This window comes from Pituophis catenifer, unplaced genomic scaffold, assembly GCF_029215685.1.
Source record: "Pituophis catenifer annectens isolate HBS135680 unplaced genomic scaffold, rPitCat1.0.hap2 SCAF_1, whole genome shotgun sequence".
NCBI classification, from domain to species: domain Eukaryota; kingdom Metazoa; phylum Chordata; class Lepidosauria; order Squamata; family Colubridae; genus Pituophis; species Pituophis catenifer.
The window spans coordinates 328,854,666-329,143,023 of NW_027256881.1; positions in this window are offsets into that span (position 1 = coordinate 328,854,666).

Sequence of the window (288,358 nt, forward strand, 5' to 3'; positions counted from 1 at the left end):
AGGCAGGGGTGAAATGTTCCCGTTTCGGAGTGGATCGCCCGATCCAGTAGCGATGGTGGCGGGTGGTTCGGAGAACCGGTAGCAAAAATCCCTGCGTGCCCCCCCCCCCATGCCCAGCTGAGACGCAAAATCATCAGAGGCTTTTTTTTTTTACTTTTAAAAGCATTTTTTCTACAACCTCTTCCAATGAAAAAATGCTTTTAAAAGTAAAAAATAAAGGCTCTGATGATTGCGCCGCTCAGCTGGGATCATCAGAGGCTTTTCAAAGCATTTTTTTCTGCAACCTCTTGGCCGAAGAGGTGGTAAAAAAAATGCTTTGAAAAGTCTCTGACAATCCCAGCTGAGTTGCCTGATTGGCAGAGGCTTTTCAAAGCATTAGAAAAAATGCTTTGAAAAGTTAAAAAAAAAAGTTGCCCATGCCCACCCAGTCACATTAACTCCCCCCACCAAGCCACTCCCACAGAACCGGTAGTAACAAATTTTACATTTGAGTTTAGGTATCATTATATAGTGCCAAACCAGAAGATGGAGTAATTCACTAACTAAGTTAAGAATGTTATGTGGGTACACCTTCCTTCTCACACATTTCTTTCTCTGCTTTTTTCCCCATTTCCTCTCCCATTCCCTTCTCCCTCTACTTGGCTCAACCTATTGTAACTCATTGGTTCCAGTTACTGTCATTGAAGTTATTTTGATGCAATAAAAACTCTTTTGCCAGAAAATTAAAACCAGACAAGCATCTATGAGAATTTGAGAGCCAAATGTCTGCACTCCCATTAAGCTCATTGGGCACCAACTGCTATTGTTGACTTCTCTCTCCCTACATTTGCCAGCTGCTACTGCCACCATGCAAATCTTTCTCCTCTGATTGTTTATCTCCCCTCTACCTTCTCTATCACACATTTTCCTACATGAAGGTTGCAAACAAGCAGTTCATGCTACATCCTCATAAGTTGGCAGACAGCACCTCTTAAAAATATGTTCAGTTGTCGAGAGAGATAACTAGAAAAATATTGAATACTGAAAAAGTTTAGTTTCCTTCTTTAAAACACAGTGAGCTTAGGGTTCTGGTCCCACAACTGGTCACAATGCAGAATTGCAGACTCAGTCACAACTCTATAATTTTGCTTCATTTTCCCCCCAGCCTTTTTTCCCCTTTCAATGAAGAGTTTGGAAGAAATACATTATATCCATATTTGGAGATGTGGTAGCTGAGTTCACACATGATACAAAGCCTCAAACAAGGCAGTACGTTGACTCTGCAGACAGCATGAACCATCTTTTGTCTACATCTTTGTGTCTTCTTATATTTGGATCATTAAACAAAGCTTTGCAGATCTTGCATTCAGAGTCCACTTTGGTGGAAACATCTGTCCAAACCTATTAGAATCTGAAACGGAAGCATACCTCTATTATCTATCCAGTCAGTAAAATGCTTTGAAAACACAAAGCTTCTTTTTATATATAGATCTCACTCTTTGATGATGTGTTTTGAACATTGTTTTGAATTTCCTCTTCCCTCCTCTCAGTTTTTAGTGGAGGATGGGGGGGATGAAGCAACAGTGATTCCTAAATGTCAGAACTAAGTAACTGCACTGTATTTTCAAAATAGCCTCACTGCCTATCCGCTTGAATATTAATGTTTATTCATGATCATTCTCCCACATAAATAAATACACATCGGAGTTGTTTTCCATTTGTACTCTGAAAAGAGCTTTCCTTTCACCATATCATCTGCCTTTCACCCTATAATTGCAAAGTCCCTTTTCATCTTGCTGGATGCCATCTTGTTGGGCACCTGTTACTCATCCCTCTCTCTCATTCTCCCCCCCTCCCTTTTTTTTTGTCCAAATGCCAGATTTTCTGTTTTCTTGGGGAAAGGTACTTAGCAAGACTTCACAGGCTTTATGTCCTGTGCTTCTGCTCTGCTTATCTGCTGCAAGTGTGTTCCTTGTGTTCAGGCCAAAACCGTCCTTTCCAAATCTAACTTCAGTGAGACAGAATGTTTGTTTTGCCACTTGATGACCTTCCTTTCTTTTCCTGTGCAACCCCAAGCCTGTCTCCTCACCCACATGGTACGAAATGCTTTTGAACCTATCTAGATAGGAAAGGCTTTTGTAGTCTGATGAATTCTTTATCATCTGCCAGATCATCCTGCTGTTTGATGCTACCAGCATACAGGGAAATCTCTTTCATCTCTCAGTGATAAGGATTTGTAAATGACCCACATGGGCTGATGGCCAGCTGTCATCAATTGCTTCCCCGTTTTCTTGAGGATGCCTCACCTTTCTAGTCAATGTTGCTCTCTGGGATCTAATGGCATAGAAGATGATTTGCTTTCCTTGAAGACTTGAAGGCTATTCTTCAGCAGTCCTTGAAAAATATAACCTACTGCCATCATTTGCTTCCCCGTTTTCTTGAGGATGCTCACCTTTTTAGTCAATGTTGCTCTCTGGGATCTAACAGCATAGAAGATAGCTTGCTTTCCTTGAAGATTTGAAGGCTATTCTTCAATAGCCCTTTCTTGAAAAATACAACCTTTCTTAGAGATTTTTGAGAATATTCATAGCTCGGGTTGTAGGTTTTGGCAAGGGTCCATTCTCCAAGCTTGTTGTCCAGGAGCTAAATTTCTGGGAGCTAAACAGCAAGTTTGGAGAAGGGACCTCTGCCATAACCTTTCTTTTACAACTACCATATTTGGGCTGCAAATATTTGGACAGCCAACAGATAGTGACAAAGAATGAGAGATCCCTGTGTTTCTTTGATATCATCTAGTGGTCATCCCAAAGATGCTTCTTGAAAAGATGTTTTGTTTCTCACCCAAAAAGCTTCTTCGGTTCTGACTGCCATAATGGAAGAAGCTTCTTGGATGAGAAGCGGAATGTCTTCAAGGAAAAACAAAGTCTAGCTGCCTTTTGAAAAAGCATCTTTGGGATGACCATGAGCTGAGAATCTCCATAGACATCTAGTGGTCATTTAAATTTTGCAGCCCAGATACGGTAGCCCTATTTCTCTCAGTGACAACTTTGGTGCAGCACACTCTAGTGATTGTCAGGCTCTAAAAACCAAGAAAGACATGCTGAGGTTCTTCTAAGCAGTGTCCCTTATTGTTTTTCATCTACAGACCAGTGGTGGGTTCCTCCCGGTTCGGTCCGGTTCGGCCGAGCCGGTAGCGGTGACAATATGACGTCACCGAACCGGTTCTCCCCCCCTCCCCCCTCCTCCCCACCCCCACCCACCTTATTCTTACCTTTTATTTGGTCCCACCCCCAATCTATTGCTGCCTCCTGAGTCCCAGCTGATGACTAGAGGGAAAAAACCTGTTTAAACTCTTGCCGCGGGGCTTCAAAGGGCCGCCCTACAGCTGATCAATGTTAAAAGCAAACAAATGAGTCAGGTCGTAAGTGCGAGACTGGTCGTAAGTACGAGGACCTTCCAGAAATGACTCTGACCAGCTAGCCACACCCACCTAGTCACATGACCTCCAAGCAACACCCACAAAATAAGCCACGCCCACAGAACCGGTAGTAAAAAAATTTAGAACCCACCCCTGCTACAGACAGAATTCTTGCCAAACTAAAGCAGACTACTTATCATTAAACATATATTCTGAGAACTCCTATTTTGACTTTCTTTGACTATTAACTCCTATTTTGAGTTATTTTGACTTTCTTTCAGACAAACTTCATTGCCTTTTGCTCCTCTGGAATGCACCCCAGGGGTGAAATGCTACCGGTTCGGGCCAGTTCGCCCTAATCAGTAGTAAAAAATGCTACTGTTTCACCAAACTGGTAGTAAAAAATTCTACCAGTTTGCTGAACCGGTAGTAAAAAAAATGTAAAAAAAAAAAAGATCCAATGATCGCGCTGCACAGCTATGATCTTGGGAACCTTTCTTTTACCTTTTTAAAGCATTTTTTTACTACAGGTTCAGGCGAATAGGTAGTAAAAAAATGCTTTAAAAAAGTAAAAAAAAAAAGGCTCAGATGATCGTGCAGCACAGCTGTGATCATCCAAGCCTTTTTTTTACTTTTTTAAACACTTTTTTTTTTACTACCTATTCACCTGAACCAGTAGTAAAAAATGCTTTAAAAAAGTTTTTTAAAAGGTTCCCAAGATCGCGTGCCACAGCTGATTCTACTTAACTTCCCAAGTCTCATTTGGTGTGAACTGCGCATGCACACGCAGCACGTGTTTGGTGCAAACTGTACATGTGGGCATGCAGCGCACACTTGGCACACAGCATGCATGCATGCCCAGGAAACTGGAAGCAAACCAGTTCAGATTTCACCACTGATGCACCCTCTTCCTCCTGGGAATCCAGACTCCATTCCACCACAATTATCTTATACTAGGGTATAGCAGGGATCTTCCCAAGGCCTTTCTCTTGCCAAGTCTCTCCAGCTCTGCTATGAAACAGTCTCATTAATGATCACATCAATAATTTTATTCCCATAATTCATTTCTTAAATCAGCATCCCTTATATCAGCATCCAGGATACAACAATGCAGGATACAATTGTGTTTCTCACAGTTTCAAAATAACAGTGGCAATGTTTTCTATTCCATATCACATGAAATTTGGTGTGGGTTGAGGGCCTATTATATTACATAAATATTTTCTTCTGTTTTGAGAAGTTTCACGGTTTAATTACAGAAGTTTGGAAGTTGTAGGCGGCCTTGGGACTCCAGGCTGCCCATTCCATATTTAAAGCCACCTACTATACATCCTTACATTTTTATCTCTGCCTTCATTGGTAAATCAAGTATAGAGGATAATACTTGAGCTGTCCAGTGGTTTCACACTTAACCAAGTATTTCTCCAACTTCCAGAGAAGTCTCATATAATTACATTTAACTAACACCCAAACTTGGAATATATATATATATATTTGTTTTCTGAGGTTTTTGCGGGTGTTTGTATGTAGGTCTTTGGTTATTTGGGTTTTCTCCCGTGTAAAATTGGAGGTTTCTTGGCAACGTTTCGACGAAGTCTCATTCGTCATCTTCAGGCTGGTGTTCTCGGCTTCGTGCTTCTAGGAGCAATGACCAGCCTGAAGATGACGAATGAGACTTCGTCGAAACGTTGCCAAGAAACCTCCAATTTTACGCGGGAGAAAACCCGAATAACCAAAGACCTACATATATATATAACAAAATTCTGTTATTTTGAAGGAAATCTGAGTTGGACCTTACACGTCTTCTTGCTCAACTCCTGCTCCAGCAGGAAACCCTATACCATTTCAGACAAATGGTTATCGAACATCTTCTTTAAAACTTCCAGTATTGGAGCATTCACAATTTCTGGAGGCAAGTTGTTCCACTGATTAATTGTTCTAACTGTCAGGAAATTTCTCCTTAGTTCTTGGTTGATTCTCTCCTTGATTAGTTTCCACCCATTGCTTCTTGTCCTACCCTCAGGTGCTTGGGAGAGTAGCTTGACGCCCTTTTCTTTGTGGCAACCCCTGAGATATTGGAACACTGCTATCATGTCAAAGTCCTCAGATATGTGCATAATAATATAGATGCTCATGATTTCAGAATCCCAAAATTGTAAACAAATACTAATTCACCTTTTTGATCAACAGTGATACAGTAGACATCCTAATAGGTAAATTGCCTAATAGGTAAATCAAAGGGACTTTAAAATCTTATCTGCAGATCTTTTCTCCCACCCCTTTTTGCACATTTTAAAAAAATTGCTTGAAAATAATCCATGGTTAACTTTTATCATCATGTGAGTACATTTATTTATAAATTTTAACATCTGTATTTGATCCCCCATTGGGATGGAAGGTAGAGCATGGCATCTCTACAGATCTGTAGATTTGTTGAATTTTAAGCACAGATGAAGATGCACATGGAACTTTTGGGGACTGTAGAATCTTTGGTGTTCTTTGAACTTAGTTATTTTCTTGAAAACATTTCATTACCCAACTAGGCAACCTCATCGGTGCTAGAAGAGAGTGGGGTTTGTTCTCTTTTAACATATTAGTGGCTTGCTTGCTCTGTCAATGTTGGAGGGGCAGTTCTTGATGGTTCCTTGATTAGGCTGTTATTTACTGGGTTAGCAGTTCCTTGATTGGGATATTGTTTACTGCTTAGTGTTAATATCTGCTTATCTGGTTGTTGATTGTTGCCTGGAGGTGTTAGCTTTTTGATAGTCTCTTTTGAATGGTATGTAGATGTTATTTGTCTCAATGTAGCTGTTGATGGCGGATATATCTAAATGTATCTTCCAGGTATTCTTTAGTATTATCAGACATAGCTTTTGGGGACATTACAGGAAACACTAGAAATCCAGAAGATCCATGACTAAAGACAAAAATGCGCTATGGCCTTTGTGGTCTGTTTTTGTTGCTATTGCTCCCCTCTGGGAGGAGGTTCCAAAGTATTTCTAGCAGGACTACCAGATTCTGTAACAGCTTTGTTCCCTTTGCCATCTGTCTGGTAAACTCACAAGATTCATTTTTCTCACCATGTACATCTGAATCAGACTGTGTTGTTTCTCTGTGTCATATACTATATGTGGGTATATGCATAATTTTGTATCTATCTATCTATCTATCTATCTATCTATCTATCTATCCATGTTTATCAGTGGTGGAATTCAAAATTTTTTACTACCGGTTCTGTGGGTGTTGCTTGGTGGGCGTGGTGTTGCTTGGTGGGCATGGCTTGGTGGGCGTGCCAGGGGAAGGATACTGCAAAATCTCCATTCCCACCCCACTCTAGGGCCAGCCAGAGGTGGTATTTGCCAGTTCTCCAAACTACTCAAAATTTCTGCTACCGGTTCTCCAGAACCTGTCAGAACCTATTGACTAGCACCCCTGATGTTTATGTAGTGCATATTGGAGGGTTGTATGCAACCAAATTTCATTTTAATGTATGCCAATTGGTGTACATTCAAAGCAATGGTGAAATCCAATTTTTTTTACTACCGGTTCTGTGGGCGGGGCGTGGTGGGCGTGGTGTGGCTTGGTGGGCGTGGCTTGGTGGGCATGGCAGGGGAAGGATACTGTAAAATCTCCATTCCCACCCCACTCCAGGGGAAGGATATTGCAAAATCCCCATTCCCACTCCACTCTGGGGCCAGCCAGAGATGGTATTTGCTGGTTCTCCAAACTACTCAAAATTTCCGCTACCGGTTCTCTGAACTACTCAAAATTTCCGCTACCGATTCTCCAGAACCTGTCAGAACCTGCTGCATTTCACCCCTGATTCAAAGTGACAATAAAGTTATTCTAAGTTATAAGCCTAAATCTATGCCATGGCACTTCCTAGGACAGTGAGTGTTTCAATGAGCTGTGCATCTTAGGTTGCTCTGAATGGTCGCTCAAAAGAGCTGCAGGTGAAGAGTTAGCTCCACTTCACTGCCTGTCACAGCCCACTTCTCAAAGCAATTGCTTCATTACCCATAGTGTTAGGAGCTGCTCCAACACATTGGCAAACATTAAAAAAAACAGTACAATTGCTATGGATTGCTAAACACTCATCCATACATGATGAAAGCCTTCTACATTTAACTGCCAATTAAGTAGCATTTTCCCACCCACTCATCTCCGAAACAAACATCCGTTTTCCTGTTTCCTGACAGAAATAATCTTTCACATACCTCTGAATGGGCTAAAGCAAGTCCATAAAAATGGGCTCCTTATGTTCCTTCTCTCTCCTTTTATATGTGCAATTTCTTTCTGCTAGTTTCCAGAACAAGTCTTTAGAAGTGGATAAGAGCTTACAAGGATTCTTCTAATGAACACATTCAACCATTAAATAAAGTAGAGAAGGAGGGAGAGGCTGGGGTTTTTTTAAGCACTTCCCTTTGTAGTTATAAACACATTTGTTTTTGTCTGTTTACAGCTGCAGATAACAATAATAAAGAAATGATAGCATGGATTACATTTACAATTTATATCTGGAATATTACTGGCAGTATTGTATCTCTCCCTCTCTCCTCCTATTCTTATTTGCATAAGAACTACCATATTTTTCAGAGTATAAGATGCACCGGAGTATAAGAAACAGCTTAGTTTTTGGGGAGGGAAATAGGGGGAAAAAAATCTGCCTACCAGGTATTCATCTGGCTAGCGTCCTTAGTCTGATCAACTTCAGCACATTAGTTTGCTGATTTTTTTATCCCTTGCTTGGGGATAAAAAACAGCTTCTAAGGCACAGCTGAGAGAAAGCAGCAATGAGAAAAGCAGGCAAAGCACAGGGAGATCGCTTCACTTGGCTAGCACCTAGTTAGGGCTGAAAAAAAGCTTCTAAAGAACAGCTGAGAGTTGGAGCAAAGTATGGAGATTGCTTCATTCGCTAGCACCTTGTTAAAGCACAGCAGAGAGTCGAGGGAGCCGGCAAAGCTGGGAAGATCACTTCACTTGCTAGCACCTTGTTAGGGCTGAAAAAAAGGTTTGGAAAAGCTACATTTGGAGTATAAGATGACCCAAATTTTCAGCTTCTTTTTGGGGGGTGGAGGTGCGTCTTATAGTCCGAAAAATATGGTACATAGAAGTTTGGTTATTCTGAATTGTGGAGATCAGCAAACAATTCTCAAGCCATCTCAATCTTGCTACGACATGTCCTAATGAATAGAAATAGGTAGGAGATATGGATGTGGATGATGTTGATATAGAGATCTAATTATACACTTGTATCTAATGGCAAGCGATGGGTCCCTTCACATCACCTTCAGCTTCAATCTCAGAAACAGTATCAAGTCAGGATCCAATCTGAGTCGGTCACCAGTTTTGTCTTCCGAGATTTTGGACTTGTGCTGGAGCCCATCCTCAAGGAACTTCTGTCTAGCAGAGAGCTGCTTTGGGCTATTCTCTGTGTGGTATTTATATAGAGAAAAGTCTTACACTTAGGCAAGAAAAGCCAAAACTACACATATAGATTGGGTGAAATCTGGCTAGCAGCAACTGTGAGAGGGATCTTGGAGTCTTAGTGGACTATCAATTAAATAAGAGTCAACAGTGTGTGGTGGCAGCCAAAAATGCCAATGCAATCCTAAATTGGATTAACGGAGGGATTCAATCAAGATCACATGAGGTACTGTACTAATACCACCCTGTAAAGTCTTAGTAAGACCACAACTACAATACTGCATCCAGTTTTGGTCACACACTCTAAAAAAAATGTTGAGACTCTAGAAAGAGTGCAGAGAAAAGCAACAAAGATGATTAGGGGACTGGAGGCGAAAACATAAAAAGAACGGTTGCAGAAACTTGGCATGACTAGTCTACTGAAGAGAAGGAAAAGGGGTGACATGATAGCAATGTTCCAATATTTTAAGGCAGGGGTGTCAAACTCAATTTCATTGAGGGCTGCATCAGGTTTATCTTTGACCTTGGGGGGCAGGGTGGGCGTGGCCAGGGTGGGCATGGCCACCTTGACGTCACTGTGTCGGGGGTGCCTGTGGGGGCCCGAGTGCTCTGCCAGCGAAAACAGGCTCCCAAGCTTTGTTTTCAGCCTCAATGGCCTTCTGCAAACCTCTGCCAGTAAAAACAGAGGCTGGGAGTGCCACCTGCGACCCTCATGAGCTCCGTTTTCAGCTGTGACAGCCTCCTGCAATCCTCTGCCAGCAAAAACAGAGCTCGGGCAGGCCACACGCAGCTCTCTCGAGCTCAGTTTTCGCTGGCAGAGGCACTACAGACTAGTCCTTCACTTTTTCCAGGGTGGCCCCACAGACCAGATCTAAGCACCCCGTGGGGTGGATCTGGCCCCCAGGCCTTGAGTTTGACACCCCTTTTTTAAGGGCTGTTACAGAGAGGAGGGGGTCAACCTATTATCACTGGAAGCTTTCAAGAAGAGATTGGCAGCCATCTGTCAGCAATGGTATAGGGTCTCCTGCTTGAGCAGGGGTTGGACTACATAATCTACCAGGTCCCTTCCAACTTATTTATTTATTTGTTTGTTTGTTTGTTTGTTTGTTTGTTTGTTTGTTTGTTTTTGTTTGTTTGTCAAACATGTACAAGATAGCAGGTACAGGTATAAATATAAATGTAAACAAAGGAAGGAAGTACAGATAAATGGGGACAGTAAGACAGGGATGGTAGGCACGCTGGTGTGCTTATGCATGCCCCCTTTATGGACCTCTTAGGAATGGGGTGAGGTCCACGGTAGACAATTTGAGGTTGAAGCTGTGAGGGTTTGAGGCTGTAACAATGGAGTCAGGTAGAGCATTCCAGACGTTGACCACTCTGTTGCTGAAGTCATATTTTCTGCAATTGAGTTTGGAGTGGTTTACCTTGAGTTTGTATCGATTGTTTGCCTGTGTATTATTGTGGTTGAAGCTGAAGAAGTTGTTGACAGGTAAGACGTTGTAACAGACAATTTTGTTTACTATGCTTAGATAGGACCGCAGGCTGCGCAATTCCAGATTGTCCAAGCCCAGAATTTCAAGACTGGTGGCATAAGGGATTATATTGTGAGTTGAGGAGTGGTGTACTCTTTATTCTATTCCATTCCATTCCGTTCCATTCCATTCCGTTCCATTCCATTCCGTTCCATTCTGTTCCATTCTGTTCCATTCTGTTCCATTCCATTCAGGGGTGGGTTCTACTTACCTTTACTACCGGTTTGCAATGAGAGAGCGCACACGCACTACTGCGCTTGCGCAGATCATCAATTATGACATCTGAGCAGGTGGATGGAGCGTCCTGCCGCTTTTATTACCGGTTGTAAAGAACTGGACAGAACCAGGAGCAACCCACCACTGGTTCCATTCCATTCCATTCTGTTTTGTTCTGTTCTGTAGTTGTTGATTGGGGTGTTGATGGCTGGCTATTAAGTGGTTTTTTCAGCCAGCCATCAATATCCCAATCAACAACTAAAAAGCCACACATAACCAGGCACCATACAATTTCTCCTAGAGAAAAATTCCCTGAGGATGGACTCCAGCACGAGTCTGAAAGCTTGGAAGACTAAACCTCTGGTCCCAGTGATGGATCCAGATTGTACCCTGCAGAAGACATATAACTTGGAACCACAAAAGAAAATAGTAACTTTGGAGGAGTCAAAACCAGAAATAAGTAGGCTATAGTCTCAACCAATATAATTAACTAAGATTAATTCTAATCAAGCTTAGCATGCACTGAAATACAGTGACTGGATTTTCTAGTGAATTGGTTAAAAGTATTCTCCAATCATTGCCATTTTATGATGGTCATGGCTTGAATATTTTGATTGCAAAATGTATTAGTTTATGCTTTTCACCATTCCACTGACTTCTCCATGGTATTGTGGTTAATTATGCAGATAAAGACTTTATAGTAGCACATAGAAAGTGTCATTATCTGTTTTATTATAACTGATTTCTTCTGGTCTGTATTATACTTGCTTTATTGGAGATGATAATGTACAACTTGAGGCTGGTGGTAGATAATAATATGCAAGATGTACAATTATGTGGATCTAAATTGCAAAAATCACAGAGCCACTTTTATGAGTCTTGGATTGAATGTACTGTGTATCAGTTAATAGCAAGGCAAATTTTAAATGTCCTTAGCATAGTGTAGCACATTCCTATTACTTCTGAACATAGTTTTGCTGTTATTATTAATTTATTCACTAAAATATTTAGACCCACTTTCTCATTAAAGAAAATGAGCATCAGAATGACTAGCAAAATCAAATAGGAAACAACAAATAGGTTATTTTTAACGGTTAACAATAATCACTATAAAAACGCAACATAGATTAGTAACTTTATTAATCAGCATCAGCTTCCCTTACTCTGGAACACATCTGGTGCTTTCCAGATGTGTTGGGATGAGACATTTCATAATTCTGGAAGCACAAGAAGTCAGTATGCTGAAAATTGCTGTAGACTGGACCACAAAATCTGAACTTTCGCACATTCTCTTTGACTGCCTCATCATAAATAATTGCAACAATAGTACGCTGTTTACCCAACATGCCCTTCTCCTTGGAAAAAAATCCTAAATGAAATTCTTCTCCACTAAACTGAGTTAAAAAAAATTGACTTAATCATGATCCATGTGAATTTAGTGTAAGAGCAAATTAATTGCAATATTATAGAGAAGCATGTACTCTGTCCAAGGATATTTATAAACTTTATATATATATTACAAAGAAGCACCCAATCACCTCTTTAAATTAAAAAGGCAGCTTCCAGATCCACCAAACCTGAAAAAAAAATTGGTATAAAATGTTTCTATGCCAAATTCAACTGTTTTGAATGTTCAATATTTTTGCATAAATATGACCTAAAAAGTGATCTGTTCTCCACAAGTTCTAAAACTAGATAAAGAGAACCTGATTAAGCAAATGAGTAAAAATATTACACTTCTTCATTTATTTATTGTAGGAAATAATACAAAGCTAAATATTTGTGTATGACAAAAATATGTGAACCTTCCTACTCATTTAAAGATAAAATTAGAATCAGTTGTTTGACTCCATAGGATGATAATCGGGCCATGTGAGCATGGGTTGACCTGCGTTACAGAAAGAGCAGAATTCTGGGTATTCATTATTAGAGGCTGATCTTTGCAACGTAAGTATATGGAAGTGTGTCATGGCTTGACAAAGGAGGATTTCCCAAGAAATATTTGTTGATGCTCACCTGGCTGGAAAAGGTTACACAACTTTTTCTAAAGAGTTTGGATCCCAGCAATCCACTGTCAGACAGATTGTGTACAAATGGAGGCAATTCAACACCATTGTTATCCTACTCAGGAAAGGTTGACCAAGATCAAACCAAGAATAAGGTATGCAATACTTTGGGAGATCTCTAAGAACCCCAGGATAACATATAAAGGATGAAAGACCCCTCTTGCATTGACAAACATCAGTGTTCATAAGACCACCACCAGAAGAATACTGAACAATAATGGTGCACATGGCAGGGTTACAAGGACAAAGCCACTGCTCTCCAAAAAGAACATTTCTGGTCATCTGCAGTTTCTGAAAGATCATGTGAGTCCAAAATTGGACTTTTCGGCTTGAGCTGAAAGTGTCGTGCTTAATGAAGGGCAAACCCTGCATGTCAGCGCGTAAGAAACATATCCTATCTGTAAAATATGGTAGTGAAAGTATTAGAATAGAATAGAATAGAATAGAATAGAATAGAATAGAATAGAATAGAATAGAATAGAATAGAATAGAATAGAATAGAATAGAATTTTTATTGGCCAAGTGTGATTGGACACACAAGGAATTTGTCTTGGTACATACGGTCTCAGTGTACATAAAAGAAAAGATACATTTGTCAAGAATCATAAGGTACAACATTTAATGATAGTCATAGGGAAACAGTCAGTATAAATCTTAAGGATACCAGCAACAAGGTTACAGTCATACAGTCATAAGTGGGAGGAGATGGGTGACAGGAACGATGAGAAGATTAATAGTAATGCAGACTTAGTAACTACTTTGACAGTATTGAGGAAATTATTTGTTTAGCAGAGTGATGGTGTTTGGGAAAAAACTGTTCTTGTGTCTAGTTGTTCTGCTTATTATGGTTTGAATCTGCTTTGCTGCCTCTGGACCAGGATGGCTTGCTATCCTTTGTGGAACTATGAATTCTGAACTGTACCAGCAAATTCTATAAGAAAATATCTGCTGTCTGCTTATGAATTAAAGCCTAAGGGAAAGTGAATTATGGAACAAGGAAATGACCTAAAAATAAGTTGTGTGACCAAAAAATGGTTACAGGGTTGTTGTGTGGAAAATAGGAGGAGGAATATGAGTGTTCATATAGAGGTATTTATAAAAATAATAAAGGTGGGATAAGTAAGTTAATGTTTTGAAATAATCTGACCTTAACCTTATAGAAATGTTGTGAGATGATCTGAGATAGCAATAGCACATAGACTTATATACCACTTCACAGTGCTTTTCAGCCCTCCCTAAGTGGTTTACAGATTCAGCATATAGCCCCCAACAATCTAGGTCCTCATTTTATCCATCTCCAAAGCACCTGAGGGTAGAACTCTAAAGCACCTGAGGGTAGAACGAGAAGCAATGGGTGGAAACTAATCAAGGAGAGAAGCAATTTAGAACTAAGGAGAAATATCCTGATAGTTAGAACAATTAATCAGTGGAACAACTTGCCTCCAGAAGTTGTGAATGCTCCAACACTGGAACTTTTTAAGAAGAGGTTGGATAACCATTTTTCTGAAGTGGTGTAGGGTTTCCTGCCTATGCAGGGGGTTGGACTAGAAGACCCCCAAGGTCCCTTCCAAATCTGTTATTATATTCTATTCTATCTCGAAAGGATGGAAGTCTGAGTCAACCTTGAGCCAGTGAGGATTGAACTCCTGGCAGTGAGCACTGAGTTAGCCTACAATACTGCATTCTAACCACTGCACCACCATAGCTGATGAGCAGTTCATGTGAGGAAGTCTACTGACATCCTTGAGTTAAAGCTGTTCTGTAAGAAGAAACGATCTAAAATTCCTCCAAGGTGACATGCAAGACTGAATAACAATTATTTGTGGTTATTACTATTCAAGGTGGATGTGTGTGGGCACACAAGTTACTGATGCTTTTGCCTCACACAAATATGTATCTCTGGATTATTTTCCTCAATAAATAAATGAATAAGTATAATGGTTTTGACTCATTTGTTTAATGAGGTTCTCTTTCTCTAATTTTAGGATTAGTGTGGGAAAAAAAACCAGATCATGTTTTAGGTCAGGGGTCCCCAACCTTTCAGACCTCAGGGACCGCTAAATTCATAATTTTAAATCCCACTAATATGATCTGCCTAATGAGTGGCTGGATGGGCGTGGCTAGGTGGTCATGTGACTGGGTGGGCATGGCCAACTCGATGTCCAACGCAATGTCACTCACATGGAGGGGCTCCTTGCTGGCCTCTACTCACCTCTCCCCTGCCAGCCACTCCTTGCCTCCCCACCCAGGCTCCTTAGGGCCCCAACTAGAAGCAGCTGTTAGAGCTAAGCAGCCACCACGAGAAAGAGTTGGCAAAACAGCTCAGTTCAAATTGGATCTGACCAAGAAGGAGGCTAAATAGAAGCACCTCACCAAGAACTACAAGCATAGGCTTTCCAAGCAGAGGGAAGACCTGTGGGAGTACAAGGCCTGGAGATTCAACAGGCTGAGATGGTCAGACAGTTCTAGGCCATGATGCTGTCCCACTGGAACAAGACCCTCCGGCTCTTCGCCATCAGTGGCGCTTCCCTCCAGCCTTCGCCCAAAACCCTGCACCAGGAGACTGAAGCAGACCCCAAGTCAGAATTTCTGCCCCCCTCCAACAGTGACCACTGTTTTAGGTCATGTTTATGCAGAAATCCTGACAATTCAAAAAGGTTCACAAACTTTTAAGCCCTATTAGGTATCTTCCTTCCCCACCTCCTTTCTCTTTATCTCTGTCTGTCATCTACATCTGAATGAAAGACAGAATGAATTGTAACTGGAGTGTTTATAATCTGTGAACATTTAATTTAAATTGTATCTCGCACATGCTTCTCCCTCTTTACAATAAATAAAATGCCTTCAATTAGATCAGTAGTTATTTCCTTCAGAGATACAAAATATAGAGGTAATTAAAAGAGAGAAAGGAGGTGTATACAACTCATTCCCTCTGTGTTGTTAAAAGGCTACAATTAAACAAAGTTGATGGAAACTGCTAGAAAGATAGATTATCTTCCTGCATCATATTTTTATTTATTTTTTTTTAAAAAAACATTCTCAGTAGAACTGGTGAGAACAAGACTGTGCATTTAATGGACTAAATTAGAGACTAATCAGCACTACAGAAGTAATTGCCTCTCATTTTCCTCTGTGAATCTGACTCTATAAACAGAGTTTCAGCACCCATTTTGGGGGAAGACTGATAGGCTTGTCAAGGTCTAAGTAAAGTTATTCCAGGGATCGTCAGACTTTATTTTTTTTTTTTTTAGAAAATGAATAAATTTGGAATTTTGAGAACATCCCATCAGCACTGGGACCATCAATAGGAAGATAAGAAAAAGGCATAATTTATTTTTTTTATATATAAAAGATTTTTCAGCAGCTCACAACACGGTGTCACAACCATATGATTGAAACCCAACCACTTTTTTCATGTATTGTATAGTTGTAGCACCATATTGATTTTTTTTTTCAATGGCTGTCTAGGAAATAACTATTTAATTAACCTGTTTTCTATCATTGCAGAGTTATGGAGTCATCGTTTTAAATAACAAGAAAGAAAATACTGGTAAAATGATAGGGAAAACTTCCCAACTAGAAGAATAGTTCAACTGTGAAATGGGCAAGATGCTCCTCACTTTAAATTGGATTTGAGCAGGGAGAACAGATAGTTACCTATCAGGGATGTTTTCTTGCCCTGAGCAAGGATTGGCCTACATCAGGAGTGTCAAACTCGATTTCATTGAGGGCCTCATCAGTGTTGTGTTTGATCTCGGGGGGGGGGGGGGATCTGGCCCATGGACCTTGAGTTTGACACCCCTGGCCTACATGAACCCTACAAATCTACATACTTATGATGACATTCATCTTATATTTGAACATTCCGAGCATGGAGAGCATTGTGATATCCTTGACTAGTCTTTTAATCTTGCCATGCTTTCCCAGAATGCCTAATTCTAAGATGTAATTAAGTTTTGATGAAAATAAACACAAAGCTTGTCACAAATGGAATCTTGTCTAGACTGTTCTGATCAAGCATGTTCAACAATTCAATACAGGGTAGCATAGTAACATTTATACTTTGGCTTTTCAAGTAAAAATGTACATGGAGAAAAACCAGAGCACACATCTTGTTTTCTTCCACATTTATGGGTTTTTTTGCTTTGAAGATAGCTGTAGGGTCTCTCCGCCCAAACCTTCATACATAGAACTCTGTCACTGAGAAAGAATGTGGGGCAAAGACCTTGCTTCACATAACTCCTAAGCAGTTTCAGATGTAAAGATGAATTTTCCAGAGAAGAACTGAAATGTCATGGAATTACTGGGTCATGCTCTTTGGATTGTGCAGATGTCAAAAATATGGCCTTTTGGGAAACTAGGACCTCCCAGGTTACCTGAAGAACCATTGCATCCCAATGGAATTTGCCTACCTCACTTTTGCTGTAAGAAGGGACATGTTACGGACCCTATCAGTCAAAGAATTCTGACTGGTGGGATCCAGAAGAGCCTTTACTGTAATGTTGTACCCTTTGAGATAAGATCCACCATCACACTCCTGACTTTTTGGAAGGGCCTTAAAACTTGTCTCTGCCAATTGGCCTGGGGACCAGATGGGAATGTACCATTCTTGAGATGGTTAGTGGGTTAAATAGAAGATCCCACCTCCACCCTGTTGTACATTATCCCATATCTTGACTAATTCTCTGTTAATTCTAAGATTATATTTTTGTTTTATTTTTATAATATTGTTTTATCATGTTGTAAGCCACCCAGAATCACATGACAGTGAGATGGGCAGCATATAATACAGAGAATTAAGTAACATATAAAAAACAATGTTCTTGGTTGACAGAAATCAGATTTTGTTGCTTCCTCTCTTCTGCAGGAAATCTAAGTGAAAATATATCCATCATACTTAAAACAGTTACAGCTTGATAAACTGTGAATTCTCACTTTTTCTTGGACTTTGCTTTCATATCCACTTGGATAGATTATGGGATAGACTGATTCCTCCATTTCAAGGCCCCCCATCCTAGGGCAGGAATCTCTGCCCCAGAGAGAGTCAACCAGAGTGTAATTAATTTGCAAAATACTTTAATTCAGATGTGACACTGTCACCCTTTTCTCCTCCAAGAACATCTTCGCTCAGGAGAACAATAATTAATATTATTCATCAGGAAATGTTTAATGTTAGGCTTTCCATTTTTGAAGACAGGTTTGAAGGATAGAACTGCAATCAAGAAATTATATTAAAAAAACAAATCCCAAAGGATCTCAATGTTTGGCAGGACAGATGCTGTCAAACTGGATTTCCAGTTTTGATGAAACATTCTTCAGTATTCACAGAGGCCTGGTGTCCTTTCTCTTTGTGGCACTCAATGACTTTTCTCTGATTCCCTGAGCTGTACTTTAATTATACGCACAACAAACAGCTAATTGGCAGTATGCTCTGGATGGACAAAAGAAAGTATTGCTTCACATAACACCTAATTAACTTGTGAAATCCATCACCCCAAGATGAGGTGATGGCCATTAGTTTAGTTGACTTAAAAAAAAAAAAAGCTTAAGGAAAAATGGGTGAAAGGGCCATTCACAGTTATATTCCATAACTACATGCAATCTTTATGTGCCCAACTGGATTCTGGATGTACATCAATTTCTGGGGACAAGTAGCCGATAATTTTGCCATTAGTCTTTGGTGATGGCATTTGCAGGAGTATCTCTCTTGTAAAGAGGAAAGCAATAGCACTTAAACTTATATACCGCTTTACAGTGCTTTCCAGCCCTCTCTAAGTGGCTTACAGAGTCAGCATCTTGCCCCCAACAATTTGGGTCCTCATTTTACCCACCTCAGAAGGATGGAAGCCTGAGTCAACCTTGAGCCTGGTGAGATTTGCAGCAGTCGGCAGTCAGCAGAAGTAGCCTGCAGTACTGCACTCTAACCACTGCGCCACCGTGGCTCATTATTTCAAGATAAAGATCTAATCTACATGGGCGTACTATTATAGTATGTTGATGGCTTCCTCACTAGCATACTTCATGATGTAATCCCCAACCCATCTATACAATCAGTTGCCCCCAATAGTTCAGACTAGTTTTATGATGCTTTGTTTGGGTGACTATGGCTTCTGCACCACACTGTGTAAGTGTCCTTTAATTATCCACATTATAATATTTACGAATGAAAAGTCTGGCTGTATGGATAGGCAGAGTGGTTGGGGATAAACCATGAACTATCCATCTTTTTACTTGTGAGAGGCAGATATATCTCATTTAATATTGAGGAGGAACTTCTGAAAAGGAGTAACTGTGTCAGTGTTGGGCAGTCATATAAATGTATCAAAGTTGACACCAGCCAATGTATAGAAAAACTCAAAAAATAGTGCAAGACAGGAACAGAACAGATTAACAGAGTTGGAATGGACCTTGTAGGTCATCTAGTCCAACCCCCTGCTCAAGCAGGAGACCCTACACTATTTCTGACAAAAGGCAGTCCAGTCTCTTCTGGAAAGCTCCCAGTGATGAATCTCCCACAACTTCTGAAGGCAACTTCTGTTCCATTGGTTGATTGTTCTCAGTGTCAGAAAATTTCTCCTTATTTCTAGGTTGAATCTCTCCTTGATCAATTTCCATCCATTATTCCTTGTCTGGCCTTCAGGTGCTTTGGAAAATAGGTTGATGTGAAAGATGTGGAGAGACCTGGCCCATAAAATCAGACCAGACTGAATGGATATCATCATTGTCGTCGTCATCATCATCATCATCATCATCATCATCATCATCATCATCATCATCCTAAATAAATAAATAGAAAAGGGGAAAAGGCAAGGGGGAAATGCTTCTTAATGCAACGGGGCAAAGACAAATTTAACATCTAAAAGAAGAATTGCTGGAAGCCAAGTGCTCTGTCCCAAGCTATCCTAGTGGAAGGCTGTTATAGGTAAAATCAAATCAAATCCATTCATTTTTTAAAAGGCTATTTTCTACTATTCACATATAAAACCAAGAAATAAGGAACAGCCAGACAATTAATTCTACAGATTCATTGATTACACTTCATATTCCACCTTTCACCAAGATCTTTCAAAGATCCTCTTTTTCTACTACACTTAAAAAGTAAGTGTTGGCCAAGTTGTAAACATAGAGGATACTGAGCTGCCTTGATTGTGATGAGCTTCCTTTCCTCTACATCAATTCCATTTGAATTAAATATTCCCAGAGGTAAAAAGTAAAAACTTGCTTGAGTTTTTGCTCACCATCTGGTGACAACATAGAAACATCCTTTTTTTTTTTTTTTTGGTGGCAACAATATATTAGTACCATTTTTGTCTTCTGTAATTATTCTTTCCTTTATTTCTCAAATTAGCATCTGACCACAGTATTAAAGCCAGTTCTCTTATGATCACAAGCATCTGCCCAGATGTCATCATGGACACTCTGCGCATGCAGAGTGCACATGTTATTTATTATTTATTTATTTATTTAATTTTATTTCTATACCACCCTTCTCCCGAAGGACTCAGGGCGGTGTACAGCCTATTAAAAGCACAAAGACAAACAACAATTAAAATAATTTAAAATTATTAAATAATTTCGGCTCAATATTAACCCCCCCTCCAAAAAAAAATTAAAACATCCAATTTAAAATCATTACATTGATAGCCCGGCCTGGCAGAACAACAGGGTCTTGAGTGCGCAGCGAAATACCCGGAGGTCGGAGATCTTACGCATTTCCGGGGGCAGTTCATTCCACAGGGCTGGGGCTCCCACAGAGAAGGCCCTCCCCCTGGGTGTCGCCAGCCAATATAACTTGGCCGATGGCATCCTGAGGAGACCCTCTCTGTGGGAGTGAACTGGCCGGTGGGAGCCTACTGGTGGCAGAAGTCGGTCTCGAAGGTACCCGGGTCCTATGCCATGGAGTGCTTTAAAGGTGGTAACCAACACCTTGAATCACACCCAGAAGACCACTGGGAGCCAGTGCAGCTCGCGCAGGAGGGGTGTCACATGGGCACAACGGGTTGCACCCATAACCACCCGCGCGGCCGCATTCTGGACCAGTTGGAGCCTCTGAGTGCTCTTCATGTTATGAACCAGTAGCGAAGGTAAGTGAATATTACTACTGGCATGGGGCTGTTCTTGAAGAATATCTGGAAGCTGAATTGATGCAGAATGTGGCAGCAAAGGTAGTAATGGGCACATTATGATATGTCCATATAATTAATACCCCTACTTTATAAGCGGAATTGGCTCCCAACTGATTTCTGGATGAAATTCAAGATACTGGCTCCATTCCATAGAAATAGAGGACCCCAGCCTAGTTGAAAATTACAGACCAATCTCTTTATGTTACATCACCTGCAAAGTCATGGAATCAATCATCAACCAATCCATTACCCTCCACCTGGAAACAAACAACCTATTCTCTAATAAACAATTTGGTTTCAGAAAAAAATTATCCTGTAATCTACAACTTCTACATTGCAAAAACATATGGACTACAAATCTTGACCAGGGCAAAGCAATAGATGCGATTTACATAGACTTGTGTAAAACCTTTGATTCAGTGGTACATGACAAACTACTTCTAAAACTGAAATCCTATGGCATCTCTGGGCCCCTCCATAATTGGATAACTGTGTTTCTATCAAACAGACAAGTGGTCAAAATAGGGAGTGCCCTATTAATAGCAGTGTCCCCCAAGGCAGCATTCTAGGACCAACACTCTTCATACTATACATAAATGACCTTTGTGATCATATTATGTAACTGTGTTATCTTCGCCAATGATGTAAAACTATTTAACACCACCAACAATGCTGCTACCCTTCAAAAAGACCTTGACTTTGTGTCGGAATGGTCAAAAAATTGGCAACTCCAAATCTCAACCAACAAATGTTCTGGCAAAAAGAATCAGAACACATGCTCTTACACATTGGCAAAAAGAATCAGAATACAAAATACAAGCTGAGTGGACACAACCTTGTAGATGACCCTCACTCTGTCAAGGACCTTGGAGTACTCATATCAAATGATTTAAGTGCCAAAGCCCATTGTAACAACATTACCAAAAATGCATTATGGGTTGTAAACCTAATCTTGCATAGCTTCTTCTCCGGTAATATTACACTACTAACCAGAGTATACAAAACATTTGCTAGACTAATTCTTGAATACAGCTAATCTGTCTGGAACCCACACTGCATATCCGACATTAATACAATTGAACGTGTCCAAAAATATTTCACAAAAAGAGTCCTCCACTCCTCTGCTCGCAACAAAATACCTTATGCCACCACACTTGAAATTTTGGGCTTGGAAAATTTAGAACTACACCACCTTTGGTATGACCTAAGCATAGCTCATAAAATCATCTGCTACAATGTCCTACCTGTCAATGACTACTTCAGCTTCAACCACAACAATACACAAGCACACAATAGATACAAACTTAAAGTGAACCGCTCCAAACTCGATTGCAGAAAATATGACTTCAGCAACAGAGTTGTTAATGCCTGGAATGCACTACCTGACTCTGTGGTTTCTTCCCTAAACCCCCAAAACTTTAACCTTAAACTGTCTACTGTTGATCTCACCCCATTCCTAAAAGGTCTGTAAGGAGCGTGCATAAGAGCATCAGCATGCCTACCATCCCTGTCTTAATGTTCCCTTTAATTGTATTCATTTTATGTATTCAATTCATGCTTATACTTATATATATTATCTAATACATACTCAACAAAATAAATAATAAATAAATAAATAAATAGTTATTTCTGACCCTCCTACATTCCCTCTGAATATGGGCATATTTCCCACTTGATATAATGTCATCTCGTGGTACCAAGGCGGTGAATCTTTTCTACTGTAGCATCTGCCTTTTGAAACAATCATCCCTCAAAAGTCAGGTAGCCTTAACCCTGTTAGATTTGAGGCAAAGTTTAAAAACTTGAGGTGTTTTTGCTAGTGTTGGTCATAGTGATAGATGGGTTTGTTTTCTGCAGAATGGACTATATAATCAGTGGGCTTGGCTGTATATTGTTTAATTTGGTTATGGATTTTCGTTTTCAGTTGAGGGTTTATGTGCTTTTTTTGCCTTGTTGTTTTGTTGTTTGTTTTCATTTGAGGAATGCTACTTGGAGTCATGATTACACAAATGTATTCATTTATTTGATTTATGGTTTTGAAAAGTGACGGTGTTGTGAGCAATGTTTAAAAGTAAATATACATAATAAAATATACAATACAAATAATAAAATATACAGTATAACTATCCAACAAAAAGACAGCAGCCAAGAATAAGTATCTCAGAACAAGATCAAATCACCCAGGCTTTAGTAATTCAGCTGCCCAGAATTACCTTGCGATGGCTGATAAGTGTAATTAATTAAATGTATTTAATTAATTATTCCCAGACATTAATTAAACTTATTTAATTAATTAAATTGTTTATTAAATAAATATTATTCATATTAATCATATTTACTAGTATTAATCATATTTATTTATTTATTTAATTATTCTCAGGCATAAGAATTGAGGGGTACCTCAATAAATATTTCACAACAAGATCGAATCATCCAGGCTTTAGTAACTCAAACTGCCCAGAGTTACCTTGTGATAAGATGGTCAGCCAATATATTTAATTACTTAATTAACTCAATTCTCATGCCTGGGAAAACAGTCAGGTCTTCAGTGTTTATATATATAAAACTATCTATATCTATATCATCTATATCTATATCATCATCTATATCTATATCTATATCATCTATATCTATCTATCTGTCAGCCTCCGCCTTTACTGCTTTGGCTGCCATGAGAAACGGGTGGGGGAGAATTAGAGAGCATGGGGGGGGGAGCGTGCCGGAGGATTTTTGAAGAAACGAAACTAATCTCCGAAGTGGCTATCGGGTCAACCATCATCGCGTTCCTGATTGATGACGATGCCAGACGTGCTTCCACCTGACCTCTGGAAGACCTTTGGATTGGGTGATTGATGATGGACAGTGGGAGGGGATGCTTTCTATATGCAATTTTCGTGCCTATTACTTTTTTTTTTTTAATTTGATTTATATGCCGCCCTTCTCCGGAGACTCAGGGCGGCTTACAATGCGTTAAGCAATAGCCTGCATACTTTTGTATATTTATACAAAGTCAGCTTATTGCCCCCACAAACTGGGTCCTCATTTAACCTACCTTAGAAAGGATGGAAGGCTGAGTCAACCTTGAGCCTGGTAAGATTCGAACCTGCAGTAATTGCAGGAGCTGTGTTAATAACAGGGTGCTTTAAACCATGTACTACCAAGGCCCTTGGTAGTAAAGCTGAAACGTTAGTTTCAGCTTTTCCTTGGTTGCGTTCACTTCATTTTCTAGTAAAAGTACATTACTCTATAAATAATGGAGTTTGGTTTATTCTTTCCTGGACTTTGAAGGAAGCACACTTGACACTATCTATCTATCATTTAACTATATCCAGAGGTGGGCTGCTGCTGGTTCAGGCCGGTTTGCTAGAACCGGTTGTTCTGATTCTGCATGGTTCAGAGAACTTGCAAGTTGGATCACTGGCTGGCCCTCCTGCTTGTTTTTTGGGGCTGTTTTGGGGCCATTTTCAGGCCATATTTCGGGCCATTTTCAGGCCATTTCTCCAGCCAAAATCGGCCCGAAAATCAGCCTGAAAACAGCCCAAAAAACGTCCTGAAAATGGCCCCAAAATGCCCCCAAACCAGGCCATTTTGGGGCTATTTTCAAACTGTTTTTCCAGCCAAAATCAGCCTGAAGACTGGCCTGAAAATGGCCTAAAAAAGGCCTGAAATCGGCCCAAAAAATGACCTGAGAACGGTCTCAAAATGGTCCAAAAAAGCTGGCTATGAGAGGAAGAGAAGCCAGGTGAGCTGGACCCAGACATTTCCCAGGTCCCCTTGTCCCAGAAGCAGCAATCTCACACTCTTCTCCTCTCTGCTACTAGCCCTGTTCTTTGCATGGGATCGCCCAGCAACTGAGACGGAGAGGGAGAAGGGGGAGGCATTTCTGTGTGCTCCTGTTTCTGTGTGGCACTCTACCCTCGATGCTAGTGGCTGATGCTGCCCACTTCTCCCTCTCCCTCTCTGCTGCTGGGTGAGCCCATGAGAATAGGGGCTAGCAGAGAGGGGAGAGTGCAAGGTTGCTGCTTCTGGGAAGCATCTGGGTCCAGCTTTCCCAGTCTAGATTGACTCAGTCTCTCTCCCTCCCTCCCTCCCTCCCCCTCTCTCTCTCCCTCCCTCCCTCCCTCCCTCCCTCTCTCTCTCTCTCTCTCTCTCTCTCTCTCTCACACACACACACACACACACACACACACACACACTTACACACACACACACCATAAACATGCACACACACACAAACAAGTTGGATCTTTCTTTCCTCCCACCCCCCCACTGGAGACCCCTGGATTCCATCCCCAACCCTGCCTGTCCTATGCAGGTACCACCCACACAAGTGATGTAGAGTTGGCCATGTCCACTCAGTCCCATGATTCCCCCAACAATGCCCACCCAGCCACGCTCACCCAGCCAGTCATTAGGGCAGAGAACCAGTTACATGATATGGAATAGAAGTAAATGTACCAAGGCAAAAACTCCCTAACCATCGTTAATCTCAAGGACCAAAACAAGGCAATTATGAATTGTGCTCCAGATTTCAAAATAACACTGTTAATCGTAACAATGCTACTTGGTGATCCCTACAAGGAACCCTGGGGTTATATACCATTAATGATACTGCTGTAGCATTTCTTAGATTCATATGCTCTGAATACCATGAAATTTACCTCTGTTTTCTGGAATAGCTGATGCTTCTGAATTTCAACCTGAAGTGACGCTTGCTTCCCCAAATCTCACTAACTGTACACTGGTGGCTACTGAAATGGATGTCGTGTAACTCAGGAAATGCCCTTGGTGCACCTATGATTTATGTCGTATGGCTATTCTTCCATGTCTAATTTTATGTATGTATGTATTTAAAGATACTAGTGAGGACGCTCACAGAGCAAAAATCATTTCAAATTTATTGGTTAAATAAATCCTGTGGATAACAAACAGGGATAAGGAAATGGCAGCAATTCCACGACGCACCGATGTTAGCTTAGAGCAACCATAACACATTACTTCCTTGTGCTATTTTATATAAAAAATATGTCCAGAATTTTCATTAAGTATCAGTTCTTTATTTGATAGTACAAGTTCCATAGTAGTTTTTCATAATCAAATAGTCCGGCTAGTCTCTGAGAATCAAACATGATTGAACAGAATGAATATAAAGATATATGTGTATGTACACACACACACACACACACACACACACACACACACACACACACACACACACAGATGAAAAAGTAACAAGAATGGGTGTAAAAAATTACAGCTGATTAGATTGTTAAGAATACCTAGGAAAGTGTTTGGGAGAATTTTAACTGAGAAGGTACAAAAGAAGATAATGAAAATAATTTGAGAGTGTACTGCAGGTTCATGCTGGGCAACAGATTACTGAAAAAATGAATATAACATAGCTTATTGTACATTAGATACAATAAAGGGAATTTATTTGAAATACAGATTGTTTGAAACATATATAAAGTTAAAGGTTGTCAAAAGTTATAACAGGAACATATAGAAGAGAAGCACATGGAAAGAAATGGAATGATTAGGTAATGGGTCAATGTGAGCAGAGATGTTAGACATCCCATTGTTGTGTTGTGTTTCTGGATAATTGTACAGTATACGGGATGCTTCCAGTGACATTAAGGATCTATTGCTTAGGCATGAACTGAATGTATATGTGCTAATCCATCCATCAGTGGGACTGACTAGGTGGTTCCGCCCCAGGTGCCTGATGGATTCTGATAGGTTCCAGATGGAGCTTGGGCCATTTCCTGAGACTCTGGCTCATGACTCAGCTGAAGACCTGGTGGCTGCCTGGGACAGTGCGGCCGCTGGGGCTTTGGACCGCGTCATGCCTTTGCGGCCTCTGACCCAGCACCGAACTCACCTGGCTCCTTGGTTCTCCGAGGAGCTGAGGGAGATGAAGCACCGGAAAAGACACCTGGAGAGCGGTTGGAGGACCAGCCGTTCCAAATCCAACCAAACACTGGTGAGGTCTCATATTAAGACTTACCTACTGGCGATAAAAGCGGCAAAATCTAGCTATTTTGCTGCCCTTATTGCATCATCAGATAATCGCCCAGACGCCCTGTTTAGGGTGACCTGCTCCCTCCTCCATCTGGGAGCGTGGGATGATCCCTTGCAGGGTCGAGCTGAGGATTTTGTGCAGTATCTGCATGACAAGATCGCTCAGATTCGGGAAGGCCTGGCCTCTGACTGGGTAAGTCCAGACGAGATGACTGAGGCTGGTCTTGAGAGTGTTATCTGGGAGGAGTTTGATCCTGTGGCTCCCAAGGACGTGGACAGGATTCTGGGACAGCTGAACGCAACCACATGTTTCTTGGACCCGGTTGGTGCTGGCCTCTCGGGAAGTTGGTGCTGGCCTCCCAGGAGGTTACAAGAGGCTGGCTCCAGAGGATTATTAATGCTTCCTTGAGCGAGGGTGTCCTACCGGCCACCTTGAAAGAAGCAATGGTGAGGCCCCTCCTCAAGAAGCCCTCTCTGGATCCGGCTGTTTTGGCTAACTATCGTCCAGTCTCCAACCTTCGTTTTATTGTGAAGGTTGTTGAGAGTGTGGTGGCGCGGCAGCTTCCACAGCTTCTACAGCTTCCACAGCTTCCACAGATGAAGCTGTCTATTTAGATCCGCTCCAGTCCAGCTTCAGGCCTGGGTACAGCACGGAAACGGCATTGGTCACGTTGGTGGATGATCTCTAGAGGGCTTGAGATAGGGGATGCTCCTCTATCCTGGTCCTGTTAGATCTCTCAGTGGCTATTGATACCATCGACCATGGTATCATGTTGCACCGGTTGGAGGGGTTCGGGGTGGGGGGGGGCACCGTTTTGCGGTGGTTCTCCTCCTACCTCTCTGACCAGTTGCAATCTCTGTTGGCAGGGGGCAGCGGTCGACCCCGAGTTGCCTTGTTTGTGGGGTGCCACAAGGGTCGGTCCTCTCGCCTCTTCTGTTCAACATTTATGTAAAGCCGCTGGGTGAGATCATCCGTGGCTTTGGGGTGGAGTTCCATGAGTACACTGATGGCACTCAGCTGTACATCCAGCTGGCCTACCCCAGGCCACCCCAACGATGCCCTTGAAATGATGTCCCGGTGCCTGGAGGCCATGCGGGCCTGGATGGGGAGAAACAGGCTCCGACTCAACCCTTCCAAGACCAAGTGGCTGTGGCTTCCGGCGTCCCAATATAGCCAGCTGGTGCCATCGCTGGTTATTGGGGGCGAATCATTGGCCCCCACGGAAAGGCTCACAACTTGGGCGTCCTCCTGGTTACACGGCTGTCTTTAGAAGAGCATATGATGGCCGTGGCCAGGGGGGCTTTTTATCAGGTCCGCCTGATACGCCAGTTGCGTCCCTTTCTAGATCAGGACTCCCTATGCACGGTCACTCAGGCACTCATCACTTCCTGCCTGGACTACTGCAATGCTCTCTACATGGGGCTCCCCTTGGGGTGCACCCGGAGGCTCCAGTTGGTCCAGAATGTGGCCACGTGGAGGATTATGGGAGTGACGGGGCGCTCCCATGTGACACCTCTCCTGTGCAAGCTGCACTGGCTTCCTGTGGTCTTCCGGGTGCGCTTCAAGGTGTTGGTGACCACCTTTAAAGTGCTCCATGGCTTAGGGCCGGGGTATCTACGAGACCACCTTCTGCCTCCAATAGCCTCCCACCGGCCAGTTCGCTCGCACAGAGAGGGCCTCCTCAGGGTGCCGTCGGCCAGACAATGTCAGCTGGTGACCCCCGGGGGAGAGCTTTCTCTGTGGCGGCACCTGCCCTCTGGAACAACCTACCCCCAGAAATACGCATGATACCAGACCTCCGGACTTTTTGTCGGGCCCTGAAAACACATCTATTTCATCTAGCCGGGCTGACTTGACCCCATCCTTGTGGTTTTAAATTTATAATTGGTTTTAACTGGGTTATTTTTAATTGATGGCCAAAATTATTTAATGTTTTTTAAATTGCTTTTAAATTTTTTATGTTGTGTTTTTACCGTGGCTGTTCACCACCCTGAGTCCTGTTGGAGAAGGGCAGTATACAAATTAAATAAATAAATAAATAAATAAATAAATAAATAAATAAATAAATAAATAAATAAATAAATAATATATGCTAATAATGCTGCATTGGTTGAAAACCCAAATGATATGCTGTGATTGTTTGACAGACTGTATGATACAACAAATAATAGATTTGGAGGTAGGTCTGTTTGATGGGAACAATGAAGCTAATGATCACAAATTATACATGAATGGCAAAAACTGGGGGAAAGATGAATCTGTGTACCCGGGTAGATGTTTTCTAAGATGGGAAAGTGAAATTCTAAGCCATGCAGATGTTGATTGAAGGTTAGTGGTTAATATCTGGTCTAGCATGAGGAAAAATGTTTATTTTTATAAACATTATTTATCCTGACCATTTGTTATATAGAAAGCAAGAATTTGATATCAGGAGGAACATAAGAGTATGTTGTCTGCAGTAGAAGTGGAGACCACAAGGAGATGTTTCAGCTGTAGAAGAAATGAGAATTGAATACAAAAGTCAATGATGAGCAGGATGTCAACTTGCAAAGCATCCCTGGCCTGCTCTCAAGTAGCCATAGGCAAGGGGAATGGGAACCCGATGAAGCAGCACGGCAGCCAAATACAGGAGCACATTCCAGACATATCTGTCTCAAGGCTGCCTCCCAAGGTTACTCACAGTGGCCGGAGGGAGTGATCTCTACAACCTGCGAAATTGCCCCGTTGGTGAATGTGATTGTTGACACACCCTGGGGGGGAGGGGGAAACAGGATTATGATTGGGACGTAAATTACGTGGGATCAGAGTTGGCTTCTCTTGGAATGTCCCGGCATGGAGCTCCTAATAAATATCTGGATAAACTTGGCTTGAGGCTCATGTTTCAATTAGGGCATTCCGTTGGAACCCTGACACATGAACCTGTACTTTGAACTGATTAGGATAAGGAGCATCAAATTACAAGTCAAATGTATGAAAGCAACAGGAATAGCTGTAGCGAAAGGGGAATATTGGCTTAAGTGAGTTGAGAAGATAAAAAAAACAAGGTAATATACAGTATGATGCAACATTTGACTATGGTTCAAATAAATGAATAAATGCAAAACACTAGACTTGTCTGAATAATTACTTGGACTAAGTTTTTACTCCAGGCAACTAAACAGACAAATCTTATTGTTTTCTTGACAACATTTTTGGGAGTGGTTCCAAGGGCTGAGAGAGAGAGAGAGAGAGAGAGTGACTGGCTTAGGGTCCTCCAGCTTGCTTAATGCCCAAGCCAACATTAGCTTCTTAAGTTTTGGTTTAGCTACAGTAAACTGTCAAGAATGATTTGCAAAGTAGGAAAAAAATAGAAAACAGTGGTGTTGGTAGAAACTGTATTTTTTTTTTCTTTACACATTGCAGTTCTTAATTTTTTTTTTTCTGCATTTTGTATAAAGTTGCTTACCTCAAAAGGGAATAGCACAACTGAAATATATTATCAGGTGAAATAAATAGATAAAAATAGTGTCTCACTACTGGCAACATAATGAACCAATTTGTACCTTGAATGCATCCAAGATGTCAAATATTTCCACTTTATTAGAAAAGAGAATTATACCTGTGAATTTCCAAATATTGTTGGATTGAATTCTCAGCATCCTTCATCATTTGTGAGGTTGTTTGGTGTTGTACTTCAGCATTCTGGAGTACCATATGTGGCTTCTCTTTGATCAAAGAGCCACGGGTTGGTGAGTCTAGCTGCAGAATCTTATACTCTGTTTGCTTCTTGGAAATCACTTCTGAGCTCTACAAATCAATATGTTTTGCATATTATTCACAGAACATAAAGTAAAGTTAGTGCAAATACAGCCGTACAATTATTGAACAGCACATAATGACGAAACTATATCAACCCTATTATAAAGTGACAAAATCTAACTGCATGTTCATTTGACAAGCTTTTCTTTCCAGTTCTGTATACAAGGACTTAAGAGCAGTAAAAAAGCGTTCAGTTGTAGATGTTTTTTCTTTCTTTCTTAATATGAGGGGGAAAAAAATCAGAGAAGGTCATTTCAAACACATATCCACATTGTTCTCATGTCTATTTGAAGAACAATTTCTATCAAACATCACATCATCATTTTTCCCAACAAGCACTTTAACTTAGCGATCCCCTCAGAGAAGGGGGGGGGGAGAACTAGATACAATTATTCAAGATATTTTTTAAAAATGTCCTGCCACATTTCAAAGACACTTTTTGTTTGAATATAATTTTTAAGAATTTTGATTACCATAGTAAAAACTAACACAAACTAGGCTCAGAAAGAGAATGGAATTGAGAAAAATACAGGAAAAAAAGAAATATATATATAAATTTGGTATAAAATGGTTTGTCGAGAATGCGACTGCTTGAGGGCTCCTGGATTGGAGCTGAAAGGCGAAAGGGATGCAGTATGCTCCCTCCCACATGTTGGGGTAGACCAGATGCCGCGATAGAAAAACACTTAATCTCTCCCCTGGCTCAAGCTGATGAAGGGAGGAGAACTTGTGGCTCAGAGGTTAATACAACTGCCTAACATGCAGGCTGCCCAAGTTCAAATCCAAGTAAGGGTATGGCTAGCTGATGAGAGCTATATAGCTTGAAATAGATCTATACTAGTCTCTCTTTATTTCTTTATCAGCGAAATATATATATATATACATAAAGAGAGAGACAGACACAGACAGACAGAGACAGAGAGAGAGAGAATAGAATTGGAAAAAAATACAGGAAAAAAAAGAACACACACACACACACACGATAAAGAAACATACAAAATATGAAGAAGAAGGTCACAAATAATGATCAAGTCGCTGCGACCATACATGCTGGTTGCCAAGGGCAATTTTAATATGTGATCGTGGGAATGGTTGTAAGTATGAGGACTGCTCTTAAATCACTTTTTTAGTGGTGTCATAATGTCAGACAGTCACTAAACAAAGGATTGTAAGTCAAGGACTACTTTTATAAAAGGAGTCGCTGCAGATTTTATTCCGCTAGTCGTTGTTGATTATAGGGAGTGGTGCTCATCTCTGTTTCAAATCCATTGAGCCAGTGCTATCTGAAGACATTTCCATGGTCATGCAGCCAGCATGACATCATGGAGCACTGTTACCTTTCCACCTAAGTGATACCTATTTATCTACTCATATTTGCATCGGGGTGGGTTCTATTTTTTTTTACTACCGGTTCTGTGGGCGTGGCTTATTTTGTGGGCGTGGTTTGATGGTCATGTGACAATTATTTAGGATTTAGCAAAGGTTCTGGTCTACCAGGCTTTTAACTGCTTGCAGAGCTGTACCGGTCTACCCATTTATTTTTGCAGGCACTGATCTACTCATGTATTTTTGCAGGCACTGGTCTACCCATTTATTTTTGCAGGCACTGATCTACCCATTTATTTTTGCAGGCACTGATCTACCCATTTATTTTTGCAGGCACTGGTCTACCCATTTATTTTTGCAGGCATTGGTCTACTCATGTATTTTTGCAGGCACAGGTCTACTCATTTGTTTTCTTTTAACGCTGATCAGCTGTAGGGAGGCCCTTTGAAGCCCTGCGGCAAGAGTTTAAGCAGTTTTTTCCCCTCTAGCCATCAGCTGGGACTCAGGAGGCAGCAATAGATTGGGGGTGGGGCCAAATAAAAGGTAAGAATAACGCGGGGGGGCGGGGGGGCAGAACCGGTTTGGTGATGTCATATTGTCACAGTTACCGGCTCGGCGGAACCGGGCCGAACCGGGAGGAACCCACCACTGATTTGCATGTGTTCGAACTGCTAAGTTTCAGGAACTGGGGCAAGGACAGGAGCTCATCCTATCATGTGGCACTCAGGTCTTGAACCTGGACTGCTGGCTTTCCAGCCGACCAGCCCAGTATCTTAATCACTGAGCCACCATGTCACCCCTACCCAAGTAACCCCCTACTTGTATACCTTCTCCAAAATCACCTCTCTGATCATCTATAACCTGTCACCATAGATTACACTGTATATGGCTTTTGAATAAGCAAATGTCTCATTCTCCCTTTTTTTTTTCAGAAGCACGACTGCAACTATTGACAGTGCAGTTGTACCTTTTTAAGTACAAAGCAAAAATAACATTGTGTGACATCATCTTGAAAAGTAACACACTGCACAATGCCTGTCCAAAGGGGAGAAAAAACAAGGACAGAAAACCCCACATGGATCTAAGCTTTTGGCCAGGTATAATGTTATTTCTACTTCCCCAACAGACATTAGGGCTTTCTACAAGAACCTGACAACTGAACAAGTTAATTATGCTAGGATATGGTAATCAGAAAGCATGGCACACTAAAAAGAAGCTCAGTCATTTTCCAAGACAGAAAAAAAAAGACACATCTCAAAGGAAACTAATTAATCTGTGCAAGGAGAAATGAACATGAATAAGAACTTAAAGAGAAGGGAGCCATTGAAATGACTTTCCAGGCTGAATTGACACATGGAAATCTCATAGCAGGATGAAAGGAAAAGCTTTCACTTTCTACAAACACTCAACTCAAGCAGATGCACATCCAGCTCCATAACCATTCCATTCCAAATTATATTTCTAGTTGTTGTGGTTTTGTATCACAATAACTTTCTGCATATATAAGACCCTTGTGAAATAAATTGGCAGTACGGACTTTTGGTTTCCACCCATTTGTTTTATTTATTTTAAATAGTTTAAAGAGGTTGTTTATGCACGTATTATTGCAATTAAAACAGAAAAAAAATCATTTACAGGTAAAACATTACTACGTACAATTTTGTATGCAATAGCTAAGTCTGACTGCAAGCGATGCAGTTACAAATTATCCAAACCAAGAATTTTGAGCCTAGTAGCATAGGGAATTCTATTATGCACAGAAGAGTGCAAAACTTTTCTTGTAAAATACTTCTGAACCTGCTCGACTGTACTAACGTCAGATATATGGTAGGGGTTCCAAACAGTTGAACAGTACTCTAAGATTGATCTAGCGTATGTTTTATAAGCTCTAGTTAGCAATACAATGTTTCCAGAAAAGAAGTTCATAGAATTAAGTTTACAACTCTTAGTGCTTTTTTAGCAACGCTGTTACAGTGAATTTTGGAGCATAGATCGTCAAAGATAAGTACACCTAGGTCCTTAACAAAGTGAGGGTCATCTGCTAGATCAACACCACCTAGCTTATACTTGACATCCTGATTACATTTACCAATATGTAAGACAGAGCATTTATTAATCGAAATTTGAAGTTGCCAAATGGATGACCATTCAGACACATAATCGAGATCACTTGGCAAAGCAACAGATTTATCTGTAGTATTAAATAATTACGTCATCAGTAAAAAGGACGCAATTGCTTTTAAGTATCAAATATCAACCAACAAATGCTCTGTCTTGCACATTGGCAAAAAAAATCAAAACATAAAATACAAATTAGATGGACATGACCTTGTAGATGACCCTCATTCTGTTAAGGACCTTGGAGTACTCATTTCTAAAGATCTAAGTGCTCGAGCCCACTGTAACAGCATTGCCAAAAAGGCATTAAGAGTTGTTAACCTAATCTTGCATAGCTTCTTCTCTGGTAATATTGCACTACTAACTAGAGCATACAAAACATTTGCTAGACCAATTCTTGAATATAGCTCATCTGTCTGGAATCTGCACTGCATATTGGACATAAATACAATCGAGAGAGTCCAGAGATATTTCACGAGAAGAGTCCTCCATTCCTCTAACCGCAATAAAATACCTTATGCCACCAGACTTCAAATTTTGGGCTTAGACAACTTAGAACTACGCCGACTTCAGTCTGACTTAAGCATAGTACAAAGAATTATCTGCCACAATGTACTTCCTGTCAATGACTACTTCAGCTTCAACCACAATAATACACAAGCAAATAATAGATACAAACTTAAAGTAAACTGTTCCAAACTCGATTGCAGAAAATAGGACTTCAGTAACAGAGTGGTCAATGCCTGGAATGCACTACCTGACTCTGTAGTTTCTTCCCCAAACCCCCAAAACTTTAACCTTAAACTGTCTACTGTTGACCTCACCCCATTCCTAAGAGGTTTGTAAGGGGCATGCATAAGTGCACCAGCGTGCCTACTGTCCCTGTCCTAATATTCCTTTTTACTTTGAAGTTTGAAGTTTGAAGTTTATTAGATTTCTCTACCGCCCTTCTCCCGAAGGACTGAGGGTGGTGTACAGCCATATTAAAACACATAGATTTATAAAATTTAAAACCAAATTAAAATCAATATATAAAATTGGCCTGCAAATTAAAACATACATACACCCATAATAAAAATCATAATTACTTACTCTTTTCATGTATTCAAATTATGTTTATACTTTTACCTGTTATCTTATATATGCTTGACAAATAAACTTATAATTATGATTAATTTGATCACATAAATCGTTGATATAGAGCAGTGATGGCTAACCTTTTCGCCATCGCATGCCAAAAGCGGGCGGAGTGGATTGCGTGTGCGTGTGCCCACACCCATAATTCAATGTGCCCTGTCCCCCCACACATGCACGCGTGACCCCCCTGCTCTCCCCCCACTTTTGGCACGTGATGGCCCGGTAGGCCCATTTTTTTTCCCTCCCAGGCTCCAGAGGCTTTCTACTCCCCGGAGGCCCACCGGAAGCCCAGAAAGAGCCCGTTTCCCAACTTCCGGTGGGCCCAGAAGGCCTGAAAATCAACTGGCCAGCACGCACATGCATGCCGGACTGAGGTAGGGCAATGCCCGTGTGCCCACAGATATGGCTCCATGTGCCACTTGTGGCACCCATGCCATAGGTTCGCCATTATGGATATAGAGCAAGAAAAGTGTGGGACCTAAAACGCTGCCTTGTGGAACACCACTGTTAACTGATGCAGGATTAGACATTCATCCTTAAAAGTATGAGGGCTATTATTAACTTATTCTTAACAACAATACACTGGTTTGCCAAATTGTCTGTAGATCAAAGATCCTAGTTCGCATACTGTAAAACAGTCTGAAAAACTATTGGACTAAAACTGGGTTTTAATCACATTTGTGACTTATTGCCCCCCAATGTGTTAAAATTCACTGCTACTATCTTCATTGTTGGAAAAGATGGTCAGAAGTAGAACAAGTAAATTAAGACTGGACTCTTATCAACACCTAAGTCTATCCAATTAAAAAGAGTTATTAATGTGTCAGAGATCGGGTGGTTGTGTTTAACAAGAAAAATGGAGTGAGCGATTGCAAGTAGATTTACTTTGGTGCAGTATTTACTAAAAGCTGGAGAAATGAATGGACAAATGTTAAATGGTGTGAATGCTGGTAAAAAAGTAGGAGGTAGTATGTGATTTCTTGTGAGAAATGAATGTTTACTGGAAGAAACGGGAAAAGGGATGTATATAAGAGAGCAGCCACTTTGCTCTATGAAATGAGAATTGCATATCAGGAGAAACATCAAACTAAGTTGAATACAACAGGAATGGAATTCTCAAGAAATGTGTATGGCAGAGCAGGAAAAGATAGAGTCTGAAATGGATAGCTATTAAATGAATGTGAATTGAATATGAAAGTGAGTTAAAGGTTTGTCACAGAGAAAAGGGAGTTGACCAATTCTCCAAAGCACCTAAAGACAAGAAGTAATGAATGGAAGTGTAGCAAAGAGAGATCCAACCTAGAATTAAGGAGAAATTTCATATCAGAGAGAATAATTAATCAATGGAATGGCTTGTCTTCAGAACTTATGGGTGCTCCATCACTGGAGGTTTTTAACAAGCTTTGGAAAGGCCATTTGTTTTTAATGGTATAGGGTCTCCTGCTTGAGCAGGGGGTTAGAATAGAATAGAATAACAGAGTTTGGAAGGGACCTTGGAGATCTTCTAGTCCAACCCCCTGCTTAGGCAGGAAACTCTACACCACTTCAAACAAATGGTTATCCAATCTCTTCTTAAAAACTTCCAGTGTTGGAGCATTTACAACTTCTGGAGGCACGTTGTTCCACTGATTAATTATTCTAACTGTCAGGAAATTTCAGGTTGGACTAGAAGACCTCAAGGTCCATTCCAATTTTATTATTCTGTACAGATAGTCCTTGACTCACAACAGTTCATTTAGTGACAGTTCAAGGTTACAATGACACAGTGGTGAAATCTAAAATTTGTTACTACTGGTTCTGTGGGTGTGGCTTGGTGATGGTGGGGTAATGTGATTGGGTGGGCGTGGCCAATTTTTTTTTTTAACTTTTAAAACCATTTTTTTCTACAACCTCTTCGGCGAAGAGGTTGTAAAAAAATGCTTTCAAAAGGCTCTGACGATCCCAGCTGAGTTGCCTGATCAGCAGAGATTTTTTTTCTTTTAAATGCCTCTGATGATCCCAGCTGAGTTGCCTGATCGTCAGAGGCATTTAAAAGAAAAAAAGCCTCTGCCGATCAGGTAACTCAGCTGGGATTGTCAGAGCCTTTTGAAAGCATTTTTTTACAACCTCTTCGCCAAAGAGGTTGTAGAAAAAATGGTTTTAAAAGCCTTTGATGATCCCAGCTGAGCCGCGCAAGGCTTTTTTTTTTTTACTTTTAAAAGCATTTTTTCGGCCGAAGAGGTTGTAGGAAAAAATGCTTTTAAAAGTAAAAAAAAAGCCTCTGATGATTGTGTGGCTCAGCTGAGCATTGGGGTGGGGCAGGGATTTTTGCTACCAGTTCTCCGAACCACCCGTCTCCATCACTACCGGATCGGGTGATCCGGTCCGAATCGGGAGCATTTCACCCCTGCAATGGCACTGGAAAAAAATGACTTATGACTGTTTTTCACACTTACGACCATTGCAGCAGCCTCATGGTCAAAATTCAGATGCTTGGCAATTGGTTGATATTTATGATGGTTACAATGTCCCAGGGTTACATGATCCCCTTTTGTGACCTTCTGACAAGCCAAGCCAATGGGGAAGCCATATTCACTCGACAACTGTGTTACTAAACTAACAACTGCAATGGTTTACTTAACAACTGTGGCAAGAAAGGTCATAAAATGAGGCAAAACTGACTTAACAAATGTCTCACTTGGCAACATAAATTTGGGGCTCAATTGTGGTCGAAGACTACCTGTAGGTTTAGGTTTAGGTTTAGGTTTATTTGATTTGTATACCGCCCTACTCCCGAAGGACTCAGGGCGGTGAACAGCCAACAATAAAATACATAAATACAAAAAATTTAAAAACCAGATAAAATCAAATTAAATCATTTTGGCCCAGACAGATTAAAACACCCCAATAATTTAAAAACAGATTAAAATTTACATATTTAAAAAGGGAAGAAATTAGGCCAAGCCTGCCTGATGGAATAAAAAGGTCTTCACAGCACGGCGGAAGAAGCGCAGATCCGGGATCCTCCGTATCTCCGGGGGGAGCTCATTCCAGATGGTGGGTGCCCCCACAGAGAAGGCTCTCCCCCTAGGGGCCACCAGTCAACACTGTTTGGCTGACGGCACCCGGAGGAGTCCCTCTCTATGAGAGCGTACTGGCCGGTGGGAGGCTATTGGTGGTAGTAGGCGGTCCCGTAAATAACCAGGTCCTAAGCCATGGAGCGCTTTAAAGGTGGTAACCAAAACCTTGAAGCGCACCCGGAAGACCACCGGGAGCCAGTGCAGCTCGCGCAGGAGAGGTGTTACATGGGAGCGCCATGTCGCTCCCATTACCACCCGCGAGGCCGCACTCTGTGCCAGTTGGAGCCTCCGGGTGCTCCTCAAGGGGAGCCCCATGTAGAGAGCATTACAATAGTCCAGGCGGGAGGTGACGAGGGCATGAGTGACCAACTACCTGTAGTCTGTTAGTACATTAAGATAGTCTGGCCATATAGAGAGGATAAATTAAGATCAAACTACAAAACATGAGTTAACAGCACATGATTAAAAGGTGAAAGATGACTGGAAAAAAAAATCATGATTAAATTGAAATGAGTTCAAAAAGAGATGAAAGGTTTAAAGAATAAAAAAAACAATATATGAAATGGTGCATGGACATGAAGGAAACAAGGAGGTTTGCAAAATTACAAATACAATGTTGATGCAAATTAAATATAACTATATTATTTTTTCTTATTTCCTGGCTTATTATTTCTTACATCTTTTCCACATTTTCCATAATGTTGCTTATCTAAAAAAAAAAAGAATTGAGTGACACATTTATGTCAATTTAGCCTATGCTGACCTATTTGTTAAAAAAAAAATCACTGTTCAGAATTGATATAATTAGGTGAAACCTCATTTATAAATCATTTGAAGCTTATTGACATAGTTCACCCAAATGTTAGGGCATGGCAATGTATTTGGTCTACTAAATGTGTTTTATAAACCCAACAAGTGGAGTTTGCAGACCATAACTTACTCTCTGGCTTGGTTCATATAATTCAGTGTATGAATATGGAAGACAGCTATCTTTGATAAACACTTTATATGCGAATGTCACCAATCATAACAGGCTTTTTTTTTCCTGAGCCCCAATCCTATCAATTTTGATCTGAATGTGCGAATATAAATGTCACTTAGGAGCAGATTCCATTAATTGCTGCCAATTTGCATAGAAACAAACTATATATCTCTTTTGATATATAGTTTCTTTTGATTATCTTTTAGCCTACCTCTTGGGCAATAACTCTGCTCCACTGAATTACAGGCTCTGGTTTCCAAATTGTGGCTTGTTTAAGTGCCATGTATCTCCACCTCAAAACTTTTTGAATATGAATCAATATGTGAGCTTGTCATCACTTTCCCCTGGTATTGTCTTCTTCTTAATCAATATTTCACTTCAAAGAAGAGTTTGATAATATTTCTATAGAAAGTGTCTATAAATACATCAGACCTGCCATCTTCTGGAGAGAACTGTGTCAAGATTTGGCTGACATTTTTACAGTATCTTTGGTGTGTGTTACATAATGGATAAAGCCAACAGTCAGTACAGGAGCCTTCAAATGTTTCTTTCATCTTGGGAGTGACTCAGTGAAGTCTGGTTTTTAACTGGTAATGATTTGCACTGTGCCATGATTATCCAACATCTGACAAATGGTTATCCAACATTTTAACAGTGTTGGATAACAGTGTTGGAGCATTCACAACTTCTGGAGGCAAGTTGTTCCACTGATTAATTGTTCTAACACTCCTTATTTCTAAGTTGTTTCTCTCCTTGATGAGTTTCCCCCCATTGCTTCTTGTGCTACTATCAGGTGCTTTGGAGAATAGCTTGACTACTTCTTCTTTGTAGCAGCCCCTGGGATTCTTTTTTAAACCATGCTCAATTGGATTGACCCAGACTCAAGAGAAACATAAAAGCACTGGACCCTGAGAATGTCTTTATATCTCTTATAAGGATTGGAGAGGTGTTTTGTTTTGTAAAAACCAACATATAAAAGTGATATGTGAGTGCTTCCTATAATCTGTCCTATTGCCATCTCTATGACAATTATGACATTATTACTAAGACAACTATTGTGCACAATACCAAGGGTGTCCAATCTCGGAACAGGACAACTTGACTCAGCCGACTCACTCCAGCTTACTCACTTTGGCCAAATCACTATGAGACAACTGCCATGCCATGGGACAACTTGCTGCAGGACAATTATAGTGGGAAGGTCTTGTTTTAGATTTGAACCTTCTCAAGTGAGAAGTCCTTGAGGCTGGGATGAGCCAGAGAAATGGAATCCCAGTGGTTCATTGGCCAAGGCATGTGCTCCATTGGCCAAGGCATGTGCTCCATTGGCCAAGGCATGTGCTCCATTGGCCAAGGCATGTGCTCCATTCCACTGGGGTGGAGATCTCTTCCAGGTTCTCCCCACTCAATACTGGTTTCTGGCCAGGTCAATCTCTACCTCTTCGGCCAGAATGTACCATTTGTGGAGGCGGTTTGGGGCTCCTCGGGCTAGGCAGGCATGGTAGAGGTCATCATTCAGCCCAAGGTTCAAATTTAAAACAAGACAAGGCCCACTATAATTTTCCCATGGTAGGTTGTCCTGTTGTGAGTTGGTTGTGGCAAGTTCTCCCACCACAAGTTGGCCACAAGTCAACCAAGGCAAGTTTGCAAGGATGAGTCAGCCAGGGTCAGTTGTCCAACCTAGACCCTCCAACCTTGTCAAGTTGGAGACCTGTGGACCAGTGGTGGGTTTCAAATTTTTTTACTACCAGTTCTGTGGGTGTGGCTTGATGGGTGTGGCATGGCTTGATGGGCGTGGCTTGGTGGGCATGGCAGGGGAAGGATACTGTAAAATCTCTATTCCCACCCCAATCAAAGGGAAGGTTATTGCAAAATTCCCATTTTCCCCCCGATCAGCTGGGACTTGGGAGGCAGATAATAGATGGGGGTGGGGCCAATCAGAATTTTTACTACCGGTTCTCCAAACTACTCAAAATTTCAGTTCTCCAGAACTGGTCAGAACCTGCTGAAACCCACCTCTGCTGTGGACTTTATCTCTCTGAATTCCCCAGCCAGCCATGCTGACTGGGGAATTCTTGGAGTTGAAGTCCACAAGTCATAAAGTTGTCAAGGTTGGACATCTCTGATATAGACTGTTACTATTCAATATACTATACTCTATTACCATTAGCTTTTACTCTTGTTATCTATTTCTCTATTACAATTATCTATGTACTGAGCTCTATTCCATTACTAGCATGCAGAAACATTTTTTTTCTTAAGCCTGTTCTGTCTTAAGTTCCCTTTTTCTGAGGTTTCTTTGTCTCTTTCTGTTAAGGGCCAGTATGTAGAGGTTTTTTTTTTTTTAATTATTAAATTTTTATGCTAGCCATCTCCCTGTCAGGCGACTAACAGAATGATTACACCTTTTTCATATTGTACTTTGTCTTGCTGAGCCTCTATACTTCTTTTCCATTCTTTTGGACCATCCCCTCCCTCTGAAGGAAAAAACTCCTGCTTTTGTCTGGCTGCTGCATTCAGTTTGTTTGTGGCTGCCTGCAGAACTCTAAAGCACACCTTTACTCCATTCTTTTGTCATCTCCTTCTACACTTGCATCAAGTTATCTGCTTTATTGCAGATCTTCCATGCTGGTGCTAGAGACTGGAGGCTAAAACATATGAAGGATGGTTGCAGGAATTGGGTATGTCTAATTTAATGAAGAGAAGGACTAGGGGAGACATGATAGCAGTGTTCCAATATCTCAGGGGCTGCCACAAAGAAGAGGGAGTCAAGCTATTCTCCAAAGCACCTGAGGGTAGGACAAGAAGCAATGGATGGAAACCAATCAAGGAGAGAAGCAATTTAGAACTAAGGAGTTAGAACAATTAATAAGTGGAACAACTTGCCTGCAGAAGTTATGAATGCTCCAACACTGGAAATTTTTAAGAAGATGTTGGATAACCATTTGTCTGAAGTGGTGTAGGGTTTCCTGCCTGAGCAGGGGGTTGGACTAGAAGACCTCCAAGGTCCCTTCTAACTCTGTTATTCTATTCTATTCTGTCCTGTCCTGTCCTATCCTATCCTATCCTATCCTATCCTATCCTATCCTATCCTATCCTATCCTATCCTATCCTATCCTATCCTAAAAGGCTCAAACAGGAGGGGAAGAAGGCAGCATAGGTACCTGCAGCTATTTCGAGCAACCTGTTATTCCACACACCACACCTGAGAACTAGAACGGGAGGGGAAGAGATGCATGGAAAAAGTAGACTGCCTTGATTTTGGAAGCATGTAGTTGACATCAGTGGTTGTATTCAGCTGGTTCTATCCGGTTCAGGCAAACCAGTAGCGGCGGCTGCGGAAAGCTCCAGACATCATCATGTCCCATTTTTGATGCTCTGCGCATGTGTGGAAGGCCCTGCACGGAAGGCCCATGCACACTCACATTTGCGAACTGGTAGCGAAGGTAAGTGCATATCATTCCTGGTTGACATGCTTCCAAAGTCAAGGCAACATCTGAACAGACAAATGAGGATATAAAACACAATACACTACTAAAGTCTTATCTCCCAATTTCTGGAAAATGTTAGAATCCTTTAGGATTTCTTTACAATTTTTTTTTTCTAGTGGGAGTTTGAACTTACTTGATGTGGTATTGCCAGGGTTTTTTATATGACACATCAATCTGCAACCCTCCTGCTGTCTCTGCTTCCTAATCAGAAAATGCCATTCTGAAGGAGTTTCTCAGAATAGCTTCCCCTGGGATTTCATTTCTTCAGCAGGAGGAGAAATATCCAATTGTTCCTCAAAGGCAGAATGCCCCATTAGCAGTGACAGCACTAGCACAACTAGTAAAAGACACCAGGGGAGAAGGCCTCTCATGTTGTCCTCCATTGGGATGGATAGGTTTAACAGTGCTTATAACCTGCTGCCCCCACCACAAAAGATTCTGGGTGACTTCAAAGGATATAAGAATTGTTATGCCTCACCTAAAGCAACCAAACCACCCACAAGAGACAACATGACAGTATTAAGCATGCATCCAAATACAGTATACACTGGGCTCCTTGCAAGGCATTGGAAGCTTGCCGAGCAGCCCTGATCAAAAGCAAAACCAGAGCTTATATACCTACTTACATGTCAAAGACAAGACAACGGGGAAAAAGGCAGGCACCGTTTAAATTACATCATCATGTGTGAATGATTTAGATTAGTGTTGTAATTCAACTCCCAATTCTGGGAGTTGAAATCCACACCTCTAAAAATTGTTGAGCTTGAGAAACAGTATTTCAGGTATTCACCATTTGGGTGACCTTTTTATTATTTATCCCTTCCTACAAGGTCAGCATGCTAACTACGCTCTCTCTGACATATGGTCAATGAATATAAACTATCTAGTTCCTGGTTGAAGCTTCCCTCTGTTGCCAGTCTGGGACAATTCAGATTGCTATGCATGTTTTCTTACAGGACACGTTAAGCTGTTCACATATATGGGGTGGGTGAGGGATTGGATAAGTTTGGTAGTGAATGCAGTGCACGTGTGCATTTCCACCATAGAATGTATAATTATAAGAACATAGAACTGCAGAAAAAACAATTGCTATTAACCTGCCTTCCATTGAGGACCTGTATACTGCACGAGTCAAAAAGAGGGCTGTGAAAGTATTTACAGACCCCTCACATCCTGGACATAAACTGTTTCAACTCCTACCCTCAAAATGATGCTATAGAGCACTGCACACTAGAACAACTAGACACAAGGACAGTTTTTCCCCGAATACCATCACTCTGCTAAACAAATAATTCCCTCAACACTGTCAAACTATTTACTAAGTCTGCACTACTATTAATCTTCTCATCATGCCCACCACCCATCTCCTTCCACTTACGACTGTATGACTGTAATTTTGTTGCTTGTATCCTTACAATTTATATTGATATTGTTTCCTGATTGCTTATTTGTACCCTATGACTATCATTAAGTGTTGTATCTTATGATTCTTGATGAATGTATCTGTTAGGAAATGAGTATTACCTACCTTGTTGGGTTGGCAATATATAAACCATCAGTATAGGTTTAAGATTGCTGTATTGCATCATACTGTGTCTTGATTGGTTAGCTCTGTAGCCAATCTCCTTAAGAGGGAGCTAGAAACATGGTTTGCTTTCTTCTTTGCTGTTCTTGCTCTCTGATATCTCTGTACTCTACTGTTTGCAAATCCAGAAGAACTGTTTATTGTGAATGACTATGATGACTGGTAAGAAGACTTTGTTATTGGATTATCCCTGGACTGTCATTTTGCTATCTCCTGCTTTATATGTATATAACCTGGACTGTTTATTGGACTGTGCCTTACTATTTCCTGAAAGTAAACACAACTCAGTGTATCTGTATGTTGACTGTGTTTATTCGTACCTACTCTCAATTGCTTTCATGTACACACCCTTGCTATTCAAGAGTTACTCTGCGAATTCCTTAACGGTGTCTTTTCTTTTATGTACACTGAGAGCATATGCACCAAGACAAATTCCTTGTGTGTCCAATCACACTTGTCCAATAAAAAATTCTAGCCTAGTCTAGTCTAGTCTAGTCTATAATAAAATTGTATTTCTAGTTTTCTAGATTACCACAAAATAGAGCTAGCACAGTACAACTTCCCCCAAACCTACACAAATCACACACCTAGATGCCATCAGTTAGATCGGGGGTGTCAAACTTGATTTCATTGAGAGCTTCATCAGGGTTGTTTTTGACCTTGAGGGACCGGGGTGAGAGTGGCCAGGGTGGGTGTAGCCAGCATGACATCACTCATGGGTGCCTGTAGCAGCCCAAATGCTCTGCCAGGGAAAACTGTTGTGAGCCTATCTCATCGGAGGAAGAAGGCTCCGAACATGAGGGAGAGGAGTCAGCCAGGTCTCCCTCTCCAGGCCCCTCCCCTCTGGCACTGCCTCAGGTGCCGGCCGAGGAAGGGGAGATTGGCCAGGAGCCAAGTGTCTCTGATGAGGGCGAGGAAGGAGAGCCGTCGTTCCTGGATGCACGCCAACGAAGGCGTGATAAACGGTTGCAGCGTGGGCATCCTAGGGATTATAGCTGAGTCACTGGACCACACCCCAGAGACTATATAAGAGAGGGTGGTGGCTGGTAAAAATCTGTGACGAACAAAAACTAACTCTGGCTAGTCACTTGAACAACGTCTGAAGCTGCCGAAGGGATATTGTTTTGCTGGACTATTTGCAATGCGTATGTAATTTTATGTTATCTGTTGCAGTAAAACTCTTGGCAGACGGTGCTTATGTTGTTGCCAAGTTTGAGATAACAACCTCTGTGCGTGCCAAGTACTTTCTTAACCCTCGGCTGGCTGTGTTTGTGTGTGTGTGTGTAGACGGGGACAGATCAAAAACAGAGCTCAGGAGGGCCACACATAACCCTCATGAACTCCAGTTTTGCTGGCAGAAGCACCGTGGACTGGTCCTTTGTTGTTTTCAGGGTGGCCCCGCGGGTCAGATGTAAGCACCCCGTGGGCCGGATCTGGGCCCCGGGCCTTGAGTTTGAAACCCCTCAGTTAGATCAAATGGGGCTGAAGGCTTGTAGAAATATTGCAAATTTAACATGGGAGAGAATGAGAAAGGGTAGATGTATTTTAAGAAGATGGCCTTCCTAAGAGTGGCGGCTACCAAAAAGGCCCATTGTCTTCCCCCGTCTCCATTGTTTTTCTCATGGGGGAATTTTTAACAGATTCTCCTAGATGACTGGACTGAAGAGTTAATTGAGGCAAAGCATTGTCTGATGTATCTCAGTGCTGGACCATAAAAGGATTTTAAAGATAATAACCAGCACTTTCAATTTGTCCTTGGAGCCTACTAATGCAGCAACTTTAAAAACATGTATACTTTCAGCTGGTGGGGTTATCCCACCAGCAATCTAACTACCACAATTTGTACTAGCTATAGATTCTATGATGTCTCCAAGGGCAGCCAGACCAACGGCACAATAGTAATAGTCTATTTGGGTGGTGATCAGGAGATGCATTACTAAAATGAATGAAAGCCTGGGAAAACAGAGCACTTGTAGACTATTATGGAGCTGAGTATGGAGTGAAACACACACACTGGTTGGCTACTTCCAAAATAATATAACATAAGAAAATCATACCTCACTTGCTAGAATTTCTCAGACTGTCACTTCCAAACTGTAAGAGCAGTTTGACAACAGAACTAGATAACCAGAGAGGAAGTAACTTCCTTTCGGTAGATGTTTTCAGAGATATGTTTAATTTGGATTCCGGCACTAAGCAGGGAGTTGGGCTCAGTAGGCAGATGGCTTCTTCCAGTTCTATGATTTCATGAATTTCTAAAATAAATTGTATTTCATTCAATAATGAAGAATGTTCAGTGAATCAATCAAATAAACATAGAAGTCGTTTTCAGCAAAGCATTAATAAAAATGGTTGCCCATCATCTTGAAATTTATATGACACATGTAAGAAGATCTATAAAATAGAGCCAGCCAAAGAGAAAGAATTTTGAGCAGTTTAGAATTTCATACTTGTTGAACCAATTCAAACCATTACACTTTTCAGCTATCTCACTTATGCTGTGCTTGTGATTAGAAGATTCTTAGCCTGATAGAAAAGGAAGATGTTGCACTGCTTAGATAATTCTTGTTTTGCCCTGATTTAATTCCAAGGGAAGATCTCTTTCAAGTCAGATATGCCCCTGGTGACTTTATAGACTTATGGAATACAAAATAACAGAGTTGGAAGGGACTTGGAGGTCTTCTAGTCCAACCCCCTGCTTAAGCATAAGACTATTCCAGCCAAGTCTCTTCTTAAAAGCCTCCTGTGATGAAGCAGCACCCACAGCTTCTGAAGATGAGCCATTCCACAAGTTAATTGCTCCCCTTTGGGATGAGGTTTTGAAGTATTTCTACCAGATTCTGCAATAGCTTTGTTCCCTATGCCACCCGTCTGATAAACTTGCAAGATTTATTTTTCTTGCCATGTCCATGTACGCATCTGAACTAGACTGTGTTGTTTTTCTGTGTCATATAATATATGTGGGTATATGTATATTTATTTATTTATTTATATTTTTGTCATGTTTATGTAATGTATATTGGATGTGGTGACCCTTTGAGAGATGTATGCAACAAAATTTCATTTTAATGTACGCCGATTAGTGTACATTTAAAGCAGGGGTGTCAAATGGATGCGTCACACAGGCCACACTCACCCCAGCTCCACAAAGGAGAAAAATGTCACGAAACGTCATGTGACTGCAACAGTCACAGCAAGTTTGACACCCGTGATTTAAAGTGACAATAAAGTTAGTCTAAGTCTAATTGTTCTCACTGTTAGGAAATTTCTCTTTAGTTCTAGGTTGCATCTCTCCTTGATTAGCTTCCATCCATTTTTTTATTGTCTTGCCTTTTGGTGGTTGGAAAATAGGTTGACCCACTCTTCTTTGTAGCAGCCCCTCAAATATTGACACACTGCTATCTTGACACCCCTAGTCCTTCTTTTGTCCATGAGGGTTTTTTTGGCAACATATAGAAATGGTTTGCCACTAGTTTTGTTCATGCAGAGGGCAGAGGAAATGGCCTTCAAGGACAGGAGGAAGAAGGGATGGTCAGATAAGAGTGCTTTGAGCCTGGACCAAGAAAATAATGTGAGAAAACATCTCAGACAAGGTCATATTTAGTTCATGTGAAGTTTAAGAAAGGAGAAAGCACATGTAGACTTGCAAGATTTTATTACTATAGTTGTTACAATAAAATTACTGATTTATATGCAGATGTGGAATTCAGCCGGTTCGGACCAGTTTGGCAAACCAGTAGCTCCAATGACCATCTGACCCTGCCCACCTGCCCCGCCCTATCCTGTCCTTTATTTCCTGCTTTCTAGCTCATCTCAATCACGCGGCACAGCTGATTCCCCCCCTCTTGCTGTTCTACTTACCTTTGCTAACTTGGAAGGTAAGCAACTGAGCTTCTAAATGCTCCATTTCAGCGCGAAGCGCACACTCACTAAACTGGTTGTTAAACCAGCAGCATTCCACCACTGTTTGTATGTCATTGGTTTCTTAGGCTGGTCTACCTTGTTGGGTTGACATTTCAGTTTTTTTTTTCCCCTGTTTCACAATTTATCTTATTGCCTGGCATTTTCTGTTGGTCTTCCATCCTGAATAGTTACAAACACAGCCCTGTTTAGCTTTTCATGTCCAATAAGATCACCCTTATGCTGTCACTTGATTCCTCCTAGCTCATGGCTGGGCAGCATATTCAAACTATTTTTAATGTTACTATTTGGTATTCCTTTACTTCCTTTCTTTCCACCAACATAATAAATAAACTGCCAGCTCAGACCAACAAATCACAAAACTCACAATGACAGGCAGCAAAGGAAAAGGGGGAAATGTATTCTCTTTCATTAACTTTTTAAAGCTTACTGATTTTGTAGAATTGTTGCAGCAAATTGTAAATGATGTATGAAGTTAAAAATTCATGCCCCCCTACTGCATAAAAAGAATAAAAACACAGCTTTGTAATCAGGATGGCCTTGTTTGTGGGGAATGTCTTATCATCAGAAGCACTCTAGATCTAAGTAGAATATTTGGCTTGAACCGAAGGAGACTCTGCTGCTTTTTTTGAACAGCGGTGGAGCATTTCTCATTAAAAGAAGCATAACTGAAATACCTGCACATCTTCACATGTATTTTGGTCAGTAAAGGAAGCACCACCAGCTTCCAAATGGCTCTGAACAACAACTCCCAACTGCTGCAGTCTATTGGTGTGAAGAACGCATTGATACCAAGAGCCAGTTTGATGTAATGGTTAAAAACTAGAAGATCATAGATCCCAGTTCTGCCCTAGGCAGAAAGCTGGCTAAGTGACCTTGGGCCAGTGACACCCTTTCAGCCTTAGGAAGATGGCAATGACAAACCATTTCCAAAATTTGCCAAGAACACTGCAGGGACTAGTCCAGGCAGCACCATACTTGAAAGTATCTTTACGCAGACACACATTTCTATTGCCCTCCTCTTGGCCAGATTCTATCATATCTCAAGACCTAAAATGGACACCTAACATCAAAAATGTCATCAAAAAAGCACAACAAAGAATGTTCTTTCTGCACCAACTCAGGAAGCTCAAACTGCCCGAGGAGTTGCTGATACAGTTTTACAGAGGAATTATTGAGCCTGTCATCTGCACCTCTTTAACTGGTTCTGCAACCCTACAAGACAGACACAGACTTCAAAGGATAATTAGAACTGCAGAAAAAACAATTACTACCAACCAATCTGCCTTCCATTGAGGACCTGTATACTGCAAGAGTCAAAAAGAGGGCTTTGAAAATATTAACGGACCCTTCGCATCCTGGACATAAATTGTTTCAACTCCTACCCTCAAAACGATGCTCTTCTCTTCTCTTCTCTTCTCTTCTCTTCTCTTCTCTTCTCTTCTCTTCTCTTCTCTTCTCTTCTCTTCTCTTCTCTTCTCTTCTCTTCTCTTCTCTCCTCTCCTCTCCTCTCCTCTCCTCTCCTCTCCTCTCCTCTCCTATTCTATTCTATTCAGGATTCCAAGGAGGAATAGTATAGTTGAAAAGTCTTATTTCTAATATTAGTAAGTCAAAGCCAGACATGCTAAATTTTGATCAGGCTCCAGAAGAAGAAGATGAATGAATAGATCCAGTCAGCACATGGACAGAAAAACATCAGGCAAGCTCTATCAGGCAATCAAAATTCAAGGCAGAAGAGTAGCTAGTAACACACATTCACAAAGGATAGTTGTTGTTTCCAACCATATTTTATACAAGAGACTGTACCTACCCTACCTCAAGAACAGTATCCCCCAAAGATTCACACATCTCCCACTCTACAAAGGTTTCATAAGTCTTTGAAAATATGGCTTTGCTCCCAGAGTTGGAGTTACATTGTTTTTTCTGTACACGTTCTTTTCTTTTTTTAACTGTCTTTTTCATCATATAAGCTACCCGGAGTCATATGGAAGACAGGTGGTCTTCCAAATCTAATTAATTAACACTGTGTATGTGCCTTCAGATCAACTTGACTTTTGGCAGCTGCCTGGACAAGTCCCTGCAGATTAACTAAACTACTCTTATTCAGCTGGTGCCTATCAAGTCTGATTTAGATGAATGGTATGCTAAATAACTGTTTCTCAAACTTAACAGCTTTTGGATGCGTGGACTTCATCTCCCAGAATTCTCAGGAATTCTGGGAGTTGAAATACGTACATCCTTAGGTTGTCCGGTTTGAGAAACACTGATATAAATTTTTTGAGCTACTCCCGAGTTCATTTGACTCCCAAGGGCTTGCTTATGTAATGGTGTACTTTGTGCTTATTTGCATTTGATCCAGGAATGCCAACATTCACACTAGCTGGGGGGGTGGGGAGGCTGTCTGTCGTGGGGAGTCTATAATAGGAACTTGGTTTCTGAGAACTGATTCTGACCTATGTTGAGGCCTGATATATATCTAATAAGATAACCTTTATTGTCATTTTTTACTGTGAGCGCACTGGCACATATTAAAAATGAAATTCTGTTACCTGCTGTTGATAACACTCTTTTTCTCAAAGCTGTAATGTAAGTGCTAAAACTAACCCATGCTTAAGTCTGAGGTAAATAGAATCTCTCTCTCTCTCTCTCCCCCTCCCACCTCCCTCTCTCTTTTTCTCCCTACCTATCTGTGCATCTATTTCCTCTCTCTTTCACACACACACACACACACACACACACACACACACACACACACACACACCTTGTCGGCAAGGCCCAATAGAGACTTCATTTCCTTAGAGTCCTGCAAAAAATCAGGAGGAACAACAGCTGATGACCTCTTTCTATCGGTCCACAATAGAAAGCATCCTCACATACTGCATTACAGTATGGTACACTGGTTTAACTGCTGCAGACAGGAAGGCACTACAGAGAGTGATCAATTCGGCACAAGTTGCCCTCTAACACCACTGGATGACATCTCCAGGCCTTGCTGCTTTAGCAGACTAAGAAAGATACTCAGAGATGATTCACACCCTGGTCAGTGTCTCTTTGCACTTCTACCACCGGGAAGAAGACATCGAAGCATAGCTAGCCGAATGAATAGGTTTAAAAATAGTTTCTATCCTTGGGCTGTCAGACTCTTAAACACAACCACAATCACTCTACGCACACACAGAAACGTATGACTAGTTTTTTCTTTTTCTTTCTTTTTCTCCACCCCTCTAATTACTTGCATAGGGATTATTCTTTATACTATTTATGTTGTTTGTATTTTTTTGTCATAGATTGCACCAGTGAGGCTAAAACCAATTTCATTGTATACATGATGTACAACGACAATAAAGGCTATACCATCTAATATCTATCTATCATCTATCTGTCTGTCTGTCTGTCTGTCTGTCTGTCTGTCTGTCTGTCTGTCTGTCTGTTTGTCTGTCCGTCTATCTATCTATCTATCTATCTATCTATCTATCTATCTATCTATCTATCTATCTATCTATCTATCTACAATAAGGTATCAACAGTACTTTTGTGGAGGTTCTCCCATTACTTGTCCTACATATCACAATTCGTGACATGGATTCCTGAGTGACACAAAGAATAACCTGATAAAACAAATACTAATACAACCACCCCCACCAAAATATATATTTAATTCATCACTCAATGCATTAAATGATTAACAAGTTTTAAAAATGCCTGAGAACAAGATCTCAGTAGAAGATATTTAACATTTATTTAAAGAGGTTGATGTTGAATTAAGTGTTTCTTAATTTACAGTTCTTTGGGGATGGGAGGAAATTCTAAAAGGTTTCAGATGGAGGATTTATTATGGACTCATTCAGGCAGTGAAGTAGTTTTGAGCTTATTTGCAGAGCTGGATTTTCCAGTCCTAAAATCAGTGAAACATGGTCATGTCTTCCTCTTATCACACACATACAGTACTTTCACAGCTAAATAAAGAAATCATAGGCAATTATAACTTTCAGATGGTGAAGCTTAGGTGGGACCATGGAGAGAGAGAGAGAGAAAGAAAGAAAGAAAGAAAGAAAGAAAGAAAGAAAGAAAGAAAGAAAGAAAGAAAGAAAGAAAGAATTCAATTTTGTTCACTCTGATCCTGAATAAATGGGAAATTTAGCACTTTAATGCTAAGATGACTACCTTGTTCAATTAAAAGATGGCTTATTAGCCAAAAACATCAGGGGCAGGTGACTCCTCTACTCCACAGTAGAGTTTCTAAAGTCAGATTACTTATTTCCAATCCAGAATGTCCAATTAAGATTGCTCCCCTTTTCTGGTGCTGAATGGAAAAGAGGAAATATGTTGATGGTAGCAGAAGAAAGCAGAAGCAAGTAGGAGAGAAGGTGTAAGGGGATTGTCACATTATCAGAGGTGATGAAGAAACAGAATTAATGGCTGGCGACACCCAGGGGGAGGGCCTTCTCTGTGGGAGCCCCAGCCCTGTGGAATGAACTGCCCCCGGAAATTCGTAAGATTTCTGACCTCCGGGTATTTCGCTGCGCACTCAAGACCCTATTGTTCCGCCAGGCTGGGTTAGCAACATAATTTTTAATTGGATGTTTTAAATTTTTGGGGTTTTTAAATTAAGCCAAATTTATTTAATACTTTTAAATTATTTTAAATTGATGTTTATTCTGTTTTTAAATAGGCTGTACACCGCCCTGAGTCCTTCGGGAGAAGGGCGGTATAGAAATAAAATTATTATTATTATTATTAATAAAGGAGAATAGCTGTAGCCCAGGGTTGAAATGGAGGGTCCTTGGTGCTCTCTAAGCTTGATTGTTTTCTTGCAGATGTTTCATTACCAAATGAATTGGTGTTACTAGTTTGGGTTGTCAGAATATTCATGACTGGGAAAGACATGGTAACAAGGTCAGCCAATGAATAGGCATAGCAACTAAGTCAGCCAATTGGGAGCTGAGACAGACTGGAGCCAAGGTGTGTCTCAGTCTGCAGCTTCTGAGTCTGTGCAGAGAAACAAAACTGAAACCAGAGTGTGAACTTGTCTGCTGGTCTGTGCTGAAATGAAACTGGAAACTGCTCTCTCTACTTGTTACCACGTTGAAAGAACTCAACTATTAGTATTGTAAATACTTTATGTGTTATTATGTATATAAAGAAGTTTCTTATTTAAATGAATCCTGTGAATCAGTTTATCTGTTTGTACTTCTGGATTTGATTTTTGCAAGAAACTGTGACATGGATAATGAAATATCTGCAAGGAAACAAGCTCAGAGAGCACCAAGGACTCCCTCAGAAACAGAATTGGTGGTTTTGTAGGGCAGAAAGGAAGAAGCAGGAATGTTTGCAGAGTATGATGCCCAGAATCCCTTGAGAGTGAAATTAGTGACATATCAATTAATAAATAAATGGTAAAAAAAAGTTGAGATGTCAGCATGGCAACGAAAGAGTAGGACATGAAGAAAAAAATAAATTGCATTCTTCTGCCAGTCACTTTTTTTTTAAACCATAACTTGTGGATACCCCTAGGAGGAAGAGATGGTATCAGTAGTGCAAAAAGGGGAAAACAGATAGGGCAACTTTGAACTTGGAGCATCCTTGATCCCACACAACCTTTTTTTAGGAAGCTATTCAAGACCATCTTCCCTAAACTGAAAATACATACCTCCAGTTGAACTTTTAGAACGTAATAAGCTTTTAAAGTTAATATAAATCAACCCACTTAACAAGCTAATGATGCTTTGGGGAGCTTCCTAACCATCTGCGATTCTTTCTTGTTGCCACCTGTAAGCATGCTTTATTGATTTCCTTAACTATTTCAAGTTGATATGCTGTTGTTGATGAGAGAACAAATCTGCCCATCGGGGAAGCAGAGAGAGAAAGGATGACCACTTTTAAAGAGTGACAGGAAAGTTACAGCAAGACAAGTAGCTCATTAGGGGAGAAATTCACATGGAGAGAACCGTCTTTCCAGCTTTAAAGACTTATGATTAAAGTCTGACTTGTTCTACAAGCACAAACTTGGTTTAGAGCTGAGCATGGCCATGGGAGCATAAAATCTGCAGAAGATGTAAGCAAGTACCTTGCAGATATTCCCAAAGGATTCAGGTGCACCCATATCACAGTATTAAAAATAAATAAATAAAAAGTGCAAAAGAGAGCTCTTGTTGCATTTGCTTAGTAACAGTAACAGTAACAGTAACAGAGTTGGAAGGGACCTTGAGGGTCATCTAGTCCAACCCCCTGCTCATGCAGGAGATCTATACTAGGGATTCGAACCACCAAACTGCTGACCTTTCTGATCGACAAGCTCAGTGTCTTAGCCACTGAGCCACCTAGCAAGAAGGAAAAAATCTGCCTCAGGAACTGGTAGCAACTAGCTGACTTTGGATGTTCTGGTAAGCCAAGCAGAGGCAGCCCTGATTAGTTCTTGAGTGTGTGGGTGGATGCTACTTGGGCATCCCAAACATTTGCCTAGAAATTAAATATATATCCTGAAAAAAAAGTATTTGAGAAACCACATTGCACCATGAGAGGAGGCAGCCTGCCTGAAATACGACCTTGTAGTTGACCCTCACTCTGTCAAGGACCTAGGAGTACACATCTCAAACGATCTAAGCCCTAGAGCTCACTGTAACAACATTGCCAAAAAGGCATTAAAAGTTGTTAACCTAATTTTGCGAAACTTCTTCTCTGGTAACATCAAATTGTTAACTAGGACATACAAAACCTTTGCCACACCAATTCTCAAATACAGCTGATGTCAGCGTCTCAGCGCTGACATAGAAAAGGGAGGATGAAGCCTGAACTTTTGCCTGCTAAATCCCTTTGAAGATTTGGTCTCCTTGGAGATGAGGGGGTGGGAAGCATTCCTGTGAACTGACGGGAAAAGGAATCAGGAGAGTGACTTGGAAGATAGCCAATGAGAAGCAGAGAATTGGGGATCGGAAAGGGAGGGATTGGGGGGCAAAGGTCAGTATTGACCGCGAAAGAACCAGGATCCGGTTGCTGTACTCGAATAAAGAGAAAATTTCCTTAAAGATTGGCAGTTTGGAAGTTCATTTATTTTGAGATAGCATCGAAGCCTGACAGCCTTGTTTGCCTGGAATCTACAGTGTATATCAGACATTAATACAATTGAGCGAGTCCAGAGGTATTTCACAAGAAGAGTACTCCACTCCTCTGCTCACATTAGAATACCATATTCATTTTTTAAAATTTATTTTATTTTGTCAAGTACATATTAGATAATATATATAAGTATAAGCATGAATTGAATACATAAAATGAATACAATTAAAGAGAACATTAGGACAGGGACGGTAGGCATACTGGTGTTCTTATGCACGCCCCTTATAGACCTCTTAGGAATGGGGTGAGGTCAATAGTAGACAGTTTTAGATTAAAGTTTTGGGGGTTTTGGGATGAGACCACAGAGTCTGGTAGTGCATTCCAGGCATTAACAACTCTGTTACTGAAGTCATATTTTCTGCAATCGAGTTTGGAGCAGTTCACTTTAAGTTTGTATCTATTGTGTGCTTGTGTATTGTTGTGGTTGAAGCTGAAGTAGTCATTGACAGGTAGGACATTGTGGCAGATGATTTTATGAGCTATGCTTAGGTCATACTGAAGGTGGCGTAGTTCTAAATTTTCTAAACCCAGAATCTCAAGTATTTTGTTACGAGCAGGCTCAAAATTTTGGGCTTGGACAACCTAGAATTACACCGACTATGGTCTGGCCTAAGCCTAGTACATAAAATTGTCTGCTACAGTGTCCTATCTGCCAATGACTACTTCAGCTTCAATTGCAATAATACACGGGCAAACAATAGTTGCAAACTCAAGGTAAACCTCTCCAAACTCAATCGCAGAAAATACGACTTCAGCAACAGTGGTCAATGCTTGGAATGCACTACCTGACTCTGTTGTTACATCCTCAAAACCCCAAAACTTTAACCTTAGACTGTCTACTGTGGACCTCCCACCATTCCTAAGAGGTTTGTAAGAGGACGTGCATAAGCGCACTAGCGTGCCTACCATCCCTGTCCTACTGTCCTCATTTATTCAGATTCATTTCCTGTGTTCATCTTCATGTTTATACTTATACCTGTTTTCTTGTACATGTTTGACAAACTAAATAAAATAAAATAAAAATAAAATAAATATGGCCAGCACTTGAGTTCCCATTGCTCTGTCCCTTTAAGGTGTCTCCCTAGCCAGCACAGCAAACTCTGGTTACAAAATCTGAGCAGAGAGGCAGCTGGATGTGGTGATGTTGATGTGAGAAGGAGGGTGATTTGTGGCTGTTTATAGAAATAAAGCCTGAAGCAGCCTAAGGCAAATAAGGAGATACTGTTCTCCGGCAGTAGTACTCACAAAGAATGGCAGTGAAAGAGCAGAAGTAGAAGCTGTAGCAGAACTGGGGAAGAATGGAATAGTGAGCAGTAAGTACTTTGAGTGCTTGTGTGGGTATGTTGGCTCACTGGGGTTTGGAGCCCACTGATCTGTATATAGTTTAAAACAAAACTCGCCACGAGTTGCATAGTCATTACATGCCGTATCATGACTTTTGCCCCCTTCACTAAAACGGGAGTGGGAATAGCCAGCACGTGATGCATCCAGCCCATGAGCCATGAATTTGACAGCCCTGGTGTAAAAGAACCCATGGATCATGTGAAGTGTTAATACCACTTTATAATGCCTTGCTAAGGCCACACCTAGAATATTGCATTCAGTTTTGATCGCCAGGATGTAAAAAAAGATGTTGAGACTCTAGAAAGAGTGCAGAGAACAGCAACATAGATGATTAGGGGACTGGAGGCTAAAACATATGAAGAATGGTTGCAGGAACTGGGTATGTCTAGTTTAATGAAGAGAAGGACTAGGGGAGACATGATAGCAGTGTTCCAATATCTCAGGAGCTGCCACAAAGAAGAGAGAGTCAAGCTATTCTCCAAAGCACCTGAGGGCAGGACAAGAAGCAATGGATGGAAACTAATCAAGGAGAGAAACAACTTAGAACCAAGGAGAAATTTTCTGACAGTTAGAACAATTCATCAGTGGAACAACTTGCCTCCAGAAGTTGTAAAAGTTTTAAAGAAGAGATTGTATAACCGTTTGTCTGAAGTGGTGTAGGGTTTCCTGCCTAGGCAGAGGGTTGGAGTAGAAGACCTCCAAGGTCCCTTCCAACTCTGTTATTCTATTCTATACCACTAACAAGAAAGCAACATGCATGCAATCACCAAAAGTCAAGGCTTGAGATCATTCTAATGTTTTCAAGACAAAACGCAAACCAATAAAATCAGTAGCCCCTTTTATTAAGCTTGAGCCATGTATACTTCATTTTTTTTTCAAGAAATGAGAAAAAATGTCTCCCTAAATCAGACTACAATTCAGAGAAAGCTGCAGGCTATTGGATAATATAGGGGCACTGTTGATGGTGGGGGGGGGAGGAGATTTCTGAAAGGGATTTTCCCCCTAAAGTCACTTATGCAGCCTCAATTCTTTTCCAATGTAACATTTAATATAATAAAAAGATAGTGATGACTCTGATTCAATTAATTGATATTTTAACAAAAAATAATTTATGTTCAAATAAAGCAAAATGTAGTTTGGTGTGTGTGGGTTTTCTTTTCCTTTTTTTTAGATCTGCTTTCACCTTTTGAAGTTGAGCCTGCTGCCTATACATTATTCAAAGACTTAATGTGATCAATGGGCTCTCAAAATCATGCATACGTCTGCTAAACAACAGGTTTTGTACAGTGGTGAACATTCTTGATAAACAGAGTGGGCGGCATAGAAATATGATTAATAATAATAATGCCAGGGAACATATCCCCCCTCCCCTGAACATAGCTAAACTACAGCTCCTTAGTCTGACTCTAGGGGGCAGCGCTCATCTCCGTTTCTTAGCCAGCATTGTCTGAAGAAATTTCCATGGTCATGTGGCCAGCATGACTATACGCCGAGATGCAGGAAATGCTGTTACCTTCCCACCAAGTGGAACCTACTTATCTACTCACATTTGCATACTTTCCAACTGCTAGGTTGGCAGGAGCTGGGGCAAGTAGAAGCTCAACCTGTCATGCAGTGCTCAGGTCTCGAACCTGGGCTGTCAGATTTCCAGCTGACAAGCTAAGCATCTTTAACCCCGACCCATCATGACCCCCTACAGCTCCTAATATCCCTCATCAATGGCCATGCTAGCCAGGTTGGCTGGGAGTTGTGCTTCACTTTACATGCTTGCCAATCTACAGGTAACACTTCCACTGGGTTTCCCAGCAAAAAGTAGCTGTACACATTCACCCATGTTCTGATATTCAGTGGAATATCAAAGGAGCCCAGCCTTCTGAAGGATGCAGCTATGTTAACGCTTTAAGGAAAGAGACTTTGCTCACACATCATGCTTTGCAAAACTTCCATTCTGAATGTTTGCACAGCCCTAGTCTCTCTAATGATCAGCGGTGGGTTTCACACAGGGGTGAAATCCAGCAGGTTCTGACAGGTTCTGGAAAACCGATAGCAGAAATTTTGAGCAGTTCAGAGAATTGGCAAATACCACCTCTGGCTGGCCCCAGGAGTGAGGAGGGAATGGGGATTTTGCAGTATCCTTCCCCTGGAGTGGGGTGGGAATGGAGATTTTGCAGTATCCTTCCCTTGCCATGCCCACCAAACCACACCCACTAAGCCACACCATGCCCACCAAGCCACGCCTACCAAGCCACGCCCACCAAGCCACACCACATCCACAAAGCCATGCCCACAGAACCAGTAGTAAAAAAATTTGGATTTCACCACTGGTTTCACATTATGTTACTACTGGTTCGCTGCACACACACACACTCACTTCGTGCATGGACGCCCCCAGTTTGCATGCATGCCTGGTTTCCACACATGCGCCCAGCTTCAAAAATGTGCCTAAATAGGATGGCATAGAACCGGGGCGGGTGGGTGTGTCCACCCACGATTTCCACTACCAGTTTGGGTGAATCGGTCTGAACCAGCTGAATACCACCTCTGGTAATGATGTTTCTCAACCCTGGCAATGCTAGCTGGGGAATTGTGGGAGCCGAAGTCCACACATCTTCAAAGTTCCCAAGATTGAAAAACATGGCGCTCTAAAATTCTTTCTCAGATGTCACAGAAACTTGACTCATTGCAACAACTGCCAATCTGGATTGTTCATGAATCGCAAAGGATATGGAGTCCTGAAGATCATGCTTCCTTCTCTGGGTGGATTTGTTTTTCTTAAAATATAAAAGCTGCTGCTAAGGATGTCATGAGCAGATTAGACAAAAGCAAGGAGTCTGTGAGAACGAAGCTTACTCTTCCATCTCGTGCTCTTTTCTGCTTTTGTACTGACTGCCACATCTAATCTTTTTACTGATTCGTATATCTCCAATTTATAAACCTGTAGTCACTAACTGAAAGTCTTAAAATGATTCTCTCTATCACAAATAGTAAACCTGAACTGTGTGGCACTGCACAAAGCTTGGAATTAAATAGTCCTTCATAAAAATATATACACTGCATGGTATAAACAAAACAATGTTAATGCAACTTGGTTTTTTCCCCTTGGTACACCCATTTTTTATATGCAGAATTGACAGATTGTCATTTGCACCTCCAATCCCGTGAGTACTCTACAATTTTTAACAACAAAATTTGTTTTTCTCTTCTTCAAATCATATATAGGTGAAACAACTTCAACCAATGGAGAAATTTCAAGCATCGATAAGCTCTGAATAATTAAATATGGGAAATCAGACTGATCAGTTAACATCTTGGATAGCTTGCTCAAGAATTTTTTGTGTGATTTTTTAAATATGTGTTTATCATAATGCTGAGCCAGGGAAAATCAGATATGGATAGATACTAATATAGATTTTCCTCTGGCTATTCCCAGGCCATACGGAGTTTTGACTAATCTCCCAAATTTTATCAGGACTAAATCTTGTTACCACTTGGATGAAAGACCCCTGAGGAAAACCAAGACTGTGAGTTAGACTGGAAAGTTGTAAAATGGCTGAGAATAAACCATTTCTGCCAGATGAGCAGATCATTAGGAATCAACATTGACTTGGAGATTTTACATTTTTGACACGATTTTTATATAAGACTTCTGGTCTGATGGTGATGAGGGCAGGTCTCGGCTTGTCGTTCGTTCAGAACTGCGATAGGAAATAATCACCAGTAACGCACAGAGAATCAGGGTTTACTTTGGCAATGATAAGTTTGCAGTCAAAAGTAAAGTACAAGTCGGTGTTTTGGTTCAAAGTCAGCGCTGAGTGTAATCACACCACAGCGCTATTTAACAAAAACTCAGCCCCTTAAACATACATCCGGTGATTATCAATCAAGCACCCCCCACTCCCTTAACAGAAACAGCTGCGGGCTCCAGAGCAGCGAGGACAGCAGAATCGGAGAGGCCCGGCAACGTCATCAATCATCGCCCTGAATGCTGCTATCCAGGAACTGTTTGTGTGTTCGCTGCGGCTGCTTATCTCCACTCCTTCGTCTCCCACACCCCCCATCGATGGCGAGCTCCAGTAGGACTCGACAGCAGGTTTCCTCGTTCCACTTGGCCCTACTTGGAATATTATGGCTAGTTTTGTTCTCTAAGTTCTAAAAAAAAAAAAAATGTTCTGTCCTACACATTGGCAATAAAAATCAGAACACCAAATATAAATTGGGCAGAAACAACATTGTAGATGACCCTCACTCTGTCAGTGACCTAGGAGTACTCATCTCAAACGATCTAAGCCCCAGAGCTCACTGTAACAGCATTGCCAAAAAGGCATTAAGAATTGTTAACCTAATTTTGCAAAGCTTCTTCTCCGGTAACATTGTACTGTTAACTAGGGCATACAAAACCTTTGCCAGACCAATTCTAGAATACAGCTCATCTGCCTGGAATCCACACTATATATCGGACATTAATATGATTGAGTGGGTTCAGAGGTATTTCACAAGAAGAGTACTCCACTCCTCTACTTACAATAGAATCCCTTATGCCACCAGGCTTGAAATTTTGGACTTTGACAATCTGGAACTGCGCCGTCTGCGGTCCAATCTAAGCATAGTACACAAAATTGTCTGCTACAATGTCTTATCTGTCAATGACTTCTTCAGCTTCAACCTCAATAATACACGGGCAAACTCAAGGTAAACCACTCCAAACATGATTGTAGAAAATACTACTTCAGCAACAGAGTTGTCAATGCCTGGAATGCACTACCCAACTCTGTTATTAAATCCTCAAACCTCCACAGCTTCAACCTTAAACTGTCTACCATGGACCTCATCCCATTCCTAAGAGGTCCATAAAGGGGGGGTGGGTGCATAAGCGTACCAGCGTGCCTACCATCTCTGTCCTACTGTTCCCATTTATTTGTACTCATTTCCTTCGTTCATGTCCATGTTCATATTTATACCTGCTATCCTGTACATTTTTGACAAATAAAAATAAACAAATAAATAAATAAATAAATACATACATACAAACATACATACATACATACATACATACATAGGAAATGACCTATTTGATCTCTTACTGAGAATATCAGGATCAATGTGTTGAAACCTCAGAGAAGCATAGTACATAAAATTATCTGCCACAATGTCCTACATGTCAATGACTACTTCAGCTTCAACCACAACAATACACAAGCAAATAATAGATACAAACTCAAGGTAAACTGCTCCAAACTTGATTGCAGAAAATATGACTTCAGTAACAGAGTTGTTAATGCCTGGAATGCACTACCAGACTCTGTGGTTTCTTCCCCAAACCCCCAAAACGTTAACCTTAGACTGTCTACTGTTGACCTCACCCCATTCCTAAGAGGTCTGTAAGGGGTGTGCATAAGTGCACCAGCACGCCTACCATCCCTGTCCTAATGTTCCTTCTTATTGTTACTCTTTTCATGTATTCAAATTATGTTTATACTTTTACCTGTTATCTTATATATACTTGACTAAATAAATAAATAAATAAATAAATAGTCTTTCCGTTCACCACCAGTTAGTTAGAACTGAAGAAGCTTCTTGGATGACAAGTGAAACATCTTAAAGAAAAATCAGAAAGTCCAGTTGCCTTTAAAATAAAAGCACTTTCAGGTCTCAGAGAAGTCAATTCAGGTTAAATATTAGTAACTTCCTGATGGGAAGATCTGTCAATCAATAGGGTAGGCTGCAGAGGTGGGTTTCAGCAGGTTTTGACCAGTTTTGGAGAACCGGTAGTGGAAATTTTGAGTAGTTCGGAGAACCGGTAGTACAAATTCTGACTGGTCCCGTCCCCATCTATTCTCTGCCTCCCAAGTCCCAGCTGATCGGGAGGAAATGGGGATTTTGCAGTATCCTTCCCCTGCCACGCCCACCAAGCCACACCCACCAAACCATGCCACACCCACCAAGCCACACCACAGAACTGGTTGTAAAAATTTTTGAAACCTACCACTGTTAGGCTACCTCATAAAGAGGCATGTTCCCCATCATTAGAAGTCTTCAAGCAGAGATTAGCTCTCCAGCTCTTTGAAATGCTTTATATATCCTGTACTAAGCAAGGGTTTGGATTAAATGACCTCTCAGGTACCTCGACTCTCCGATTTTATGATCAGTTATTTTTTTTTTCCCCATGGACAAGCATTCACGCATTACCAGCCCCATTTGCATTTTGTAGTGATACAATCCAGATGTGGGTTTGACATCTGAGAGAGGAAAACAATCAGATGTCAGATAATTATATAAGAGGAAGAAGGCAGAGAACTTCATTCTTTCCTTGTGGGAAAACTTAAAAATTGCCTCAGTCTGAGAATACAGCTTCTATTAGCACCTTTTTTCAAAAGGAAAGACTCTCTTGTGGATCAGCCAATCATCAACCTATGCATATTCATAGAAATTTATCTGAAGATTCCTCTTATTGCAATCAGGAATACGGTAACAACTGATTCCCCACCTCTGAAAATCATGCTCAGTTCTAAATACAATCATGCATCTCTTTTCTTCTCAAGGTGACCTGAGATGCTGCTATTTCTAAAAAGGGCAAGGAATGAATAGAGCTGTTCTCTCTATGGGTGTATGCAACAATCCAAATTATGTTTTAATTGGCAGCACTCGAGGTTATGTATCTAGCAGCACAAATACATTTTCATCATTGTTATTTGAAGCAGATTTTCTTAAGATAGACAGATAAGGGGCTAAATATGACATTTTAAAGGGAGGACTAAAATATAAAAACGATTAGGTATCAAGCACCGGGGAAAAAAATATCCATGAAAATCTTGCCAACCATCTGTACAGCTTAATTTCAGCCTTGGGGGATAGATATATGTTGGGGACAGTAAACCCAATCCCAACAGAAGGCATAAGAATACAAGCTTATTCTAGCAAAAGCTAGTATGTTGACAAGTTTCTAAATCACAAATGAAGGCAAATATACATGTCCCAGGATAATGTTGCAGGATCCAATTTGAGCCACTCACCGGGAACAAATATTTATTCTTCCAAGCTTTGGGGCTTGTGCTGCAGCCCATCAACAGGTTATTCTCTCTCTGCTGAATATGTGCACTAATCTATTCTACACATTGTATTTATATGGTTCCTGGTTGTGTGTAGCTTTTAGTTGTTAATTAGGGTATTGATGACTGGCTATTAAGTCATTAATTGTTTTTTTCCTTTTGCTGCCACACCCTCGGCTCCTGAGTGGCTAGTGGTAAATCAGCACTCCTATTGACTGTGGGCCTATGATAAGGGACCCATTTCCCAATGATTTCTCTGGCTATTTTTTCCCATGCTCAGCCAACAACTGTAGTAGCTTCAACATTGAACGCATGTCCTTGTTCATTGCAATCAGTGGTGAAATTCAAATTTTTTTACTACTGGTTCTGTGGGCATGGCTTGGTGGGCATGGGGTGGCTTGGTGGGCATGGCTTGATGGGCATGACAGGGGAAGGATGCTGCAAAATCTCCATTCCCACGCCACTCCTGGGGAAGGGTACTGCAAAATCTCCATTCCTTTCCCACTCCTGGGGAAAGGATATTGCAGTATTACATTCTTATATTATGAGATGATGACCCCAGAGACACAAACTAAAAGAAGAAGCAGAGAGCAAAGGGATTCCTGCCTTCTTCTCACTCCAGGTGACAACCAATTTGATCTCTCATTGTTTGGAAGCACCTTTGCATGGTACCTTCTGCCAGCATCATGCTTAAGGAAAACATCCCACCCACATCTTCACAGATCTTCATAAGACTGAATGGGACTCTTCTTACCCAAGCCACAGATAGAGATGACAGGCCACCGGTGATGGTACTGTTGCTTTCAAGAACATTCTAATAGGGGCCATTGATAAAAGGGAGAACTGTCAGGCCCAAACCCAAGAATGGCACATTGTGATAGTGGGCCTTCATCAGATCTCAAAAAAGACCCTACAGGACCCTACTCCTCTGTAACAAACAATGATGAGAACGAATAAACGAAGCAACATTGTCATTCCATACGTTGCAGGCGTATCAGAAAAGTTCAGGAGGATCTTCAGCCAACATAAAACATACATGCACACTTCAAACACAAGAATACACTAAAGCAGAAGCTTGTCCATCCCAAGGATAAAACACCCAGAGAGAAACTGAGCAATCTGGTATATCCAATACAATGCAGTGAGCCATGTGCAGATATGTACATTAAGGAAACGAAACAACCATTTCATAAACACATGGCACAACATAGGAGAGCAAACACATCAGGACTAGACTCAGCAGTCCATCTGCATTTAAAAGACACAGACCACTCTTTTGAAGTCCACATTTTGGACAGAGAGGACCGCTGGATTGAAAGAGGGGTCAAAGAAGGCATCTATGTCAAAACAGCAACATTCAACAGAGGGGGAGGGATACAACATCATCTATCTCCAGTCTACAACACAGTTCAACAGTTCCAAGAAGGCTCCACACTATTTTGCATAAATAGGTGACCCTGATGATACAGATAAACCAGGTGACCTTAATGACTTGCTAAAAGAATGCAAATGTCCAGCTGTCTGCAAGGAGTATAAATCCTTCCATTTCCCACCATCCAGTCAAAGTTGAAGAAGCTTCTTGGATGAGAAGCGAAATGACTTCAGAAAAAGAACAGAACAGAACAGAACAGAACAGAACAGAACAGAACAGAACAGAACAGAATAACAGAGTTGGAAAGGACCTTGGAGTTCTTCTAGTCCAACCCCCTGCTTAGGCAGGAAAGGCAGTGTTGGAGCATTCACAACTTCTGGAGTCAAATTGTTCCATTGATTAATTGTTCTAACTGTCAGGAAATTTCTCCTTAGTTCTAAGTTGCTTCTCTCCTTGATTAATTTCTATCCATTGCTTCTTGTCCTGCCCTCATGTGCTTTGGAGAATAGCTTGACTCCCTCTTCTTTGTGGCAGCTCCTGAGATATTGGAACACTGCTATCATGTCTCCCCTAGTCATTCTTTTCATTAAAGTAGACATACTCAGTTCCTGCAACCATTCTTCATATGTTTTAGCCTCCAGTCCCCTAATCATCTTTGTTGCTCTTCTCTGCACTCTTTCTAGAAAAAGAAAAAGAAAAAAAACAGAAAGTCCAGTTGCCTCTTGAAAAGAAAAAAGGAAAAAAAACCACTTTGGGGCACATTGTGATTCTTCCAGGTGAAGTCCTTTGTTGTTTTCATGCGCATAGAAAAAATATTGCCAGACCAAAGATTCTATTATCAGTATCTTCAATGTGCTCTGTGTACTATTAAGTAGGAGCTGTCTTCACCCTCTTTCCCTCAGATATACCATCTTGACTGGGTTGCCTTTTACTCTTCTGGAATGCACCCCCTCCCTCCTGGGAATCAATCTCCTTCTTACGTTCCATCACAAGAACTATTGCTATCTCTCACCTTCAAACAACAATTCCCTTTTCATAGCAACCGGTAATAACAAATTATGACTCATATAACTATGAATGGGATTTAGCAGCATCTAGTCACATAAAAGTCCACACTTAAGAGATAAAAGGCAACCTGGGGAAATATGAAATGCACATCCAACAAATTAATGGGACTGTCAGGAGAAAATGGCTGGAGAAAAGCGATGAAAGAATAATCCTAAACAAAATCCTAACAATAAAATGTGGTGTCTCTCCCACAGGCATTTGATGTCTGCCATCAGGATAATGGTTCACTGAGCCCTGAGCTAGAAAACCTGTAAACAGCACTGGGGCTCTGCTTGGGAAAAAGGGGGAGAGGTCTTCATTCATAAGTATGTGTGTTACTTTTGATTACATCCAGAAATATACATATAATATGAATATACATATATGCACGCATCTTCTCCTACTTATGATTGTATGACTGTAACCTTGTTGCTGGTATCCTTATGTTTTATATTGAGTGTTTCCTAATATGATTTCATTGCTGATTTGTACCCTATGACTATCATTAAGTGTTGTACCTTATGATTCTTGATGAATGTATCTTTTTTTTTATGTACACTGAGAGCATATGGACCAAGACAAATTCCTTGTGTGTCCAATCACACTTGGCCAATAAATAATTCTATTCTATTCTATTCTATTCTTTTCTATTCTATTCTATTCTATTCTATTCTATTCTATTCTATTCTATCCTATCCTATCCTATCCTATCCTATCCTATCCTATCCTATCCTATTCTATTCTATTCTATTCTATTCTATTCTATTCAGAAATGTGTAAACCGACCAACAGCAAGAAATGTGACATTCCTATCCTTGAAGGAGCAACCCAAGGTGAATTTAAAAAGGAGTGACTAATTAGTATTTTGGAAAAGGAAATTGGCTCGAGAATCTTCAAAAGTTCAAAAATGAAGACAGACCAAAATATCTACCTAAGCAACATGCTGTCCAAGAATGGCTGAAGAAGAGCAGGATTATTATTATTATTTTTTATATTTCTTCCTATTCAGATTGGTTTCAGGTAAGACTATCTGCAGAGAAAGTTTTTTTACAAAAAGATAGCCGTCATTGTATTTATTTATCTATTTATTTATTTATTTATTTATCTATTTATTTATTTATTTATTTATTTATTTATTTATTTATTTATTTATTTATTCAAGCATGTATTTTATGACAGATACAAGTGTAAACATAATCGTAAATACATGAAAAGGATACAAATAAAAGAAAACATTAGGACAGGGACAGTAGGCACGCTGGTGCACTTATGCACGCCCCTTACAAACCTCTTAGGAATGGGGTGAGGTCTACAGTACATAGTCTAAGGTTAAAGTTTTGGGGATTTGGGGAAGAAACCACAGAGTCAGATAGTACATTCCAGGCGTTGACCACTGTGTTCTTGAAGTCGTATTTTCTGCAGTTTAGTTTATCATGAGTTTGTATCTATTGTGTGTTCTTGTATTGTTTTGGTTCAAGCTGAAGTATTCATTGGCTGGTAGGACATTGTAGCAGATGATTTTGTGTACTATGCTTAGGTCAGACCAAAGATGGAAAAGATCTAAATTGTCTAAGCCCAAAATTTCAAGTCTGGTGGCATAAGGTATTTTGTTGCGAGCAAGAGTGGAGGACTCTTCTTGTGAAATATCTCTGGACTCGTTCAATTGTATAGAATAGAATAGAATTTTTTATTGGCCAAGTGTGATTGGACACACAAGGAATTTGTCTTGGTGCATACTCTCTCAGTGTATATAAAAGAAAAGATACATTTGTCAAGAATCATAAGGTACAACATTTAATGATACTCATAGGGTACAAATAAGTAATCCGAAAACAATATCAATATAAATTGTGAGGATACAAAGATACAAGTATTAATGTCTAAAATACAATGTGGGTTCCAGACATTTTTTAATATTGTGGGACATTGTGCACATATTTTAAAAAGTTGGGGTTGGGTCATGTGGTCTGACAACTACCCTGACTTTTTTGAGTTCTTTCTCCCCTCCTGGACAGCTATGACAATTCACCATGGCCAACTTGCCATGGCCAACTTGCTGCAGGACAATTTCCCATGGCCACCTCGTCACAGGACAGCATGGCCACCCGGAGCTCCAGGGGCAGTTGATTCCAAAGGGTAGGTGTGCCCACAGAGAAAGCTCTCCCCCTGCGGGTCGCCAGCTGACACTGTCTGGCTGACGGCACCCTGAGGAGGCCCCCTGTGTGGGAATGCACCAGGCGATGGGCAGCTGTTACTGGCTGCAGATGGCCCCCCAAATATCCCGGGCCTAAGCCATATAGGGCCTTATAGGTAATCACCAGCACCTTGAATCTCACTCGGAGGGCAACCGGCAACCAATGCAAGTCGCATAGGAAGGTGTAATATGGGAGTGTCGAGGTACTCCCATCACAACCCACGTGGCCGCATTCTGCACCAGCTGAAGCCTCCGAGTGGCCTTCAAGGGCAGCCCCATGAAATCTCTGCAAAATATTAGGGATTGGACTAGAAGACCTCCAAGGTGCTTTCAAACCCTGTTATAATCATAATCATAAGTTTATTTGTCAAGCATATATAAGATAACAGGTAAAAGTATAAACATAATTAGAATACATGAAAAGAGTAAGTAAAAAAGGAATATTAGGACAGGGATTTATTTATTAGTCCAATTTATTAGTCCAATTTATATGCCGCACTTCTCCGTAGACTCAGGGCATCTTACAATGCATTATAGCAATAGCCTGCATACTTTTATGTATATACCTGCTTATTAGGGCTTTGCCTACCCCGCCCCCCCAAGCAATGTTGTTCTATACAAAGCTGGCTTATTGCCCCCACAATCCGGGTCCTCAATTTACCTATCTCGAAAGGATGGAAGGCTGAATCAACCTTAAGCCTGGTGAGATTTGAATTCACACTAATTGCAGGCAGCTGGCAGCTAAGTGCTAGCACTTAACAGCACTTAGTCCACTGCACCACCGAGGCTCTTGGGATGGTAGGCATGCTAGTGCACTTATGCACGCCCCTTACAGACCTCTTAGGAATGGGGTGAGGTCAACAGTAGACAGTTTAAGGTTAAAGTTTTGGGGATTTAGGGAAGAAACCACAGAGTCAGGTAGTGCATTCCAGGATTGACCACTCTGTTACTGAAGTCATATTTTCTGCAATCGAGTTTGGAGTGGTTTACCTTGAGTTTGTATCTATTATTTGCTCGTGTATTGTTGTGGTTGAAGCTGAAGTAGTCGTTGACAGGAAGGACATTGTGGCAGATAATTTTATGTACTATTCTTAGGTCAGACTGAAGTCGGCATAGTTCTAAGTTGTCTAAGCCCAAAATTTGGAGTCTGGTAGACTCTTTATTATTATTCTATGTTATTCTATGTGCTATGTTCTATATTTGTCCATTTGAAAGCAATGTTGTTGTTTGCAGGAAATTTGATAAATGAGTTTGAAGAAATGGAAGGCAACCGCTTCCAACAGGTTTCAATTTGCTTTGACATTCCATCTCCATTAAAGAAGACTTCTGATAAGTAAAATGGAACAGCCTCCATTAGCATAGGCTTCTGCAGGGAGTTCACATTAGTATATGGGAGGGAGGGAGGGAAGGAAAGGGAAAAAACCCCACAACAACAGCCACAGAATTGGACACTTCTTTGAATGGATGTCCAAATCAGGGGTAGCTTCTACTTACCTTTACTACTGGTTTGCAGCGGGGCTGCACATGTATGCGCTTTTCTGCGCAAGCGCAGAAGCATTTTGATGACGTCGGGATCAGTGGCCGGAGCCTCCTGCTGGTTTTACTGCCGGTTCTATAGAACCAGTGCGAACCGGGGGCAACCCACCACTGGTCCCAATGTTCCAGAATAACTGAGAGTCTAATGCATGCTGAGTTGTGAAGGGACTTTTGAGGGGGGTTTTTTTAGTTTAAATTTGCAAAATGATGTTTAAATATGAGAAAATACAAAACCTGAGGTCATCTTGGTTATCCCATGACCTATACAAGGTCAATCAATCAATATGGAAGAAGGTCTTCTCAGGGGTAGGTCCACTGTCTAAAACACCTTCATGGGGGCATTGATTACAAAAACCTGAACAGGAAGACCTTTACACTTCCAAATCTGAATACCTGTGTTTTTAAGCACAACAGCCAACACTTTAAATCATTTCCCTGCTTTAATAGGTACTTGTGTTGTAGCTATTACAATAACGCTATTGCACAGCTTTGAGATTTTATTTCCAATAGAGGACACAGCATAACAGCTGACTAAATCAATCAATAAATGTATAGTTATACAAGCTACATTAGTATCTTGCTTTGCTAAAAAAAAATAAACAACAAGCTCACGGCAAAAATTAGACAATAAGAAATACTGTATTTAAAATGCAATAAAAATAACCATTAGCTTCACTGATATAAAGTAGTCAGAAGTAAGAAGTCAATCTCACATGATGGATTTTTGTAATAAAATAAAAATAATAGCAACATACATTGATCTTACATTGAATCATCATCATATCACCATGAAGTCCATCTCCCTGTTTTGCAGGAATTCATAATAAATCTTCCTCGACAAATGGCTGCTTAGCTTCCTACTGACCACATCTAACAAAAGGAGATCATCATTTATTTAAATCTTTGGGCTTAATGCCAAACCAGCTTTACTGTTAGGAATTTTTTTTCCTGACACACAATTCAAATCCATTTTCCTGCAACTTAAGTCCATTATTCTGTGATCTCCATTGTGTAATTTTTTATTATTATTTTCTTTTGGATGATACCTTTTCAGATATTTGTGGAATGCTATCATATCCACTGTCCAGTTTGTCTTCTCTTCTAAACTTTCTCAATTCCCACAGCCTTCAAAGGGGCTTCAGATCTTCCTTGGGGAAAAAAGAAACAAGCCATTAATGGAGGACTTGCAGAAGAAATTGCAAAGGCTGGGAGAGAGAGATGTGTGAGACAGAATTCTCTGTATAAATGGGGCATAGTATCATTCCCTGACTATGACTGCAGGGTCCCACATCAAACGATATATCACGTTGTGACTGGCTATAAACTGAGGTCATATACTGGTCCAGTATCTGACTTTTGTAATATAAACGATGATGTGCTTCAATGGTTAAATGGCCTAGACCAGTGATGGCTAACTTTTTGCCATCACGTGCCAGGAGCAGGGAGGGGGGTCACATGTGTCCAGGCCCACACCCATAATTATATGCACTTCATCCCTGTGCATACATGTGCAACCCCCCTGCTCCCCGTGCTCCTGGTACACGATGGCCCGGTAGGCCCGTTGTTCTCTCTCACCAGGCTCCAGAGCCTTTCTAGGAGTCTGGGGAGGGTGAAAACGGCCTTCCCCACCCCATGGAGGCCCTCTGGAGGCCAGAAATGGCCCATTTGCCAACTTTCGGTGGGCCCAGAGGCCCAAAAATAAGCTGGCTGGCACATGAATACACACCAGAGCTGACCTTGCGTGCCCACCAATATGGCTACATGTGCCACCTGTGGGACCAGAAGTTGGCAAATGGGCTGTTTTCGGCTTCTGGAGGGCCTCCGGGGAGGAAGACTGTTTTCGTCCTCCCCAGACTCCTAGAAAAGCTCTGGAACCTGGGGACAGCAAAAAACGGGCCTTTTCCACCCCCTGCGAGGCCCTCCGGAGGCAGGAAATAGCCTGTTTCCCTACTTCTGGTGGGCTCAGAGGTCTGAAAATCAGCTGGCCAGTGCACGCATGCACACCGGAGCTCAGCTCATGTGCCCACCAATATGACTACGCGTGCCACCTGTGGCATGCATGCCATAGGTTTGCCATCATAGGCCTAGACATTGGTATTTGAGCATAGATCTTTTTAACATATTTTATTGTGTTTTACTAATCGAGGTGAAATGTTAATATATACAGTACTGCTAGTTCATGTATGATATGCAATAGGTTTAATAAATAAACCTCACCTTAACTTTGTTCAATATAAGATGGGACAGAGGTAAACTTGGTCAGGCTTTCAGGATTCTGTTATTCTACTTCACTACAATGAGATCCTGGGATTGCAGATAGGATTCATGACAGCTCTTCAAGGCAGACCAGGTCAAGAAACAGGCACAGATAAAATTACAGGAATATTGCAAATCCCAATGTGGCTTGGGAATGAAGATTAAAGAGATTGGCTAAAGGCCTGGTCTCAAAGAGAGCTATGAAGTCAACTCAGCAATTTGGCAAAGTCCAGAGTAATGAGATTGTAAACATTCCTAGATATTTTTCTTAGAAATACTGCAATCTATCTTGAAACTGAGCAAATCTTTTGACTCCAGGGTGCATTTCTTGAAGATCTTGGCAATATCAGCTTCAGTCTAAAAGCTTTTCTCTCTTTCTCATAAGTTCTGATTCCATTTTAATTTAGTAAAACATAGGCATTAAATAATTCACCAGCCTGGCTTGAAACAACTCTCCTGGTAGTTTGATAGCACACAAAGGAAGGTTGCTAAAGATGCTGCTTTTGAGTAATGCAGTTTTGCCAAATAAAATAGCCATAATTCCCTTTGAGGCCAAAAACAAGCAGGTTAGCAGAACAAACTCAAGATTTCTTTCAGGACTGTTTTAAGGATAGTGTCTGGATATTAGCAAAGCATCTCACCTGAAGCATTATATTTTATTAGGAAAGAACATATGGTAGTCATATTTCAAATGGATGCAGGGGAGATGCCAAATGGTGAACTTTGCTTTTCTCCTTTTTGCAAGGCATCTGTTTTTCTTGGTTAGCTTGTTTAGAGTACAACTGAACTAGATACATTTAGACAGATGTGATTAGTTGATGTCAGAAATGGCCAGGGTCAGATATGCTTAACAGTTGGATGGGAAACTATTAGGGGATCCCAGACCTGTAGGCTAGTCTGAAAAGTTAGGGAAAAAATATTCTGGAATGAGAAGGTCCTTGGTGCTCTCTGAGTTTGGTTTTTTCCTTGCAGACATTTCATTATCAAACTAAGTAACATCATTAGTGCTAGTAAGGAATGGGTTTTCCTCTCAGTTTATATTCTAATGGCTTGCCCTGAGAATGTTGGTGGGAGTGGTCTTGGAAGTTCTTTGGTTGGGCTGTTTACTGTTAGCTTATTTGGAAGTTCTTGATTGGAATATTGTTTACTTCTTGATTGTTGGTCTGATATTAATCTTGGAATTAAACTATACTCATCTAGATATTGATTGCTTGTGGAGAGATGTTTTTCTCTGGCATGTTGATTGTCTCTTTTACACAGTATATAGATATTGTTTATGTCTACATGTTTATTGATGGCTAATTTATGCCAGGCTTCTAGAAATTCTCTAGTGTTTTTGGACTTGGCTTTTCTAGGACAGTCACAGTTTTGCAGTTGAAATTATGGAAGAAAGAAATGTTCTGGAAGAAAGACAATAGCAAATGCTATGGCTGCCATAAAAGTTACACTAACGTTTTCCACTTAGTTGCCAGAAGTTGAGCTACTGAGACTTCATTCAAGAGCCACAGTGGTGCAGCGGTTAGAATGCAGTACTGCAGGCTACTTCTGCTGACTGCCGGCTGCCTGCAATTTGGCAGATCGACTTTCACCGGCTCAAGGTTGACTAAGCCTTTCATCCTTCCGAGGTCAGTAATATAAGGACCCAGATTGTTGGGGGCAATATGCTGACTCTGTAAACCACTTAGAGAGGGCGGTATATAAGTCTAAGTGATATTGATATTGATATTTTCACTTAATCTACAATGAGTTAACAGAAATAATACAATGATATTTTAAAAATAAAAGTTAATCTAACACTATAAACTAATGTATTTATCTTTTTTTTTTACATGAAGTAAAGAGGTTAGTTCCCTACATTCAATGCGGAATGCATTTTTGAAGGAGGCTCAACACAAATCATTATCTTTAAATAACCCAGAACCAGTCTATGCAGATTAATGTAATAACCCAAAGCTCTCAATCTCATTTAATCAGAAGAAGGCTAGTAAGACCTGGTAATAACAACTTTTATTAAAAATCATATGCTATTGTGAGATGCAGCTCACTTCATCAGACGCATGGAGTGACTAGACGGATACAGGATTTAAATTTCAATGAAGTATAGGTGAAGAGGGGTTAGTTATGCAGATGGAGGTTACCTGTGAGACTGATTACAAGTACCTCATCAATTAACAAGTCTTATGTGTTTAAAACTCATTGTATCGGTTGAGACCTTCTGAGATTGCTGAATTCATAAAGATCAAAAGGTTTCAGGCAATCTGTTTTGTGCTGTGGTTAGGGGCAACAAAATTGTTGGCCCTGCCCCTAAGTACAGCACAAAAAGAGATTGCGAACTCATAAAGATCAAAAGGTTTCAGGCAATCTCAGAAGGATATGATACTCTATTACAATGTAGAAACACTGAAAATCCAGCTAAGTAGGTTGATGGATCCTGCCATTGCCCTCCATTAGATGTATGAGGGAGCAGGACCGGTCTAACAGGCCACCTGAAGCAATTCCTGAAGTAGATCCAAGTAGCAAGAATAAACTGCAGTAATAGAAAGGGGAACAGAAAAGTGGAGATAACCAGGACTCAGACCTGCTCCTGGCTGCACCACATTGCAGAGGTAGAAGCGTAGCTGTCTCTCATGCCTGGGCAAGAAATGATTCTCTCTCTCTCTCTCTCTGCCTGCAATGAGCCTGGTTAATGCCACAGTCTCTGAAAATCTCAGCAACTACAATAATAGATGGATAAATGGAGGGAGGTAAAAGGGGGATATTGGCTTCCCTACAGCCCAGAACTTGAGAAAGTGCCTCCACTCAATTAAGGACATAGCAGGAAAAGGACTGTCAGAAATAGGATAGCAGATTGCTGACCTTGGTCAGAGATGTGATTTTTTTTTTTTTACCAGGAGCTGTAGTTGTCTCACTTGTTTTATCCTCTGATATAATCATGGAGCATGACTGCCTTCTTTTGAGTAGACCTTTGTTATTGAGAGATTCATGCCTGCACGACTTTCCCTCTCCTCTAAGTATGGTTTTAGCGACAGAAAATTACTTGGAGAACCACAGGTGGCTCATGGGCCATGACTTTGAGTTGCATCTTCAGTTGCTGAGAGCTATATTTAATGGAGTTTTGTTTGGGTGGGGGAGACACTAAAGACTAAGGACTATGGTGGATGGATAAATTATGGGAAATAGAATGATTGCATGTGGAGTGGTTCCCGTTTTTTTTTTCTTGATTTGCAAGAGAGAGTTATTCCTCCCCCTTTAATTAAAAATACCCACTATGTTAACATTGTATTAGGGCTTATTATGGTATTTAACTATTTTTTCTTATCTCAGAATTGTATAAATGAAAAAAATGCACGGTCCAAACCCCAAGAATAATAGGTGGAGCTGCTTCTGAGTAGTTTCTCTATTGTTGTTCATTTACAGACAGAAATCTTGTCAGATTAAAACAATTATTTGTAGAATGATAGATATGCTCTCTGAACTGCTAGGGATGATCCGGCTTCTCAGGCCTGGAAGCCATCTTTTGCATTGGGCCTTCAGGCCTGCCACATTTACTACTGAGGGAAATTGGGATGGGGGATTTTATGGAGCATGGGTGATATGTAGTCATAATAACATTCCTTTTTCAGAGAGTCAAGGACATCTTGCCCTGCACCTGAACGGATGAAACTGGGAGGCATCTCCAGTTGGGATGGTGCATTGATTGGGCCATGTGATGGACATATGGGTGCTGGGGCAGGAACTTGAACTTTCCTTTGGGTGGGGAAAACCTGGAAGCTTTCAGATTCGGGTTTTCCCAGATGTGTCAATATGACATCTCTAATAAAATGGAACTTTGAGGAAACTCAAGCCACAGAGTCTTCTTTCGTTGGGGGTGTTACTTGGAACCCTGACACGGCTTTTCCTTCTTCTTGCCTTTCAGACATTCCAAGCTCTACTCTCTCTTTGCCATCTGGGAAGGAATCTCTCTTTCCCAAAGCTCGGGACTACATTTCAACACAAGAAATTTCCTGGGTTCATGAACTAGTTTCAACTCCCTGCACAAAACCCAGTATAATGAATAAGCAGGGTCAGTTTTGCAGACAAATACAGTAACCATCCCCAGTTTATTCAGTTCCTGGCCGGTTTTCTTTTGTTTCTAAGCCATTTTTGGATGTTGTACCTTTGGGATTTGCTAGAAATATAGCTGGGATCAAAAACATATCAGTTTTTGCCATAAAACAATAAATTGTTCCATCCATATATCTTGCTGGACCACAGTTGGTCGGTAATTGAAGTCTAAATTATGGTTTCAAAGAGTATGATTAGCTGGTTTTGAACAAATCATGGTTTATTTATTGATAGCCTTTAGGCATTATAGTAAGACTGCTTGCAAAAAAAGCAGCCCTATTGCATTATGTATTAGCACAATATGGAAAATCATGCAAAGTGCTTGGAATACAACAGGTTCCTATGTAAATGCAACTTTCAGATGCAGCTTGTTTTTTTTAATGAAAACTGCTCCAGCCCAATGTACAAATATTATCAGTGCTTATGTAAAAATGTTGCCTAAATACACAAACATATACCATAGTCTTGAGAGAGAAAGATACAGAAAGAGAAATAGAAGCTAATGTAGTCATCTGTAAGATATTTTGAGACCGCCTACAGCAACTGCAGGGTTATTAGACCAAAAGCAAGTCTATTTTTCATTTAAGTTGCATCCTTAAAAATGTGAACAGATATCAGAGACTATTATCTTCTGAACTGGAGTTGCTAATGATCTGTGCAAATACTTCTCTCTCTTTTTTTTTTCTTCTGCAAATGCCAAACATTAAACAAGCTACAGATATTGAATGTTAATATTCTGTGACTTAGATGGGATTTTGATAATCTAGTCAACTTCTCATCCCTCCCTTGGTTATCACTTTGTGAGTCAGTGGCTTAGAAAGATTACATCTCCCTCTGAACTCCAAACTTTGCTTTGAGCAAAGGTCCATGGGAAGGACTTCAAAGGTTAAAGAGGGAGGAGAGAGGATTTGGGCAAGAAAGATTCATGGTTTCCTGCAGGCAGCTATGGGATTTCAGCTACTGTTGATGATCAGTTTATTTATTCCCAATAGATGCTCTTTATTTATTTAGTCAATAATATCAATAATATTATCTCTATATTCTATATCTACGTATGATCACCCTCCAATGAAATCATATCATAGAAGAAAAGCCACCTTTGAACTACATGGCACAAATCATTAGTGTTGTGGTTCACCATCAGCCTACGGAACTGGCAGCAGAGTCGAACAATGAGGAAGCTGGGGAGGAACATGGGAGTCTTGGAGTCTGGGGAAGACCCAGATGAGGGCTCTGCATCAGAGGCAGAGATGGGGCCAGGGCCATCTGGGAGTGATGGGTGGACTCCGGAGCCCCCAGAGTCGGATAGCAGAGAGGCAGAGGAACAGGAGGAGCCTGTTCCTAGTGCATGATTGCACAGAGCTGCCAGAAGGCAAGAGCAGCTAAAGCAAAAGGGACGACTCGAGAGTAAGGCCAAGAGATGATTGGCCCCCTCCCATAATGCTTAAAAGAGAAACAGAGGCACTTGGGCCTTTTGCAGGAAAGTAACGTTGCTAACTTTGTTTCCAGTCGGCATCTCTTGTTGTTTCTGAACTTCGTGGGGCTTTGCCAAGTAAGGCTTTTGGCAGGGTGTCAAAGAAGATAAAGGTTGGTGATTATCCCGAAGGACTTTTTCTGAAGGACTTGTTTTACAACTAATTGGGACTCAGCTGGGAATGAATGTAATTCTCAGCTGTTATAATAAAATAGGTTTGTTTGGGACTAATTGTGTATTGTAATGACTTAGTAAACCTAGGTCACAACAATTAGATGGCATCACTGAGTAGTTGTCCACCACCTGATGAGGGGAAGCAGCTCTATAAATTTCTAAGAATAAAGAGTTTCTCAAGTGGGGGACCACCTCCAAAAATGTATTGTAGTTGTCCCTAATCTCCTATGATCATTGAGGGTAGTTCAAAGCAGAGCCTCCACTGATGTTTTCATTGGACAGAAGGATTCAATTTTAATAGGATGTCGTTTGACTCTGAGGATAATAATCAATATTTCCAGTCTAGAAGCCTTTAGTAACTAGCCCAAGATTTTCAGCAGTGGTCCTCTTCTACAGCGAGACTGGCCAACAACTTTGCATGGCTTTTTGGATCAGCAGGAACTCCACAACATCTCCAAGGCCTGTCCTCTTTAGAGTGCATTATTGTCATCCAACTATGTGGCAATCAGGGTATGAGCATTCTGGCTTTGCTACAGGAGAGTTAAATCAAAGGAGCCGTGCAAGTAAATATAGGTAGTTGCTGATGCATATCTTCCAAACTGCTGTTAAAAAAAAAAAAAAATTAGAAATTGCCTGCAGAGTAAACCAGAACATATTCCATATTCTGATGAAGAAATTATTAAGAAAATGTTGGATTGTGCTGAAATGAGTAGATTGACATTTGAAATAAGAGAACAGGAAGATAAACAATATTATTTGATATGGGAGCTATTTTATCAATGGATAGATAATAAAGCATGGAGATGAAATATTATATATGAAATGAAATTTGAATAAAATGTTTAAACACTTGTTTTTTGTTAGAGGGAAGAACATTTGTCATATAATGAGATTTTGAAAATTTTGAGAGCACGAAATGATTTTAACCGATCGAAATACTGTCTGTAATTGTTTGGAAGGATGATGTTTTTATGTTGTTTTTGTTTAAAAAATAAAAAAACATTTTGCAAAAAAAAAAAAAGAAGTGAGAGGGGTAGTTAAATCAAGAAAAAAACACAATGCAAGTGTTATCCCTTTGGGATATAGGTATGACCTCGACGGACGTACAAAAAACAATTTTTGGCAAATAAAAAATACATGATTTTTGTACATGCAACATAGTCATACCTATATTGCAAGGGAGGAGGCTGCATTGCGACATTTCATGCACCATCTTGCCGTATTTGACCAACCCTTGACCCTGTAGTGTGAATGCCCCTGCCAGAGTCATTCACTGGATCTGGAATTTTTGCGAAATTAACAAAAGCAGGGTCCAGCTCTTGCATAGGATTCTCTCCCTTTCCCTTGTGTATTTCATGTGATGTCAAGATGCATAGAACGTGCAAAAGGATTGGGCTTGTGTTGCATCAGTGTGACACCACTTTCACTGTTTGTCCCAATTGACCACCCATTATACCAGCAATCTGGTGTCGCAGGGATTAGAATGCAGTATTGCAGGCTGACTCTGCTCACTGCCAGGAGTTCGATCCTGACCGGCTCAAGGTTGACTCAGCCTTCCATCCTTCCAAGGTCAATAAACTGAGAACCCAGATAGTTGGGGGCAATATGCTGACTTTGTAAACTGCTTAGAGAGGGCTGTAAAGCCCACTGTGAAGCAGTAGATAAGTCTAAGTGCTATTGCTATCTGAAGCCTTTCTTTACTATTAATATTAAATTTCGAGACGGGCATTTTGATGAAACTCCTCCAAAGAATCTGGAAGCTGGGGAAGCAGAAAGATGGTGTGTTGCTTAACAAAAAGAAAATATTATAGGAAATATTACATGCAATTAAAACAGAAACAATGATATCAGCATTTCTCAAGAATTTAACTTCACTATCAGGAGAAATGCTAAGTACCAGCAAGAAGAACACTTAAAAATATCAAAAGCAATTTGGAGAATAGAATAGAAACACAGAAAGTCTCTTTCCGCATCAATAAAACATTCAGGAAATTAGAAGGAAGGTTTCAGGTCAGTGTGAATGGATTTTGTCTTTTCTAGGAGCTGGAAATTTATGAAGCTCATAATATGGTGCTTCTTTGACGTCTGGCATGGAGAGGTTTGCTGCAACCATATTAGAAGAAAACAGCTTGCGTGGAAATGCCAGAACACCCGATATTTTTTTTTAAAGTCATTTTTTCCCCTACTAGTTTTCATTCTATCTGATGAAAGAGAATTTGCTTTCAGAGTTGACTTCCAAAGGAAAAATTTTTCACAGTATGATGCTTCTGCACTTCTTTAGTGATGAAGTGGCTAAAGACTGTGTGCAAGCATTTTATATTTCATTGTATAATCATTGCTCCTTTGATCTGCAGATGTGCTCTGCCATATGCTCATTCAGAAAAGACTTTGGGAACAAATTCCACCTCTTGGGTTAAATGTGAGTTTTGCACTTAAAAAATAGTTGCAGGAGTTTTTTGGAGAAACGTTGGAGAAATCACCCATGCAATGTCTTTGCCCATAATTTCGATGGAAAATTCTGAAAGTTGGGGCTGAAAGTTGGGGCTCTGAAATATTCAAAGCTATTTGATGACATGGATGATATCTACTTGATCAAATAAGGCAAGGCTGTCTTAAGACAGGACCAACTTCCAGCAAAGTGGTGTTCTGCTAATTCTTTCCTTGGTGGCCTAGGAATTATATAAAGATGAACAAGAATTTGAGCTGTTCTTACCCTAACCCAGGTGTCAGCAACCTGTGGCTCTGGAGCCACATGTAGTTCTTTGGGCCCTCTGCTGTGGCTCCCTGTCAGGTAATCCCACCACTGGCTGGCCCCGCCCCTCACCCTCCTCTCCCAGTCACTCCTCACTTGGCCTGAGAAGGTAAGGGCGATGGTGGGTGATGGAGAAGTGGCTGGGGCAGAGACAGAGAGATACAGAGAGAGGGGGAAAGAGAGAGACATAGAGAGATACAGAGAGAGGAGGAAAGAGAGAGACATAGATATATATAGAGAGAGAGGTGGGGAGAGTGGGAGAGAGAGGGGAGGGAGGGAGAGAGAGATGTCAAAAGGTTTTGTGGTTCCCGGTGTTTTTTAACAACCGGTTCTCTGCCCTAATGACTGGCTGGGTAGGTGTGGTTAGAGTGTCATGTGATTGGTGGAAGTGAGTGATGTTGAGTTGGCCATGCCCACCCAGGTTTTGTGGCTCCTTGTGTTTTCTTTTCTGTGGGAAACAGGTCCAAATGTCTCTTTGAGTGTTAAAGATTGTAGACCCCTGCCCTAACCTTCAAATAACATTTTCTCACTACATCCCTTTCACCTGCTATGTAACTTAGATGAAACCTTCAACTGGCTTAATAAGCTTGCTTATATAGTCATAACAAAACGTAGGATAAAGAGCAAACTTAACTAATTGCACTGGTTAATAATAAGGTTTTTTTTTTTACAAGGTAAAAGAACACCCAACAATTCTAACCTGAAGTGGTCATCCTTCTGAATATTGGTGGCAGGAGAGAAACGCAATAGTCCACTACACACTCTCAGCACCTGAAAACAGGACAAGAAGCAATGGATTGAAACTAATCAAGGAGAGGAACAACCTAGACCTAAGGAGAAATTTCCTGTTGGTTAGAACAATTAATTAATGGAACAACTTGCCTCCAGAAGTTGTGGATGCTCCAACACTGGAAGTTTTTAAAAAGAGATAGGACAACCATTTGTCTGAAATGATATAGGGTTTCCTGTCTGACCAGGGGATTGGACTATAAGACCTCCAGGGTTCCAACTCAGTTGTTGTTGTTGTTGTTATTTGTTTTCAGATACTTAGCTGAGTCAGAAATGGTAACATCCTGAAATCCTACTGCTCAAACAGAATGAAAAATGAATGTATTTCGGTGGAGATCTTTCTCTCTCTCTCTCTCCCCCTCTCCCTCTCCCCCTCTCCCTCCCTCCCTCCCTTCTTCCCTCTCTCACACACATACCCACCAACACACCCACTCACACTGAATTTGGATTCAAACAACGAAATGTAAGGTCCCAAAATGTACTTGAGTCACCAGAATGCCAAAGAGAGAGACTCAAGACGAGGCTTGCAAAAAGAAGCAGATTTTATTTATGGCCAAAAACAAAATACTAGGTGGGACTATATCCAGAACATACAGATACAATGCATGTAAGGAAATACCCACCACCTTGGGGAAGGTGTGGCGTCCTTTTATACCTTCAGAGGCATTAGCTTAATACCCAATTCTGGCCAATGCCTTCCCTGTAGCCCTGCATTGGCTGTGCAGCAAGGAGCAGGGGCAGGAGGGCTAAGCACCTAGCAATAGAGGGGCTGGGTGTGTAGCAACCCCGCTTCTTGAGATATCCACCAGGCACAGAGTGGTACAGAAAAACAGGATAACAAAGAGGTGAGATCGCTGGTAAAAGCAAATGGCAGAGGCAATTCTAATTCTTAGCAAAGCAATTCTTACAGAAGCAAAACAGCAAGTCAAACCAATTCTACTGACTCTATTATTATGTCCCACTAATTCTATCTATTCTATTATTATTATGTCCCTTCAAAAGCTTTAAATTATGACTTAGAAATATGTTTGGATTTGTATATTAAAATAAAGTAACCAAAATACATAAAGAATTAGTGTATTTTTATTTGTTTATTTATTAATAATTTAGCGTGCTGGCTGGAGAATTCTGAGAATTGAAATCCACATCTCTTAAAGTTGCTGAGGTTGAGACACACTGTTTTAGACAGCCCCATACGGGTGGCTGATCTAAAACATTGCAACGTCATGCTGTAATTTACACTTCTTTTTATTGTTGTTGTTGTTGTTGTTGTTTTGCCTTTGCAGTGTGGTAGGCCAAGGATATCTAAGCTATGGCTCTGCCTTTGCTCAGGGCTGCCCAACAAGCTTCCATTCCAAGGTTCAGGGTTTTATTATTTTCATGCTAATTAAATTATATTGTATCTCCAAAGTGATTTGATGGCTTTAGGTGAGCCAGGTTTTAGCTACCACAATGTGGTAAGCAAAGGAAGAGGAATACATTTGTTAACATTTAAACGGGAAGAAACACATTGGGTTTTTTTTTTTCTCCTGCAAATATTATCATAGTGATCCATCTGGAAACAGTTAAAGAAATTATGCATGTAAACCAGTGACAGCATTTCGTTTATGAAATAGTGCTGTGTTTTCCAGGCTGAGAAAAATATATCTACCATACTTTTCGCTCCAAAAGCCGCACTTCACCATATGACACATCTAGGTTTCGAGGAAGAAAAGACAAAAAAGATATATGAATATGGAGCGCCAAATATGGAGCAGCAGTGTAGCGAGGGCAGGAGGCGGAGCCTGAAAGGACCACAAATAGGTGTCCTCTCATGTGCCAGCTTTACTCCTTCATTGTGGAAAAGAGACAGAAGAGGCGGCATTCAGCACTGTAAAAGGACCCTGCTGCCACAGCTTATCTGCTATTCACTGTATTCACTCCATAAGATGCACAGACATTTCCACCCACTTTGGGGGTGGGGGTGGGAGTGTGTCTTATGGATCAAAAAATATGGTAATTGTAATAATTGGCACAGAAAAGACTGGACACACAGACACTTGCTGTGAATCTTTGCCTGTACCCTATAAACCAGAGTTGTCAAACTCCCAGCCCACGAGGTTGGATGCGTCACATGCTGGCCACACCCACTCCTGGTTTAGCGAAGTGGAAAAAAGTCCCAATACAACATGTCACGCTGCTGTGATGATGTGAGTTTGACACCCCTGCTATAAACGAACATAGCCTATCATACATGTATAAAAAGCAACATAATCCAAATCAGAAACATTGCCCATAGTTTGAACACAAACTTCTTAAACCAATTCACATCCACTGAACATCCAGTGATACCAAAAGCCATGCTGACTCCAATTGTTGCTTAGAGAGGGTTTATTTTTCTTTCCCACCTACACTGTAGCTTGTGCAGGTTAATGTAGTGTGCAGCAGTATGATAACGCACGGTGATATGACCTTTTCAATAAATGTACAACTTACAGAGCTTGGTTCTTTCCAAGTGTCCTGTGTTTACACAGCAAAGCCCACTAACCTTTGGGAAATAGATCAAATAGCCAGCCAGACAAAGCCCAGCATATTAAAAAAGGTCACTCGATAGAGTAGTCAAAATGCTGCACTCTCCAAATGAATTTAACTGCCTGGGCTTCACCTGTAGGGCAGCGATGAACTGCACAAGAAGCAACTTAGCAAGAAAGCATCGTCAGCAAAAGGCTGAAAGAGCCATGCAGAGTTTCTTACTGTACAGAACTTGGAGTGATTTATTGCAACAGCAAAATTAATTTAAACCAAGAATAGACAATATTTCTGATAGTTTAGGACCAGTGGTGGGATTCAAGTAATTGAACAACCGGTTCTCTGCCCTAATGATTTCTTCCAACAACCAGTTTGCCAAACTGCTCAGAAAGTTAACAACTGGTTCTCCCGAAGTGGTGCGAACCGGCTGAATCCCACCACTGTTTAGGACTGTATTTAAACACTGCCAAGTGGGAGGTTAGTGTTGCAATAGATGAGATAATTATGCAAATAATACATAAAATTATATGAAATCATGTCACATATGTCACACAACCAGCCAGGCCTGTTTCCTTGACCTGTGCCCCTGACACTTTATTATGTCTAATAGAAAGGATATAGGTAGTCCTCATCTTATGATCGTAATGGAGACTGCCCATTACAGTTGTACGTGGTTGTAAAATGGATTGGTCATGTGACTGACCTGATTTTACCATTATTATTTTTTTGCAGTGGTCATTAAGCAAATCCATGGTTGTTAAATAAACCTCTCAGTTGTTAAGTGAACTAATGGTGCACTATGGACGTGAAACCAGCAAAAAAGCAGAAGTGCTGGTTTTCACTAAAATCATCGTAAAACATGCCCATGTGGTTGTGGGTTGCTAAATGCCCATATATGTGACTGTGTTGCCAAGCACCTGAAATTCAGCCATGGGACTATGGGGAAGCAGGTGACCATTGGAACGTCAAATCTGGGTCATAAATACCCCTAATGTGGTTTCATTATAAGTCAAGGAAAAGTGTAATAAATATTGAGCCCAACCTCATTAAATAACTGAGTTATAGGGGTATTATTGACAACATCTGTTTGCTGGCAAAAATTCTTGAGATGTTATGGTTGATCACATCTGCATCCTCTTGGATCAAATAAATTTTCTATACCTGTTTCAACTGGAATCTAAGCCCAGTTTTGACACAGAAACTGCCTTGCCCATCTGTGGGACGATCATTACTGGAAGACAGGCAGGAGGATTCTGACTTTTGCCTTTCTAAATTCTCAAATCTGTGACTTCTATCTTATTTTACATCCATCTCTATTGTTAGTGTCCTACAAGTGTCCTCTATGTTAGAAAGAACTTTTACCACAGTGGTGGGTTGCTACCACAGTGGTGGGTGAGGATTGGGCGTACCGGTAGCGGCGGTGCCGGGAAGCTCCACCCATCCACCCGGACATCTCTGCACATGCGCAGAAGCATTGCAAGCATGCACAAGCGTGTGCATGCCCATGAGCAAACCAGTAGCGGCCGAAATTAAAACCCACTACTGCTTTACCAGCTTAGTTGTTTCCAATGGTAGGACTAGGTAGGACCTACTAGGATAGGATCACTAGAATAGTCCATGCTCTGGTAACTTCTGATGGACAATTCATTGTCTTATATGAGTGGTTGCCCTTGAAAGAACTCCAGAACTTCATTTGCATTAGCACATCTTCTCTTTCTGATGTCCTTCAAGTGAATTGAATTGCACCTGCTATCTTTTTTGTTCTGCATGGTCTGGCAAGTTCATCACCTCTGGAGGGCAATCAATTAGAGAAGACTAATTTAGTGCTTATTTTGGAAATTCACAGGTGAGATTCTTCAGAATCAGTAGGTGAATATACAAGGACACAGAAGAAAAGCCCTTTCTGATATTTATTTATTCCTTAGATTTATGAAGCCCTAGGTATCATACACAGTACTTCCTTTTTCAATCTTATCCTCACAACTGTTCTATGAGATTGGTTGAGATAAAAGTTCATGCTTAACTTATTCAGAATAACAGAGTTGGAAGGGACCTTGGAGGTCTTCTAGGCTAACCTCCTGCTCAGGCAGGAAACCCTATACCATTTAACAGATTAACAGAGTTGGAAGGGACCTTATAGGTCATCTAGTCCACCCCCACCCCCACTCAAGCAGGAGACCCTACATCATTTCTGACAAATGGCAGTCTAATCTTTTCTTGAAAGTCTCAAGTGATGAAGCTTCCACAGCTTCCGAATGCAAGCTGTTCCATTGGTTAATTGTTCTCACTATCAGAGAAATGGTTGTCTAATCTCTTCTTAAAAACTTCCAGTGTTGGAGCATTTACAACTTCTGGAGGCAAATTGTTCCACTGATTAATTGTTCTAACTGTCAGGAAATTTCTCCTTAGTTCTAGGTTAGTTCTCTCCTTGATTAGTTTCCATCCATTGCTTTTTGTCCTGTTTTCAGATACTCTGGAGAATAAATTGACTCCCTCTTCTTTGTGGTCAAATGGAAATTCAATTCTTCCTGGTTTAAATCATAACACCACAAACACTCTTATCGCAGAATTATAGGAAGGAAGAAACAGCACTCCAAGTGCTTCAGCATGAACAGTTTGTTCTGTTTTTTTGATCAACAAGATTCACATTTGACAATAAAATCAAGAAGGACAAACTCGGAAGCTGACATGGTAGCAAATTATCTTTCAGTAGCATATACAGAAGTCAGAGAACTGGGTGATTACCTCATGCAGTTTTTTTCAAACTTAGTAACTTTGAGAGGTGTGGACTTCAGCTTCCAGAATTCCCCAGCCTGCATGCTGGCTGCAGAATTCTGGGAGTTAAAGCCCAAACTTCTTAAAGTTTGGAAGTTGAGAAACACTGATCTAATGTACTTCAGCTACCATTGACTGTTTCTTTAATATACTCTGTACATGGGGGATGGGAGTGGGAGGCCAGTTTGAAATGCATTAAAGTGAATTAGGGCAGGAGAAACTGTAATTTTGATGTTCCATTCTGAGAAAAGTCAGAAAAAAGCTGTTTAGTAGACATGCTTAATCATATGCCATAAATTCTCATTTCAGTGACAACTGTAGCATAACATTGGGTGAAAAGATGCTTGAAGAAAGAGATGATTTTTTACTTCTTTAGGAAAAAGTGATATTTTATGGGCAAATGTGCTATACCTAACTGAGTAGCTCACTTAGGGATTGTCAGCTTTAAAACCCAGGAAGCTGTGACATTATCTGACTAGTCAAATGGACAATATGTTAGAATTCCAATTTTCTTAGAACACAAAGTAATAAAGGTAACAATTAAAACAGGCAACGCAACCCAGAATTGGCACTTGCCTTTAATCCAGGGGTGAAATCTATTTACCTTCCCTACCAGTTCAGATGTGTGCGTGCCACACACGTGCCATCATCACATGCAATTTTGGACCCTCTGCGCATGCACAGAGGGTCAAAAACAGGTTACTTCCAGGTTAAAACCAGGAAGTTAGGATGTCTGGGTGGGTGGGCGGAGCCTCACACTGCCCCCGCTACCGGTTCTCCAAACCACGCACCACCACCACTACCTGTTCGCTTGAACCGGTGCGAACCAGTAGCATTTCACCACTACTTTAATCCCTGTCATGAGAAACAAGAAGTGAAACTTTGGTTGTACAGATATTTTACAGGTAGGTTTTGGAGTGAAAATCTTCTTAAAGACCTCCTGTTCCCATTCTCCATCTTAAACTGGAACAAAAATCTAACATATTTATGCTAGCAAAATTTGGTCCTCTGGCTACTGAAAATTGTGTAGTCTCATAGGCAGGGTTGGGCTGCTGGGGGTCGCAGGGAGAACCTCTAGCTAAGATTCTGTTCAGTTCGGAGAATCCCCAAATCACACTCCTGGCTGGCCTCGCCCCACCCACTCCGCCCCACCCCTCCCAGGAGTCCCCACATGGCCCGTTTTGGATGCAGGTAAGTGCAGAGTGTGCATGGAGGCTTGGGGAGGGCAAAAAATGAGGCTACCAAAAGTTCGGGAATCCTCTGGAGCCTGGGAGGCCATTTTCGCCCTCCCGGAGGCTCAAAGAACACCCCCCCCCCCGGCCATGGTGCAGGAAGCCAACTAGCCACGCCCACCATGGTCACATTCACCCCTGCTCATAGGGTCTTGGAAGTTATAGTAAAATGTTGAAGGCCACATATGGTTGCCTACTTTTATACTATCTTGCATTTTTTAGAAAAATGACACACTACAAATATACTATCTCTGTTGTCTAAATGAAATCAACACCCCCCCCCAAAAAAAAAAATCAGAAAAGAAAGCTCTGTGTTGCTGCTACACTGGTTAATTCCAAACCTGCAAACCAAGATGTGAAAAAGGTTTCACATTTTTGTAATAAGTTTCCAACATTTGAGCATTTGATTATGCGGTAGAACTGTTGATGGCACTTGCAGAGGGCAATTGACAGGGCAATCAGACTCCCAGAGGGAAAGGAATACCTACTTGCTAACTCTTGAAGTTTAAGAAGGACAAATACGCTTTTAATCCCTGATGATAAATCCACATTTTGTAATCTGTAACAAAAAGCACAAAAAAATCATTTTTATGTTTCTATTCTTATCAGTTTTATCTAACTCCATTTAAAATTATGCAGATTGTTCCATTCCCCCAATGAAGAACTGATTGAGATGCAGTTCTGATTTCTTCAGAAATGCCAATCCAATAACTCTTTTGCCTTTTCAACTGTAGCAGGTGCAAAATTTCATAGGACAGCTTTGCAGGTCTCATACACTGTGGGCATTTTGGGTGGATAACAGTGGCACATTTTTCAGCAATATTATAAAGCTTTGGTTAGATCGCGCAAACAGCTTTGGGGTAAATCCGCACAACCGACAAAAATCCATGTTTAGGAAAATGCAATTGGCAAATTAATATTAAAAAAGACAGTAGTTATGAGAAGGCAGCTGCTTTTAAAGATGAAAGAAAAATACCTTTACAGGCATTTGTCTTCTGAATAAACTGTCAAAATTTTGCTAACTAAAGAATGCAAAGCTCTTCCTTGGTTCTCAATCTAAATTCAAATTCCTTGGATAAAATATCAGTTCTGGATAATAGCAATAGACTACTGGGGTGTAGGGTGAATTATAATATTGCCTCAATTTTGCTGTATAGTGCAAATTTGATGTTCTAATGTCTATATTCTTTATAAAAGTCAGTCTTGTCCTCTATTCATGCTACTTTGATTGTAGTCTTGAATTGATATTCTGCTTTCTAGGTAGTCCGGGTAGACCATTAAAATGACTTCAGCTAAACAGATGGAGACAGGCTTTTGATAGTATAATAGATAAGTAAGATATAATCTAGCTTTCCTGTGTTGAATATTTACTGTGGGGAATTTCCTGTTATGTGTTCAGTCCAGAGGTGGGATACACTTATATTCACTAAGATAAAAGTAAAGGTTCCTCTCGCACATATGTGCTAGTTGTTCCTGACTCTAGGGGGCAGTGCTCATCTCCATTTCAAAGCCAAAGAGCCAGCACTGTCCGAAGACGTCTCTGTGGTCATGTGGCCAGCATGACTAAATGCCAAAGGCACATGAAACGCTGTTACCTTCCCACCAAAGGTGGTCCCTATTTTTCTACTTGCATTTTTAATGTGCTTTCAAACTGCTATGTTGGCAGAAGCTGGGAAAAGTAATGGGAGCTCACTCCATTACGCAGCACTAGGGATTCGAACTGCTGAACTTTCAATCGACAAGCTCAGCGTCTTAGCCACTACTGTTTTGAAAATGGGAGTGTGCATGCATGCACGCGTGCGTGCTTCGCTCACACATGCCACTCTGTGAATGCGCACAGCCTTCTGCACATATCCAGTAGTCGCGTATTACATCCGGGTGGGTGGTCAGAGCCTCCCACAGTTGCTGCTACCAGTTCGCGCAATCCGGAGAGAACCGGCTGAATCCCATCACTGGTTCAGTCCCTCCATCTAGGTCAGAGCAAGCACAAACATGTTGCTCAGTGTAGCTACTAAAAATATAGTTTGATGTTTGTGTATTAGACATCAGGAAATGTTAAGAATGGTACGCTGGCAAAGAGCCAGTTTGGTGTAATAGTTAAGGCAGCAGTCTAGAAAACAGGAGACTGAGTTCTAGTCCTTCCTTAGGCACAAAGCCAGCTGAATGACCTTAGGCCAGTCACTTTCTCTCAGCCCTAGGAAGGAGGCAATGGCCTCCTTCCTAGGGCTGAAAAATCTTGCCAAAATTGCAGGGATTTGTCCAGGAGTGGACAAGGAGTGAATTTGTGTGACTTGGAAGAAAAGTTTATAATTCCATCTCTTTGACTATGAGTTCCCCACAGGGCTCTGTCTTGAGTCTGTTACTGTTCACCTTGATATGACTTCACCTTGATATGACTGCTGTGCCAGGTCTGCTACGAATCATATTGTGAAGTATGCGGATATCACAGCAGTGGTGAGGCTTATCCGGGATGACAATGAAGATTTTTATAGTGAGGAGATGAAGGCTTTGGTAGACTGGTGCATTAAAAATAACTTGATGTTGAATGTTAACAAAACAAAGGAGCTCATTGTTGGTTTTAGAAAGAGCCGGCCTAGTCATACCCCACTTTGTATTCAAGGCTGCAGCTGTGGAGGTGGCCAATAGTATTAAATATCTGGGGGTGCAGATAACTAATGATCTGACTTGGTCTCTTCACATGTTATTTTTAGTGAAACATGCAAACCAGAGTTTGTATTTCTTGCTTCAGATGAGAAGACCCCACCTTTCTCCTTCTGTCCTGGCTACTTTTTACAGGGCCACAACTGAGAGCATTTTAACAAACTGCATCACTGTTTTGTTTGGTGCAGGGGTGAAATCTACTTACCTTCCCAACCGGTTTGGAAGTGCAAGCGCCATGCACGCACGTGTATCACATGTACGCTTGGACCCTCTGCGCGTGCACAAAGAGTAAAAAACAGGTTACTTCCTGGTTAAAACCAGGAAGTAACAATGACCAGGTGAGTGGGCGGAGCCTCGCGCTGCCATCGCTACTGGTTCTCCGAACCACTGGCCACCATTGCTACCGGTTCGGCCGAACCAGTCCTAACCAGGAGCATTTCATCCCTGGTTGGGTGTCAGCACTGCCTCAAATAGAAGGTCCATACAGAGAGTGATAAGGACAGCCGAGAAGATTATAGGAAGCTCACTTCCCATTATTCAAGATACTGCTTATAAGCGCTATGTGCTTAGAGCTCAAAGCATTGTTAGAGACCTCACCCACCCACTTCAGGATCAGTTTCTGTTGCTCCCCACTGGGAGGAGGTTTCAAAGTATCTATAGTAGGACTACTAGATCCTGTAACAGCTTTGTTCCTTATGCCTTATGTCTTGTAAACTCGCAGGATTCTGTTTTGTTTTGTTTTTTGCCATGTATATGTATACATTTGAACTAGACTGATGTTTCTCTCTGTCATATATGTGTGTCTATGTGGGTATATGTATAATGGTTATCTTTTGAGAGGTGAATGCAACAAAATGTCATTTTAATGTATGCAGATTAGTGTACATTTAAAGTGACAATAAAGATTCTATTCTATTCTATTCTATTCTATTCTATTCTATTCTATTCTATTCTATTCTATTCCATCCCATCCCATCCCATCCCATCCCATCCCATCCCATCCCTTCCCTTCCCTTCCCTTCCCTTCCCTTCCCTTCCCTTCCCTTCCCTTCCCTTCCCTTCCCTTCCCTTCCCTTCCATTTTGGTCAACAATTATTTGAAGGCACACATACACAGCTCTTGGTAGCCTGCTTGACTTGCAACCATAGGGGCACTGCAACTGCACTACCCACTTATTCTATCTTATGCTATTCCTCATCTATGTACTTTTGGCCTCCTACGATGCTATCTTCAATTGAGCCATGGTGGCACAGTGGTTAGAATGCAGTATTGCAGGGTAATTCTGCTGACTGCCAGCAGTTCGATTCTGACTGACTCAAGGTTGGCTCAGCCTTCCATCCTTCTGAGGTCGGTTAAAGAGGTCAGTTTACAGCCTACTTAAAGAGGGCTGTAAAGCACTGTGAAGTGGTATATAAGTCTAAGTGCTATTGCTATCCCAGATGACCTTCATTGTCTTCTTGCTCTGGTTGCTGATGAGGCTGCTGGGCCAGGCTGTGGCCAGCTTCACACTGAAAAAAAAAGTGGTGGTGGGGAGACTGCTTTGCAAAAAAATACTTTGGGCAAAGATTCTTGCAAAGGTTGCTTTGCAAAGAAACACTGGGGGCTGGGAAAGACTAAACCTGCATGGTTTGGATTGGGATGGGTCTTCGGCTAGTAACTGGTAAAATTTGCTTAACAATGCCAGTGAGGATTACCAGAATTGTGGTCACTAAGTGAGTCAGCCACACACAATCTCTCACTTTATGACCACATCACTTAGCAACTGACATTCCAGTCCCAATTATGGTCATAAGTCAAGGACTACTTGTACTATAGTCAGTGAATGGTCTTTCTCTATTGTGTTCCCTTAAATAGATGGAAAACCAAAGCTTTGCATGGACATCATTTGAAAAACATTGAAGGAAAATGTGATAAAAAATTATTATTATTATTATTATTGTTGTTGTTGTTGTTGTTGTTGTTGTTGTTAATTTAATTTATATACCCCCCTTCTCCCAGAAGGACTCAGGGCGGTGTACAGCCAAAATAAAACACAGATATAAAATTTAAAAAACAATTTAAGAAATATTAAATAGTTTGGCCCATATCTAATTAAAATAAAACTACCCATTTTGGACATTTAAAAATTAAGAGTTAAGGATTAAAAAATTTAAAAATTAGGCCAGCCTGGCTTGTTGGAATAAATGTGTCTTGAGGGCCCGGCAGAAGGTGCATAAGTTGGGAATCCTCCGCATCTCGGGGGGCAGTTCGTTCCAGAGGGCAGGAGCCCCTACAGAGAAGGCTGAGGGTCGCCAGCTGACATTGCTTGGTCGACGGCACCCGGAGGAGCCCCTCTCTGTGGGAGTGAATTGGCCGGTGGGAGGCTATTGGTAGCAGAAGGCGGTCTCGTAGATATCCAGGTCCTAAGCCATGGAGTGCTCTGAAGGTGGTAACCAATACCTTGAATCGCACCCGGAGGACCACCGGAAGCCAGTGTAGCTCGCGCAGGAGAGGTATTACATGGGAGCGCCATGATGCTCCCATAATCACCCACGCGGCCGCATTCTGGACCAGTTGGAGCCTCTGGGTGCTCTTCAAGGGGACATGGGGATGGCTTGACATGGGGATGGCTTAAGAGAGGAACCATCAAGAAAGAAACAGAAGGTTTAATACTTGCTGCTCGAGAACAAGCACTACAATCTAATACCATGAAAATGAAAATAAAAAAAAAAACCCACTGACAATCCAACTGCTGACTTTGCAATGACAAAGTTGAAACTGTTTCACACTTAATATGTGAGTGCAGCAAAATTGCGCATACTGACATGACATGATCGAGTTGCTAAATTAATCCACTGATCATCATGTAAAAAATAAGCCCTACCTGTGTCCGAAAAGTGGGAACATTAAGTGGAAAAAGTGAGATGGTGAAGATCTTGTGGGACTTTTGAATACAGACAGATCGTCATTTGGAATACAACATGCCAAATATCATGGTAGTCAAGGGCCGAAGCATACAGTTTATTGATATCACTGTAGCAGGAGATGCCAGAGTCGAAGAAAAAGAACTGGAAAAAAATCACAAAATATCACGACTTGGCCATCGAAAATACACGTCTATGAATGAAACATGTAACAGTGATACCCATTGTCATTGGGGCACTTGGTACCATGTCCAAGAATTTTACAAAACACATTAAGAAATTGCAGCTTCCTGCAATAACACCAAACTGTGCTACTTGGAACATCATATATTTTAAGAAGGTACTTGGTTGATACCTAGGACGCTGGCAGCAACCCATATCAACCATTAGCACCAGTAAATGGTATCTGTGACACATTTTTGAATGTTCAGTTGACTGAGTTTCATTTTTAATGAATAAAAGAGAATAATAATAATAATAATAATAATAATAATAATAATAATAATAATAATAATAATACATATAGTCCTTGTTTAGTGACCACTATTGGATCCAGCAACCTGGTCATTAAACAATGAAATATCTAAGTGAAACCATGAGGATGCTTATAATCTTATAATATGCTTATGCGCTTACGATTTTACTTCTGCTTTGTTATATTCTAATTATACCACACGTTCACTGAATATGGCAAAAAGAAACAAAAAACTAATAAGTGACAGAAAAACAAAACAAAACAAAAAGAACTCAACTCCTGTTGTGACTTTCTTTCTAACAAGTGAACAAATATACTACTAGGCAACTGTGAAAAACCTGATGAAGAGACCGGATGGGAGACAGCTTGATATACTTAAAAATAATGAAACACCTAATTCTTTGAATGAGAATGATCTGACAAAATGTGATGTTAATCTTATCTTCAAAAATGGAGCAAAGCTTTCAATCTGGAAAACTGTAGTATACTCCGTTTGACATCATTCTGGGGAGATTTTAGAATAAACCTTAAAGAGAACTATTGGTAGGAAATTTCTAAACAATGTGGTAAGCACCAGAAGTCAGTTTTTAAAGAAAAAAAGTCTTTCCAGTCTAAATTTATCTTATTTTTTTTTTATTGGATAACTAGCTCAGTAGATTGTGAAAATGATGTAGAAGTAATATATCTTCATTTCAGCAAAGCATTTGACAAAGTACACTGTGACATTCCGACATTCTAATTAGCAAATTGGTTAAGTGTAGGCTGGATGGCATGATAATTAAGTAGATACATAGCTGGGTTGAAAACTACTCAAAGAGGGCTCAACAGTGGTAGTTCATCAAACTGGAAGCGATATCAAGTAGTATGTCATGGTTCAGTCTTGGGTCTTCTACTGTTCAATGCTTTTCTCAATGGCCTGGATGGAAGAGGTGAAGGGAATGTTTATCGGATCTGCAAAAATGGATGAAATAGCTGACATCTTAGAAGGTAGAAAGGTAGAATATTCAGCTTAATATTGATAGCTCAATTTTGTAAAGTTAGGATTGAAACAAATGCATTTATACCAGGGGTGAAATCTAAAATTTGTGACTACTGGTTCTGTGGGTGTGGCTTGGTGGGGGGGGGGTAATGTGACTGGGTGGGCATGGCCAATTTTTTTTTTTACTTTTAAAACCATTTTTTACATGTAAAACCATGTAAAAAAATGCTTTCAAAAGGTTCTGACGATCCCAGCTGAGTTGCCTGATCGGCGGGCAACTCAGCTGGGATCGTCAGAGCTTGGATCATCAGAGCCATTTAAAAGAAAAAAAAGGTTCTGATGATCATGCAGCTCAGCTGGGCATGGGAGGCGGGGGCAGGGATTTTTGCTACCGGTTCTCCGAACTGCCCACTGTCATCGCTACCTACTCGCCCCAGCCGGTCTGAACCGGGAGCATTTCACCCCTGATTTGTACTCACTAAAGAGACAGGCAGGATATTTACAGGTGCGGGATGGGGGATACCTGATTTGGTAACAATACTTAGAAAACAGAACTTGGAACCACAGTTGACCACACACTGGATATAAATTGGCAGTATGATGCCACTTCAAAAAGAGCAAATGCAATTTTGGTCTGAATGAATGCCAGTATAATTTCCCAACCACAGAAAACAAAATAATGATAATGCTTTGCGATGGTCAAACATTAGTGTTAAGTACTGTGTCCACTGTTAAGCACCACATTTTAAGGACTCAGAGAAACTGACAGGTTCAAAAAAACAGTTCCTTAGCTTGCCAGGGTGTGATGGAGCAAGTGAGTATAAATGGAAGAAACTGTAATTAGCAAAACTCTTGTAGGTTACAGAGGTTCTCTGTGCGCAGTGCGTTTCCTTGAGTATTTCGTTACCACGTAAGATCCCAGAGTTCAAATCTGTAACAGAATTAGCCATAATAGCAGTTTTTAAATACCAGGAAGGCTTTCACACAGAAGAAAGTCAAGACTTTCATTCCAGAGTGCAAGATGTGAAATAATCAGTTCAAATTATAGGATGGAAGATTCCAATGCAATGTCAGAGAAAAAATCTTCTTTAAAAAGTCAAAGCAGTTTGAGAACAGAACCAGAAATGTAGTGATCGTCCCCTTAGTGGATAGAGAAATGACAACTTTGGATTCCCACAGTGTAGTGGAGGTTCAGCTCAGCGGACAACGTGATCATGTTAAGCTCAGTGACTCTATGAGAAGGTTGAACAACTTCCTCTTCTCCTTTAAATTATGAGTAGAACCCTGCTCCACCTGTGTGTCTGGGTTCTGATGGGAGGATATGGCAGTAGATCTTAGACCAGAGATCTTCAAACTTGGCAGCTTTAAGACTTGTGGATTTCAACTCCTAGAATTCTCCAGCCAGCTATGTTGGAGTTGAAGTCCACAAGTCTTAAAGCTGCCAAGTTTGGAGATCCCTGTCTTAGACCTCCAGATACTTAGCCCTGCTTTCAACAATTAACATGACTCAGATTCTTTTTTAACCTGATTAGATTTTTATCCTGCCCTTTATTACCTTATAAGTAAGTCAAGAAGATGAATGTACCTAATACATCTTCCTCCTCTTATTTTTCCATAACAACAATTCTGTGAGGCAGGTTGGGTTGAGAGAGGGTAATTGGCTCGGAGTCAATCAGTTGACTTTCATGTCTAAGGTGGAACTAGAACTCACAGCCTCCTGGTTACTAGGCAGTAACCTCTGAGCTTGCATTTCTCTTTTATCTACCAACATTTGAAACATTAGGCTATTTCTTGAATCTTGTCTCTTTTTTTATCTGCTGTATGCTTTTCATTGGATAGCAACCTTAAACAAGGTCTTCATGCAGTGGTGGGATTCAAATAATTTAACAACCGGTTCTCTTCCCTAATGACTGGCTGGGTGGGTGTGGCCATGGTGGGTGTGGCCAGGGGGTATTACATGCCTCCTGCACCCCCCTGAGAGCAAAAACGGGCCACAGGGCGGCTGTGCCACACACACCCCACACCCCATTTTGGGTCTAGTAGGCTTCCCTGCAGTCTCCTGGGAGCAAAAACGGGCCCCAGGGTGGGGGGGGTCGCCGCTTTCCCGCATGCCCCATTTTGGGCCAGGAGGCCTCCCTGCACTTACCTGGGAGCCAAAATGGGGGGTGTGGGGACTCTTGGAAGGGGTAGGGTGGGGAGGGTCAGACCCAGCCAGCAATTTAACTACCGGTTTGCCCGAACCGGCTGAATCCCACCATTGTCTCCATGGGTATGAAGCCCAGACACCTCCTTTATGCAAATAGGATATGATCACCCTATCCAACACTAGTTTCTGTGGATATGACAACCAGAGAATGCATGGGCAACATAAAAAATGCCCAGAGAATAAACCACTCTCCCTATTGAATTTTCACCAGCTATCATTTTCTAGCCTTGAAAATACACTCGGCTTCTGTTGTGACAGAAGCAAGACGGAGAGGATGTGCTATTCAGTGTAACCAGAACATTTGTGTCATTGATCTTTTCATGCCGGTGGTTTTGAAGTACCACACTTAGCACACTGTTCGATGTGGCAGTGCCCCTTTTAATGGCCATCTGAGAGTTTCATCCATCACCACAGACAGCTATTTTGTCGGCACCAACCAGTTTTATTTATCAGGCCACATGGTTTGCTGAGATATCAGAGGTGGAGAATGGGGGAGAAAGTACATTACTAGATGTCAGAAAACCAGAAGTACATAACTGATGGGCATTATTTAAGCCCCGTCAATTTATAATATTAGCTTTCTCCTTTCTACCAATTAATCTCTCCCTTTCTAGAAGCCACTGAGCTGTTTTTGCTCCCTAGAAACAAAGCCAACTCCACACAAGCAAAGTGACTGTCACTTGCAATGAGCGTAGTTTTGTTTGTAGAGAGATAAACTGCCAGGAGGGCATGACTTGGAGTCCGTCTTGGCTACTGCTAAGTGCCTTGCTTTGAGGTTTCTTTCAATGGGAAGTGGCATGGAAATGTTTCAAATTAATAAGAGAAAAAAGGACATGTTTTGCAATACAGAGCCATGGGCAAAAAAAAAAAATGTCTTGCCTATCAGTGGGATATGAAACCACATGCCTAAGAAGAAAGAAAAAGAAATATGAGAGGCAGAGGGGAAATAAAGAAGGAGAGAACAAAACCAGAAATAATCCTTTGATCCCAATAGTCAAGAGAGAAGCCTTTTCTATGAAAAGGAGGTCATCATCAGGACCAATCAGGGAATAGATGCTGGGTAAAAAAGGTAAAGGTTTCCCCTGTCCAGTCATGTCCAACTTTAGGGGCAGTGCTCATCTTGGCTGAGGGAGCCAGCATTTTCTGAAGACAATATCTGTGGTTGAGTGGCCATCAAGGCTATATGCCAAAGGTGCATGGAACACTATTACCTTCCCACCAAAGTGGTACCTATTAATCTACTCACATTTGCAAGCTTTTGAACTGCTAGGTGGGCAGGAACTGGGGCAAGTAATGGGAATTCACTCTGTTGTGTTGAGGTAGGGTCTCAAACCTGGGCTTTCACCTCTCCAGCTGACAAGCTCAGTGTCTTTAACCACTGAGCCATCATGCTCCAGATACTGATACCATTCCATTATTTGCATGATGCTCAGCTATGATTGAACTAGGATTCCCAGCAGACCAATGGCAAAGGTTGCTGGGAACTGTGGTTCAGCCATATCGGAAGGGCCATATGTGCCTAAGCTTCACTGTATTGCATCAAAACACTGTATTTCTGGTCTGTTTATGCCAATGCTTCTTCCAACTTGTTTGACAGCCTCTCCTACAAATGCCCAAGCTTGGGAAAGAAGAATCAACTCAAGGTCAGCCATGATAAGAACACTTTGCCACTTTCCATGCTGCAACTAACTTCTTTTCGAAATCCATAGATGCTTAAGATGCTTTGCGAGAACAGTTTTCAGAGGATTAAAAAAAAAAAAGAAGTATAGAAAACTTTGGCCGGTGTTCACAAGGTCAGTCCAGGAGTGAATAATCCCTCAGTGGATTTATTTTTCCTTAGAGTAGACAAAAAAATAGCTGAGCTTTATTATTGTTAAGTCTTCATCTTGCCATGCTTTTCTCTAGAAACATCCCTCCCCATTAGATTTGCTCTCTAAGAAGTCCACAGTGGAATTTTTTTTTAATTTCTGTACTCTTTTTCATTGTGTGATACCATTTAGTATAAAAAAACATATTTTTTTCTCATTAATTACTTCAGTAGGCCTCCTATCTTCCAAATATTTATCTGCCTTCCCAGGCATCAGATCAAAGTTTCTCAGCATTGGCAACTTTAAAATGTGTGGATTTCAACTCCCAGAATTTCTCCAGGCAGCATGCTGACTAAGGAATTCTGGGAGTTGAAGCCTGCAACTCTTAAAGATGGTTGAGGATGAGAAATACTGTTTTAGATAATTCCATTTGGGTAATTTGGCTGGGGAATTCTGGGAGTTGAAGTCCACATTGGATTCATGGCTGGAAATGTATATAGTTTCTACCTTATACCAGGAAGGGCAGAGAATGTTCTCAGTTGCAAGCAAAACTGCACAGGCTAAAGAAACACTGACGGATTTAGCTGAAGTAAGGTCATTATATGTAATCTCATTTCCTAGCATTATACTCAAATAGTTGATAACGATAAGCAAATATTGATTGTCATTTCTCTCCAACAGAACAGCATGAGGGTCCTTGCCAAATGGCCCATGAAACATTATACAGGGTAATGACAGAAAATGCTCCTGGTATTGTGACCATGTACTGTATACAAATTGGGGGTTTATTTTGAAAGAGATGTTTCTTTCTTGAAAGGAAAGCTCAAACCCTTTAACAGCAGCCTCCAATACTCATCAAGATAGCAGTCAGTTGCAGAGAGGAGAAAAATAATCTAGGTGCATGCTGGGTTTTATCCCCTCAACTTTCATCAGTATTCCAAAGTTTCATGAGAAATCAATATGAATGTGTCATCCAACTCTAAAGAATACTGGCAAACCATTGTTTTGGAGTTAATGAGCAAGACAGAAAGGCAACAATACTTTATTTATTTATTTATTTATTTATTTATTTATTTATTTGTTTGTTTGTTTGTTTGTTTGTTTGTTTCCATTTCTATACTGCCCTTCTCCAAATAGGACTCAGGGCGGTGAACAGCCAAAGTAAAAAACAGAGCATACAAAATTTAAAAAACAGTATTAAAATAATTAAATATTTTGGCTGTAAATTAAAACAACCCAATTTAAAATCAATTTAAAATTTAACTCAAGCCAGCCCAGCTAGTTGAAATAAATAGGTTTTCAGGGCCCGACGAAAAATCCGGAGGTCTGTTATTGTACGTAACTCTGGGGGGAGGTTGTTCCAGAGGGTGGGCGCCGTCACAGAGAAGGCTCTCCCCCTGGGGGTCACCAGCCGACACTGTCTGGCGGACGGCACCCTGAGGAGGCCCTCTCTGTGCGAGCGTACTGGCCGGTGGGAGGCTATTGGTGGCAGAAGGAGGTCTCGTAAGTACCCCGGCCCTAAGCCATGGAGCGCTTTAAAGGTGGTCACCAACACCTTGAAGCGCACCCGGAAGACCACCGGGAGCCAGTGCAGCTCGCGCAGAAGAGGTGTCACATGGGAGCGCCTCGTCGCCCCCATAATTCCCTGCGCGGCTGCATTCTGGACCAGCTGAAGCCTCCAGGTGCACCCCAGGGGGAGCCCCATGTAGAGAGCGTTGCAGTAGTCCAGGCGGGAAGTGACTAGTGCCTGAGTGACTGTGCGTAGAGAGTCCCGATCTAGAAAGGGGCGCAACTGGCATATCAGGCAAACCTGATAAAAAGCCCCCCTGGCCACGGCCATCAAATGATTTTCTAAAGACAGCCGTGCATCCAGGAGGACGCCCAAGTTACGAGCTCTCTCCGTGGGGGCGAGTGATTCACCCCCAATAGCCAGCGATGGCGTCAGCTGGCTATATCGGGACGCTGGAAGCCACAGCCACTCGGTCTTGGAGGGGTTGAGTCGGAGCCTGTTTCTCCCCATCCAGGCCCGCACGGCCTCCAGGCACTGGGACATCACTTCAAGGGCATTGTTGGGGTGGCCTGGGGTGGAGATGTACAGCTGGGTGTCATCAGCGTACTGATGGAACTCCACCCCGAAGCCACAGATGATCTCACCCAGCGGCTTTACATAAATGTTGAACAGAAGGGGCGAGAGGACCAACCCTTGTGGCACCCCACAAGCAAGGTGCCTCGGGGTCGACCGCTGCCCCCCTGTCAACACAGATTGTGACCGGTCAGAGAGGTAGGAGGAGAACCACCGTAGAACGGTGCCCCCCACCCCCAACCCCGCCAACCGGTGCAACATGATACCATGGTCGATGGTATCAAAAGCCGCTGAGAGGTCTAACAGGACCAGGATAGAGGAGCAACCCCTATCCCGAGCCCTCCAGAGATCATCCACCAATGCGACCAATGCCGTTTCCGTGCTGTGCCCAGGCCGGAAGCCGCACTGGAGCGGGTCTAGATAGACAGCTTCATCCAGGTACCGGGGAAGCTGTTGCACTACCACACTCTCAACAACCTTTGCAACGAAGCGAAGATTGGAGAGTGGACGATAGTTAGCCAAAACAGCCGGATCCAGAGAGGGCTTCTTGAGGAGGGGCCTCACAACTGCTTCTTTCAAAGCAGCCGGCAGGACCCCCTCACTCAAAGAAGCATTAACAATCTTCTGGAGCCAGCCTCGTGTCACCTCCCGGGAAGCCAGTACCAACCAGGAGGGACACGGGTCCAATAAACATGTGGTCGCGTTCAGCCATCCCAGGACCCTGTCCATGTCCTCGGGAGCCACAGGATCGAACTCCCCTCAGATAACACTCTCAAGACCTGCCTCAGTCATCCCGTCCGGACATACCCAGTCAGAGGCCAGCCCTTCCCGAATCTGAGTGATTTTGTCATACAGATACTGCACAAAGTCTTCAGCTCGGCCCTGCAAGGGGTCATCCCGCACCTCCAGATGGAGGAGGGAGCGGATCACCCTAAACAGGGCGGCCGGGTGATTATCTGATGATGTGATAAGAGCGGCAAAATAGCTAGATTTCGCCGCTTTTATCACCACTAGGTAGGTCTTAATATGAGACCTCACCAGTGTTCGGTCGGATTCAGAGCAGCTGGTCCTCCAACTACTCTCCAGGTGTCTTTTCTGGCGCTTCATCTCCCTAAGCTCCTCGGAGAACCAAGGAGCTAGGTGAGTTCGGTGCCGGGTCAGAGGCCGCAAAGGCACGACACGGTCCAAGGCCCCGGCAGCCGCACTATCCCAGGCGGCCACTAGGTCCTCAGCCGAGTCATGAGCCAGACTTTCAGGAAATGGCCCAAGCTCCATCTGGAACCTATCAGGGTCCATCAGGTGCCTGGGGTGGAACCACCTGGTCAGTCCCGCCTCCCTGCAGCGGGGTGCAGCAGTTAGAATGTCCAGTCGAAGGAGAGAGTGGTCAGACCATGACAAGGATTCGATGACTATCTGCGGGGGAGGGGGGAGTCTCGCAGAATATGAAGTTCTGTTGGCGAATACATCTAATCAATCAGTTAATTAATTAATCAGGGGGAAGTCCACAGCCTGGGGGTAATCAAGATAGTCCAAAGTCTGGGGAGGGATATTCAATCAATTCCAAGTCAATAAATTCAATAAATTCCACTGCTCTCTCACAGCAGTGGATGGAGTCTTAAGCCGCTTCGAGGCCAGGTGTTGACACCAGCTGCCCTCTCACGAAAGCTGGGAAGGGCCAGAAACCGCAGTCATCGTCTGGCTCCATGCAAGGCTTGAAATCTGGAATATCTCACTCTACAATTGGGGGGCATTAATAACAGCCACCAATCTACAGATCCGCGGGCCAAGAGAAGCCTCCGATGGTTCTGGCAGCTGCACCTTAGGTGAATCAGGAGGTGAATCAGGAGGCTATAGATGTCCATGGGAGGCAAATATCATCATATTGTTCAGAGGAACCTCCAGATGATAAGTGGCCTCACAGAGGCTAACAGACCACATGGGGCATAAGAGCTTGGCCCCAGGTCTTTTCCAACCATCAGAACCAGCAATGTTTCTAGCTCACCCCCATCCACATAAGGGAGGGGGGGGAACCTCTGGAAGAACCAGGAAGAGGCCCCCTCCAAGTAAGCCTCCCATCTAAGTTGTAATAATAGTTCCAAGGAACTGACATTAATAGTACATCGTGGTCAGAGGCTCCTTGCTCTCCCTAAGCAGGTTCCTCCTCCTTTTTGCCCCCTCTGGTGTCGTCCCTCACAGCCGCTCGTCCCAGTATTGTAGCAAGTGCCAGCCCCGACAATCCCAGTTCTCCAAAGAACATCTCCATCCATCGCTGGGAAGCCCCTGCCATCCCCTCGGAGCTCCGGGGAGAGACTGTATCGCCGATGCCGCTACCGCCCACTCCACCAGTCCGGCAGCCGTGGGGAGACGCCAAAGCCGCTCTCCCTGCTCGTAAAGCCGCAGCGCAGCTGCCTCCATCTCCTCCCGGCCATCGTGTCCTGGAGCTCTCAAAAAGATAACATCCGATTGGTGGGAAGCTCCCCTCACCAGACATGGGGCAAAATTAGCTGGTCCAGCCCCCGAAAACCCCCAAAAGCCGGGGAATCTCCCCCAGGTATCGCCGCCACTCAGCTGGGAGCGGCCATCTTGGACATGCGCAATGGGGCCAGTAGATTACTAACTTTAGATTAATTTTAAAACAATTCAGACTATATATCAGTCCACAGGAGGAATTTATACAATTAACACACCTATAAAGTCTTGCCTCTCCAATATTCTCATGAAAGCAGGACTCTTGAAACTGCAGTGATTCCAAAAGGAGCTTTTATTGGTAGGTTTGTGATAACAAGAGATCTAGGCAAGAACTGAAGCGTCTCATTTAAAACCAGCTATTTAAAACAATGCTAAATAAACCCCTCCCACACTACATCATTGCAGGGAAACAAAAACAGAGACTTCATATAGAAATTAACACAGTAATGAAGGAAACAGAAACTGGAAACAGAAACTTCATATACAGACCACTCCATTCCTCCCACCTTTCCTCCCACCAAAATGCCAGCGTCCCTGTAGATATACCTGGGACCTGACAACACCTCTTAAACATAATTTGGGCCTGATATGGGGATTGCTCAGAAAGTTCCCAAGCTAGTATCATTCCTTGAAAAAGCTTGGCACTCAGACAAATCAGTCATCAACAGGTACATAGAGATAAATAACAGTTACACACCATTCAAACACAATAATAAAAAAGCTACAAAGTAAACAGAAAGACTAGAACACCTCCTTACCAGCCAATCAATATCCAGATAAATTGAGATTAACACTAGGATTAAAACCAGCCAATCAACTAACAAACAAACAAACAAACAAACAAACAAACAAACAAACAAACTATAAACAGCCTTAATCAAGGAATTACCAGGAGAAAACATCCTCAATCCACATTGACAGCAAGCCACTTTATATTAATAGTGTATACTCTCTTCTACCACTGAAAATGTTACCTAATTGGTTAAGGAAATGTCTGCAGGCAAAAGCCAAGCTCAGAGGGCATCAAGGACTCCACTTGAAAAAGTTTTTGGTACTCCTAAATGGGTAGTTGATTTTTATTTCCAATTAAAAGTTGTATTAAAATAGACAATCTGGATAACCTGCAGGTAATTTGGAATAGGTTAAAATAGCCTATTTTAATTAAGGATGTAGGAGCCCAATGGCTCACATGGTAAGGACACTCACTTGACAAGTAAAGGACAAGCAAGTTCACATTCAAGACCCAAGTGCTGCCATGGAGCAGGGTGAGCTTCTGTCCTTTGCTCAAATTCCTGCCATGGACATGAAAGGAGCCACCAACTAGATGTCCCTTGACAATGGTGATGTCACCAGCTAAATCTTTCAACCTGGAAGCATCTCAGTGCCTCTGACATGAGTTCGGTGTGATTAAAGGATTAGAGTCTTAAATAATGTTAAATTAGGATTGGATGACTTTAGGACAAGGGTTATCTATAACTGTCTGTCTATCAGCAACAAATATGCTTAATATTCCTTCCTCCTATTTTCCACAAATATGATTAGTGGAAACATATTTGTGGAATTTAGTGTTTAGTGAGAACTACAACTTTTACTTTGAATAATCAGTGCGACCAGACAGTTTAGAACAACAAATTTATACAGTCTACAACCTGTCTACAACAATCTCATGACTCTAACATGTAGGGTTAATTTCTGAGTTTCTTTCTTCTTCCCCATTACTCTCTTTTTTGTAACAACTTGCCTGATGGAAAGATTTTGGGAAACTTTGAAACTTGCCCACTTCTTTGATTCATCCATCACAAACACTGAGCAATCCTATAACAAGTTTGAGGAATATAAGGTTTACCATATTTTGAAACACCCAATAGTTCTCTTAGAAGGTTATTTTTTTTTTGTTTCAAGTTTTTTATGTTATTTTAGATATACATATCAATGCGTGAACAGTGTGGCACCTGGGTGTCATACATTTTAATACAAATTAAACTAGTAATATTAATCGTAATTGTTACATTCAACCAGCTTATATATTTTGAATAATAATACACATTTATATTAAGTTATAATTTTTCATTATTAAATTATTCCATGTTTCAATATATTGTTCTAATGCCACTCACCATATTATTTAAACATACATAATAATACCACCATTCAATTTCTAAACTTCCTTCTTGTTATTGCTTTTATTTTATTATATAAAAATGTGTATACTTATATTCCCCCTTTCTCTTATTTCTCTCTCTATTCTGACTTTTGATCATGTCACCTTTTTATTAAAAGACATTTTCTTTCTATCCAACATCTCTTGCCCACTTTGGTGCTTTAAATACTATTAATTTTTAGTTTACCTCCCATATTTCACTCTTTGCATATATTTGTATTAAGATACAAATATTCATTATTTCATTATTCAATGTTTCATAATTCTAATACCAATACATAATTCTAATACCAATCACAATATTATTTAAACATACAAGATTATTCTAATCATATTCTTTACAATCATCAAATCTATATAATTCTAATAGTAATACACATGTTTATATTAAGGTATGTTCTTTCATTATTTAATTGCTCAATGTTTCTATATATTATTCCAATGCCAATCACAATGTTATTTAAACATACTTAATAATACCATCATTCAATCTCTTGTTTTGCCATTTTATTATTGCTTTTATTTCATTATATAAATAATAGCCCTGAAGACGTTTTTATTCCACCAAGCCGGCCTAGCCTAAATGGTTTTTAATTGGGATTTTAAATTTTATGGATTTGGGGGTTTTAAATTGGGAAGCTAATGATTTAATTCTTTTTTTAATTATCTTAACTTTTGTATTTGTATATTTTTTAATTTTGGCTGTTCACCGCCCTGAGTCCCCTCTGGGAGAAGGGCAGTATACAAATTAAATTAATAAATAATAAATAAATAAAATATAAAGGTATGTACGTATATACAAATGTTTCCCCATTCTCTTATTTCTACCTAACCTATAACCATGCTCCCATTCTAAAAAAGAAGGGAAAGAAAGAGAGAGAGGAAAAAAAACCAAATCAAAACAACAAAAAATCATTTTCTTTCTATCCATCGTCTCTTGCCCGCTTCAGTACTTTGATTTCTATTCTTTTTTTGACTTGCCTCCCATATACCTCTCTTGGATCTTTATCTCTGTCTGCATCTACATCTTGGCTATTCAATCTAGGTCTTTCTCCCATCTCTACCCCCTTCCACTGCCTAGCTTTCAAAATATCTACTCAGACCACTATCTCTCTTTCAAAAGTATCTTCCTGTATCTCCAATTCTCTTTTTAACTCTCTTAAAATATTTCCCCCCTGGTTTAATTCATCAACCATTGTTATTTTTATTATTATATCCTCCTTGTCTTCTTTTGTTTGCTGGTTCCTCGGTTCTATCTTTTCCTCCATTCCTTCTGTTGGCTCCTCACTTTTCTGAGTGTCTTGATCTTTACTCATTATCCCTCATATAGTATTTTCCATATTTTCCATAATCTCCTTAAATCCTTTCTCCATAATGTCCTTTGTGCTTTGGAAAATCAACACCATCTCCTTCAAAGTTCCACTCATTTCTTCCTTATGGAGCATCTTATTTTGTTTTAAGAAATCCCACTTTTCTCCAGTAGTCCAAGAACCATTTATTCAGACCTAAAGTTGCCCTTCAGGAAGTACACTGCTCACAGTTCTTTGTATCCCATAGGTAATCAATCAGTTCCATTTAAATAGTCCCAGGAGTTATCCAAAGCCTCTTTACATCCTCTTTAGAGGTTCAATCTTCTAGCATAACATTCAGGGGTTGTTTTAATTGAATAGCTTCCTTGTTCTCATATTTAAGTCTCCAATAGTCACGGGGTAGTTAGATATTACCCAGTAAATATTTTCATAGTCCTTCATATAAGTATTCCCATACTTGTATATTTTCCTTCCATCAGCAGGTGGCACTCTCAACTTAAATTTCAGTATTGCCACTAGTCAGTCTAATTTTAATTGTTTTAATCATAATTTTAATTGTAATTCAATTATGAATAAGGATAAGTTTTTAAAGTAAATAATTCCAGAATTTTAAGATGCCTTCCTGTTACCACATCTTCCCAGTTTAAGAGTCCAATTTTCTGCATTTTTAGAAATTTATTGTTTTTCTCTCTTTAAGTCTTTTCCTTCTGGTCTGGTATTTTTCTCAGAATGCTTAATCACTGCTTTAACAGGTTATTCTGAGCAAATAGTTCTAAATTGCTCCTTGGGGTTAGGTTTTAAGTAAAAAAGAATCCTCTCCCCCAGTTCCAGCCACTGTTCACCTACTTCACTCCAGCACCAGTCTTAGTTGTTCCTCAGTTGTCCCAACTTTGTGGCAGCCATCTTTTGGCTGCCTCTTCTCACTGTGGCTGAGAGGGAAAGAGAACCCCAGGTCAGATAAGACAGTTGCAACTCTCTGCAACTTCACAGCACAGTCCTCTTTGCTTCACCACCCCTACAGGAATGCTTTGGCTCCTTTTGGAGCCCACCAACAGGGAGAACTCAGAACGGGAGCACGGAGACCCGCTCTTCGTGTCTGATCTCGCCACAATGTCAACCAGAAGCGACTCTTGTAGGTTGTTGAATGTGGGCCATCATGCTAAGCCATTATTTCTTTAAGTATGTCATGTCACCTGAAAAGAGTAATGATCCAGCTTTTAATGTCATTCTGATTGGTCTTAAATGTAACTACGATTGTTTTGTATTCCACAAGCATTTCCTTTTCCAACGGCTTGTTGAGCACAATCTACATGTTGATACTCTATAAATTTTCAGTGTATATCTACAAAATAATTATTTCTTTGTGGTCCTATATTTCTTTTCTCCAACCTGGTGCCCTCCCTGAATTCTTTGTCAAACTAACCAAGACTTTTGGAGAGCCCGATTTGGGACTCTCAGTTAGCTATATAAGCAGCCCAAGTGTACATACTGTCAAGGAGCATTTTAGGAACATTCACTCTTATACTCCCAGGTCAACAATTCATACTTTTACATTCCCAATTTAAATTCCTAAGGCAATATCCCAACAAAAACATTCTAAAACAGTTAAGTCACTTCTAACTAAAAATATGGTGAAACATTGAAACAACAGTGGCAGTCTAAATAATAAAGTTCCAGAGAAAATAACAAGGTAGCATTTAGCTTTTGCAAGAATTCTCCCGAGGCCAAACTAAACTATTATGATTAGGAAAGAAGAGAAAAACTTGGCCTGCATCTCAAATTTAATATAGGGATCAGGCAGGCTTTTGACAAGAAAGTGTTCCACAGAATATATAAACCTGCTGAGTACTGAACTCTAAATTATCTAATAAGGTTGGGATGCTAGAGATAAAGAAACATGGCATCACTTCTGAAAAGGTCCTGAGCAAGCTAAAAATTCCTCTTAGGTATATACCAGTGGTGGAATTAATTTTTTTTTACTACCAGTTCTGTGGGCATAGCTTGGTGGGCATGGTGTGGCTTGGTGGGCGTGGCTTGGTGGGCATGGCAGGGGAAGGATACTGCAAAATCTCCATTCCCACCCCACTCCAGGGGAAGGATACTGCAAAATCCCCATTCCCTTCCCACTCCTGGGGGAAGGATATTGCAAAATCTCCATTCCCACCCACTCTAGGGCCAGCCAGAGATGGTATTTGCTGGTTCTCCAAACTGCTCAAAATTTCTGCTACTGGTTCTTCAGAACCTGCTGAATAGCACCCGGTATATACACTTGTTTGTTAGCAGTAAAAGGAAATTAGGCTGCCAAAGAACCATCAAAGTGGACACTAGCCAGAACATAGAACAACTCAAAGAAGCAATACAAGATCAGAAGACATTGAGAGACCTGGCCCATAGAATCATAAGAGTATGACATGTATAAATGGACACCATCATCACCATCACCATCGTCCATTTATTTAAATCAGGAGTTTCCAACTTTGGCAGCTTTAAGACTTTGGACTTGAGCTCTCAGAATTCCCCAGCTAATATGGATTGGATACCCCTGGTTTAAATAAATAAGCTAACATCACAATCCTATGAAGAATGGCATAGAGCAGTAGTCCTTCAGGCTGATCTAATTTATGTCTATTTTGTGTTCCAGGACTAAATCTAAAGTCTGTTCCAAGGTTAACTGACAAGGTGCAGTTTCTCTTGAGCCATGGTGATGCAGTGATTAGAATGCAGTATTACAGACTAACTCTGCATTCCACCACCAGGAGTTCAATCCTGAGGGGCTCAAAGTTGACTGAGCTTTCCATCCTTCCGAGGTCTCTAAAATGAGGTCCCAGATTGTTAGGGGCAATATGTTGACTCTATAAACTGCTTAGAAATGCTGTAAAGCACTGTGAAGCAGTATATAAGCCTAAGTGCTATTGCTATTCTTCAAAAATCATAGGCTGATATATCCAAATTGAACCAGTGCCTGGCTTAATAAGCAATACCCTTTGACTGATCATGCAAGTTCTTTGTCAATTGATCAATAGATAATTGATTACATTTGCATGAAACCAATACAGTTTGATATTTTGTGACATTTCTTCCTTATTACAAATGGAAGCATGCACTTTGTAGCAAGCCTCTTCTTGGGAAAAGCAATACAGTCTTGGCTGAGAGAATGGGGATGTCTCTTTCGAAAACGAGACCTCTTTCCACAGACAGTTCTTTGCAGATTGCATTTTATTCTTCAAAAATCAGATTTAGAGGGGCAGCTTTATATGTAGTCCCATTTTTCATAAGCCATTCATCTAATTCAGGGATCAGTATGCCTTTCAGGTACTGGATACTCTTGCTGCTTTATACAATGTTGCCAGGCAACCTCAACAAAATCTCATGTGATCTCATGTGAAAAGAGATTTTGTGAGCTTCTTGCAAGGGTTTTCTTTTTCAAAATGGAGATCAGCTGGTGCTCGACGCATGTATAATGACTCTTTCTCAATCAGACTGATTAAATACTGAACATTCCTTTTTATCATTTATAGAAATAAGGAAAAAGTAGTTCCCTGCTCTATTTGAACTGCTGCTGCAATAGCAAAAGCTTTTACCTTCCCTCCTCACCCTACTTTCTCTTCATGAACCTCTAAGTCACTTGCTAAATTGGACAATAAGAAAGGATGAGCGCCAAAAAATTGAGGCCTTTGAACTATGGTGCCGGAGAAGAATCCTGTGAGTCCCTTGGACTGCAAGGCAAACAAACAAGTCAGTCCTAGAGGAGAGCAACCCTGACTACTCTTTAGAAGGCCAGATATTTTGGCCACCTAATGAGAAGGAAGGACTCACTGGAGAAGAATATGATGCTGGGAAAGATTGAGGGCAAAAGAAGAAGGGGATGACAGAGAACGAGGTGGCTGGATGGAGTCGCTGAAGTAGTTGGTGTGAGCTTAAATGGACTCCAGAGGATAGTAGAGGACAGGAAGGCCTGGAGGAACATTGTCCATAGGGTCACGATGGGTCAGACAACTAACAACAACAACAAATTCACTTGCTAAGATAAGACACCTGAGACCAAGCTAAGTCCAAAATGCTAGAGAATTCCTAGAAGACTGGCAAATCAGACAAATCAGTCATCAACAGACACACAGAGATAAATAATATTCCTACCATTCAAAAGAGACAATCAAATAGCTAGAAAGGAAAAAAAAAAAAAGACCAAAATACCTCATCAGCAATCAACACTCAAATTAGCAGAGATTAACACCAACTTTAAGAGTAGACCAACAAACAAGCTGTAAACAGCAACCCAATCAAGGAAGTAACAACTCAGACAAACAAACAGTGAACAACAGCCTAAACAAGGGACTGATTAGAACACCTAGAACCACCAACGCTGACAGTGCAAGCCATTAGAAGAGGGGTCTCCAACAGTGGTGAAATCTAAAATTTGTTACTACCGGTTCTGTGGGCGTGGCTTGGTGGGGGGGAGGTAATGTGACTGGTTGGGCGTGGCCAATTTTTTTTTACTTTTAAAATCATTTTTTACATGTAAAACCATGTAAAAAAAATGCTTTCAAAAGGCTCTGACGATCCCAGCTGAGTTGCCTGATCGTCAGAGGGTTTTTAAAAAACCCTCTGCCGATCAAGCAACTCAGCTGGGATTGTCAGAGCTTGGATCGTCAGAGCCATTTAAAAGAAAAAAAGTTTTTTTTTTTCTTTTAAATGGCTCTGACGATCCAAGCTGAGTTGCCTGATCGACAGGCAACTCAGCTGGGATCGTCAGAGCTTGGCTCGTCAGAGCTTGGCTCGTCAGAGGCATTTAAAAGAAAAAAAGCCTCTGATGATCGCCCGGCTCAGCTGGGCATGGAGGGAGGGGGCAGGAATTTTTGCTACCGGTTCTCTGAACTGCTCGGTGCCATCGCTACCTACTCGCCCTAGCCGATCCGAACCGGGAGCATTTCACCCCTGGTCTCCAAGCTGGGCAACTTTAAGACTTGTGGACTTCAATTCCCAGCCAGCAAAATTCTGGGAGTTGAAGTCCACAAGAGACCCCTGCACTAGAATATATCAGAGAACAAACCTCTCTCCCCTCTACACTAATGATGTTACCAAGACAGGTAGTGAAACATCTGCAAGAAAACAACTAAGCTCAAAGACTGCCAAGGAACCCACAGTTCAACCCTGAACTGCTAATATTCCCTTCCGTTGGTATCACCTGCTCTCACTCTGATGGGGTGCCTTTGCTAAGAATTGCAATATACGGTACATGAGAAAGATATTCTTTCCTTGGACATCTCACCCCTCCTTCCTTAAGAAGCTTCATTTGAGAGGGAAAGGAAATAGAGAAGTGAAACATTAATATCTCTCAATTACTTCTCCCAACACCGGGCAACCGGTTCTGTGATTAATTCACTTGCAACTGTTTATGGAACACAACAGATTGTAATACAAAAACCTCTGTCTCAGATTGCGCTTGAAAGAGCCCTAATCCCCTTTTCTAATTCAATTACTTTGTAGCACTTGAGTCGAATGGGTGTTCCGGCTCTAGACCGAGCAGTGAAAATACCTGTGCCGGGAGCAAGATGTTCATGAAATTCTATTTCTATATCATGTTTGCACGAACATTCCTGTGCCAGGCCCATTAAATTGCCTCACTCCATCAAATTACCTGCTAATCAGAAACACTTCATGCTACAATAAGCCAGCAGAACAGAGCTGATGTTAATGGAGTCTTTTTGAGCAATGCAAACATGATTCAGAAAGGGTGGGGGGAGGGACGAAAGGGGTGGAATGAGAAGCCAACCAGATGCAGCTCCTCTTTATTGGGAGGTAGGGATTTCCTCCAGAACAACACTGAAGGTTTTCATAAAAATGCTTACCTTTTCCCACAGCTTGTTAGTTCATCAGGATGAAAAAACGAGTGTTCAGGCTTTTTTTTCCAGTTCTTGAACTGCTGTTGGCTTAAATCAAAAACAGGTGTTTTTTTAAATGTGGTTGAATAAAATGGTTATCTCATTACAGGGAATACTCGAATTATAACAGCTTGTTTGGTAACCATTCGAAGTTACAACACTGAAAGAAGTGTCTTACGACTGTTTTTCACACTTACAACCATTGTAGCATCCTCATATTTCAAGCCTGAATTTGATTGGGGTGTGGGGTTGTTTGTTTCCTTGGACATCCTAGTGCCATGATGGCCGAACCTATGGCACGGGTGCCACAGGTGGCACGTGGAGCCATATCGGTGGGCACGCAAGTGTTGCCCTAGCTCAGCTCCAGCTGATTTTCGGGCCTTCCGGCCCCGCCAGAAGTCAGGAAATGGGCCATTTCCGGTCTCCGGAGGGCCTCCGGGGGTGGGGGTGGGGAAGGCCATATTCGCCCTCCCCAGGCTCCAAGAAAGCCTCTAGAGCCTGGGAAGGGCAAAAAATGAGCCTACCGGGCCCACTGTAACATCACATGCCAAAAGCGGGGGGAGTGCAGGGGGGAGGTTGCATATGTATGCGTGGGGTGCATTGAATTATGGATGTGGGCACATGCGCCCATAACCCCCCCCCCACGTTTTCCCCGCTTTTGGCACGCGAAAAGGTTATCCATCACTGTTCTAGTGCAAATTCAGCTTGACACAGCTTGGAATTGGAGGGGGATGGAGCCTTCAGTCAAAACATCATTCCTAACTGATGAGTCGGCCACATTTCACCGTCTGGTTGACCGGAGGAGAAGGTGGAGAGATGTTGCTGAGCAACCAGCTCCCATCCTGGTTGGACAATGTGACCAAAGTTTTGGAAACTTGAGAAACTGAAAACTTATATTGAAGTGAAAAGCCCAGGAATGTTAGCACTGTCTTTTCACCAGTAATGCCAATATGATGTATCTAAATAAATTTGTACTTTGAGAAACAGGAATTCCTCTGAGTTCAATTTACGGTGGATGCATTACTTGGAACCTGACAATAGTCACATGATTAAAATTCAGATGCTTGGCAACTAACTCATATTTATGACGATTGAAGTATCCCGGGGTCATGTGATCACCTTTTGCTACCTTCTGACAAATGTATGAAGAAGCCAGATTCACTTAACAACCATGTTACTAACTTAACAACTGCAGTGATTCCATTTAAAACTATGGCAAAAAAGGTTGTGAAATTGGGTAAAATTCACTTAACAACTATCTGTTTCAACTTCTAACCTCAAAACGACACTATAGGGCACTGCACATCAGAACAACTAGACACAAGGACAGTTTTTTCCCCCATGCCATCATTCTGCTAAACAACTAATTCCCACAAGACTGTCTAACTATCTAGAAAGGCAGTGTTACCATCATTATTCTTATCTTCCCTATTCCCTATCTCTTTATCTTCTTATGACTATAACTTTGTTGCTCGTATCTTACAATTTATATTGTTTACTTAGTATCTTAGTATGATTTCTGTTGATTGCTTATTTAGCATCCAGGACTATCACTAAGTGTTGTACCTAATGTTTTCTGATGAATGTATTTTTATGATGTCTATGATAATGATCCATCACTATTGTTGTATGTACACTGAGAGCTTATGCACTGGAGACAAATCCTTGTGTGTCTAATTACACTTGGCCAATAAAGAATTTTAATTCTAATTCTTGCTTAGCAAAAGAAATTTTGAGCTCAATTGTTGTCGTAAATTGAGGACTACCTGTATTAGGCCTGCTGAATGATGCTGTTGTGAACTGAACTACCTTGACAGAAAATATTTGGGTCAATACTCCATCTTTGGATTTATCCAGCTAAGCATTTGCCCTAAACACCAAAACCTCTCCAAAAGTATTAGTGCACCTTGGTTTCCTTTTTTTCCCCAAGCACCAGGGGTGGGTTCTACTTACCTTTACTACCAGTTTGCAACAGTAGTAAAGGGCAACATGATTCTATCTAAGGAAAGACTTATTTTAAATCAAATACTAATCAGGAATGTCTTCATTTAATTCCTCAGTGGTAACAATATTTAAGAAGGAAGGACTCACTGGAGAAGAGCCTAATGTTCTTGAGGCTCTGATTGAGGGCAAAAGAAGAAGGGGACAACAGAGAATGAGGTGGCTGGATGGAGTCACTGAAGCAGTCAGGGTGAATTTAAATGAACTCCAGGGGATGGTAGAGTACAGGAAGGCCTGGAGGAATGTTGTCCATGGGGTTGTGATGGGTCAGACACGACTTCACAACTAACAACAAAAACAATATTTACCAACAGAATCTAGTGGATTTCTTTATGTGAATGAAGGAAGTCTCACTATCACCCCCATCCTCATCCCTTAACAAGTCTTATCTCCCTTGTTCACTTCAGTACCTGCCTTGCTGTCTTCCTCTTCCATAGCTGTATATTATAGCAACCAGATGTAAAAATCTATTAAGCCTGTTCATCCTCTACTCATGTCATCAGTGTTGTTTCTATGTGTTTATGGGATTAGTATCACCTTTGCCCTGTCCTCACTCTTCAACTACTGTAGACAGGAACTGATTACCTAAGCTAGTGGACATTGTCGTTTCCCAGGGTATAAAATTATACATTGTTTAAATACTTTACAGTGGATATAAAGATATTCAAGGACTGATAACAACTTTCAATAGACAGATATGGAATTGTAAAGTGAGGTAGGTATCATGTAAGCATAGCTCATTACAAGGATCTAAAGTAAAGATGACTTGAAGACATCTAACAAAGAGGACCCCTTTGGGTAACGGGTTCACCAACTGTGCTTCCCATTAACAAGTTTTTTTTAAAAAAAAAATAAAGGCCAAAAAGAATCTCATGTCCTCTAATCTAAGACCATTAGATAAGGAGAAGAAAGCATACTCAGTTCCTTTAATTTTTCTCATTGTCCTTCATTGAAATTTTTCTGATGTATCTTAAAATGGAAAATAGGAAATATTACAGAGTACATGAAGCAGAGATGAATGCAAAACAGAATGGAGTTATTCCTTCTCAGCACATCATGAAAAGGTTAGCTTTGGAAACTTCCAAAAAGCATTTTGGGAAATGAATTACATCAGCGGTGGGTTTCCAATATTCTTACTACTGGTTTGCCCCATGTGCACGTCAGTGGTGGGTTTCAAATTTTTTTACTACCGGTTCTGTGGGCATGGCTTGGTAGGTGTGGCATGGCTTGGTGGGTGTGGCAGGGGAAGGATACTGCAAAATCTCGATTCCCACCCCACTCCAGGGGAAGGATACTGCAAAATCTCCATTTCCTCCTGACCAGCTGGGACTTGGAAAGCAGAGAATAGATGGGGGCGGGGCCAGTCAGAATTTTTATTACCGGTTCTCCTAACTACTCAAAATTTCTGCTACCGGTTCTCCAGAACTGGTCAGAACCTGCTGAAACCCACCTCTGGTGCATGTGCTCACTTTGCACGTGCACACCATCTATGCACGCGCCCAGCCTTCCGTGCATGCACTTTGCTCATGCCTGCACCTTCTGCACATGTGCACGGCCTAGAAAATATAGCTAAATAGGATGGCATTACGTCCAGGCAGGTGAATGGGCCCACCTGCAGTCGCCGCTACCGGTTCACCTAAACCGGTACAAACCGGCTGAATACCACCTCTGACTTACATGTTGTGTTGACTCCCCTAGATGCTTCCCCAGATACCTCTCTAGATGTCAACTCAGAGGAGGATGAACCAGTTTCAGGCACATCAGGAGGGGATTTGGTCAGTGGCTCCAAGCAGCCATCTGAAAGGGATTTGCTGAAGCACAACTGCAGCAGGACAGCCCTGAGTCGTTAGGTAGGGAAAGCATGCAGCTGCAGCTACTCAGTGATGAGGAAGAGGAACTGCCTTCTCCACTGATCCAAGAACTTGTAGGGCAGAAAAAAGGCGGGAACAGAGAAGGTCGGCCAGATTACTCGTGGGGAGAAAGCCTTACCCTTCTTGATGGGCTGCACTAGAAGCTGGCTATTTAGCACAGCAGACAGACATAGGTAATGCTGGGAATAACATGTTTGTTTCCTACCTATGTGTTTTCTAGTCATTGTGATTCTTGCCTTGCTTTGGAATGACCCCGTGCCTTGACTTGGATTATGCCTTGTGAACTTGGGTCTTTTCTTGCCTTGTGAACCCTCTTGTATTGTGGATTTTATTTTGCCTGGTAGTTTTATTTTGATTGGAAAGCTTTCAAGTGCCTTGTGGACTCGTTGGCCATTTCTCTATGGACTAGCATTGGTCTACTTGTGGCTGGACTTAATTGGGACAGTTCTGGGGTTTTGGTGAAGGGAGTTGCTGGGGATTATTAATAAGCCCATTAAATCACAGTTATGTGTGTGGTTGTGTGGGACAACACACATATGTGCTACAGGCCACATGTTGCCACTCCTGAGCAAGAGTCAGACATTGTAATGGTATCTGGGAATGACCTTGGGTGACAAGAGGGAGAGTGGCAGACTGGACAACCAGCCTACAGAAGGATCGGAAGCAGAAAACATTTTAGAAGGGACCTCTTGTCTTGCAAGATTCTGTTAATGTAGCCTTACAATAAAGATATAGGTAGCATTCCAAGTTGTGTTCCTTGTCTAGACTACCTTGCAGGCCTAACACTTATAGTGAATATCTATTTTTCATGACTATATGTAATATATTTGCAAGTAGGAAGTGGGTGTGATGCTATTAGCTTTGGTGTGTAAACTGAGCAGGACAATGCAAACACTGAACTACACTCAAGGAACTACACTGAAGTATTATTTCATAAGATGTAGGTTGTAGTATGCAGATTCTCCATAATATGAAAATAGAGAAGGATGAGGTGGAAAAAAAGCTATGAGCTCGGTGTAAATCAGCTAAACTCTAACTAAACAATTGCTTTGCTTTTGAAAAGTCAATCCAATTCAATTTGGCAATTATAATTGGTTCAGAAAAACTAATCCTATTCAATTCTGGCATCCTAATCAAATTGGGCCGATTCAGATTTCCAAATCAATTCAGGAAACATTGTTTCTGCATGAGCAGAAGTGCTCAAATCGATTTTGAGGCATCCAGTTCAATTCAGTGATTCAAAGTGGCTTCCCCATTCAATCTGAAAGGTCAATTAAATTGAGAGATTTGACTAAATTGCTTTTCAAAGCAAAGATCCCAAGCAATACTGTAGCCACACACTTCTAAACACTACTCAAGCATCTCTTGGGATGAGTGTAGACAAAGACATATCGTGCTGAGCACACAAGGACCTGCCATGGACCCCTAATTCACCCAAGGGGATGACCATAGCAATCTGTTATGTTCTCCTAATCTAAACCCTGAAAAAGTGGTCCTCTCATTTTTCAAGCAAAATACACTCAAAGGATATTTTTTCCATAGCTTCTACAGTTTCAAATCCCAGAAACTAAAGCTTTAAAATGGCCAAGTTCTCTTTAAGCCCAGAATCTGTGTCAATTAAAATACAGAAAGAGAACACCTGGGCCAGGAGCCAGTTTTTTCCCCCCTTGCAGTTGGCTTTTCATGTTTTCCAGAAAGCTGCCTTTAATACCAGGCTGAAAAATTCAAAATCTTTTTCCTTCCCATTCACAGATGTGATAAAAGGGAAGTTGCTTTTAGAAATGGACTCAAATGAATAGGCATGCCTACCCTTAGGAGTGTTTGAGTGTTCCTAATGTGTTAATATCTTGCATCAGGAAAGAAGAGAGATTCTGGAGGAAGATAGTTGACAGAGAGGAGTTAGCTAATTGGCTACTAGAGATAGTTGATAAAGGGAAGTGATAAGCATAAATTACCTCGGGGTTAGGAGAAATTTTCACAGTTTCCTGTGAAAGAAAGAAGAGCTGGAATAGTTTAGAACATGGGTACTATTTAGGAGATGATATTAATTTATGCTTTTGTTGAAGTATGTATGGTTGTTTTCTTTTTATATTTGTTTTATTTGTTCTGACATTGGAATTCAATTTGTTGCATGTTGGAACAGTACTTCAGTGTTTGTCAACCTCATCAACTGTAAGATATCTGGACTTTCAAGCCCCAGAATTCCCCAGCCAGCATGGAAGGCTGGGAGTTGAAGTCCACACATGTTGAAGATATTGAGGTTAAGAAACATTGGTCTACCCATTGGCGTAGGAGGCTAATATCTCCTACTAAGGCAGCATTTAACATCCAGCTGCCTGCAATTACTGCAAGTTCAATCCTCACCAGGCTCAAGGTCAACTCAGCCTTCCATCCTTTCTAAGGTGGGTAAAATGAGGACCTGGTTTGTGGGGGCAATAAGCTGACTTTGTATAAAATATACAAAAGTATGAAAGTTGTTGCTTAACACATTGTAAACCGTCCTGAGTCTCCGGACAAGGGCGGCATATAAAAATAAATGAATGAATGAATGAATGAATGAATGAATGAATGAATGAATGAATATATGTTACACTCCAGTTCAGTTCTAGCCACAAGATTGCCCAAATGGGGTCAAAAATAGCAGAATGGTGGGTGCAGGGTTAAGAATGAAACCTTACCTCTTTTTATGTGTAATACCACTTCATCCTGGAAAATGTCTTTCTATATGGTTGATTATAATCAATGCCAACTTGATAGCATGTAATCAATTAAACAACATCATGGCATGTGCTAAAGGATCAGGGCTTTGACTCTGATGCCAGATCTGCCACGTTTCAGATTTTGATTTCTCCCTCCCTGAATGATGCCAAACTAAGATGCTAAATCACAATGAGAAATTTAATGGTATATAAACTGTCTCCTCAGATGCAAATAGATGTTGTGACCCAGGCCCAAGTAAGTAGTATTTGATACAAACAGTTCCAAAACAAACAGACTTTATTAGAACAGCTGAGAATTAACTCATTCTCAACGTAGTCCAAACTAAATCAAAACAAATTCTTCATAACACAAATTCTTCAGTCTAATTACCAACCTTGGTATAATTAGGCAAACTGCCAAAGGCTTCTCTTGGCAAAAGTTCAGAAGCAAAAGATGCCACCAAGAGATAAGTGCAGCAAGACAAGAACAAGTCTATCAACGTTGTTTCCCGACAAAGAGCCCAAGAGCCGTTTCTGGTCTTTTAAGCCTTACGGGAGGAGCCAATCTTGTCTTGGCCCTACTCCTGAGTTTTCCTCTTTGCTTTAGCTGCTCTTGCCTTCTGGCAGCTCTTCTCATATGTGCACTAGGAACAGGCTCCTCCTGTTCCTCTGCCTCTATGCTGTCAGCCTCTGGAGGCTCCGGAGTCCGCACATCACTCCCTGATGGCCCTGGCCCCATCTCTGCCTCCGATGCAGAGCCCTCATCTGGGCCTTCCCCCAGCCTCCAGGACTTGCCCATGTTCTTCCTCAGCCTCATCACTGTTCGACTCCACTGCCAGCTCTGCAGGCTGCTGGTGGACCACAACAATAGGGTAGACTCATATGCAGTATCTTTGCTTTGTTTAAATTTAGACTTTCCAATATGAAGCACCGTATTTTTCAGAGTATAAAATGCATCTTAGTTTTTGGGGAGGAAAATAAGAAAAAAGCTGATTGGCAGGTGGATCGGCCTCCCAAAATACCTGCAATCAGCTGTTCCCAGAGGTGAATTTTAGCAACAGTTTCCTTGATTGTGAGCTCTGTGCCTTTTTTTGCTTTTTTTTTCTGCCTCTGAAAGCCTCCGAAACAGAGCTTCAGAAAAAAAGCCTCTGAAACTCTGTATGAGGGCTTCTTTTCTGAAGCTTCATTTCTAATGCTTTTTTCAGCCTCTGAAACCTCCGTTTGAGAAGCTGGGTGGGGCTATATTCGGAGTATAAGACGGACCCAAATTTTTACCCTCTTTTTTGGGGGAAAAGGTGCGTCCTATACTCCGAAAAATACGGTATTTATTTTTTGCTTTCATGTTGTAGGAAGAAATATCCAGATCCAGTTCCAAGCTGGAAGAAAGGCACTGGAAACAAAATGGAGGCTGGAGGCTGATTGGAAAGAGGGTCCATTTATTGATGAACAGAAGTACGTGTTTGTGGTTCTGGTGCAGCTGATCACGTGGAGTTGAGAGTGAGGGGTTTTTATACCTTCTCTTGGTCTTTGCACTTGAACTTCCTGTTCCTGTGCAAGAACATGTATTCTATTGGCTGTTGTCAGACTCCTATATACAAATCCTCGGAGTTTGTCTGAGCTAAGCTTGGTTGAAGTTTGGCTAATGCAATGAAGGGGCTTGTTGGGCCATTCCTATTGTGGCTGAGGGCTAGCCCTATCTTTGTTCAGACCTTGCTGCAGGGAGTAATGGATTACCCAATCTGCATTTCTAAAAGCTAGCCTCAGCTTAGTATCTGCTTGGGGGCAAGGAGCTGGGGCTCTGAGTTTCTGTCTCTCTTAAGATTTTTCTTTCTCTTTTAGGGGAAATATTTTATCCTGCCTTTTTTTTATATATTTCTCAAACGAAGTACTTACAATAACTTTTAGTTTGCAAATTGAAAGCTGCCACAGTTTGGCTAGATTCCTCAAGCATGTTTAACCTGTATTCTGATGTAATCCATTTACTGAGTTCTCTGAAAACATTGCACCAAGAAACTAAGCCAATCATCTGGGTTTTTACAATATGTTATAACTTAACATTACATATAATATTTAGAGATCCCCTTCACCAAGTTAACATTGAATGTAGTATATCTTAGTGTTAGGTTCAGCTTGTAGCTTACTCCTAACTTGTTGGTCAGGCAATATATCTGTTTCTTTAAGAAACAACTGAGCCACGTAATCAGGGTTTGCTGAACCCTGTAATTAGGCTACAGTATTTAGCATGTATTTATTCAGCCACTAGGTATTTTTCTACCTGGTCAAGTATAATAAGAGTATTGTACAAAGTCCCCCCTCCCTCTTGTTATATTTGCATATTCTGTTCGTTTCTTTCAAACAAGGATGGTCAGTTATATGCAGATAAGAACAAGATATGAAAAAGATGCTAAGTTACATGGTCTTTATTTGGAAAAGACTGAGTTGGACAGGATACTATTATTTAAAATAGTTTTTTTGCTGTATATTGAATTGGAGGAGGAACAAGTAAAAGAAACAATGATACCGTGGGGAAGAAATTTTGGATATTCAATTGATCTTGAAAAATGGCAACAATTATGGGAAAGGAACTATAAATTAACAATGTCCACTACATATAAGGAAAATCAATATAAAATGTTTTATAGATGGCATATGCCACCAGAGAAGTTAGCAAAGATGTTTAAAGATAAATCAGCCAACTATTGAAAATGCCATCAACTACCAGGATCCTATTATCATATATGGTGGACATGCCCTGAAGCAAAAAAAACTATTGGAATAAAATTAAAACTTGGTTAGAAGAAATGATACAGCTATGTATTAAACTTAAACCAGAGTTGTTCCTATTGGGTATCCTGCCTGAAAAAATTAGTAAGGAAAATATCTATTTGATTATACATGTAATAACAGCTGCAAGAATTGTTTATGCTCAAAATTGGAAAGCAGAGAAAATACCTTTGGAAGAAGAAGTAATAAAAAAAATTAGATTGTGCAGAAATGAATAGATTAGCTTCGATGATTAAAGATAGGGAAGAGTCAGAATATTTTAAGATATGGAATTATTTTTATTGTTGGCTGGAAAAAAGATTCAAATGATTTACTTCATAATTGTGTATAAAAACTTGATCATAAGAATATGGTTATAGGAATGAATTGTTATAGTGGTTTGGATGAAGATCAAGATAGAAGAAACTTTTGGAAGAAGAAGAATAAAAAGAATTGAAGAAGATAACATTGAGATGTCACAGGGGAGGGATGACTGATGTACTAAATGTTTGTCTGTCTTAAAAAATAAAAAAAAAATCATCCAAACAACAACAACAACAACAACAACAACAACAACAACAACAACAACAAGGATGGTCAGTTAATGGGCCCTTATCTACATGCATAACTTCACTCGATCTCCATTTTGTACTCTTAACATCCAAGATTATGTTGCTTAAATTTGGCAGAGGGGGACAAGGGAAAGTAAATGATGAAACATGCTGCAACATTATGATGTAGATAGGTCAGATTAAGAAACAGACTCTATGCAAACCTCACTTATTTTTATTAGAACAGAGGTAACGGAGTCCTGCAAGTTTGAACGTGCTACTCTTCTTCCCTCTTTTATCTTTATGAAAATTGGGGTAGGGTGGGCTGCCTAAGATGTTTTTGCAATGACTTCTTGGCCTGGTTCAGTTTCATTTATGCGACTGTTGCTTTGGTAAATGATCTTTTGATCTTCTTTCCTTCAAGGCCATCTTCTTCATGCACTACTTCTGCCCTTTGCATACATGCATGCAACATCACAGTGCAGGTGTGAGAGTGTGGGACTTACCTTGTGACACCACAATGCAGCTTTTGTCATGTTGGTTTCATTGTGCTTCAGTACAGATGCCTGCAGTGGTGCATCTCAGTGCAAAAGTGTTTCTTGACTTTATTTAAATACTACTGGAGGATGTAGAGTAGTCTCTCACTCAGGAAACTAGCTTTTAGGACCCATAAAAAATGTCAAATATATTTAACTGTTGCCTTCTGTGAAACAGATGGATGATCTAAATTTGATAAATAAAATAAAATCTGAAATATCGGGAAACATGCTTTGGCACCTGATCTAGCTTGACTTCAACTTCTCCTTCTCAAAGTTCAGGACCAATGCCATAAAGCACAAGGGAAAATGAAGACACATTTAGCTCTACTCTTGCCAGTTCTTCCATCTCTCCACTGAGACTTGCATTTACGAGTAGCAGGATTTCATGCTTGCTAGTTCCATTTAAAACTCCTGGAAAAGCTGTAACAATCCCATCTCTTCCACTGGTCCAAGACCACAATGACAGAACTAATTTGGTTTGCTGTCAATGGAATAAATCTTGACACTCCATTGTAACAGGTGTTTCCTATTCACTACTCCCCACAAACAGTTCTAACAAGCTGTCTTGGAAAAGAAAAGATTAAAAAATGCCACAAAAGGGAAAAAAAAAATACTTATTACTGAAGACTGAAGGAGTCTGTGTGGCTGGCATCTCCAAGGAGTTACAATTTAACTTGCCGAATTGTTGCCTCACTGTTTCATTATTATATGACAGCTTTGCTATGCCAACAATTCTAGAGCTACTTTAAGATTCAGATATTTCACTTTATTGCCATCTTTATTGAGTGTAATAAGGTAGGGCATTGGAAACTTAAAAAAAGGATCTTGAAGGCATTCCACAATTCCTACCTTGCCCATTTCTTAATCTGGTTTAACTTGAAGCATTGACAGCAATCTTAAAAGCCTGCCCAACTTTCTCTGCCCCTTTTTATACCAAACAACATCAAGGAAGGGGTCATTCTGAGTTTCCTTCTCATGTTTCTCTTTTTCGGAACTGTGAAGTCTTGTCTACAAGTTTCCCCTTGATGACTCACTTGTTTCTTCCCTATCTCCAAGATCACTTCTATTTTTTTATTATTATTATTATTATTATTATTATTATTATTATTATTATTATTATTATTATTTATCGGTTAATCTTTAGTGAGATTCACAGCCTTTGAGGCTGGTTAATAGCTCAGCAGCTCGAGTCCTAACCAAGGACCTAGGAACTGTTAAGGTATCGTCGGAGGATGTAAGCTGTTCCGAGTAAGGTGGTTTTTTGAAGAGTCAAAATGTTCAAGTCCGGCAAATTTAGAATTTCTAAATAGCGGGGTAGCCCTTTGGGTATTGCTCCGAGGGCTCCAATTACAATCGGGACAACACACGATTTCTTTTTCCACAGTCGCTCAACTTCAATTTGTAAGTCCCGGTACTTTGTGATTTTTTCTTGCTGCTTATCTTCAATTCGTGCATCACCAGGTATTGCAATGTCAATGAACCATACTTTTTTCTTTTCAACTATTGTTATGTCAGGTGTGTTGTGGACCAAGTGCCTGTCAGTCACTTCTATTATTATTATTATTATTATTATTATTATTATTATTATTATTATTATTATTATTATTTACAATATCTGATAGACATTAGGTCTACGTGAACTGGGGCTGTTTTGTCTGGTTAGAAAAGTAACTTGATGGCTCTCAAATGGCATAAATAAATTTTATCTATGATTTTGCTGCTACCTAGCAGTCAACTAGATTGTTGCCACCCAGATCTGATATCTCTAATGTGACAACTTGACACAACTGTCAAGCTCCTAATAGCAGCTTGTGCTTAAGGAAACTAAATCCATACGCACTGGGCTGGGCACCACAATTTGTATATGTTACTTAGAAGGCAATCTTCTTAGCTTTAGTATTATCGTCAGTCACATAGTTTTGGGACTTCAGAACATGTTGTCAATGGAAGTGAAATCCTAGCTTTATGCCCTCATTTGGTTATTTTACAAGCATATTTTATTCCATACTGGGTGAGAGATGCCCCACAAACATATACACATACTAATTTGCTTCTGTGGGAAGTTTATTGTTTAAAAGTTATACTTGGAGGCAGGGGAGGAAAAGTGAAGAAAAAACCCCTTCAGTCTTTAAACTAGAATGCAGTAACTTATAAGTCTTAAGTGCTTGATTAAACTAGGAGTAGATGGTCTCACACTGTTAGTGTAGTATTGGTCAGCTCCAGAGGTGGTATTCAGCAGGTTCTGACCAGTTCTGGAGAACCGGTAGTGGAAATTTTGAGTAGTTTGGAAAACCATTAAATACCACCTCTGACTGGCCCTGCCCCGATCTATTCTCTGCCTCCCGAGTCCCAGCTGATTGGGAGGAAATGGGGATTTTGCAGTAACCTTACCCTGGAGTGGGGTGGGAAGGGAGATTTTACAGTATCCTTCCCCTGCCAACCCCACCAAACCACGCCCACCAAGCCATGCCACACTCACCAAGCCATGCCCACAGAACCGGTAGTAAAAAAAATTGAATCCCAGCTCATTTATAAAGGAGAAGATCCACAACCTGAATCTCAGTAGTCGAGGGGTTGCTAGTTAGTCAATGACTGTATACAATCCTAGAATGGGCTTCAGTCACAGCCTGGACTTTGAAAACTGGTGCAAACTAAACTATTTACAATTTTTGTTTTGCCTTCCTAATGAAATAATGGCATCATTCTACCCATGGGCCTGCCTGCCTGCCTGTATTGACTTATCTCTGAAGAGGTCTGCTCAACTTAAAATAAAGTTATCATATAAGTAGATGACCCAGTGAGACTCCTGAATCTAACTCCTGCTCAGTGCAAGAATCCAAATGAAAACATTTCCAACAAGGGTTGTCTAGATCATGCTTGAAGATTTCTAGCCAAGAGGAGCCTACCACCCTTTGCAAACTCCTCTTATGGAATAGCCCCATTTATTGTTGCAATGAATGAAAGCAATCCATTTCTTATATATATGGCTGTTGTAGCAATCACTCTTTGATTAATAGGTGGCCCAAGAGAATTTATTACTTGATCAGAAGGATCTTCTGCCCAAGACAGGAGGACAATTTCCTTCTTAATGGCAATATGGCTGATACTTATCAGCCAGCCACTCAGATAGATGTCCTATACAATCACTAGAGAGTCCTCGGGGAAGATGTTATATGGCCATAATGTTTATCAGGGTATTGGAAAGAGGGAAGTTTTCTTAGGCTGGGTCCTATTTCTGTCAGAAAAGAATATGAAGAATGTGAAGGATCTTTAGAGTTTGCGGTTCTAAAGAGGAGATGAAAAATTTGAAGCTGGTATTGGATTGTGTAGGGAAATAAGGTAGCTAGGTTTAATTTTTTTAAAATATGGTGTCTTTTTCCTTTAATATATTTGTGGTCACTGCTATGGCTATTTTCTAATCTCTTCTTTCTTTTGCTTCTGCTTTTTACCTCAATCTGAGCAGGGGAATTAGCTCAACAAAAGGCAACCTCTGAGATCATGTTGCCATCTCGTTCTGTTATCCTTGTTTATATCTAGCAAGTTCTTCATGATTGCTTAGAGCTAATCAATATTCTTAGCTGAGTCATGCGATTCCTTGAGAAGGCAGCAGCAACCCAGGCCCTCAATCGATGCGCCTGGCAAAAGAGAAATCCTGCAGCTTTTTCAGAAGTCCATGAAATGCCTTCACGGCATGGCTGATTAGAAAGCAAGCTAAGTACAATTGGTGGGGAGGAAAAAAATCACAGCAGTCTGTGGAAACTTGGTTGGGTTACACCACTTTATTACCTGCTTTATTCCTGTCAGAGCTTCTCAAAGTAGTCTCCTGTGACTTTCCAGGACTGAGTGAATTATAAAACACTGGTTTAGAAGTATCCCAGGCATATTCATCTTGGAGAAAGTGGGCCACAGTTAGTGTGCCAAGCTGACAACCAAGTAACTATTTCATTCTCAAAACCCAACTCCTTTATTTAGAGTAGAGCTATCATGAAGTCTTTTCCCCCAAGAGCTGCATTCTTGAAGAAGGTGAGCCAAGTGCTCCTCTTGGGTGAAATTGCTTTTTTCTGCCTTCCAGTCATCTCATGGAACAGAGGGTTACGAATTAGCTGTGGAGGAAAAACACCAAATGTAATGATTGCAATGGATGCTGTAATGATTGCTATGGATGAACTGTATTTCCAATATAATAACCAGGGAAACAATGTCTATCTTTTCCTTAGAATTTTGGTTACGCTGTAGCCTTGGGAACCATAGTGACAAAGTGGTTATAATGGAGTATTGCAGGCTAATTCTGCCAACTGTCAGCAGTTCGATCTTGACCAGTTCATGTTTGACTCAGCCTTCTGTCCTTCCAAGATACGAACCTCCAAGGTAAGAAGTACGCCGACTTCAGTCTGACCTAAGCATAGTACATAAAATTATATGCCACAATGTACTTCCTGTCAATGACTACTTCAGCTTCCACCACAACAATACACGAGCAAATAATAGATACAAACTCAAGGTAAACCGCTCCAAACTTGATTGCAGAAAATATGACTTCAGTAACAGAGTGGTCAATGCCTGGAATGCACTACCTGACTCTGTAGTTTCTTCCCCAAACCCCCCCATACTTTAACCTTAAACTGTCTACTGTTGACCTCACCCCATTCCTAAGAGGTCTGTAAGGGGCATGCATAAGTGCACCAGCATGCCTACTGTCCCTGTCCTAATATTACTTTTTACTTACTCTTTTCATGTATTCAAATTATGTTTATACTTTTACCTGTTATCTTATATATGCTTGACAAAATAAACTTATGACTTATGACTTAAGGTCAGTAAAATGAGGACTCAGATTGTTGAGAGCAAAATGCTGACTCTGTAAACTGCTTAGAGAGGGCTATAAAAGCACTACGAAGCTGTATCTAAGTCTAAATGTTAGTGTTTCTTGAAATAAAGTTGTGGTACTTGAGGTGAGATCTGCCACCACCCTCTTGACCTTCTGAAACGGAGAGAAAATCTGGCTCTGCCAATCGGCTTGGGGTCCCAATGGGTTAGTTGACTAACAAGAAGATCCCACCTCCTCCCTGTTTATGTATTGGCTCCTTTTTTTTCTTTTTTCCACAACTTAAAATTCTTAATATTTTAAAATGTTTTTAATGTTTTAACATTTTAGTTGCTTTATAGTGCTGTTTTATGATGTTGTAAGCTGTCCAAAGTTGCTCCACAATGAGATGGGTGGCATATAAATTTAATAATAGTAAAAAAAATTCTATCAGGAGATAACATTTAAAACAGTGGTTCTCAATTCAGACCCAGTCTATGTCCTGATTGCTTTGGATTGCTATGATGGCATCATCAATTTCACTGTAGGACTCAGAGTGCAAAAGAGCTTTGCATGGAAAACAAAGGACACCTGTTTGATTCTTGACAGAGGTAACTCAATGCATACTCCAGTGGTATAAATTGGATTGCTCATCTGTTCCATCCCATACTTCCAGCAACCTACAGTACCTATAATAAGCACAATTTTATAGTCAGGTTCCAAATTTCTTAGAAATAATTAAGGAAGTTTACTTCTGAGTACTCTAAGGAGAAAATTACTGATTACTGATAGAATTGGCTCCAGTAGATCCCAGACTACTTTGGATCCCATCTGACAAAGAATTTCAGCTGGTGGGATCTAAAAGATGAGCCTTTTCTGGAATGTTCTCCCACCAGATATGAGGTCAGCCCTCACACTATTGGTCTTCCAGAAGAGCCTGGCCTGGTATCCCGATGGGAGCCCTATATGCTGGGATTCTCTTATGAGGTAGAGAGAAGATCCCCACCCCCATATCACCTGTCTTCTTGGTCTGTAGTGTTTATTTAATCTTTCTTAAATTTAATTGTTTTGTATTAATAAATAATTCTATCTTCTATCTATCTATCTATCTATCTATCTATCTATCTATCTATCTATCTATCTATTATCCCAAAAGCTTTTTTTGTTTTTCCTTGAAGATGCTTTGCTTCTCAGTCCAAGAAAATTCTTCATTTCTGACTGAATGGTGGAGAATTGGATGATTTATATTCTTTGCAGTCATCTGGTTGTGCATATGGTTGGGGAACCTTCTTGGAACTGCTGAAAGGACTGTGTTGTAAACAGGAGATAGGTAGTGTCATAGGTAGTGTCATAGTGTCCCTCCCCCTCTATTGAGAGAGGGCTGTTCAATTTTAACGTAGATGGCCTCTAGGATGGGAAGCAAAAACATCTTCAAGGAAAAACAAAGGAAGTCCAGTTGTTTTTTAAAAAAGCACCTTTGGGACAACGATGATCTGGATGTCTCAGAATCTCCATAGACATGTTTTGTACTATCTTTTTCTCTTTTTATCATTTGGTAAGCCACTGAGATGGGTGGCCTATCTATTTAATAAATAAATTAAATAAATCAGGTAACCAATGATGCAAATTCATTAAAGGTATGTCACACTTAACATTTTACTATATAAAAATAATTTTTTTCCCAGAATAGAATAGAATAGAATAGAATAGAATAGAATAGAATAGAATAGAATAGAATAGAATAGAATAGAATAGAATAGAATAACAGAGTTGGAGGAGACCTTGGAGATCTTCTAGTCCAACCCCCTGCTTAGGCAGGAGAGCCTACACCACTTCAGCCAAATGGTTGTCCAACATTTTCTTTAAAACTTCCAGTGTTGGAGCATTTACAACGTCTGGAGGCAAGTTGTTTCACTGATTGTTTTAATTGTCAGGAAATTTCTCCTTAGTTCTAAGTTGCTTCTCTCCTTGATTAGTTGATTAGTACATCAGAGATGTTACTGCACTTTCATGTCGGAAGCACCCAAGTGCTTCCGTGGTGAAAGATCAGCTGGTGACATCACCGTTGCCTGGGGGATACCAAGCCAGAGGCTCCTTTCATATCCATTTCATTAGAGATGTTTATCATGGATTACAGATGAGCCATAGAATGCAAGAGGGCATGGGTTCTGTCACTTTTGGTACAGCTTTTTACAGCTGTACAATTTCTACAGAGCATCAGCTTTCACATAACATCTCCCATAATAAGTTGAGAGCAATGGTATAATAAGAGAGAAAGAAATTATTAAAACAAGTTACACAGATTTTCAAAAAGATCAAGAAAAGCACTAGAACAAAATGCCTTTCTTAAAAGAAAAGAGATTTTAAATAACCATGCATTCCTAGTAGTCATGTCTTATGTGACTCCCCCCCCCAGTTTAAAATGTAAAAATTAGCCTGGTCTATTCCTTGTTAGCTTTTTGGAAGGTATTAAAAAATGAACTGTTTTGGAAGGCTAAGGAAAGTAATAGACTCCTTATAAAATGGAATTGTTGTTGCTGTTGTTATTTACTGTGGATGTTGTTTGTGTTTCTATGTTGTTGTGAACTGTCAAAAATTTGGTTAATTGCAGAGGCTTTAAAACAAATTAAATAATATTAATCCATCAATTTAAATAATCCCCAAATATCTAAAATTTGGATATCTGTAGTCCTACATGGATTTCTAGCATTCTATTGATATTAACTGGACTCCAATTACATGGGTAATATTTGTATTTTTTGTCTATGGAGATTCTCAGTCGTCCAAGTCATGGTTGTCCCAAAGGGGCTTTTCCAAGAGGCAACTGGACTTTCTGAAAGTTCAATTGCCTCTTAGAAAAGCACCTTTGGGACAGTTGTATTTTTTATGCCTAAAACATGTATAATTCCCTTTTCAGATACAGGATTAAGCAGGAAGTAAAAGCAAGAACATGACTTGTCCTAAGATATAAGGAAGGTAGGTAGGTAGGTTGGTAGGTAGATACATAAGTAGATGATAGATAGATAGATAGATAGATAGATAGATAGATAGATAGATAGAAGGATGGATGGATGGATGGATGGATGGATGGATAGACGGATAGATGGAGAAATAGATATAGATAGGTAATGTTCTATACTTTACAATATACTGTAAAAGGTTGATATTCATCATACAAATATTTTAAAATGTTCATATTATGTCTCTTTTTATGCATGGGTGTACAGGTAGACCTCGATTTATGACCATAACTGAGCGCAAAATTGCTCATTGCTAAATGAGACAGTTGTTAAGTGAATGTTGCCCCATTCTATGAGCTTTCTTTCCACAGTTTTTTTTTTATTATTATTATTATTTTTTAATTTGATTTATATGCCGCCCTTCTCCGGAGACTCAGGGCGGCTTATAATGCATTAAGCAATAGTCTTCATACTTTTGTATATACTTTTGTTTGAGGACCCCCACAAACTGGGTCCTCAATTTACCTACCTTACAAAGGATGGAAGGCTGAGTCAACCTTGAGCCTGGTGAGATTCGAACTTACAGTAATTGCAGACAGCTGGTGTTAATCACAATGCTATCAGTCTGCTGAGCCACCAGGCCCTTAAATTCTTAAGCAAATCACTGCAATGGTTAAATTAGTAACACAGTTGTTAAGTGAATCTGGCTACCCCATTGACTGCTTGTCAGAAGATCACAAAAGGTGATCACGTGGCCCCAGGAGACGACAACCGACACAAACCCATGCCAGTTGCCAAGCACCCAAATTTGATCATGTGATCATGAGGATGCTGCAATAGTTGTAAGTGTGAAAAAAGTATGAAAAGTGGTAATAAGTTCCTTTTTTTCAGTGCCATTGTAACTTCAAATGGTCACTAAATGAACTGTTGTGAGTTGAGGACTACCTGTATTTTTTGTTTGTGTGTCTCATCACTTTTTTAATGTATTGAAACTAGAAGCTACAAAGTTGGAAGAGACCTGATTGTCTATGGAGATTCTCAGTCATCCAGGTCATGGTTGTCCCAAAGGTGCTTTTTCAGGAGGCAACTGGACTTTCTGGTTCTTCTTTGAAGACAAATGTAAATGACCAGCTGTCTGCAAGGAGTACAAATCCTTCCATTCGTCACCATCCAGTCAGAGCTGAAGAAGCTTCTTGGATGAGAAGCAAAACATCTTCAAAGAAAAACCAGAAAGTCCAGTTGCCTGGTGAAAAGGCACCTTTCGGACAAGAGACCTGAACCTCTCTGAAATGGGCTGTTAAGAAATATGAAGAACAGCTTTGATAGATCAGACCAAGAATGCTTCCAAACAACATCACTTTCCAAAAGGGGCCATCTGGAATCATTGATGAGCTTTGTGAGGTCATGATCACAGCATTACGGGGCAATAGCATCCCCTCCATTTGTCTCTGCATCTATGTATTTGTATAACCATGTGTACAAATAACACAACAAAAATTTAGTGGTAGCTATCAGCGATGTTAGCTACATCATGGAGCTTCCATTCTGAGTGGTGATATAACTCTGAAGGCCTAAAATTTCTCTCTCTCTCTTTTCTGTCTCCCCCCTCCCATCCCTCTCCCTCACTCCCTCTCTTTCTTCCTTTCTCTTTATTTCCCAACTTCCCATTCACCATAGAGCAGGGGTATCAAACTCGATTTCATTGAGGGCCGCATCAGGGTTGTGTTTAACCTCCGGGGGCCAGAGTGGGTGTGGCCAAGGTGGGCATGGCCAGCTTGGCGTCACTCATGTCTGGAGCACCTCTGATGGCCCGAGCACTCTGCTAACAAAAATGGGCTCCTCAGCTCTGTTTTCAGCAGTGATAGCCTCCTGCAACCATCTGCCAGTGAAGATGTAGCTTGGGTGGGCCATGCACAACTGGGCCAGTTTCCTGCAACCCTCTGCTAGCAAAAATGGGCCGCATGCAGCTCTCCCGAGTTCCGTTTTCGCTGGCAGAGGCACCGCAGGCTGGTCCTTCACTGTTTCCAGGGTGGCCCCATGGTCCAGATCTAAGCACTCCATGGGCCAGATTTGCCCCATGGGCCTTGAGTTTGACACCCCTGTCATAGAGGGTTCACTAGCTTGATCCAGCAGGACTTGTCTTTTTTCCCCCTGAATGTAGCTGGTACACAGACACTTTTTAAATAAGCTTTTTGAGCGATTGAAAACTCTGAAAGATGCTTGTCCAGCATTAGTAGTATCAACAGGAGAGGAACTCTGATCTAAAATTAAATATAATGTGCAAAGACTCAATTGCTACATATGGGATCCTTTTTCAAAAAGAAAAAAAAACATGTAATATTTAGGGGCATTAGGAAGAAAGAAATAATCTCTTTCAAACCTCTTGGTTTAGAAATAAATTTGCATAACACTTCCTTATACATATGAATTTTAATATTTAGCAGCTGTCTGGTCTCACACTCTGAATGAAACTATTTTAAAGAGAGAGAGAGAAAAGAAAAAGGACATAAATATGTATTTAACCATTCAGCTAGATAGAGAATGTGGCAAGGGAAGAATTTGGGTCTGTGTGCTTCTTAAATTTCAAATGTGGATTAAACATTGCCTAAGGAAAGATTTAGCATATTGTTATGCCTATGCATTGGAGATAAGACATTCACCATTATAGAATATGCCACACAAAGAAGAAAATGAAAATAAGAGTAAAGGCATATATAAACCAGATTAGCTGAGATGATTTGCAAACATTTTAAGCGAGGAGAAGCAATGTTTTCGCCTATATGATTTGATCCTTGGAGAGGCATATCGGCCTCTAGGAATACATGTGGAATGCAAAACCAAGTGTGGTCCCAGAAAATAGTACTTGTTCTTGGAACTAGCTATGATGCAAACATTTTTGGGTGTGTAGAAAGTTAGCACCCACCTCTCTCCTAGAAGAATGAAATATTTTAGGAAATATTAAAAAGGCAGAATATTTCCCCTAAAAGATAAATAAAAATCTTAAGACAGAAACTCAGCCCCAGCTCCCTGCCTCCAGCAGATATTTTGGTTATCTACAAGACAAAAGACTGGGCCAGCTTATCTACAAAACAATAGATCTTCACCTTCAGGACATAATAGGATTAGCCCTCTACCCATCTAGCAATAGAACTCACCAAATGGCACCTGGGAAGATTGCATCACCCAGCAAGGTTCAACCAAGCCTGGGACTGGAGACAACCTACAAAGTTACCCCTGCATAGCCCCATGGGAGTCTGACAACCAATCAGAATACATTTCTTACACAGAAACAGGAAGCTCCAAGGGAGGGCCCAAGAGAGGATATAAATCTCTCTCTCTCTCTCTCTCTCTCTCTCTCTCTCTCTCTCTCTCTCTCTCTCTCTCTCTCTCCCATGTGTTCTTTTTTGCCCAGGACCTCAAACCATGTGGTCTTGTCCACCATTAAACCATCTTTCCAAGCAGTCTCCATGTTTCCAGTGTCTTTCTTTCCACTTGGAACTGAACTCAGATGGACATTTTTTAAACAAGATTTTCTACTGTTAAAGAAAAGGCAGGACAGATAGCTAGATAGCTATGTCAGTTATGGAAGCTATGAGGTTCCAAAGCCTCTAACCTCAACATGGATGTTGAAGTTTTCTAAGGTCAGTTGATGCTAGGTCCCTCAGATGTTCTTGGCCACCATGACATAACCCAATTTGATGGTTCTCAACATCATCTCTGAGATGAGGTAGTTCAGTCCAAACGGGACATTATCCAACCAGGAAAGAAATATCTGATCAACATCTTTAAACTGTCCCTATAGACCAGAGATGGCTAACCTTTTTGCCATCATGTGCCAAGAGCAGGGGGGTAGTGCGCGCACGTGCTCACACCCATAATTCTATGCGCCCTGCCCCTGTGCATGCGTGCGTGACCCACCCTGCTCCCTCTGCTCCTGGTATGCGATGGCCCAGTAGGCCCATTTTTCTCTCCCACCAGGCTCCTTTTTAGGAGTCTGGGGAAGGCGAAAACGCCCCCCTCCCGGAGGCCCTCCAAAGGCCAGAAATGGCTCGTTTGCCAACTTCTGGTGAGCTCGCGTGCCCACCAATATGGCTACATGTACCACCTGTGGCACGCATGCCATAGGTTCACCATCATGGCTATAGACCAATACCTTAAAAACTCAGACTGGATGCAAATTGCTTCTGGTGAAAGCACTAGAAAATTTCCCCACCCTAATCTTCCAGTTTGCAATCTGCTAAAGAAGGTAAAACTGGTATGATTTTAACATGTCTCAAACTAGCAACTACAATCAACTTCCTAGCCCATGATTCAGTCATGGATGAATGAGTTCTTATTATGAACTGGCCTAGCATTTAATAGCAACACCATCAAACTGAACAGGCAGAGCTAATAATAAAATAAAAATGCTTCAGGGGGTTTGGCCAGATGTTTGTGGAGGTTTATGCAATAAATTTCTGGACAAGATAACTATCAAATGTCTCCCTGTACCATCTGTTTAACTATTCTTTGCTTGTTTACTTTTGTTCCTCTAATTTTCTGGAAGGTAAGGGGAATGTTTGATGATTGCCAGAACAGCAAAGAAAAAAGACAAAAGAAGTGATAACATGAAATAATTACATTTCTGAATGTTTGCAGTAGGAGCAATTTTCAACATACTAGATGCTTCCTTAAATCCATTAAACAACTCTAGGCCAAATCAATCAATCTATCTATCTATCTATCTATCTATCTATCTATCTATCTATCTATCTATCTATCTATCTATCTATCTCTGTGTGTTTATATTTGTATGCTTGTGTGTGTATATATGCACATACATACATAGATATCCACTCATGCAGATACATACATGGACACACATGCAAGAAAAACAAGAGGAACAAAGGAATAATTGCTTTCATTGGTCTGCTTGGTGGATATTTCTCAACCTTCTTTTCATCCTTCAAACCGCATGAGAGCATTTAATCTCCAATGCCCAAGGCAAATAACAAAATATCTTTGAATTCGGCACACGTCAGTCTCCGATTCAGAATAATTAAAATAATTATATTTCCTGCTGTGAGTTCCAGTCTAATTGATTGAGTCTAACAATGAGACCATTAACAATTTCAAAAGAAGTATTGCACACACTCAAAACCTAATTATTATATCTCTTTCTCCCTCACTTCAGAAGAAGTCTTGGCTTGCTTGAAATCCAAATAATCAAAAAAATGCATGTTGCTTTATTTATTTATTTATATTTTTGGGGGGGAAGGTAGACTCTGTTTCTTTTATTAGGAGGGATTGGGGAAATTCTGTTAGACTCTAATTCTGCCTTTAATAATTACATCCAATACAAGGGATACGTTTTCTCCTCCTTCCTAAAAATAAAATGACCCATGATATATACTAGAATGTCTTAATGTAATTCTCTTTTTCTAAGGAGAACTGGGATGGGATGCTATGTACACCACCTTGAGATATAATACATGAATATAATATTTTATTACTATTTCTTCTGGCATTAATTCAGTTGATCGTTAATATGAGAATAAGTGGCTCTAATTACCATCTGGTTCTTCTTCTTCCTAGTGTAGTCCCACAGGTGCAGGGTCCACTTTTCGGATCATTGAACACCACTTTGCATGGTCAGCTGCGTCTCTAGGGTGCAGGCCGGTGGCTTGCATTATCTTTGTTGATGATGTCTTGCCATATCTGTTTTGGACACCCATGAGGTTGCCAGCCATTGACTTCTAGTTGGTAGGCAGTCTTGGCCATGGTGGAAGGTCCTGTTCTCTGGAAATGTCCAAACCAGTGGAGCCGGCCTTCTCTCATCTTCTCTATAATTGGTGCCACACCAAAATGTTGTTGAATGGTGTCATTTGTGATGTGGTCAAGAAGGGAGATGCCTGATATCCAATGGAGCATTTGCATTTCCATGGCATGGAGATAGCTTTCGGTCCCTGTTGTTGCTGCTCTATCTGGTTGAACTTTTGAAATATATTCTGCTGCCTCTCCATTTAGTGCTGGTAGAAAATCTGTTGAGAAGACTTCAAATATAGCTTTCAGTATGTCTTAAATTGCACCCAGAAGTCTAGTATAGCTGACCATTCTACCTGTGCTACTGAATTCTAGACTAGTCACAGCTGTTAGATGCTCTTCAAGGCAGTAGACTGAACTGCAGAAATCCAACTGAGAGATGGCTTAGATATGAATGACTGTAAGCAGAGCCTCCCAAATCTGAAATAGATACAATTGGTATGTAAGATGAAGGTATGGAAAGGCCTTTCTGGCCACAGATACTACTTGCTCCTCTTTTCCTAAAAAGAAAAGATTGGAATTGGACAAAAATTGTCCACCTCTGCTAATCCAGTAATAATTTCTTGGGGAGGAGCCAGATCATCGCCTTAGAGGTGGCAGTTCTATCTCCTTTCTCAATGATGCATTCACCACCATGTGGACCTAACTATATGATACTTTTGAGAGGCCTTGATCAGTCATGAGGGCCATGGATATAAATCACAGTCTCAGCTGGTCTAGACCAGGCCATGCGAAACACAAAAAGCCAAATAAGCAGAGCTTTATTGCTGCCACAAGCCCAGACCTCAGCACACGCCAAGTAAATAAGTGTAGTACAAAGTCAGTGCTGGGAGCTTCCACCTCTCAGCGCCTTTTAAGACCCATAGCTAACCACCATCTGGCGCTCCCACAACCCTCGTCCCCCCCAGCTGTTCAGTGGTGTTCGGCGTTCAGCTTCATTTTCAAACGGTCCGCCTGGCGCAGGTTCGCTGACATGCGTTGGGCTGCCATGATGTCATCCACTCTTGCCCCTGAATCACTGGGAGCTGAAAGCTTCAGTGTGATTGCCCGCCTGCTATCAGCCACCCAGTCTGTTATCCCACTACCATCGGGCCCATGCAGAGTCACCTACTGCTCTGCCAATCCCCCCCAGGAATGTTGAGCCCCGGACTGGGGTTTGACAGGCAGCTCCCCTCTACCAGGGGTCCACCTAGAAAACACAAACTATAACATACACTGTTAAAGTAACACCAGCTGCCTGCAATTACTGCAAGTTCAAATCTCACCAGGCTCAAGGTTGACTCAGCCTTCCATCCTTTCGAGGTAGGTAAAATGAGGACCTGGTTTGTGAGGGCAATAAGCTGACTTTGTATAAAAAAGAACACCGTTTTGGGGTGGGGGGGGGCGAAAGCCCTACTAAGCAGGTATATACAAAAGTATAACGCATTGTAAGCTGCCCTGAGTCTCCGGAAAAGGGTGGCATATAAATCGAACCAATAAATACATACATACATACATACATACATACATACATACATACATACATACATAAATAAATAAGAAGGGTTAGTCTCATCAACATGAACACTGCCCCCCCCCCCCCCGGTTTGTGTGGTTACTTGCAATGGAACCACCATACTAGCCTCGCAGTCTTGACATTATGCGCTGCTACCCAGGATGCCTCAGTGAAAGGCTACCCCTTCCATCGCACCAAGTATTGGATCATGGCTTCATTTAAAGTCCCAGGAACTATGTCAACTCCCTCAGAGGTAACAAGCTCATACTCAGCACAAATAACTGGGCAAGACAGTTCCTCAGTCAACTCCCTACAGACCGCACAGCTGGCATCCAGCTCAGAGTGAATTGGAGCAACTTTATCTGACAGATGCCTCAAATATTCCTCACAGGGACTTGAAAAGTGCTCTTCTGGACCCTCCTTACCCAAGAGCAACCAAGTCACCTTAAATAAGACCACTGGCTGGAAATTGTGGCTGCAATAAGAAGGATGGATTAATTATGTTTTGTTGCTCTTACTGCCACACAAGTCTTAACAAAGGTTCTTATTTGTGCTCATTCAGATGCACTCTTTGGCTTCTGACAGTATAAATCAAGGCATCTGTCCTGCTGTTTCATCTCCCAGAATAGAAATCCAGATGGCTGTCCAGGATCCAAGGGTAGCCAGAATCCTCAGAAGCATAATCATGAATACTTGGTCATTCCAAACACTGAGTAAGACTTCAGTTGATAGTAATGTCACCCAATTTCAGATCACACTGCTACTTCCCCAAATCTGCATGTGACTTTCTCTGTGGATTCAGTCCTTAATGACCTGGATCACATCCATAACTGCTCTGGAGCAGTGGTGAAATGTAAAATTTGTTACTACCGGTTCTGTGGGTATGGCTTGGTGACGGTAATGTGACTGGGTGGGCGTGGCCAACTTTTTTTTTACTTTTACTTTTAAAAGCATTTTTTCTACAACCTCTTCGGCCAAAGAGGTTGTAGAAAAAATGCTTTTAAAAAGCTCTGACTATCCCAGCTGAGCCACGCAATCATCAGAGCCTTTTTTTTTTTTTTTTACTTTTAAAAGCATTCTTTTGGCTGAAGAAAAAATGCTTTTAAAAGTAAAAAAAAAAAAAAGCCTCAGCTGGGCATGGGAGGGGCAGGGATTTTTGCTACCGGTTCTCCGAACCACCTGCTGCCATCGCTACCAGATCAGGCGATCCGATCCAAACCGGTAGCATTTCACCCCTGCTCTGGAGGCCATGAACTCTGAGCTGCTTTTGACTCTGTGCCTAGAAAGCACAGATTGAACTCCTCCAAAATTATAAGGTGAATTTCACCACTAACCCAACCACAGCATCCAGCAGCTCAGATGTATGTAGGAAAGCACTCATAGTATGGAGACTGGTATGATAACACCAATCCTATCTGAACCCTAGAGCCTTGCTTGAATGAAAGAAGCTCAAATCTAGTAATTTGTGGAGTAGTGTCCCACCAGAATCTCTTGGATAGCCAAAGCTATTTTTCCCACTTTTGCCCTGTAGAGACCTAAGGAAATGGCATTGAAGCAAATATTCAGAAACCATAATGAAAACAAAGAGGGCAGAAGCATTTCTTAAATTCTGAGAAGGGAGCATTAAGGATGAGTCCTCCTCTCTGACTCACTGGAGTTTAATTGGAAGCAGAGGAGAAGCATAACCAGGGTTACAGCATTTTGTTATTATAAACTCAATAAATTAAAGTGTTGGCCATCCTGTGGAATATTTTTTCCTGAAGTAGTCTACCCTGAGGTTATAGCTGATGCCACACTTGAAACCTACATAAGCACATTTATGAGTGTGTCCCCCTCCTGTGTCTAAATGGACATTGGTAATAAATGCTAGCTTGAGGCTTTGTGAGTTACTGATGTGCCATCCAGAAGGATAACAATCTTTGAAACATCTTTTCCCTACTGACAGATCAACAACACTTTCCACTACAACATCCACCATCCCACGGCTCCTGTGAAGTCCTGTTTTCTAACAATCTTCTAGCCTTGACACCGTGGCTCAGTGGCTAAGACACTGAGCTTGTCATTCGAAAGGTTGGCAGTTCAACAGTTCGAATCCCTAGTGCTGCATAACAGGATGAACTCCCGTTACTAGTCCCAGCTTCTGTCAACCTAGCAGTTCAAAAGCACGTAAAAAATGCAAGTAGAAAAATAGGGACCACCTTTGGTGGGAAGGTAACAGTGTTCCGTGTGCCTTTGGCGTTTAGTCATGCCGGCCACATGATCACGGAGACGTCTTCAGGCAGCGCTGGCTCTTTGGCTTTGAAACGGAGAGGAGCACCACCCCTTAGAGTCGGGAACGACTAGCACATATGTGTGAGGGGAACCTTTACCAACACTGCCCAAAAGATGCTTCAAAAAAAAAAAAAAGCCAGTATTTTGCACCGCTTTGCTTCTGTGTACCACGAAATATATCCCTGTTCCATAGCCTTCTGTGGTGGCACAGTGGTTCGAGTGCACTATTGAAGGCTAACTCTATCCACAGTCAGAAGTTCAATACTGACTGGCTCAAGGTTGACTCACCCTTCTATCCTTCCAAGGTCAATAAAATGAGGAGCCAGATTATTGGGGGTGATATACTGACACTACAAGCCACCCAGAGTGTGCTGTAAAGCACTATGGAGCGATATAGAAGTTTAAGTACTATTGCTTTGCTATTTTTTTCTCCTCTGAAAAATACTGTTGAAAATGTTTCTACTTGTTCAAACACAAATCTCCATCCATGGATATATGCCAACTGGACAGCAGGAAGGTGGAACACTTTGTTTAATTTAAGGACAATTTATACTTAGAGCTAGCAGTAATTGATAGGGGGGGGGAGAGACATCTTGGAATCATGGTGAATAGTTCAATGAAGGTGTCAACAGTGTGCATCAGATGTAAAAAAAAAAAAAAGGTCAACAACAGGTTAAGCAGATTAAGAAATGGTAATGAAAAATGGAGATGCCAATATCATACTGCTGATGTAAATCAATGGTGTGACCACCTCTGGAATACTGTATGCAGTCCTGATCACCGCATCTAGAAAAATATAATGCAGGTAAAGAAGGTTCAAAGGAGGTTAACTAAGATAAATGAGAGGCTGAAGCAGCTTTCCTATGTGGAAAGGTTGTGACATTTGGGACTTTTTAGTCTAGGATAGCAATAGCAATAGCACTTAGACTTATACAGTGCTTTACAGCACTCTCTAAGTGGTTTACAGAGTCAGCTTATTGTCCCCACAAATCTGGGCCCTCATTTTAATAAACTTGGAAGTATGGAAGGCTGAGCCAGCCTTGAATCTGTCAGGATCGAACTCTTAGCAGTGGGCAGAGTTAGCCTGCAATACTGCCTTCTAACCACTGCGCCACCACGGCCTCCACAGAAAGGAGGTAAATAAGAGGAACATGAATGAAATGTGCAAGTTAAGGTAGGGTGTGGATAAAAGTGGACAACAATAATGTTTTCAGAATAATGATATATATATGTATGCATGTATGTATGTATGTATGTATGTATGTATGTATGTATGTATTTCTCTTTAGCCAGGTTCTTCCTACGTAAACCAAGATTTTTATGGAGCCCTACTTCAGTGAAATCCCAATCCACTAGTTTCTAGGATTTTTTTCTTCAGGCAGCAGCAAGCACCCTGCTGCCCATTGGGAGACTAATGGGCAGCAGGGTGCTTGCTGCTGCCTGAAGAAAAAAAGCCTAGAAACTAGTGGATTGGGATTTCACTGAACTAGGGCTGTATAAAAATCTTGGTTTATGTAGGAAGAACCTGGCTAAAGAGAAATACACATAAAGGCCTACGAAAAGAAAAGAAAACAAATATATATATATAGGTCTTTGGTTATTCAGGTTTTCTCCCACGTAAAATTGGAAGTGTCTTGGGGACGTTTCGACAAAGTCTCATTCGTCATCTTCAGGCTGGTGTTCTCAGCTTCGTGCTTCTAGGAGCAATGTGTGATCACAGCTGTTTCTTCTTTTTAACTGCCACTGGGGGTGTGAACTGATTGGGTGGGAGCTTGGCTGTGTTCTGATTGGGTGGAGGTGTGTTCTGATTGGTTGGGGGCTTGGCTGTGCCAACCAATCAGAACACACCTCCACCCAATCAGAACACAGCCAAGCTCCCACCCAATCAGTTCACACCCCCACAGCAGTTAAAAGGAAGAAACAGCTGCGATCACACATTGCTCCTAGAAGCACGAAGCCGAGAACACCAGCCTGAAGATGACGAATGAGACTTCGTCGAAACGTCGCCAAGACACTTCCAATTTTACGTGGGAGAAAACCCGAATAACCAAAGACCTACATACAAACACCTGGTCTACCCCAATATGTGGGAGGGGGCATTCTGATCCCTTTCGCCTTTCAGCTCCAATCCAGGAGCTCTCAAGCAGTCTCATTCACGACAAACCATTTTATACCAAATTTATATTTTGCTGACAAAGAAATAAAGGGAGACTAGTAAAGATCTATTTCACGCTTTTTATAAAAATTTATCAAAATATAAATTTTATATATATATATATATATATATATACACTCAATGGGTAATCCAACTTTTGATTTCACTACCACAAGATGTGGTGTTGGCTATCAGCTTAGTTGGATTCTATAAAGACTGGGATCCCAATTAATGTAAGTAATGGCATGAATCAGCCTTATTGGCAATGTTACTGCCTCTGAAGGCCATTGTTGGAAAACTACAGGGCATCCTTGTATGGTTGGTCAGCCACTGTAAAAAGAGACTAGGACATTGCCTAATTTATAACAACGCTGAAAGGTGTAAACAAAATTTGGCAATCTAATTGATAAATCCCCCTTTTTTTTCCTACCACGCATGTTACAACATTTTTCTTGGCATTTAGAAGTTTGTTAATTAGTTTCTCTCCTTTAGCTAATAAGTCTGCTGTTATCTTCTCCACTAATGCCACGTGTACTATTTGTGCTTATAAAAACCACTGGAATAGTCAGAAGGAATCTCTCTTATAAATGAGATTTATTTATTTATGCATGCACACATGCACAGACACACTTGAAAGACATCTCAACTATGCAAATATGGGCAAATTGGTCCTGTTAATTATATATACAGTACACATACACATACACATACACATATGTATACGTATACGTATACATATATGTATACGTATACATATACATCACAGGTGGAATTCACTTACCTTCCCTACCAGTTCACAAATGTGAGCATGCGTGAGTGCTCGCTTCGCTCGCCCGTGCCACCTTCTGTGCATGCTCAGTCATCCGCACATGCCCTTTGCTCTCACGCAGGTCTTCCGCACATGTACACAGGCTCCAAAACGTGGCTAAATAGGACATCATTATGTCGGGGTGGGTCAGCGGAGCCTACCGCAGCCTGAACCACACAGAACCAGCTGAATCCCACCACTGATACACACACACACACACACAGAGAGAGAGAGAGAGAGAGAGAGTGAGTGAGAGAGAGAGAGAGAGAGAGAGAGAGAGAGAGAGAGAGAGAGAGAGAGAGAGAGAGATTATAAATCGTGAGCCACCTTGAATTCAGCAGCAGAAAAGCTGGCTTTTATAATGCAATGTATAGAATGCAAAACCGATAAGCAAAGGAAAATAAAGTATACTCCAATGCCATAGTTCAGGGAAGAAGAAAAAAGCCAACTGCAGCTGGTCCTAAGTAGTGTGATAGAACAGATAAAATAGAAGATTCTATTTGTAAAAGTGAGAGATAATGTACACTGACAGACCATTGCTGTGACAATGAACGAAGAAGATTAGCTATCTGCAAGAAGAAAGCTGGATTATTAAATCAAAACATATCTGTTTTTCTTCCCTGGGATGGAATCTACATGGGCATTGCACTCCATCAAAATGCTGATTGTCTCACAGAGAGACGAAAGAAGGCATACTCCAACCATCCTCCCAATATTTGTTTTTTTAAAAGGAATAATAATAAGGAGCTACCAAGAACATTGTGTTTCAATGCACAAGTCCTCCTGACATAAGCAGAGAAAATCAAGCTGGGGAATTTTCTATTGGTGATGTGAAATTGACTAAGGGACAATGAAATTGATGAAAGGATCATGAAATAGACTAGATAGAATTCTCTGACAAAATTGGGTTATGGAGAACAGGTAAAGCACCAGTAAAATGATTGGAAGGGAGGCTATGCCCAATCTCATTTTCCCTCAGGGACTGGTGAATAGGAAATTTTCCTTTTAATATTCTGGAGATGTGCACTATTGAAGAAATGTCGGTTCAAGCCAGCTTGCGTTCCCATTCCCTGACAGATCTTTGATTAAAACAAACAAACAAACTAGGAACTAATTGAAACTTGTAATTGCAGGCTATTAAAAACCAGTGACTAGCATAAGAATAAATTCTTATTTCTCCTGAGATTTCAAAATACGTCATGAATAAACTGCATTGGAAAATGAATTTCACTGCATAATTAGAAAAACTGAATAGAAGATTGTTTTTGGTTTGCTACATGTGTTTGATGGTCAGAACAAGCAGAGAAAACCACACAAAATCATTTTTTTGTTCTTATTTATTTATTTATATCCCACCTTTATTATTTTTTACAAATAACTCAAGGCAGTGAACATATACAGCACACTTTCCATCTCTTATTTTCTCCACAACAACAACCCTGTGAGGTGGGTTGCAGGGGTGGGTTCTAAATTTTTTTACTACCAGTTCTGTGGGCGTGGCTTATTTTGTGGGCGTGGTTTGGTGGTCATGTGACAATTCTTTAGGATTTAGCAGAGGTACTGGTCTACCAGGCTTTTAACTGCTTGCAGAGCTGTACCAGTCTACCCATTCGTTCTTGGAGCATTCCAGTCTACCCATTTGTTTTTGGAGCGCATCGGTCTACCCATTTGTTTTTGGAGCGCACCGGTCTACCCATTTGTTTTTGGAGCGCACTGGTCTACCACCACACTGCCTTTTAACACTGATCAGCTGTAGAGCGGCCCTTTAAAGCCTGCGGCAAGAGTTTAAACAATTTTTTTTCCTTCTAGCCGATCAGCTGGGACTCAGGAAGCAGCGAATAGATTGGGGGCAGGGCCAAATAAAAGGTAAGAATAACACGGGGGCCGGTGGGAGGGCCCAGCTCCCAAACAAAGAGAACCGGTTCGGTGACGTCATATCATCACCGCTACTGGCTCGGCCAAACTGGGAGGAACCCACCACTGGTGGGTTGGGCTGACAGAGAGTGACTGGCAGTGGCCCAAGGTCACCCACATGACTTTCATGAATAAGGCAGAACTAGAATTCACAGTCTTCTAGTTTCTAGCCTGGTGCCTTAACCATTAGGCCAAACTGACTCTCTTTTAGCAACCAAATTTTATCTGCTAAAAGAGGTATATTGCTCTACTATATTGCTATAATTATTACTATAATACTGCTTAACTACAGTACTGTGTATTGCTAAACAATGGAAATCTGTACATTTTTAATGGAGAAGTAGCATGATAAAATTTACTTGGTAGCATTGCTTGAAAATGCTTTAATCTCTAGGCAAAAACTTCAAATTTCTTAACAATAGCAAAGTATTAATTAATAAGGAACAGAGAGATGCTATTGTTTATACAAGAGATAAACATCTTTCTAACATTCTGTGTTAGAATTCATGGGAACGTTAAAATGAACCAGCACTGTTCCAATATTGAAGGGGCTGCTGCAAAGAAGAGGGAGTCAGCCTATTTTCCAAAGCATCTGAAGGTAGGACAAGAAGCAATGGATGAAAACTAAGAGAGAACCAACTTAGAACTAAGAAGAAAGTTCCTGACAGTTAGAAAAATTAATCAATAGAATGGACTTGCCTCCAGAAGTTGTGGTGCTCCAACACTGGAGGTTTTAAAGAAGAGATTCGGGTAACATTTGTCTGAAATGGTATAGTGTTTCCTGCTTGAGTGGGGGTTGGACTAGAAGACCTCCAAGTGCCTTCCAACTCTATTATTCTGTTATTCTGCATCATATAAATGTTAAATGTAATGTAATACTTTGTTTGCAAAACAAAGCAAATGTATGTATGAAGTGTGTTCAGATATGCTACCCATCATTTAAACGTTAACCCTTTTACAAATTAATTTAGTACTTTTAAAATTATTTTTGCTCCTTTAATTTCAGCAAACATAATTCCGACAGTTCCACTTCAATATTATCAAACTAATGATATACATATGTTACCACCTTTCATCACAGTATAAAGTATTCTGGCTCAAAAGAGGGAGGGAAGCTTAAATCAAAATATATTTGTTAGTTTTTGCAACGTTGGCAGTAGAATTTTGGTATATTTTAATCTTCCAGTCATTTCTTTCCTCTTTCTTATCTTTATACCTCATTATCTTTGTCAGATAATGGCTAGCCAAATGGAGGGAACAAGCATTCTTTTCATATTTCAGGGGAAAGAAATTAAATGAGAAAGTAGCAAGAGATTTATCTGAGTCAATGATTAGGGCAACATTCCTATCAGGCCAGAAATCAGATTTACAGGAAGAACATATGTCCAATTAAGAAATGAATTGGAATGCGAAATCACCATGAAATACTTAAGAGCATGTACTATTAATGATATACATCAAAGTTGCCCAGGGAAGTTTTCAGACAGATTCTGAAGAATTATTTTTGGACATCTTGCAATAACTGAAATTGCTGAGTGTAGAAAAATTGGCCAGCAGCCAGGATGAAACACTTTTGCTGAAGCAGTGTTCACAAGAAAGTAGGTCTCCTCTGAAAAAAAAAACCTGGCTTCCTCTGACACTCTCCAGTTGAGATATACACGCCTATGTGAAAGAATAACCTTTGCATTTGGCTTTATAGAGGAGCCATTTCCCCCACCTATTCTAAGGATCAAATCAATCACAGTCTGGCTTTAGGGTGAATAAATTTTGACAATGTTTTCAAACACCATTATTTACTTTGGGGGGTGACTCTTTTGGGGGAGGGTATTCAATATTTTTTATTGATATGGCAAAAATATATCTGGGCAGCCTACAGCAATTAAAATTAAAACCATATTTTAAAAAACCTGTTAGCAATAGAATAGAATAGAATAGAATAGAATAGAATAGAATAGAATAGAATAGAATAGAATAGAATAGAATAGAATAGAATTCTTTATTGGCCAAGTGTGATTGGACACACAAAGAATTTGTCTTTGATGCATATGCTTTCAGTGTACATAAAAGGAAAGATACATTCATCAAGAATCATAACTTCCGGTTTCCTTGTCTTCGGCGTCGGCGGTGCTCTTTGAAGCTCCGCCAGCCCCGCCGCCTGTAGAGCCGCTTCGAGACGAAGAAGCGGCTCGAAAACTTCTAGATCCTAAAGGATTGAAGAAGAGAGATCGCAGGGCACAGGTTGAGCCCCTGTAACCCCCCAGGGAAGTTTCTGGGGAGAGAACAGGCGTGGCTTCCTTCCAGCCTGCTGAAACTCCGGGCGACGTGGGACGATTCTGCCTTTGCAGAACAAGCCGGCTGCAGGAAACTTAAAGCGAAAGAACCGGCTCTAATAAACAGCGAAACTACCTGAATCCTGAAATTTGGAAACGCAAGTATCAGCACTTTATTGACTTTCAATTTGAGAAATGTGAGTGAGTGAAAGTGCTTTGGAAAAAAAAATATGGCGCCTAGCCTCAGAGTTAACGAGCCAGTGAATGTGGATTGGTGAAGTTATCTTGTTTTGTTACAAAGTTTCCAAGTTGCTACAAAGTTGCCTTGCTTGTTATAAGAGAAACAACAATTTCTCCCCTTTTAATACTGGACTTTGCTTTATTTTAGTCTTTATTTGATCAAATCTGGGGGACTTTTTTAGAAGTCTTTGTGCAGGAGGGAAAGGAAAAGGAACTTCCCTCTTTAGAAAAACTAGATCACGAGCCAGGATGGCTTCAAAGAAGCAGGAAGGGAAGGCATCAGGGGGGGGATCCCCCACACACAAACATGAAACGCAACCTCCCCCTGCTCAACAGTTACAAACTCAGAAAAAAGAATTTGATGTGGGAGATTTAAAAGAATTTATTTCTAAAACTTTGGATGATAAATTTCAAAAATCCCAACAGGAGATAGATGATAAACTTCAAAAATCACATCAAGAATTTATGCAGGAAATTAATGAAGTTAAAGATATGGTGAATCAGAATCAAAAAAAGGTGACCAAAAAAATATCAGAAGTGGCGTCTGGCCTGGTAGAATTTATTGGGAAAGTTGATTTTAAAGTTGAAGAATTTAAATCAGAAGTTAATGTTAAGATGAAAGACAATGATTATAAAATTGATGAAGTTGACAATAAAATGCAGAGAATTGAAGATGAGATTGTTATGATACAATTTTGGGCGATGGAATTTGCCATACGGCTTCGGGGAATTCGAGAGGAGGAGAGACAGGATTTGAGACAAGTTTGCTCTGAAGCCTTGGCTAAGATTTTACAAGCTAATCCTGATTTGGTATTCCATAAAATAGATAAAATTTACAGAGTGAACTCTTGGGTGGCCAGACAAAGACAACTGCCTAGAGATGTGGTGATATATTTTACTGATAGAGAAATTAGAAATCATATCCTGCAAAAATCTTTTCACACTTCTGTACAAGTGGGGGGTTCACGACTTGAAATTTTTAAAGAATTACCTCCTAAAATGCTGAAAGCTAGAAAAGAATTTGGTTTTCTTGTTAAGGAATTGAAAAATTTACAGATACCCTTCCGGTGGGACGCACCAGCTGGGATAATTTTTAGATACAGGGGAGAAGGATATCGGTTGAATACCGTGGAGAAGGCACAACATTTTTATAGTACTATACTTAAGGAAAGAACTCCATCTCCACGTACATCTACAGTTTTGGAGATTAAGGAGAGTGAAGAGAGGCAATTGAAAGAACAGTCTAAGCAGGAATTAGAAACAGTGCAAGGTGCAGAAGGAGGTTTTCTGAGTGAGCCCTTGCTGGATTCTTCTCCAATTTTGGATTTGATTCAGTTGGCTGAAGTTAAAGATCAACGTATAACTAGAGCTCAATCCAAGCTATTTAAACAAAAGCAACAACAACAACAGGAAAGACAAGACAAGAAGGCAGTTAAGAGTACCGTACAAGAGAGTGGCGCTATGGGAGGAGCGAGATCGAAGCTTTCGGAGGAACTTCAAATATATTGCTCCGCGCTCCAGAAAGAGGCTGATGACCTTTAAGTGTCTATCTTGGAATGTCAATGGGTTGAATTCAGCACAGAAAAGGAAGAAATTATTTACATATTTGAAACAATTTAATAATGATATAATATGTTTACAAGAAACGCATATAACCACTCAAGATCAAAAATATTTGATAAACTCAAAACTAGGAGCACATTTTATATCTTCAACTTCGCAGAAAAAGAATGGTGTGGTTATTTATGTAAATAAAAAATTAACAGCGAAAGTTATAGAAGCAGATCAAGATGGTAGATTTGTAGCAATTGAATTGCTTACAGCAAATGGCCAAATTCTTTTGATTGGAATTTATGCTCCCAACCAACAACAGGACTATTTTTATAAGATGTTACATACTAAAATATTGCAATGGGACTATAGATCTATTTTAATTATGGGAGACTGGAATGGAGTAATTGATTCTAAACTAGATAAAAAGAGCTTGGCAAAGTCTAGAATTAGACTACCACAGACTTTTTTTGATATGAAAGAAGATATGGAATTAAAAGATGTTTGGAGAATACATAATTCAAATGTATTGGATTACACTTTTTTTTCTGATAGATATAGATCCTTTTCTAGGATTGATTTTATCCTGTTGTCAAATGATCTACTTGTTAAGACAAAAAGAACAAAGATTTTTCCAAGAACTTTGACTGACCATAGCCCTGTATGGATAGAAATTGAGATGGATAAGGTTGAGAGACGTTCTTGGAGATTAAATGAGAACTTGTTTAGATATGAAAAAAATACAATAGAACTTAAAAAGCATTTGAAAGAATTTTTTGAAATAAATTTGAATAAAGGTACTCCAATTGAAATTGTTTGGGACGCAAGTAAAGCTTATATGAGAGGGGTACTTATCTATATGAACTCTAAACATAGACAGTTTCGACAAAAGAAAAGAATTGAGTTGGAAATGGAAATAAAGAATAAAGAACAGCTATTTATTAAAAATCCAACAGATGAAAGAATTCGAAGTGCTATAAAACTTTTGAAAGACCAATTTCAAATGCTTATGGCGGAACAAGTTGCAACAAGTCTACAATACGCGAAGCATAATACATTTTGCAACGCTAACAAACCGGGCAGATGGTTGGCTTACACATTGAGGAAAAAACAAAGTATACGGACTATCGATAGTATTGTTATTGGCGGGAAAGAAATCTTTCAACAAAAATTAATTAAAGAAGCTTTTGTGGACTATTATACTAAATTATATGCTAAAGAAGAGGTGCAGAATGGACTTATAGAAAAATATTTAAATGATAAGAGAGTTACAAAAATTACTGATCAACAAAAGGAAAGAATGAATTATCCCATAACAGAGGAGGAGATAACAGCAGCAATTAAACAGTTAAAAACAGCCAAAGCTCCTGGCACGGATGGTTTGACTGCAGTGTATTATAAAACTTTACAAGCTGAAATGGTGGGACAACTTAGAGATTTATTTTGTAACATTCAACAAGGGGGTAAAATACCCCCATCTTGGACAACTGCTTATATATCTTTGATACCAAAAGAACAAGTTGGTCCTAAAAAACCAGAGAATTATAGACCAATATCTCTTTTGAATACAGACTATAAAATTTATGCGAAGGTATTAGCCAACAGGTTGATGCCAGTAATCCAAAAGGTGATTCATGAGGACCAAGCGGGATTTATTGAAGGCAGATATATGAAGGACAATGTAAGGCAAGTAATAGATTTATTGGAATATCTTGATAAGAATAAACAGATTCCTGCAGTGCTGGCTTTTTTGGACGCAGAGAAGGCCTTTGATAGAGTGGATTGGAATTTTCTACTAAAGACTTTAAAAAAGATGGACTTTGGGGACCAATTTATACAGGCGATCTCAGCAATTTATCAAGAGCAAAAGGCACAAATTATTATTAATGGAAGTTTGACGACAGAGTTTAAAATTGAAAAAGGAACAAGACAGGGATGTCCGTTGTCCCCACTTTTATTTATTTTAACATTGGAAGTCTTGCTAAACACAATACGGGACTCTAAAATTTTGAAAGGCATAATGATAAGGCAAGAGGATTACAGAATAAAGGCATTTGCAGATGATCTGGTTGTTACCCTATCACAACCAATGGAATCAATAATCTTGATGAATGACATTATACAAGACTATGGTAGAGTCTCAGGCTTTAGACTGAATTCAAAAAAGACTAAAATGATAGTTAAAAATATGACACAAGATCGTAAACATGAGCTTGAAAGGAGGGCAGGTTTTGAAATTGTACCTAAGGTAAAATATCTTGGAGTTCAGGTTGCAGAATCAAATTTGAAATTGTTTCAAAATAATTATGAGGTGTTGTGGCGAGAGGTCCAGAAAGATATGGAGATTTGGAAAAAGCTGCAACTGTCTTTACTTGGAAGAATAGCAGCAGTTAAGATGAACATTTTGCCAAGATTTTTGTTTTTGTTTCAAATGATCCCGGTGCTTAAAAGTGATAAACAATTGAAAGTTTGGCAGTCTGGTGTGAATAAATTTGTCTGGAACGAGAAGAAGCCGAGAGTGAAACTGAAAATTATGCAAGATGTTCCAGAAAGAGGAGGTCTTAAACTCCCAAACCTACAGTTATATTATGATGCGGCAGCTTTAACTCTAACAAGTGATTGGTTTGGAAGTAAAAAGACTGGAATACTGAATGCAGAAAGTTTTGATCTTGAATTTGGATGGCATGCTTATTTATTTTATGACGACAAAGTAGATAAAGTATTTAAAAGTCATATACTTAGAGACTCCTTGATGAGAGTTTGGAAGAAGCACCGACTCAAATGGGATTACAAAATACCACTATGGCTGGATCTTGGTCATACTTTGTGGAATACAAATATAATGTCACTCGGGGGGTTTTTATACAAAGAGGTTCTTTTTACAGATGCGGGCAGATGGCAGCTGAAGACATTACAGACACTGTTGGATGAAGGGCTTAATCTAACTTGGCTACAATATAATCAATTACAATTGAGATGGAAAGAGGACCAAAAAACTGGTATTATGTTGCATGAGGAAGAATTGGTTAGACATATAAGAGAGAAAGGTCCAATGCATATTAAAAGGCTTTATAATGTTTTGCTAGAAAGGGATTCAGAAACTGAATTAGTTAAAGATTGTATGATTAAGTGGGCACAAAATTTTGAAGAACCAGTGATGTTGGAAACATGGGAAAATATTTGGGTTCAGAATGTTAAATTTACACAGTCCCAGAACTTGAGGGAAAATTTCTATAAAATGTTTTATAGATGGCATTTAGATCCCAAAAAGTTGTCATGTATGTACCCTAATGTTCAGCCAAAATGTTGGAGATGCGAATGTTTGGATGCTACGTATTATCATGTTTGGTGGACCTGTAGGAAAGTTAAGGCTTTTTGGATAAAAATTTGGTGGGTTATGCAGAATGTTTTGAAGAAAAAAATTCAATTTTCTCCACAACTGTTTTTATTGGGTATAGTTAAGGGTTTTACACGGGGTGAAACAAAACTAATATTGTATATGATAACAGCAGCAAGATTGTTGATAGGTAAATATTGGAAGAATGAAGCCTTGCCTACTATCGAGGAATGGACTTTGAAGATGGCTAGTTTTGCAGAGATGGCGAAGATTTCAGCGTATTTAAAAGACTGTTCACAAGAGACTTATGAATGGGAATGGAAAAGGTGGATAGAATATGTTCAGAACAAATATCAAACTAGAAAGTATCAAATAGCTTTTATTTGAAAATAATGTATTAGAAATATTTTAATGTAAAGAGATAAAGAGGAAAAATTATATAGGGGGAGGGACGGGTTCAGGCTTATATATTAGTGTTATTAGTTATGAGTATGTAATAGGGAAGTCTGGGGGGGAGGGTTAGGGAGGGTTAGGGAGGATGGGAAGTTTGGGGAGGGAGGTGGGGGGTGAAAAAGGGGGTGAAAATGTAATTGTAAAACTTTTGCAATAAAAAAAAAAAAGAATCATAAGGTACAACACTTAATGATAGTCATAGGGTACAAATAAGCAATCAAATCACACTAGGAAACAATCAATATAAATTGTAAGGATACCAGCAACAAAGTTACAGTCATGCAGTCATAAGTGGGAGGAGATGGGTGATAGGAACGATGAGAAGACTAATAGTAATAGTAATGCAGACTTGGTAAATAGTTTGACAGTGTTGAGGGAATTATTTGTTCAGCAGAGTGATGGCATTCAGGAAAAAACTGTTCTTGTGTCTAGTTGTTCTGGTGTGCAGTACTCTATAGTGTCGTTTTGAGGGTAGGAGTTGAAACAATTTATGTCCAGGATGCGAGCAGTCTGTAAATATTTTCACAGCCCTCTTTTTGACTCATGCAGTATACAGATCTTCAATGGAGGACCTCAATAGCGCTAACAATAGTACTTGGACTTATGTACCAGTTCATAGTGCTTTACAGCTCTCTCTGAGCAATCTAAAAAGTCAGCATATTGCCCCCAACAATTTGAGTACTTATTTTACCAACCTCAGAAGGATGGAAGGCTGAGCAGGTGAGGATCGAACTCCTGGCAGTGAGCAGAGTCAGTCTGCAATACTGCATTCTAACCACTGCGCCAGCACAGCTCTTAAAAATACACAAGACTTATAATCAAGGTATATGGCATCTGAAAAGAAATGGCATTTGAGAATCAAAAACCTGAAAATAATGACAAATCAACTAGCCAGAGTCCTGTTGTCAAAAGAAACAATCACAGTGTCATTCCTCCATGAACGGGACACTCAGAGAAATCTCAAATGGCAGATCAGGTCAGGCATGGTGACTTCTATCGTAGCTGAGTTTGGCTGAAACTCAAAACTAAGCAAGATTGAACCTGATTAGTATTTGGTTGGGAAATTCCCAAAGAGTTCAGGGGTTTTGTATTGTTGTCAAGAAACCTTCACAGGCTTGATTTTGTCTGTTTTATTTACTTAATTCAAATTAAGCACTGCCTGACTTCAACTGACTTTGGACAATTCACAATACAATACCATAACAACCAACATCAACCAAGATGAAGATTTTTGTGCTTGAACAGGGGGGGTAGGACTAGAAGACCTCCCAGGTTTCTTCCAGCTCTATCCTGATTGATTGATTGATTGATTAATTGATTGATTGAAGATGGGATCTGGGCACAAAAACAAAACAAAAATAAAAGTCTTCTGAAGAAAGGGCCCCATTTATGTCCACCCAAGGCCTGGTGAAACAACCAGATTGTCAGGGTTCCAAGTAACACCACCAACAAAATAAGAATCCGAGGCTTGAAGTTCCTCAAGGTTCCATTTTATTAGAGATGTCATATTGGCACATCTGGGAAAACCTGAATCTGAAACTTTCCAGGTTTTCCCCACCCAAAGGAAAGTCCACGTCCCTGCCCAGCACCCACAAGTCTATCACATGGTCCAATCAAAGCACCGTCCCAACTGGAGATGCCTCCCAGTTCCAGCCTTCCAGGTGCAGGGAAAGATGTCCTTGACTCTCTGAGAAAGAAATGTTATTATGACTATATATCACCCTGGCTCCACACAATTCCCCCCTCCCAGTTTCCCACAGTAGTAAATGTGGCAGGCCTGAAGATCCAACAAAAAAGATGGCTTCCAGGCCTGACACAGATTTTCAGATCTTTGCAGAAGTTCAACAGGGTGGGAGCCACATGAATTTTAGGGGAAAAACATGAGGAGTCTTTATCTTTCTTCATAATTATTATCCCTTTTATAAGTGCTCACTAGCATTGTAAAGTGAGGTATAAATCAAATATATAAATAAAAAATCCTGAAGACAGAGGAAGAAGGCAACCAAACTCTACTACCATCACTAAAACCTATTATGATTGGTCTTCTCCTTCTTCCTTACTACCAATGGGCCTTTGAGAAGAATTATAGAACACACACACACACACACACACAAACACACACAGAAAGTATTATTTATTTTATTTTTAATTGCAAGAGTTTTTATTGGTAGAAAGCTGCTTTGACTGGCGTCTCATTATCCTGAAAATCAAGCGCTAAACAACTCGATTCAAAATACATATTTTTAATCTTTTGTTTTCCTGCTTTTGGGTGCATATATTTATGCATTTACCTCATTTTTACTTTTGTATGCTTTTGCCATAAGCCGTCTTGACTAGAGGCATACAAATGTAGTAAATGAATGGGTTTTAAATATGCTGATTTAAACAGACAACAAAAAGTAAAGTACAAACACAGTGAAAAGAGCAAATATACATGAACATTTCTTTTTTCCTCCCTTTTTTGCCTTTGTTTTGCCACCAACCAAGTATCAATTCAGATTGAATTTAACACTTTAGTTTTGAATGTCAGGTAAAGTTAGCATTAGTTTGAATGTTCTTTTCTACAATAAAAGTAATGAAACAAATATAAACCCTTAAGGTAGGTAATTAGAAAGTCAGGGGTAATGACTTCAGCTAACACTGGTATTGTCAACACTTTGCTAAAAATACATTATAAGTTGCTGCTCATTCCCTTTTTCCCTCTTTCTCTCTCTGTCTTTCTGTTCCACTCTATGTATTTACATAATCTCCATGTATTGTACAATGTTAGAAGCCATTTTTTGTTGTGGTGGTGGTTAAAAGCGCTAGATAGAAACCAGGACATGGTGAGACTCAATCCTACCAAGAATCAAGACTGATTGGAAGTAGATTTCTCTGTCTAATCTACCTCGGTATATGATGGATTAAAAAACTGGTCCATAGGTCAATGGGCCATTAGGCGATCTGAAGGAGGCCAAAACATTAGAATGAGCAAACATTAAAAAGTTTATTTATGCATTTGCTTGTTTCAATTTCAAATTTCAGTTTCAAATCTTTATTGTCAGTGCACAACATATGTACAATGAGATTGGTGGAACTCCCTCAGTGCACCCCCACCCCATCCCCCAACATAATACAACTCACAGTGAAGACAGAAAATCCCTAATCCAATAAAATATATTAACAAAACACCCAGTCCTATTGCACCAGTGTGAACATGTTACACATTGCGCCGGCCCTGCAGTCCATCATACTATGTAGTTATGATGTTATTTCGCATTCAGGAATCTGACAGCCCATGAATAAAAACTGTTCTACAGCCTGTTTGTGTGGCTGGCTATACTTCTATGTCTCCTTCCCGATGGTAGGAGGGTAAAGAAGTGGTGACCAAAGTGAGAGTCATCCCTGAGAATTTTCCTCACTCTTCTAAGGCAGTGAGCCCTTGTTTATTTATTATACAGTACAAATGTATATGGCACTGAACTCATACACAGGTGATTCCAGTGGGTTACAACCTTAAAAATCCATAACATAACCCCCCCAAGCCCCCTCTCCCCCACTCCAATGGCAGAGGCAGCACAATCAAATCTGCCGTTTGTTCAGCTTCATCTCTGATTTGTGGTTCCCAGACCTGCTGGCAGAACTATGTCTGCAAGGCCTTACCCAAAAGCAACAAGGTGAAGACCAAGGAATGCGTTGGGAGGAATGATGTTCCATAGAGAAGGGGCCACCACTGACAAGGCCCTTTTTTGTGGGCCTGTGGTTCCCACAGATGTATTTTGTATTTAAGGATATTCAAAAGTCATGGTCAAACAAATGAGGAGATGCCGAGAAGAAAATGGCAATCAATTCAAACATTTAAAGTAACTGATGTATAAAAAAATGATCTATGCAGCCATTTGATATTTGGTACCCTGTATGCTAGGGCTTTTCAAACTTGGCAACTTTAAGATGTGTGAACTTCAACTCCCAGAGCAGCTAGGGAATTCTGAAGTCCATACATCTTAAAGTTGCCAAGTTTGAAAAGCACTGCTGCATATGGTACAGCAGTGAGTATAGGCACAGACATCCCTATTGTCAGGGTTCCAAGTAACACCCCCAACTAAAAAACCATTCCAAGGCTTGAGGTTCCTCAAAGTTCCTTTTTATTGAAGATGTCATATTCGCACATCTGGGAAACCCAAATCTGAAAGTTTCCAGGTTTTCCCCACCTAAGTGAAAGTTCAAGTCCCTACCCAGCACCCACATGTCCATCACATGGTCCAATCATCCACCGTCCAAACTGGAGACACCTCCCAGTCATCCGACTCCAGGTGCCAGGGCAATGCGTCCTTGACTCTCTGAGAAAGGAATGTTGTTTTGACTACATATCACCCATACTCTATGCAATCCCCCTCCCATTTTCCCACAGAAGAATATGTGGCATGCCTGAAGGCGCAAATGTAAAAGATGGCTTCCAAGTCTGACAGGCCGCCCCCACCCATCAGAAAAGTGTGTCCTGTAATGAGAGTAACACAGGGGTTTTAAATCACTACTTAACCAGATCTGACACCTATAGCTGTAACTATATTCTTCATGAATATTTATTTATTTATTTATTTATTTATTTATTTATTTATTTATTTATTTATTTATTCAACTTGTATCCCGCCTTTCTCTGAAGACTCAAGCCAGCTTACAATGCATTTAAAAACCATATATAAAAACATTAAAAATTAAAACATTAAAAATAATTAAAACCCATTCACACCATTCATGGCCGGATCTTGCCAGATCCCAACAGCGAGATCAATGGCCCCAGGTCTGCCGGAAAAGCCAGGTCTTCACCGCTTTTCGGAAGGTCAATAGGGTGGGGATGGTCCGGATCTCAGGAGGTAACTGGTTCCAGAGAGCTGGGGCAGCCACAGAGAAGGCCCTCCCCTGCAGGCCCACCAGCCGGCATTGTTTAGCTGACGGGACCCGGAGGAGACCAACTCTGTAGGATCTTACCGGTCACTGTGAGCTATGCGGTAGAAGGTGGTCTCGAAGATAACCTGGCCCTGAGCCATGTAGGGCTTTAAAGGTAATAACCAACACCTTTGCTACGAAAGCGTTGTGATCTAATATGAAGATCTTAAAATAGCTGGTTGTTTTTATAAAAAAAAAACGGCATCGGGAAGCAGGAACAGCTCAGCTACTTGTCCTTTTTTCCTTTGATGATGATAATGATAATGATGTCAGTTCAGATGTTCAGATGTTTAGTCTGCATGAAGAGCCCTGAACTGGCATCAGGTCCTTGTGAAAGAGGAAAATGAATCCCTCCATCCCCAGTGAACTCAAATGCTCCACTGAGGAAATCAGGATGTCTTTCTTCATGTCCAGAAAATAGATGAGTACTTAACAAAGACCTTGAGTTAATTGGTTTGGGAGGAGACTCCAGCTTCAGGTACATGCCTTGCTTCTTCAATCCAATTTGTTCCTATGTTTTCAAGCACTTCAGGCTTATTAAAAAGTGTTGTTTCCTCAGTAGCCTTGTACCTCCATTTGCCTCAGGCAATTGCAAAATATTGTTCCAGGGGACCAAAGTAAATATAAAGAAGAAGAAAAAAATAGCCAGCAAGCATACATTCCCAAAGAGAAAGTGAAAGAAAGGTTCAGTAGATAATAGTGCAAAGGAACACAAAGCTCTTCCTTTTTAAATAGAGTATCTATGTGTATGTGTCAAAAATAAAAAAAAAATCAAATCAAGATGGCAGGCAATAGAAGCCCTGCCCCCCTTTTCAACAGCCTCTTAAAAACAGGTGAGGTTCCATTACATGGTGGTGGTTGCAAATGTGATTTTTTTTGACTCCCCAAATAGAGACAGCCTTGCATGTAGACCAGTGATGGCTAACTTTTTAGACACCAAGTGCCCAAACTGCAAGATGCACACACACCTGCAAATGCGGACTGCGAACTGCATGGGCATGCGCATGTGCATGTGCGGACATGCATGCAGACATGTGCATGTGCAGACATGCATGTGTTATGGAATGAAAGACTGAAAAACATTCCTTGGTCAGCCAGATACAGTTTATTGCGCAGGTTCAGAGCCAGATTTGTACCTGAAATTCTGAACCCCGGAAAGCTCTGATACAACTGCTTATATATGTTTCCAAGACAAAGGGTTTGGTGAGCAGATGCATTTTTCCATATATGGTTAACATACACTTGTTATATGATAATTGACACTTCCTAATTACTAAACCATTATTTTCTAGTTTATAAGATTATCTTTAGCTAGACCACCTTCCTTAGTTCTGTAATTACTAATACGGGAGATTTATAGCTGTCCTTAGGTAATAAGTAACTCTTTGTAACATACATGTCCTTGTGTCTTTGACAGTGAGGCCCCTCAAATATTTTCCATATGGCTGTCCTTCCGTGACAGCTAGGCCTTATCAGAAGATATATTACCAATAATGGGATTTAGCTGATTTTTAATATAATCTCCAAACAAGCACATTTCTCCCTTATAATGATGTGAATAGAGAGGGTCCTTTAGTGTTCATGTAACTGACCCTGTATGATTCCTACTTTATTCACATTACATGCAATCATGCGCATGCATGGACATGCACATGCACAGACATGCACGCATGCGCAGTAGAGACCTGAAGACCAGCTGGCTGACGGGAGGCAGGGCATCCCAACACCGGCAGCGTGGCAAGCAGTAAGATCTTTGTCAGATGTAAATGCCTTATTCTCTAATGTGTAAATAATGTATATATGGAACATCAGGGGTTAACTTATTTTTTGGACTTTAATGTATTCATAATTTACCACTCCCATTCCTGGCTCCACCCCTTGTATATATAAGGAGCCATCCTCCCCATTTTCCTTGCTTCTATCTTGAATATTCAGCGAATATAGAATGCCTATTATGATTAAAAAGAGATATATTTAAATCTCTAACTTCTATTATCTTTATTGAGTCTGATCCTGAAAATATTGCAACAAGCTGGTAGCAGAGGATGGTTAATTGACTCAATAAGTAATTAAAAATGTCCAAGAAAGATAGGCCCAACACCAGGGCCTACAGCAAAGAAATAGAAACTGATCAAGAGATGATCAACGAATCCACTAATGCGATTTCGAGAGAATCCGAAGAATACACCACTGAAGAAGAAGAACTGATGAGTGAAAACAACGACCAGGAAGAAATTGAGATAGAAAATAACGAACTCAGGTCAGAGATATTAAAGATACTAAAAAGCCAAAAGAATGATGAAAGCCTCATCGCGGACCTCCAGGAGATGCTGAGGAACAGCGGAACAGCGAGAGAAAAAAACGTCATTAAAGAAAAACCCAAAGATCAAAAAACTGTGAGTGAAATGACTACTGAGAAAATAGTTGTAAAAAAGAAAAGATGTGACCTCGCGCGAAATTTTGAACGGCAGCCATCTTGGTTTCAACGAACTTCAAAAGAGAGTGAAGCAGAGCCAATCAAAACGCTCAGTTCAAAATTTCTGGCGCGAAAAACGCTATCAGACGAAGAAAGTGAAAAAGAAGTCTCAAACTCTTCAGATGAACCAAAATCAGAAAGTGAAGACGATTTAACAAAGTCTCAAGTAAAGTCAGCAATGAAAACGCTTTTTGCTGCTTTTGGGCCAAGATTGAAAATCTCCAAGACATCAACGAAGAAGCAAGAAATCAAACCGACAACTCAAGACCTGCACGCTCCCATCCTGACTTCGAAAACGACGACACCCGAGCCCAGAGAGCCATGCCGATTCCGTCCTACACCGCAGACAGAATCGAGTGCCAGCGCACACAAGAGAAAGAGAAGAACCGTCGCCATCACCAAAGCCCCAAAAACCGAGCCAGAGACCGACTCATCTGAAGAGGAGCGGATCGAGAGAGCTGAAATGGAGAGAACCTTCCACAACGGCGCCAAAGAAGAAATGAGCAACGCGCATGTGCAAAACTACGTAGACGGCCCCGAAAGACTTGAACTGGCCAGAGAACCGCGCAGACTCGTTACAAGCATCCCAATGCCGTTCTGTAATTTCCTGCACTTGAGAGACCACGGACTGCCTCAGGTTGTAAGTAATGGACAAAATAATGTGGGGAACTTACCCAGTGACTTCCCAAAACTTAGAGTTGATGGCATTAATTTACAAGAGTGGTACCAACAGCTTCAGGTTATTTTCATGAAAGAAAATTTACTATTCTTTATAACTAGTCCTCCAAGAAGACCTTGGACTTTAAAAATAGATTGTTTACATCATAGAGCATTTTTCATAATAATTTCTAGCGTGTCTCCTGCAATGTATCATAGCATCAAACCAAACCTAACTGTATCAGAAATAATTCAATGCATGTTTAATCTATTTCACAGCGATAGCGTAGCCACAACCACAAGAATGTCTAAGGATTTCTTTTCTTCTAGAGTGAAACCAGGGGTTTCTATAAGTGAGCATTTGATAAATCTAAACAAAATAAGAGCTGAGCTGCAATTGAGGGGGGAAGTGATTTCAGATCAAACAATGAAAAGTGTTATTATCAATTCACTTGATCCATCATGGGATAGCTTTATGTCACACTTAGATACCATTAATTTGGGATATTTATCAATAGAAAGTCTATCTAACAAATTGATAGCAGAAGACAATTCAAGAAAAAATCGTTCCAGTAACCAAACAGAACACAAATCTTTTAGGAAAGTAGTCTTTCAAGATAAATATAATGAGGCCTTTAGATGCCACAATTGTGGATCCAGGGAACACAGTAGAAGAGACTGTCCCAAAGTCCCAAGGGAGAGACATAGGCCAGAATATAGGAGCAAATACAATTACAGACAATCTTCCACAGATAGACACAAATATAGAAGTCCACCAAATTACAGAGAAAGTAGAGGGGGTAGAGAAAATTCAAAAGAGAGAAAATCTGGGTCACTAAATGGGCTAAATAAACAAGACAGCACCAGAACACAACAAGATGAGAACAATAATTGGCTTATTGATTCTGGTGCAACAAATCACACCACTAACAACAAAAGTATATTAACTTCATTTACAGAAGATAAGTTTGTGATAAAGGTAGCTAATCAAGAAAAGGTTCAAGTATTAGGCAGAGGAAATGTGACCTTGCCTGGTTTAGGGAAAATAGAGGGGGTATTATTAATCCCAGAAATACCTCACAACATACTGAGTGCTATAAAACTAAGCAGAGAATCTGACATCAATATAGTTTTCTCAAAGGGGAAAGCAACTATAGAAAAGAACAAAACAAATGTAGGTACTGTGATGATAAAAGGGGGTCTACCCTATCTGATAACCAAAGAAAGATGGTTACATAACATTGATTCAAATATGGAAGATTGTATTGAAGCAGATGATGAAAATGTCAGTAACAGTGACAATGATGAATGTAAAATAACTCATGATAACAAAAATACACACAATGAGAAGAAACCAAAAATAGGTAAACCAATTCATGATGAGTGTGCTCACATCTTACATAGGAAGTTAGGACATGCAAGCTTTCCCGTAGTACAAAAAATGACTGAACACGCAGAAGGTGTCAAAATAAAAAATTGTGAAAATTATTTGGAATGCTCAGTATGTAAATCCACCAAACTAAAAACCAGTCCCAGACCAAAAAAATCTAACAGATCAACTAACAATATTTTTGATTTGGTACATATGGACTTAGTTGGTCCATTAACTCCATCAATTACCTATAGAAAACGTTACTTCCTAACAATAGTGGATGATTACAGTCGCTATGGTTTTGTTTACACATTAAAGCACAAGGATGAAACCTTTCAGAAATTTAAGGAATTCTACAAACGCATAGAAACACAGCATAATATCAGAATAAAACAAATTATGACAGATAGGGGATGTGAATTCATGTCTAAAGAATTCTCCCAATGGTTAAAGGATAGAGGGATGCTACATTTCACGTCCAATCCATTTTCTGCATTTCAAAATGGGATTGCAGAGAGAAAGAATTCCACACTACAAACCATGATTAGATGCACATTAGAGGATGCTGGTTTAGGCAAACAATTTTGGTCAGAAGCCTTACATTATTCAAATTACACTCAAAATAGAACATGGTCCAGTATTGTGAATAAGACACCATATGAGGTGATGTACAATAGAAAACCCAAATTAGCACACATGCACATATTTGGAGTTACTGCAGACGTACACATACCTAAACAATTGAGAAGAAAGGGAGAAAACGTATCCAGGAGATTAAGATTCATGGGATACGAAACTGGAACCAAAGGGTACAGATTCATTGATAATAATAACAAATTTATAGTATCCAGAACAGCTGTATTCCATGAGCAGGCCAATTGGTCTAAATTGCACCTTAATGAAATATTTCCTAATAAAAGCAAAGATAATATATCTTGCGAGGAAGGAACAACAGAAAATCAAAATATTAACAAAAGTAAGAACAAAACCAAAACTTGGACAAATAGTCAGCATAAAATAAAGACAGACACATTAACAAAAAAGGAAGCCAGATATTTGCATGACAACCATAGCAAACCTGAAAGAAATATTAGAAACAATAGAAACCAAATACCAAATAAATACAAAGATTACATAATGCATATGGATGGAGAACAAATAACACCTAATACATATGAGGAAGTATTGAAACTTCCCCGTGAAGAAAGAGAAAAATGGGAACTAGCTATGGAAAAAGAGATGGAAAGTTTACAAGAATTAAATGTATTCACACCTGCGATCGCACCTAAGGATAAAACAATTATAGGTACCAGGTGGATTTATAAAATTAAGAATTTGGAAGGAGGTAATACCTTATACAAGGCCAGACTAGTTGCACAAGGTTATGCACAAAAATATCCAGAAGACTATACTGACACTTATTCACCAACAGTGAGAACAGAGAGTGTCAAAACAGCTCTTGTAGTAGCATCTGCACTCAATCTGGACGTGTTTCAATATGACATACAGACTGCATACTTACACGCAAAATTAGATAAGGAAATATATGTAAGAGCACCACACAGTCAATACACTAATAAGAACGAAATTTGGTTATTAAATAAGAGTCTGTACGGATTGAAGCAATCTGGCAAAAGATGGTACGATTGTTTGGTAAAAGTACTTAAGACCATGGATTTCAACGCCACCACTGCTGATAACTGTTTCTTTGTAAAAAAGAGTAATGATCATATTGAATTTGTATTAATTTATGTGGATGATATTTTATATATTGGAAAGCATAAAGAGAGCAGGGAAATCTTTGTAAATAAGTTAAACGAACATTTCTCATTGAAATCACTAGGTAGAGTGAATAAATACCTTGGTGTACAAATTAACAAAACTAAAAGGGGATTCAAACTTACTCAGAAAGATAAAATTATTGAACTCCTAAACAAATGTAACTTAAATAATGCCAAAACATGTGACACACCTATGCAAACTGATTTTCTTAGAAACACTGATGAATCTTCCCCTGAGTTTAAAGACAACACATTTTACAGATCAGTTATAGGTTCACTCCTTTATATATCTAATTGGACTAGGCCAGATATTGCATTACCTCTCAATTTATTGTCAAGATATGTTAGCAAACCAACCTTGTATCATTGGGAAGCTGTCAAAAGAATTTTAAGATATCTGAAAAGTACATTAGATTTTTGTTTAATATTGGAACCAAATAATGACAAAGAACCAAAAATTACTTGTTATGCTGATGCAGATTGGGCTGGTGATACATCATGCAGAAAGAGTACCTCTGGTTATATTTTTCTATTGAACGATTGTCCAGTTTACTGGTATACTGGTAAACAAGAACTGGTAGCCACTTCTACCACAGAAGCGGAATATGTTTGCTTGTCTAAAGCTGCAAATAACCTTGTATGGTTCAATGATTTGATCACAGATGTTTGGAAGAAACCTACTTTACCATTTATTATGCATGAAGACAATAAAGCGGCCATTGAAATATCTAGATCCGATGCAATTGGACAAAGGTCCAGGCATATTGATATAAAATTTAAGCACGTGAGACAACTATCTCAAGACGGATTCATCAAAGCAATACATTGTGATACTTCTGAACAATTAGCTGATATATTAACAAAACCCTTACCTTCTAAACAACACAAATATTTAACTTCTAAATTATATGTATTATATTGTCCTGAATCTGAATGTAACTGGTGTTGTATAACGAACCGGCATTTAGAGGGGGATTTGTCAGATGTAAATGCCTTATTCTCTAATGTGTAAATAATGTATATATGGAACATCAGGGGTTAACTTATTCTTTGGACTTTAATGTATTCATAATTTACCACTCCCATTCCTGGCTCCACCCCTTGTATATATAAGGAGCCATCCTCCCCATTTTCCTTGCTTCTATCTTGAATATTCAGCGAATATAGAATGCCTATTATGATTAAAAAGAGATATATTTAAATCTCTAACTTCTATTATCTTTATTGAGTCTGATCCTGAAAATATTGCAACAATCTTTTTCTTTCGTGAGCTTCTCTTTCGTCGTTTGCAGGGAAACAGAAGCTCATGAAAGAAACACCATGGAAATCTGATCTGAGGCAACAGTGTACGTGCCAGCAGAGAGGACTCTGCATGCCACTTCTGGCACACTTGCCATAGGTTTGCCATCACGGAACAGAAACTACCCAAATGACCCTAATCACAAGTTTACATACCCCAGTTCTTAATATGGTGTATTTCCCCCTTTAACATCAATGACAGCTTGAAGCCTTTTGTGGGATGTATGGATGTCTCTCTTTATCTTCTCAGATGGTAAAGCTGCCCATTCTTCCTGGCAAAAAGCCTCCAGGTCCTGTAAATTCTTGGGCTGTCTTGCATGAACTTCACATTTGAGATCTCCCCAGAGTGGCTCAATGATATTGAGGTCAGGCGACTGAGATGGCCACTCCAGAACCTTCACTTTATTCTGCTGTAGCCAATGACAGGTCGACTTGGCCTTGTATTTAGGATCATTGTCATGTCCTATTGTCCAAGTATGTCCCATGCACAGCTTCCGGGCTGATGAATGCAAATTGTCCTCCAGTATCTTTTGATAATATACTGCATTCATTGTGCCATCAATTCTGACCAGATTTCCTGTGCCTTTGTAGTTCACACAACCCCAAAACATCAGTGATTTCACAGTAGGAATGGTGTACTTTTCATCATAGGCCTTGTTGACTCCTCTCCAAATGTAGTGTTTATGGTTGTGACCAAAAAGCTCAAGTTTGGTCTCATCACTCCAAATGACTTTGTGCCAGAAGGTTGGAGGCTTGTCTCTGTGCTGTTTGCCATATTGTAAGGGGGATACTTTCTGGCATTTACATAGTAATGGCTTTCTTCTGGTGACTCGACCATGCAGCCCATCTTTCTTCCAGTGCCTCCTTATTGTGCATCTTGCAACAGCCACACCACATGTTTTCAGAGAGTCCTGTATTTCACCTGAAGTTATTTGTGGGTTTTTCTTTGCATCCCGAACAACTTTCCTGGCAGTTGTGGCTGAAAGTTTAGTTGGTCTATCTGACCGTGGTTTGGTTTCAACAGAACCCCTCATTTTCCACTTCTTGATTAGAGTTTGAACACTGCTGATTGGCATTCTCAATTCCTTGAGAATATCTTTTTATACCCCTTTCCTGTTTTATACAGTTCAACTACCTTTTCCCACAGATCCTTTGACAATTCTTTTGCTTTCCCCATGACTCAAAATCCAGAAACATCAGTGCAGCACTGGATGAAGGATGCAAGAGTCAGTCAGGAGGCCAGAAACTCATTGACCTTTTATATACACACACTAATTACATGCAAACAGATCACAGGTGAGGATGGTTACCTTTACTAGCCATTCACACCCCTTTGTGTCAACCTGTGTGCATGTTATCAGGCCACAATCACCAGGGTATGTAAACTTTTGATCAGGGTCATTTGAGTAGTTTCTGTTGTCATTATGATTGAAAAAGAATAAACACAGTTGATTGATAATAAATGGCTTCAGCCAGACACTAACCATGAATGAAAGAATGGTTTTTGTGTTATCATTCATATTCTCTGAAAAATGGCCAGGAAATCATAAATTCTGCAGGGTAGTGTAAACTAATGAGCACAACTGTGTGTGTGTGTGTGTGTGTGTGTGTGTGTGTGTGTGTGTGTGTGTGTGTGTGTGTGTCTGTGTCTGTGTCTGTGTGTGAGTGTGTACATTTTCGTAGATTTTCACAGGTACAGGTATGCAAGTCTTGGTGTATTCGGGTCTTCTCCTGTGTAAGATTGAGAGCACTTTGGTAACGTTTCGGCAGAATCTCATCTGCCATCATCAGGCTTATGCATGGGGTCTTCTGCCACAACTGCCGTTACTATTTCAAATCTGGTGCTGATAGTCTGCTTTGCTGGGATGGCTCCACCTCTTCGTTCTGATTGGTTGGGAGTCCCAGTCTGTGTCTATTGGCTTGGCTTCGGGTGTATGGTTGGTTTTTCTCCACCAGGTGGCAGGGCTTCATCTTTGTGGCTGGTTGGAATGCGATTTGGCTGGAGGTCTGGGGGGTGTGTGTGTGTCTGGCTTCTGGGGTGTAGATTGTTCTGTCTGTGGGTGCTGGGACTCGTTTGTATATATATAGTGTTTATCTCTATCTACTGTATCTCTATCTCTCCCTCACCCTCTCCCTCTCCCTTTATCACTATCTCTATTTCGATAGATAGATAGATAGATAGATAGATAGATAGATAGATAGATAGATAGATAGATAAAATAGATTAGAGAGAGAGATAGAGATAGAGAGAGATAGAGATATATAGATCTAAATCAAAAACACACACAAACACACACACATATATGTATATATGTACACACACATATGCATATATATACATATATACATACACACACACACACAAACACACACACATATACATACACACACATGTGTGTGTGTGCGTGTCCAGACTCATGCTTCCAAATATAAGAAAATATGACGGAAGAGAGACAGAAGAGAGACTGAACATAAATCATCATGAAATAGCAGGTAAATTTGTTGTCAGCTTATCTCATAAACAGCAACTCTGTCCAGGTGGTGAGAAACCTCGCATTTCAAATCATTTTTTTTTAAAAACCAAACCCCTCTCTTTATTAACTACCTATCAATCAAGTCTGGAAATCTGCCCTATGATTCCCTAGTTTTTGCATTACACTAACACAGTATGGAAAGATAGGATGTGTAGAATTCCCAAGCCTGCAAACCATTTCCCCTAGCCTAGCCAAATGGAAGGAAAGGCATTCCCCATGCTAGGAGAAACCATTTCTAAGTAGGTGGCCAATCTCACAAGTCCACATCCTGCTGTTCAGGAAGACGTAACTGGCTGATTTAGATAGCACCCTGAGTGAGAAAAGGATGAGAGCTCTGAATCTGCAGCATGTCATTCTGAACAAAAAAAAAAAATGACCCCAACCCAATCATCCTCTCTCCACCAGACAAAATTATTGTTCTTTTAATATTTTTTTTCCCAAAGCTGTTGCAAGGCTTCAGTTTAACAAGGGTGGTCAATCAAAAGGAATCTGTTTGGATTGGAAGAGAGGACTGGTGTAATGAAATGCTGCAACACAGATGTTTACATTTCCAACAAGAGATCCACTCAGGCATCACCTTTAGCCTTCAGGACCCCAGCTGCACAGCTCTGACTTAAAGGCAATGCAGGCACAATAGAGCTCAGCAGAATGTTAATAGATTTCCTCTCCTAAACTGGTGCAGAGACATTTAAGAATCCTCTAATGCCTGCATTACTGTCAACCCTGTTGTCTTTCAGACAATCAGAGCACCAAAGGATATATATATATATTTGGCTTGGCTCCTCATGCACTTCTTTTTAAGTCCTCCTTGACATTATGTTCCCGTGGAATACAACGTCCTTTCCTCCCAGCCCACAAACCGTGGCACAAAATATATGTGCTGTGTCACTGTCACTGTTTTTTTTTTCTTTTGACAGCTGAATGGTTTTCGGTGAGTCTTTGTGCAATGATGGGAATTCTCCGTTCCTGGACAAATGCTTGCATAAATGACCAGGTCCTAGTTATGGGAATTGAAGGCCTTTTTAAGAATTTAACATTCTTAGTAGAATGTTGCCTAGGATAGTCCTAATGACAACTGCTATTGGGGGTAGGGGGTGGGAAAGGATCACCAGGAGACTCAACTGTGACAATCCTGTCCTATTGGCTTTGTTAGAAGGTTGAAGTGACAGGTGTATTAGAACATTTCAGGCTGCATAAACAGAGGGATAGAATCAAGATCACGTGAAGTGTTAATACCACTTTATAATGCCTTGGTAAGACCACACTTGGAATACTGCATTCAGTTTTGGTCGCCACGATGTAAAAAAGATGTGGAGACTCTAGAAAGAGTGCAGAGAAGAGCAACAAAGATGATTAGGGGACTGGAGGCTAAAACATATGAAGAATGGTTGCAGGAACTGGGTATGTCTAGTTTAATGAAAAGAAGGACTAGGGGTGACATTTATTTATTTATTTATTTATTTATTTATTTATTTATTTATTTATTTATTTATTTATTTATTTATTTATTTATTTATTTATTTATTATATTTCTATACCGCCTTTCTCCCATAGGACTCAAGGCAGTGTACAGTCAAGAAAAATATAGATACACAAACATCATAAAATTGCTAATTAAAATTATTACTTAGTTTGGTCAATTAAATAAAACCCAGAATTAGATGACATTTTAAAAAATCATTCACATTTTCATATGTTTAGCCCCGCCTGTTGGAACATCAGGGTTTTGAGGGCACGGCGGAAAGCATGGAGATCAGGGATATTTAGTATCTCAGGGGGCAGTTCATTCCAAAGGGTTGCAGCCCTCACAGAGAAGGCCTTCCCCCTGGGAGTCGCCAGTCGGCATAATTTGACTGACGGTACCCTGAGTAGTCCCTCCCTGTGAGAACGAACTGGTCGGTGGGAGGCTATTGGTGGCAAAAGACGGTCTCGTAGGTACCCAGGTCCTAAGCCATGGAGAGCTTTAAAGTTGATAACTAACACCTTGAATCGCACCCGGAAGACCACTGGGAGCCAGTGCAGCTCGCGTAGGAGAGGTGTTACATGGGCGTAACGATCTGCGCCCATAATCACCCGCGCGGCTACATTCTGGACCAGTTGGAGCCTCCAGGTGCTTTTCAAGGGGAGCCCCATGTAGAGAGCATTACAGTAGTCCATATGGGAGGTAACTAGGGCATGAGTGACCGTGCACAAGGCGTCCCGATCCAGAAAGGGACGCAACTGGCGGATCAGGTGAACCTGATAAAAGGCACCCCTGGCCACGGCCGTCAAATGATCTTCTAAAGATAGCCATGAATCCAGGAGGACACCCAAGTTGCGGGCCCTCTCTGTGGGGAGCAAGATCTCATCCCCTATTGTCAGTGATGGTACTAGCTGACTATACCGGGACACCGGAAGCCACAGCCACTCGGTCTTGGAGGGGTTGAGTCTGGGCTTGTTTCTCCCCATCCAGATCCGCATGGCCTCCAGGCAATGGGACATCACAGCAAGGGCATCATTGGGATGGTCTGGGGTGGAGATGTATAGCTGTGTGTCATCAGCATACTGATGAACACTCACCCCAAAACCACGGATGATCTTGCCTAGCGGTTTTACATAAATGTTGAACAGAAGGGGTGAGAGGACTGACCCTTGCGGCACCCCACAAATAAGGTGCCTCAAGGTCGACCTCTGCCCCCCTGCCAACACAAACTGCGAACGGTCAGAGAGGAAGGAGGAGAACCACCGAAGCACGGTGCCCCCTATTCCTAACCCCTCTAGCCGGTGTAGTAAGATACCATGGTCGATGGTATCAAAAGCTGCTGAGAGATCTAATAGGACCAGGATAGAGGAGCAACCTCTGTCCCGAGCCCTCCAGAGATCATCCACCAACGCGACCAATGCCGTTTCCGTGCTGTATCGTGATCTGAAGCCCGACTGGAATGGATCCAGATAGACAACTTCATCCAGGTATCGGGGTAGTTGTCGCGCCACCACACTCTCAACAACCTTCGCAACAAAGCGAAGATTGGAGACTGGACGATAATTTGATAATATAGCCGGGTCCAGGGAAGGCTTCTTGAGGAGGGGCTTCACAACCGCCTCTTTCAAGGCAGCGGGAAAGACACCCTCACTCAGAGAAGCATTTATAATCCCCTGGAGCCAGCCTCGTGTAACCTCCCGGGAGGCCAGTACCAACTAGGAGGGACACGGGTCCAATAAACATGTGGCAGCGTTAAGCTTGCCCAGAATCCTGTCCACGTCCTCAGGAGTCACAGAGTCAAACTCTTCCCAGATAACGCTCTTAAGACCTGCCCCCGTCTCCTCCCCTGGATCTACTCAATCGGAGTCCAATCGAAGCCTTCCCGAATCTGAGCGACTTTATCATGCAGGAATTGTACAAAATCCTCAGCTTGACCCTTTAAGGGTTCTTCCCGTACCACCACCTGAAGTAGGGAGCGGGTCACCCTAAACAGTGCGGCTGGGTGGTTCTCTGCAGATGCAATAAGAGCAGAGAAGTAGCTAGACTTCGCCGCTCTTATCGCCACTAGGTAGGTCTTAATATAAGATCTCACCTGTGTTCGGTCAGATTCAGATCGGCTTGACCTCCAATCGCTCTCCAGGCGTCTTTTCCGACGCTTCATCTCTCTCAGCTCCTCAGAAAACCAAGTAGCTAGACGAGATCAGCATCGGGTCAAAGGCCGCAAAGGCACAACGCGGTCCAAGGCCCCAGGTAGTCGCCCTGTCCCAGGCGACCACCAGGTCCTCAGTCGAGTCGTGAACCAGACATGATAGCAGTGTTCCAATATCTCAGGGGCTGCCACAAACAAGAGGGAGCAAAGCTATTCTCCAAAGCACCTGAGGGTAGGACAAGAAGCAATGGGTGGAAACTAATCAAGGAGAGAAGCAATTTAGAACTAAGGAGAAATTTCCTGACAGTTAGAACAATTAATCAGTGGAACGACTTGACTCCAGAAGTTGCAAATGCTCCAACACTGGGAGTTTTTAAGAAGAGATTGGATAACCATTTGTCTGAAGTGGTGTAGGGTTTCCTGCCTAAGCAGGGGGTTGGACTAGAAGACGTCCAAGGATCCTTCCAACTCTGTTATTCTATTCTAAGGTTGTTAATAAATAATAAATGTACTCCATGTATTAAAAGGAAGACTCAGCAGACCCAACAAAGTGTGAAACACACTTGTCAGGGTTTTGCCAAGGATTCCAAGGGGGCTTCAAGGAATGAGCTGATGTAAATAAAGCATTTGGTGTGAAAGCAGTGAAGGAGTTTCATCCTTGGAAGGCTTAACACAGCTGCTTGGATATAGTTTCTGGGCTGCCTGCTGCAGAAAGGGCAGCTGACAGGCCTGAAAAGTGGCTGTATTTTCACACGCAGGAAAGAGACAACCCTGAAAATCTTTTGAACCAGTTATGGCAAAACTGCCAAAGGATGCAGCTGCTGTAATACTTCTAAGAGGAACATCTCGGCTTCGCTGATTGGCTTTTCAAAGCACAAATGCTTTGCACAACTTAAGAGGCACAGAATGGAAGTGTGGGAAGGGTCCTTAGAAACCATATAACTACAAAAGAAATTGCATGAAAATTTATCTAGTCACTGTTGGAAATGTGAAAAACCTGAAGGGACATTTTATCATTTGAGCTATGGTGGCACAGTGGTTAGAATGCAGTACTGCAGGCTACTTGTGCTGACTGCCAGCTGCACAGAAGTTTGGCAGTTTGAATCTCACCAGGCTCAAGATTGACTCAGCCTTCTGTTCTTCCGAGCAGAGGTGGGTTTCAGCAGGTTCTGACCAGTTCTGGAGAACCGGTAGCAGAAATTTTGAGTAGTTCGGAGAACCGGTAGTAAAAATTCTGACTGGCACTGCCCCCATCTATTCTCTGCCTCCCGAGTCCCAGCTGATCAGGAGGAAATGGGGATTTTGCAGTAACCTTGCATTGGTTGCATTGCATTGGTTGCCGGTTGCCCTCCGGGTAAGATTCAAGGTGCTGGTGTTAACCTATAAAGCCCTTCATGGCTTAGGCCCAGGCTATTTGTCAGACCACCTGCAACCAGCGTCAACTACTCATCGCCCGGTGCGCTCTCACAGAGAGGGCCTACTCAGGGTGCCATTGGCTAGACAATGTCAGCTGGCAACCCCCAGGGATAGAGCCTTCTCTGTGAGCGCTCCCACCCTTTGGAATCAACTTCCCTTGGGGCTCCGGTTGGCCCCTGACCTTCACACCTTCCGCCGTGAATTGAAAACCTGGCTATTTATGTCCCCCTGCCTGGACTGATGGAGTAGTATATTTTAATTTTTTTAAAAAAATAATATTTTTTGTATATATTTGTTGTTTTTAACAGTTGCCTGGTCGATTGTCGTTGTGAGCCGCCCTGAGTCCTTGGCGGCATACAAATTTTATAAATAAATAAATAAATAGACCTTCCCCTGGATTGGGGAGGGAATGGAGATTTTACAGCATCCTTCCCCTGCCATGCCCACCAAGCCACGCCCACAGAACTGATAGTAAAAATTTTTTGAAACCCACCACTGTCCTTCCCCTGCCATGTCCATCAAGCCATCCCCACCAAGCCACACCCACAGAACCAATAGTAAAAAAAAATTGAAACCCACTACTGCTTCCGAGGTTGGTAAAATGAGGACCCAGATTGTTGGGCCAAGATGCTGACTCTGTAAACTGCTTAGAGAGGGTTGTAAAGCACTGTGAAGCAGTATCTAAGTATCTATTGCTATTGCTATTATGCATGGTGAACTTGTGAAAAAGTAAAAAGATTCTGGGCACAAATATATTTGGAGATGCAGAGAGTTTAAAAGTTAACATTGGGATGAAACCAGAATCTTTCTTATTAAATCTTATGGATGGTCAACTAGAAAAGGCTCGTGCACAACTGATTTTATATATGGTAACTTTTATATATGGTAACAACTGATTTTATATATGGTGTTATATGCACACCAATAGAAAAGAAAAACTACCCAGACACCCAAAATGAGGGAATGAATCATGAAGATAACTTAATTTGTAGAAATTACTAAACTGACTTGCTTGATTAAGGAGGGAACTACAACTATTTTTGTAAAAGACTGGAAATCTTTTATGGGCTTTTTGCTGAAAATGCTCTGATCAAAACCAGAACCAGAGAATACCCTCAGCCTCCTACATCATGAAAACAAGACAAAGCAAAAGGAAAACACAGCATGGCAGTGTTTTAGATAACTTATCTGTGGGTCTTTGTTATTTATCCCTTCCTACTTAGGTCATCATGCTAGTCATATTATCTCTGAGATATGGTCAGTGAATGAAAAAAAAAATTGGTTTACTGAGCCACAGATTTCTCACGGATTCAGTCCCTATTGCCAGTCAGAGTCAGTCCAGTTTGCTGTGAATGTTTTCGTATATGGGCACTTTAAGCAGTTCATATGTAGGAAAACTGGAGGTTCAGCTATCAATGGTAGCCCAGATGTGTGTGTGGTGGGGTACCTTTTACCACCAGATTAGGGAGATGGTGATAGATGGATAGAGACAAAAGAGAGAGAGAGAGAGAGAGAGAGAGAGAGAGAGAGAGAGAGAGAGAGAGAGAGAGAGAGAGAGAGAGAGGGAGAGGGAGAGGGAGAGAGAAAGAAAGAAAGAAAGAAAGAAAGAAAGAAAGAAAGAAAGAAAGAAAGAAAGAAAGAAAGAAAGAAAGAAAGAAAGAAAGAAATCACAATTACCCCTAGAAAGCTGTGAGACCTAACCTCTACAGTCATGGCTCCAATGTTTTTTCAGCTTGCTGACAAATACAATTTTCCTGATTCAGAACAAAGCAAACCGTAATAGCTTCTAAGAGTCTAGAAGTCACAGCACACCTGAGTGGCTTTATGCTGCCTAACCAGCTTTGATTTGCATTGTAAGGAGAGGAAGCCAAGGGTTGCCGAAAACTGCACTCAGAGGGAAATAGGCAATTGTTTTGGAGTCCCATTATTTCTGTGATTCATTTGGATGGATCTTGCCCATTCTGTGCCTGTTTTCAAGCTCTCATTTTGGAAATCCTTTCTTGTCAGCAGTGGCTGATGGTCTTGCAGAACCTTGATCCTGGCTGAGAGAGGTTTCATTTTTTTCTCATCTTAAGTGTTGTGGAGAGGGCTACAAACTGGTCCATTCTCTGCAGATGTTTTATACAATGACAGGCAAATGAAATACAATGAAATGCAGTTGTGGGTGCAACTAAGCAACTGACAGTCATATGTATCATCATTATCATATTTATTTGTTTGTTTGTTTGTTTGTTTGTTTGTTTATTTATTATATTTCTATGCTGCCCAACTCTCCGAGGACTCTGGGCGGCTTACAACAAAGACAGTATAAACAATATACAATAAAAGACATTAAAAAAACCCATACACACCGCTCATGGTCAGATGCGAGATCTGTGGCAAGATCAACGGCCCCAAGCCTGCCGGAAAAGCCAGGTTTCACCATTTTCCGGAAGGCCAGTAGGGTGGGAGCGGTCCGGGCCTCAGGAGGTAGCTGATTCCAGAAAGCCGAGGTAGCCACAGAGAAGGCCCTCCCCCACGGACCAGCCAGCCAACATTGTTTAGCTGACGGGACCCGGAGGAGGCCAATTCTATGGGATCTTACCTGTCATTGGGAGCTATGCGGTAGAAGACAGTCTCAAAGATAGTCTGGCCCTAAACCATATAGGGCTTTAAAGGTAATAACCAACACCTAATATGCTACCAACACGCTAATCATCATCATCATCTAAATATTTGAAAGCTGAAACAAGAAAAGAGACCAGGAAAAAAAGATAGAAAGAAAAGAGATATATAAGGAATATTAAACTGAGTTAAAATTAAAATATTAGATTAATACTGCATATAAAAGTAGGCTGACATCGATTTAGCACTTCAAAATCACTATTCAGAACCAAATTAATTTTCTTAATGAACAAAGATAGCCAATATAAAAAGAATCTTCAACTGGAATGAATATTTAAAAGGACTTTCTATCTAATCTAAAACTGTCTATTGATATTGCAGGAAAGCAGACAAGACCCAATGTTTTAAAGCCATACAAACATGGTAAATAAGTAATAAATGTAAATCCATATGCAGAATTATAATCCATGAATGGTATCCAGATTAAATTCCCTGTTAGATTTGGTTTTTTTCAAGTACAACATTATTTTTGATGTTGATACATATTCCCACAACTTATTCTGCCATTCTTCCAGAGAAGGAATTATATGCGATTTTCAGTAAAAGGCATAAAGTATCCCAGCAGCTGTTATCTTATACAAAGCCAATTCCATATACTTTGCAAGCTTATAACATTTTGTGATATTTAGCAATAAAACAGCTGGCAGGAAAGAAGATTTAACCCTAGGAATCTGTTTCATTCTGTAATAAATTCTCTTCCAGATTTGAGAAATCATCTCAAAAGACAATGCAAAGGCCCAATTCATGCCATCTGGACAGAGGTTTTTGTCTTTTGTTTTTGCAAAGACTGACTGAATAGCTGCTAAAAATGGCTTTTGTTTTGCAAATCAGGCAGGGGATCATCAGGGTTTGAGTAAAGTTTGAATTTCCCCTACATTACCCATGTTCAATTAGCAAAATATTCTTTAGAAGAGATCATCCATCATCATCTTTTGAAGTTAGTTGGATGTTTTTGTGTGCAAACATCAAGTGTTTACTCTATAAGCTAAGTATTGAGCCAGACTGAGTGACAGTTTTGCTGCCCAGCCTAACCCAATTTATAAAAGCGGAGACCAGGCACATCCCCCATAAAGAATGGACATAGGATTCTGATATTGTGCCTCTAGGTGCTATTGTGTGATCCTTACTGATATTGTGCTGACACTTTCCCCAATATATCTTGGTTGTTCAAACTTCCCTTGCAGAAAATGATAGATTCATCATTTTATTGCTATTCCCCATGCTGCAGCACAGTCCAATTTAGTGGATCACGACACTTCAAGGTAAAAGAAATCTGGGACAGGTTCATTTCATAACACTGGCTGGAGCACTGAATGTTTAAGCCTCAGCACAGGGAGGGGCATGAAAAAGCTCAAAAGGGACAATGGAAATTCACACCAAGAAAGGTCTGAATGTTATACGGAGAGCGGGAAGTCTGAACAATCTGGAATACTAATTAATTTTAATCAGTTACTGCTGAACATATTCCAACATTTAAACTCCAAGGCAAATGTGGTTCATGGATTTTGTCTGTGAAATGCGATCTTGTTCCTTTATTTGAAGGGAAGGATCGAGAGCAGCAAAGGTGTTTTATGTGATTCGGTCTCACTTCAATCAGGAAAGATCTGGAAATGATTCAAATTTTTCTTCACTCAGACAGCAAGCGAGCTAATCTGAACGTGGCACCTGTTATACATCAACCCAAACACTTTCATGTAAGGATCACAAAAGGGATATTTATCACACCTATTATTCAATGCACAGTTTGGCCTTTCTCAATGTATCTGAGACCTGGTGTAATTTCCCTGAAATGTTGAGTGTGGAGATATTGATTGATGGCAAGGAAATAAAACCATGATGATGCTCTGTTGGGGACTGAAAGCAGAAACACTGGCAGAAGCGAGGAGGAGGAGGAGGAGGAGGAGGAGGAGGAGGAGGAGGAGGAGGAGGAGTCAGGATCACCTACTCTTGTATGGTTGACCAATTGAAAAAATGAAAAATATCAATTCTTTGATTTTCAGGGGGATACCTTTTTCCGATTCTACCATGGTGGTTCTTAATCTGATTTTCCATGGTGGCCTTTAGATAGAGAACAATCTGCCACTGGATTCCAACATTCTTAAAATTTGGGGAGGGTGAGATTTTTTTAAAAAATGTATTTATTCAGACTTTTTAAGAATTAGCTGAGTTTAATGGATTGTTCATTTGGATTTTGTCAGCTCAACTGCATACAGTCATCTATTGTAGAAGTATTGGTATTCGTCTATAAAGCACTCATAAGACCACACTTAGAAAATTGCATCCAGTTTTGGTCACTATATTATAAAAAAGATGGAAAGAGTGCAGAAAAGAACAATAATGATGATGTGGGGGCTGGAAGCTAAAGCATACAAATAACAGTTTGAGGGGTTGGGTATGTGTAATCCAGGGGTGGGTTCTACTTACCTTTACTACTGGTTTGCAACGGGATTGCGCATGTGCAGATTGCTTCTGTGCATGCGCAGATCGCTGATGACGACATCCGGGGTGGTGGGTAAGGACTCCCGCTGGTTTTACTACTGGTTCTTGCAAACCGGTCCGAACCGGGGGCAACCCACCACTGGTGTAATCTAGAGAAAAGAAGAACTAGGGGTGACATGATAGCAGTGTTCTAATATTTGAGAAAGAAGAGAGGGTCAACCTATTTTTCAAAGCACCAGAAGGCAAGACAAGAAGCAATGGAGAGAAGCTACTTAGAACTAAAAAGAAACACTTCCTAATAGTGATAACAATGAACTAGGCACTAGTGGAACGGCTTGTCTTCAGAAGCTGTGGGTGCTCCATTACTGGAGAAAAGACTGGACAGCCACTTGTCTGGAATATATAGGGTCTCCTGCTTGAGCAGGAGGTTATACTAGAAGACCTCCATGGTCGCTTCCAACTCTGTTGTTCTATTAAAACAGCGTATGATTTCCTAAAATAAAGACAAGAAAAAAGAAAGCTAGGCAGGAAGAGTAACCACAGAAGTGTTGGTTATTTTAGACTTGTCTGAAATTTAATGAAATGGGCCAGTGGTCTTCTATGATGCTTCTTTTCTTCCTGAACTCTAAGGACATATTAATATAGCAATTGCTATACTGCAAGCACCGTATACTGTACTGAATAAAGTCTGCCAAGGAGAAAGTAGCAGAGGTAGCCAAATGACTTACTTTTTCCATGCATCTTTTCGTGAGAACTGTTGAGGGTAAAACTGCCCTCTGCAAAGTGGTGCAACGGACTAGACAGCGAATAGATGTGTTGCTTAGCAAAACACACAGATACTCACAGACTCTGAACGTTTAAAGAAAAATAAACAGTCTTTACCTGTAGTAAAAAAAACAAACTTGGCTTCTCAAAACAAAGATAACACTTCTTCAAATAATCACAGTTCAACACAAAAACATAGTTTGCTTACAATTCCAGTTCTCTTCAGTAACACAGACACAGTTCCTTTCAGCAGTTCAACCTTCTAATAGCAGGAGCATAAGTGAATGAACTTCCTGTCTTCTTTTATGTCTGCTTAGCACACCCAATTAGTCATCTTGTAGCAGTTAAAGTTACAGAACATAGTTTTCTATATATTACCTACCCAACCGTAGGATAAGCATCCAACAAGAACTGGTCATTTATTCCTATTCTTGACTTTTTAAAATGATGCTTATATTGTTTCAGATTTGTTCTGGTGCTTCCTCCTGCCCTTCTCCTTTCTGGGTCTCAGTTGCCTGGAAGCCCCATAATCTGTGGAGACCCACAGATGACCAAGATAATGTTGCCTCTTCTAGAGATGATGTTTTGACATGGGTGTCAATAGCAGCCAGTGGGATTCGTGCATAACTAAGCAGCATCTGTCCAAGTTGGGCTGAATGTGAAAAGCTCAGATTTTCATAGCGAGAATGTTCTGTTACCCAGAAGACAGGACCAGAATTGGTCAAAATTACAAAGAAACCCAAAGAGAAACTTCCTGGGTGTATCAGTTGTCAACTAACCAGTTGCCATACTAATAGAAATCCTAAAGAAAGGAATGGCATACCATTTCTATAATGTTGCAAAGAAAGCTCTATGGATATTTATTATTTATTTATTTATTATTTAAATTTGTATGCCGCCCTATCTCCAAAAGGACTCAGGGCGGCTCACAACAATAAAACAAGAAAAAACAATATTAAAAATACCCAATAGGATTATAAAAGACCATTAAAATCCCCTTTAAAATCCCTTCAGTCCAAACCAGCCAGGCGAAATAACCATGTTTTAAGGTCACGGCGGAAAGAGCGAAGGTTAGGGGCCATCCAGAGCTCCAGGGGCATCTGATTCCACAAGGTAGGTGTGCCCACAGAGAAGGCCCGCTCTCTAGGGGTCACCAGCTGACATTGTCTGGCCAACGGCACCCTGAGGAGGCCCTCCCTGTGGGAACGCATCGGGCGATGGGGAGCTGTCGCTGGCCGCAGATGGTCTGCCAGATACCCCGGGCCTAAGCCATGTAGGGCTTTATAGGTAATTACCAGCACCTTGAATCTCACCTGGAGGGCAACCGGTAGCCAATGCAGGTCCCGCAGGAGAGGTGTAACATGAGAGTGTCGGGACACTCCCATTACTACCCACGCGGCCGGATTCTGCACCAGCTGAAGCCTCCGAGGGGTCTTCACTCGGAGTGGATATGCTCTTGAAATCACCAAGAGTCAGGACTGATTTCATTAAGCATTTACTTTGGGGACAATTTGGTTTCCTCTGGATCTTTTAGAGGAGAATGTCCATATGCACATCAATGAGAAACTATAAGAGGTCCATCTCTAATCCAAAAAGTACATAGGGACTACTCCATTGGTATCTTCTTCTGGGATAGCTATGTATGAAGAAAGCAAAATAATATCTATCAGGAATGAATTCAATATGTGATGCAAGGCACATATATGAAATGGATTATTTTTCAACCCACGTTTTTCCTTCACTGAAAATGCTACTTTCAGGGCAAATACAGAAATCAGAGAATGTTTGACATGAAGCTAATCATTAGGGAGCTGCAATATCATTGTAGATGTTGAACCCAAGCTGATTATATTAATCTTGTTAGATATTGACAGTCTAATTTTTCCCTCTGGTCCGTTATTTGAGCGGGAAGAATACTTAAATGTGATTGGTTGGTTTTCCTGACAGCCCACTATAAAAGGGCTGGCTGTCAGAGAGGCTGGCTGCTGGATTGTAAATAGTTGCTGAATGAAGAGCTGTTGTCTGAAGCCTGTCTCCAGTCTCTTCAATCTACCTACTTAACAAATCTGTTTAGACGTTGGAGCTCCACACTAATATCAGAATCATGATTAGGGGTTTGTTCCAGATCAGCACCAGAGTTTCAATGAAAGAGCAGCTGCCCCAGCCACTTGGTCTTTTGGGCTAAGGAAAGCTGTGAACTCAGACTTCAGTTTTCTATGGGTCTTCAACTAATACATAATTTAAAATTGCTGCAGTTCCATTAGAGTTACTCAGTCCAAGCACTGGGAGAGTTGAGTACAGCAGAATCATTGGCTGCCTAGCAAGATTTCCCTGCACAATTAAATAGCCTGAAAATATTCTGTAAAGCTACATTCATTCAAAGCCCTTTGGAGACTTTCTGTCCAAATGCTTTGTTGTTGTTGTTGTTGTTTTATGAGACTTCTCCATTCAAAGTATCTGAAAGTTTTCAAGAGTTTACAGTAATTTGTTATTTTATAGAATTATTCCTCACCATGGAGCTGAGAGTGGATAACAATCTATCTTCGATTATCCTTGCTACCTCGTTGCAGCAACTCTATAAAGCAACTTGCTCGTGTTCTCATTTTTAGAGATACGGAATTTGTCCTCTGAGATAGCATCTACTCGGGCTATCCTTGGGGGCTGCCAAAGGGTCAAGCTGCTATTTCCTTAAAGCAATGGAATGAAATGAAATGTGTGCTTATAAGGAAAAAAAAGTAAGAAAAGAAAACACTCTCTGAAAAATCTTTTCATTTAGAATGCACTTTTCTACTTCCATCACAACCCAAGTTATAATAATACCCTTCCCCAGCTTGAGACTAAAATTCAGTTGGGAAGGGTTTCTCCATGTGACTGTGAATGCCATTTGCAGGGCTCTGCAAACCGTCGCTGCTGCGTTGAAGCCACGGAAGATGGAATTAATTTGGGGCTAATTGGAAGGCCTTGCGTAGGAGTGGGTAATGGCCTTCCCGTGTGGCAAATTTCAGAGCAGAAAATTATATTTTACGTAATCACGAGTGTCACAGCAACAAGATCTGTCGCTGAGCAAACTGTGAGCTTCTTGATTGGGAATGTACTTTAATTAACACCTGCAAACTATAAGGAGGACCCTGGCTAATAAACGTGGATGTTTCAACTCAGGGATTTGTGATTCTGTTTTGATATTGTGGGATGCAGCTATGTTTTCTGGTTGTTCGCCTCTGCAAATTAATGCATATTAATGCCATGTGAACTGCATTCACTTTTTGCTCCTGAGCAGTGGTGTCCAGGGGAGAGAGGGATGAAAGCAAATCCTGCCAATTTGTATGTGCAGCATGACATCGCACACATTTGCATGGATCTTGTGGCACAACAACATTGCTTTTTTTTTTTTTAATGCTGATGAAAGTAGCCAGAGGTGCAGTTGTCCCCGTTCAGATAAGCTCTTAATTCACACCTTCTATTTTCTCCTGGGCTATGTCATTTACCTTGGATCTAAAAGTTTCCCTGTCTAGTCAGTTACCTTTGATTAACATTTTGTATAGCCATTTTAGGAAAACTGTGTTACTATCTGTTACACAGTCTGTCTTTTCAGAAACACCCTTAAATGCAATATTAAAAGGCCCCCATTTTCCTTGTATTTTATAGATTGGTTTCTAAGCAAAGAATTGTTAACAATCCTGGGTTGCATATCATAATCATATCAAAAGCATATCAAAATCTACGGGACTGCCTGCTACCACCAATAGCCTCCCACCGGCCAGTACTTCCCATAGAGAGGGGCTCCTCCAGGTGCCGTCGGCCAAACAATGTCGACTGGCGGCCCCTAGGGGGAGAGCCTTCTCTGTGGGGGCACCTACGATCTGGAACGAGCTCCCCCCGGAGATACGGAGGATCCCGGATCTGCGCACCTTCCGTCGCGCGCTTAAGACTTTTTATTTCATCAAACTGGCCTGGCCTAAATCTTCTCCCCTTTTTAAATGTAAATTTTAATTTGTTTTTAAATTATGGGTTATTTTAAATTCAGCCAAATTATTTAATTCGTTTTTAATTTATTTTAAATTTTTGTATTTATGTGTTTTATCTTGTGACTGTTCACCGCCCTGAGTCCTTTGGGAGAAGGGCGGTATAGAAATTTAATAAAATAAATAAAAATAAATAAATAAAATAAATGCATTTTAATATATTCTGTTATAAATATATTCTGTAATATGAATGACTTTGAAAGGTTTAATATGTCGTTGCTCAAGATTCTGGTTATTAACAGTATCACGTACAATATCTTTATCAGTAAAAAGTCTCCTTTGAGCTGCCCGCTTCTGATTATTTGATTTACAAGAAGCATGAATTAAGAAGCATTTATTTTCATCACTATCTTTTTTCTCTTTTTAGTCCAGCAGTTATCCTTTAAAACGTTGACAACTTGCGATTAATGGCACAATCCATGCTAAAAAAAAAAATGGTGTCTTATAATAGGGTTTCTGGATAAAATAGGGTTTATTTTATCACCATTGCCAATCATTTATTGATTTTTGTTGTTTTATTATTAGAATGGGTTGAACTACTATAGTCTACAATATTCCTAACAATAATAATAATATAGCATGTCAATACATTAAAACAGCCTTGATTCTTGGGGAGAACATGATCCACACGAAGGTCAATACCTAAAAAATTGGCCACTGTTTAAAGGAGATAAAGGTAAAGGTTCCTCTCATACATATGTGCTAGTCATTCCCGACTCTAGGGGGCAGTGCTCATCTCCATTTCAAAGCCAAAGAGCCAGCACTGTCCGAAGACATCTCCATGGTCATGTGGCTGGCATGAGTAAATGCTGAAGGTGCATGGAATGCTGTTACCTTCCCACCAAAGATTATTCCTATTTTTCTACTTGCATTTTTTATGTGCTTTTGAACTGCTAGATTGGCAGAAGCTGGGACAAGTAACGGGAACTCACCCCGTTATGCAGCACTAGGGATTCAAACTGCTGAACTGCCAACCTTTTGATCAATAAGTTCAGTGTCTTAGCCACTGAGCCACCATGTCTCTTTTAAAGGGGATAAAAATGCCAAATCCAGTCTAAATATCTGGCTGATTGTGCAACCAACCATAATAAAAATGTGCATTACATCCTTGTAATGATATTGATAGAATATACCTGTCCCACAAAAGTGGGGGCAGAGGTTTCCTTCAAGTCACACAAATCATTGAAGAAAGAAGAAAAACATGCACTGGCTGACTACCTAAAAGGCAGCCAAGAACAAGCTTTGATGTTAAAAATTAGAACTTATTGAATGTGCAGGAAACCAACATGAATATAGAAATAGTATAATAAAAAACAATAGACATGGTCAATCTCTACAAAGGATTAAGGGGAAAGTGGATAACATAAAACCTTACAATGGCTTACAACTGGAATGTTAAAAAAGAATCTGAAGTCTTGATTTTGGCTGCTGAAGAGTAAGCTATTCAAACTAATGCAATCAAGGTCAGAATTGAAAAATCATCAAATGATTCATAGTGCAGATTGTTCAAAAAGGCAGAAGGAACAGTAGATCATATACTCAACAAATGCATGAAGTTCATGCAAACTTATAAAAATTATCATATGCCAGTAATGAAAAATTGGTGGGAAAACAGAGTTGAAAAAGTAAAAAAATGAACAAGTGGAATTTCCAAATGCAAACTGTCTTGGCTCATAATACACCTGATTTAACTGTGGTTGAAAAGAAGAATCTGTGGATAATTGAAGGGTATAGTAGAATAGAAGACAAAGGATCAATATCTGAAAATTGAAATTGAAAGATTATGAGATAAACCATCTGTGGTGATTCCAGTGATTATAAGCTCACTGGATGCCATATCAAAAAAATTTGGATGGCACTTGAAAAATCTGTGCCATCATCAAATCAAATACAAATTGATGCTTTTGAACTTTCTGGTGTTGGAGAAGACTTCTGAGAATACCATGGATAGCCAAGAAAAGACAGACATGGATCATCAAATAAATCAACCCACAATTCTTACTTGAGGCACAAATGACCAGATCTAAATTATCCTACTTTGAACACATTATGTGAAGACCTAGCTGTCTGGAGAGGGCTATAATGCTGGGAAAGATGGAAGGAAAAAGAAGAAGAGGATGACCAGCAGAGATTATTGCAATGCTGGAAGACCTAAATGACCAGGTTAGGGACAGATTATCATGGAGAGAATCTATGTATGTGGTCACTAAGAATCTACAATTACTTGCTGGCACATAATTATTAATCATCTTTAATAATTATTGAAGTCATACAGCAATATGGTTGAGCAACATAATATACCACCTACTTCCACAAGTCTAATTGGCTGCCTTTATGATCTAATATATCTATATATTACTGTAAAAAATAAACTTTATAATTTATACAAACTATAAAATGCTTTATATCTTCCTTGAAATCTGTATCTTGAACTAAATATGTTTAAAACTGTAGATGCAATTTCAGTAGATGTGACTCAACATCTAAAACTCCCATTAAGTCTTTGGGGCAAAATTAATGTTACCAAAATGAGCATTGCATTAAGATTAATGTATATCCTAAGAAAAACAATTATGTTTTGATCCCAAATCACCAGAGAAATTTTGTTGTAGAACAATCTAATTTGAAAATAGCGAGAAAGATGTTTTATTGGAATGCTTGGGATAAACAAGAGATCTAAAGTTTAAGTCAGCTGATTTCTAATGGTTGTTTTAAAGACTGAGAGATTGTATGTTGAATATTACTTAGCTATAATGCTTCCATGGTTATATCACTTTCTGATTACTTTTTGGCTTGTTGGTGTTAGCCCACCTCACAGGGGGAAAAGGCCTGTTAGATCATCCTGCCCCAGGAGGCTGAAGAACTTGATGAAATCCCAGAGAAAGCTTATGAGTTTTTCTGAAGGTCATGTGGGCAGTTCACCTGAGGAATGGGCATGTGGCAGAGGCCTTAGACCATACTGCCCTTATGGAGTTTTCTGAGGAGCTCTGGGAAATGAAGTGTAAGAAGAGAACTTTGAGCATCAGTTGAGGAAAAGAACCAATTTGACCAAATTTGAGTAAGAACCCATAGTAGGGATTGCATTGGTGCAATATTTCTCTACTCTTACAGTATTGGATCTGCCAATAGCTGTCTGCTGGTCTTGTTTAAGGGGAATATCCTTATTTGGGGAGAGACAAGCTAGAACCACCTGAAGGGTTGCTGCAAGGAATATTCTTGCTTTCTGACAAATAAAGTCACCAAGATCCACTCAGTTGATTCCAATTGGACATGTCTACTTGAGGTTCTCAAGGATTGGGGGGGTCTTATGGGGTTGTCTGAAGCACATTTCAGTTATCTGGAACCCAGGTCATTAGCTTGGCTGTTTGTGACATCCCTCCTAGATAGTCAAATTTGCCTGGGAGGTGACCTGAAGTTCAAGGCAAGCTTTTGAGTCAAGTTAAATCTCAATATTCAGAGGTTGAGATGATACAGAGGAGTACAGGTATGACCTTAGGAAAAAATATATGGTGACAGTGAAACATGAACAAGAAGCATGAGAAAGAAACATGCTTTTTCTATTTTCACTGTCTTTGGCACAAGAGGGAGGGAAGGGGAAACATTGTCAGACTTTCAAGATGCTGTTATTAAGCCTTTTAAGTTCCAGTGAATGAAGGCAAACATACCTATCCCAGGATAGTGTTGCAGGATTCAATCTGAATCGGTCACTGGGATCAAAGGTTTACTTTTCCAAGCATGAACCTGAAACTGTATCTATTTCCTGACCTTCCCCATCTTGAAGGACTGACATTCACATTCAGCAATTGTGTCTCATTTTTCTTCACCCTGTATTTTGGAGCTCAGTATATTTCCCATTCATTAATAAGAATGTTATAAATCCCTGCTTTATAGGCTAATGGTTGAGTTTGTTGTGGCCCACCATCTGCCAGCGGAGTTGGTGGCAGACTCAGATGATGAGGAGGTTGGGAAGGAACTTGGGCCAGTCCTGGAGTCTGAGGAAGGCTCTGATGGATGTTCTGCATTGGAAGCAGAGATAGAGCCAGGGTCATCCGACATTTCCCAGCTGCCTTTGGAGTCAGATATAAGTGGGGAAGAAGAACAGCTGGGGCCTGTGCCAGATGCGTATATGCACAGAGCTGTCAGGAGAGAAGAGCAATTGAGGAACAGGAGCCGACTCAGGAAGAAAGGCACACATGGATGATGAATGGCCCCTCCCTGGCTGGGGAATAAATAGAGGCAAAAGGAGAGTAGTGGTTGCAGGAGACAACAGTTGGTATTTATTTTGGAAGATTTGCTTATGTTTGTGCCTCAGAGATTGCTTACCAGGAATTAATTTACAGCTTTGTGACTGGAAGCTTTCGGCCTGGCAATTATCCAAGGAACTGATAAGGTCTGTACTGCAGTTAACCCTTAGAAGGATTATTGCCTGGACTTTTCTATGTGTGAAAGCCATGAATTCACAGTAGCTAAATAAAGAGGGTTTTTTTGGGAGAAGAAGTCTGTTTCTTGGTTCTGCTAAGGCTGGGTCAGAACAGAGCTCTTCCACAACTAGCAGATGCTTTACCTTATGCTGAAATGAATAGCCTGTAGCATCTCCCTAGATTTCAGGTTTGGTAGATAATAATAATAATAAAAAAAATAGGAGTTAGCTAACCTGTCTTGGCTGGTCTCCCAAAGCTACACCAACTGGAAACCAACTGGACTAAAAAATAGTCAGAAGTCATATCACCTGGCTATAAAGACAAGAGCCCAGCTGCATATCTTCTGCTATGCATATCACTTTGCCTCTGAAGATGCAGCCACCGTTGCCAATAAAATATCATGATCATTAAAGTTCAACACTGCCCAACAGTTATTAGCCATGAAAGTCCACACCAATATATGGAAACTTTCTCCTACCTTCATACCCCAGAATAAATATTCCAAGGAATAAAAATACTACAGTAAAAGAGTTTCATCAAACTGAGCTCCCTTCTTAGAAAATAATTAATTATCTTAGATAATAAATAATTGCGGGAACTGGGCATGGCTAGTCTAGTGAAGAGAAGGACCAGGGGAGACATGATAGCAGTGTTCCAATATTTGAGGGGCTGCCACAGAGAGGAGGAGGTCAAGCTATTTTCCAAAGCACCTGAAGGCCAGACAAGGAATAATGGATGGAAACTGAACAAGGAGAGATTCAACCTGGAAATAAGGAGGAATTTCCTGACAGTGAGAACAATCAGCCAATGGAACAGCATGCCTTCAGACGTTGTGGGAGCTTCATCACTGGAAGCTTTCAAGAAGAGACTGGACTGCCATCTGTCAAAAATGGTGTGGGGTCTGCTTGGGTGGGGGGTTGGACCAGATGACTACAAGGTCCCTTCCAACTCTGTTAATCTGTATCTGTAAAAATATCCCCCTCCCCTAAAGTTTGCTGTTTTGACGAATCTAATACTATCCCTAAGATTCAGTATATAGTTTTAAGTTGGCTATGAAACAATAGTAGAGCAAGACACCAAACGTCTGAGCTTGGGGAAAACTTTAATTAGTCAGAATCTTCTCTTGAAGCTATTCAGTTAATTCCCAAAGGTTCCAGTACCTGAAACTGGGTTTGACAGGAGAGGAGTTGGATCAATAGATTTTTTATTTGATCCAGCAGGAATTGTCTGATATTAGAACATGTACCCAATCGCTGCTTAATATCCAGCTGCACTATTAGTATCTTCCCTGGAGAGATATGAGGACTAGCACTGTGACTTTCCCTAGGCGAAAAGCTTCTGGCACCTTTTGCACTGAATAAACATGTTTCCATAATTATTTTTTTGTTCGACTAAGCAGATTCTGCACATTTCATAAGACAAAGCCAAGAACCTTTCACGCTTCACCAGCCCCACATTCGCTGAATCAGCACAGAAATTACTTTCAGCTTTGCTGAACAAGGGGAACAGCATTACCCACCAATGGATTTATTTGTCATTTTGGGATATTTTTTTTCCCTGACCCACCAAGTTTGGATGGATGAACTGATATTTAGCTCTTGCTGGGTTTTTTTTTTTTCCTACTAAAGTGACATTTTCATGCTTTGGTCATTTCCTTCATTCTATACCATCAATAGAAGCACCCTAGTATTCAGAAATGTGTCTCTGAGGAACACAACGGTGAAGATAAAGGAAATTAGCAAAGTTCTTTATGTAGAACAGGGGTCCTCAAACTTGGCAGCTTTAAGACTTGTGGACTTCAACTCCCAGAATTCTCCAGCCAGTGTAGCTTAAAGCTGCCAAGTTTGGGGACCCGTCCAGATACTTAGCCCTGTTTTCAGCAATTAATCTTCTTTAAAAAGTCAAAGCAGTTTGAGAACAGAACCAGAAATGTAGTGATCTTCCCTTTAGTGGATAGGGAAATGACAACTTTGGATTCCCGCAATGCAGTGGAGGTTCAGCTCAGCAGACAATGTGATCATGTTAAGCTCAGTGATTCTATGAGGAGGTTGAACAACTTCCTCTTCTCCTTTAAATTATGAGTAGAACCCTGCTCCACCTGTGTGTCTGTGGGTTCTGATGGGAGGATAGAGCAATAAATCTTAGACCAGAGGTTTTCAAATTTGGCAACTTTAAGACTTGTGGACTTCAACTCCCAGAATTCTCCAGACAGCTATGGGAGCTGGGAGTTGAAATCCTCAAGTCTTAAAGCTGCCAAGTTTGAAGACTTCTGACATTGAATATAGAACATAGAAGCTGGCAGCTGCGGTGTGATTTGTCCCACAGCAATGAAAGGGAGTATTGGTGCTTCTTATGAAACAACCTTCTGCCAAGTCACGTTGGTGCTTCCAGCATTGTTCATGCCAGGAGTAGTCAAAAAAAAAATTGTTAATGAAGTTTCTGGTAAATTAATCCTCTTGTGATTTCCAAAAATTGATAGGGGTTCCCCCCCTTTTTTTTCCCCTCTTTTTCAGAGTTCTGGGCCAACTTGACACAAACTGCTGTTATGAATGGCTGATTTAGGACTTTCTGTTTCTTCTGCATCCACAGGCTTTACACTGCATTGTCATTCAGGTTGGGCTTTTTGACTTTCCCTCCCTCTCTCTTTGCTTAGGGTTTGCATTTAATGAAACAAACCTGTTTTGTTTTGTTTAACTTTCGAAGTGGAATTATCCGTTGAGTCATTTGGTTTGGTTTGATCCTCTATAAACCTGTGATTTTAGAGTGGGACCAACTTCAACAAAGCTAGTCAAAGTCAAGAGCTCTCTGGGAATCCCCCTCTGTTTCTTATGAATATTAGAACAAGGTGAACAAGCTAGAAAGACTTAAGAGGGACCTCTCTAATAAGCAGAGAGATGGATTTTTGAGCTAATTTTGTACCTTCGTGAAGATTTATCTTTCTCTCTTGGCTTTGGATAACCAGAGTGATTTTCCCCCCATTTATTTATTTTCTTTTGTTTGTTTTCCTGTTTGTATAAAGTTTCTGAATCCCCTGATTTAATGGTCATCTTGTTTCTTTCAGGTCAGTTGTTCATTTTAAAGTTCCTTTTGATGCTTGAGCATGCATTTCATTGGCTACTTTTTCAGTTTTGTATTATCTTGAGCCGTGGTGGTGCAGTGGATAGAGTGCAGTACTGCAGGCTACTTCTGCTGATTACCGGCTGCCAGCAGTTTGGCAGATCAAATCTCACCAGGTTTAAGATTGACTCAGCCTTCCATCCTTCCGAGGTGGGTAAAATGAGGACCCAGATTGTTGGGGTCAATATGCTGACTCTGTAAACCGCTCAGAGAGGGCTGTAAAGCACTGTGAAGCGGTATATAAGTCTAAATGCTATTGCTATCTGGAAGACTGATAAACATCCCGTTTGTGCATTCAGTCTGCTTATTTACTTTAAAAAATGGATGACCATTACTAATCTATTTTTTTCTGCTTAAAACTTTTCTTCAGGCGGATATGAATCCATAAATGAGAACCATGAAATATTTAATTTATTTCTTCATTTGTTAATTAAATTTGTATGTTGAAAATCATTTAGGCTCTTGGCAGTTTGCAACAAGAATAACTTAACAATAACAATTAAAACATCAATGAAAAAATAATTAGCTAAAGTAAAACATTTTTAGAATGTCATGAACCATCTAATAGCATTATCTCAACCTCCAAGACAAAAGATGCTTGCTTATCAAACTGCAGTTGATGTAACAACTTTAGCACTACCTCACCTACAATTTATAATCTTGCCGAGAAGATTATTGTGGGAAGCCTTGATAAATGCTTTGCTAAATTAAGACATTATGTTCAAGATTAGTGATTCTGTCAAAAATATGCAAGTCTGACTTGGTGATGACTTATTTTTGACAAACCCATTCTGATTCCTAGCAAGTATGCATTATTTCCGAGATGTGCAAATAAGAGCCGTGGTGGCGCAGTGGTTAGAATGCAGTACTGCAGGCTATTTCTGCTAATTGCTGGCTGCCTACAGTTTGGCAGTTTGATTCTCACTGGCTTAAGGTTGACTCGGGCTTCCATCCTTCCGAGGTTGGTAAAATGAGGACCCAGATTGTTGGGGGCAATATGCTGACTCTCTAAACCACTTAGAGAGGGCTGTAAAGCACTGTGAAGTGGTATATAAGTCCAAGTGCTATGGCTGTGATAAGTTTATTCCCACACCCCACCCCACCCCCAGCACTTATGTGTTGATTGGTGTTCTGTAGTTTTCTGGACCTTCCTTCCTTCTTTCCCTCCCTTTCTTCTCCTCTCTTTATCTCTCCCTCCCTCCATCCCTCTCTCCAGTAGTGGGATTCAAATAATTTAACAACCGGTTCTCTGCCCTATTGACCAGCTGGGTAGGCGTGGCTCGGTGGTCATGTGACTATGTGGGCGTGGCCAACTCAACATCACTCACGTTGATTGGTGCTTCGCCTTAGCTGTTACAATGTAATAAGGGTTAACCAGAGAGGCAGTTTCTGTAAGCAGGGCAATAAAGATCAAGCTAGAAACACCACCAGAATGTTTCCTTCCTGCCTTCCTTACAGGATTAGCCCTGTAAAGTGGAAAAATCCAAAATAAGATTTCTTCCAACAACTGGTTCTCCGAACTGCTTAGAAAGTTAACAACTGGTTCTCTTGAATAGGTGCAAACTGGCTGAATCCCACTACTGCCTCTCTCCCTCCCTCCATCCCTTTTTGAAGATTTTTGAAAGTATGCACAGATGCCAGAGAAGCATTTTCTTTGTGCTCAGGGTTGGTGTTGCATCAGTACAGGAAGCCATGTGCTGATGTTACAGGAGAGGAATCATGCATGGCCACTTTATATATTTTGCTCTGAACACCTGTGACAATAATTTCCTTGAGTCTAGTCTAATAAATAAATAAATAGTCAAGAGTTTAGGAATAATTGGCTTATTATCCTTAATTCTGTTTACTCCTTTTCCATCTCATTATTAAATTCTGCAACAAAGAGAACTCTGACTGCACAATAATTATCTGCAGGTGTGAATTAGCCAATTATATTTCCTGGCTCTTTAGCAATATGCCCATAACGGTTCACCAAAGAAACCATTAAGGGAACGAAGCAGCACAACGTTCTGTGAAGTTCTGTGGGAACGAATCAAGCCATCGCTTGAATAAATTTGAATAAATGAGGTAGCATCACAGACTTTTGCAGAATCTGAGGTTCTTCTAAACACATTTCTGTTTCTGTGGAAACGAAGGAAAGGGAAAGGCACTGGCTTTCCAAGAATGTAGGCAAAGAATAATCTTTTCCTGTGGTTTTAAGTGACTTTTTTTTCTATGATAGAAATGTAAGAGTTCATCTATAGATACAGACTCAGAAATAGTGTCAGGGAACAGGCCATAATTTAGAACAAGAGTATCTGATTTGCATACATAAGAATACATATTCAATGCATGAATTTATCAGGTAGGAAAGACACCCTTTTCCCATGCTCCTAGAATAAAAACTGTGCCCAGGTAATCAATGTGAGACTAAACTCACTGGGACAGATGAGTGTACAAATTCAGAATAAGAGAAGCTGTGCTGGAATGTTGAGAATTCAGATCCAATTTATACCATTACTTTGGTCTGCTCTGTTAAATCTATCTAATTTTTTTCAGTTTTGATATCTGAATCAGATCACCAGTTCAGGTCATTCTGATTCAAGAAATCCAGATTGATTCAAGAGAAAACCAAAACTATGTTGTACATTGTGCACAAACAATTCAGAAGCATGCCACGTGTAATCTAATTAGAGACGCATTCTAGAAAGTTGACTTAATTCTGAAAGTTAATTTTCTCTGGACTGTGTTGGTTTGGGGATAGGGGAGCAGAGGTAGATAACTGAGGTATTCATGGCAACACAGTACTCTTCAGTTTGCTTGGCTCTGCTCTGGGGGATGGAGGAAGATAGTTGGGTGGCTTCATGGCTAGAAATGGTAGGGAAGAGGGTGGGGCAGAAGGCCCTGAATTCCAGTTGCTGTGACATGAGTTCCAGGTTAGCATGCAATGAAACCATCTTCATACATGATTTCATTGTAGATCAGGCAGTTGATGTGCTCTGTATAACTGTTCTGACCTAGGCTTCCTGAGTCAGTAAAACACACAAGTAGTCCCAAAAACCTCTTTTATTGCAACAGCTCTGAATTCTCTTCATTCACAGATGAGTCCCAAATAGTTGTAAAGAGTCCTTCGGGATAAGGCTGATAATCACCCACCTTTATCTCCTTTGACACACTGCCAAAGACCTAATTGGCAAAGCCACACAGAGTCCAGAATCAAACAGAGCTTCAGACTTTAAACTGAACAGAATTAACAACGTTACTTCCTGCAAAGGCCCACATGCCTTTGCTCCTCTTTTAAGTCTTATGGGAGGGGCCAATCATCTCCAAGCCTTACTCCCAAGTCGTCCCTTTTGTTTTAACTGTTCTTGCCTTCTGGCAGCTCTGTGCATGCGCCCACTAGGAACAGGCTCCTCCTGTTCCTTTGCCTGTCTGCTGTCCAACTCTGGAGGCAGCACATACCTCCCAGATGGCCCTTTCTCTGCCTCCGACGCAGACCCCTCATCCGAGCCTTCCCCAGACTCCAGGACTGGCCCATGTTCCTCCCCAACCTCCTCATTGTCCAACTCTGCTGCCAGCTCTGCCGGCCGCCAGCGGACCACAACAATAACTAAGAGCTGGGTGGGACTGTAGAAAGAATTTCACTTCTTCGGACTGTGTCCAACTGAGTTTCATGTTTGGCACTAGATGAATGCCCAAGAAACAGAAGTAGGATAATTGCATCTGGGAGGCCCTAATGACTTTCAGAGACTTGGCTATGCAAACAACTGAATGTGGCAACCTGTGGTTGAAGTAGATCTATAGGGAACAATTGCAATGGACTTCTTACTGCATGACATGGCTTTAGAAATGCTAGATTATGTTGCTAAGCAGACAGTAGAGTCCCCAAGGTTGATGGACATTAATCTGCCCCAGGTGTCATAGAATTCAAGACAATTCAGGAGTTCATAGACTTTGTGGCAATCATGGACCAGAGTATTGAAGGTGTGACACACCTTGAAAGTTGAAGATAGGTTTTTTTTGTGGGGGGGAGGGGAGAATCTTGGTGTTCACAGAGAGATATTTTCTTCTTGCAAATACTTTCATTGTGAGGTCTTTGGTGCTCTCTGAGCTTAGTTGTTTTCTTGCAGCTGTTTCATTACCCTCCTACCCAGTGGTTGGTTGCTCCCGGTTCGCACTGGTTTGCAAGAACTGGTAGTAAAAATTTGTAGTAGTTCGGAGAACCGGTAATAACATTGCCTGGCCACACCTCTGAACCGGTCTGCTTACCCCGCCCACCTCATCAGAGGCTTTTTTTTTTTTACTTTTAAAAGCATTTTTTCTACAACCTCTTCGGTTGTAGCATTAAAAGCATTAGAAAAAATGCTTTTAAAAATAAAAAAAAAAGCCTCTGATGATCGCGCAGTTCAGCTGGGATTGTCAGAGGCTTTTAAAAGCATTTTTTCTACAACCTCTTCAGCCGAAGAGGTTGTAGGGGAAAAATGCCTTTAAAAGCCTCTGGCGATCCCAGCTGAGTTGCCTGATTGCCAGAGGCTTCTAAAAGCATTTTTTTCTGCAACCTCTTAAGGTTGTAGAAAAAATGCTTTTAAAAGTAAAAGAAGAAGAAGAGACAGTTAAAGAAACGATGATTAAGTGGGCTCAAAACATCAAACACACAATACCTTTGGAAAAATGGGAAAAGTTCTGGCAGGTAAATCTAAATTTAACGAAAGCAACGGCATACAAGGAAAACCAACTGAAAATGTTTTATAGGTGGCATATGTCTCCAACCAGATTGGCAAAAATACAACCTAAAAAGTGCCCGATTTGTTGGAAGTGCAAAAAGACACAAGGGACTTTCTATCATTTATGATGGACTTGCCCGGCAGCAAAGAAATTTTGGTCTAATATCAAAAAAATGGTTGGAACAAATAACAGAAACACAGATTGAAAAAGAACCAGAAACATTTTTATTAGGAATCTTTAACAAATCATACCCTAAAGATATCAAATATCTCACAATTCACATATTAACTGCTGCAAGAATAACCTACGCAAAAAATTGGAAGCAAGAAAAAACACCAAATGAAACAGAAGTAATAGAAAATTTTTTAGAATGCGCTGAAATGGATAGGTTAACCAAAGAATTACAAGAAAGAGAAGAATCAGATTATTACAAAATATGGAATAATTGGTATAATTGGTTAAAAATAAGAAATATACAAAAAAATATAGGGGGAAATATTACCAATTTAAATATTTAAAAAAAAATGTTATTAGGTTAAGGAGAGGTGAAGGAATATATTATAAGTAGAATTGTAGAATGTCACTTTGAAAAAATGCTTAAGAAGGAATTATAATCTTTCTGTGTATATGTTGTATAAATGTTTGTTGTGTATATGTTATGTTTGTCTTTTTTAATATTTATACTCAATAAAAATTATTTTAAAAAAAAGTAAAAGAAAAAAAAAGTTGGCCACACCCACCCAATCACATTAACCCTTATTAAGCCACACCCCCCAAAATAAGCCATGCCCACAGAGCCGGTAGTAAAAAAAAATTAGAACCTACCCCTGCTGCTACCACTGATGATGTTATGGTAATGAAATGCTGGATAATGTCTGCAAGAAAGCAACCAAGCTCAGAGAGCACCAAGGACTCCACATTCAACCCTGAGCTACAAATATTCTCTACTATAAATATTTCATTACCAATCTAGTTAACTTCGTCAGTGCTTTCAGGGAAGGGAACAGAATCTGTTGATTTTTTTTTTAGTATTTTTTTTTTTTTGTACGTGGTAGCATATTCTACCTGTCTGAATCAGGACTGTTGTCATTTTTATGCCTGTGTCGATTGACTTACCTGGTTCAATCACATTGTTTCATCCCAGATGAGCCCTTCATTTTATACCTGACTAGGTGGCTCAGTGGCTAAGGCACTGAGCTTGTCGATCAGAAAGGTTGGCAGTTCGGCGGTTCAAATCCCTAGTATAGGTCTCCTGCATGAGCAGGGGGTTGGGCTAGATCAGTGTTTCCCAAACTTGGCTATTTTAAGATGCATGGACTTCAATTCCCAGAATTCCCCAACCAGTATGCCTGGTTGAGGAATTCTGGGAGTTGAAGTCCATACATCTTCAAAGGGTCAAGTTTGGGAAACACTGGGCTAGATGACCTCCAAGGTCCCTTCCAACTCTGTTACTGTAACTATCTGGCAGAACTACTCATGAGAATGTTATAGTGTAAATCACCACCTGCAGTTTCATAACCCAGAGCAGCAAACAACCTTAATCTTCAACAATACTTGGAGATATAAAGCAATTTCTTATAGTAAGTTCCTCCATTAGGTTTGTGCATTTGCTTCAGACAGAATGGCTAAAAAAAATTGAACCTAATGGGCTGAAATTGGTTCAGTTCTCATATTTTTCCCTCTTTCAAATGAATGTAGGGAAGAGAAAGTCATTATGTATTTAGTACTCAGTGGACATGAGCTACTGAAGAATAAGTATCATTGAATGTTCACTTCCAGGAGCATTCCTTTGTGCATGTCAACAAAACTTGATTGGGAATCCTGACTTTACAGCTGAAAGTTGTGTTACAGTTTTCATTTGTGTCTCTCCTACTGGCAGGTTTCTCAGAGGCTGCTGGCTGCTGCCAAGAAATTTTGAAGGAAAGAAACCAAGACAAAGTAGAGAAGTGCCCCTATTACTAAACCTGGAATGCTCCTGATGCCTAGAAAGTAAAGTGTAAACAACCACATTCCTGTTAGATTATCTAATATCAGTATTTTAAGAACTATAATGAAATGTGACATGTGCTCGGACGGCAGCAGAGGCAACTGATGGTGAACTAATACATGGCAGCTTTGAAGGAAGAAAGTAATATAGATCTATGTATAATTCAATACGGTACTCCAGTTTCTGCAGCCTGTCATAGTTTGCACATCCATTGTTATCTTAAAATAGTTTTATGCCAGTATGCTATGCAAAATGTTTCTCATGCAGAATTTTCTATTGTCTATCTGTCCAGCCATCACCTATCTATCTATCTATCTATCTATCTATCTATCTATCTATCTATCTATCTATCTATGATCTTCATCTGGAAAGCTATCAATTTGAATATTTTTAAGTCTGAAATAGAGTGTCAGTGTCTCAGCGTCTCAGACGCAAACTAGGGAGGATACACCCCATTTTTCACAGTAGCCTCCTGAAGCCTGTGGTAGGGTCAACTTTAAGGCTGGTGCCACGTGATCCCCCAGGGCCCTTGATTGTTGGAGGCCAAACCCACTATGAAGTACATCGAATTCTTGATTCGAGGTGGCACAGAGGGCACCTCCAATACTTAATTAAGTGGAAGGGTTACTCCTTGTCAGAAGCTTCCTGGGTGAAGAGCACGAACATTCAAGCTGACTGCCTTATAGCTAAATTCCATGCAGATCACCTGGACAAGCCGGGAGGGGGTGGGACACACCCTCGGACGGGGTAAGGTACTAAACTTGTTTGTCTCGCGCAGGCCTCACTGGGAGAGTGAAGGGAGAGGGGCCAGATGTCAGCGTCTCAGCGCTGACATAGAAAAGGGAGGATGAAGCCTGAACTTTTGCCTGCTAAATCCCTTTGAAGATTCGGTCTCCTTGGAGATGAGGAGGGGGGAAACATTCCTGTGAACTGACGGGAAAAGGAATCAGGAGAGTGACTTGGAAGATAGCCAATGAGAAGCAGAGAATTGGGGATCGGAAAGGGAGGGATTGGGGGGCAAAGGTCAGTATTGACTGCGAAGAGCCAGGATCCTGTTGCTGTACTCGAATAAAGAGAAAATTTCCTTAAAGATTGGCAGTTTGGAAGTTCATTTATTTTGAGATAGCATCGAAGCCTGACATAGAGATGGACACAAAACAAAATAATGCATTGTTATTATTATAATTGGCTCAAACTTTCATGGCTAAGCCTTAGTCTGCTTTTCCACTTTTATATCTGCAAGCTCTGTACTACTCAGAAAACCTGGACTGAATTAAATTCTGCCCAGTTACAAATACATCCAAAAAGCCTTCAAAGGATTTTTAACCATTAAGGGAACAAAACCATGACTTAAATGCATCAAAACAAGAGAGCCAACAAAGCACTTAACATTGACTCATACAAATCAACATATCTTTACCTGGGCTCCTGGAAAATAGAAAGTTGGCATTTCAGATTAGACTAGTCCAGTCTGAGCAGCCTAAAAATCTAGATGACCCCCCCACCCCCACCCCAAAAAAGTTAGCTCTTTGCTGCCATCCTTTGCTTGTCAGAAATAGTTCAACTCATAAGTTTCTGCAGTTTTCTTGGCAAGATGCAAAATTGGTTTGCTATTGCCTTCTTCCAAGGACTCAGAGAAAGTGACTGGCCAGGATCACCCAGCTTGATTTATACCTATGGCAGGATCTGCGCCAACTCAGAAAGCTCAAACTGCCCAAGGAGCTGCTGATCCAGTTCTACAGAGGAATTATTGAGTCTGTCATCTGCAACTCTATAACTGTCTGGTTTGGTTCTGCAACCCAACAAGACAGACACAGACTTCAGAGGATAATTAGAACTGCAGAAAAAACAATTGCTACCAACCTGCCTTCCATTGAGGACCTGTATACTGCATGGGCTGTAGTATACAGGGCTGTAAAAAGAGGGCTGTAAAAATATTTACAGACCCCTCACATCCTGGACATAAACTGTTTCAACTCCTACCCTCAAAACGACGTTATAGAGCACTGCACACCAGAACAACTAGACACAAGAACATTTTTTTCCCCGAATGCCATCACTCTGCTAAACAAATAATTCCCTCAACACTGTCAAACTATTTACTAAGTCTGCACTACTATTAATCTTCTCATCGTTCCCATCACCCATCTCCTTCCACTTATGACTGTATGACTGTAATTTTGTTGCTTGTATCCTTACGATTTATATTGCTATTGTTACCTGATTGCTTATTTGTACCCTATGACTATCATTAAGTGTTGTACCTTAGGATTCCTGATGAACGTATCTTTTCTTTTATGTACACTGAGAGCGTATGTACCAAGACAAATTCCTTGTGCATCCAATCACACTTGGCCAATAAAGAATTCTATTCTGTTCTGTGCTGCTCTATTCTATTCTATTCTATTCTATTCTATTCTATTCTATTCTATTCTATTCTATTCTATTCTATTCTATTCTATTCTATTCTATTCTATTCTATTCTAATTCACAGTCTCCTGGTTCCTATCTTGCTGTTGTAACCACGACACCAAATTGGTTTTCCTCATACCGTGTAGCCTTCTTCTTGGGATCAACATGGTCAGACTTCTCTATGATCATATTATTTTCTCAATTTTCTTGTCTGCTCCAGTGCTGTGGAATTCTTGGCTTGCCTGTAATAATAATTCTGTATGTTTTGCCATCTTGAGCAATTTATTCTGCCATCTTGAGCAAAGGAACACATTTGAAGTCAGGCAGTGAATTGATGCCTAAGCATCAACTTCACTTAATTGTTTGATCTTGGACAAGGAAGGGGGTAAAGCCAGGGTAAAAATTAAATTTAACTCTCCTGAAAGCAAGCTTAATGAAAGTGAAGTGAGCTTTAAATATGAGGGGATCACTTTTCCCCAGGTAATTAATCATTTTTCTTCTCGGTTGTTGGCAAAATTACAAGTAAGCAGCAGGGGGACTTTAGAGAGGCTCTGAAGACCAAATCAAAGCTGGGAATGGTTGCCTCTGGCCCTGGGGCTTCAAATTCTGTACCTTTGAATTTCGCTGTCAGGCCAGATTATTTGGTATGTTCTTTATCCAAATATAGGGCTAATGTTCAGCACAGTCCAATGACTCAGCCATGCTTTCATTCCTATCAGAGTACTATCTCATGCCTTAAAATGAATCGATGATGATAAGAAAAATGTGGGGGCAGCTGGACCACAGTGTGTTATCATCTCAAAGACTAACTCTTTGAAACTTCCTTATGTGACAAACTGTCCCTCGCATATATTTTTCAGATAGAAACCATCACCTTTGGAGCAGTGGTGGGATTCAAATAATTTAACAACCAGTTCTCTGCCTTAATAACCAGCTGGGTAGGCATGGGTGTGTGGGCATGGCCAACTCAACGTCACTCACGTCGATGGGCACTTCGCCTTAGCTGTTACAATGTAATAAGGGTTAACCAGAGAGGCAGTTTCTGTAAGCAGGGCAATAAAGATTGGGCTAGAAACACCACCAGAATGTTTCCTTTCTGCCTTCCTTACAGGATTAGCCCCGTAAAGTGGGAAAAACCAAAAGGAGATTTTTTTTTTCCAACAACTGGTTCTCCGAACTGCTTAGAAAGTTAACAACCGGGGTACTTCCGGTTTGCTCTTCGTAGCCACCAGACGGTCTCTTGGGACCGCCAGCCCCTTCGCCTGTAAAGAGCCGCCTGTACAGCGCAAAGGCGGCTCGAAAAACCCCATTTCCAGGAGGAAATGTGGGATAGAGCAGGTGAGTGCAGGTAGAGCTCTCCGTAGCCCCCAGGGGTTTTTTTTTTACTCTTGGGGGCGGGCGGAGGAAGCTCCCTATAGCACTCGCCGCCCGCTCCGGGCGTTGGGAGACTTCTGCCTTTTTGCAGAACAAGGCTACGAAGACAAGCCTTTTAAGATATTTAACAGATTAACTAAAGATGATGAGATTTGGATTTGGATCTGTGACCCTAAATTGCAAGTATTAATACTTATTTTACAAAGGATATTCAACAAAGTAAAAAAGACCTTTTAAAATGGCGATTGCCGAAACTGGAGCAGGGAAGCTGAAAAGAGAAAGTCCTTCCGTTTCTTATTAAGTTACAAAATAGCAGAATAAATGCTCCTGGTTACATTTGAAGGGATTTGAGCTGGATCTGTGACCTCGAATTGCAAGTATTTCACTTATTTTATAACAATTATTGAAGAAGGAAAAGGAAAAGGAAAAAAGAATCTTTAAAAAGGGCGACTGCCGAGGCTTGAGAAGGGGCTGAAAGGGAGAGTCCTTCCGTTTCTTATTGAGATACAAAGTAGCTGAATAAATATTTTTGGCTACACTTTAAAATAAAGCTCTACTTTTGTGTTTTTTCTTTTCCTGGAGATTTGATATTCATCTTGGTTGGAAAGAGGTTTTTTTTTTTCTCTGCTGCCTCTCTTTTCTTTTTAAGAAAAATAGTTTGTCTGTGTTGAAACATGGCATTAAAGTTGGACAAACAAGCAATGGGGGGGGATTCCCCCATTAACAAACTACGTGACCAAGTTTTAAAGCTCCAGTCTCAGAAAACCGATTTTAATATAATTGAATTTCTTTTGGAGGAGATTGTAAGAAGGGATGAGATTGTGAATCAGAACTTTGAAAAATTTAAGCAGGAAATTAAAGAATTAGTGCAATTAAAGTTTGATATTTTGAATCGAAAGATTATTAAAATGGCTAATGATCTTGTAGGATTTATGACTAAGTTGGATGAAAATACTAACTTATTAGAGTCTAAAGTGGAAGAAATTGAGGACAATTTGGATAATAAAATACAAAAAATTGAAAATGATTTGACAAATACTCAAGACAATAGCTCAGAAGAAAAATCTAAAATGGAGGTTGAACAAAAGTCTTGTAATGTAGAAAATTTACAACAACGGATTGAAAGAGAGGTCTTAATGATGCATTATAATTTTACAGAATATGCGATCAGACTCAGAGGTTTACAGGAAAATAACAGAGATGATTTAAGGAAAATATCTTCTGAAATTCTGGCTGGGATTTTAAAGGTTCAACCTGGGGAAGTGTTTTGTAGGATTGATAGAGTGTACAGAATAAACTCCTGGATTGCAAAGCAAAGGCAATTGCCTAGAGATGTGGTGATTTATTTTACAGACAAGGAAATTAGGAATAAAATTGTGCAAAATTCCTTCAATTCTACTTTGCAATTGTATGGAAGGAAGATATGGATCTACAAAGAGCTTCCCCCCAAGATGTTAATGGAAAGGAAGAAATTTGGTTTTCTGGTGACTGAGTTAAAATACAGAAATATTCCATTTAGGTGGAATGCCCCAGTTGGCATAATATTGAGATATCAAGGAGAAAGATACCAATTAGATACTGTTGAAAAAGCGGAAGAATTTTATCAAAAAATTTTGAAAATGAACTTAACATCTATAGGCACAATACAGGATAAGCAGAAGGAGTTGGAAATAAAGGGAAAACATCGAATTACAGAGGTTGTGGTAGACAAACTGTCTTTGGATTCTCTTGATACTCCAGCTGGATTATCTACAAATATGAGAGAAGCGGCATCTGATTTCAACGTGATGATCCAACAAGATCAGTTTATAAAGCAGAATGAAAACCGATCAGTTGATATACAACTTGTAGAAAGGAAAACAGGATGGAAATCAAACCCACAAAAAGAAAAGAAAAAAAGAAATAGGTCTCATAAAAACAGAAATTTCTAAACTAAGCAACGGTGAAGCCAGTGATTTTAAAAAAAATGAATGAATATGTGAAAAGATAGTGGAGGCGAAGTATTGGTTAATATCATCCTGAGGACAGTGACAGACCTCTGCAATGCCGTAATTTTGGGATGTGAAAAGAGCCTTAATCTGTTGGATTTGAATTATCTATTTTGGATTTCTTTTCTTGTACTGATAAATATATTATAATTATTCTGAGCTACAAGGCAAGAGAGTTACGTTGGGGCATGCAGAAGATCTGGTTGTTACCCATTACGATGATGGGAATTAATAATCCTGATGAAAGCCACAATTACAACTATATGGAATACAATTATAATGTCACTCGGGTGGTTGTTTTTATTTTTATATATATATGAGGATATTCATTACTGATGGGGGCAGATGAAGACTGAAGACTTTGAACAAACTGTTGCACCAGGATGCTATGTTACCCAATTATGGATGGGGGACTCAACAATCTAGTGGAAAGACATCAAAGAAGATATTATATGGATTATAAATTTAAAGTTATTGTCTTTTTTTTTTAATAACGGAATATATGTATATATATATATATATTAGTAGAGTGGGCAGATATTAAGAATTGAATTGTTGTGTATGGTAATTTTGTAGGAAAGTGGGTGGAAATATGTTAGTCTACTGATGGATTAGCTTAAGAAAAGGGATGTTTAAGTGATATATTTAGGGTAGTGGAGGAAATGGACAGAGTTGAATAAATGTTAAATTAGGACTTATGTGGAAGGCTGCTTTGAAATGTTATATTAATATACACAAAGAATAAATGTTAAAGTAGGATTTATTATACAGTCTTAAAGTGGAAGGTTGTTTTGAAATGTTGTAACAATACATAGATATAAGTTTTGGGGAGGACAAAAAGGGTAGATTATTGCTAAATTGGGGGTTATAATAATATTATGCTAAACTAGAAGTTATCATACAATGTTATAGCAGACTGCTTTTTTTTTTTTTTGAAATGTATGGTAAAAGGGGAAAGTAACAATATTAATAATATTTTTAGTAAGTAAGGGTCAGTATATAGAGGAGAGAGTAAGGCGATGGTAAAATATTATGTAATCTGTTATGAATTAGGTTTTTGGTGTGAAGAAGTCACGGGGGGATGGGTGGCGAGGGGGGGTTAGGGAGGAGGGGGGGAAGGAAAAAAGGGGAAAAATTTGTATTTGAAAACTTTTTCAATAAGAAAGTTAACAACCGGTTCTCCGAATAAGTGCGAACTGGCTGAATCCCACCATTTCTTTGGGGGTAGTTTTATCAATTTTGTGATGAGCAGGAAGTTAGATTAGAATTCAGGGATGGGGGAACTATGGCCCCTTTATGACCTGTGGACTTGAACTCCCAGCCAGCTGGTTCAAGAATTCTGGGAGTTGAAGTCCACAGATCATAAAGGGGTCGAAGTTCCCCACCGCTAGATTAGATTAACTATACAGTCCCTTCTGACTCATGCACGCTATGATGGTATGTTTAAGTGGGCTTCATAAATAAATCTTTGTATTCTTTGGTCTTAAGGGGCATTGTGTCAATAAAGTAAATGTGTGCCTGAATATGAAAACCTTCTTTTGTTGGTCAAGAAATGATCTTAATCACTCAATCTCTCCTTTCTCTGAAAAAAAAAGATAGGGTTTTTTTTTTTGTTTTTTTTTTGAGTCCTGCTGAGAGCTTCTATTCCTGCAGTAATGGGATTAACTTCTGGGCTTGTTTGCAGTTGTTTATTGAGAAATAGATTCACCCCTGAAATCCTAATGGAGCTCAGCAGCTCAGGAGAACTTGAGGAGGACAGCCAATCAGTTGCCATGGTGCTTACCGAAGCTTTGAAGAAGAACCTGCCAAACCTGTTGGCTTTAGCAAAGTCTTTCTAGGAGATTTTCTTTTGCTTTCTTTTGTTAGCACTCAAGAAAAAAAAAACCCACTTTATTTTAGTATAAACACCACAGGAGTTAAAGGATGGGGAATGTATGTACAAATTGATGGCTAACTGGATTCAATCCATCCATGAAAAGGAGTGCAGAAAATCAATGTTTTGCCTCGTTTCTCACGTCAATGCTCTGTTGGGAAGGCTCGAATCTAACTGGGGACAGGAAGGGTGAGTGCTCTAATTTGCCTAGTTGGCTTCTTTTCAGATTATAAAGCTATACTTTGCTTGACTAAGACTATAGTAGGCGGGATTTGGGTTGCATGTGAATCTCAGGCCGCTGTTAAACAGCTGAGTCTATCAGTTCTTGAGTCTGCAGAAAAATATTCTGGCAAAAATTGTACTGCTGCATTATCGATCCTATTCTAGCATAGTAATGAGGATGGAAAATGATGATATCCTTTACTTTAGTGTTAGTCTTACAATAATACTTGCTTTTCAGCAGCTCACATCTATACAGATCATTCCACCCTATTCTGAAGGTTATTCCACCCTTGAAAGTAATTATATACTGTATACAAAAGCAAAGTCAGGTCTAGGACTCTTTCTCTCTTGGTCTGAACAAGAGGATGGACTTGTTCTGGTAATTGCTTATTTTTGCCATGTCCTCATGATGTTGTCTTCATCTCTCCTTAATTCACATCTGAAGTAGTTTGAGATCATCCTTATTTATTACAGATCTGAAGGAGCTTTTCAGGTAAGAAGTAGCATGTCTTCAAGGAAAAACAAAGGAAGTCCGGTTGCTTTTGAAAAAGCACCTTTGGGACAACTATGACCTGGATGATTAAGTACATCCATAGACACTTATTTATTACACTTTTAAAATTACATTTAGCTTTTTTCCCCCCCAATGCAACTCCTGCTGTGGCTAAAATCTGCCCCATTTAGGACTAATGTGGTTATGGGTTGGGATTTTCCCAGCTCCCATTGTCCATATATTCATTTATTTCTATTCATTTATTTGTACCTTCCTTCATTATTTTTATGAATAACTCAACATACCCACCCCACTTTCCTTATCCTATTATCTCTACAACAACAACAACAACAACAACAACAACAACAACAACAACAACCCTGTGAGGTGAGCTGGACTGAGAGAGAATGACTGGTCCAAAGTCACCCAGCTGACTTTTATGAATAGAATAGAATAGAATAGAATAGAATAGAATAGAATAGAATAGAATAGAATAGAATAGAATAGAATAGAATAGAATAGAATAGAATAATAGAGTTGGAAGGGACTTTGAGGTCTTCTAGTCCAATCCTGTTAGGCAGGAAACCCTATACCATTTCAGACAAATCGTTATCCAGTATCTTTTTTAAAACATTTACAACTTCTGTTGGCAAGTTGTTCCACTGATTAATTGTTCTAACTGTCAGGAAATTTCTTCTTAGTTCTAGGTTGTTTCTCTCCTTGATTAGTTTCCATCCATTGCTTCTTGTCCTACCCTCAGGTGCTTTGGAGAATAGCTTGACTCCCTCTTCTTTGTGGCAGCCCCTGAGATATTCGAACACTGCTATCATGTCTCCCCTAGTCCTTCTTTTCATCAAACTAGACATACCCAATTCAAGCAACCATTCTTTGTACGTTTTAGCCTCCAGTCCCCTAATCATCTTTGTTGCTCTTCTTTGCGCTCTTTCTAGAGTCTCAACATCTTTTTTACATCGTGGTGACCAAAACTGGATGCAGTATTCCAAGTGTGGCTTTACCACACTTGGAATTATAAAGTGGTATTAACACTTCACATGATCTTGACCCTATCCCTCTGTTAACGCAGCCCAGAAATGTGTTGGCTTTTTTGGCTGTTGCTGCACACTGCTGGCTCATCTCAGGCTCCTGCTTTCGAGCCTGGTGACTTAACCAGCATTCTCCCTCTTCCTTCCCCCCAATTTAGTCATTAGTGACTGTCTTCAATGAGCCTTTTGGATTGGGTTGCAGTAAAAAGTTGACTACTATCGAGGCATCTACCCATAAAATGCATGTTCAACACTTGTGCTTATTAGTTTTAGCATATTCTGTTCAACATGGAATTTTCACATTACAGATTTTCTCTTGCTTTGTGACAATGGATTTCATATGTTTGGATGAACACTCTGATCCATCAGTATTTCTTGAACCAGTAGGAGTTGTAGTTCCATGGTTGTTTCTGCAATGCACCATGTTTATTTATGCTGTCCCTGGTTGGTGGGCGGGTGTGGTAATGACAGTGTTACTTAACCCAGCCTATTCCAGTTCTAGGAGTTCAGTTCTGATTTCAGAGTATTCAGTACAGAAGTGACCTCAATAAAGATGATGATAAATCCCTGGAATGCCTTGCAAAGCATTTGGGATCTGAGGCATATCATCATTTCTCCTTGAATGACTGGGGCAATTTCATGAATTACTGGTTGAATCACAGTTTCTCATCAGCTCCAATTTAAATGCATCATTAAAACCATGAATTTACAGCAATTTCCTGCATCAAACAAGCAATTGGTAAATACCGAGAATCTTAACACTGCTATACAGCTCCAGCATGCTCTTGATCACTGTGGTTGACCTTCATGCCTAAATGATCAATTTTAGTGCTAAAACGCATTGACAAATTGGAAGTTCTGATGGTTAGAATATATATTTTTTGCAGTCCAAAAATGCTGGACATCACTTCCTGGTTCATGCTTACTGTATAGTCTGCCAAGACACCCAGATGCTTCCTACTATTACCAAGCCAGATATTGGCTATCTTGTACCTATATATCATTTTTCCACTTTCTAAGGGCAGAATCCTACGTTTCTTACTGTTAAACAACATTTTGTTTGATAGAGCCCAATGTTCCAGTCTACCCAGATCCCTGTGAACTTTGAGCCTATCACCTGAGATGTAAACAGTCCTCTCCCAGCTTTGTGTCATCTTCAAATCCATTTCTATCCCCCCAACTAAATAATTTATAAAAATCTGGAATAGCTCTAGTTCAAGGCCAGAGCCTGAGTGGTGTGTGTGTGTGTGTGTGTGTGTGTGTGTGTGTATCTCAGTGGTGGTTCCACTTACCTTTGCTACCAGTTCGCAACCAGAAGCGTGCGCACTCACTTCGCTCGTGCGTGGCACTTCTACACATGTGCAGAGCATCCGTGATGATGTCCAGGCAGGTGGACAGAGCCTCCCACCACAGCTACTACTGGTTCACCCGATCCGGAGTGAACCGGTAGAAACCGACCACTGGTGTATCTGTTGTGTGCCTTTGAGTCAGTGCTGACTCCTGGCAATTGCCTGGTCAACTCGCTGCAGTTTTCTTCCAAGATTTTGGAACTGGTTTTCCACTGTTTCTTCCTCGGGCTGCAAGAAAGAATAACTACCCTGTTTTCCCAAAAATAAGACATCCCCTCCCCTGATAATAAGCCCAATCAGGCTTTTGAGCGCATGGCAATAAGGCCAAGCGCTTATTTCAGGGTTCAAAAAAATATAAGACAAGGTCTTATTTTCGGGGAAACACAGCAGCTTGGGTCCCCCAGCAGGCTTTGTGCCTAAGGCAGGACTAGAACTCATATTCTCTCTAACCTGGTGTTTTAACCATTACACCAAACTGGCTCAGGACCCTGAGGGACCCCTCTGCATACCTTCCACCATGAAGCTATAAATTCTTTAATGACCACTGTTGGGTACAGTTGTTCAATCAATGGTGCATCTACCTAATAATGGGACCATCCATTCCACACTGTTACATTTTATCCAGAAGGAAACTATGGGCAACTTTATCCAATGATTTACTGAAGTCAAGGGTTTTGTTTCACCGACATCCTTCTGCCGTGTCCAGAAACTGTTTATCTTCCCTGATAAGTGTCAGTGTCCTAAAAGTGCCAGCTCACATGTATAGGGCACCACAGACCAATTTAACTGATGGCACCACCAATGTGAAGATTTGCATTTTTCAGAAATTTTCAGAAAGAAGGGCAACATTGACATCCTCTAAGCTTTTGCACCCTCCTCGGCTTTACCTTAAAATTGTCCCTATTAGGCAGGAACACAAACATGGCACACACTTTGTTCCCTTACCCATGATTATATCTTTACTGAAAATTGTGCAGCTTCATGCAGCTCCTTCCTTTAAACACTCTTTCTCTCTGAAAAATAAAGGGAAGAAGCTAACTGAGTTGTTAGGCTTTGCATACCATTAGATCAGATTCCTGCTCTCAGGAATACCTTCACATATACTTCCAGAATACGACAACATACAACAAGCAGAACTGCAGATGATTCAGAGTGATATGATAATCCTGCAGTGCCTGAAGGGCTGTCACAGAGAAGAGGGGCTCAGCCTATTTTCCAAAGGACCTGAGGGCAGGATAAGAAGATCATTAAGGAGAGATCAAACCTAGAATTAAAGAGAAATTTCCTGACCATGAGAACGACTGATCAGTGGAACAGCTTGCCTCCAGAAGTTGTGGATCACTGGGAGCTTTCAAGAAGAGCCATTTGTCCAGAATGGCTTAGGGTCTCCAGGTTGAGCAGGTGGCTGGACTAGAAGACCTCCAAAGTCCCTTTCAACCCTATTATTCTATGTTCTATCATTTATAAGCCCTTCTCATCCTTAATACTGCTGTTTTGTCATTGGGAAGACTAAACATCAGGTGACACTAGGAAAAGTAAGTGGATGAGAACTGTTGGGGGCAATAGAAAGGATGCTGTGGAAGATGGGAATTGCCATAGGTAGGTGCTATGGAGTGCAGGTATGTGTGTGTGTGTGTGTGTGTGTGTGTGTGTGTGTGTGTGTGTGTGTGTGTGTGTAGGGGTGGTGGGGTGCAATGGAGTTGAGTCTCACTGCCATTGTCACATAAAAACAAAGTTCCGTGATTTTCCTTTAGTTACTTGTCCATTAGCCCTAGAAGAAAAATGTCTGGTTTCAATTGTACTTTAATTTTTAACATCTTCTGAATTAATGTATGAATTTGTACTTTTTTGCTTTTTTTAACATGTTCACAAAAAATGATAAAATGCCTTTTCATGTTCTTCATATTTCCAGCAAAGATTCAAAGCATCTTTATATATTCTGGACAATTTCTCCCCTGACAAATACCAACAATACATCATTTCATAAAAATTCTCTTTAAAGCTAGAACATAATGTAAATTTCAATTCTTTCAGCCACATATTTTCACATTGTTCCATTCGTATAATGTAACCTAAAGTTTTTAGCTTATTTTATCATACATTCTTTCATTTGTTCTTTTGATTCATATTTCAACAAAAGTTTAAACATTTTAGTTCATCAATGGGACATAATTTTATTTCAGACTCAGTCTTACAATATGAAACCTTTTATCCATTTTAAATCTTTCTAATAATTGTACATTAAAAAAAAAGATATTGACAAGTCTTCTGTTATCAAATCTTCTCTTCATTTAGTTTTGCAAGTCCCTTGAGAAAAGTTTAGTACATCTCAGCAAGTTAACCATTTGTGTTTACTTACCATTTCTTGTCAATAAATTCCTTCTTGTTCTAAAAGCCATAAAGGTGTTTTCAGGAGTTTTGTATTTATTCCATATGCTATGAATGTCGCACCTGCCATAATGATTTTTAAAATCTACATTAACCTTAGAGTTGTCATGCCATGAATATCCATTCCATCCAACTGTAAAATCATGTCCTTCTAACTCCAATAGTCTTTTATTTCTTAACAGCACCCACCCTTTAATTCGAACTAAAAATACTCAGCAAAGTATAATTTCAAACCTCACAGACCCAATCCTCTTCTTTCCTTTGCATTCTGTAGTAATTTAACAGAATAAAAGAATAATAGAGTTGGAATGGACTTGGAGGTTTTTTACACCAACTCCCTGCTCAAGACGGTTGGAGGAAACCCTATACCCGTGATGGCGAACCTATGGCATGTGTGACACAGGTGGCATGCATAGCCATACCAGGGGCATGCCAGCTCATCTACGGCGTGCATATGGACACCGGCCAGCAGATTTTTGGGCATTCTGGGCCCACCAGAAATAGGGAAACAGGCTGTTTCCTGCCTCTGGAGGGCCTGGGGGTGCGGTGGGGAAGGCCCATTTTTTTTCTCACCTGGCTGCAGATCCTCTCTATGCATCTGGAGAGGGTAAAAACAGTCTTCCCCACCCGCTCAGAGGCCCACCGGAGGCCCAAAATGGCCTGTTTCCTAACTTCCGGTTGGACAGGAAGTGACATTTTTTGCTGTCCCCAATCTCCAGAGATGCCTAGAGAGACTGATTAATGGTTGGTTCCACTGATTAATTGTTCTAACTATCAAGAAATTTCTCCTTAGTTCTAGGTTGGTTCTTTCCTTGATTAGTTTCCATCCATTGCTTCTTATTGTGCCTTCAGATTCTTTGGAGAATAGATTTTCCCCTCTTCTTTGCAGGAGCCCCTTAGATATTGGAACAGTGCTATCATGTCACCCCAGTTCTTCTTTTTATTAAACTAGACCCAATTCCTGCAACCGTTCTTCGTGTGTTTTAGCCTCCAGTTCCCTAATCATCTTTGTTGCTCTTCTCTGCACTCTTTCTAGAGACTCAACATCATTTTCATATTGTGGTTTTACCAAGGCATTATAAAGTAGTATTAATACTTTGCATGATCTTGATTCTGTCCCTTTATTAATGCAAGCTAAGATAGCATTGGTTTTTTTTGCATATATTTAACTTATATTTAGCTCAATGTTTTTTTGTTTTTTTTTACTTTGCCATACAAATGTAGATATATCTTTCTGGCATTGTTTAAGTGGTACATCACATACATTGTCAAAACAGGTATTGTCTGTAACAAAAATAACACTCTGGATAAAACATTCATATTAATTACAGCAATTCTACCCAACAGCGACAATTGTATTTTATCTCATTTTGTCATATCTCTTCTAATCTCATTCCGTGTCTTAATATAGCTATTTTGGAACAGCATACAATTCATAGTTGTCATGTTATACCCAAGTATTTCAACTTCAATTTTAAAACTCATTTTATTCATCAATTCAATGTTGTATCTTCAGGTTTTTTTCCTTAATGTTTTAGTCTTCTGTTTGTTCTTGAAACATGCTAATGCCCCAAATTCTTTTAATTTAGTCATTAAAAGGCCAATTCCTTTTAAATTCTTTTTCTGCCAAAACCAGAACCAAATCATATGCAAAAGCTCTTCTGTGTCTTTTTAAATCTTTATGCCCAGGATCCTCTCATCTTATCTTACATCTTTACTCAATATTTAAAGAACTAAAATAAACAGAAGTGGGGGATCTCACTTATTCCTTTTTGTATCTCACATGATCTGGTTAATTCTCAATTAATAATTATTTGTGCTATTTGTGAGGTATAAATTGATTTCATCCAATTTATAAAAAAGATCTCCAACCTTTGTAACTTTCAAAATCATAAACCTGAAAGTCCAGTTTGGGCCATCAAAAGCCTTCACTGGATCTAAAGAGATCAATGCAGCTAGGTTTTTATTATATTGCTCCAAATATTCCAATATATTCAACACAATTCTAATGTTGTCCTGTAGATGTCTTTTAGATAGAAGCCCACAATGATCCTCATGAATAAATTATTATTATAATTGACATGTATAATTAAAAATAATTCTAACCAATTTATAACTTGTAAGTCACCAAGAGTCACCTTGTAGCGGAGATGGGTGGCATCAAAATTAAATAAATAAATAAATAAATAAATAAATAAATAAATAAATAAATAAATAAATAAATAAATAAATAAATAAATAAATAAATAAATCTTCTACAAAGATATTGGTCTACAATTTTTTGCTAAAGTTCTATCTTCTCCCTCTTTAGGTATTAATACTGTGAATCTTTCCATGTCTCTAATGTCTTTCCTACTTGTAAAACTGAGTACATTGCATTTTCTAGAGATTGTAAGAAATTGTTCTCAAAACATTTGTAATACAAACTTGATAATCCATCTGGTCCAGAAGAAAGATCTGTCCCCAGTTTTTCATTTGATCACATTTGGCCCCAAAACACCTGAATGATAAGGTGAATTCTGCACAGAATATCCTTATGAGCCAACCCACACTAAAGGTGCACTTAACCAAAATTAGAAAAGATGCTTAATTGTACAATTACCGTGGACAATAATAATGAATGAAAATCACAAAATACAAAGATATGAAAATAGGAGTAGAGCAACTGTGGCAAAAGAATGCAAAGTACCAATAGTGATAAGCACAATGGGGCAATCCCAAAATAACTGGAGCAGGGGTGAAATCCAGCAGGTTCTGACAGGTTCTGGAGAACTGGTAGCGGAAATTATGAGTAGTTCGGAGAACTGGTAGCAGAAATTTTGAGTAGTTAGGAGAACTGGCAAATACCACCTCGGGCTGGTCTAAGAGTGGGGTGGGAATGGAGATTTTGCAATATCCTTCCCCAGGAGTGAGGTGGGAATGGGGATTTTGCAGTATCCTTCTCCTGAAGAGGGGTGGGAATGGAGATTTTACAGTATCCTTCCCTTGCCAAGCCCACCAAGCCATGCCCACTAAGCCACACCACGCTCACCAAGCCACACCACGCCCACCAAGCCACGCCCACAGAACTGGTAGTAAAAAAAATTGGATTTCACCATTGGCTTAAAAGATGATGAATCAAACCTTGAAGGTTTGATATATTGGCAGCCAATATAGCTTTTGCGTAACAGTGTTGACCCATGGATCAAATGACTCCTGAAGAAAATAATAATAATAAAGATATGGAGCAGCAACTATTGGTCATTTGTTTTCCTTATGCTAGATCTGACCAATGAAGCTAAAGAGAAGAAGAATGTTTGCTAGACAGTTTTTTTTAAAGCTTAGCATTAGAAGATAACATTCTCCCTTTTTTGTGTGTGTATGCCTCAGCTGTTCAACAATGCAATCCTTCTTCTGACTCTTCATTGATTTACTAATAGACACAATAAAAGGACTGCTGAAAAGCTTTGCAAATTTACTTACCCATGATGGGGGGAAAAGAAGAGGCAGGCAGCGTGCACATTGAAACAGAAATTGCTGTGAGGTACAATTTGATCACGATGCTACAATTCATGTTATAGATTTAATTTTAGTATGTTTTCACTGTAGAATAACTTGACTTGAAATCTAAATGCAAATTAAATTTAAATAAACTTTACAGTTATTATTTTATTTTGTTTCGCTTTTTATGAAAAAGATTTTGATAGCGCATGTTTACATAAATATTTAATATCAAGGAATACTTATTTAAATAGCTCATTCTTTTTAAGAAAATGCTCCCTCCCCATCTTTTCAGTCCCAATTTTTACTGTAGTTAATCAGGTGCCTCTAAGTCAGTTTTGACTTCAGGCGAGTATATGAAAACTTGTTCACCATTTTGATCAGTCTTTAGTTTGTTGTTGTTTTTTTGTTTAACAAATTTATATGGCTGGCCACAATATAATTAAAACAACATAAGCTATTTGAAAAAAAAAATGCATTGAGTTTAAGCTAAAACTTGCATCTATCAATCAACCACACCATGCCAGGTTTGTCAACTTGGTCCCAGGGCCTTGTTATAACTTCTAGCTCGTCTAAGAACATCCCAAGGTTTTCACTGCTACCATCTATCCACCTGATCCTGATTCCCACAAACTGAATTCTACCCCGGGGACTGAAAGAGAACATCAATTTTCCTGGCAATGACATAGAAATGGATTTCCATCCCCTTCAGGGGTAGGTTCTACTTATCTTTACTACCGGTTTGCATTGCGCCCGTGTGTGCACTCTTCTGCGCATGCGCAGATCACCTATGATGATGTCCGAGTCAGTGGGCGGAGCCTCCCACCGCTTTTACTACCGGTTCTTGTGAACCGGTCCAAACCGGGGGCAACCCATCACTGATTCCCTTCTTCCATGATATTTTTTGGAATTCCTAGTATAACCTATTTTCTATCTTAGTATCAACCAGGTCCAACCATGGGTAGGTTCTAAATTTTTTTACTACTGGTTCTGTGGGCGTGGCTTATTCTGTGGGTGTGGCTTGATGGTCATGTGACAGTGGGCATGGCTTGATGGTCATGTGACTGGGTAGGTGTGGCCAACTCAATGTCATTCACATCAAGGGGTGCTTCACCTGGCTCCTCCCCTCCCAGCCATTCCTTGTCACATCCAGTCTCAACGTATCTATAGTTCTGTAAAAATGTTGTTCAACTTTTTTCAACTTTATTATCTACATACTATAGATGCACTTTCATGGACCACTGAAAGGAGGAAATGGCTCACATGCTTTGCCCAAGAGTGTGATAGGCAACAGGCTTTTAAGGGGCTGCCAGAAAGAAGGGGGGACAATGTATTTTCCAAAGCACCAGAAGGCAAAACAAGAAGCAATGGATGGAAATTGAACAAAGAGAGAAGCAACCTAAAACTAAGGAGAAACTTCCTGACAGTGTGAACCAATATAGATGCAGAAATATTTCAGTCCTAATTTCACGTATAAAATAGCCATTTGTGTAATACAACCTGCATATTGTTCAAAACAGTCATTAGTATTATGGCTGATGTTTGGCAGCAAGCCAAAAGTCAAAGATTACAAGAGTGTTTCTTTCTCTGTATGTATACAAAACATCACATACCAGGAATAGCATATTAAGATGGACTTATCCAACCCTACTTAGTGTTTTGAGATCTGCCAAAGACTTCAAATCTAGAATCTCCTCTCCTCCTCCCCTTCCTTCCTTCCTTCCTTCCTTCCTTCCTTCCTTCCTTCCTTCCTTCCTTCCTTCCTTCCTTTCTTTCCTCACCACGCATGACACTGGAGAAACCATGGGTTTTACTCTTCTGTTATTTCATTTGATCTTTTTGATCTTTGTAGTAATAAATTCATTCCAGGGACCAAATTTAAAAGGTTAGATTATGCTATTTTTTGGTCTTGTAAGCAACAGTGGATATATAGTGAGATGAACATGATGCTAGTATCTGAGATATACCATTTGAGGCCACAGGCTGCTTGTTGCCTCATTCCCATATTCCTGAACACCTTCCAAACATCATTTAAAAAAAAAACATGATAGAATGTGGAAACTGTTAAATATTCAGAGAGTGAGTACAACCCTTGTATTTATCTTCATTTAATTTCATAAATGCAGTTGTACATTAAGTCCAATTAGTTTTTGTCTCCCCCCCCACACACACACACTTCCACTCCTGCTTTTAAGAGGGTTCTTCTGACAAGCTATTCAAAGGTCAAGTATTCCTTTTCCTGTTGGAGGTGTGACCTCAGCTGCCTTGTCTTTCAACACCTCACAACCTACCCACCCCAAGGGGCAGCAGGGGGCAGATAGATTTCCTCTGCATTCTCTGTTTTTCTTTCTCTTATTTGTTTATGAGTGTGCTAATCTCCAAGTGCTTTCTTCCTATGTTTGTCTTTCCATGCACGTCTGCTCTCTTGACTTTCATTTAAAAGGATGTACTTAGATAGGAGTTAAGCTTTGCCTATCTTCTATTTATTTCTTATTATAAACCCACTACTGTCTGCTTAAATTGCAACAAACTGCTTCACTAGTCCTTGCTGAAGTTACATTTCCACTCTCCAGGTACATATAAAGCACTTTCTCTAACAATTCTCGCCAAATTTGTGCACCCCTGAAATAATTTCTTGCAACAGATGACAACTTATTGCCTGAATGACCCCTACAATTCTTTTCTTAGGCCAGATATACCTCTGGAGCTGCTTCTGTGCTCCATAACTGTTAATCCATGACATATAATGGACATGGTTCCTGCTTCTATATCAGGGGTGAAATGCTTCCGGTTTGGACCGGATCACCCGATCCGGTAGCGATGGCGGCAGGTGGTTCGGAGAACTGGTAGCAAAAATCCCTGTGCCCCCCCATGCCCACCTGAGCCGTGCAATCATCAGAGGCTTTTATTTTTTTACTTTTAAAAGCATTTTTTTCTACAACCTCTTCAGCCGAGAAAATGCTTTTAAAAGAAAAAAAAAAAGCTTCTGATGATCACGCAGCTCAGCTCATCAGAGGTTTTTAAAAGCATTTTTTTCTGTTGTAGAAAAAATGCTTTTAAAAGTAAAAAAAAAAAAAAAAAGTTGGCTACGCCCACCCAGTCACATTACTCCCCCACCAAGCCATGCCCACAGAACCGGTAGTAACAAATTTTATATTTCACCACTGTTTTATATCAAGTATATATGTTGTATTAACACAAGGAAATTTACATGAATGGATGGAGATGATAGATCCCTAATAGCTGGTATCTGAACCTGTGATTAATAAATTAATATACACCATCAAAATTAATAGTTAAAAGTAGTTTGCTCTACCATGAATTTATCTAGTCCCCTTAAAAACCTAACTTTCTGGAGAAGGCTCCAATGCTAGGAAAATTGAAGAGGATGATCGGCAACACAGTGGATGAATTTAGTTACTGTTAGGTCTCCAGAACCAAAAAGGACCCAAAAAGTTACTCCCATGCAGTATTCTTTTTTTTTAATTGAAAAAGTTTTTCAAATACAGATTTTTCCCCTTTTTTTTCTCCTCCTCCCTAACCCCCCCCTCACCACCCCTCCCCCTGTGACTTCTTCAAAGTAAAATCCAAATTCATAACAGATTATATAATACTTTACCATCCCCTTACTCCATCCCCCAAATACTGACCCTTTCTTTCTAATAATATTATTATATCCCCCTTTTACTATACATTTCAAAATAACATTCTACTATAACATTGTATAATAACTTCTAATTTAGCATAGTAATATTATTATAACACCCAATTTAACAATAATCTGCCCTTTTTCTCCTCCCCCATACATATATCTCTTAAATCAAATCTTTTATGTATATTAATATAACATTTCAAAACAACCTTCCACTTTAAAACTATATAATAAATCCTAATTTAATATTTAATCTTTTGTGTATATTAATATAACATTTCAAAGCAGCCTTCCACTATAAAACTATATAATAGATCCTAATTTAACATTTATTCAACTCATAGTCTATCCATTTCCTCCACTCCCATAAATAAACAAACAATAAACTAGCCTGTCTCCACCCACTTTCCTACAAAATAACAATTCTTAATATCTTTATTCTTCTGCCCATCCTGCTAAAAAAAAATATTCCCTTATATAGATAAAATCAATGACTTTAAACTTGTAATCCATATAATGTCTTCTATAATGTCTTTCAACTGGATTATTAACTCCATCACCCATATTAGGGTAACATCACATCCTAATTCCAACAGAATGTTCAGAATCCTCAGTTATCATCTGCCCCCATCAGTAATAAATATCTTCATGTATGTATATATAAAAAAGAAAACAACCACCCGAGTGACATTATAATTGTATTCCATATAGTATCTGTAGTAGTGGCTTTCTTCAAGATTATTAATTCCAACCATCATAATGGGGTAACAACCAGATCTTCTGCGTGCCCCAACGTAGCTCTCTTGCCATATAACTCAACATAAACGTAATACATTTATCAAAGAATCCAAAATAGATACTGCACTCCCATGCAGTATTCTTTATTGTTCCTCACCTTTAGGCAGAAATCTTGCCAAACTAAAGCAACAGCATACGTCATTAAAGATATACTCTGAGAACTTCTAGGAAGGAACTGACTTTATCTTCTTCCTCCCAACCAAACTATTTAAACTTTGCTGTCTCTTGATCCTCTGGAATACAGCCCCTCCCTGCTGGGGATCCAGACTACACACCACCACAGTTACAGTGGCCATGGTCTATTGTTGGAAGACCTGAAGGACCAGGTTAGGGCTAGATCATCATGGAGAAAATCTAACTATGTAGCTCCTAAGAGTTAACACTGACTTGATGGCACACAATCCATATTTTAAATCTATCTGAACTGGTAGCCATCTTATTTGATGATATTTTTCACTGTTTTGTAGGCAAAAAGTATAAGTGAAATCTTGATTAAATGAACCTGTGGGAAGGGACCTGCTTCTCTTGAATGTTAATTAAATTGGAAAAAAAACCCATAGCTCTTTGAATCATTTGCATAATGAGGGCATTACACAAATGACACAAATGGACAAAATGATAATGTATGTCACTTGTGAAATGATGCCATTACTCAAATGACCTAAATCACAATGAATTATGCAACATTAACATAAAGCTGCCTTATCCAGACTAATTTTTGAATATACTGGATTTGTCCATTATTTTAGGTGTATTTCTGGACTGACATCTTAAAATATGCTAAATTGGAGATGCACTAAATGGAAGTTTCTGTTGACTTCCTTTTATCAGTCCTGGACCTCCTAGCGTTTAGTTTTGTTAGATAAGCCCAGTTTCTAACTCTACTACATCATTCCTCATTTGCCCATTAAAAAGGTCCAAATGTTTTCTTCATAAAATATATATTTTTAATCTCCTAAAAAATAGACTTTTTCTATGTTGATCGCACTGTTTTCCTTTTTCAGCTTTACAAGATCTTTTCTCAGACATAGTAACCAGAATTGTGTGGAGTATTCCAAGTGTAGTTTCACCAGAAATCTATATAAGAGCATTATTCTATTGGTTGTTTTATTTTCAATTTCCTTCCTAGTGTTTCAAGCATGGAATTTGTCTTTTTTACAGCAGCCCCACATTGCACTGAATTAAGAAGAGCTTTGATGTTCTGTGCAAATTTACTTCCTTCCTCCATTCCTTTTAACAGAGCATAGCTGATATCTATCGCTGGCATAAAGGCATAAAAGCAAAAACAATTGACTTTAGCTTACGTTTTAATTTTGAGAGAAAAGAAAAAAGAAATGTTGGGGAGGTAGGGGATGGAAATAATTGGTATTAAAAGCCTGAGCTAATCCCTTGCATGTCCATTTCCAATTCTGAAAAGAGCGACATACAATTGCTTGAGTTAGAAACAACATGTTAATAATTACTATGGTGCATATGGACAAAATAGTTTAATAAATCTAAAATCTCCTTGAAGTTGAGCTTGACTTTCATGACTTAATGAACATAGCAGTAGCAACAGCACTTATAGTGCCCCATAGTGCTTTACAGCACTGTCTGAGCAGTTTACAGTGTCCAGTTCCCCCTCCGGAACAATCTGGGTCCTCATTTTAGCAACCTCAGAAGGATGGAAGGCTGAGTCAACCTGGAACCGGTCAGGTTTGAACTTCTGGCTGTGGACAGAGTTAATCTGCAATGCTTCATTCTAACCACTGTGCCACCATGATTCATGGTAATGAACATAGCCATGCAGTATTCTTGACAGAAGTATAGAAATAATTTAAAATTGCCTTCCAGGAAACTTTTCTCCCCCTTATTTTCAGCTTCTCATTCTAGCCAACAGCATTGGAATTTCCTAATCTTCAGCCATCGAAATAGGTTAAAATCTGCTTAGCTTCTGAAGTTGAACTGAGGTGCCATCTGCTAAATCTGCCAACTTCGTTTAGCAAAGGTGAAAGAAATCTGGGCAAGCAACTCTCTTCCATCTTTAACACATCACTTAAGAAAAAATGGAATGATTAGCTTGATTTGGTGCTGATTTCATCCTGCTTGAAAACAGTTTTACAAATATTTCCTCCAAGGAAATAATTACTCTTTTGAGGATGTTGTTATTTGCCTAGGCCTTTGCTGAACCCCAATTAACTTTAACATTGCTCCTGTGAACTTCTGAACCTGTTTTATATCTGATTCTGTAGCTTTGCCCCAAGCCATTTAAAAAGCAGATGCAACCTTCATTCTATTTGCCCCCAAATATCCTAAGGGAAAAATAAAAGGGGATGGATATTACAGAGAGATGAAAATGAAATTATACCTGTATCATTGAATACTAATTTATCCTATGTGAGAGTCACATATCATTATTCTCAAACAAGGGATGGTGGTGGCCACCCCTGCCCTTTTCAGAAATGTCCACTGTCAGATGAAAACTTGGACGAGATGAACACATTTCAGAAGGTAGGCCATAGAGAAGTAATTTTATTCGAGTCTCGCTGATTCTTAAAGATGGAACATTGTGTTGTGTTCATCTTATCTATCTATTTATCTATCTATCTATGAATGGGAGTTTATAGGAAGCAGAAAATGGAACATGGGAAGTTCTAAACAACCACCAGATGGAAAAGAAGTTCATAAATAGCTTATCACAATTCAAAATGCTTAAAGTGCCACCACCTTAAAGAATGCACACACATTTCCAATATTCTCTATGTTACCTCTCATATTTGCATTAAAATTGCTTATTAAAGCTCATTTAATTTCTTGCTTTCTTAATTATGCCTATTACAGAATAGGACTTGATTCCATTAATTAATTAATTCTACCTTCTGCCTGTCCTTCCATCCATCCATCCATCCATCCATCCATCCATCTTTCATACAATTTTTCATTGATCTACAGAATCTTAGACTCATAAAGTTGGAACAGGCCATTTAAGCCATCACGATCATCACACAGTTCATATAAAACACCAATGATGAGCTGCCTCGGTTCATTTCAATGGGACAATTTGTGATATGGAGGTAAAAGAATTCATCTTGCTGAAGCAAATGGAGCAGTCCCAGCAGCTTTCTCATCAATTTCGCTACTACTGGTGGAATTGCTGGAAGGGACTGTTGGAGAAATAAAGCAACATGGCAGTTGACTCCACTCTTTAAATGCTGGGTGTGTTGAATGGGGAGATGTTAGTTACAATGAGTTTTGAAATGATGTTTACATCACATCTTCAAAGGTTTCTGCAGTCCTAATAGTTCTGGAAGGAAAAGAGAAGGAAGGGAGGGAGAAGCAGACTAGATATGACTAATAAATATGGAACATAGAATGCATGTAACAAGACATGGAATTGCTGTTGTCCCATCTAGTTGGCCTTCTGTTATTCTGTTCAGCAATTATCATCTATGAACTTCTGAAAAGATCTAAATTGGAAGGTCAGCTTTAATTTGAAGATCATTAAGAGGATGAGGCAGCTGGGATTTAACCTGTAAACAAAGACATAGCAGCTTGACAAACAAAACACGAAGAGCTCACTTTAAGCAAATTACTCTGATTTTGCAGAGTGCTGGACTGCTTCCTTCTGGGCATGATTGAAAAAGATTATTTATGCTTCTCTCCTTCTCTTGGCTCCCTCCCACTGGCTTTTTCTTGTTTCTAGTTAAAAGGATCAGGTAACAAATGGAGAGATTTGTTCTTAAGTATCTCTTGGGATAGTGGGAGCCCACTACCATGTCTATGGTATGTACCTTTTCATGAGATCCTTAAGGCTCAGGGAGACTATCACTCAGGTGCAGTTCATATTTTCTGTGGACATTTGTGTTCCTAGAGGGCACCAATGAAAAAGTAGACTTTGTTCTTCCCACAGGAGGGCAAAAAAAGATACATAGGAGACTTCCCCATAGGCTTGAGCAAGGCAGCTTCACCAAGGGTTCATTTCTAATGGATCATCCTTATCTACCCTTATCCATAGTACGTAGATGTCCCAATAAGAATTTTTGTAGGTCATGTTTTCATGACATTATCTCTCTTTCATCCTCAGTCCACTGCAAAGGCAACTTAATATGCAGAGCACATCATGAGAAAGGTGGGGTTAGATGAATCACAAGTTGGAACTAAGATTGCTGGGAGACAAATCACCAAAGAACTTTCTAATGCAGGTGAAGGAGGAGGGTGCAAAAGTTGGCTTGAAACTCAACATTAAGAAAACTAAGATCATGGCTTCTGGCCTTCTCAATTCCTGGCAAATAGATGGGGAAGAAATGGAAGTAGTGACAGATTTTATTTTCCTGGGCTCCAAGATCACTGCACATGGGGACTATAGCCAAGAAATTAAAAGATGCTTGCTCCTGGGGAGGAAAGCTATGGCAAATCTAGATAGCTTACTAAAAAGCAGAGATATCACCCTGCCAACAAAAGTGTGTATAGTCAAGGCTATGGTTTTCCCAGTTGCAATGTATGGTTGTGAAAGTTGGACCATGAGGAAGGCTGAGCATCAAAGAATTGAGGCCTTTGAACTATGATGCTGGAGAAGACTCCTGCGAGTCCCTTGGACTGCAAGGCAATCAAACCGGTCAGTCCTAGAGGAGATCAACCTTGATTGCTCTTTAGAAGGCCAGGTCCTGAAGATGAAACTCAAATACTAATCTAATGAGAAGGAAGGACTCACTGGAGAAGAGCCTAATGCTGGGAACGATTGAGGGCAAAAGGTGAAGGGGACGACAGAGAATGAGGTGGCTGGATGGAGTCACTGAAGCAGTCAGCATGAGCTTAAATGGCCTCTGGGGGATGGTAGAGGACAGGAAGGCTTGGAGGAAAGTTGTCCATGGGGTCACTATGGGTCGGACATGACTTCGCAGCTAACAACAACAACAATTCTCAAGTAGCATTTTTCTTTTTCTCCCAACACATGCCTCATCACATACACTACCTATGGGTGCTTTACTGAATGATAGTTGGGATTGTGTAGCCAGGGAATTGGGCTTGCCTACCTCCTATTGGCTGCCTAAGGCCTTTGTGGCACTGGTTCTTTCTGATCTCTGGGCAGTTTTTTCTAGGCCAGCCTATTATTATCAGTGCAAGAGAGGAGTTCATTTATATTGGGCTCTCTACCCATGCCTGGCAGTTCTCTGATTCCAGTGAGCTAATTTGTGGACTGTGCACTTGAAAACCCAGCAGCTGAACAGCCATCTCGGCCCACTTCTTCTGAAAACTCTCCCCAAACAGGCAGCTGCTCCAGAGGCTGCCAAAACCAGAAAGGAAAATTGAGAGGTTGAAGAATAAATAGCTAGCCCTGGAGCCTAAAGGTTCCTCCCAAGCTACTCTTGCCACTTCCCAGCTGTGACAGCCTTAGGATCTGCTGAGAATGCTTAGAAATGAGGAGAGACAGTGCAAGAATTTGGAAGAAAAAAGCAGGAGGATTGGGAGGCAAGTTTATTAATAGGCTATCTCATTAACATCAGCCCAGTCTGGATGGCCTCTGCAAAAAAAAATCCCAAACAAAACAAACAGAGATCCAGAATGTTCAAAGAGACTCCGTTTTGATAAAAACAGGTTGAAGGTTAAACACTAAAATTTACACACTGTAAATAATATAAACACACTAAAAACAGGTTCCTATCACTCAACACTGTACTGTACTTAACTTCTAATTCTTGCATCAAAACTCCTTATTGAAGCCAGTGTGCGTCTGTCACCCCAAAGGCTCTAAGTCAGGACTGTCAAACTTGCAGCCCGTGGGCCGGATGCATCATGTGCTGGCCATGCCCATGACCAGTTTAGCGAAGGGGGGAAAAGTCTTGACATGTCACGTGATGCTGCTGTGATGATGTGAGTTTGACACCCTTGCTCTAAACGTTTGTTGAAGGGGTTTGTTTTGCATTAAGAGACCTGATGCTGAGGAGTTGGAGAACTTCACCTGCATTACCAGATAGCATTCCCCCTGCTGTGATGCGTGTCAAACACTACAGCTGATTTATCTGATATATCTGGTTTTTGGAGGGGATGCACCTCAGTAAAACAGGAGAGCATCTAGAAGTTGATGGAAAGACCATGGTAATAATGAAGCTTATGAAGCAAGCTGTCAGCATTTCAGAAAAGCCCCAACTCCAAGTAAAGACGTGGAAGCAAGCATTTTCCAAAGTTCTCTCTTTACTAGAATAGGCAAACTGGCACATCTGGGAAAACCCGAATCTGAAAAGCCTGAGTTTTCCTTCAGTAAGTCAAAGCTCCCAAAACCATCCCCTTTCCCCCCAGTCAGTCACATGCTCCAATCAATGTCCGCTCCATCTCAATCCAGCCCCCTGACCACTCCTTCTCCAGATGCTGGATCGCCCTGACCTTGACCGACAGGAAGAATGCTATTATGTCTACTAACAACCCCTCTCCTTAATCCCCCCTCCTACTTTCCCACACATGAGAAGGTGGCAGCATTGAAGCTTCTAGCCTAATATGGCTTCCAAAGCTGACACAAGCACTAAGTAACACTCTTGGTGGCATCAGTGCCCATGCTTTCCTCCTGAGAAGACTGTAGATCCCTTACATTTCATAGGACTGTGATGGCACACCTATGGAACGCGTGCCGGAAGTGGAATGCAGAGCCATCTCTCCAGGCACATGAGCCATCGCTCGTTGCTCTTCTGGTGCACTGGCCAACTGGTCTTCACGTGCACAGGAGTGCCAGAAACTGGAAGAGCAGCCGTCCGGTGCGCATGTACATGCCAGGAAGATGATCTTCCCGTTTCCGGCACACACATATGCACCAGCCAGCTGGTCTTCACGCACACATGTACACCAGAAACTGGAAGACCAAGTGTCTGGTGTGCATGCGCATACCAGAAACTGGAAGATCATCTTCCCGGCATGCACATGCGCACCGGGTGGCTGCTCTTACAGCTTTCGGCACGCGCACATGCACACATGACCCGTTTCGGCACTCAATGCCAAAAAGGTTTGCCAGGACTTCCTATTGACAATAGCCAGAGGAACAATAGTCCTAGTCTTTGTAACATCCATGCCAGGACCAAATGAAAAGAAAAACAAGAGATCATATCAGTTCCATGGGGCTGTATGAGAAAAGCAGCACCCCTTTTATAAACATGTCTCAACAACGGCCACTGACTAATCCCATTTGCTGTCTCCCAGACCATTGCAGGGCTTATCTCCAGCACAGCTCTGTGGTTCCATCTTTCTCTCTCTCTCTTTGTGAGTCTTTTATGTCCAGGCTGTGATAAATGCTTTATTAAAGTGATTCTGCATGGAAACCCAACAAGTGACAAATGTGCCAACACACTGGGTTCTCTGGCGTGCTCTGTCATCAGGCCATGGTGGACCTCCTTGGAACAGCCAGAAGACAGCTTGATTGCATTTGCTTAAATAACATTTATGTTTGTGTAATGAGGCAGGATAATCAAAATAAATGTCCTTCCCTGGTCACTTCAGTGATTCTGGCACCAAAAAGCTTCAAATGCTTTAGCTACCTATGACTGAAAGGGGAGAAAAAGAGGGGGTACATTTTGAAGCAGGAGAAAAAAGAAGACACTAGCATTTTTTATAGCTACAGTTCATTTTAATTTGTTGTCTTCTTTTCATCAACATGGCCAAAACCAACTCACTGTCTTTGGCTTAATGCCGTAGACTGTGCTGGATATGTGAGCTGGTGTTATAGCAGTGGTGAATGTTACTGACACTGCTATAGAAACCCATCAGAATTACCCATGAAATTGAAGTATACAGTCCAAAACGTTGGCGAATACACTATAGTCCTCTTACTCAAGATGCTTTGGTACCTTCTGCTTGCTTAGAACTAGGATTTTGGTCCTCATAATTATGATTACTATGTTGGCTTAAGTGGCATTTTTGACACGGATTGCTACAGAATGTTAAGGCTGAAATAGAAGAGAATATCTGAAGCTCATGGTTGAACTGTGCAGTTCTTTGTCATCTCTGGTTTGCTTGTCAATGTTTCATTACTTAATAAGGTAACATCACTGGCATTAGTGGCTGGAACTGGCATTAATATATTAATCCATACTTTCCTATTCCTGATGCAATCACAACACCTACTGCTATGAAAAGGATTCATTCCTCTGTTGTATCAAAGAAGCCAAAGCATAGAATGCAGAATAATACTTGGAAGGGATCTTGGAGTTCTTGTACTCTGCTCAAGCAGGAGACCCTACACCATTCTGGACAAATGGCTGCCCAATCTTTTCTTAAAACCCTCCAATGATGGAGCGCCCACAACTTCTGGAATCAAGCAGTTCCACTGATTAATTGTTCTCACTGATAGGAAATTTGTCCTTCATTCTAGGTTGGCGCTCTGTTTGTTAACCTTGCATCCATTGCTTCTTGTCTTGTCCTCAAGTGCTTTGGAGAATAGGTTGACTCCCTTCTTCTCTGTGACAACCCCTCAAACATTGGAAGATTGCTATCTTCATCTTTGATTTATCTGATCTGATACCTCTTAGGGATCTCATTGTCTTAGCAAGATGCTGTCTTCAAGCTATTCCTATTACTATAAAAAACTCATTTGAGAAAGTGATCCTGTTTTGTCTCAAATGAGCCTACTTTGTTAATACTTTGCTACAGAATAACAAAGTTGGAAGGGATCTTGATGGTCTTCAGTCCTGCTCAAGCAGGAGACCCTATACTATTTCAGACAAATGGTTGTCCAATCTCAAAAACCTTCAGTGTTGAAGCACCCACAACTTCTGGAGGCAAGTCTATTCCATTGATTAATTGTTCTAACTGTCAGGAAATTTCTCCTTAGTTCTAGATTGGTTCTCTCCTTGATTAGTTTCCATCCATTGCTTCTTGTCCTGCCACTCTTTGCTTCATAATAATAATTGGTTGGCATCTGCCATAACTATAACTATTTTAGTATGAGTGCCTCTGCCATAATGATAAAAATTAAACGTGTACAAATGTGGTGTTTCTTTGAAAAGTGCTTACACTGGACAAATTCACATAATGAAGTTTCATTGGGACAATGTAAATATCAAGAAATGAAAGCTGAATCATTAGTTTTTAAAAACACTCTCAGGAACTTTATATTCAAAACCACACAAATTATAGGAAGATGCCTATGCAGACTTCCTAGGTTAAGAAACGCTGCAAATTTAAATGGTTATAAAATTTTTGAGATAATTAAAAAAAAAACAATAAAAATAATGTCAGACAGGAAGGCTGCCTTATTAAATAAAGTGGATCAGATTTCTCCTTATTCTCAGAACCTTTGCTGAAATTGCTATTTTTGTTTTTCAAAATCTGCAAACATATCTCATTTGCCTATTAATTAAAATGCAATGCCTATTCTCTTCAATTATGCTTCTCTTCAAAAAAGCAAGTCCCGTCATTTTGTATTTTCACTTCTTGCATTGCCAGTCCATCCTCTGAATAGAAAATATAAGCTCGATTGTTTGTAAGATGAGATTTTGAAAAGAAGGCTGTACACACCCTGCTACCAGAAGTTGTTACAGCTGAAAATAGAAAACTCAACAAACTAAACAGCTTGTACTTGACTTTCTTCTGATCTTGCAGTTGTAGACTTGAGTGTGTTCTATGGTAGCTGTCTGAGCATCACATGTGTAATAGCAGGCAACTGAGACAATCTGGAAAGGGTTTGCAAGCCGAAGACGCAAAACTACAAGGCAAACCAGATTATCAGACATTACAGCTTTAAATTCCAAATGGGAAGATGGGAAGGGCTCAATAATTCAGTTAACCTGAAACTTTGATTTATTTTATATGTACTTTAGGAGACTTGATCATCTATTGACAAATATAAGGAGTGCTTAGCCAAAATATTTGGTCTAGTGGTTAAGGTAGCATTGGTGGCATCAGCCATTCGGTGTATCTGACCCTTGGCCAATCTATGGATGAGCACTCTCCATACCCCTCTGTCTCACACTGCCTCCTTCAGATCTTCCAAGGTCATCTCAGTGTCATCTTTTGTAGTGTCCAGCCAGGGGTTACTAGGGAGGACCCTTCTGCTTTTTCTGCTGATCATGCCCACCATGATTGACTTTTTAAAGTGAGTCAACTCTGATGATATGACCAAAGTATGACAGCCTCTGTTTGGTGATCTTGGCTTCAAGTGATATTTTTGGTGTCGTGGTAATGAACAGTATAAGCCTATTATACTGGCCAACATGGCTCTGGCCTGGAAAAAGACCTAGTGAACTACTCCAGTTTAGTGGTTAAGGCACCAGGCTAGAAACTTGGAGACCATGAATTCCATTCCTGCCTTAGGCATGAAAGCAGGCTGGGTGACTTAGAGCCAATCACTTACTCTCAGGCCAAACTTTCTCACAGGTTATTGTTGTGGGGAAAATAGGAAGATAGGAAATCATGGAGATATAGCAATAGTAATATTTCTTCATTCTTCTATCTCCATGATTTCCTATCTTGGCAATGCTGGCAGAGTGTTATGGGAGTTGTTATTAAAAATATCTGGAGTACTTCAGGTTGCCTACCTGAATCTTTAAGCTTTCTCCTGAATATTTGATATAGATATTTCAATCTGGGGTGGGAATGGAGATTTTATGGTATCCTTCCCCTGCCACGCCCACCAAGCCACGCCCACCAAGCCACACCCACAGAACCAATAGTAAAATATTTTGAAACCCACCACTGCAGTATACATACAGGTAGCCCTTGATTTATGACCACAATTGAGCCCCAAATTTATGTTGCTAGGTAAGATATTTGTTAAGTAAGTTTTACCCCACATTATGACATTTTTTGCCACAGCTGTTAAGTGAATCACTGCAATTGTTAACTTAGTCACACGGTTGTCAAGGGAATCTGGCTTCCCCTTTGACTTTGCATGTCAGAAGGTTGCAAAGTTGATCGCCTGATCCTGAGATACCGCAGCCCTCAAAAATGTGAACCAGTTGCCAACCATCCGAATTTTGATCATGTGACATGGGGAAGCTACAACCGTTGTAAGTGTCAAAACAGTCATAAGTCATTTTACTTAGTGCTGCTGTAACTTTGAATGGTTACTAAAAATGGTTGTAAGTTGAGGACTACCTGTACTTATACACACCAGAACATATTGTCAACACCTGGAATGCACTACCTGACTCTGTGGTTTCTTCCCAAATCCCCAAAACTTAGACTGTCTACTGTAGACCGCACCCCATTCCTAAGAGGTCTGTAAGGGGCCTGCATAAGTGCATCAACATGCCTACCATCCCTGTCCTAATGTTTTATTTTATTCGTATCCTTTTCATGTATTTATAATTATGTTTATACTTGTATCTGTCATAAAATACTGTTTATGTTTGACAATAATAATAATAATAATAATAATAATAATAATAATAATAATAAAGCTTTATTTTGGCTTCATTTATTAATAATAATTTATTTATTAATAATAATAAAGCTTTATTTTGGCAGCTCAAGAACAAGCCCTAGCCACAAACTGCATGAAGGCAAAAATTCAACATGTTACCACCAACAGCAAATGCCGCCTCTGCAATGAGAAAGATGAGACAGTCGACCACCTGATCAGTGGATGCAGCAAAATTTCACAAACTGACTACCTACAATGCCATGACCGTGTTGCTAAGATCATTCACTGGAAATTGTGCCAGAAGTTTGGATTTGAGTACAGCAAAAACCACTGGGAACATCAGGTTGAGAAAGTTTTAGAGAATGAGAAACTCAAGATCTTTTGGGACTTTAGGATTCAGACTGACAGGCACTTGGTCCACAACACACCTGACATAACAATAGTTGAAAAGAAAAAAGTATGGTTCATTGACATTGCAATACCTGGTGATGCACGGATTGAAGATAAGCAGCAAGAAAAAATCACAAAGTACCGGGACTTGCAAATTGAAGTTGAGCGACTGTGGAAAAAGAAATTGTGTGTTGTCCCAATTGTAATTGGAGCCCTTGGAGCAATACCCAAAGGGCTACCCCGCTATTTAGAAATTCTAAATTTGCCAGATTTGAACATTTTGACTCTACAAAAAACCACCTTACTCGGAACAGCTTACATCCTCCGACGATACCTTAACAGTTCCTAGGTCCTTGGTTAGGACTCGAGCTGCTGAGCTATTAACCAGCCTCAAAGGTTGTGAATCTCACTAAAGATTAAATAATAATAATAATAATAATAATAATAATAATAATAATAATAATAATAATAATAATAGTACACATGTTAAAGCATACACGTTCAAGGCAGGAGAACAATTTTCAGTTCATTTCCTGAAATAGAAGGGTAAGAGGACTCAATAGCAGGAAACTTTCCAATGGAAAGACATAGTACTCTGCCGTCCAGACTGTATTATCTTGCAAACTGAACCAAAGTAACAAAGGGAATTTCTTAAACCAGTTTTTGAAGTCAAGCCAGGAAAAACACAAAATAGGAGCATCTTAAAGTGTGCATATTCCTTAGTTTGGTTCAGCAGCAAAATGTAGGAGCTCATTTATCAGCGAAGCCTGAATCCTACAAATTCATAATATAATACATTTACCAATGTACACAGATACTCATCACATTATTCTCCTGCAAAAAACAACGGGGAAAAAAACCCAGTAATAAATGGTAGCCAAATGTAACTGGAAGCAAGAGATAAGAGAAAACAAAACTGAACAAAATCAAATTAACATCAACTCTGTCTTTTACACCATCCCATAATGTTCTGCTTTAAAAATAACATCCTTGTTTTCTCCATATACCTATACACTGACTTTAACACTACCTTTTGTTCTTTAAACCTCTCACTTCTGTCCTGCTCAGAAGCTCATCCACTCCATCCAATCACAACTTTGTCCATCGATTCTCTTGCTCTTTATCAATTTATTCTTCTTTCATGCATTTGTTTTGTGATTCAGTCCAAACTCAGTGTAACTACGCTTAAATTAGGCATCAACCATATTTGGTTTACAGGCTACCTAAAATCCCCTAACAGGGACACTCAGAATAGTGAGGGCAGAAGTACTTGATCTATATGGGATCTTGGTAGAATATTGAGGGGGTGATCAAGGGACAAAAAGGGTGTTTTAAATTTTGCAGAAGTATAAGGTACCTATTATACCATGTCAGGAGCATAGAACCAGAATAACACTGTGAACTGATCAGAGTAGTATGTTTATTGCTATTTGCCTATGTACAAGAATCTCACCAGTCTAAGTGCACTCACTACAGAACAACTAGATAAGTTCGCCAAGGTTTAGGGCGTGTCTGCTTTCTGCTGCTTCATCCCCTTCAGTGATTCCAGGCTAGCCAGTCTCTCAACTTCTCTCCCCATTTCATCCACAGATTCTACCACATACATACCACATTAAAATCCCCCAAAGGATAATTGTTTCTATTCAGATATGGTTTAGATAGTTTGTTTATTATGGCCAAATCCCACCCCTCCCCACCCCTCCCAGGAGTCACCACGCAGCTTGTTTTGGATGCGAGGTAAGTGCAGGGCCCACACGGAAGATCGGAGAGGGGAAAAAAATGGGCCTCCCAGAAGCTCCGGAGGGTCTCCGGAGCCTGAGGGAGGCAGTTTTCGCCCTTCCAGAGGCTCGAGGAAAGCCTCCGGAGCCTTGGGAAGGCAAAAACACCCTCCCCCCATAGTGCAGGAGGCCAACTAGTCCATACCCACCATGACTACACCCACACAGCAACCGGGCAGAGAACTGCAAAAAAATGCTAAAATTTTTGAAGCCCACCCCTGCGTGTGTGTGTGTGTGTGTGTGTGTGTGTTTTGCTGATAAAGAATGCCGCCTCCCACATGTTGGGGTAGACCAGGTGTCTCGGTAAAACATTTAAAATATATATATTTGAGGGCACCTCTAAGAATGAACTGGTGAATCGCTTTAGAAACCAGAAGGTTCAATAAGAAAAAGTTAGCTAAGAGTTCAAATGGCAAGCTTGTTTTTTATAGCAGAAATACATCTGGGCTTAGTTTTATTCACCTGTCAGTCTCTGGTCCTTATCTATGGGAGAACAGACTCCCAGAAAAAGGGAGAATCAGGGGATTTCATAAAAACAAAAATGTCTGAAGGGAAAGAGCAGGTAGAATTCCTTTCATTCTTTTGTGAGCTGCCGCAACTGCTAAGGAGAATTAATGGAGAGCAATTTATTAGCACAATTCTCATTAGTTTAATTAGATTACATTCTTTCCCTCTTAGCTGCTTTCTAATTTGGCTGTATGAGAATGAAAGTTGAATATTAATTTTTGTGTGTTCATTCAGACTTAATGAACTGAAGGGAAGGATTCACCGCGTTTAGTGTCTGCTTTGAATGCAGTTTAGCCCTTTTTGTTCTATAAGGGAGTCTGTTTTGATGAAAGCCAACAAATGACAGAGTTTTTTTTATGTACACAAGGAAGGCAATTCAGACATAGGGAGAAGCTGCAGGCAAGAATGAATCAATCTGGGTGGGACCTGGATCTCATCTCTCCCAGCCTACTGCCTTTGGATACAATATCCTAGATTGAGCCAGGAGATCCATAGTCTATCTGTTGTCTTTGGGGGCATGGCTCCTGCAATAGCCAATGCTGACATTTGGCAAATGTCTAGCACAATGTTGTTGTTTTTTAATGTTTAAAATAAACACTAAAATTGGATGGTAACTTATCTTTTTCCTAGTCTTGCCCTTACTTCAACAGCTAAAAACACAAAAGTCTCCAAATGCTGTTTTTGTCTTTCTGGGAATGTTAACATACTTTGGCAACTCCTTGTGGCTTTCAGAAATTTTAAAGAATCTTTTTTTAAGGAAAGGGTAACTCTTGATTCCAATAAGATTGCTTATCTTTTTCTCTCTCTCATATCTGACGGTAGATAGTTTCATCCACAATTATTGTGTTTGTATGCCCAAGAATCTAGTCAACTGTAACTGATGTTAAAGAGCTAAGCAGGTTTGGTCCTGGTTAGTACTTGGAAGCCATAGGATATCACAAGTGGAGAGATTTAAAAACAAGACAATGGCAAACTTGACAAGAAAATAACAAAATAATGATCTAATCATCACCAGAGGTTGAGTTGAATTCCAGGAACTCTTTACCTTATAAGAGTGATATGTCAGGTTTGATTGTGTTAGACCCAAAGAATCAAGAGCATTAAAGTCAGAATTACTTCTGAATGGTTTATTTATTGTTGCTCACCTTGAGACAGAATCTTGCCAAACTAAAAGAGTTATCTGCAATGACTATAGATATTCTATGTGAACTGCTAGGGAAGTTCCTTGCTTCCTTCCTGCCCGCTAGATATTCCAAACTCCATTGTCTCTTTGCCCTCTAGGAAGGAGCCCCTTCCTCCTGCAACTCTAGAATGCATTCTACCACATAATTTTTATATTCCACAGCAGATAAAGTTCTACTTTATTTACAAAGTTCTACTTTATTTACAGACCCAAATCCCTTTTATATAGTACATATATACATTGTAACCTGGTTATTTCTCCAAGCATTGGATCAGGTGGATAGATGGGGTTTCATGCTATTGATGGTGAGCAGGTTCATGATTTATCTTTGGGATCTAGCAAGGGGTTTATTGTTGATGGATTTCTGTGTTTTAATCTTGTAAACCAAGATTGGTTGTGTGAAATAGGAAGCAATAAAAATCAAATTAATAAATACGTATCTTTGACATACAGGAAGGAATCATGATGATGGTAATAACATCAACAGTTGTAGTGGCTTTGTAGAAGTCAACCATCTAACCATTCTAATCAGTGGTGATGTTTAAAGGTTGAATCATGGCAACTGGTCCAAACTTTTAAATCTGAGATGTTTTGTTGCTCATCGAAGCAACTTCATCAGTCAGAGCAAAATTAGTTAGTCAGAGAATTGTTGGAATGTACCAACTCTTGCCACACCAACTTCATGGGTTTCTCCCCAGATGGCTTGCAGTATGTCAGTGAAGACTCATCCAGGCCAGAGGTGTTTAAAGGTTGAATCGTGGCAACTGGACCAAACTTTGTTAACCTGAGACGTTATCCCAGTGGTGATCCAACCTGACAGCTATCTCTAAGGAAGGAGATCCCTGGAACCTTCATCTGGCAACTGAATATATTGTCACAGGGCACCAAAGTAAATTTATAATCTTTCCAAGATTGGATATAAATAGTTTTTTAACAAGAGCCTTGGTAGTACAGTGGTCTAAGGCACCCTGTTATTAAGCTGGTTATTAAGACCAGCTGCCTGCAATTACTGCAGGTTCGAATCTCACCAGGCTCAAGGTTGACTCAGCCTTCCATCCTTTCTAAGGTAGGTAAATTGAGGACCCAGATTGTGGGGGCAATAAGCTGACTTTGTATAAATATACAAAAGAATGAAGGCTATTGCTTAGCGCATTGTAAACCGCCCTGAGTCTCCGGAGAAGGGCGGCATATAAATCAAATTAAAAAAAAAAAAAAAAAGAACAGTGAGACATTGCATTTCTCCTCACAGTTTTATCTTAGTCAGCACAAAATCCCCATAATATTGAGCCATGGTGGCGCAGTGGTTAGGATGCAGTACTGCAGGCTACTTCTGCTGACCTGCAGCTGCCTGCAACTTGGTAGTTCGAATCTCACCAGCTCACGGTTGACTCAGTCTTCTATCCTTTTGAGGTTGGTAAAATGAGGACCCAGATGGTTGGGGGCAATATGCTGACTCTGTAAACCACTTAGAGAGGGCTATAAAGCACTGTGAAGAGGTATAGAAATCTAAGTGCTGTTGCTATAAGATGTGATATTTCTAAAGATACCTCCATTTTGTGTCACAAAAGGATCAGTCAGGTCATGTATAAAGCTCTCAGGAAAGACAAGAATCTAATACTTCTGTTCCATCGTTGCTTCCTAGTAATTAGCATGGAAGAAATGCTACCTATGATTCCTTTCACAAGTTTGAAAAATAAAATTAAGGATGCAGTCTGTATTCATTTACCTGGAACTAAAACTACTGAATTTAATGGGATTTATTTCCAAGTAGATTAACCTAGGTTAGAATTTTTTTCCTCCTTCTTGTCTTCTCTCCCTTTCATGTAGCAGCACAAGAGTCTATTCAAATTTCTCCTCTCAGTTTTAATTTAAGATTCTTTAACCTTTCTCATAGCTTTATCTTAATCAGCACGAAATCCCCATAATCCAATTTATCATACCTAAAGCTAAAATTGCTACTCACCAAACAGTAAGTAATACCCACAAGGAGTCTATTGTTTCCTATATCCAAGGATAGATTCCCTGGTTGAATCACAGTTGAATCTAATATTCTCTGAAGATTCATTTTTTCAAATACAGGAATAATCTAGGAGCTATCCACTAGCGATGTCTTAGCTCTCTGCCTTATTTCCAAACTAGGATCATGTTTCACAAATAACAATACATAATACTAGATAGTCCTTCAGGTTTGCCTATTTTTAATGATACAAAGAACAAATTTAGCCTTTTTAAGGATATGCTTGCCTTACCATTTCCAGTTCACATGTTTTCAGCCCTTTCTCAAGGGTTCTCAAAAATCACTGAAGAGATAATGGTGGTTAATGAATTTCTAACCAAGTTTTTTTAATTGTCATAAATTCCAATGATTACTATCTCAACATTGCCCCTTATGAAACAGACCATCAGAAGGATAATTTTGCCAGCTTCTATCTTCTGTAAAGACTCCTGCAAGTCCCTTGGATCTCAAGGCGATCAAACCAGTCAGTCCTAGAAGAGATTAACCCTGACTGCTCTTTAGAAGGCCAGATCCTGAAGATGAAACTCAAATACTTTGGCCACCTTATGAGAAGGAAGGACTCACTGCAGAAGAGCCTAATGCTGGGAACAATTGAGGGCAAAAGTGTTGTGGTTCACCAGCAGCCTGCGGAGCTGGCAGTGGAGACAGACAGCGATGAGGCTGAGGAAGAACATGAGCCAGTCCTGGAGGCTGGGGAAGGCCTCGATGAGGGCTCTGCGTCGGAGGCAGAGATGGGGCCAGGGCCATCGGGGAATGATGTGCAGACTTTGGAGTCTCCAGAGGCTGACAGTAGAGAGGCAGAGGAACCTGTTCCTAGTGCACGTATGAGAAGAGCTGCCAGAAGGCAAGAGCAGCTAAAGCAAAGAGGACGACTCAAGAGTAGGGCCAAGAGATAATTGGCCCCTCCCATAAGGCTTAAAAGATCAGCAACAGCTCTTGGGCTCTCTGTCAGAAAACAATGTTGATAGTATTGCTGCGTCTTCTACTTTTGAACTTTTGCCAAGAGAAGCCTTTGGCAGTTTGCCTAATTATACCAAGGTTGGTGATTACACTGAAGAATTTGTCTTATGAATAATTTGTTTTAGTTTAGTTTGGACTATGCTGAGAATGAGTTAATTCTCAGCTGTTCTAATAAAGTCTGTTTGTTTTGGAACTGTTTGCGTCGATTACTACCTACTTGGGCCTGGGTCACAACAAAAAGAAGAAGGGGATGACAGAGAATGAAGTGGCTGGATGGAGTTGCTGAAGCAGTCAGCATGAGCTTAAATGGTCTCCAGGGGATGGTAGAGGACAGGAAGTCCTGGAGGAAAGTTGTCCATGGGGTCATGATGGGTTGGACATGACTTCGCAACTAACAACAACAATCTGCTATAATTTCTACACATGTACCATGATGCAGCTACAACCTAACCTCTGTGAAACTTTTCTTTTACTGTTTTTCTTTGTGGAAATCATTTGGGTGATAGTAAATAGTAACTATTTTATTAATGACAATAGCAAAGAGAAAAGGATGTCCAAGAGAGATTTTGTGCTCATCTAATATCAATATCAAGTGCAATACACCTGTGGTATAATGGTGGAAAGTTTTTCTAAAGCATGATATATAAACACACACTCACACACACAAAAGATAGAATTTCACAACTCCTTGGGTTTGGAAACCAGAAGCAAATACCACTTCCTGGAGGCATTTCTGACTGCAAATTACAGCTGCTGTCACTTAGCTGACAAGCTTAAAAAAATATATATTCTGTGAGACAAGAACAGGACAATTCTCCATCATTTTAGTCTGAACTGCATCATATGAACTGCATGATCTCAATGCCTTCCGCCGTGCCCTTAAAACCCATTTTTTCCAGCAAGCCGGGCTGTCTTAAGAAGAAATTTTTTAAATGTTTTAATTGGTTTGTGATTTTTAATTTTTGGGCCAAATTTATATATATTTTTAATTGTTTTTTAATATTTGTATTTCATGTTCTTAATTCTGGCTGTACACCGCCCTGAGTCCTTAGGGAGAAGGGCAGTATATAAATTGGAAATAAAATAAAAATAAAAAAATAAATATTCCCTGCACAGAACACTTCACTTGTTTCCCCCTAAACAGGACAGCTTGAAATTGCTCAATGTTCAGCCATGACAGTCTTCAAAAAAAGTAAATTGTTTTTACAGAAGAGTTTCTTAAATTTATTCCTTTTGTGCTACCTTGCAATATCTAACTAGCCAACTACTGTATTTTTCGGAGTATAAGACGCACCGGAGTATAAGACACACCTTAGTTTTTGGGGAGGAAAATAAGAAAAAAGCTGATTGGCAGGTGGATTGGCCTCCCAGAATACCCCCAATCAGCTGTTCCCAGAGGTGAATTTTATATCTTTTGCTACATGCTTCTCAGAGTCACTACTTGTAAGGCGGGCAACCATATAAAATTTGATAAAATAAAATATAAAATAAAATAAAGCCAGTTTGGTGTAGTGGTTAAAGTAAAGATGCTGATTTAGAAACCAGAAGAGTTCTAGTCTCACCTTAGGCATTAAAGCAGGTTGGATGACTCTGGGACACTCCCTCTCTCTCAACTCAACCCAACACACAACATTGGTGTTGTGGAGAAAATAGGAAGAAGAAGGAGTATCATGCCTTGAGTTATTTATAAAATAAAAAGGTGGGATTAAAAACAAAAACAAATCTAATAAATATATCCATCTCTCTCTCTCTCTCTCTCTCTCTCTCTCTCTCTCTCTCTCTCTCTCTCTCTCTCTCTCTCTCTCTCTCTCTCTCATCTATGGCAAAATCCAATTTTTTTTACTACCGGTTCTGTGGGCGTGGCTTGGTGGGCATGGCAAGTGAAGGATACTGCAAAATCCCCATTCCCACCCCACTCTGGTGCCAGCCAGAGGTGGTATTTTCCGGTTCTCCAAACTACTCAAAATTTCTACTACTGGTTCTCTAGAATCTGTCAGAACCTGCTAGATTACATCCCTGATATATATATATATCCCTGATAAGTCTCCTTAGTCTCCCAATGGGCAGCAGGGTGCTTGCTGGCTGCCAGAAAAAAGCCTAGAAACTAGTGGATTGTGATTTCACTGAACTAGGGCTACATAAAAATCATGGTTTACATAGGAAGAACCTGGCTAAAGAAAATATATATATATATATATATATATATATATATATATATATATATATATATATATATATATATATATAAAGAGCTGAGATGGTGCAGTGGTTAGAGTGCAGTACTGCAGGCTACTTCAGCTGACTGCTAGCTGCAGTTCAGCAGTTCAAATCTCACCGGCTCAAGGTTGACACAGCCTTCCATCCTTCTGAGGTGGGCAAAATGAGGACCCAGATGGTTGGGGGCATCTGTAAACCACTTAGAGACGGCTTTAAAAGCACTATGAAGTGGTATATAAGTCTAAGTGCTACTGCTATCTGCTGCATAAAACAAGAGTGATTGTCAGCAGACAGTAAAAGTGCAAACCTAAAATTCCCACATAATGATCTCATGTTAAAGGGGTAGAAAAAAGCTTGGGGAACAGAATATACCTTGTTCTGACTAGATCTATTTTTTTTTAATTAAATAATGGAAAAGAGGCAAAATAAGAAGGAGCTCTTTTCTTTATTCTGCAGGAATTTTCATTTTGTTCACTGAAATTAAACTTATCTGGCAAATAGCAAACAACTGGCATAGGAAGCTTAGTGAGTTAAACAATAAAAAAGTAGCCAGTACACACTCAGGGATGATTTCCCCTCTATTGAAGTGGCCATTTTTTAAAAAATCTCTCTCATCATAGAATCTGGTAAACAAAGGGCTGGAAGAGACCTTGGAGGTCTTTCAGTTCAACCCCCTACCCAATGCAAGAGTCCTCATTCCATCTTGGATAAAAGATTGACCAATGTTTTCTTGAAAACCTCCAATGATGGAGCACCCACAATTTCTGGAGGCAAGCCGTTCCATTGATTAATTGTTGTCATTGTCAGGAAATTTTTCCTTACTTTTAGGTTGGATCTCTCTTTGACAAGCTTTCACCCACCACTTCTTCTCCTGCCCTCAGGTGTTTTGGAGACTATGGCAACCCCCTTTTCTTTGTGATAGCCCCTCAACTGTCCTTTCCACTAGCTTCAACTTCTGTTGCATTTATTTCTCTTCTCCTTCCCCAACCTAGAGAAAAAAAGGGAAAAAAAATGGGTGGCCCAGTTACAGTCCTCATCACAATAGGCAGATTTGGTGAGAAGGTCTTGTCCACTTCTGACCCCATGCAGGGGTGAAATCCAGCAGGTTCTGAAGAACTGGTAGTGGAAATTTTGAGTAGTTTGGAGAACCGGCAAATGCCATCTCTGGCTGGCCCCAGAGTGGAGTGAGAATGGAGATTTTGCAATATCCTTCCCCCAAGAGTGGGAAGGGAATGGGGATTTTGCAGTATCCTTCCCCTGCCACGCCCACCAAGCCACACCATGCCCACCAAGCCACACCCACAGAACCGGCAGCAAAAAAAAAATTGAATTTCACCACTGACCCTATGTCTATGCACTCTTTGCTATCTAACTGTGAGAGTGTATTGAAAACTGAAACAGCCTTGCAGGCATTGTGTATAGAGAGGTCTTCATGGGATGTCAGTTCAGTCTCAGAAAAAAAACAGGGTAGTTAACCCTGCAGTCAGCAGTTTTCATTTCACAGCTGACTGAGGGGTTAGTTTACTTACATGCACCATTGGTTTTGTTTAAGGCTAAATTTACCCACTGGGGGTTCATTGACTGGGACAATTAAAGCCTCTTGAGAGTTCCCAGAACACAATAAGCACCTCACTGATCTGTGACATAGGAAAAGGGCCAATTTTTTCCCCTTCCCCTAACATCTTAAAGCTTCCAATACCAAGGACAAGACGCAGGGATTTAGAATAGAATAGAATAACAGAGTTGGAAGGGACCTTGGAGGTCTTCTAGTCCAATCCCCTGCCCAGGCAGGAAACCCTACACCACTTCAGACAAATGGTTATCCAACATCTTCTTAAAAACTTCCAGTGTTGGAGCATTCACAACTTCTGCAGGCAAGTTGCTCCACTTATTAATTGTTCTAACTGTCAGAAAATTTCCCCTTAGCTCTAAGCTGCTTCTCTCCTTGATTAGTTTCCACCCATTGCTTCTTGTTCTACCATCAGGTGCTTTGGAGGATAGTTTGACTCCCTCTTCTTTGTGGCAACCCCTGAGATATTGGAATACTGCTATCATGTCTCCCCTAGTCCTTCTTTTCATTAAACTAGACATACCCAGTTCCTGCAACCTTTCTTCATATGTCTAACTTGTAAGTAAATGTGCTTGCTTGTTAGTTTGTGAAACTAAGCAAAGCAGTTAGAAAATTAGGAAGGGAAGGGAACAACCAGGAAATCATTAGGGAATAAATGATAATAATCACAAAAATAGAATTGTAGAATTAGAAATGCCTAGGGTCAACTTCTATTTAGGACACACACTTTCTTGAGGGAACCATAATATTGGGAAAGGTGAAAGGAAAGAGAAGAGGATAGCCAGCAAGAAGGAGGATGACCTCAATTTCAGAGGCAATAAATTGCAGAGAGATTGTTCTGGAGACAGTCCATCTATGTTTCTACAAAGAGTTGATGGTACATAATCTATCAATTAAACAAGGATCACCCTGTTCAATAGAATCACAGAATTATAAAGTTAGAAGGGAGAACAAGGATTATCTAGACCAACCCTCTGTAAAGTGCAGGAAAGCCAATTAAATCATTCATGAGAAGTGGCTATCGAGCCTTGTCTCCAAAACCTCCAGAGATGGGGGGGGGAATCACAGCCTGTGGATTGATTGCTCAATCAATCAGTTGTAAATTATAGTTAGATTGTTCCACTCTGCGTGGAGTGTGTGGAGGGGAGGAAGATAGAATGTAAAAAAATAAAATAAAAATAACTTAAACAGCCTTTCTTTGAATTAACCAGCCACTTGTAAGAGGTGGAATAGTGCCATTGAAAAATGACAGGGTTGAACCATCCAAGAAGACATTAAATATAATACTTATGTTTCAGATAGTAAAAAGAAATCCATTGTCAAGGAAAAGGGGGTCATCTAATCTGGATTCCCCAAATACCTTTGTTGAAATCCCCAAAAAACAATTGCATCATCCAGGTTTTTCAGTGGTGGTTTGGTCCACAAAATGGATACATGACATTCCTTGTCTTTTTAACTAGTAAAGAAGGTACTGTCAGGGTTGCGACAGATGCCCTAATTAACTCATGAGCCTCGAGCCAAGTTTCAAAAGAAATCCAGTTATTTATTAGGAGCAACATGTCAGCAACTTCCCAAGTGTAGTCAACTCTGCCGCACATAATTTATGGCTCAACTCTGACCCTGGTTTCCCCCCACCTCCTCTCAGGCTGTGTCATAAATCACATTCTCCAACTAGGCACTTTCGCGGGCTGTAGAAAACATGCCTCACCAGCCGGCTCTGGTAATCTGAGATCCAATCTTAGAGAAAGGTATGCATGGAATGTGTTTTTGCACGTGGCTCTCAAACTGCTCCATCAGTTCTCCCCCTTTCTGTCCTTGGCAACTCGAGAGCAGACTAGAAATGCTTTGCAAGTTGACAGGCATCAGATTAACCCTACCATCCTTCATGCATTTATCTCCCTTCCCCATGAACCTCTTGAATCAATGGGAGGGAAATAAACTAATTAGACATTCTGCAGGTTATTTCTCAATATGGGTTGACCACATTTCAAAAGCAAAAAATCACTGGATACTTAACACCCCACTTGGGATGATGATTATGCTAAGAGACGGAAATATGCCTTGCTTAGACAGAGGATATACTTCAGTCTTAGAGGCTGATAAGAAAAAAGGAGAAGTCTTTGGAGTATCATTTTCAAAGGAGATGGCATTAGATTAATCTCAACTAAATGGCCCCGCTTGAAGCAAGTCAGCTTCACGTGATTGTGATCATTTGTTCCCATCAAGAAACAACAGAGCAGAAGAGTCACAATTGTATTGAAAAACATGACTGCTCTTATGGTCCAGTTTTGCATTTGGATGAATACTTTTCCTCAGGGTGTAATTACAAAATCATATAACAAAATGGCTTCTTAAATCACTGCAGAACCACTCATCATTTTGCAAGAAGGGGAAAGAGTCTTACGACACTTTAAATACTAATAAATTTATTATGGCTAAGCTTTCATAAATTACGATCCCTTTCCACCAGATCCGATGAAGTTGACTATCGTGCTGGAAAGCTTATGCCATATTTTTTTTTATTAGTCTACATGGTGCCGCATTGTTGTTCTTATTGTAACAGAATACAAGAGCTACAGGTATTTTGAATCATTCAACAAGGTAATTTGACCAACCACGTGGGAAGGAATCCAGGTAGTCCTCGACTTATGTCCACAATTGAGCCCCAAATTTCTGTTGCTAAATGAGACATTTGTTAAGTGAGTTTTGCTCCATTTTACAGCCTTTCTTACCACATTTGTTAAGTGAATCACTGCAGTTGTTAAGTTAGTAACATGGCTGCTGAGTGAATCTGCCTTCCCCATTGACTTTGCTTGTCAGAAGGTTACAAAAAGTGATCACATGACCATGGGACACTGCAACCATCATAAATATGAGTCAATTGCCAAGTGTCTGAATTTTGAGCATGAGGATGCTGCAATGTTGCAGGTGTGAAAAAATGGTCATAAATCACTTTTTCAGTGCCATTGTAACTTTGACTGATCACTAAATGAACTGTTGTAAATTGAGGACTACCTGTAATTATAAAATACAATTTTTTCTGCTCCAATATCCATCTGAACATTTGGCCATAGCTCCAGTTACCTGCAGACTGGTTGAAGATGGCTGTGTTGTGGCCCGCCAGCTGCCAGCAGAGCTGGCAACAGATTCGGACAGTGAGGAGGTTGGGGAGGAACATGGGCCAGTCCTAGAGTCTGGGGAAGGCTCTGCGTCAGAGGCAGAGATGGGGCCAGGGCCGTCTGACAGTTATCAGTTGCATTTGAAGTCAGACATCAGTGAGGCAGACGAACAGCTGGAGCCTGTTCCCAGTGTGCACAAGCGCAGCGTTACCAGATGAAGGGAACCACTGAGGAACAAGGGTCAACTTGGGAGTAAGGCCACAGGTGGACGATGAATGACCCCTCCCAGAGGGAATAAAAGAGGAGCAAAAGGGGAGTGGAGTTTGGAGGAGACAATTAGTTCACTTAATTGGTTTGTGACTCTCAGAGAATCCTTGCCAAGTTTTGAAGATATCGGCTTGGCAGCTCTCCAAGCCAGATAAGGTATGTGACTGTAAATGCTCTCTTGAAAGACTTTGTTGGATGTGAATGTGATAAATTCACAGTAACTTAATAAAAAGTGGTTTTTGTCGGCACAAGGAGTTTGAGTCATGGTTTGGGAACACCTAGGTCAGAACAGGCTGACATTGCATGCAATAGCCTTTACCTATAGCCTTATTACAACTTCTAGAATTTCCTACCTGGCTGACCTCTTGGCCATGATCTCTTGGAATTATAATAATAGTAATATTAACATATCTGGGGGGAACCAATTTGGGGAAGCTGGGCATGCAGAAGTTGCCAAAAGCTACAAGAAATAAAATAAACATACATATGTGTTCATTATACATTGATTTGATTTGATTTTTATTTATTTATTTATTTATTTTATTGAATTTCTATACCGCCCTACTCCCGAAGGACTCAGGGCAGTGCACAGCCATGAAGTAAAACACATAAATATACAAAATTTAAAATCGAATAAAACAGATTAAATAAATTTGGCTGAATTAATACCCATTTAAAAATACCCATATTTTAAAATCCATTAAAATTTAGAATTTACATTTAAAAGGGAGAAGATTTAGGCGAGGCCAGCTTGATGAAATAAAAGCGTCTTCAACTCGCGGTGGAAGGTGCGCAGATCCGGAATCCTCCGTATCTCTGGGGGGGAGCTCATTCCAGATCGTCGGTGCCCCCACAGAGAAGGCTCTCCCCCTAGGGGCCGACAGCCGACATTGTTTGGCCGATGGCACCTGGAGGAGCCCCTCTCTGTGGGAGCGTACTGGTCGGTGGGAGGCTGATGATGGTAGTAGGCGGTCCCGTAAGTAACCAGGTCCCAAGCCATGGAGCGCTTTAAAGGTGGTAACCAGAACCTTGAAGCGCACCCGGAAGACCACCAGTCTACGCAGCTCGCGCAGGAGAGGTGTTACATGGGAGCTCCATGTTGCTCCCATAACCACCCGCGCGGCCGCACTCTGCGCCAGTTGGAGCCTCCGGGTGCACCTCAAGGGGAGCCCCATGTAGAGAGCATTACAATAGTCCAGACGAGAGGTGACGAGGGCATGAGTGACTGTGAGTAACGTAATTTTGGTTTCTTAATCACTCTGGGTGGTTTCGAATTACAGACAATTTTGAGATAGTCTTATATTTGATTCAGTGCAAGAAAAAATGTTGAAGCTAGGCATTCTTTCTTCTTCTCCCACACCCAGAAACCATAGAAACCAGTTATTTACTCATGTTTACATAGGATATTATTGATAGCGACACCTGTTTTCTTCGCATTCTGTATAATAAAGTATTTGATGAAACAGTGAAACCTGATAGCTAATTGGAAAAACAAAAACATTCTTCAACACTGTATTTATCTGATCACAAATGAGATTAGAATTTAAAATAGTTTCCTTGAGGCAGCTTATGTTTGGGCGCTGGGAGGGAGGCTTGAGTTGGTATTCCCTAGTTTACAGTCATTTAGCTTAGCAAAATTATCTCTCAAACATTACAAAAAACAAAAAACAAAAACAAAACCCATACCGGTAAGCTCTTACTGGGAGAAACGAATCTTTAAATAGATACTGCTATCTGTAGACGTTCTGAATTATGATAGAAGAAAAGACATTTGCTTTCCTGACAAAGTCTATTCTTCTGTTATCTTAATGTGTTTCAAAGTATGTACGCGTAATCTTAGACTATTCCATTAACTGATCCAAATATTCTTTCCCAAAATATCATTAGTGTACCAGAGAAAACCAGTGAACAACTATAGTAGGGTCACAGTTTGACATAATAATGGCCTTCTATGCAAAACGGCCAAAATTCAGCATTTGGTATTTATATTTAAATAGGTTGTGAATGATGCTGGCTAAAGAATTCTGGAATCTGAAGTCCACAAGTCATAAAGGGGCCACAGTTCTCCATCTCTGGTCTAGAGCATTGCTGGTGAAAGATGTAGAGCAAAGCTGACCAAACACAGGTAAGAACCTTTCGTAGGGCTTACCTTATGGCAGTGAGGACAATGATACAATCATACTTCTCCATTCTTCTTGCCATTCTTCTTGCATCTGCAGGCAGCTGGTGGCCCAGCTGGTGGACCTTCCTGGAAGAAGATGCTAAACCATATAAAGAATATTCTCAACATCTTTTAGACAAAATTGCTCAACTATACTAGGAGTTAGATACTAGGTAGGCAGATTGATCTGAAGTGACTGAGAGCTCAGTTTTATGAGAGGTGTTTGAGCTACTCAATACTATGAAGTAGACAGAGGCATTACAGCTATGATTTTGGCCTCCTATGTTCAGGACACATGCCACTTCTGGCTAGTTAAGGTCATCTTGGAAGTGGCAAGTGGGTTGGGTTGGGTTGGATTGGGTTCATGTGATGGCTAATGCCTCTTTGAGGAAGGGATGCTCCCATCCACTTTGAAGTATGTGATGGTGCACCCCATTCTCAAGACTCCAAGATTCCATTCTCCTAGTCTCCAACTTTCCCTCCCTTCCTTTTCACCTGCAGTGAGCTCTGCATATAGCAGATAATATCAAAAATTTCTAGTCAAGGTTTAGTTCAGGGTATATAATCCAGAAACACCATTGGTTGCACTTGTGGATGACATTTGGAAGACTTGGGATAGAGATGGTTCCACTGTCCTGGTCCTTGTGGCTCCATTACTAGTTTTCAATATCTTCAGAAAGTATCATGGTCTCCTTCTGGACAGGTTTCAGGGGATGAGAGTGGGAGGCACTGTTTTACAGTGGTCTCCTTCCGCTGTGGCCAATACCCATGATGGGTGAGAAGCAATAGATTCAGCAATAGCCCTTACAATGTGAGATGCCTCAGGGATCTTGCCACTCCTTTTTAACATCTATATTAAACTCTGAGATCATTCAATGGCACATAGTGTGGTATCCATCAGTATGCAAATAATACCCAGATGGTACCCAGTTATATCAATAAAGGAGAATATTTGTAGCTCACGGTTGACATGGAGACCTTTCGTTACCCTAATTAGGTAACATCATCAGTGCTAGTAAGGAGTGCTGTTTGCTGTCAGTTTATATTCTGGTGGCTTGCCTATCACTGTGTCTTAGAGATTCTTTGGTTGGGCTGTTTACTGATGGGCTCTTTGGCAGTTTCTTGATTGGGGTATTGTTTACTTGATTGTTAGTCTAAAGTTAACTTTGGAGTTAATCTATGCTGATCTCATTGTTGATTACTGACAGAGGTGCTGGAGTCTTTTTGTTCTCTTTTGGACTGCTTGATTGTCTCTTTCTCATAAGTCTATACTCTATAGATGTTGTCAACTTGTCTAACATGTCCATTGATAGTTGATTTGTCAGAGTGTCAGGTTTTTAGAAATTCACTAGCATTTTTTGACTTGGTCTAGGATGGTCACATTTTCCCAATTGAAACTATGGTTAAATCTGTCTATATGTTGTGAAATTGAAGAATTCCCGTCATGTTTCTGTCACCAACTGACTGTCATTTGGTGTTCATGGATGCCAGTCTTCTGGCTGTTTGTCCTATATAGTGGTTGTTGCAGTTCTTACATTGCATGTTGTAGATGACTCCTGTTTTGTCTTCTGGGGTTGCTGGGTCTTTTGGTTTGCTTAGGCCTAGTTAGGGTAATGAAATGTCTGCAAGAAAACAAGCAAGCTCAGAGAGCACCAAGGACCACCCAGTTACATATCTTTACCCCTGACTGGGCAGATGATGCTGTTTTAATAGTGATCCATATGTCTGGAGTAAGTAAGGGTCTGGAAGGGGAGGAAGTGGATTCAGCTCAATCCTACTAAGACACTGTGACTTTGGGTTTTTGGTACCCCTTGGTCTGATAATATGTTATCTTTAGCTTTCAATAGGAAAGATAACATGCCTTCCCCAGACAGATCTGGTATCCTCTTAGGTTTGTAGCACTTGCTTGAGGAGCAGGTAGCAATCATGGCTATGGAGGCCCTCTGCCCAGATACATCTTGTACACCAATTGCAAACACTGAGTCCTTGCTCACAATCACTCAGCCCTTGGTTGCCATCCTGGTTGGACTATTGCAACAGCTATACATTAAGAACCACCCAGAAACTGCAGCTAGTCCAGAATGCAGTACCTTATGAGCCACAATGGTGCAGTGGTTAGAGTGCAGGACTGCAGGCTACTTCTGCTGACTGCCGGCTGACTGCAATTTGGCAGTTCAAATCTCACCAGGCTCAAGTTTAACTCAGCCTTCCATCCTTCTGAGGTCAGTAAAATGAGGACCCAAATTGTTGGGGGCAATATGCTGACTCTGTAAACTGCTTAAAGAGGGCTGTAAAGCACTGTGAAGTGGTATGTAAGTCTAAGTGCTATTGTTATTACTACTAGGCACCTCTCAATTCATCCATGCTATACCATTGCTGTGGGAGCTGCACTGTTTCCCAGTTTCCTTTCTGTGAGCAATTCAAGGTGCTGGTTGCTTATAGAAGAGACTGGCCAAGCTAGGGGGAGAAGTCAAACAAGGATTTAGTCTAGAATCTCAGAGTGGGCATAAGAGGGTGAAGTCCAATTCACCTTGAATGCCTTTGAACCTTATCTAGTTTCATCCAGGTACAAATTGTAAGTCTGAGAAGATTCCTGTGTTTAGGCTTGAGTCCTAAACCAACTTACTGAACTCTCCAAGTGTGGGTCTGGTTGTTTATACCTGACGTTATTACCTTTAAAGCCCTATATGGCCCAGGACCAGGTTATCTGCAGCACCATTTCTCCCTGAGGAGATTAGTCCATCCTAATAGCCACTATATTGGATAAAGTGAGCACACGCCAAAACCCTTCCCTCAAACAGGCGGATCTATGAAGTGTGTCTTTTCCATAGCAGCCCCAACCTTATGGATCATCTCTCCATTGAAATCCAGCAGACGCCCACCATTAGCTTTCCAGAAAGCTGTTGACCTAGCTTTTCGTTCAGCACTGTGATAGCAATTTTGGAGCCCAGGGGGGATGTATAGGTGGATACAGGTTATTGATTGGATGTCGGTCTTTTCTTGTTGTTTGTTGGATTATTGTATTGTGTTTTTATTATTGCTGTTAGCTACCCAGAGTTGTCTCTCACAACATTGGCAATTATATAAATCTTTCAAATAAATCAATAAATTAGAATAGGCAATGTTGTGCTAAATAAACCAGTACTCTAACATTACAATATGACTATACAGTATGTCTCAGTATAAAAAACATGTTCTGAAAAAAAGTATCCTTGACTTCAAATTATTTTATTAGGGATTGCCTATCCTTGGGATGCAGACACATCTGTGCAAAGATTGAGATTTAAAGGGCAAAATGCCATGTGGAGTGTGCACAGATTGACAGATAGAATCAGTCAGGAAATCCTTAAAATAGCTGCATCTTTTCCTGTCCTTGCACAGCTGCCCTCTGACACAGGATCTTGAAAAGAAGACATCTTTTATTTAAGGTGAGTTTTGGACACAGGAAACATGCTTGTGCACAAACTGTCCAAAACATATTTTGCTCTTTAAATCCAAAGTTCTGCAGAATCCTAATGGATATTTATAATCCATATATTACTAAAAGGAAAAAATAAATCCTCCTCCCTCTCCCTCCCTCCCTCCCTCCCCCCTCTCTCTCAAAAGTAATTTTTAAGAAAGTTTTTAAAAATATGTGTGTGGGTGGGTTTTTTTCCCTTTCAACAGATAACTGAAGCGTCTTCCTGCGGAATACTTAAGTATAGTGATCTTGCATCCATTATCAGCCATATCCCTTCTTCCTCTACAGTATTGATCTGTCTGAATTGTCTAATAAAAACCTGAGGTGGCTTTTGCATAAACATATTTCATTTGGGACAATGAACCCTCCTATTTTGTCCAAATGTCAACTCTTTATTAGTCACCATTTTCTCCAACAAGAAGCTATGTGTTCCAACTAGGCAATTGTGAAGAGCAGAATGAAGACTTAGAACAAAAGATTAATAGGAAGCGGATCAGAAAAATAGCTATTTATTTTAATGGAGTTTAAATCTTCAAGGTTAGATTAATTGTGTTTCAAAATATTGAAGAAAATATTGAAGGACATGGTGATCTGGCTACAGTTTTGTAGCTTTGGGAAATCTTGGAGAATATGAGAAGGGACAAAAACAGATGGATATCAAACTTTATCCTCAGATTTTTAAAAGATGAGGAGGAAAAAAAAACTGGATACCTACGTATCAGTCATTCTAACAAGATTAGAATTAACAAACTGTTAAGTAGTCAGTCTTCAAATGCTTTGAAAAAAATTATGCTTGTTTCCAGAAATCAGTTGCATGTCAGCATTCTGAGTAACACACCCTTTGAAAGCAAATCTCAGAGGCAGGTAGATTCCTCAAAGAACATGTTTATTGGATATATCATATTGGCACAGCCGGTGAAAACCAACTCTAAAGGTTACCACAGTTTTCACCTAATTAAAAGAGTAAACCCCCCTCTCCCAGGTGTCACCAGTCACATTGTCCAATTAATATAGCTGGCAAGCTCCTATCCTCCTTTACCAGCCACCTGTTATGATGACCTTGGTTCCCACAGGAAATTTTTTTTATTTTGACTGTTATTTGGGCTAGCTACTTCCCCGCTCCCTTCCATTTCTCAGGCATTGTGGCAACTATGAGGCAGCACAAGATGGCTTCAGCCAGGTTCGCTTCAGAGTTGACATTGCAGTTCCTATAAATCATTTCATTGGTAGATTACTGGAGCGCAGTAGATATAATATATCTTGATTTCAGCAAAACTTTTGTCAAAGGCAGGCTGAGGATTTTGCACAGTATCTGCACGATAAAATCGCTCAGATTCGGGAAGGCTTGGACTCTGACTGGGTAGATCCTGGCGGGGTGACTGAGGCTGGTCTTGAGAATGTTACCTGGGATGAGTTTGACCCTGTGACTCCTGAGGACATGGACAGGATCCTGGGGAGGTTAAACGCAACAACATGTTTATTGGACCCGTGCCCCTCCTGGCTGGTACTGGCCACCCAGGAGGTAACACGAGGCTGGCTCCAGAGGATTATAAATGCTTCTCTGAGAGAGGGTTTCTTGCCTCCCACCTTGAAAGAGGCGGTGGTGAGGCCCCTCCTCAAGAAGCCTTCTCTGGACCCGGCCGTTTTGGCAAACTACCGTCCGGTCTCCAACCTTCGCTTTGTTGCAAAGGTTGTGGAGAGTGTGGTTGCGCGACAACTCCCACAGTACCTGGATGAAACCGTCTATCTAGATCTGTGCCAGTCCGGCTTCAGGCCTGGGTACAGCATGGAGACGGCATTGGTCGCATTGGTGGATGATCTCTGGAGGGCTCAGGACAGGGGTTGTTCCTCTGTTCTGGTCCTGTTAGACCTCTCAGCGGCTTTTGATACCATCGACCATGGTATCATGCTGCGCCGGCTGGAGGGATTGGGGGTGGGAGGCACCGTGTTGCAGTGGTTCTCCTCCTATCTCTCTGACTGGTCGCAGTCTGTGTTGGCAGGGGGGCAGAGGTCGACCTTGAGGCGCCTTGCTTGCGGGGTGCCGCAAGGGTCGGTCCTCTCGCCACTCCTGTTCAACATTTATGTGAAGCCGCTGGGTGAGATCATCTATGGTTTTGGGGTGCGATGCCATCTGTACACTGATGACACTCAACTGTACATCTCCACCCTCAGACCACCCCAATGATGCCCTCAAAGTGATGTCCCAGTGTCTGGAGGCTGTGCGGGTCTGGATGGGGAGGAACAGGCTTCAGCTCAACCCTTCCAAGACCGAGTGGCTGTGGATGCCGGCATCCCGGTATAGCCAGCTGGTGCCATCACTGGCTATTGGGGGCGAGTCATTGACCCCCACAGAGGGGGCTCGCAACTTGGGCGTCCTCCTGGACACACGGCTGTCTTTAGAAGAGCATATGATGGCCGTGGCCAGGGGGGCTTTGTATCAGGTTCGCCTGATACGCCAGTTGCGCCCCTTTCTGGATCGGGACTCTTTGTGCACAGTCACTCATGCCTTGGTCACGTCACGCCTGGACTACTGCAACACTCTCTACATGGGGCTCCCCCTGAGGAGCACCCAGAGGCTCCAGCTGGTGCAGAATGCGGCTGCACGGGTGATTATGGGAGCGACATGGCGCTCCCACATAACACCTCTCCTGCACGAGCTGCATTGGCTCCCGGTGGTCTTCCGGGTGTGTTTTAAGGTGTTGGTTCTCATCTTTAAAGTGCTCCATGGCTTAGGGCCAGTGTACTTGCGAGACCGCCTGCTGCTACCGATAACCTCCCACCGGCCAATACGCTCTCACAGAGAGGGCCTTCTCAGGGTGCCGTTGGTCAGGCAATGTTGGCTGGCGGCCCCCAGGGGAGAGCCTTCTCTGTGGGGGCACCCGCCCTGTGGAATGAGCTGCCTCCTGGAATACGATTGATCCCGGACCTCTGGACCTTCCGTAAAGCCCTGAAGACGTTTTTATTCCATCAAGCCGGCCTAGCCTAAATGGTTTTTAATTGGGATTTTAAATTTTATGGATTTGGGGGTTTTAAATTGGGAAGCCAGTGATTTAATTCTTTTTAATTATCTTAACTTTTGTATTTGTATGTTTTTTTTAATTTTGGCTGTTCACCACCCTGAGTCCCTTCTGGGAGAAGGGCGGTATACAAATTAAATAAATAAATAAATAAATAAATAAATAAATAAATAAATAAATAAATAAATAAATAAAGTATCCTCTGATATGTTGATTAGACAAGAGTGGCTGAAATAAAATTTAAGAAGACACATAGCTGGTCTGAAAAAAAATCATACTCAGGAAATGTTTATTATTGATTGTTCATCACTTTGGTATTTGGTATCAAGTATAATGTGACAATGTATAGTCCTGAATTCTGTACTCTTCAAATATTTCCTATACTCATGACTTGTATGAAGTGAGATTGGGAATGTTTGACAATTTTACAAATTTTACAGAACTAGCTATGATTTCTAAAAGCCTTAGAAAACAGAAAAGAGTACAGTACAATCTTAATAGACTAGATAAAAGGACTGAAAAAAGTACAACTTTAACAGAAACAAATCAAGATTCTTCATTTAGTAAATAAAAATCAAATCCATACATATACAGTAGGATACTTGCCTTAATAACAGTACCAAGATCTTGAATTAGAACTTGATTGCCATCTACATAAATATAAGCCAGAAATGTGTTGTGATTATAAGAAAAACAAAACTAATTTTAGGCTGCATCAATAAAAGTATGATTTCCAAATCATGGAAAGTAATATTTCCACTTTATTCAGCACTGGTCAGATTCCAATGTTATAACCAGATCTAGGGCATCTCATTTTAAAATTTTTGGGAAACTAGAACAGATTCGAAGAAGATCTGTGAAAATGATTACAATTGGTGGGTATATTTTGAATGATGTTATCATTTGGGAGCATTCTTGCAAATGGAGCCTATGAAAATTATCCATTGGAACATAGGCTGTCATGTGTGTGTGTGTGATAGAATTAGAGGTGGGTTTCAGCAGGTTCTGACCAGTTCTGGAGAACCGGTAGCAGAAATTTTGAGTAGTTCGGAGAACTGGTAGTAAAAATTCTGACTGGCCCCGCCCCCATCTATTCTCTGCCTCCCAAGTCCCAGCTGATCGGGAAGAAATAGGGATTTTGCAGTAACCTTCCCCTGGAGTGGGGTGGGAATGGAGATTTTATGGTATCCTTCCCCTGCCACGTCCACCAAGCCACGCCACACCCACCAAGTCACACCCACAGAACCGGTAGTAAAAAATTTTGAAACCCCCACTGGATAGAATGCCTACTTCATTTAGACAAGAACGATGAGATTGTCAAGATATAAAAAGATATTTGTGTTCAGGAAAAGTAGAAAGTATGAGAAAGGCACTCAAAATTATTTTGTCTTGATTGTCTTAGGTTTCACTAAAAGTAGGTAGAGACTTTGACAGTTTGCAGAGGTCTGTTAAGACTTTGTATCATACATTTCAAGATTCCTAGTGACTCATGTTTCGTGACTTTGCCTATCATAAAACACTGATAGTGGGCAAGAAAGCACTGATTTATGAGAATATTACCTGCCCTTTATTTTAGGTTCCTCCCTGAATATTACTCCTTACACTTCTTCCAGCCTCTTTATACATTTCTTTTTTCTTTAGGGATAGGTACATACAGTTCCAGACAAAGTGGTAGACTGCAGCTACCTCCATTTCTTATCCTAAAAATGTTTATGGGACCTATCTGGGACTCAGAGGCATTCTTAGAAATAAAGATTACACTGATTATACTGCAAGCTGGCATATGTAGGCTGGGATATATTGTGGTAGAGGAGGAGGAGGAAGAGGAGGAGGACGAGGAGGAGGAAGAGGAGGAGGAGAGAGGAAGAGAGGGAGACCTGGAAGATACCAGGAGAAGCATCTACCAGCAGATTCTGGCGTTAGCTATTCTTTCCTTCTCTACTCCAACATGGGCTTTTTTTTTCGGGGAGCCTACATTAGCAGCTCAAGACTGGAAAAGGGTATCTTTGAGTTAAGCTAAATATTTATTTTTATCCTGGTTGCGACATTTATCCTTAGATCTCACAGAACCACAGTCCTCATTAAAGAAGTAGACTCAGATCTGTGCCACAGTAGCTTTGATTAGATCAAAGTGCAAAAATGAACCCAGGCACAGTTGGGCAATCTCCCAAAGATTCATTTTTGACTTGGAGTTTTAATCAATATACATATACTCTTATGCACATTGGTAACTAGGAAGAGAGGGAAAAAATCAGCCTACAAAGTAACAAGGCAATCTGAAAAGAAGCAGAGTTTGCTAAACTTTATGATACAGTTTGCAATTGAAAAACTAAATAAAAAAATGCATCCATTGGTGGAAATTGTATTGTCGGATAAAATCAGCAACCAAACATGTCATCTAGTTCACTAAGCAGTTGAAGAGGAGACTTGGGATACAAGTTATGTCTCCTTGTTCCCCTTTTCTATCAATATATTAAGCTTTAGAGGAAAAATGATTGAGTTACATGTGTAGAATACATATCTTCCTCCACAAAAACCTCCAAATCATCACCTTATGTTGCATATATGTTGATGTCATTACCATATATGACAAGTTGGGGATTCAATCACAGAGTTTCAAGGTCATCCTTTATGTTTTTCTCCCAGTTCTAACTGTTGAATAGTTAGATAATTTTTATTTGTCATGGGGTTGTACATACAGACAATCAGAGGGCATGCTACTCATTTAATTTTCTTTGTATTGCAATTGTCTTTCTTCAGGTAGCATAGGGTTATCTTGTTGTTTCTTTCTTCTTTCTTCTTCTTCTTTTATTGTTTTATGTGACCCTTGTTCAATGGTCACATTTTCACAGTCCAATGGTACAAAGAGGAAAAGATGGGTAAGGAAGTAATGGATTTGCCCTGAACTTTTAAAATTTGCTAAACATACCTTACTGTATCTACCGGTCCTAGGAATTATTCAAGAAGCATTGTAATTTTGGAAAGAATATCATCTTAAAGAGCGAGATATAAATAGAGGGAAAAGAAAACCATAGAGAACTGTAGTCTTCCTCTATCTATGCGGCTAAAGAAGAGCAATAAAACTTTACTTTTATCCTGGAGCTTTGCCTGTTTGCTTCAGATATGGGATGCGGTAATTTTCTGTTCGGCATAAAGGTTAAGGATTATTTATGAGCTTCCCTGGGGCTCTGCAGTCAGCAATCGGATTGGCTCTAATCATCTCTCTCTTCATTTCCTGATGCAATTAGGGTTGTTATTTGCTTTATTATGTTTACTTGAAGATGGCACAACAAAACATTAATAGTGATTTGCTATGGATGTTCTAGAAAGGGAGAAACAAACAGGCAGATGATGTGATGGGAACTTCGGAGAATCTCATCTCTTCTGCGCGGTGTTAGCTAATGCAGGAGTCTGATGTCAACTTCTGGTGCCACTCATGGCCTTCAGCCACTTCTCGCAGACCCAAAATAGTCTAAACCTAGCCAAGCTTGTAGCCATCACTATATCCTGTGACAGTAAATTCTACAGTTTGATGAGAAAACAGAAAGATGGCAGTTACCTTATCAGATCAGAATAGAATAACAGAATTATAACAGAGTTGGAAGGGACCTTGGAGGTCATCTAGTCCAACTCCCTGCACAAGCAGGAGACCCTATACCATTTCAGACAAATGGTTGTCCAATCTCCTCTTAAAAACTGCCAGTGATTGAGCACCCATAACTTCAGGAGGCAAGCCGTTCCTGTTGTGGCCCGTTAGTGACCTGTGCAGCTAGTAGCTGATTCCGACAGCGAGGAGGCTGGTGTGGTGCTGCGCCAGCAGCCTGTGCAGCTGGCACTCGAGTTGGACAATGAGGAGGCTGGAGAAGATGTGGTGCCAGAGGCGGGGATTCAGCCAGGGCCTTCAGAACCTCCAGAACCTCCTTTAAGTGAAGAGAAAGAAGAGGAGGAGCCTCTTCTCAATGCATGGGCACGCAGAGCTGCCAAAAGGCAGGAGTAGCTCCTCAGGAGGAGGTCTCCTTGAGAGTAAGTCTTGGGGCTAATTGGCCACTCCCTTAGCCTATTTAAGGAAGGATGACCACTGAGGCAATTTTCAGGGAACAACTTTGTTCACTTTCCTTCACGTCTTGATTTTAGTTCTCTGCAAATTGCTTCTGGGCTTTCTGCCAACCATAGTAAGATTACGATTATTTATTCTTTGGATTCTTATAGGCTGTTAAGAAAGTTAATTATTGGGGGCAAAACCTTTGAATGTTAAGTCAGATATATGGTTCTTGTTGATTCACATTATCACTGCAGCAAGATTAGCGTATGCGCAGGAGTGGAAAAATCAATACTTACCGATAGATTTGAAAATAATATATAAAATTAATGAGTGTGCGGAATCAGATAGACTAACTAGATTGATCAATGGTAAAAAAGATTCAGAATTTTATAACAGTTGGAAAGTATGGTACGATTGGGTCCAGAAAAGGTGGGATAGAATAGACATATGATGATGTATATATATGATGGCAAATATGTATGTATAAAGGAATGATTTTATACTTATGGACAATGTAATCATATTATACCATGGTGGCAGGATTGTATATTTTATTTGTGTATTAGTGTATAGAATATATTAATAAAAATTATATATATAAAAAGAAAGTTAATTAACAGCCTTTGTTTGAAAAAGTCTGATTTAATTTAGTAAACTAAGATTTGTACAGACTTTGTGTGTGCTGCGTTCTTTGGAGTCCGCAGCTGGGGCAGAACAGTTCCACTGGTTAATTGTTTCTCACTGTTAGGAAATTTCTCCTTAGTTCTAGGTTGTTTCTCTCCATCTTCTCTCCATCTGCTCTTCATTTCAGTGTGACTGGCAGCATTTCAGATCATGGAGATTGACAGAGAGCATTTTACATATAAAATCACAGATCTACCAGGGATTTTGTTGTCGATGGATCTTTTTTTCAGAGAGAAGAGTGATTTGGAAAACAAAAACTAGAAATGCTTCTGAAATGTTAAATGCTATTGAATTGAAAGCTGCCCAAAAATCTATATTCATTTTATCTGCAACTTTCCATAAGTTATAATACATGAAGATGAATTACTGAAGAAACCTCTTTTTTTTAAAAAAAAATAACAAATTACTCTTGTTTTTGCATTATTTATCTTTGCAACATATCACCCTTTTTGTTCAAAACTCCCCCAAACAGGGGACTTCTCAGGGAAGCAATGGTGAACTAAAGATACTTCTGCAACAGTGGAGCCAATGGCTATATCAAAGAGGGATGCTGATACGTGGGTTGGCTTTTCAGAACTCCTCTCTGAATCAAGGAAAGGAGTAGGAATACCCACAACTTTGCTCAATGGGAAAGTTCCTGTGGGAAGGTTTTCCTGATTGGATAAGAGGGGACTTTGAAGATTACTGGAGAAAACCAATGAGAACTGAGGACTCTGATTAAAGGAGAAGGGAACTATTAATATAATGGAGAAACATTATTTGACTATTGAAGAAATTTAGGCTGTTTGGGAACAATGTACAATACTCAGAAATTATTTTCAAGGCTCTTTGCCACTATAAACTGATGCTACATAAGAGAAACAGCATAAGAGCAGTCCTTGTGGTGCAGTGGTTAGAATGCGGTATTGCAGGCAAACTCTACACACAGCCAGGAGTTCAATCCTGACCAGCTCAGCCTTCCATCCTTCTGAGGTCAGTCAAATGAGGACCTAGATTGTTGGGGGCAATGTGCAAATATTGCTTATACTGTAAAATGCCCAGAGAGTGCTGTAAAGGACTGTAGGGTGATATATAAATCTAAGTACTATTGCTAGTGCTATTTACTGGCTAAAATAGAGACAGAGGTTGACATGAATGTGGATTTGAAAATGCCAATGTTGTGAAAGATAACTCTGGGTAGCCAGCAACAATAATAAAAACACAATACAATAATCCAACAAATGCCACAATATAAAAGTGATATGGACACTGTTCTTGTAGAACAAACTATTTTAGCTGTTCTTGCTGTGGCTTGGCCAATTCTGTGGAAGTAAAACTTCTGGCTAGTTGAAGACCAGTGTCATGGCCCCAACAGAGTCCAGTTCGGAGGTGGAGGAGGAGGAAGTGGAGGAGGAAGAGAAGGATCTGGGACCGTCCAACAGGAAGGCATGCCAGGGGCTGAGGACAATGTTGGACCAGGCCCTTCAGGCACTGAGGGAGGTGGTCGACTGGTAGAAAATAATACATACATAATTGAGAGGTCCTTGGTGCTCTCTGAGCTTGCTTGTTTTCTTGTAGGTATTTCATTACTCAAACTAGGCAACATCATCAGTGCTAATGATGATGTTACCTAGTTAGGGTAATAAAACATTAGGATAATGTCAATCCTGAGCTACAAATATTCTCCTTTATTAATACACAGAATTTCACAGCTCAGAGTTATTTGCAAAGTTTTTTTTTCCCTGAACTATCCACTACCAATTGTACTATACAGTTTGGTTGTGCTCCAAAAACTTCAATTTCTTTTCATGTTTATTTAGATATGTAGGCCTAATCCTAATAATGAAGAAATAAATTTCACTGCTCCAACTCTAGCAATTCTAAATATCCAAATCAACACTGAAAAGTAGGAGCATTTTTGGAAAACTCCTTCAGGCTTGCAGTATGGATGAATGACTCGGCAACATAGTCAATCTTTTCTCTTGGCATAATTCTTAGTTAAGCTTCTAGTTGTAATGATTTTTATTGAAGTATTTGCATAACAAATTAAGTAAACCCAGAAAATGCATCAACATAAAAAAGACCTAGAAGAATAAAGAAATAGAATCAGGAAAAAAAAAAAACAGAGTGAATAATAGGAATATTTTTTTTCACTCTTTATCCAAATAATTGATTAATATACCATCGGGATGTTGTTCTTATTTCATCTGCATGATAATCTTGTGAAGTATATTTGAAGTTATATGGATGTAGATTTTAATCACACCCATCTTGGTCTAGTGTTCTATAACCCACTTACCATAGCTGACTATTTTGGTTTAAAATTCCATCTCACTTATTTTGATACATAAGAAGAATATCCTGGAACAATTTTCTGACATTTCCTATAGTGCTATTTATACAATAAATTTTGAATTTCCTTTTAAAATAGCATTAGAAATAGACTGCCTGGCTTGCTTTCAAATTGATTTCCAAATTCTTAAAAGTTACCTTGATGGTTCTTCAAGAATTAATTTTTGCCTGTCATGTGATTGGTTTAATAATAATAATAATAATAATAATAATAATAATAATAATAATAATAATAATAATAATAATAATAATAATAATAATAATAATATAACTTTATTGTCAATCTACGTGTATACACAGTATACCCATACAACGAAATTCACTTAACACCCAAAGACCAGGTCTCGGCTTGTCGTTCGTTCAGAACTGCGATAGGAAATAATCACCAGTAACACACAGAGAATCAGGGTTTACTTTGGCAATGATAAGCTTGCAGTCAAAAGTAAAGTACAAGTCGGTGTTTTGGTTCAAAGTCAGCACTGGGTGTAATCACACCACAGCGCTATTTAACAAAAACTCAGCCCCTTAAACATACATCCGGTGATTATCAATCAAGCACCCCCCACTCCCTTAACAGTAACAGCTGCGAGCAGCGAGGACAGCAGAATCGGAGAGGCCCAGCAACGTCATCAATCATTGCCCTGAATGCTGCTATCCAGGAACTGTTTGTGTGTTCTCTGCGGCTGCTTATCTCCACTCCTTCGTCTCCCACACCCCCCATCAATGGCGAGCTCCGGCAGGACTCGACAGGCGGCCCCCCCTACCAGGAGCTCACCTATAAATAGAAAGCATACAGATGTTAGTCACTGTTACGATCCTGCATTAGGTTTGTCTGGGTATTTCCGATGGAACCGTTGTATCAATCGGGCAGCGTGAACATCGGGTGCTGCCACCCACGAGGCCTGTGTTACAGGGTATCCTTTCCACCGCACAAGATATTGTAACATCCCCCTACGAACCCTGGAGTCCAATATTCGGTCTATCTCATATTGGTTGGTATGCACGGGACCCGGTGGAGTAGTTGAGGTACCTGGCCTTTCTATCGTCACCGGTTTCACCAAACTGCTATGGAATACGGGATGTATCCTACTGAACAGAGGGGGAAGTTTAAGAGCTACGGTTACAGGATTGATGACTTGTGTTATGGGAAATGGTCCTATATATTTAGGTCCTAATTTTTTACTGGGCAGTCGAGTTTAAGGTATTTCGTAGATAAGTATACTTTGTCTCCTATCCGGAATGGTTTTGGATCAGCTCTTTTCTTGTCTGCATATTTTTTGTACTCGTCTGCTGCCTTTTGTAATGCTGTTTTTACACTTGGCCATACATTACTAATTTTATCGGCCCAACTGCGTGGCGTGTCACCGTCTGTCATAGGGGGATCTAACTCTGGAATGGCTGAAAACTCTCGGCCATATATTACTTGGAAAGGGGAGAACCCAGTACTGCGGTGGGGTATGTTGTTATATGCCACTTCGGTGAAAGGCAGGAGTCCTGACCAATTCGTCTGCTGGTATGAAACGTAGCATCTGATATATCTTTCGACCATGGCATTGGCCCGTTCAGCCGCCCCGTTAGTGCTCGGGTGGAATGCTGAACTTAACCCTTGAGAGGACCCAATTAAACGGACAAATCGTCTCCAAAACTTAGAGGTGAATTGAACACCGCGGTCGGATATAATCCTCTTAGGTGCTCCATGGAGACGATAGATATGTTGCAAAAAGAGTTCGGTTAATTGTCGCGCGGATGGTATGCTTTTACATGGCACAAAGTGGGCCTGTTTCGAAAACAGATCTACCACCATCCAAATTACAGTGTGGCCATGGCTAGGGGGGAGATCGACTATGAAATCCATAGCTATCTCTTCCCAAGGCCTGCTAGGATTCGCGACTGTCTGTAATAGTCCTAACGGTCGTCCAGACCAGGGTTTGGCGGTTGCACAGGTTGTGCAACCTTTTACGTATGTTTCTATGTCCTTACGCATTCGTGGCCACCAGAATTGCCTCCTCACAAGGTGTAGAGTTTTTAAATACCCAAAATGGCCTGCTGATTTGGCATCATGGCACCTGCATAACACTACGTTCCGTAAACGTTCTGGAACATATATTCTATTCTCCCTCCACGCTATTCCATCATTATAGCTAACCATAGAGGGGTTTTGGATTACCCATTGATCCTGTTGTAAAGCTGTTTTAAACTCGGTACGTAAGTGACCATCTACTTCTGTAAGTCTTAATAGGGTTTGGGAAGGTGCAATTAGAGGTTCTATCACTTCCTCTCGCTTGCTATTATACTGTGGCATCCGGGACAGCGCATCAGCCAGGAAGTTTTTCCCAGCAGGAACATACCGCAACCGGAAAGAGAAACGCTGAAAATATTGTGCCCACCTTATCTGTTTGGGAGATAGTCGCCTGGGCGTTTGTAAGGCTTCTAAGTTTTTATGGTCCGTCCATACCTCAAAAGGATGAGACGCCCCCTCCAAGAGATGTCGCCATGTCATCAACGCCCAACGGACCGCGAATGCCTCTTTTTCCCAGATCGCCCATGCCCGCTCTGTCGTGGTTAACTTTTTAGACGTATAGGCACAAGGTTGTAACCCTCCCTGCTGTGTTCTTTGTAGGAGTACTGCTCCTACAGCCACGTCGCTAGCATCTGCTTGGACTACGAATGCCTGCGTTGGGTCTGGATGCTTGAGTACTGGTTCTTGAGCAAAGAGTGTTTTTAACTGCTCGAAAGCCATTTGACACGCTGACGACCACGTCAACGCTTGTCCCGGCTTTGGTTTAGCTGTGGCCGGTTTGGTCCATAACAGATCCGTTAGTGGTAGGGCTATTTCAGCAAATCTGGGAATGAACTGCCGATAGAAGTTTGCAAAACCTAGAAAGCTCTGTAATTGCTTTCTGGTTCTAGGGGCCTGCCATTCAAGCACTGCCTGGACTTTTCTGGGATCCATCTCTACCCCGCTCTCTGATATTCTATAGCCTAGATAATCTATCCTCTTTTTGTGAAACTCACATTTGGATAGTTTCACGTACAGCTTAGCAGCTAATAATTTGTCTAAGACCTGTCGGACCAGAGATATATGTTCCTCTTCAGTTTGCGTGTAAATTAAGATGTCATCCAAATATACAAGGACACCCCTGTACAGATGTTCATGCAGCACTTCATTGATGAACTGCATGAACACCGCAGGGGCGCCCTGTAGTCCGAACGGCATGACCTGGAACTGATAGCTTCCCAAGGGACAATTGAATGTTGTTTTCCACTCATCCCCTGGTTTGATTCGTATCCTATAATACGCTTCGCGTAGGTCGAGTTTCGTAAAGATACGACCGGTGGCTAGGGCAGCTAACAGGTCCTTCATTAAGGGAAGTGGATAGAGGGGCTCCACACACACTGCATTGAGACCTCTGAAGTCAACGCATAAGCGTAAACCCCCGTCTTTCTTCCCACGAAACAGGACAGGGGCAGCCATCTTTGATCGACTAGGTGTGATAAAACCCCGGGCCAAGTTCTTGTCTATATATTTTCGTAATTCTTTTAGTTCGGGTTGTGTCATTGAATACATCCGGGGCTTGGGTAGCTTCGCCCCGGGTATTAACTCAATACTGCAATCCGTAGGCCGGTGAGGGGGCAGGGTCTCACATTCCTCCTCACTAAAGACTCTGGCGAGATCCCTATACACATCAGGATACGTCGTGTCTACTGGTGGGCTCTCTGCTTCTATTCCCCCTGCTGGCTCCTTTTCCTCCTTGGTAGGGGGAGGTCCCAACGGTAATCGAAGTTTGCGAAAACCCCCTTCCCACCATATCGTAGGAGCCCACTTGTCCAACCATGCTAATCCTAAAATCACTGGTTCTAACATTTTCTCCACTATAATAAACCGAATAGTTTCGGTGTGCTCCCCAATATCGAGGTGCACCTTTTCTGTTATATGAGTCACTGGTGCCCCTCCCAGCAATGAACCATCCATTTGTTCAAAGGTAATAGGGGTTCTCAACCGCACAACCCGCAGCCCAAGTTCGTCAACTATCGCCCTACGAATTAAACAACGAGTACACCCTGAATCAATCAATGCCTCATATCGGCATCCAGTGGTGGCCCGTGGGTTTCGGAGTACGACTGGTACCACAAAAGGTCAGATGGGGTCGCTCACCATCGGGTCATGTGGGTCCTCATCGTCGTCATCACTATCCCCAGCCACAATCGGGAACTTTTCCGCCACCACTTTCTTAGTATCTGTAGCCAGGGGATCCCTCTCCATACAGGATGTTCGAGTCATTTGGGACCGTTCGGATGTTGGTCGGCCTCTGCCTCTCAACACAGCTCTAGGAGGGGGGTTTTGGTCCAAGTTGCGGGGCATGGGATGAGGACAGTCGGCTGCTCAATGACCAAGGCGATTACATCTGAAGCAACGAAGCGCAGGCCACTGGATCCTTTCCCCCAAGCCGGAGCCAGCATTCGGTTTAGTCTCCTTGGGTGTTTGTGTGCGTTCTGCTGGTCGTTTTCCTTGACTTGCAACCCCTTCACCCCGTATACGGAATTCTCGGAGACCGACGTCCAATTCGATGGCTGCCTTGTACCACACACTCAACTTGGGGGGGCAAGCCCCGGTACACGCAGGCTTGCCGTAAATCACGGTCTAGTCCTTTATGGAATTGGTGCACCAGAAGACGTTCTGGCCACCCCACCAACCGAGCCGCAATCTTTCGGAACTCCTGTACATATTCCTTTGCTGGTACGCCCCGTTGCTTAAGCGCAAACAAATCCCCCTCTGCAACCTGGGCGCTTGTTTCGTCTTCAAATCTGGCACGAAGAGCCTCCAGAAATCGTCCCAGGTCCACGAGTTCCCTTGCATGTTTAGCATGGAGGCCTGCCACCCACTCAGCCGCTTCTCCCGTCAGGACCCCCATAACAGCAACCACCATAGCCCACTGGGAGGGATACCACTGTCCATATTGGTCCATATGGCTTATCACCTGGCTTAAGAAAATAGCCACTCGTTCAGGGTTTCCGTCAAAGGAAGTCTGCAGGGCAGGTGGTCCCCAAACGGCCTGCGGGACCCACAGCCCCGGCGGGGCCCCCGGAGGCCAAGGCATGGGGCCTGGGGTCCTCGCTGCTCCAGTCGCTCTCCTGTCCTGCCTAGGTCGGTCCCTCGTCGCCCCGCGACCCCCAATAGGTAAGCCCCCTGCCAATTGCGTTGGTTGGGGCTCAGGACCGGCTCCAAGGTCTCCCGACGAGGCACCTTGGTCTTGTTCTGGAGGGGGTTGGCCCATGGATCGTCTAGAGGTCCGCTCCATCCTCAATTTAGGACTTGTGAGCCGGAATTGGGTCTCCAAAGCGGTCACCCCTGTATCCTGCCAAGAAGAACCTGGAGGCTCCAGCCCTGCAACCCAGGGCTGCCAGGATGGGGCGTCACGAAATCCAGATTCCCCAAAACGCTCACGTAGCGTATCCATGGTGCTGGGACCGGATGAGGCAGGATACCCCCAATCCCCTTCATCCTCCTCAGTCCATCGTCTTTCCCTCCAGCCCTGGAAAGATGCTCCCAAGCGAGGGGGTGTTGGCATCCATGGCCCGAGGAGAACAGAGCTGTGCCACCAATCCCCCGTCCGAGCCCGTTGTCCTGGAAAACTCTCCTCCTCCGGTCGGGGCGGGGCGCTCTTGGGTTGCTTGACTTTTGGTTTCACTGCCAACTGTTCCACACTCTCCTTCGCCTCCTCTATCAGTGGTTCCTCCCCCTCCACATCTCCACCACACTCCTGCTCTTCCAAGGCCGTCCCTTCTGCCATATCCCCCTTTGCTGCAAAGCCACAGGGACTCCTCACCTCTTGCGAAAAGGAACCAAGCGCTGACTTTCTCTCGGCTTGTCGTTCGTTCAGAACTGCGATAGGAAATAATCACCAGTAACACACAGAGAATCAGGGTTTACTTTGGCAATGATAAGCTTGCAGTCAAAAGTAAAGTACAAGTCGGTGTTTTGGTTCAAAGTCAGCACTGGGTGTAATCACACCACAGCGCTATTTAACAAAAACTCAGCCCCTTAAACATACATCCGGTGATTATCAATCAAGCACCCCCCACTCCCTTAACAGTAACAGCTGCGAGCAGCGAGGACAGCAGAATCGGAGAGGCCCAGCAACGTCATCAATCATTGCCCTGAATGCTGCTATCCAGGAACTGTTTGTGTGTTCTCTGCGGCTGCTTATCTCCACTCCTTCGTCTCCCACACCCCCCATCAATGGCGAGCTCCGGCAGGACTCGACACCAGGTCCAACACACATAACGATCCCCAAACACACTCCCACCCACCACAATTCCCCACCCCTAAACCACTCAAACATCCACATAACAGACCAAGTAATGCTGTCCAACAGCTCACTGATGGTGGCCCTTTAGTTCATTGTTAAGTGCAATTATAGCTCTGGGATAAAAACTATTCAGAAAACGTGTATCTTCTGTATCTTCTGCCAGAAGGCAACAGTCCAAAAAGTTTGTAAGTAGGATAGGAAGAGTTTCTGAGAATGTTATGCAATTTCCTCAAACAGTGAGATTCGAATATGTCGTCCAGGGTTGGTAGCTGGAGCCCGATGATATTCTGGGCAGTTTTAATGATTCTCTGTAGAGCATTTTTGTCCGCTACAGAGCTGCTCCCATACCATGCAAGAATGCAGTATGTCAGGACACTCTCAATAGTGCTGCAATAGTAGGACAGAAGTTGATGCTGAGGTAGATTTATCTTCCTGAGTGCAAGGAGAAAAAACTAGCCAAGTCTTCTCCCATCTTCATTTAATTTGAAAGTGGCATCATTCTCATTAGGGGAAAGGGTGAGGAGGTCAAGGTATTGTGTAGCACACAGTGTTTTGTGCTCATCAATCCCAGGGATAACCAAAGTGGCAGAAAGCAGCACTGAATGCTGATGCTTTCAGTAATGGCAGCTAATATTCCACCATTTGCTGCTTGTGACAAAAAAAGTAAAAATTATTTTCTAGATAATAAACTTATTTTTATTATTTGCTTTTGCTTAATGCACCAGACTTTCTCAATTTTAACATAATTGCTTTCAACATATCTGATTGAAGAATTTTCAGAGGAAGGAAGGAAGGAAGGAAGGAAGGAAGGAAGGAAGGAAGGAAGGAAGGAAGGAAGGAAGGAAGGAAGGAAGGAAGGAACATTATCATTCTTGATTGACTCATATCTTCAAACAATTCACCAAGCATCCAGTTAGTACATTCACATCCACAAGCAAGCCCTCACAATTTCTATTGACTTTAGTCCAATGTAAGTATTATTTCACCATTTGAAATAAAACCACAATTCCTATTCTTTTTCAGAATTCAAATATTTGGGTGCAATCTATGTTACTCTATATTTCAAGTGCAAACAATTAGACTCATGTGCAAAGTTCAAACAAACTACTTTATTATGTTCTGCCTGTGATACAGAAATCTCCCCAGTCTGGCAGTCTACTCCTGGGAACAATTAGATAAGGCTCCAAAGAACTTAAAAGGAGTCTGCCCTAGCTCTTGCAGTTGTGCAATGACTCCAGACTAGCTCCGTGCTTGATCATTCCTCCCTGCCAAGCTGGGAGCTTTCCAACAATGCAGTTATCTATCAGTTTCTGGATTGAAAAGATTGATAGCCATACCTTCTAACATTTGGGAGAGGAAAATTGGAACCTGTTCTCTTACAAAGAAAGGAATATCGCCAAGCATTCCCCACTCCATTTCCCACTCTTGAAAACACTATTCAGTCTTCTATTTGTTTTATTTAGTTACTCTGCAACAGCTTGTCTTTAATAAATTTAAAAGCTGAAGTATTCCTCCCATCTTACAATTAGGGACAAGCTAAAAAACATAATTGTCCTAGAATGAGCTTCACTAGTGTGTGAAATTGCACACACTAGTCTGCACTAGTCTGTAACACTTGTACAACACTCGTCCACTGATATATTTCTATATCAAACTGCAATACACAGGGGAGAGTGCAAAAAATGAAAATTTAGCAGTATGGGGAGTAGAACATAAGGTTTGGGTGGGGAGAGCTTTCTCATATGAATTCTAGTTGGAATTGTTTCAAATTTCTAGCTTCAAAACAAGCTGTGCTGGTGGTTTATAAATCTGGATTGGGTCACAGAAATCAACCTCTTAGTCTATGTCCCAAATGTGCTTTTCCAAAAGGCAACTGGACTTTCTTTGTTTTGCTTGAAGACCCTTCACTTCTGATCCAAGAAGCTTCTTCAGCACCCACAACTTCTGAAGGCAAGGCGTTCCACTGGTTAATTGTTCTCACTGTTAGGAAATTTCTCCTTAGTTCTAGGTTGCTTCTCTTCTTGATTAGTTTCCATCCATTGTTTCTTCTCTTCAGATGGTTTGAAAAATGTGGCAGTCCCTCAAATATTGGAAGACTGCTATCATGTCACTCCTAGTCCTTCTTTTCACTCCTAGTACTTCTATAATAGACATACCCAATGCCTGCAACACTTCTTCATATGTTTAGCCTGCAGCCCCCTAATCATCTTTGTTGCTCTTTTCTGCATTCTTTCCCAAAGTCTCAATATCTTTTTTTATAATATGGTGACCAAAAATTATGTGCAGTATTCTAAATGTGGTCTGACTAAAGCTTATTAATACTGTATATCCCAGAATGTCTAACTTTTCCAGTTAAAGGGTGGCTGTATTAGATAAGAGTATTTTACAGAAACTCTCTAATAATAAACTCTCTAGAAATTGCTAAATTTTGAACAATTGATACTTCAGAAGATGGACTTGCAAACCAAGGGATGGAGATTTTTGCGTGTGTGTAAGGAAATGAGGAAATTCTCGATGGTTTTACAGAATATATTTGCTTTTGACTCCACCGTTTCTGCTGAACGTACTGAGATAATTTATAATCCACATCAGTATTTAATTCATATGCAGAAATTTTGACATCTGACGTTCTGAACAAGTTCTACCTGACATGCAGGTTTCTTTGTAGAGAAATTATTCTTGTCTTGAGCAGAAACACAACTGTCCCCATTCACAGTTTTGTTTTTCTATGAGGCAATTCATGCCCTTTTTTACAGAATCGCAGGCAGATTGAAGGGATGCATTTACTTTTAGTGGTGGAAATGTAGGCTGAAATCTGCAACCAGGAACTTGTGGGGACTTTCAAGATGTAGGAGAGACAGGATAAATTTGCTTTCTTCAAAAAAGTGGCACAAATGAAGGACGTAACTGATTCCTAAAGTCAAAAACTGATTTTTCTTCACTTTGTCATAGGGGAAAAATAGCAAGCAGACCAGGGGTGCTAAAAAAAGCAGGTTCTGACAGGTTCTGGAGAACCGGTAGCAGAAATTTTCAGCAGTTTGGAGAACCGGCAAATACCATCTCTGGCTGACCCCAGGATGGGATGGGAATGGAGATTTTGCAGCATCCTTCCCCTGCCACACCCACCAAGCCATGCCCACCAAGCCACACCACATCCACCAAGCCATGCCCACAGAACCGGTAGTAAAAAAAATTGAATGCCACCACTGAAGCCGACCATATATTGGAGGTGATAATGGAACAGAACTTTTAGATGCCTTGGAGGACTCAATATCTATTCACTGTTGTAGCCATATGGAGAGCAAGAATATTTTCCCCATTTTATTCCTTTGTCTTAGTGATTCAATCTGATCCACATCCTTCTCTCTTGAATTTCAGTCTAAAGAGAGCAGGGATTTAGAATCAAAGCCAACACTATATGTTGCTGATCTAATTTCTATTCAATTGCATCTACATTCACATGCATGTTCACATATGACTCAATATGTGTATGTCCCCAATACACCTGAATTTCTTTTTAGGGTATGGAATATTTACAGATAAACTTTACAGTGAACTTAACGTTGACAATTGAAATATAAGACTGTAAGAAAAGTCTTGTCAAGTGACATCAAGAGACACCAACAATGTAGTTATTTTATAATCAGATCAAGCAGCAGTCAAAAACATGCTGCAGACTAGCATTTGGGAGACTAGCAATGAAGGCTTTGAAAAAGATATCCAGGTGCTCTGATGTGTCTATACTTACAAAGATCAGAAACATACAAACAATGTGACATTCTATGGAACTCTGTGTCACTTTGTGACACTCTATATGTGAAAGTTGGACTCTGAAGAAGCTGGGTTAAAAAAAATGATATATTTTTGTGAATTTTGGTGTTAACTTCTCCAGGCAGTTATGTTTTGTTTTGGTTGGTTTTTAAACTATGTTTTAAATACCCTGTTTCCCCAAAAATAAGACATCCCCTGATAATAAGCCCAATCGGGCTTTTAAGTGCATGGCAATAAGGCAGGGATGAAATCCAACAGGTTCTGACAGGTTCTGGAGAACCGGTAGCAGAAATTTTGAGTAGTTCAGAGAACCAGCAAATACCACCTCTGGCTGGCCCCAGAGTGGGGTGGTAATGGAGATTTTGTAATATCCTTCCCTCAGGAGTGGGGAGGGAATGGGAATTTTGTGGTATCCTTCCCCTGGAGTGGGGTGGGAATGGAGATTTTGCAATATCCTTCCCCTGCCACACCCACCATGCCACACCACGCCCACTAAGCCACGCCCACAGAACCAGTAGTAAAAAAAATTGGATTTCACCACTGCAATAAGGCCAGTCGCTTATTTCAGGGTTCAAAAAAATATAAGACAGGGTCTTATTTTCGGGGAAACACGGTATATATTTTTTCATTTGGGAGTTGGGTAGCCTCTACAAATCAAAAGAAATTGATAAATCAATCAATCAGATTACCGAGAATACTATGCAGAGCAGGGGTGGTATTCACTTACCTTTACTACCAGTTTGTAAATGTGAGCGTGCATGCACGCACTCGCTATGTGTGCGTGCATCTCCACGCATATGCAGAGCCTTCTGCGCATGAGCAGAGGGTCAAAAATGATCATGCAATCCAGATAGAGCCAGCTGAATTTCACCACTGATGCAGAGCCAAGAAAGCCAAAAAGTGAATCATCAGATAAATCAATCCATACATCTGGTTTTAAGCACAAATGACCAGGCACAAAGTAACATCCTTTAGCACATTAGGCAAAAAACTATGCTTTGGAAGAGTCTATGATGTTAGGAAAGGTGAAAAGAAAGAGAAGCAGAGGATGACTAACAGTATGGACAGACTCAATTATAGCAGTGATGGGTGCACTAATGGAAATTTAATGGAAGACCAGGTTCAGGACATATTGTTTTGGAGAAAATCAATCTAAAGTACGTGGTCACTATGAGTCAACACTGATCAATCAACGGGATCTACTAGCATGTGGACCATAACATGTTCCTACTCCTCTATTCTAGAAAATGGCATTCAAAAGCATATAATTAGCTTTTGACAGTTTTGGCTTTCATATGTTTGTCACATTCCTTTTTAAAGATGCCCTAATTGATGGCTCTTCCTATATTTTACCAAAGGAAATTAAGTACTTTGCTATGTTTTAGATGTAAGGCTTTTCCAAACTTTTATTTTCCAAGAAAATCTCATTTGAGTTCCCTTCCCCTAACCTATATGTATCCTACACCCATTAAATTATTTTCCCTCCACTGTTGTTTCTACACTGAAGTTTATGCATCAGTAAATCAGGAAGGGTAGAAATCCCGAACTACTAAAGTGATTCTTAGAATCATATTATTTATTTTATATATTTTTTGTCCTGGTTTTATTATTTTTATAAACAATTCAAGAAAGCAAACATACCTAATACTCTTTCCTCTTCATGTTTTCCCCACAATAACAATCCTGTGAGGTAAGTTGGCCTAAGAGAAGGTGACTGGCCCAAAGTCATCCAGCTGGCTTTTATGCCTAAGGCAGCACTAGAACTCACAGTCTCCTGGCTTCTAATCAGGTATCTTAACCACAAGACCAAACTTTTTTCTGCTCTGAGTGCAACATTGATCAACTTATAATTTTCAGGATTCCCCAAATACTTGTTTTGAATGGAGTTTACTCCATGTATTAAAATTGGGCCACTTGCCTGCTTCCCAGCCCTCTTTCCATGAGAAAGGCCTTATCTGGGCAGATAAATATTTCCATATATCTACCCTGAATCCCTCACCAATGGCTCACCAAAGGTAGATTGCTCTAACTTTAACATTGTACAAGAGGGAATTCTCTATAACCCTTTCAGCACATCCTAATTTGTCACATCTCTGCCTTCTTGATGCTGCACTTGGCCTGTGGAAAAGCTTTTCTCTGGAGTTCTGAATTGCCTTTTCACAAGGCATCAAAGATCTGGGTATTCCCGCTAGTATTTGGGCTGGGAGATTGAGAAAGTCCTATGAGTTGGTTGTTTAATTGCTGTATTAGTGATGAAGTAGAATTCCTTTTTCCATCCTGGGACTAGGGTACCCTTTGCCTTATATATTGTTTTATAAATTGTATTGTTGTATCTTTGGTTTCAATCTCTTCATGCTGTCTAGAGTCACCTTGATGAGAATAGTGGTTATGTAAGTAAATAAGTAGGGACGCGGTGGCTCAGGGGCTAAGACACTGAGCTTGACGATCGAAAGGTCAGCAGTTCAGCGGTTCAAATCCTTAGTGCCACATAATGGGGTGAGCTCCCGTTACTTGTCCCAGCTTCTGCCAACCTAGCAGTTTGAAAGCACGTAAAAATGCAAGTAAAAAAATAGGGACCACCTTTGGTGGGAAGGTAACAGCGTTCCATGCGCCTTTGGTGTTTAGTCATGCCAGCCACATGACCACGGAGATGTCTTTGGACAGCGCTGGTTCTTCAGCTTTGAAATGGAGATGAGCACCGCCCCCTAGAATCAGGAATGACTAGCACATATGTGTGAGGGGAACCTTTCCCTTTTAAGTAAGTAAGTAAATAAATAAGTAAACAAACAAACAAACACAGTAGATAAATAAACTCTATCCCATCGATCTTCATTGACTTACTGTTACCAAACAAGATGATAACAGAGGGACTGATCTCACCCTGTAAAGGAAAACAGAGATGGCGTTGATAAAAATATGTGACAACTTCTAGTAAAATATGATCTTAGTTGAGGAAAACAGGAACGTGTGAGAAACAAACTCAATATTCACCTGCCTTGACTATCTTGAACATAAGAAGGAAGGAAAGAGAAACTCTGTGGGGATGCTGTTATTATAGCCTACAGATAGTCCTCAACTTATGTCCGCTTGCTTAACGACCATCCAGTATTACAACAGACCTTCCCAGGACCTCCTGAATATCAAGAAAGTAGAGTTCTAGTATTTCTTGTGGTGTTCATTTGCTAACCTCAAACGGCTCATATTTCCCTCCTAGTCCTCTCCAGTATTAAGCACTGAAACCAATTGGCCGGGGGGGGGGGGGGGTATGTTTTTAGTCATGGAGCTGAAAAGGAAGAGTGAAAAGAGCCTGGTAGCTCAGCAGACTAATAGCATTGTGATTAACACCAGCTGTCTGCAATTAAAGTAAGTTCGAATCTCGCCAGGCTCAAGGTTGACTCAGCCTTCCATCCTTTCTAAGGTAGGTTAAATGAGGACCCAGTTTGTGGGGGCAATAAGCTGACTTTGTATAAATATACAAAAGTATGAAGGCTATTGCTTAACGCATTGTAAGCCGCCCTGAGTCTCCGGAGAAGTGCGGCATATAAATCAATTTTTTTAAAAAATAGTGAAAAATAGCAAATATTTCCCTGCTCCTAAAAAAATGAAGTTTCCTGCAACCTGTTCTTCCTCTTCCTTTTTAGCCTTCAGAGATTTTCATGAAATGACCATGCAGGGCTGCTGTGAACATACAGAACAGGTTGGGGAAAAAAAAATCAATAGTTATTTTATGGACTAGAACTGAGAGTGTGGAAAGAGAGTGTTCATGGTATGCATGCCATGAACATGGATACCAGAGAGAGGTAGTTTTTAATTCCCCCTTCATGTAACTGCTTGGAAACAAGGACAGAAGCAAATAGGCATCTAAGAAAAATGACAACTAAACATCCGCTTGTCTCCAATTTATTATCTTCTGACCTTGTGGTAGTCTGTGTTGTCAAAATTTATAGCTGCCAAACATCCATGGTGGCAGACTAGTCGGTTGTCACTTGCAGATCTCTTGTTTTCTTTGATTTGACAAGTTACACTCCATCCTCCTTGTACCCATCTTGGACTCTGGGCTGTTTGGAAACAAACCCATTCATAGATGCCTTGTATGACTACATACCACTCCTTCTTTTACCAGGAATCTCTGGAGATGTCCATTTGATTTTCTGGCATCCAGTAATGTTAGACAATAATTAGGGAAGTACGATAATTGGATAAGCAAAAGTGGCTGTTTGGTTCTATGTGGCCAATATCAATTTCACATGCTAGTTTGATTTACAAGTATTTAACTGGCAAATAGCCAGTTCAACACCAAGGCACCTACATCCTGGGAAAGACACTGAGCCCTTGACAAAAATTCAAAAACATTGTTACTCTTCCTATCCTGCTTTTTCAAACTCCAACTTTTGCATCCATATAGTATCTGTCAGCACTCCAAGCTGCATTCACTCCAGTGCTGACATAAGAAGGAGAAGGTGGGGGGCATCTGGCAAGAGGACGCTTGACTTTTCACCTACTTATTTTCCCTGGAGATACTATCCCCTAGGAGATGGGTTGGGAGAGGGGAAATTCCTTTGAGCTGAAGTAGTAGATAACAGCAGAGTGACTTGGAAGATGGCCAATGAGAAGCAGAGCAGTGGGAAAAGGAAAGGGACCAGGAAGTCAGTGTTGGCTGCGACTGAGTCGGAGTTTTCGATTGTTGTGCCTAATAAATGAAAGATTTCAATCAAGGACTATTTGTTTGAAATGCAGTTAATTTGAGACGACACCGAATCCTGACAGTATGACAGAGAAAAGCATTTCTTGCATGACATTACTTCTTTTAATATAGACCTGTGATGGCGAACCTATGGCATGTGTGCCACAGGTGGCAGGCGGAGCCATATCGGTGGGCATGTGAGCATTGCCCTAACTCAGCTCTGGTGGACGTTGGCAAACGGGGCCATTTCTGGCCTCCAGAGGGCCTCTGAGTGGGTGGGGAAGGCCGTTTTCACTCTCACCAGGCTCCTAGAAAGGCTCTGGGGCCTGGGGAGAGTGAAAAACAGGCCTTCCAGTCCCACCAGAAATCTGCAAATGGGCTGTTTCCAGCCTCCAGAGGCCCTCTGGGAGGGGTGGGAAAAGCCATTTTTGCCCTCCCCAGGCTCCAAGAAAGCCTCTGGATCCTGGGGAGGGCGAAAACCGGGCCAATCGGGCCCACTGGGCCATTATGTGCCAAAAGTGGGGGGAGCGCGGAGGGTTGCACGTGCATGCACAGTGGGGGCAGGTTGAATTGAATTATAGGTGTGGGCACACACGCGCATAACCCTCCTCCCACGTTCCCCATGCTTTTGGCACACGACAGCAAAAAGGTGAGTCATCACCGATATAGACTAATCATGGCAACTGAATAGCTATCATTGCTATGTTAGTAAGTGCTCGTTGGTTGTATATTTCTTGGCTGCTGTTTTATTATTATTAGTAGTATCAGTGGTTGATCCTATTAGGCAAAAACTATCCACCATTTCAATATTTCTACACCTAATTTTAAGGCAGGAAAAAAATGGGGCTATACAAAAAAGACAAAACTGACGACAACAGGTACAACAACCAGCCTTAGAACTGAGAGGTTGGGGACAGATCATCCTGGAGAAAGTGTATGAGATTGCTAATTGTTTATGCCATCTCAAAGGCACATAATCAATCAATCAAAAGCTAGACAGGCAGTATTCAGCTTTGTATCCCTCACTTCTCTATGCGAACCATCTTTTAACTTAGTCTTTGCATAGCTTCTTTTTCTTTGTAAAGTTTTGTCAGAAGTATAATTTAGATGTATTAAATTAACCTTGATATATTTCACATTTTGATATGATCTACACAAAGGGCTTGCTATAGTTAATAAAACAAATCTTTAGAAGAGAATATTTGTAGCTGGGGATTGAACTGTGAGGTCCTTGGTGCTCTCTGAGTTTGGTTGCTTTCTTGAAGACATTTTATTACCCACCTAGGTAACATCAGTGCTGCTGATGTTAGATGTTAACTAGTTATTACTTAGTTGGGTAATGAAACATCTGCAAGAAAACAGTCAAGCTTAGAAAGCCCCAAGGACCCCACAAAATCAATCTTTTTTTTTCTTAAATTCTCTTCTCCTCCCCATTATTCATTTTATGATAGCTTTCTGATCTCATGCTCTCTGCCTTTTTTAAAAAACTAATTAACTTTCTTTTTCTTTTCATTTGTGAATGTATTCTTTGAAAGTTCTTCAATAAAGCTTTGCTTATGAGAGGAATTAGGGTATACACCAATCTTTTCCAGCCTTTAAACCAGACAGTTTTGTTTCACATTAACTACCTGTTCTACCAATTCAGGGGATGTTCAGTCTGCGCCTGTTGCTTTTCAATTTGACTGCAGGTTTATGACTTCTCACACATCCCTTTTTAATGAAATTGATTCCTGAATATAATTCTTTATGGTTCTATCATTCTATAGTCCTCTTTTTAAACTGTTTCCTTATTGCTTTTCCATTTTCTTCTTACTTCATTTATCTCTTCAATTATTACCTTTGAGTATTCCTACTCTATCTGCACATTTCCTTGGGATTTCTTTTTTTCTTATCTTCTTAATAACACTTCTCATTCTTTTCTTGTTATTTTTCTTGAATTGTTGACTAATCACACATTAGTAGTACCGGTATTACACTCTTTTTGGATGTTTCATTTATCACCTCTCGTTATTTGCGAACAAATTCCTCAGTGTGTGCTATAGCTGGATATTTAATAGGTACATATGCAGGTGAAACTATGATATCTAGAGGATATTAATTCATTCTTATAGATATATCCTGTTGTTTATTCAGTTACAGTCAAGCACATATTAAGCTATTAGCTGCCTTTTGAGTGTCATCATCACATTGTGTGATCTTAATAAGTGCCCACTGTTTTAAAGTGGACACATTACCCAGCTAAATACACTTCTTCCTAAAACAATTGTGTATCCTTCATTCCTGCTTTAACAATTTCAGGTTTTTCCTGGCTTCTGCTTCTCAGGTTCCATTTTCCATTCCTACAGGTCATAGTAAAATGATTTCCTCTTTCAGGAATGAAGCCATCAGTGACCAGTTATGTTTTGTTTTGTTTGGTATGGCCAAGTTATCATCTCCAAAAGTAAAAATTCTTCCCTAGTAAGTAACATACAGTAGCTCCTGAAACTGGGAAATGATCATTTGGCATTGAAACCAATTTAACATTGCTCACTTTTTTCTTGACAGTAAGAAGTGAGGGAGATGGGAGGTTTCTGAATTAGAGAGAGAGAGAGAGAGAGAGAGAGAGAGAGAGAGAGAGACTGTAGATAGATAGATAGATAGATAGATAGATAGATAGATAGAGAAGATAGATGATAGATGATAGATAGATAGATAGATAGATAGATAGATAGATAGATAGATAGATAACAGATAGATAATAGAAAAAAAGTGCAATTGACTTTTAGATTCATAGTGCACTTCCTTCTCCTCCATGAATTGGCTTCTTTCCCACCTGGGGAGCCCCAGTATGTTATTTTTCCTGATATAGATTTTTTAAGCAATATTCCATCAATACAAAATATCCTCGTTACAATGTGCCTGAACACATTATTTCATAATGTATACTTTTGTACACGTCATAGGCCACAACGAAAAAAATGGAAGACTATATAGAAGTCTTAACATAACTAAACATATGACATCAGGTCTAGCCAGCCTTAGAACTGACAGTGGAGATATATCAAAGAGGAGGATAATGTATGCCTTTTAGAATTGATAATCAATGGTAAAGAAAGTAGCAGTCCAGAGTACTATTTGGTAAAGTGTCCATGAAAGACTTAGAAAAGATATTCAGATGCTGTGATACATTTAAAAAAATCAGAATTGTGCAAGCCATGGTATTCCCTGGAATATTCTATGGAAGTGAAAGTTGGACTTTGAAGAAGCAGGAAAGGACAAGTATTGACACTTTGACATTGGACAAGATTTCTGAGAATACCATGGATACCCAAGAAGACAATCAAACGTATCATTGGATAAATCAATCCAGAGTTCTCACCTGAGAAACAAATGACCAGGTCAAATTGCCATTATGCAAAAACCTTTTCTCTGGAGGAGCCCCAAATGCTAGGAAAGGTAGAAAGAAAAAGAAAAAGAGGATATCCAAAGGCAAGTTGAATGGAGTTAGTGACAGAAGCAATGGGTTCAACACTGGGGAATCTGAGGAACTGATGTGGGAGGCCCATTATGGAAAAAGTACTATTTAAATGATCGCTAACAGTAGACCCTTATGTGGGAGCACTTTGTCAAATAATTACCATTAATATAATGTTAAGAGTTAGAAACTGAATAGTTTCATAGTTTGAAAGTTGAATAGTTTCATATTTGCTTTCTTTGAGAGAAGGGACTGTAGCTTTTTATGGTTTTGTTTCCTATCTCTATCGACCCCTCCCCTCAACTCCAGTTTTCTGGTTTCTGGTTCTCTTCATTTTGTTTTACTTCTTTGTACCATTCTTTCTCTTATCATATTTTAATTATTTTTAAACCGTAGAGTTTACATTTTTTTTCTTTTAAGCATATAATTTGTTCTCTAATAGCTTTATAATTTATTTTTGTTGCTATTATTATAATATATAACAGTGGTGAAATTCAAATTTTTTTACTACCGGTTCTGTGGGTGTGGCTTGGTGGGCGTGGCAAAGGAAGCATACTGCAAAATCTCCATTCCCTCCCCACCCCTGGGGAAGGATATTGCAAAATCTCCATTCCTACCCCACTCTGGGGCCAGCCAGAGGTGACATTTGCCGGTTCTCCAAACTACTCAAAATTTCTGCTACTGGTTCTCCAAACTACTCAAAATTTCCGCTACCGGTTCTCCAGAACATGTCAGAATCTGCTGGATTTCATCCCTGATATATAATGCCTTTTTGCATGCAGACTATCCAATTGTACACTGATGCTGAAAGAAGGAAGAATACATCTAAGACTGGGAAGGGGGAGAAACTGAGACATTGGGACCCGATTATGGGAGGATGTCAGCAAGAGCATCTCAATAGCAGAATTAATGTGACAAGAATGAGCAATATGACCTATTGGTTCAAGATGCCTATTTTTTTTATTTGGTTTTAGCACTCAAAGCTGAACTGAGAAGGTAGAAAATAAAATTGGAACATACATTTTCAGCACACAGATAAGGAACCTGAAATGAACTATGTCATAGTGTACTTGATTAAAATGAAGCATATAAAACCCCAAATGTTGATGTTTGACATGAAATGGTTTTTGTGTATTATCAAATCATATGATTGATACAAGTACCTCCTTTTGCTACATAATAGCTCCAAACTCTTTCCCTGAAATATAACTACTCAACTGATGCCAGTCAATCCTATAAATATATGTATGTCATCTTTTTTATTGTTTAATTCTTCTCATATACCACCAGCATTTGAATTTGAACTTATTTTCTAACTCTCCAGAAGTTCTAAAACATCTCTTAAACATGAGCAGGCAACCTAAATACCAAGCGATTGTGTTTCAATTTCTCTTTTAAAAAACTCCAAATTCTTGCCCTTGTCCTTTGATGTTATTGTGACACTGGATAGGTTTGTGCAAAGTAAGCTAAAGTAGCAGCCTTGTGGAAATTTCTAACCCCTTTCTGTAGTTTTGCTATTCTTCCTAATTTTGGATCCCTTAAGACAAGAATTACATGAATGAAATTTCTGTGCAAGTTGTTTCACATTTAGGGAAGAACCTGTGGCATTGTAGTTGGCTTCTACTTGTCTCTTGGTGATATTAAGGTAGATTAAGGAAGGATTCTGCCACATGATCAGTACTGGGGTAGATCACCACTGCTCTCTAGGATAGGATAGGATAGGATAGGAGGGGGTAGGGTAGGGTAGGGTAGGGTAGGGTAGGGTAGGGTAGGGTAGAGTAGGGTAGAGTAGAGTAGAGTAGAGTAGAGTAGAATAGAGTAGAGTAGAGTAGCAGAACAGAACAGAACAGAACAGAACAGAACAGAACAGAACAGAATATAATTCTTTATTGGCCAAGTGTGATTGGACACAAGGAATTTGTCTTTGGTGCCTATGCTCTCAGTGTACATAAAAAGAAAAGATACATTCGTCAAGAATCGTAAGGTACAACACTTAATGATAGTCATAGGGTACAAATAAGCAATCAAATCATACTAGGAAACAATCAATATCAATATAAATTGTAAGGATACAAGCAACAAAGTTACAGTCATGCTGTCATAAGTGGGAGGAGATGGGTGATAGATACGATGAGAAGATTAATAGTAACGCAGCCTTAGTGAATAGTTTGACAGTATTGAAGAAATTAATTGTTTAGCAGGGTGATGGTGTTCAGGAAAAAACTGTTCTTGTGTCTAGTTGTTCTGGTATGCGGTGCTCTACAGCATTGTTTTGAGAGTTGAAACAATTTATGTCCAAGATGTGAGGGGTCTGTAAATATTTTCACATCCCTCTTTTTGACTTGTGCAGTATACAGGTCCTCAATGGAAGGCAGGTTGGTAGTAATTGTGTTTTCTGCAGTTCTAATTATCCTCTGAAATCTGTGTCTGTCTTGTTGGGTTGCAGAACCAAACCAGACAGTTATAGAGGTGCAGATGACAGACACAATAATTCCTCTATAGAACTGTATCAGTAGCTCCTTGGGCAGTTTGAGTTTAAAAGACTAACAAAATTATTCTGCCCCCAATTTTCATGGTCCATTTTCATGATCTGCTACATCTGAAGAACTTTGTCAGAGAACAAACCTCATTCCCTTCTAGCACCAATGATGTTATCTAGTCACATAAGGAAACGCCTGCAAGAAAACCAAGTTCAAAGAACACCAAAGGACTCCACTTCAGGAGAAATATTCTCTTCTTCTGCCATAAGAACCCAGCAAAGAATCGTCCATAGAATTATAGCTCACCAGATTTGGCACACACTAAGTCACCATAAGACCCTTAGCTATGTGTAATGACTAATGTTAACTAGGCAGCTAAGAGGGTAATCCATCTATGCTCACCCAACGTTAAATTTAGAAAACTCAGATCTAGCACATCCTGACTGGCATTTCCTGTTCAAGAGGTCTTCTGTCAATGAATTCCATTAACCTCTCTTTTGCAAAGAACCAGGTATCCAGAGGGAGGACATGTGCCTTCACTCTTTCCCTAAGCAGAGTTTGAATGCATTCTCAGCACAGGTCTGGCAACTTGTTCTTCACCTGCCAAGAGGCACAATAACATTTCAGATTTATAAATGTTGAGAGAAGTAGATACCGTGCAACTGTTTTCAGGGCAAAGATTATTTATGGTTATAAATCACAGGTAAGAGACACATAATCATTTTTACGAAATGAACAGAGAATAAATCAGAGGCCGAATGCAACTTGGAGACATACTAGAAAAACGATAGTTCACATAATGGGGAAAAATGGGAACCTGGTGAGGCGAATGGGAGTCTCTGTCTGACAAGTGATCTATTATCTTCTGGTGCTGCTTTCTGACAGCTGCAATGATGATAACTGGCAACTATGTGTTGAAGATGAGGAGAATTTTCCACACTTTTACCCTATGATTGAGGCTTATTGATTTAGGATGCCAAATTCATTAGAAAGTGTTTCTGGCTTACAATTTAAGCTTTTAGTTTCCAAAGTAGCACCAAGGGTTTTGGAAAGCTAGCAGCCCAATGAAGATTTATAGGATTGCCATCAGTGGTGGGTTGCTCCCGGTTCACAAGAACCGGTAGTAAAAATTTGTAGTAGTTCAGAGAACCAGTAATAACATTGGCTGGCCACGCCCCAGAACCAGTCCCTGGCCCGGTCGCCGCTCACTTACCCTGCCCACCTCCTCAGAGGCTTTTTTTTTTAACTTTTAAAAGCATTTTTTCTACAACCTCTTCGGCTGAAAAAATGCTTTTAAAAGTAAAAAAAAAAAGCCTCTGATGATTGTGCAGCTCAGTTGGGATCGTCAAAGGCTTTTAAAAGCATTTTTTCTACAACCACTTCAGCTGAAAAAAATGCTTTTAAAAGTAAAAAAAAAAAAGCCTCTGATGATCGCACGGCTCAGTTGGGATCATCAGAGGCTTTTAAAAGCATTTTTTCTACAACCTCTTAAGGTTGTAGAAAAAATGCTTTTAAAAGTTAAAAAAAAAAGTTGGCCATGTCCACCCAGTCACATTACCCCCCACCAAGCCACGCCCACAAAATAAGCCATGCTCACAGAACCGATAGTAAAAAATTTTAGAACCCACTCCTGATCGCCATTATGGTGAATGAATCACAAATACAGGATCCGAGGGAGACCACTGTTCCACAGATAGCCGGATGTGAGACCCTTTTTGTGAGATGGGGTCGTGGAGTACAGATGGGCTTGTTGATCACATACCTGGCTCCCTGCCGCGTGGCAACGGCCCTGCTTGAGCTGCTCAACGTCATAGCTGAGGTGGCGGTTGGTACCCCCAGACTTCTAGTCATGGGGGATTTCAACCTGCCATCTGTCGGCGAAACGTCTGAGGCGGCTCGGGAGTTCATGGCTTCCATGACGGCCATGGACCTTACTCAGTTAATTCATGACCCCACTCACATGGGTGGACACACTCTGGACTTAGTTTTTGTCTCTGGTCAGTGGTCGAGTGGCCTTGATACAGGGGATATAGTCATCGAACCCTTGTCATGGTCTGACCACTCGCTCCTTTGACTGGACTTTCTAACCGCTGCATCCCGCCGCAGGGAGGCGGGACCGACCAGGTGGTTCCGCCCCAGGCGCCTGATGGACCCTGATAGGTTCCAGATGGAGCTTGGGCCATTTCCTGAGACTCTGGCTCATGACTCGGCTGAGGACCTGGTGTCCGCCTGGGATAGTGCGGCTGCCGGGGCCTTGGACCGTGTCGTGCCTTTGCGGCCTCTGACCCAGCACCGAACTCACCTAGCTCCTTGGTTCTCCAAGGAGCTTAGGGAGATGAAGCGCCGGAAAAGACGCCTGGAGAGTAGTTGGAGGACCAGCCGCTCCGAATCCGACCGAACACTGGTGAGGTCTCATATTAAGACCTACCTAGTGGCAATAAAAGCGGCAAAATCTAGCTATTTTGCCGCTCTTATCGCGTCATCAGATAATCGCCCGGCCGCCCTGTTTAGGGTGACCCGCTCCCTCCTCCATCTGGAAGCGTGGGATGACCCCTTGCAGGGCCGAGCTGAGGACTTTGTGCAGTATCTGTATGACAAAATCGCTCAGATTCGGGAAGGGCTGGCCTCTGACTGGGTATGTCCGGACGGGATGACTGAGGCAGGTCTTGAGAGTGTTATCTGGGGGGAGTTCGATCCTGTGGCTCCCGAGGACATGGACAGGGTCCTGGGACGGCTGAACGCAACCACATGTTTATTGGACCCGTGTCCCTCCTGGTTGGTACTGGCTTCCCAGGAGGTGACACGAGGCTGGCTCCAGAAGATTGTTAACGCTTCTTTGAGTGAGGGGGTCCTGCCGGCCACTTTGAAAGAAGCAGTTGTGAGGCCCCTCCTCAAGAAGCCCTCTCTGGATCCGGCTGTTTTGGCTAACTATCGTCCAGTCTCCAACCTTCGCTTTGTTGCGAAGGTTGTTGAGAGTGTGGTAGCACAACAGCTTCCCCGGTACCTGGATGAAACTGTCTATCTAGACCCGCTCCAGTCCGGCTTCCGACCTGGGCACAGCACGGAAACGGCATTGGTCGCGTTGGTGGATGATCTCTGGAGGGCTCGGGATAGGGGTTGCTCCTCTATCCTGGTGCTGTTAGACCTCTCAGCGGCTTTTGATACCATCGACCATGGTATCATGTTGCACCGGTTGGCGGGGTTGGGGGTGGGGGGCACCGTTCTGCGGTGGTTCTCCTCCTACCTCTCTGACCGGTCGCAATCTGTGTTGACGGGGGGGCAGTGGTCGACCCCGAGGCACCTTGCTTGTGAGGTGCCACAAGGGTCGGTCCTCTCGCCCCTTCTGTTCAACATTTATGTAAAGCCGCTGGGTGAGATCATCCGTGGCTTCGGGGTGGAGTTCCATCAGTACGCTGATGACACCCAGCTGTACATCTCCACCCCAGGCCACCCCAACGATGCCCTTGAAGTGATGTCCCAGTGCCTGGAGGCCGTGCGGGCCTGGATGGGGAGAAACAGGCTCTGACTCAACCCCTCCAAGACCGAGTGGCTGTGGCTTCCAGCGTCCCGATATAGCCAGCTGACGCCATCACTGGCTATTGGGGGCGAATCACTCGCCCCCACGGAGAGGGCTCGCAACTTGGGCGTCCTCCTGGACGCACGGCTGTCTCTAGAAGACCATTTGACGGCCGTGGCCAGGGGGGCTTTTTATCAGGTTCGCCTGATACGCCAGTTGCGCCCCTTTCTAGATCGGGACTCTCTACGCACAGTCACTCAGGCACTAAGTCACTTCCCGCCTGGACTACTGCAACGCTCTCTACATGGGGCTCCCCCTGGGGTGCACCCGGAGGCTCCAGCTGGTCCAGAATGTGGCCGTGCGGGGGATTATGGGGGCGACGAGGCGCTCCCATGTGACACCTCTCCTGCGCGAGCTGCACTGGCTCCCGGTGGTCTTCCGGGTGCGCTTCAAGGTGTTGGTGACCACCTTTAAAGCGCTCCATGGCTTAGGGCCAGGGTACTTACGAGACCGCCTACTGCCACCAATAGCCTCCCACCGGCCAGTACGCTCGCACAGAGTGGGCCTCCTCAGGGTGCCGTCCGCCAGACAATGTCGGCTGGCGACCCCCAGGGGGAGAGCCTTCTCTGTGACGGCGCCCACCCTCTGGAATAACCTTCCCCCGGAGTTACGTATAATAACAGACCTCCGGATTTTTCGTCGGGCCCTGAAAACTTATTTATTTCAACTAGCTGGGCTGGCTTGAGCTAAATTTTAAATTGGTTTTAAATTGGGTTGTTTTAATTTACGGCCAGAATATCTAATTATTTTAATACTGTTTTTTAAATTTTGTATGCTTTGTTTTTACTTAGGCTGTGCACCGCCCTGAGTCCTATTTGGAGAAGGGCGGTATAGAAATTTAAACAAATAAATAAATAAATAAATAAGAAGACTAAAATGTTGCGTCAGATGCAGATAGAGGTGTGAGGCAACAAAGTTGAAACTGAAGATTCAGCAAATCCCTTCGGCCACCCGCGAGGCATGATTTGTATACATTATGTGGAGTTCTTAGTACTCTCTGAGCTTGCTTGTTTGTTTGAAAATGCTTCATTAAACAACTAGATAATATCATCAGTGTGAGTGAGTATGTGATTTGCTCCCTGTTTATAGCTTGCCTCACCAGTGTTGGAATGGCTGGACTTCCTCCTTGGTAGTCCTTTTATTAGGGAATTGTTTTCCACTTGATTGTTTGCCTTGTATTCATCCTGGTATTAAACTCTGCTTATCTGGGTGTTGATTGCAGGTGAGTTGTTCTGGTCTTTTTGTTTCCTTCTTAGCTTTTAATTATCTCCTCTGAATGGTTTGTAAATGTGGTTTTAGAACCGTGGTGGGTGCAGTGGTTGGAATGCAGTATTTTTTTTTTATTGCAAAAGTTTTACAATTAGATTTTCACCCCTTTTTTCACCCCCCCACCTCCCTCCCCAAACCCTCCCTAACCCTCCCCCCCCAGACTTCCCTATTATATACTCATAACTAATAACACTAATAAACAAGCTTAAACCCATCCCTCCCCCTGTATAATTTTTCCTCTTTATCTCTTTACATTAAAATATTTCTAATACATTAAAATATTTCTAATACATTATTTTCAAATAAAAGCTATTTGATACTTTCTAGTTTGGTATTTGTTCTGAACATATTCTATCCACCTTTTCCATTCCCATTCATAAGTCTCTTGTGAACAGTCTTTTAAATATGCTGAAATCTTCGCCATCTCAGCAAAACTGGCCATCTTCAAAGTCCATTCCTCGATAGTGGGTAAAGCTTCATTCTTCCAATATTTACCTATCAACAATCTTGCTGCTGTTATCATATACAATATCAGTTTTATCTCACCCCGTGTAAAACCCTTAACTATACCCAATAAAAATAACTGTGGAGAAAATTGAATTTTTTTCCTCAAAACATTCTGCATGACCCACCAAATTTTTATCCAAAAAGCCTTAACTTTCCTACAGGTCCACCAAACATGATAATACGTGGCATCTAAACATTCACATCTCCAACATTTTGGCTGAACATTAGGGTACATACATGACAACTTTTTGGGATCTAAATGCCATCTATAAAACATTTTATAGAAATTTTCTCTCAGGTTTTGCGACTGTGTAAATTTAACATTCTGAACCCAAATTTTTTCCCATGTTTCCAGCATCACTGGTTCTTCAAAATTCTGTGCCCACTTAATCATACAGTCTTTAACTAATTCAGTTTCTGAATCTCTTTCTAGCAAAACATTATAAAGCCTTTTAATATGCATTGGACCTTTCTCTCTTATATGTCTAACCAATTCTTCCTCATGCAACATAATACCAGTTTTTTGGTCCTCTTTCCATCTCAGTTGTAATTGATTATATTGTAACCAAGTTAGATTAAGCCTTTCATCCAACAGTGTCTGTAATGTCTTCAGCTGCCATCTGCCCGCATCTGTAAAAAGAACCTCTTTATATAAAAACCCCCCGAGTGACATTATATTTGTATTCCACAAAGTATGACCAAGATCCAGCCATAGCGGTATTTTGTAATCCCATTTGAGTCGGTGCTTCTTCCAAACTCTCATCAAAGAGTCTCTAAGTATATGACTTTTAAATACTTTATCAACTTTGTCATCGTAGAATAAGTAGGCATGCCATCCAAATTCAAGGTCAAAACTTTCTGCTTTCAATATTCCAGTCTTTTTACTTCCAAACCAATCACTTGTTAAAGTTAAAGCTGCTGCATCATAATATAACTGTAGGTTTGGGAGTTTAAGACCTCCTCTTTCTGGAACATCTTGCATAATTTTCAATTTCACTCTCGGCTTCTTCTCGTTCCAGACAAACTTATTCACACCAGACTGCCAGACTTTCAGTTGTTTATCACTTTTAAGCACCGGAATCATTTGAAACAAAAACAGAAATCTTGGCAAAATGTTCATCTTAACTGCTGCTATTCTTCCAAGTAGAGACAGTTGCAGCTTTTTCCAAGTCTCCATATCCTTCTGGACCTCTCGCCACAACACCTCATAATTATTTTGAAACAATTTCATGTTTGATTCTGCAACCTGAACTCCAAGATATTTTACCTTAGGTACAATTTCAAAACCTGCCCTCCTTTCAAGCTCATGTTTACGATCTTGTGTCATATTTTTAACTATCATTTTAGTCTTTTTTGAATTCAGTCTAAAACCTGAAACTCTACCATAGTCTTGTATAATGTCGTTCATCAGGATTGTTGATTCCATTGGTTGTGATAGGGTAACGACCAGATCATCTGCAAATGCCTTTATTCTATAATCCTCTTGCCTTATCATTATGCCTTTCAAAATTTTAGAGTCCCGTATTGTATTTAACAAGACTTCCAATGTTAAAATAAATAAAAGTGGGGACAACGGACATCCCTGTCTTGTTCCTTTTTCAATTTTAAACTCTGTCGTCAAACTTCCATTAATAATAATCTGTGCTTTTTGCTCTTGATAAATTGCTGAGATCGCCTGTATAAATTGGTCCCCAAAGCCCATCTTTTTTAAAGTCTTTAGTAGAAAATTCCAATCCACTCTATCAAAGGCCTTCTCTGCATCCAAAAAAACCAGCACTGCAGGAATCTGTTTATTCTTATCAAGATATTCCAATAAGTCTATTACTTGCCTTACATTGTCCTTCATATATCTACCCTCAATAAATCCCGCTTGGTCCTCATGAATCACCTTTTGGATTACTGGCATCAACCTGTTGGCTAATACCTTCGCATAAATTTTATAGTCTGTATTCAAAAGAGATATTGGTCTATAATTCTCTGGTTTTTTAGGACCAACTTGTTCTTTTGGTATCAAAGATATATAAGCAGTTGTCCAAGATGGGGGTATTTTACCTCCTTGTTGAATATTGCAAAATAAATCTCTAAGTTGTCCCACCATTTCAGCTTGTAAAGTTTTATAATACACTGCAGTCAAACCATCCGTGCCAGGAGCTTTGGCTGTTTTTAGCTGTTTAATTGCTGCTGTTATCTCCTCCTCTGTTATAGGATAATTCATTCTTTCCTTTTGTTGATCGATAATTTTTGTAACTCTCTTATCATTTAAATATTTTTCTATAAGTCCATTCTGCACCTCTTCTTTGGCATATAATTTAGTATAATAGTCCACAAAAGCTTCTTTAATTAATTTTTGTTGAAAGATTTCTTTCCCTCCAATATCAATACAATCGATAATCCGTGTACTTTGTTTTTTCCTCAATGTGTAAGCCAACCATCTGCCCGGTTTATTAGCGTTGCAAAATGTGTTATGCTTCGCGTATTGTAGGCTTGTTGCAACTTGTTCCGCCATAAGCATTTGAAATTGATCTTTCAAAAGTTTTATAGCACTTCGTATTCTTTCATCTGATGGATTTTTAATAAGTAACTGTTCTTTGTTCTTTATTTCCATTTCCAACTCAGATCTTTTCTTTTGTCGGAGCAGTCTATGTTTAGAATTCATATAGATAAGTACCCCTC